General features: G+C 38.5%; 2 protein-coding genes and 2 long non-coding RNA genes across 18 annotated transcripts; 2 read left to right on the top strand and 2 right to left on the bottom strand.

The window, feature by feature from the left end:
• Window positions 1-1,025: 1,025 nt before the first annotated feature.
• ABCB4 (ATP binding cassette subfamily B member 4) lies at window positions 1,026-87,437 on the top strand. Its single transcript, XM_070618126.1, is given in 28 exon segments — window positions 1,026-1,198; window positions 5,499-5,650; window positions 5,775-5,838; window positions 9,101-9,182; window positions 11,206-11,285; window positions 13,350-13,521; window positions 15,570-15,687; window positions 15,923-15,933; window positions 16,770-16,862; window positions 17,082-17,207; window positions 19,800-20,000; window positions 20,359-20,529; window positions 48,523-48,598; window positions 48,601-48,683; window positions 56,017-56,193; window positions 58,590-58,742; window positions 60,432-60,544; window positions 62,643-62,712; window positions 64,718-64,801; window positions 65,856-66,028; window positions 66,030-66,057; window positions 76,354-76,472; window positions 78,051-78,191; window positions 80,521-80,677; window positions 81,633-81,830; window positions 83,325-83,552; window positions 86,512-86,658; window positions 87,230-87,437. Coding segments are annotated over 28 exon segments (3,594 nt in total). The 3' UTR covers window positions 87,434-87,437.
• A 2,118-nt stretch (window positions 87,438-89,555) lies between these two features.
• Window positions 89,556-175,608, bottom strand: CROT (carnitine O-octanoyltransferase). 15 transcript variants are annotated; one of them, XM_070617344.1, is made up of 18 exons: window positions 175,280-175,605; window positions 143,527-143,604; window positions 140,792-140,927; window positions 137,193-137,317; window positions 135,539-135,720; window positions 135,248-135,372; window positions 129,038-129,146; window positions 112,046-112,139; window positions 111,579-111,704; window positions 110,086-110,187; window positions 105,444-105,527; window positions 105,257-105,364; window positions 104,901-105,031; window positions 96,448-96,571; window positions 95,499-95,577; window positions 95,315-95,408; window positions 95,069-95,188; window positions 89,556-90,474 (listed from the first exon to the last, which is right to left on the bottom strand). In XM_070617344.1, the coding sequence occupies exons 3-18, from the start codon at window positions 140,904-140,906 to the stop codon at window positions 90,354-90,356; spliced, it is 1,839 nt and encodes a 612-aa protein (XP_070473445.1). In that variant the 5' UTR covers window positions 140,907-140,927; window positions 143,527-143,604; window positions 175,280-175,605; the 3' UTR covers window positions 89,556-90,353. The 15 variants fall into 15 exon arrangements, with proteins under 15 accessions (XP_070473445.1, XP_070473446.1, XP_070473442.1 ...); XM_070617345.1 differs by lacking the exon at window positions 175,280-175,605 and adding an exon at window positions 163,208-163,230; XM_070617341.1 differs by lacking the exon at window positions 175,280-175,605 and adding an exon at window positions 144,235-144,314.
• LOC139083010 (uncharacterized) lies at window positions 96,984-132,492 on the top strand. The gene is made up of 3 exons (XR_011539464.1): window positions 96,984-97,297; window positions 130,636-130,723; window positions 131,123-132,492. It is a non-coding gene; the product is annotated as an uncharacterized lncRNA (long non-coding RNA).
• A 22,367-nt stretch (window positions 175,609-197,975) lies between the features above and the next one.
• On the bottom strand, window positions 197,976-212,750 carry LOC139083009 (uncharacterized). Its single transcript, XR_011539463.1, has 4 exons — window positions 212,617-212,750; window positions 201,787-201,920; window positions 199,914-199,957; window positions 197,976-199,822 (listed from the first exon to the last, which is right to left on the bottom strand). It is a non-coding gene; the product is annotated as an uncharacterized lncRNA (long non-coding RNA).
• Between the last annotated feature and the right edge of the window lie 7,830 nt (window positions 212,751-220,580).

Raw genomic sequence — 220,580 nt, 5'->3', positions numbered from 1 at the left:
TGCGTCCTGCTCCAGTCTTTCCTGATCTTTTAACTATAATACTAGTTATCGTTTATTAGGTGTCTCCTCCATGATGGGCACTTTACGCGCATTGTACCTAATCCTAACGATACCCTGTTTTGTGGATTCAGAGACTGAATCAAGAATTAAACTGCCCAAGGCTAGACAGCTAGTAAACGCAGATGTAAGATTCAAACCACGGTCTGCCTGACATCTCCTCTTATACTATGCTCGGCTTTAAAGTTCTCTTGGAACTCCAGAAAGCCATGGGATGACTTCTGTGTTAATAAGATACAGCAGGAGCAAGGACCAGCAGGTAATCCTGCTACCTGATTAGGAAGAAGGAAAGCCATATTTGTTGAGCATGCACTGTGTTGTAGGCACAGTATTAGGTTCTTTTACCTTTTTACTTCATTTATTCCTCACAATAACTTGGTAAGGAAGATGTTTTTGTCCTCATTTTACATATGAGGAAACTGAGGCCTAAAGAAGTGAGCAAAGAGCCCAAGGTCAAATGACTAATAAGATAGGAAGCTCTGAGTTTGAATCCCGCTAGCTTCATGATAACTTATTGCTCCCTGTTTTAGATCTTTCCTTTTCGGAGGAGAGTGGAGAAATTAAGAAAGGCATATAGGGGACTCACATAGGTGCTAGGTGTAGAGACAATTAGTATAGGGAGAACTCTAAGATCAGGGGAGGGCACTGAGACTGGACTCTGGTCCTGCTGGTGCAGTCTCAGACAGGACTTAACCTCACTGAGTGTCAGTTTCTTCTGGTAAAAAATGCAGGTTTTGAATTAGGCGATCTCCAAAGTCCCTTCCACCCTGAAGTTCTGTGTCTTTAAGTATTGAGAGAGCACCGAGAACGCTCCTCTTCTCCAAGGAACATAATGGGATTATTCCGGCCGGCTCTGGTTAGCTCTCGTGGTCCCTTGAGATAGTTCGGTTCAGTGGCCCCCAGACTAGACCTGGGGATGCAGAAGAGGGAGATGAATCTACTGTGCGCTCTCGTCCCTCGGCTGCCATATGATTGTTGAGCGGCCAGAAGCTGTCCCCCGCACAGGTTTAAAAACTGAGCGCCGAGGGAGTGACAGTCACTTGGGGGGTGGAGAGAGGGGTCTGGATGGCCCTCCAGGCGAGGCTCTCCGAGCACCCGGCGGCACCAGGCTGGTCGCGGACTTATCGGCCGCGGGGCGGGGGTAGCGGGATGTCCACCCGGCGCCCCCGACCCCACATCTGACTTTTCATGCTTGTAAAGCATCAGACATCTGCCGTTGATGGTTGCGCTTTTTGAACAAGGGTAGTGAAGCGCGCGCGCGCGCACACACACACACGTTATTCCTCTTCCTTCTTCTCTTATCCTCTCCCCCACCTCCCAGGGCGAGGCTGGTGCTCTGTTTTTCCCCTCTGAGCGGCGAGGTGGGGAGGAGAACCTTAAGCAGCCTTATTCTTCCGCAACCTGCACTTCCAAATCAGTTTTTGTTCATATGCAAGGAGAGAACCTCGACTCTTCCTTTGCTGGTGTCTCTTTCTCCCTGGCCTGGCTTTTTGGTTCCCAGGGGCCCTTGTTAAGCGCACTTCACAAGCCTTAAGAGGGACAGAAGCGACCGGTCAATGGAGGACAGACATAAATAATATACATGCTAAATAAGTGAACTACAGAAAATATTAGAGGGTAATGAATGTGATGGGGAAACATTAATCAGGCCAAGGAAATCAGATACGCAGGGAGGAAGTCGTTTGCAGTTTTAAATAGGGTGGTCTATGTCAGGATTTTAGTTTTTACTCTGAGAAAAATGGGAGCCATTGTAGGTTTTTGAGCAGAGGAGTAGCATGATATGACTTGAGTTTTTAAATGTTTACTCTGGTTGCTGTGTTGAGGATAGACTAAAGTGGATGTAAGTGGAAGTGGAGAGACTAGGCCGGAGTTCTCCTGTGCTATTGGCACAGCAATGAAAAAGGTGAGCAGTGGTTGAATTCTAGATATATTTTGAATGTACAGCCAGCAGGACTTCCTGGCACCACACCCCAAAATCCTTCAGAAGAGTGACCTTTACTATTTTTAGATCTATATATATATAATTTTTTTTTTTTTTTTTTTTTTTTAGCAAAAGGAGAATATGATTATTTGGCAGACGTGGTTAACATACCCGTCTTCTCTGTGTGTGAGCTTGGCAAGGCTGGTGACCTTGCCTTGTTTATCCAGAAATCCGTGTAGTACCTTGGACAGTTACCTTTGCTCTTAGTGACTGCCTTGCAGTTTGTTAAACTGAATGATTTTGATAATGTGTGGACATCACTCTTTTGTAGTTGAATATATTATAATAGTTGAATATGATAACTACTCAAATTTATATTCAATTGACTGTGAAACATTTTGTAACAAGTTTAAATTCAAACGATTATATTTTTTACAGCAACCAAGACAGGAAAAAAATGAAGAGAGTGTATTTGATTGGTAACATGGGTAAGTTGTGAAATATTAAATGTAAATACTTCTTGTCTTCATTCAAATTTGGTGTCTTTAATCAATAGTTATAGAGCCAGTACTTAAAGATTGTCTATAGGCAGCAATAGATTTTCCGTGCTGCCCCTGTGTTGTCTTAGGTTGGCTCATTGTAGTCAATGGCCCACATTGTCAAGATAGATGATAAAAGAGGTAAGGATAGGCTGGCTATGAAACAGAGCAAAGCTAAGTGGTTTACAGGGAAATTGAAAATAAGACATCTTCATCACACTATACAAATGAACCAATTTAAGGAAAATGCATCTCTGCATTTGTTTCACAAAAACCACCCCCAAATTTACCTTAAAATAAACTTGCATATAAAGAAAGTGCTTGTTAACTACAGAAATTTTTAAATAATTAAGAAATCTGTGTTCACATTTGGCTTCTGAGAAAATTGATTAAATGTGGAGTAAGTTCCACAGATGAGTGAAATCATACGATATTTATCTTGCTCCATCTGACTTATTTTGCTTAGCATGTGAAAGGGGAAAGGGGCACATTTTTACCATAACAGATGGCAACTAGACTTTTGGTGGTGAACATGATGTAGTCTATAGGGAAGCTGAAATATAATAATGTACACCTGGAATTTATACAATATAAACCAATGTGACCTCAATAAAAAATATATCTGTGTGGAGTTTAGGGATTCAGATTATGTTTAACACAATTCTCAGTGGTTTTCTGCTGGCACAAGGCAAGCCAGAGTATTTTTGGAAGAAGTCTAATCTAGTTTTCATTTGTAATATGTCTCAGAGAGGTGGCTCAAGAAAATGTTTGCCCACTTTTGGTAAACATGATGTGTTTCAAACTATGACAGCCATTATTCAATAGCAAAGAAGTTCGTATTAAGTGGCATGTCAACTGAAATCTCCAACTTGGTAAGTAAATCAATGAAGACACCAAAACATCCTTAGTCTCGAACATTGCTGCACATTTCTCACCACCGCAAAGCCCCTATTCTCCACTCCTTTATTCTTGTGATGTTTTTGTTTAAAAGCCTCAGTGAGAATTTTTAAAAATTTAGTGCTTTAGAAAATAAATTGTTTGTAAAGCTAAATCTGGTTTTAATGCGTAAGTTTTAAATCTGCCTCCTTCAGAAAATAAAATAGCCCAAATCTTAAAGTAGAAACATAGAAAATTTCATTTGAATTTTAAAAGCTAAAATTTAAATTAAATTTAATCTTTTTCTTTTTTTTTTCAGCCTCTGAATAGTTACTTTTCTCCCTGAAAAATGTTCAGGGCAAAACCGTGCTCTAACAGGAGTTAGAAATGCATTGTTGTGATGAAAATCATTGAAAAGAAATCTAGGTTTACGTAGGATGTTGCTGTGAAATTCATACAATTTTAGATTTAAGCTGAGAGACAAAATAAATTTTTATTTAAATAATATGAAATGCATTTAAAACGTTCCTCAATTTCATGTAAATGTTCAGTAAAGAGAATGTCACATGACGACCTGATCCCATGCTTGTAACCGTGGCCGATAGACTCAAGTGCTCTATCTCCATTTCCCAGGAGCTGCCAAATGAACCTTGGGGATGCTGGTCCCCTTTGTAGCAATTTTAGGGACCCTTCTCCATTTGCTCTTGACTTTACCTGCTCCCCTTGTTCTGTTCCAAGTTCCATCTGGCTTCTGACCCTTTATCTCTTCAGGCACTCTCGCTTGCCCTATGTGTTTGATGATGGAATTTGGCCTCCCCTCCCACCACGTGAGTCTAACCTCAGGCTGTCCCACCACATTGACCCTAAATGACTCACCTTCAGCTGTCATGGACCCCACTCTGCCAAGCCTGACTCATCCCGTTCTCCTGATGACTGTTCCTTGTCCCCAAAACGGGGTGTGCTGGGGGAAATGGGCACAGGGAAAAGGTTAAAAAGAAGGTGGAGATGCAAGGGACAGAGGGGAAAGTATAGAAATGGAAAAATAAGAGAAAGAATATATAGTCTGGAGGGCAGAGGAGGAAAGAAGAACAAAAAGAAAGAGCCATAGAACAATCAGTCAAAAATGGGGAGAAAAAGTGAGAAATTGGAGAGGACCAAAAGAACAGTGAGAGACAAAGTCTTGGAGTATTATGACACTGATTGGCTGGATAGTTGTTGGGTGTTGTGTACTTCACTATGACAACTGGTATCACCCCTCTAAGTAATAATGCTAAGTACATTGTACATTGACAGTACTAAGTCCAAGATCCTTGGTGGGTCCCACCGAGCCTTTTGTACTTCTCTCTAATGTCGTCTTCCACACTGTGTTCTGTGCACTTTAGGACTCAACTTTGTGGGGTTACCCGAGCACTCCATGCAGTTTCTAGTCACCTTGCTGTTCTAAGCCTAAACATCCGCACTTCCTCTGCACTCCCCAGTTCTTCTTCAGTGAACTCTCTCTCATCCTTCAAGATTCTGCAATGAGCATCACCTCCATGAGCAAGACGTCCCCAAAGTACACATATAGACACTCCGTAATGTTTGTTACACTTCACTAATGAGCTGCCTTTTAAAAACTAACTTAAACCTCTTACAGGAATCTTATCCTCAAAACTCAGAGGATGTGTTTCCCCTATTTGTAATTCTCCCTCTGAAATATTCTGAATGTCATTTTGAAGGATGTAACAGGTGTGTTCCTGAGTGTGTGTACTTAATGTCTACTCCTAGCTGTTTTAATTCACTACCACAGGAGCTCCGGAAGATCAAACAATATTTCTTAATGGAACCAAACTTTTATCTCTTCTGATTATATTGTAATCATTCAACCAAATAAGATACTGATTAAATAGAATCATATTGATTTCTTCACTGAATAGAAAATAAATAGAATCATGAAATTAATCTGTCAATGATTTGGATTGAAGTTCTCCTTCTTCTCTAATACATTTATTTGCCACGATTAGAAAATTACTGAGCTTAAATAAAAATCCAAAGAACATATGATTGTAGAAAATGAGAAATTCTATTCTAAAGGGTATTATTTTATTTCTTTTTTGTTTTTTTAGTTTCGATACTCTTGATTGGCAGGATAAATTACTTATGTCCCTGGGCACGATCATGGCTATAGCTCACAGGGCAGGTCTCCCCCTCATGATGATAGTGTTTGGAGAAATAACTGGCAGATTTGTCAATACCACAGGAAACTTCTCCTTTCCAGGTAAGCATTTCCCTACTTTTTTTTCTTAATGCGTAATACTCCTTTAACTGGATGAAAGATTGAAAATTGATTTCACTATTTGTCATCTACTTGTTTAATTTTTTGGACATTTGGGTGACTCCAGATATCACAGAAGGAGTTATAAAATTCTCAGAAAAGTCCTCAAATATTCATTTAAATGTCAACAAGTAGGTGTATCCTGTTTGACTTTTAATATTGGGGAAGAAAATATGCAGGAAGCTTTGCATCTGAATAACGTAGGGAAGTCAGTCCCCTTGAGGGCAGTGGGACTATAACAGAGTATATCTATGCAGTGTCCATCCCATTATTGATTCCTCATGAATTTCAAAACACATCAATTAGCATGGCAGTACTTCTTTGCTGTGCTCAGCTTGTAGATCTGTTTCTGGTTTTCTTTTTTTCTCTCTCTCCTTCCTTCTTGTTAAAATTATACCCACATAGAATATACAATTTCTGTCTCTAATTTTTGGATCAACCAGGTTGAATGGAACTTGGTAGAACACTTCACTAAAGAGTGAATGGATTCAATATCAGAATGATGTGCTTTAAAGTTCACCTGAAAGACTAATTACTGAAGAGCCAAAGGAGTCCCATAAGTTAATGTCATCTATAAGAGGGCCTGTGACAGCAGCATTGGAGTGAGCTTCCAATGGACATAATTATTTTCGTATTAGCCAAATTCAACGTAGAAAGGAAAATTTTCATGCTGTCTATCAACGCTGCAGTCTCAGTTTCTCCCAAGAGACCTAGTGGGCACTAGGCTGGAGAAAACTGAGTAAAGCTTCATTGGCACACAGATGGTGGAATATAAGAAAAAAACTGATAAAGGAAATGGAACCAAACTTTTGCAGCTTTCATCACAAAGATACCTGAGAGAAAGTGGATTCTCATTTAGATAACATCAGTAAGAGCTTTGAGTGTTCACTGATTGAGAACTACATGTTTGGTTAGCATTTAGGGCTTAAGTGTAATTACCTAAGAGAGTATGACTGCTTGATTTATACAATAGGATCTGTTTACATAAATATTAATGCCTTTTAGAAATCCAATAAAAGTGTCCTTTGAATAATTAAAGCAAGATCCAACAAAAACACAGTTTATTTATTCTCAAGTACTATTGTCTCTGAGAAGAAGCTGTTTATCATAAAAATAACAATAATAGTAATCTTTCATTGTATTTATTTCTGCTAAGTCCTATTTCACTTAACCCTCACAAGGACAATCTTACACAGTAGATAATATTATCCTCTGTGACAGATGAGGAAACTGAGGCTTGGAGAGCATGAGTAACTTGCCCAAAGTTAACATGGCTGGTGAGTATTTAGGACAGAATTCAAACTCAGGTCTTTCTGCCACCCAAACCACACTCATGACCATGTACCTTATACTGCCAATGTAAATAATTGTGCTTTCTCTTAAAAACAAAAATATGGTCATGCTTTAAATAGATTACTTGTGTTTGACCAGTGACCAAAACTTTAACACAAACACCATAAAGGTAAAATTGGAGTAAGATAGGATGATTTAAAAAAGTCTTCAGTGTAATGAAAGGTAGGAGTTGTCTACATATTTTCCTTTTACTTCTTAGAGGATTTATAGACCTGTTACACATTAATTTCTTATATATATAAAGCGGGATGATGCCCATGTTCGGACACCTCAATCAGAAATTGGTTTCAACGGAGGGTTTTAAAAATCATGTTAATGGATGAATAGATAAACAAAATGTGGCGTATACATACAATGGAATATTATTCCAGCCTTGAAAAGGAAGGAAATCTTGATAGTGCTGCAATATGGATGAACCTTGAGGACGTTATGCTTAATGAAATAAACTAGTCACAAAAAGACAAATACTGTATGATTCCACTTATGTTAGGTATCTAGAGTAGTCAAAATCATAGAAATAGAAAGCAGAATAGTGGTTTCCAGGGCCTAGGCGTGAAGAGGAAATAGGAGTTGTTGTTTAATGGGCATAGAGTTTCAGCAGAGTTTCAGTTTTGCAAGATGAAAAACTTCTGGAGATTGGTTGTGCAACAGTGTAAACATTACTTAACACTACTGAACTGTACACTTAAAAATGGTTAAGATGATAAATTTTATATGTGTATTTATCACAATTAAAAATTTTTTAAAAATAAGATTAAAACAGTGCAATGCATTTATCACAGATGAGTTTGCATTTGGACCAATTTTATTAGACCTGTTTTTGTTTTTACTAACACCATAATAATTCCACAGCTTTCCTACTTGGAGCAGTTTGCTTGTTTTTTACTTGTTTCTAATTATGCAACCAAATAGCTTTGAAGCCAGACATGACAGACAGGTGCCCTGTGCTGTGCTCAGGGCCAAATTCAAGGTCTCTTGGGGGAATGGCATGAGCAAGTCACTTACATACCTGTGATTGCTGGAGTGATAAAATCACCAGAGTTGCCAACTTAGTTTCAGAAGCCTCCAAGTTACATGCCCTGTGGTCCTCTGTAGCCATGCATGTTTGTCATTAGGCCTGTTTGCTATCTTGGAGAATTTGCAATGGGAAGTCCATCACATGTTACAAATTTCCAATGTCCACTCTTTGGTAGTTTGTAAAAATAATATTCTCATACTTCTTTGGAGAAAATCAGATCTTTAAAGGATATTCACTCTAAATCCAGGGAGCTCATTGATATGTTTAGGGTTGTAGAGTTTAGCAAAAATCACGGGCATTAAAAGAAGATAGAGTATTTTGCTGAGCTCACTAGTGCATCTCATACAGATGATGTTTATTTAGAGTCTATTCCTTAGAATTGTTGGATTCTTGGACAATTAGACATAATGGGAACCAAATGAAGAGGGAATGTTAGAAGAAAAAGAGGTTTAAATTACAAGAGGGTCTCACAATGATTTATTCTGAACAAGGCCCATCCTTGTCAACAGAGTAAAGCTACTCCATGACAAGGTCGTTCCCTCGCAACGACTCAGTTGTGCAGAAACTATTCTGCATCCAAAACTTTAACGACAGAGAATTGGAAACAGATTTTCTGCAGAATATTGGGAACTTGATATATTTTGTGCCAAGTCTATGTGACTGTAATAATCTAGGAAATTCTGTGGAGAAATCTATGTACCCTGCATGTCCTTGCAGTGCCTCATAGTTAAGAGGAAAAGGCATTTTTGAGCCCCTAGTTACCTTAATTAACTGTCTATACTGCTGTAGGGGAGGAAGACATTTCCTCTTCCCCAATGGGGGTTCGTCTGGCCGGAGAACCAATTAAATTCACATGAGACAGAATAGCAAGAGAAAATTAAACAAAGCTTTATGAGGAACCATGGCCCGGGGCCTTTCTTCCCGAAGGAAGACAGGGCACCGAAGAAGTGGGGTGCACAGAGTGGTTATATACCCCCAAACAGGTTGTTTCACATATGATTGAAATGTTCCTTTTACAATAGTCACGAGGCTGCTCTGTCAGCACAGCACTCGATGGAAATGACAGATAGGTCTGCTGTCCCAGTGAACGCCGCGGGGTGGCAGGTGTGTTGCCTCAGGCTAGGGGGTCACAGATGAGCAAATCGGTTCCCAGCCTAAAGAAAGATGCTTAATCTTTAAGGAGATGCCAATGTTGGGAGGGGGAGGGAAGTCAGTTACAGGAGGTTACCAGAGAAGCACAATAAAATGCAGATTTTAAGTCCTTGCCTTTGGTATTGATTAAGAGTTTCTAGAGAGAAGGTCATCTCCTTTCTTCTTCCTGGTACAGAGAGGAAGGCACCTTTTACAGATAGAGATTTACCTTACAAAAGTGTCCTAACAAAGGGCAAGTTCCATTCCTCAGAGCCTCCTTGCCTGTCCCAGTTTATCAAAAGCAATCAGCCTCAAATAATCCTGATGCCAAAGAGACATATCTTGGGGTGGCCAATTCCAGGTCCCTACACTGCCAAAGCTGCCTGGACAAACACCAACTCTTTGTTTTATGCTGAATATTTCTGTGTGATAAAAGGAGTGCTAGGCAGAATCAAGGAAGGCAGACACTGATTTACTTTGAGACTAAAAAGTGACAGTCAGAACTCCCTATGTAATGTCTCCCTGTATAATCCTTAAAGTATACAGTTATTATTTAGGCCCTTCACTCACCAGCTGTATGAACTTGGACAAGTTACTTAACCTCTATAATCCTTACTATTCTTATCTTTGAAAGGGGATCGTAGACTTACTGGTAGAATTAAATGAGAAGATTTATGTAAAGTATCTGGAACGTAGTAAATGATCAATAAATATTGGGGAAAACTAGCTGTAAGAACTTGGAAATGAAACAACCACTCTGAAATTATATTTCCCCATCTATAAAATGGGTGAATTATATGGGAGCTCTCTACAATGAATAAGCAGCTTCAAGAATTCCCCATTTCCTTATTATGGGATGCATTCAGGCAAGTTAGAGTGGGAGTTCTCCGTCCTGGCACTTTAGAATCAAGTGGAACTACTTCCTAAAAATATGATTCTCTAGACTCAGCCAGAGGTTCTGATTTAACTGGTCTTGAGTGGAGCCTGGACACCTGTATTTTTCAAGCTCCCCATGTGATTCTAACAGTAGATAGCATTGAGAATCACTGAATCAGACAACTACTTGGAGATTGTTTATGAAACTGAAGCATAATAGGTAGCATCTGAGAAGACCAGGCCTAGCCCCTTTTCAGATCTAGAATCCTATGAGATTTCCAGATCTAGAGTCCCATGACGCTTCTGGGAACACATCAACGTGCATTTCTCTCACCTTTGTCCTTAGGCAACAGAAACTCTTGGTTTCCTGGGGCTCTGGAGCTCCTAGAGTTACTAAATCAGAGTTAGATTGCTGTTCTTGGCCTGGGACCCTGAGAAAGGAGCAGGTCAAATTGGGAAAGCCCATAGATTCTTATTTCCAGGCAGCAGAGTCAATCTGAATTACAATATCTTCATTGAGAGGATTAAAAAGTTTGAGATACTGTTGGAGGAGAGTAAAACTCATTTAAAATTTTACCTGATTTCTAAGTTCGGGGTGGGGGGGGGGGAATAGTCCTGTACACATTTATCTGGAGATTTCCCAAGGTTTTGAACAATGATTTCCACAAATACCACAGCTTTAAGATAGCTTGTCTGCCTCTAATTCCAAATACAGTTCCCATTTGGTATATCAAAGATGCCATATTTAAGGACTGAGGAAGAAAATGAGCACCCAGAACTGAACTGATAAGAGCAGAAGTAAAATAGGTAAACGGGAAATACCTACCCTGGGGTGTTTTCGCAACAATGCAGTGGTGATGCGTTATCCTATTGTTTCGTGAATGCAGTAGATATGGGCTGTTCCCTTTTTATGTTTTCACTTTGTGTTTTTAAAAAATGAAAATAAGTTGTCATCACATGAGTCAATCCTTATAGTATTGTTTTAGGAGCTGTGTAGTATAGTGTTAGCACTCTCAGCCTACCTGCTAGTTGTATGACTTTGAGCAAGTTACTTTGTTACATTGTGCCTCACCTTCCTCATCTGTAAAATGGGGATTTGTGAAATAGTCCTGCCTCATAGTTTTTTCATGCTGTTCTACGACAAGAAATAGGCTGGTTTGACATCAACAACACCACTGACCTCAATATATGGCTAACAGAGTAAGTATATTGTTAATGTCACACTTTCATAAGGAAATTAACCACTAACTATGTGAAAATTTATATGGGAAGTTTTTAAATGAAAAAAGTTACTAGATTAAGCATTTGATATGCATTGGGAATAGATCATCTGATAGCCATTTCCAGCATTTACAGCCTATGCCACGGTGTATTTTTCTTATCTGCTGGTTTTTTCTCCTCAGATATAGTAGGTTATGTCCTTATTTAAGGAGACACAATTTTAAAACATAACATTCCTCCAAACTCTTGCATGAATATAAAAAATTTAGGGCCAGCCCCTGTGGCCTAGTAATTAAGTTCAGCATTCTCTGTTTACACACTCTCCGTGCTTAGCATGGAAAAGTATACTTAATTTAAATTGATGTAAAAAACATTGTAATTCAGCAGAACCATTCTAGAATGGCATTTGTTCTTTTGTATCAAATCCTAGGAGCCAGTAATATTAATTTTAATTACCATTAAAAAATATGTTAATAGAATGAGCAACATTCAGGAAGAGATTAAATTCTAAAACAATAATAGTAATAACAATAAGAACAATCAGGTTTTGTCAACTATGTGCCAGAACTGTACTAACTACTTTCTCTAATTATCTGTCAACCTCATAATTATCTTGCAAGGTAGGCATTATTAATTGCATTTTACGGTTTATAAAACTAAAATCTAGAAGAATTGAGTAAGAACCCACATCCCATAAGTAGTGACTGCTTTATAACCTTGTACCCTGGCTTGACAGTGAAGGTCAGACTGATCAAAAAGAAAACAAAATAAAAAACCAAAAACAAGTGTGGGGACCTGGAATTGGCCACCCCAAGATATGTCTCTTTGGCATCAGGACTATTTGAGGTTGATTGCTTTTGATAAACTGGGACAGGCAAGGAGGCTCTGAGGAATGGAACTTGCCCTTTGTTAGGACACATTTACATTTGTAAGGTAAATCTCTATCTGTAAAAGTTGCCTCCCTCTCTGTACCAGGAAGAAGAAAGGAGATGACCTTCTCTCTAAAAACTCTTAATCAATACCAAAGGCAAGGACTTAAAAGCTGCATTTTATTGTGCCTGTCTGGTAACCTCCTGTAGCTGACTTCCCTCCCCCTCCCAACTTTGGCATTTCTTTAAGGATTAAACATCTTTCCTTAGGCTAGGAACTGATTGCTGTGCTCACCTGTGACCGCCCAGCTCCAGACAATCAACTAGCCTCCTGCTACACCCACCAAGATAGCCGACCACTACCTGCTGTGTCCATCAAGCACTGTGCCGACAGGGCAATCTTGTGACTATTGTGGGAGGGACATTTCAATCACATGTGAAACACCCTGTTTGGGGGTATATAACCACTCTGTGCACCCCACTTCTTTGGTGCCCTGTCTTCCTTCGGGAAGAAAGGCCCCGGGCCATGGTTCCTCATAAATCTTTGTTTAATTTTCTCTTGCTATTCTGTCTCATGTGAATTTAATTCATTCTCCGGCTAGACGAACCCCCATTTGGGGAGAGGAAATGTCCTCCTCCCCTACACAAGCAAAGGCCCAAGTCTAAGTACAAGAACATGTAAAATTCCTGTTCCTCTCCCAATGGGGCAATAGAAGAAGGATTTTCTTTTCTTTAGAGAAGGGAAATTGAGCGGTGTTAAGAGTCTAACTATTTGAAGAGTCCTGAATAATATTTATCTTTTGGTGCCATTCTTGATTGTCTTGGTTTCTCTCCTTCCACCTCAGCCTTGGCTTATGATGCTAGCCATGAAGGTGATAGTGAAGCCCTTCTATATCCCAGGGTTGAGAGTTCAATTCTGGAACAGCTACGAGAATATTTGTTGGACTGGGAGGGACCAAGGGAGATGGGTCCAGGCCAGTAAAGAGAAGTCTCAGATCAGTTCTAGTCCTGGCTGATCCTGAATTGGTTCAGTTCCCAGGAAGCTGGGTCTCACCAGGGCTTTCTTACTTTGATGGCTTTGTTCCTTAATCCTCCAACTATACAGGAGGTGAATATGGCTCAGTTTATGGATTGTTTACTTATTTTCACGTTTTCCCCCTACTTTGTCTGGTAGGTATCAAAAACATCTAGAAAATACCAAAAAGACTGGAATTACAAAAGCTATTTCAGCAAACATTTCCATGGGCATTGCCTTCCTATTGCTATATGCATCATATGCACTGGCCTTCTGGTATGCATCCACTCTCGTTATATCAAAAGAATATACTATTGGAAATGCAATGACAGTAAGTTGTTTTTCTAATATTTATGAAGAATCTGAAAATTTTCTTTATCCATGTACCTTTTCTTTTCTTTCATAGTCCTCCTTTTCAAGAGATGAGCCATGATTACAGGCTTTTTTCTTTTGGTGAATCTTTGCTCTGTCCTGTGGGCAGAGCTGGCCTTCTAGAGTACACAAAACGTAATTATGAGTGGGGGCAAGAAAACAGCATGTAGTTAGACTAATTGAGAAACATATACAACATATAAAAGGAAATAAAAATTGAATGAATTTGTGAGTGAACAAATATGGATTGGAGCCATCCTCATTCTGCCCTGTAGTTTCATTATATAAGAGAGTAAACATTATTATAGATAGGTCATAGTATGAGAGAATATTAAATTTACATAGTATAAAACATCAGCCATCTGAAATACAAGATGAAAAGCTGTAGCTTGTTTTTCTTTTTCAAAATGAAAATAGCTTCATTTTATGATAAAAATAATATATACTAGTTATACAAATGATTAGAACACAGAATTTTAGAAATTGGAAATTTCTTAGAATTACTTATAATCTAATAATCCATATATCCTTAATGATAACTTTTGGTGAATATCTTCCAGACCATTTTCTATATATACACGTTTTTTTCTTTTAAAACTGGGATCATATTATGCATATTTTTTGTAACCTTTTTTATAAACTAGCAATAGTTTGTGACCATCTTTCCATGTCAGTGACAATCAGAACAACATGTAACCATTCAAATAGCAATGTTTTAAAACCTGCACTTCCCTATCTTTCTAAACAGAAACAATTTGGCCCTTTGATGATGGCATGAGGCCATTATGAAATTTAATTATTTCAAAATGTTTTCTGGAGTGGTCTCTTCAGACTCCACTGAGGCGCTGAGGGCTGTTTGGCCGGATGAGCTTTCATAATTGCTGACTCTATTTTTTTCTCGTTTTGGTCTCCTTTCTGGTTGTCAGCTTGGAAGCTCTCCACCTTTCTTTGCTTCCTCATTTGCTAAATTTTGTGAAGAAGGGAGATTGAATCCTGACTTTCCCATTCACCTTTTGTGATGAGTGTGTCCTTGCTGGCCTAGGCTCCTCATTTGTAGTATGTGGACAGTGACACCTCCCCGGTTGGGCAGGAGGGTGCTGTCCACGAGGCAGGGAGCCCAGCAACAGCCTCAGCACCCAGCGAGAGCCCTAGTGCATTCACTTTATAATCTATCATCTATATTGCAGATAGCAGATGGATATTTGAGGGATATTTGAGTCCTGGGTGTGTGAAGTCTTATTGTTACTGTCTTCTGAGAAAACCCAAACTATATATAGAATTTCACCATGCCCAGAGAGAAAGGAGTAATTTCTCTTCATTTATGTTTTTCTCATTTAAATTATGCTAATAATCTGGATTCCTGAAGCTATATTCTTGGCTGTTCTATATCAACTTATTTTCCTTGTGAAAAAAAATGTGAAGGCAATTGTGTTGTTTTGTGTGCTATAATACAGAATAATTGTGTAAAGGAATTATTAATCAGTGTACACAGGTGTGATTTAGTGTTTTATAATGTGTGAACTGTTACTTTGTATATTAAAAATCTTTTCAAAATATGTATGTAAAGTGGTACTTTTTTGGGAAAATTCCATGGGGCCAAAATCTACCATGTTTCGCCTTGAATATTCTGTGTAATGCCGTGCATAGTTAGAGAAAATCATATAGGACTGAATAATAATACTGATGGAAGATGTTTACCTCTGGTGGCATTAGCTTCAGAGTCAAGGAAATAGGTTTGAAAAATCTTTCTGACTGTGTAAATTCAGGAGAAGAGCAACAGATAATTTGGCAATCTAGACAAAAATATTTTTGAGATTGAAGAAACCCATTTGTGCAATAAAATGCTATATTAACCTTGTAAATTTTGCTCTTTTGCTAAAAAAATTTTGAAAGTGGTAAACCTAAACTCAATCTTTTGTATCGTGTGTATTTCAGACAAATCATATTTGAGACAGTAATGGATGCCAGAATGGGGCTTTTAACTTTTTCTCATGTTCTTTTGCTAAGGTCTTTTCTTCAATCCTGATTAGAGCTTTCAGCATTGGACAGGCTGCTCCATGTATTGATGCTTTTGCCAATGCAAGAGGAGCAGCATATGTGATCTTTCATATTATTGGTAATGGAAGTCATTTATTATTTTAATGCTGAAAAATTCTTTGAGGCTTGGAGAATTAAATCTGGCTTTATTTTAAATATCATGTGAAAATTGATTGTGGGAAATTAACAACCTCTTCTTAGTAATGAATGAAATAAAACGCCTCATTAATATTTCTAAAAGTTTACCTTTAAGTAATATAATAACACCGATCTCATTTTGGAAAAGTACATCTGTACTAGTGTCTTATTATTAGAATTCAGAGCAAAGATATCTGTCTATCTAATTTTTCTCCTTTTCTTTTGCACTTTGTAGCCAGACTGAGAATATTATGACTTCTATACAGGATGAGTGGGTGGAGAAATTATTGGTAGGACCAGAATTGACAGGGTTGCCTCCCTAAAAAAAAAAGATCATCGCAATGTTTGATATGATTTTGAATCAAATATATTGAATAAGTTGTACTAACTGCAGCAAAAGAAAGAAAATAATTTTGACATATTAAAAAGTATATCACTGCATTTACCCAGATAAACTGCAAAGTAGGTAACTGAAATTTGATCATTTAATCCAAGCAATTGCTCCTGTTTCATTGATCTAAGTCATGAGAAAGTTTCTCGGCTTCCGAATACTTTGAAAGTTTACATTGATCCTAAATAACTTGGCCCTAACCAATTGTTCAGTCAGTCTTCTCAAACCAATCCATTACATTTATTGTTGGGGAACAAACTAATTTTCACTAAATGCTGAAATGCCTGGCTATATCAATTATAGTATGTTTTTGTTATTGCAGTTGTATAAACATGCGTATCTGACTATTTAGAAACTTTATGAAGCTACACCAAAAACTTAAAGTGAAATATTGTATGAAATTAAATGAATATATCCCTTATGTACTTTTCAGGAAAAGCCTATTTTCTGAGAAAGACTATTTCTTAAACACACACACATACACGATCTTCACCTTGCATTCTGTCTCCTGTGAAGAAGATTGTGCCATTCCAGGTCTTATTTTTGGAATTGCTGAATCATATTCCTTTAAAATGCAATTGTTTGTCTTATGGAATAGTCATTGAATTTTTTTTTTAAATTTAGAATCCTAAAATTGACAGTTTTCAGAGAGAGGGCACAAACCAGACAACATCAAAGGGAATTTGGAGTTCAGTGATGTTCCCTTTTCTTATCCAGCTCGAGCTAATGTCAAGGTACTATAAGCAATAGTTGTAGAAAATCTTAACTCAGATTGATTGTTTAATCATCTTAAAGAATCTATAGTCTCTATTATTTTGATATTTCTATGCTTTTTCCTTTTGGGATTATATTCCCTCATTGGATACTTTTTTCAAATTCAAAATTGAATCAAATTATTCTCCTTTTAGGGCTTTGTAGTGAGATATATTCTTTTTCTTTCTTTTCCCTTACAGATCTTGAAGGGCCTCAGTCTGAAGGTTCAGAGTAAGCAGACAGTGGCCCTGGTTGGGAACAGCGGCTGTGGGAAAAGCACAATGGTCCAGCTGATACAGCGGCTCTATGACCCTGAGGAGGGTATAGTAAGTGGGAAGAACCAAGTTTTCCAAAGTGGGAAGCTGGGTACCAATTAGCCCTTTGAAATTGTTTTTTTAGTAACAAATTTGCATGTGAGTCTAATTTTGGTAAAAGGTCTACAGAACTACACTGCATCTGGATAATGCATTCAAACCTTTGGGCTGGTTTGGCAGAAGTATTCAAAATGATAAAAGCCAAAGAAGCTAGACACCACTCTCTTCTGTTCTGATTAAGCTTTTCTTACCCACTAAATCACTGGAAAACAGTCATCCAACCACTGAGAGGATTTTTTCCAATGAGTTACTGGGTTTGGTCAAAAACGATCCATATAGCAATTGTTGATAATCTGGTAATCATGATCACAAGAAGTCTTAGGATAATAATTAAATTCATCAAAGACAGTTGAGTTTTCTTAAATGTTGTAACATCTGAAAGGAAAAGTGGGATAATCCCTTAAGAAACTTCTGGGGGTGCGGGGACTAACAACCTAGGGTATATTTTTTTGCCTTCTAAAAATTTTGTTATAAATTCAAACTTACAGAAAAGTTGCAAGCAGGGAATTCACATATACCCTTCACTCAGATTTGCTAATTGTTTATATTTGACCAACTGCTTTATTGTCCTCTCTCTTTCTCTACACGTGCGTGTATATAACACACACCCACACACACACATACGTGCATATTTTTTTCTGAATCTTTAAGAGTAAGTTAAGGACATCATGCCCCCTTGATCCCTACATCCTGCACAATATATTTTCTGAGAAGAAGAACATTCTCTTACATAACCATAAAACAATTATCAAAATCAGTAGATTTAACATTAATACAATATCAGCCTGCAGTATATACTCAAATTTTATCAATTGTACCAACTTTAGAACATTGAGTTTATCTGAAATTAAAATGTATTGTAATTCAACAATTATGAAAGCAGATTACAAGTTACAAAGAAAGACAAAAAACATAAAAAGGCAGAGAGATAGAAGAGAGATTGTAGGGATGAATCCAAAAGTTTCTAGGATACATGAATTATTTGTTTATTTAATTTAATAAAATTAATGAACAGTCTTGGAAAAATCTAATATTACTAAGAAGGAACATAAGCCCATCCTCATTTACTAAAGCAAACTCTAGGTTTGTTCAAGTGTAAATATCTTTTTTCATTTTTAAAAAAGAACCTAGTGGGGCCAGCCAAGTGGTGTAGTAGTTCAGTGTGCATGCTCCTCTTTGGCAGCCTGGGGTTCTCAGGTTTGGATCCTGGGCGTGTGGACCTACACACGGCTCATCAAACCATGCTGTGGCAGGGTCCCACATACAAAATGGAGGAAGACTGGCACAGATGTTAGCCCAGCAACAATCTTCTTCAAGCAAAAAGAAGAAGATTGGCAACAGATGTTAGCTTAGGGCCAGTTTTGCTCACCGCCCCCACCCCCAAAAAAAACCAGTAAAATACTAACCATTGAGAATAAGCATTTCCAAATATCTTACTTTTAAAATTATTGGAGTAATACATATTTTTTTAGAAAATATACATGCAGCAGAAAAACATCTTCAGAAATTCTATAACTCAGAGATCTTCACTGTTCACATCATGATTTAACAATTTTCTTACTACTGAAATAGTAGGAGAAATGCCCAGTTGATTAATTCAGATTTTCTTAAAAATTTCTCCAATAAAAATCAGTAAAACTGTAATAAAAGAAGGTAATAAATTGGAACAAATGATTTATGATATATATGGGAAAACATTTAATATTTGAAAAATTAATATGAGTCTATAATAAGATATGAACATGCAAATGTTTCAAGAATAAACATAGATTTGTAAAAAGTTTCAAGAAATGTTCAGCCTTACTTATAAATATATACAAATTAAAAATATAAGCTACCACATCACACCTATTAATTAGAAGAAAAATATTAAAATGATAAAACCTGGAGCTAGTAAATTACAATGAGGCAGATATATTTATATATTCCTGCTGATATTGTAAATTATTAAAATCTTTTTATAGCATTGTTTATTCAACCTTTATTCAGCAAATAATAAATGCCCAACATACACCAGTCATTGTACAGGCAAGCAGTTGTTATTGGGGAGGAAAAAATAAATCACAGTCTTCAGCCTGGTAATTCTCTACTTTGACAATTGTAAAAGTAGAGATTGTCCTTCACTGGTCCTTGAAGGAAGCCAAATGTCCAGCAGGTGGGAAATGCTAAAGTAAATTATGGTATATTACATATAGTGAAATATCATAGCGCCACCAAAATGATATTTAGACTAGGTAAGTGGACATTTTTATTCAAATTTAATAATGGTAAGCAATAATAATAGTACACCCAAAATGTATAACCCAATATTGCTTATGGAGAATAGTCCATCCATGAAAAAACTGTATATATACGATAATAAATATCAAGAGAACATACACTTTTTATTTTTATTCTTGCAAATTGCTGTTTATTTCCGATTCTCACTTCTAACCACTGAAATAAGTTAAATATTAGCTAACACTTTTTTCGTAACAAATTAAAGTCTTGATGCTTTAGATATCAGATGACAAGATATTTAATATAAATATTTCTTTCTTTCAGATTAACATTGATGGGCAGGGTAGTAGGACCTTTAATGTAAGGTATCTGCGGGAAGTAATTGGAGTTGTGAGTCAGGAGCCAGTACTATTTTCTACTACAATTGCCGAAAGTATTCGTTATCGCTGAGATATAACCATTGACGAGAGAAAGAAAGCTCTCAAAGAAGGCAGCGCCTATGAGTTTATCATAAAATCACCACAGGTAAACACTCTGTTAATGTAGTTGCCCTCAAAATTAGAATTTCACCGCATACACCTGAGGTCTTTCCTCAAAGGTTAAGCTAATAATGTTTGAGATGCAAGGTTGTCCAACTTTGCTAGGTAAGTACCTTGAATTATTCAGTTGGAGGTTTAAGGAGTATAGTCTGGTACATGAATCATATAAAATTTTATACAAAATATGTGTTAGTAGTTTTTTAGAACTCCGTATTGATTTATTTCATTAAAATTTATGACTCATTACTATATCAAAGTGAAGCTCTATGTTGTCTTGAATTTCTAGATCCATAGCTTTTTCTGTTTAAAATACTTCAAGAACTCCTCCATCTTTTCTGTTGTAGAAATTTGACACCCTGTTTCGAGAGAGAGGGGCCCAGCTGAATGGGGGACAGAAACAGAGAATCGCCGTCGCTCGAGCCCTGGTTCATAACCCCAAGATCCTTCTGCTGGATGAGGCCACGACAGCCTTAGACACTGAAAGTGAAGCTGAGGTACAGGCAGCTCTGGGTAAGGTCAGTAGACCCTAAACACCTGAAGGACCAGCAAATTGAAACTTTATTGGAAATTTTTGCCAATGCTTTACAAATCTAGATTGAAAAGCATGAACATAAGAGCAAATGAAGCTCTCTCTCAGGGCTTTATTGATTTCTTTTTTGTGTCAGGTTGCATTGCAGAGAGGGGTGGCTAGCCCAACTCACTGGCTTGCTTTGACGGAGGTGCACTGAGTTAAATCCAGGCCTCTGCGATGAGCCACTTGGCTTTGGTTTTTTCTCACAGGTAGGTTTTAGCTTTGGTCAAAAGTAGTTGCGTTAAAATGTGCAAAGAAAAATCTAGTTACCTAGACACTGGTCCAGCTGAAAAACAGTTCAAAATACTTGCCTTATTTTGTAGGCAGTAACATCATCTTTATCTATTCATGAAGGCGGATGGATGCTTTTCTGGAAATGAAGTTCAGCTTGTATGTTTGTCTAAGCATATAAATAAGCCACACATTTTAAGAATGCAGACCTCATGTGCCCAGCTCAGATATCTCTAAACCTGTCACTATCATCTTTACCAGCTGAAGCTTCACAGGAGGAACATTATCTTGGGATTCTTTTGGGGTCAGTGCTGATGTCATCAATAATAAGAACACGATATAAAAACCGGAGTCAGATGACACCATATACATGGGTTTCAAACACGTAAATGTCATAGATATATTTGATTTGAGAAAGTTTGGTAATAAAATTTGCAAGGTCCTTAACAGAGTCTATCCAAATTACCTCTTGCAATTTTAGAGACAAGCTGTATGAATCTTATTTTCTGAGGAAAATTTATACCTGAATCCTAAGTAAAGGCAACTGCTTTATGTGCTATAAACTGTGATTAATCAATGCTTCCTGGTCTATCAGATTAATATTTGGCTTATCTTATATAATTTAATTTAATAATGACTAATGAGATGGTGATAATTATCCCTCACAAATTCTTGCACTGAATTATATTGCTTTCATGTATGTTAAGTCATAATATTAAGGAACCAAAATATAATATTTATGAGACTGGTATTTGGTTGGTTAATTAGAAGTGAGTTAAAGCAGGAAATCATAAAAAAAAATACATACAACAATTAATTTTAACTTAAAACTTATAAATGGACATGCATGTGTTGACATAGACTTTTTAGGCAAAGTCAGGTAAGATAAGAGAGATATTTATGAGAAAAGAAAGTCCCATTCAGCCCTAGGGCCCAGGTCCCAATCCTGTCCAGGATACAAATAATCAGTATATTAGCCCTGCTGAGCTAAAAGAGCAGAATTTATTGGATGTGTTGTGTTTCACGATGTGGATCTTGTCAGAGAAATTGTAGCCTTGCACGTTTCAATTCATATTTGGACAAGTTACTTCACTCAGTTTCAGCAATTTGTGTTTTATAGGAGTGTGGCCCACTCCTCAGTTGATGACCTTTTACATGTCAACTTTAAAAATAGCTAACTAGTCATTCATAATTTTTAAAAATCCCCCCAAAAAGCCACTAGCAGCTTGGGGTGGTGATTAAGAGCACAGGCTCTGGTGCTAGACAGGCTGAGGTTGGAGTCCTGGCTCTGTCTTTTTCTAGCTGTATGACCTTGGGCAAATTAACTAACTTCTCTAAGCCTGAGATACTGCAGAAGTAATCGTCATGGGGAGAGAAAGGGGGAGAAATAATGTCGTAGGATTACTGAAAAGATTAAACAAAGTATTGCATGTAAAGTTATTAGCAAATGCCTGGCACACAGAAAACAGTTGGTATTGTTAGCTGCTGCTATTGTTATAGTGATTACCATTATCATGATTATTATTAATTTTATTAATTGCTCAATCAGTTACCTATTGCTACATAACAAACCATCCCAAATTAAGACTTTAAGACTAATTATCTACAATAATTCCATAGATTGGCTGGGTGGATCTTCTGCTATTTTCACTTGAACACATGGCTGCATTTACCTGGAGGGTTGACTTAGTTAAAATGGTCCAAGATGGCCTCACTCACATGCTAGCTGTTGGGTGGGCATCTCATGTAGCTTGTTATACTCATACAATATGCTAAACCTGGCTTCCTTATACGGAAATCTCAAGCCAGTATACCCAGAGAGCAAGGGCAGAAGCTATAAGACATCTAGAAGTTTAGACTCCAGAACTCACATAATGTCACTTTTACCACATTCTGTTGGTCACAGAAAGTCACAGATCTGGCTCAGATTGAGGGAGTGAGGAAATAGATTCCACTTCTTGATAGGTGAGCTGTAAAGAATCTGGGATCATAATCTTCCAAAGCACACTCCTTGCCAAAATTATTTACATTTCTCCCATGTGCAAAATAAATTCACTTCTTACCAAGACCCTCAAAATTTTCATACAGTTACACATCAGTCTCAAAGTCCAGTATCTGAAGATCTGTATGTGGTCCAGACATGGATGAGGTTCTTCATGCTAAGCTCATCTTGATCCAGAGACTTATGAACTAAGGAGACAAGTTATCTTCTACACATACACCCAACATATAATGGTGATGCAGGGACAGGATAATCATAATAGACATTCCTGTTCAAAAAGGAGAAGAACGGGAAGCACATAGCAGTTACTGGTCCACAGCAATTCTGAAATGCGGTCAGGTTCATGTTGCTAATCACCCCACTGCTCCAGGGGAAGGGAATGTTTCTTGATTAAGGCCCAATTCCACCCCCTAGTAATGGGTTCCTTAGTCCATTGTTCTCCTTGGTTCTGGGCTCCACCCCCTGGGCTCTTGGATCCTCCTCTAAGAAGTCTTTCATTTTCCATAAAAAAAATGGTGTATGTCTGCAGTTGAGTAGCTTTCTCGGTGTGCTTTCTACTCATAGAAATTTAGGACCCATTTTGAATTTTCTCAGCCTCTTTTAGTCCAAACTGATAGACTTTCTTAAAGACTTTGTGAGTTTGCTTAGAATCTGACTGGTTCACTCAAACACCAAAAGCTACAACTATGATATTTTTCAAGACAAGCTTCTCTCTACTTTGGGCTGCATGTGAAGCTGCCATGAGAATACTCTTACTTATGAGTCTTAGAAGCCCTTTTATGTAGCCAAGACTGTCTACTAGAATCTGCCTTAAATCTTTCAGAGATTTTAACAAAAAACTTACACCTATACCCTGATTTGATCCTCATTTTGCTGGATAACTAACAATTCATTTTCCAACCCAGCAAGTACTGGGTCTTCTATGTTGCCTCTAAATTCTCCTTGCAAACCAAATAGCTCCTTCTTTAGCTCATCATTCTCCTCCCAAACCTTATCATATACAGCCAGCGGAATCCAGTTGGCACTTTCAACATTCTGTTTAGAGATCTCTGGAATCTCCTTAGCCAAGTGTGTAAGTTCGTTAGCTACAATATCTTTATTCCAAGTTACTGCAGGAAACATTTTTTCCAATTATTCCAAGGTTAAAAAACACAGGTCACCATCTTTCTAGGCTCCAATAGCAATTTCCTTACTTCTCTTTCAGTCTCCACTAAGGATATCATCACCTCCCTTCCAGCCACTGCCTACCACTCAGATCTCAGTCCCCAAGCCAATGTTGCATGTTTTAGATTTTTGCTACACTAGCATCCCAATCTAATCACCAATTTCTTTATCAGTTGCTTTAAGCCAAAACAATGGGTTGGCTGGTGTGGATCCTCTGTTGGTTTTGCCTAGTCTCACTCAGGCAGCTACTTTCATCTCAGGGTCAGCTGGCTTGGAACGTTCAAGATGGCCTCACTCCTGTGCTTGGCAGTTGGTGATCTCTATTGCCTGAGGCAGCTCCATTCTACTCCAGGAGGCTTCTCATTCTCCAGTAGACTAGACAAGCTTCCTTTCACTGTGGTTTCAAGGTAGTATTCAAAGACGCAAACACACAAGCTGTAAGGCCTCTTGAAGCCTAGGCTTTGGAAATTGCAAAAGCTTTAATTCCTTCATTCTTTTGGTCAAAACAAGTCAAAAGGCCTGCCGAGATCTGAGGAAGTGGAGAAATAGACTCCCCCTCTGGATAGGAGTAGCTGCAAAGTGTCTGTGGCCATGTTTAATCTGCCATAGTTGCTATGAATAGTTTATAATCTACCTAATTGACTCTATACTTTACAAGATAACTAAACTGATGTATTTTGCAGACAATAAACCATATCTTTAAAAGGGAAATCCTTTATTATTGCACTCTCCACAATGATACTAGTCAGCCAATTGGACAGTCATTCTAAGTTACAAACCAGCTTTCTTTTAACAATGAAAAGTTGAATTTTGTAATTTATTATCTTTCCCCTGAGGAGCATAAGGATATACCACTATTATACTATCTACTGTTATTTCTCCCTGATTCCTTATCCAGGAAGAAAAATATTTTCCTTTTGTGGATCCTTTATACATTTATCAGTACCTCTTTTGTGGCACCAACTTATCATAGTTAGCTATTTATTTATATGCCTTCTTTCTCCTAGAAAGAATAAACCCCTTAAGAGGCAGAATTAATAAATGGTTCATGCCTGTGTCTCTATAACACTTAATCCAGTGCCTTGCATATAGTAGAACGTAAATAAATATTTACTGAATTGATTACCATGGTCCAGCCCATTGAGATACTACATGTCTTCATTAAAAAAACATTGTAATGCCATATCAGCTTTTCACTCAATAAATAACAACTATTTATCAAAAATAAATAATAGGTTTTTCAAAATGAGATCTTGAAGAAGAATACAAAAACAGATTTGCTATTTTATCTTTTTGTAAGCAATAAACTACTTTCCCTTTCCGCCCCAACCTACTATGTTTGTTATTGAGTTTCTAATAGTTTACATCAATGTGAGATTTTAGTTGTACATTATTTCTTGACTGTCACCACACAAGTGCTCCCCTTCATCCCTTGTGCCCACCCCCTTCCTCTGGTAATCACTGAACTGTTTTCTTTGTCCCTGTATTTGTTTATATTCCACATATGAGTGAAATCATCTGGTGTTTGTCCTTCTCAGACTGGCTTATTTTGCTTAGCATAATTCCCTCCAGGTCCTCCATGTTATTACAAATAGGATGATGTTGTCTTTTTTTATGGCTGAGTAATATTCCACTCTCTCTATATACCACATCTTCTTTATCCAATCATCAGTCAATGGGCACTTGGATTGCTTCCTTGACTTGGCTATTGTGAATAGTGCTGCAATGAACATAGGGGAGCATATGTTATTTTGGATTGTTGATTTCAAATTGTTTGAGTAGATACCCAGTAGTGGGATAGCTGGGTCATATGGTAGTTCTATTTGTAGTCTTTTGAGGAATCTCCATAGTGTTTTCCATAGTGGCTGCACCAGTTTGCATTCCCACCAGCAGTGTATGAGGGTTCCCTTCTTTCCACACCCTCTCCAACATGTGTTATTTTTAGTCTTAGTGATTATAGCCACTTTAACAGGCATAAGGTGGTATCTTAGTGTAGTTTTGATTTGCATTTCCCTGATAATTAGTGATGTTGAATATCTTTTCACGTGTTTATTGGCCATCTGTACATCTTCTTTGAAAAAATGTCTGTTCATCTCCTCTGCCCATTTTTTGATCAGGTTGTTTGCTTTTTTCTTGTTCAGTTGTGTGAGTTCCTTATATATTATGGAGATTAACCTCTTGTCAGATATATGATTTGCAAATATTTTCTCCCAGTTGGTGGGTTGTCTCTTTGTTTTGATTCTAGTTTCTTTTGCCTTGCAGGAGCTCTTTAGTCTGATGAATTCCCACTTGTTAATTTTTTCTTTTGTTTCTCTGTCTGAGAAGACATGGTATTTGAAAAGACCCTTTTTAGTTCGATGTCAAAGAGTGTACCACTGATATTATCTTCCAAGATTTTTATAGTTTCAGGACTTATCTTCAAGTCTTTGATCCATTTTGAGTTTATTTTTGTGTATGGTGTGAGATAGCGATCTACCTTCATTCTTTTGCATGTGGCTGTCCAGTTTTCCCATCACCATTTATTGAAGAGACTATCTTTTCTCCATTGTATATTCGTGGCGCCTTTGTCGAACATTAGCTGGCCATAGATGTGTGGTTTTATTTCTGGGCTTTCAGTTCTGTTCCATTGATCTGTGTGCCTATTTTGTATTAGTACCATGCTGTTTTGATCACTATGGCTTTGTAGTACATTTTGAAGTCAGGGATTGTGATACCTCCAGCTTTGTTCTTTTTTCTCAGGATTGCCTTAGCAATTCGGGGTCTTTGATTGCCCCATCTGAATTTTAGGATTCTTTGTTCTATTTCCATGAACAATGTCATTGGGATTGTAATTAGGATTGCATTGAATCTGTAGATTGCTTTGGGTAGTATGGACATTTTAACTATGTTTATTCTTCCAATCCATGAACAAGGAATCTCTTTCCATCTCTTTATGTCATTATCAATTTGCTTCAGTAATGTCCTATAGTTTTCATTGTATAAGTCCTTCACCTCCTTGGTGAAATTTATTCCTAGGTACTTTATTCTTTTTGTTGCTATTGCAAATGGAATTGTATTCTTGAGTTCTCTTTAAGTTCATTATTAGAGTATAGAAAAGCAACTGATTTTTGTAAGTTGATTCTGTACCCTGCAATTTTACTGTAGTTGTTAATTATTTCTATTAGTTTTCCGATGGATTCTTTTTTAGTTTTCTACATATAAGATCATGTCGGAGTTCTCGTCAAGATGGCGCTGTGAGCAGACGTTGAACTCGCCTCCTCCCACGAACACAACCAGGTTACAACAATTTTTGGAAGAATCACCCTGGATTGAAAACCGAAAACTGGATAAAAAGAACCCCCACAACAAGGGACAGTCCTGATGAAAGCAGAAGAGACAGTAACTCCAGCAGGAGAGCAAAAAAGCCACCTTTGGGAGCAGTGGAGCTTCTCAGCTGGCCAGGCGGGAGCCAACCTAAGGTACGCAGCCCTCCCTGGAGGAGTGAGGTCCGGAGCAGGGCCAATAGTCCTATAACCATCCTTCCGACTCAGCCCAACTGAGGGGGGGGGGGTCTTACTGTCTGGCTTTGCTGGCTATTAACTGCAGGGAGGACACCCCAGAAAATCTATCAGCCGAAAGCCGAAAAGATCCAGGTCTTAAAGGGCCCATGCACAAACTCACTCATTGCAGCAACCTAAAATCACAAGAGAGAAGGCTGAATGTCTTTTGGTGAAACAAGACTCACCTGGTGGGCTCTGGGGGCATCTTGGTGAGCGGAGGATCCTCTCCGGAGACTGGGACATTGGTGGGGACCATTGTTCTGAATGGGTCCAGGCGTGCTGATACGGACACAGGTGGGGGCCATTGAGGTGCGTCCCTTGGGCTGTTAGCCCAGGGGTCTGCCACACCCACTAGAGGATAGATTTAATCCAGTTCAGCCAGGGTGGGCAACCTGCCCTAGGGACTGGCCCCACCTAACAGCAAGCCCTCAGGCTACTTTTCAGCCTGCATTGACTGAGTGCCTTGGTCCTCTACAGGCAGGCAAAGGTGTCTGCCTCTGTGGGGCAGGGCTTGTGTGAGGACCAGATGAACTTTGGGGGGCATTGGGGCAGAGGTGGGGGTCTCTGCAGTGTGGTGGTGGGGTACGCTCCAGGGGGTTGAGAAGTGTGCACGGACCAGGACTGTGCTGACAGTGTATGTGGTCCAGAGGGGGGTGAGGCTTATCAGTGGTAGAAGACTTGTGTTTGACAAATAGCCATAAAAAGGTCAGCCCCATCTTCCAAAGCCTGAAACAACTGAGTGCCTCCATGCCAAGGGCTAGCCCTACTCAGCTGCACTCCTAAGAGAACTGACATCAGCCTTGTTGGCCTCAGGCCTATCACAACTGTATGCCCCTGAGCCTAGCAACCAGCTACACTGGCTACCAACCCAATTAAGAGGACAATGGCAATAAGAGTGTGCTAATAGACTTTGTAGCCAACAGTGCTGAGGACCCTCCAAACCGGATTTACAAACAGCTAGCCAGGGAAGGAAAGATCAGACTCCCTGGGTACCTGAAGTGGGAGCAACCCTGCCACAGCAGAAGAACACAAGTAGCCCACAAAGGGGTCACTCCTGGTTCTTATGGTCTGGTCATGAGAGGGAAGCACACTGCTGGTCCTCATAAGGCATCTCATACATAAGGCCACTTCTCCAAGATCAGGAGACACAGCCGACTCACCTAGTACAAAGAAAACAGCACAGAGAAAGAGGCATAATGAGGAGGCAAAGGAATACTTTCCAAGGAAGGGAACACTACAAAACACCAGAAAAAGAACTAAGTGAAACAGAATCTAGCAAGCTCCTTGACAAAGAATTCAAACAAAATATAATGAGGATGCTCACAGATATGCAGAGAAGAATGGATGAACAAAGTGAAAACATCAGCAAAGAATTGGAAGATATAAAAAAGAACCAATCAGAAATGAAGAATACAATACTCGAAATGAGAAATTCACTAGAGGGACTCAATAGCAGAGTAGAGGAAGCAGAAAAACTGATCAGCGAGCTAGACGAAAGATTAGAGGAAATCACCCAAGCAGAACAGAAAAGAGAAAAAAGAATTAGACAGAATGAGAACAGTGTAAGGGAACTCTGGGACAATATCAAGTGTGCTAACATTTGGATTATAGGGGTCCCAGAAGGAGAAGAGAGAGACAAAGGGGCAGAAAATTTATTTGTCGAAATAATAGAGGAAAATTTTCCTAACCTGAGGAAGGAAACATACATCAAAGTTCAGGAAGCACAGAGAGCTCCAAACAAGAGAAGCCCAAGAGAGGCCCACACCAAGACAGATTATAATCAAAATGTCTAAAATTAAAGACAAAGAGAGAATCTTAAAAGCAGCAAGACAAAGGCCACAAGTGACATATAAAGGGAAGCCCATCAGACTATCAGGAGACTTCTCAGTCAAGATCCTACAGGCGAGAAGAGAATGGCACAACATATTTGAAGTGCTAAAAGGAAAAAACCTACAACCAAGAATACTCTATCCATCAAGGCTGTCATTCAGAATGGAAGGAGAGATAAAGAGCTTCCCAGACAAGCAAAAATTAAAGGAGTTTATCACCAAGAAACCAGTTCTACAAGAAATGCTGAAGGGACTTATTTAAGTGGGAAAGCAATGACCACAAATAGAGATAAAAGAAAAAAATTATCAAAAAAAACCCAAAACAACAACAACAAGAAAAAACAGGCAATAAAATCACTTGTAAGGTACAAGTATAGTAAAGGCAGCAGATCAACTACCTGTGAAGGTAATATGAAGGTTAAAAGACAAATGTACTAAAATTACCTATTTCAATGATAAGAGGGTAATGGATATACACACACTAAACAAAAGACTATATATGATGTGAAAATCCTATAATGTGGGAGGAGGGGAGTGAAAAAGTAGAGCTTTTAGAAAGAGGTCAATAGACTGTTATACGCATAGTATACTAAATAGGATCCTCATGGTAACCACAAACCAGAAACTTATAACAAGCAGGAAAAAAAGTAAGACAAAAGAAATCAAACATATTACTAAAGATAGCCATCAAACCACAAATGAAGAGAGCAAGAGAAAAAGAAAGGAACTGAGAAGAACTACTAAAACACCCCAGAAAAAGAAAATGTGACAAAATGGCAAGAATATATATTTATCAATAGCTACTTTAAATGTCAATGGAATAAATGCTCCAATCAAATGCCAAGGGTGGCCAACTGGATAAAAAAACAAGATCCATGTATATGCTGCGTACAAGAGACACACTTCAGACCTACAGACATTCACAAACTGAAAGTGAAAGGATGGAAAAAGATATTCCACGCAAATGGCAAAGAAAAGAAAGTGGGGGTAGCAATACTTATACCAGAGAAAATAGACTTTAAAACAAAAACTATAATAAGAGACAAAGACGGGCACTACATAATGATAAAGGGAACAATCCAACAAGAAAATATAACACTTGTAAATATCTACGCACCAAACATAGGAGCACCTAAATATATAAAGCAATTATTAACAGACATAAAAGGAGAATTAGACGGTAACACAATAATAGTAGGGGACTTTAACACTCCACTTACACCAATGGATAGATCATCCAAACAGAAGATCAATAAAGAAACACTTGCCTTAAAGGACACATTAGACCAGATGGACTTAGTAGATATATACAGAACATTCCATCCAAAAACCACAGAAAACACATTCTTTTCAAATGCCCATGGAACATTCTCCAGGATTGATCACATATTAGGCCACAAAACAAGTCTCAATAAATTTAAGAAGATCGAAATTATACCATGCATCTTTTCTGACCGTAAAGGTATGAAACAGGAAATCAACTACAGAAAGAAAACCAGAAAAGCCATAAAAATGTGAAGATTGAACAAAATGCTACTGAACAATGATTGGGTCAATGAAGAAATCAAAGAAGAAATAAAAAAAATTCCTGGAGACAAATGAAAATGAAAACACGACATGCCAAAATCTGTGGGATACAGCAAAAGCAGTTCTACGAGGGAAGTTTATAGTAATTCAGGCCTACCTCAACAAAGAAGAAAAATCCCAAATAGACAATCTAAAAGTGGACCTAAAGGTACTGGAAAAAGAACAACAAACAAAGCCCAAAATCAGCAGAAGGAAGGAAATAATAAAAATCAGAGCAGAAATAAATGAAGTAGAGACTAAAAAATAATAGAAAAAATTAATGAAACCAAGAGTTGGTTCTTCGAAAAGGTAAACAAAATTGACAAGCCCTTAGCTAGACTCACCAAGAAAAAAAGAGAGAAGGCTCAAATAAATAAAATCAGAAATGAAAGAGGAGAGATTACAATGGACACCTCAGAAATACAAAAGATAATAAGAGAATACTATGAAAAGCTATACGCCAACAAATTGGATAATCTAGAACAAACGGATAAATTCTTAGAAACATACAACCTTCCAAAACTGGACCAAGAAGATGTAGAAAATTTGAATAGACCGGTCACCAGTAAGGAGATCGAAACAGCAGTCAAAAACCTCCTAAAAAATAAAAGTCCAGGACCAGATGGCTTCCCTGGTGAATTCTACCAAACATTCAAAGAAGATCTAATACCTATCCTTCTCAAACTCTTCCAAAAAATTGAAGAGGAGGGGAGGCTTCCTAACTCCTTCTACGAAGCAAACATTATCCTGATACCACAACCGGACAAGGACAACACAAAAAAATAAAATTACAGGCCAATATCACTGATGAACATCGATGCAAAAATCCTCAACAAAATACTAGCAAATCGAATACAACAATACATTAAAAAGATCATACACCATGATCAAGTGGGTTTCATTCCGAGGATGCAGGGATGGTTCAACATCCGCAAATCTATCAACGTGATACACCACATTAACAAAATGAAGAATAAAAATCACATGATCATCTCAATAGATGCAGGGAAAGCATTTAACAAGATACAACATCCATTTATGATAAAAACTCTAAGTAAAATGGGTATAGAAGGAAAATACCTCAACATAATAAAGGCCATATATGACAAAGCCACAGCAAATATCATTCTCAATGGAGAAAAACTGAAAGTTATCCCTCTAAGAACAGGAACCAGACAAGGATGCCCACTGTCACCACTCTTATTTAACATAGTATTGGAAGTCCTAGCCAGAGCAATCAGGCAAGAAAAAGAAATAAAAGGGATCCACATTGGAAAAGAAGTGAAACTATCACTCTTTGCAGACAACATGATTTTATATCTATAAAACCCTAAAGAGTCCACTAAAAACTTTTAGAAATAATAAAGGATTACAGTCAAGCTGCGGGATACAAAATCAATGTACAAAAATCGGTTGCATTTCTATACACTAACAACGAAGTAACAGAAAGAGAAATTAAGAATACAACCCCATTTACAATTGCAACAAAAAGAATAAAATACCTAGGAATAAACTTAACAAAAGAGGTGAAAGACCTGTACACTGAAAACTATAAGACATTGTTGAAAGAAATCGAAGAAGACACAAAGAAATGGAAAGATATTCCGTGCTCTTGGATTGGAAGAATTAACATTGTTAAAATGTCCATACTTCCAAAAGCAATCTATAGATTCAATGCAATCCCTATCAAAGTTCCAACAACATTTTTTACAGAAAAAGAACAAAGAATCCTAAGATTTATATGGAACAACAAAAGACCCCGAATAGCCAAAGGATTCCTGAGAAAAAAGAACAAAGCTGGAGGTATCACACTCCCCGATTTCAAATTATACTACAAAGCCATAGTAACCAAAACAGCATGGTACTGGCACAAAAACAGACACACAGATCAATGGAACAAAATTGAGAGCCCAGAAGTAAACCCACACGTTTACTAATATTCGACAAGGGAGCCAAGAGCATACGATGGAGAAAGGAGAGTCTCTTCAATAAATGGTGTTGGGAAAACTGGGCAGCCACATGCAAAAGAATGAAAGTAGACCATTCCCTTACACCATCCACAAAAATCAACTCAAGATGGATTAAAGACTTGAATGTAAGACCCGAAACCATGAGACTTCTAGAAGAAAACATAGGCAGTACACTCTATGACATTGGTCTGAGCTGCATATTTTCAAGTCCCATGTCTGACCGGGCAAGGGAAACAAAAGAAAAAATGAACAAATAGGACTACATCAAACTAAAAAGCTTCTGCACAGCAAAGGAAACCATCAACAAAATGAAAAGACAACCTAACAATTGGGAGAAGATATTTGCAAACCGCATATCAGATAAGGGGTTAATATCCAAAATATACAAAGAACTAATACAGCTCAACAACAAAAAAACCCAACAATCCAATTAGAAAATGGGCAAAAGATCTGAACAGAGATTTCTCCAAAGAAGAAATACAGATGGCCAACAGGCATATGAAAAGATGCTCAACATCATTAGCTATCAGGGAAATGCAAATCAAAACTACCATGAGGTATCACCTCACTCCGGTCAGAATGGCTATAATTAACAAGACAGGAAACAACAAATGTTGGAGAGGGTGTGGAGAGAAGGGAACCCTTGTTCACTGCTGGTGGCAGTGCAAACTGGTGCAGCCACTGTGGAAAGCAGTTTGGAGTATCCTCAGAAAATTAGGAATAGATCTACCATGTGATCCAGCTATTCCACTGCTGGGTATTTATCCAAAGAACTTGAAAACACAAAGGCATAGAGATACTTCCACCCCTATGTTCATTGCGGCATTATACATAATAGCCAAGACTTGGAAGCAACCTAGGTGCCCATCAAGGAACGAATGGATATAGAAGATGTGGTATTTATACATGATGGACTACTACTCAGCCATAAGAAATGATGAAATCTGGCCATTTGTGACAACATGGATGGACCTTGAGGGTATTATGCTGAGTGAAATAAATCAGAGGGAGAAAGCCAAATACCATATGATCTCACTCATAAGTAGAAGAAAAAAACGACAAAAAAAAATCAGATAGCATTGGAGATTGGACTGGTGGTTACCATTGGGGAAGGTGGGAGGGGGAGGGCAAAAGGGGTGATTAGGGTCACATGTGAGGGGATGCACTATAATTAGTGTTCAGGTGGTGAACATGATGTAACGTATACAGAATTTGAAATATGATGTATATCCGAAAAAAAAAAAGATCATGTCATCTGCAAACAGCGAGAGTTTCACTTCTTCACTCCCTATTTGGATTCCTTTTATTCCTTTCTCTGGCCTAATTGCTCAGGCCAAAACCTCCAGTACTATATTGAATAAGAGTGGTGATAGTGGGCATCCTTCTCTTGTTCCCGTTCTCAGGGGGATGGCCCTCAGTTTTTGCCCATTGAGTATGATTTTGGCTGTGCATTTGTCATATATGGCCTTTATTATGTTGAGGTAATTTCCTTCTATCCCCATTTTGTTAAGAGTTTTTATCATAAATGGCTGCTGGATCTTGTCAAATGCTTTCTCTGCATCTACTGAGATGATCATGTGATTTTTATTCCTCTATTTGTTGATGTGGTGTATCACATTGATTGATTTGTGGATGTTAAACCATCCCTGTGTCCTTGGTATGAATCCCACTTGATCATGATGCATGATCCTTTTGATGTATTGCTGAGTCCAGGTTGCCAAAACTTTGTTGAGGATTTTTGCATCTGTGTTCCTCAGCGATATTGGCCTGTAGTTCTCCTTTTTTGTGCTGTCCTTGTCAGGCTTTGGTATAAGAGTGGTGTTGGCCTCATAGAATGTGTTAGGAAGTCGTCCATCTTCCCTAATTTTTTGAAATAGCTTGAGAAGGATAGGTATTAAATCCTCTCTGAAATTTTGGTAAAATTCCCCAGGGAAGCCATCTGGTCCTGGGGTTTTCTTCTTTGGGATGCTTTTGATTACTGTTTCAATCTCTTTACTTGTGATTGGTCTATTCAGATTGTCTCTTTCTTCTTTACTCAGCTTTGGGAAATTGTAAAAATCTAAGAATTTATCCGTTTCCTCTAGGTTATCCATTTTGTTGGCATATAGTTTTTTGTAGTATTCTCTTATAATCCATTGTATTTCTGTGGAGTCTGTTGTTATTTCTCCTCTTTCATTTCTGATTTTGGTTGTCTGAGCTTTCTCTCTTTTTTTCTTTGTAAGTCTAGCTAGGGGCTTGTCAATTTTATTTATCTTCCCAAAGAACCAACTCTTTGTTTCATTGATCTTTTCTACTGTCTTTTTTGTTTCAATAGCATTTATTTCTGCTCTGATTTTTATTATTTCTCCCCTTCCAGTTACCTTGGGCTTTGTTTGTTCTTCTTTTTCTAATTCAGGTGTAATTTGAGATTGCTTATTTGGGATTTTTCCTGTTTGTTGAGGTGTGACTGTATTGTGATGAATTTCCCTCTTAATACAGCTTTTACTGCATCCCATATGAGTTGGTATGGTATATTATCATTTTCATTTGTCTCCAGATATTTTCTGATTTCTCCTTTAATTTCTTCAGTGATCCATTGCTTGTTCAATAGCATATTGTTTAGTCTCCACATCTTTGTCCCTTTCTCGGCTTTTTTCTTGTAATTAATTTGTACCTTTATAGCATTATCATTGGAAAAGATGCTTGTTATTATTTCAATTTTTTTAATTTATAGAGCCTTGCCTTATTTCCCAACATATGCTCTATCCTTGAGAATGTTCTGTGCACACTTGAGAGGAATGTGTATTTTGCTGTTTTTGGATGAAATGTTCTATACATGTTTATTAAGTCCAACTTGTTTAGCTTTTCATTTAATTCCAATGTTTCCTTGTTGATTTTCTGCTTGGATGATCTATCCATTGATGTGAGTGGGGTGCTGAGGTCCCCTACTATCATTGTGTCATTATTAATATCTTCTTTTAGATTTGTTAATAGTTGCTTTATGAACTTTGGTTGTGTTGGGTGCATAGATATTTATAAGCATTATTTCTTCTTGATGGAGTGTCCCTTTGATCATTATATACTGCCCCTCTTTGTCTCTCTTTACCTTTCTTATCTTGAAGTCTACTTTGTCTGATATCAGTATTGCAACACCTGCTCTCTTTTGTTTGCCATTTGCTTGGAGTATTGTCTTCCACCCCTTCACTCTGAGCCTGTGTTTGTCATCGGAGCTGAGATGTGTTTCCTGGAGGCAGCAAATTGTTGGGTCTTGTTCTTTAACCCATCTTGCCACTCTGTGTCTTTTTATTGGAGAATTTAATCCATTTACATTTACAGTGATTATTGATGTATGAGGGCTTAATGCTGTCATTTTATCATTCGTTTTCCAATTTTCCTGCATTTCCTTTGTTTCTTGTCTTGTGTGTTTTGGTCTACCCATTGAATTATGAAGTTTTTTATGATGTGTTTCTTTCTTTTTTCCTTATTTATTTTTTGTGTCTGTGTTCTACTTTTTTGTTTAGTGGTTACCCTGAAGTTTGTATTCAGAATTTCATGTATAATATAGTCCGTTTTCTTTCTTTTTTTTTTTTTTTGATTCTAAAGTTTATTAGGAAAGACAAAACACCCAGAATATCTAACACAATACTGAAGGAAAACAAAGTCAGTATAATGAAACTATCTGTCTTTTTTTTTTTTTTTTTTAATGTTATGATAGATTACAAGCTTGTGAGATTTCAGTTGTACATTTTTGTTAGTCATGTTGTGGGTACACCACTTCCCCCTCCGTACCCTCCCCCCACCCCCCCCTTTTCCCTGGTAACCGCCGATCAGATCTCCTTCTCAATATACTAATTTCCACCTATGAGTGGAGTCATATAGAGTTCATCTTTCTCTGACTGACTTATTTCGCTTAACATAATGCCCTCGAGGTCCATCCACGTTGTTGTAAATGGGCCAATTTCGTCTTTTTTTATGGCTGAGTAGTATTCCATTGTGTATATATACCACATCTTCTTTATCCAGTCATCAGTTTCTGGGCATGTAGGCTGGTTCCACGTCTTGGCTATTGTAAATAATGCTGCGATGAACATAGGGGTGCAACGGACTCTTGAGATATCTGTTATCAGGTTCTTAGGATAGATACCCAGTAATGGGATGGCTGGGTCATAGGGTATTTCTATTTTTAACTTTTTGAGAAATCTCCGTACTGTTTTCCATAGTGGCTGTACCAGTTTGCATTCCCACCAACAGTGTGTGAGGGTTCCTCTTTCTCCACAACCTCTCCAACATTTGTCGTTCTTGGTTTTGGATGTTTTTGCCAATCTAACGGGGGTAAGGTGATATCTTAGTGTAGTTTTGATTTGCATTTCCCTGATGATTAGCGATGATGAACATCTTTTCATGTGTCTATTGGCCATATTCATATCTTCTTTTGAGAAATGTCTGTTCATGTCCTCTGCCCATTTTTTGATCGGGTTGTTTGTTTTTTTGTTGTTAAGCAGTGTGAGTTCTTTGTATATTATGGAGATTAACCCTTTGTCAGATAAGTGGCTTGTAAATATTTTTTCCCAATTAGTGAGCTGTTTTTTTGTTTCAATTCTGTTTTCCCTTGCCTTGAAGAAGCTCTTTAGTCTGATGAAGTCCCATTTGTTTATTCTTTCTATTGTTTCCCTCAACTGAGGAGTTACAGTGTCCGAAAAGATTCTTTTGAAACTGATGTCAAAGAGTGTACTGCCTATATTCTCTTCCAAAAGACTTATTGTCTCAGGCCTAATCTTTAGGTCTTTGATCCATTTTGAGTTTATTTTGGTGTGTGGTGAAAAAGACTGGTCAATTTTCAATCTTTTGCATGTGGCTGTCCAGTTTTCCCAGCACCATTTGTTGAAGAGACTTTCTTTTCTCCATTGTAGGCCCTCTGCTCCTTTGTCGAAGATTAGCTGTCCATAGATGTGTGGTTTTATCTCTGGGCTTTCAATTCTGTTCCATTGATCTGTGGACCTGTTTTTGTACCAGTACCATGCTGTTTTGATCACTGTAGCTTTGTAGTATGCTTTGAAATCGGGGATTGTGATTCCGCCGGCTTTGTTTTTCTTGCTCAGGATTGCTTTAGCAATTCGCGGTCTTTTGTTCCCCCATATGAATTTTAGGATTGTTTGTTCAATTTCTGTGAAGAATGTTCTTGGGATTCTGATTGGGATAGCATTGAATCTGTATATTGATTTAGGTAGTATGGACATTTTAACTATGTTTATTCTTCCAATCCATGTACAAGGAATGTTTTTCCATCTCTTTATGTCATCGCCTATTTCTTTCAAGAAAGTCTTGTAGTTTTCATTGTATAGATCCTTCACTTCCTTGGTTAAGTTTATCCCAAGGTATTTTATTCTTTTCGTTGCGATTGTGAATGGGATAGAGTTCTTGAGTTCTTTTTCTGTTAGTTTATTGTTAGTGTATAGAAATGCTACTGATTTATGCACGTTAATTTTATACCCTGCTACTTTGCTGTAGTTGTTGATTATTTCTAATAGTTTTTCTGTGGATTCTTTGGGGTTTTCTATGTATAAGATCATGTCGTCTGCAAACAACGAGAGTTTTACTTCTTCGTTACCTATTTGGATTCCTTTTATTTCTTTTTCCTGCCGAATTGCTCTGGCCAGCACCTCCAGTACTATGTTGAATAGGAGTGGTGAAAGTGGGCACCCTTGTCTTGTTCCTGTCCTCAGAGGGATGGCTTTCAGCTTTTGTCCATTGAGTATGATGTTGGCTGTGGGTCTATCATATATGGCCTTTATTATGTTGAGGTACTTTCCTTCTATACCCATTTTACTGAGGGTTTTTATCATAAATGGGTGTTGGATCTTGTCGAATGCTTTCTCTGCATCTATTGAGATGATCATGTGGTTTTTGTTTTTCATTTTGTTGATGTAGTGTATCACGTTGATTGACTTGCGGATGTTGAACCATCCCTGTGTCCCTGGTATAAATCCCACTTGATCATGGTGTATAATCTTTTTGATGTATTGCTGTAATCGGTTTGCCAAAATTTTGTTGAGGATTTTTGCATCTATGTTCATCAGTGATATCGGCCTGTAGTTCTCCTTCTTTGTGTTGTCCTTGTCAGGTTTGGGGATCAGAGTGATGTTGGCTTCATAGAATGTGTTAGGGAGTTCTCCATCTTTCTCAATTTTCTGGAACAGTTTGAGGAGAATAGGTATTAAGTCTTCTTTGAATGTTTGGTAGAATTCTCCAGAGAAGCCGTCTGGTCCTGGACTCTTGTTTTTGGGGAGGTTTTTGATTACCGTTTCTATTTCCTTACTTGTGATTGGTCTATTCAGATTCTCCATTTCTTCCTGATTCAGTTTGGGGAGATTGTAGGAGTCTAGGAATTTGTCCATTTCTTCCAGGTTGTTCAATTTGTTGGCATATAGTTTTTCATAGTATTCTCTTATGATCTCTTGTATTTCATTGGTATCTGTTGTGATTTCTCCTCTGTCATTCCTGATTTTATTAATTTGCGATTTCTCTCTTCTTTTCTTGGTGAGTCTGGCTAGGGGTTTGTCAATTTTGTTAATTCTTTCGAAGAACCAACTCTTTGTTTCATTGATCCTTTCTATTGTCTTTTTTGTTTCAATATCGTTTATTTCTGCTCTTATTTTTATTTCCCTCCTTCTACTGACTCTGGGCTTTGTTTGTTCTTCTTTTTCTAGTTCTGTTAGGTGTCGTTTGAGGTTGCTTACGTGAGCTTTTTCTTGTTTAGTGAGGTGAGCCTGTATTGCGATGAATTTCCCTCTTAGGACTGCTTTTGCTGCATCCCAAATGATTTGGTATGTCGTGTTCTCATTTTCATTTGTCTCCAGATAATATTTGATTTCTTCTTTAATTTCTTCAATGATCCATTGTTTGTTGAGAAGCGTGTTGTTTAGTCTCCACATTTTTGCACCTTTCTCTGCTTTTTTCTTGTAGTTGATTTCTAGTTTAATAGCGTTATGATCAGAAAAGATGCTTGATATTATTTCAACTCTCTTGTATTTATTGATGTTTGCTTTGTTTCCCAAAATATGGTCAATCCTTGAGAATGTTCCATGTGCACTTGAGAAGAATGTGTAACCTGCTGTTTTTGGATGAAGTGTTCTATATATATCTATTAAGTCCATCTGGTCTAATTTTTCATTTAATTCTATTATTTCCTTGTTGATTTTCTGTCTGGATGTTCTGTCCATTGGTGTTAATGGTGTGTTGAGGTCCCCTACTATTATTGTATTGTTGTTGATGTCTTCTTTTAGTTCTCTTAAGAGTTGCTTTACAAATTTTGGTGCTCCTGTGTTGGGTGCATATGTATTTATAAGTGTTATGTCTTCTTGGTGGAGAGTCCCTTTTATCATTATATACTGTCCCTCTTTGTCTTTCTTTATCTGTTTTGCTTTGAAGTCTACCTTGTCTGATATTAGTATAGCAACACCTGCTTTCTTTTGTTCATTATTAGCTTGGAGTAGTGTTCTCCATCCCTTCACTCTGAGTCTGTGTTTGTCTTTGGGGCTGAGGTGTGTTTCCTGGAGGCAGCATATTGTTGGATCTTGTTCTTTGATCCATCCTGCCACTCTGTGTCTTTTGATTGGGGAGTTCAATCCATTTACATTTAGAGTGATTATTGAGACGTGGGGGCCTACCACTACCATTTTGTGTCTTGTTTTCCGGTTTTCTTCAGTTTCCTTTGTTTCTCGTCCCATGGTTTAATCTGTTCTGATGTAGAGCTGCTACTCTCTGTTGTTGTCCTTCTACTTATCTCCTCTGCTCTTGGTTTTGTAGCCCCTTTCCTTTTTTGGATTTTTCAGGAATGAGGGTTTTCCTGAGGATTTCCTGAAGAGGAGGTTTTGTGGCAATGAACTCCCTTAATTTTTGTTTATCTGGGAAAGTTTTTATTTCTCCATCGTATTTGAAGGATATTTTCGCTGGGTAGAGAATTCTCGGCTGTAGATTTTTGTCCTTCAGATTTTTGAATATATCATTCCACTCTCTTCTAGCCTGTAAAGTTTCTGCTGAGAAATCTGCTGATAGCCTGATGGGGGTTCCTTTGTAGGTTAGTTTCTTTTGCCTGGCTGTCCTTAATATTTTCTCCTTGTCGTTGACTTTTGCTAGCTTCACTACTATATGCCGTGGAGTTGGTCTTCTTGCATTGATAAAGTTTGGAGATCTATTGGCTTCTGTCACCTGAAGATCCATCTCTCACACCAGATTTGGGAAGTTCTCAGCCATTATTTCTTTGAATAGGTTTTCTGCCCCTTTCTCCTTCTCTTCTCCCTCTGGTATACCTATAATCCTTACGTTGCATCTCCTAATTGTGTCTGATAATTCTCGGAGAGTTTCTTCATTTCTTTTAAGTCTTGCTTCTCTCTCCTCCTCTGCCTGCAACAATTCTATATTGCCATCTTCCAAATTGCTAATTCTTTCCTCCATATTATCGGCCCTACTGTTCAGAGCATCTAGATTTTTCTTAATCTCCTCTATTGTGTTCTTCATTTCCAATATTTCTGTTTGGTTCTTCTTTATCGTATCAAACTCTTTTGTGACATAGCTCCTGAACTCGTTGAGTTGTCGGTCAGAATTCTCTCTTAACTCATTGAGAATCCTAATGATGGCTGTTTTGAAGTCATCATTTAGGTTATATATCTCATTTTCTTTGGGATTGTTTTCTGTGTATTTGTTACTTTCTTTCTGTTCTGGAGATTTAATGTATTTTTTCATATTGCTTGATGATGTTGATTTGTGCCTCCGCATGGAGATAGAGTTTAGTTGCTCCTTTCACTTGTTTCAGCTGCTGCCGTGGGGGGAGCAGCTGTTTATACTTCACCAACCAGGAACCCTGTCCGTAGTTGCTAACTGGGCCTGGGCCCCTCTTCGTAGCCACAGTGGCCCTTTGGATTCCCTCCTCTGCCGTGGGGGCCGTCACAGGGGGGCTTCAGGCTGCAGGTGCCTACTGTTGTTGCCCACCTAGATGCGCTCTCTCCTTGGGGTCTGCAACGGTGTTATGGGCTTTTCCAGCAGCCAGGGGTGGGATCACTTATATTTGTCACTCTGTTGCTGTCGGCACCCACCAAATCTCACTTGTCCTCTATGGGTCGCAGGAGAGCTATTGGCATCTTCTACAGTCTGTGGTTAGTACACCTAGCTATGCTGCTTTTGCCCTGGGGTCTTCCAGCCTTGTGGCTGGCGGCTGGGTGCCTTCTACTGGTGCTGTGCAGAGGCTTTCCCTAAGGCTGCTGTGAGCCTGTAGGGTTTCCCCCTAGGCTACTAAGCTGGGTCTCTGGAACTCTCTCCAGCCCCAGTCCTCTCCGAGATCTCCGGCAATCCCTAGCCTCACGGGGTGGGCAACGGCAGCTGGGGGTCGCCCCGCCCTCTGGGATTCTCTCCGGGCCTCTCCCGGAGCCGTGAGTGCTCAGCGTGGCCCCTCTGCTAACGGCAGACAGAGAGTTTTGTCTGCTGCCCGGGCGGAGCTCCGGCGCTTCCCCTCCGGGTCGCCGAACCGGCCTTTGAAAGTTCCCCCGCCCTGGTCCTCTCCCAGATCTCCGGCAATCCCTAGCCCCACGGGGCGGGCAATGGCAGCTGGGGGTCGCCCCGCCCTCTGGGCTTTTGTCTGGGCCTCTGCCGGGAGCCCTGAATGCTGGGCGTGGCCCCTCTGCTAATGGCAGACAGAGAGTTTTGTCTGCTGCCTGGCGGAGCTCCGGCACTTCCCCTCCGGGTCGCCGAACCGGCCTTTGAATGTTCCCCCAGCCCTGGTCCTCTCCGAGATCTCCGGCAATCCCTAGCCCCACGGGGCGGGCAACGGCAGCTGGGGGTCGCCCCGCCCTCTGGGCTTCTCTCCGGGCCTCTGCCGGGAGCCCTGAATGCTGGGCGTGGCCCCTCTGCTAATGGCAGACAGAGAGTTTTGTCTGCTGCCTGGCGGAGCTCCGGCACTTCCCCTCCGGGTCGCGGATCTGGCCTTTGAAAGTTCCCCCGCCCCGGTCCTCTCCGAGATCTCTGGCAATCCCTAGCCCCACGGGGCGGGCAACGGCAGCTGGGGGTCGCCCCGCCCTCTGGGCTTCTCTCCGGGCCTCTCCCGGGAGCCCTGAATGCTCAGCGTGGCCCCTCTGCTAACGGCAGACAGAGAGTTTTGTCTGCTGCCCGGGCGGAGCTCCGGCGCTTCCCCTCCGGGTCGCCGAAACGGCCTTTGAAAGTTCCCCCGCCCTGGTCCTCTCCGAGATCTCCGGCAATCCCTAGCCCCACGGGGCGGGCAACGGCAGCTGGGAGACCTCCGTGCCCTCTGTGTCTCTCTCTGGGACCCTCCGGGCGCCCCGAGCACCAGGCTGGGTCTCCCCGCCAATGGCGGGGAGAGACTCTCCCCGCGGGCTCAGGTGTGCAACTCCAAAGTTTCCCTCTGCGTTTAGGAGTAATTGCGGGGGGTTTAGGTAGGGTTCTGGTCACCTGTTTCCACCGTCGCTCCTCTGTTGTGTTCTCGCTCCTGCCCTAGATGTGTGTGGATCCTCTGGGGGCGTCCGTTGGAAGAAAGCCGCTTGCGGGTACTAGGCTGCCCGTCGGGGTCGGAGAGTTTTCACCTATTTCCACATCCTCCCGGAGGAAAGTCCGTCCGCCTTCCGATGTATAGTCGCGTGGGTGTCTCAGACGTCCTGAGATGCTGTCTGGATATCCTTTGTCAAGCGATAAGTGTCCAAATAATTGTAGACTCGAAGGGTGAGAGACAAAGAGGACTACTCACGGCGCCATCCTGGCTCCACCTCCTCAATGTAGTCCGTTTTCTGATGATCTCTTTTTTCCTTAGTCTATACCAATTCAGTCCCTTTCTTCCTCCCCTCCTAAGTTGTTGTTCTCATATTTTATTCCAACTTGTGTTGTGAGTTTGTGGTTAAAGTGACAAGATTGTCTTTGTTTTTGGTGTTTTCCTTCCTTTTAGCCTAATGTTATAGTTGGATATTTGCTATCCTATTCTGATTCTGTCTACCGATTTATCTCCTTACTCTGTGTTTTGTGATCCCTTTCTCCCTTTTTTCTTTTCTCAGGTATGAGGGCCTTCTTGAGGATTTCTTGTGGGGCGGGGGGGGGGGGGGTGGGTGTCTTGTGGCTACAAAGTCCCTTAGCTTTTGTTTGTCTGGTAAAGATTTAATTTTTCCCTCATATCAGATGGATATTTTTGCTGGATAGGGAATTTTTGGCTGAAGATTCTTGTCTTTAAAGTTTTGAATATGTTGTAATACTCCTAGCTTGTAAAGTTTCTGCTGAGAAATCTGCTGAAAGCCTGATAGGGGTTCCTTTGTAGGTTATTTTCTTCTGCCTTGCTTCCCTGAGTATTCTTTCTTTGTCATTCATTTTTCCAGTTTTACTAGTATATGCCTTGCAGTAGGTCTTTTTACATTGACTAATCTAGGTGATTTGGAAGCTTCCTCCACACACATTTCCCTCTCTTTCCCTAGATTTGGGAAGTTCTCTGCTATATTTTTTTGAGCACACTTTCTACTCCATTCTCCTTCTCTTCACCTTCTTGAATACTTATAATTCTTGTGTTGCATTTCCTCATTGAGTCAGATATTTCTCGGAGACTTTCTTCATTTCTTTTTAGTCTTAGTTTTCTCTCCTCCTCTGTCTGGAGCATTTCAACATATCTGTCTTCGATTATGCTGATAGACTCCTTATGATGTCCACTTGAGCATTCAGGGAATCCATATTTTGTTTTATCTCTTCCATTGTGTCTTTCATCTCTAATATTTCTGATTGGTTCTTCTTTATAGTTTCAATCTCTTTTGTGAAGTAGCTCCTGAATTCATTGAATTGTTTCTCTACATTCTCTTGTACCTCATTGAGTTTTTTGATGATAGCTATTTTGAATTCATTGTCATTTAGCTTACATATTCCTGTGTCCTCAGGACTGAGTTCTGGGTGCTTGTCATTTTCTCTCTGGTCTGGAGATTTGATGTAGTGTCTGATGTTGGAAGGTTAGCTCTTTCTCATTCTGATATCATTCAGTTGCAGTTACAGCCTATTGCCACTGGGTGGGGGTTGAGAGCTGTGTATTCTGAGCCCTCAGCCTTCAGCCAAGATCCCAGGGGCTGGAGCCCGCTGAGCACATTGAGGGGAGGGGCACTTTCTCCTGTGTGCCCTCTGGGATTTCTTGATCAGCTCTCACTATCTGGTCTCCTGGGGTCTTGGCTTGTTGAGGTTACCCTGCATGAAAGCTCTTGCCCCGTTAAAGGGCTTCCCTCTAGGCTGCAAGAGCCCATGGGAGTCCTGGGTGAGCCCCGGAAGGAGGGACCCCTCCCCCACTCCTTCCCTCAAGGGTTCTCCTGCAACAGCAATTGCAGTCTTTAGAGGAGAGAGCGAAGTTCTCTCTTACCCCATTCCAGCTCCTCTGAGGGGGGATCCAGCCTCTCTGCCTTCCATCATGTGGCTGCGTGTCTCTCCAAGGTTTTTGTGTTGTTAGGATGTCTCCTGTTGGAGTATGGATGCCCCTTTTTGTTGTATGTTGGAGGGGAGAGAGTCCCAGGCAAGTCCACTCCGCTATGATGCTGACGTCACTGTATTTTGATTTTTCAATGAAAGTTACTAACCACAGTGCTTCATACCTATGTGCACTCTCCTACTCATAGTGTTACCGTCCTGGAGGGGCAAGAATAGAATCAAAAGAGAGCTTCCATGGTGAGTTTATGAAATGATTCCAAAAGGTTCCATTTTATACTTTTTTTCCCACACATTCCAGAAAGGTTAAAGGTACTTCCTTTGTTTGGGCCTGCCTTTCATCCCCACTCATCCTAAATTAGCAGAAGTTCCAAATTTCTTTTTTTTAATTTAAATTTTTGTTTTTATAGCAGTAACATTGGATCAGTAACATTATATAACTTACATATGTGCATCATAATATATTTCAAATTCTGTGTAGATTACCTCATGTTCACCACCCAAAGACTAATTGCTTAATTACAATGTGCTTAATCCCCTTTCCCCCTCTTCCCTCCCCCCTTCCCCTCTGGTAACCACCAGTCCAATCTCTGTTGCTATGTGTTTGTCATTGTTTTATCTTCTACTTATGAGTGACATCATATGGTATTTGACTTTCTCCCTTTGACTTATTTCACTTAGCATAATTCCCTCAAGGTCCATCTATGTTGTCAAAAATGGCCAGATTTCATAATTTCTTATGGCTGAGTAGTATTCTGTTGTGTATATATACCACATCTTCTTTATCCATTCTTGCCTTGATGGGCACCTAGGTTGCTTCCAAGTCTTGGCTATTGTGAGTAATGCTGCAATGAACATAGGGGTGCATGTATCTTTATGCATTTTTGTTTTCAAATTCTTTGGATAAATACCCAGCAGTGGAATAGCTGGATCATATGGTAGATATATTCTTAATTTTCTGAGGAAACTCCATACTGTTTTCTATAGTGGCTGTACCAGTTTACACTCCCACCAGCAGTATATGAGCAAATTTCTTAATAACTGGTGTCCTTGAATCTAGGATATTTATTTGCCAAGGTCTTGTCATTACTGGGGTGTCTGAGAGCTCTGAAAAATAAGTCTCTTTGCATCAATTCTCTACTCTAGCCAAAATTTCTTGGTTAAGGGTGATAGCTGCTAACTTTTAAATTCACAAATACATATTTTGTTTCTCCTTCACACCAGCCATTCACTCACAAGTCTGAGCCCCATTCCTCTGTTTCTTTATGTTGACATAGCATCAACCTATTATTATCATAATGATAACACAGTCACTGTTAGCAGTTTACTCATCACTATTAGTATCATGAATGTAATTAGATTGATCAAAGTATTTCCTATATGCCTTATCATACATGGACCAAGCCATGCTACTTCCACATTGGTAAATATTTATGAATGCTTCTTTGAGGTTTACATACTAAAAATCAAAGAACAGTCTTAAATGTTGTCCAGTAGAGATATGCTCTAGTCTCTCTCTTTTTTGTGGTACAACTCTTTTATATTTATTTGAACACAATTAATTCATCTGGTTATTTTAGTGTAAGGACTGAAGTAGAAAGACTACATTATTTTTTTTCCTGAATGACTACACAGTTGGCTCAATACCATTTATTGTATAGTTCCCCTTTTCCCTACTGATAGAGAATGCCATATTTATCATATACTAATTCTTAAATGTTTTATATCTATTTCTAGATTCTTTAATTTGTTCTATTGATCAAATGTCTATTCATGTGATAGCATCCCCTGGATTTTACTATGTTAGTTGCTTTTTATGTTCTAATATCTGGCAATATTCCTCTCTCATTAACTTCTTTTTCAGAATTTTCATGGCTTCTCTTTTTTAAAAAATTGAGCAATAGTTCATATACCATAAAGTTCATCCTTTTCAAATGTACAATTCATTGGTTTCTAGTATAGTTACAAGATTTTGTGACCTTGACCACTGTCTAATTGCAGAATATTTTCATCATACCAAAAAGAAACCTCATACCCATTTAATAGTCACTCCCCATTCCATACTCATACATAGCCCTTGGTAACCATTAATCTACTTTCTGTCTTTATGGATTTGCCTATTCTGGACGTTTCATATAAATGGAATCATACATTGTGTGGTCTTTTGTGACTGGCTTCTTTCACTTAGCATAATATTTTTAAGGTTCATCCATGTTGGAACATGTAGCAGGATGTCATTCCTTTTTATGACCTAATAATATTCCATTGTATGGATATACCACATTGTGTTTATCTTTTAATCAAATGATGAACATTTGGATTGTTCCCACTTTTTGGCTATTATGAATTTAGCCTCTCATTTTTAATTTATACTTTTAACTACTTAGGTGAATTAAGCTATAGTCTAATAACTGTCCTAATGATGTGGTTTTATTGCTTCCAAGTAGGAGTGTTCTTATCAAGCTAGTAGAGCTAGTGAGCATCAAAAAGAGTAATCACTATTAATGACATAACATGGGTAATTTGATGAGTATTTTCCAGGGTTTAAGTGGCCATTCATAAACCCACCAAACCAACTTGTGAGTTCACTGAACCACTTAGAGGGATGATTTGTAGATTTTAGCATGAAAAACGTCACCTGGGGTGCTTGTTAAAAATCAGAGTTACTGGCCCCACTCCAGAGACTGTGATTCAGATGGTCTTTGAACCATCCAGATCTCCGAGGTACATTTTCACCTAAGTTTCCTGCATGTAGTCCATCATAATTACAGTTAGAATCAGGCACTTCCAAAGAAACTCTACAGAACTGCTCTGGAGAAGGCTGGATGTGGCAAAAACTCCCCTAACAGGTTTCTGCTAACCTCTCTAGCATATTACATAACTCAGAACTAGGGCCACTTAGGCAAGTATGAAATCACTTGAGAAGGGCCAAACCTTTTCTTGTTTTTTGGAGTAAACACTGACACTACTGTAGGCTTCCAGAGTTATCCATCCTCATACTGAAGGGATTGGCCTCCTTCCTGGTCCCGAAGCTAAGTCTCACTTAAACCTTTCATAGATGAGTGATGCCTTTGTGCCCTAATCACATGGAGAGTGTAAGCTACTCTCTCATCCACCATGCGCACGTCCATCTATGTGCTTAATTGTGCATGTTAATTGACAGTGCGATGACCTTGTAACCATGCTGCCCCACACATTTGTCCTTTTCTCCATTAGGCCAGAGAAGGCCAGACTACCATTGTGATAGCACACTGATTGTCTACAGTCTGAAATGCAGATGTCATTGTTGGACTTGAGATGGAGTCATTGTGGAGCAAGGAAGCCACAGTGAACTGATGAGGAAGGAAGGGGTGTACTCCAAGTTTGTCAAAATGCAGGTCGCTGCTTCCCAGGAAGTTTTCCTGCTGTTTGCTCCTCAATATAGTGTTCTGTACTTTGTTACAATATCACACAGCTAATGCCATACTGAGAAATAAGTATTCAGGAAGATGCCTAAAAGTATACATCTGGGACTTTAATTCACAACGAGTGAAAGAATCTCTCAAGGCAAGGGAGGAGCAAAATAAAGGAAAATGCCAAAAACATCTTGAGCTCATTCCTTAGGACAGAGATTCTCTTTTTTTTGTGTGTGTGTGGAAAGATTTGCCCTGAGCTAGCATCTGTTACCAATCTTGCCCTTTTTTTCCCTCTTCTCCCTGAAGCCCCAGTGCATGGTTGTGTATCCTTCTAGTTCTTCTATGTGAGCTGCTGCCACAGCATGGCAACTGACAGATGAGTGGTGTGGTTCCATGACCAGGAATGAACCTGGGCTGCCAGAGTGGTGAAAGCACAGAACTTTAACCTCTAGGCCTTTACGGCTGGATCAGGACAGAGATTCTTAATTGTCTGGGGAATGTGTTCAAACTAACAGGTCCTTTCCACCCTAAGATTAGGGCGATCAGAGTGGTGGTAGGAGTAAGAGGGCAATGCCAGGATCTCTAGTCATTGGGGGAGGTCGTAGGTGATTTAAAAATGCTTCCCAGATGATCCTAATAAAATCAATAGGAGGATTCCTGGCTCTAGGAAGCAAACAATTTGGTTTTCTTTTGAAAAAAAAATCATTCATTCTAGTTCCTAAAACAGATGATATTGATAATTATTGGTTTGTCTTATTGTTGAACAAGACACTTTATTTTGCAAATAAAATTTGCAAAATAAAGAAATCTAAAATTTTTTCTATAAGCATGATTCTTATAATATTTGTAAAAGTGTATGCATTTGCTTTGATATAACTGTAACTAATATGTATGTACATATTTTTGTTCTTTTTTCTTAACATTCCAGATATACATCATCTAGATACTATCATTTTAATGGCTACACAGCAGTCCGTTATATTAACGTATAATAGATTGCTTAGTCATTTCTCTAAAGTTGGAAACTTGGTTTGTTTCTAGTATTTCTCTTTGGGAGCATGTGTGGGTCCAAAAAAGTTAAGTAAAAAATTTGCTTTGTTCAAAAACCTCCCCCAAAATAAAAGTCCAGGACCAGATAGCTTCTCTGGAGAATGCTACTAAACATTCAAAGAAGATTTAATACCTATCCTTCTCAAACTATTCCAGAAAATTGTGGAAGATGGGGCACTTCCTAACACATTCTATGAAGCCAACACCACCCTGATCCCAAAACCAGGCAAGGACAACACAAAGAAGGAAAACTACAGGCCAATATCACCAATGAACAAAGATGCAAAAATCCTCAACAAAATTCTGGCAAACCGAATACAGCAATACATTAAAAAGATCATACACCATGATCAAGTGGGATTTATACCAGGGACACAGGGATGGTTCAACATTCACAAGCCAATCAACGTGATACACTACATTAACAAAATGAGAAACAAAACCACACAATCATCTCAATAGATGCAGAGAAATCTTTCGACAAGACCCAACATCCATTTATGCTAAAAACTCTCAGTAAAATAGGTATAGAAGGAAAGTACCTCAACATAATAACGGCCATATATGACAAACCCACGGCCAACATCATACTCAATGGGCAAAAACTGAAAGCCATCCTTCTGAGAACAGGAATAAGACAAGGTGTCCACTCTCACCACTCTTATTCAACATAGTACTGGAGGTTTTGGCCAGAGCAATTAGGCAGGAAAAAGAAATAAAAGGAATCCAAATAGGCAATGAAGAAGTGAAATTCTCACTGTTTGCAGATGACATAATCTTATACATAGAAAACCCCAAAGAATCCATAGGAAAGCTATTAGAAATAATCAACAGCTACAGCAAAGTCACAGGGTATAAAATCAACTTACACAAATCAGTAGCATTTCTATACACTAACAATGAACTAACAGAAAAAGAACTCAAGAACACAATCCCATTCACAATCCCAACAAAAAGAATAAAATACCTTGGGATAAACTTAACCAAGGAAGTGAAAGACCTATACAATGAAAACTAGAAGACTTTCCTGAAAGAAATTGATGACGACATAAAGAGATGGAAAAACATTCCATGAACATGGATTGGAAGAATAAACATAGTTAAAATGTCCATACTACCTAAAGCAAACTACAGATTCAATGCTATCCCAATCAGAATCCCAATGACATTCTTTACAGAATTAGAACAAAGAATCCTAAAACTCATATGGGGCAACAAAAGACCCCAAATTGCTGAAGTAATCCTGATAAAAAAGAACAAAGCTGGAGGCATCACAATCCCTGACTTCAAAACATACTACAAAGCTACAGTAATCAAAACAGCATGGTACTGGTACAAAAACAGGTGCACAGATCAATGGAACAGAATTGAAAGCCCAGGAATAAAACCACACATCTCTGGACAGCTAATCTTCAACAAAGGAGCTGAGGGCATACAATGGAGAAAAGAAAGTCTCTTCAACAAATGGTGCTGGGAAAACTGGACAGCCACATGTAAAATAATGAAAATTGACAATTCTTTTCCACTATTCACAAAAATAAACTCAAAATGGATCAAAGACCTAAAAATAAAACCTGAAACCATAAGGCTTCTAGAAGGAAATATAGGCAGTACACTCTTTGACATCAGTATCAAAAAGATCCTTTTAGACACCATGTCTTCTCAGACAAAGGAAACAATAGAAAGAAGAAACAGATGGGACTTTGTCAGACTAAAGAGCTTCTTCAAGGCAAGGGAAAACAGGATTGAAACAAAAAAAAACAACCCACCAACTGGGAAAAAATATTTGCAAGTCATATATCTGACAAAGGGTTAATCTCTATACTATATAAAGAACTCACACAACTCAACAACAAAAAATCAAACAACCCAATCAAAAAATGGGCAGGGGACATGAACAGACATTTCTCCAAAGAAGATATACGGATGGCCAATGGACACATGAAAAGATGCTCATCATCAGTAATCATCAGGGAAATGCAAATCAAAACTACACTAAGATATCACCTTATAACCATTAGAATGGAAAAAATAACCAAAACAAAAAGTGACAAATGTTGGAGAGGTTGTGGAGAAAAAGAAACCCTCATACACTGCTGGTGGGAATGAAACTGGTGCAGCCACTATGGAAAACAGTATGGAGTTTTCTCAAAAAATTAAAAATAGAAATACTGTATGACCCAGCCATCCCACTACTGGGTATCTATCCAAAGAACTTGAAATCAGCAATTCCAAAAGTCCCATGCACCCCAATGTTTATTGCAGCATTATTTACAATAGCCAAGATGTGGAAGCAACCTAAGTGCCCATCAACTGATGAGTGGATAAAGAAGATATGTTATATATATACAATGGAATATTACTCAGCCATGAAAAAGGATAAAATCATCCCATTCACAAAAACATGGATGGACCTTGAGGGTATTATGTTAAGTGAAATAAGCCAGATATAGAAAGACAATCTTTGTATGACTCCACTCATAGGTGGAAGTTAAACATGTAGACAAAGAGAACAGATTAATGGTTACCAGGGGAAAGGGGGATGGGGAGTGGGCACAAAGGATGAAGGGGTACACCTACAACATAACTGACAAATAATAATGTATAACTGGAATTTCACAAGGTTGTAAACTATCATAATCTTAATAAAAAGTAAAAAAAAAATTGTTTTGTTTTCTAACATGTAACTTAACTCCTCTGAGCTTCAGTTTCCATATGTGAAATACTAAACCTACCATTTGAGGTTGTTATAAAGTTAAGAAATAAACACCAGAATATACTAAAAACCCCTTTAAAAGGGTGAATTTTATGGTAAGTGAATTATGTCTCAATAATGTTGTTATTTAATTTTTAAAAAGAAGCACCTGACACAAAATAAATGCATGAGAAATAATAGTTATTGAAATTTACAAAGTCCCCAAAATGAAAATATAAAATGAAAAGATAGAAAGTTTTATAACTCTTGCTTCAATTTGCCAGGGAATGTTTGTTCTCCAGCAGGAGGGGATTAGTCATAGTGTCTTTGTTAATGGCTTCCATATGGCTTAGCCATCATAGGTCCCTATCATTTCACTGGTTAAAAAGTATATATAATGTTACTTTAATTCACTTTTAGTTTGCATTTCATTGATGGTCACTAAGGCTCTGCGGTTTTGCCAGTGATGAGATGCTGGGTCCTCGGATGAGGTAACCACTTTCTCCCCTGGTTGGCCTATTCCTGTGCCCCTGAAAGAATGACCTTCTGCTCTCATCAAGACTTTAGGCTGGGAGATTGCCAAAGGGATACGGTCAGCTCTGACCTTTCTATATCCTATTCCCTAGGCTTTCTCTCCTAGGAAAAGTTGTACAATTAAAGACTGAACAGTGGCCTGGTGTGATAGAAAAGGCCTGTCACCAACTAAGCAATGGGTTTGGGCAAGTCATTGGCTTTTCGCGTCCTCACTTTTAAATGAGCATGGCCTGCGCTAAGATGACCAATGATGTTTCTACCAGCTCTGACATCCTATATTCTTAGGCCTTTTCAATTTCTTTGCCTTGATACTCACACATTTCCCACTTCTGATTTTGGTTTTGCCTTACCTTTTACTTGTTAGTACTGTTGGAGAGATGGAGGAACGAGCCCCAGTGAGCCAGAGAGTTCACTAAATGCTCAAGCTAATGCCGCTTCGTTTTCCTCAATCTCCAAAGACCAACGTAATGTTAATACAACTTTTCTTGGTTTTGTTTCTAAGCAGAATGATCACTGCTTTTCTATTAGGTAGACTATTAGCTCTTAGTTGTTTCTTTTAAATGTATCTTAATTTTTTTCTGATTATAAATGTAATGCATTCTTATTTTTAAAAATCAAAGCATTTTAAAAAATCCAAACATGGCTATCTCAGAAATTTGAAAGTCTCCCATAATGCAAACCCCTGCTGATAACCACTGACAGCCATTTAGCATTTATGTTTCATCTTTGATAGCCTAAAAGAGCTAAATAATATATCCAGATTTCTTTAATTATTCATGAGATTGAGCATCTTTTCACACGTTCATTGGCCATTTGTATTTTTTCTCTGTGAAAGAATCTGTTCCTGTATTAGGCCTTTTTTCTGTTGGGTTGTTTATAATATTCTTATTGATTTATAAGGAGTCCTTGCATAAAAAGGAAATATGCTCTTGTGTGTATTAGAAATATTTTTCCTGCTTTGTTCTTTCAATTTCACTTTGTTGTTTGTTTGGCTGCCATAAAAAAGCTCTAAAATTGTATGTAATTAGATAATCATTTTTTTCTTCTGTGTCTTCAGGATTTGGGGTTGTTCTTTCTTTTTTTATTGCAGTAACATTGGATTATAACATTATATAACTTTCAGATGCACATTGTAATATATTTAGAATTCTGTGTAGATTGCATCATGTTCACCACCCAAAGACTAATTACAATCCATGGGGTTGTTCTTAGAAAGGATATTCACCCTTGTTTCCTTTCAAGATTTATTGTTTTACTTTTTTTTTCTCTTTTGAGGAAGATTAGGCCTAAGCTAACATCTGCCACCAGTCCTCCTTTTTTTGCTGAGGAAGATTGGCCCTGAGCTAACATCTGTGCCCATCTTCCTCTATTTTATATGTGGGATGCCTGCCGCAGCATGGCTTGATAAGCAGTGTGTAGGTGCACAGCCGGGATCCGAACCCGTGAAGCCCAGGCCGCTGAAGAGGAGTGCGTGAACTTAATGACTGCACCAACAGGCTGGCCCCTATTGTTTTACTTTTTCCAATTAAATATTTGAGCCAGTGGAAGTATATTCAGGTATAAGAAATGAGGGATTTTGGCTTTAAATATACTTTTTACCACCTGTGAAAAGTGGTTATCTTGGCTTTGGAGCTCAGTGACCTCAGTATCCACTAAATGAGGGCTTTAAGTAAGGCACAGAAAAAAATATTATGAGAGAGAAAGAGGTAATGGTCATTTGGTCATAGGAGAAGGCTAAAATCAGAATGGGCTTAATGGAAAAACTATCCATCGAGATGGACCCCTTGATAGCATGGATGAAATTAGAAAAGGAGGAAAAGATAAGGGGAGGCATTCATAAGAGGTGGTCCAGTTTAACTTGCCATGAGCCAGATTTTTGCGGAGCCAGGCTCAAGCATGTGTTGGGGAGCTGTGGAAGATTTTTGAGCTGGGGCGTGATTTGAGCAGAGCTGCCCTTCAGGAAAATGAATCTGGTAGCAGTGTGGGAGTGGATGGAAGTCTTTAGGTTGGGTTTGGTTGAGAGATGGTATAAATAGTTCCAGTTATAAGTAACTAAGGAAGTCTACCAATCAGAACATATCTTCGTATTGTTGTTCAAGGCAATATATAAGCATATGTGCAAAATTCTGTTAGTTGTTGAAAGCACACTGGAAAGCTAGCACCAGGTAATATGCAGAGATCAAGACAGACAGGCTACTGTAGGTGCAGTTGGGCCCTAGCCATGGGATTGAGTTGGGGACAGGGCCTGAAGGAGAGGAGTAAGAACAAGACAGTACTACAAGGACTGAGGTCCTGGACAAACCATTTAGCTGTGTCCTTAGAGATGGAGGAAGCAAACATGGAACCAGACTCAAAGTTAGATTCCAACAAGGTTGTCTTGATGTTCTCTGACCCGGCATTGAGCTAGAGGTCTTTAAATTACCCCTCCATCCCGGCCCCCCTTAAGGAGAGAATTGATCCCAAAGCTGGCAATGAAGCAGAGCCTGCAGGTTGTGTCACCTGGGGTGAGGTGTGAGTCTGAGCAGGAGTGTAAGGAAGAGAGAGAATCAGTCATAAGGAAAACAGATTAATTGCCTCCTGTGGGGAGTGACTAGCTTTTCCTTGTTTGTATCTTTAAAAATGAGTCCCTGGTAGTGTTTGTATTTATTCTTCTTCCCTTTCATGGTGGTCATGATTTGTTCTGTGGATTCTTGAGTATTGAGGAAATTCCTACATACTTACTGGATGATGAAAAATTTGCCTTTTAATTTTTAAAAATACTTTTATAATCCAATTTTCATATTGTTCAAATCGAATGTCACCTTTCTGTCTTTTTTAACCTTTTTTACTTCTGTGTGTTGATACACTTCTTTACAGTTTTGCAGCTAACCTTGATTGAGAAGCTATTATGGAATCTAAAAAGTCTTGACACACGTAACATGCAAAGTGGCTTTATGGTTATAACCTTGGAGGTTATCTCCATCTGGACATACATATACATATGCATGCACACACACACACACGTGTGCACAATTTAACGTTTTGCTCTTTTTTCAGACATTAGGAGACGAGCTCCATTCAGAAGAATTTGCCCTTGAATTAAACGATGAAAAGGCTGCCGTGGGTATGGCCCCAAATGTCTGGAAATCTCGCATATTTAAGAATTCTACTCATAAAAGCCTTATGAATTCTTGAAAGTATCAAAATGGCATTAATGTGGAAACCTATGAACTTGTTGGTTGTTTTTTAATTGAATTAAATCTTTTATTGTGTGTTTTGCTGTTGAAATTCTTAGCCTTGCAAGTATATTGCAGGCAGAGGTTATTCCTACTAAGAGCTGTACTCTTTTTGAAAAAAGGAAATTTCAAAGTTTAAATGTATTTGACAATGAATTGAAATCAATTGCAATTAAAAATGGGTTTCCAATGGAAAAAATAGATGATGCTTAATATTAACATTAGATATCACATTTATCTTTGAGATCCAGAGATAAATAAGACTTGTCTAAAGGAAGAGGCCCTGATAATTGCACGTTCTATTAGGTAGGATACATTTGATTGCCTATACTAGGAAACACAGAATAACATCAATTTAAGCAAATTAAGAGTTTTTATTTCTCTTTCACATGACAAAAATCTTAGAGGTGAGAAACACAGGGCTGGAATAGTGGCTCTACAGTTACCACAGATTCAGGCTCCTTTCATCTTTATCCTCACTATCCTGGCACGGGGCTTCCATCCGCAGTGATCTAGAATGACTCTTGAAGCTCCAGCTGTTGCATCCATGTTCCAAGAAGCAGCAAGAAATGAGAGATTTTCCAGAAGTCCCACACAATACTGTTACTTATATGTCATTGGCCATAACTTAATCACTTGGCCCTACCTAACTACAAGGGAGGAGAGAAAATTGAATCTTTTTACTGTGTGCATTGCCACTCTGAATTAGATTGGAATTCTCTTACTAAGAAAAAGGGGAGACTGGCAAGAAATAGCAAAATTGTACATTCTTTAACATTTCTCACCTGAAGAGTTGGGATATTATTAATTCAAGTTAATAGAAACTTATATGGAGAAGGAATTCATTCTAAGAAAAGATATTTTCTTATTTCAAGAAATTGTTTGAGAATACATTTTGATGTTATTTATTGATAAAGCCTGAGTTTAATTTTACTCTCATGTTGGCCTGAAGCAGCTAATCATACTGAGAGTTCATTGTGTCTGTTTTTCTCTGCCCATAATATTATTTACTGCAGAAATTACAAGGGCTCCCTTAGAGGTCTTAATCTTGGTATATTTATGGAAAGAATAGCAATTATACAGTTGTGGAGCTGCATTATCGTAAGTAAGATAAACAGTTTCCCCCTTTTTGGCTTTGGAAGCATCCACTTTTCACTTCCTCATTTATCTTGAGAGTTATGCTGCTAAATCTTTAGAGTCTGGTATTTTAGAGGAGCACTTCTCTTGGAGAAATAGACAGAAAAGAGGGAGAGGCATAAAATGCCACAGTCCACAAGATTGTCATAAGTACCGTCATAGAAGGATAAACAATATGCCCAAGGAGAGGAAGAACTTTAGTCTGATTAGAGGGTCCTGAGAAGACCTATGGCGTGTGTTGAAGAGCAGCCTAAGGAAAAGGCTCCTTTATCAGGCTGGAGACCCGGACTTAAAGATAATGTTAAATAGGAGAAAAAAAACAACTAAAATACAGAGAAAATGGTTGGGTTGAAAGTCAAGGCTGAGTAGAACCTACTGCTTTGTTCTCTGTTTCGTAGTGACAGAAACATGACCTAGTAAATGACCATAAGGCTATGGGATTCCATAGGCACCTTTTGTATCTAGTTTAATATTAAACTACCTCTATAGTCAGAATATTCTCCTTTATATGACCTAATTTCTTCATGCTTGACCAGATATTGAGTTCAACATTTGCTGAGAATCTGATGTGTGCCAGGCGTTGGGCTAGTTTCTAGGGATATAAAGACATAGTCTTCACCTTAAAAAAAAAAAAAAAGCTCACGTATTAGAAAAGGAGACTGTAAACAAATAGGAAAAAAATCATGGAACAAGCTAAGCTATGAAATAAAAGAAGTCTGTGCAGGAACAGCGGTAAAAGAAAAGGGGGATAATTAATTTGTTTTTGTGAGTTGGGAACATGTCACAGAAAAGGCATCACTGGGCAAGGTTCTGGGGGTGACAAGACCAGGCCCATGTTCTCAGGTTAATAATGGTATCCTACATTTGTAAGGATCTTTACCTATCTATTCATGGGCATTGTCTCTTTTGACTCCAACATCATCCCTGATTTGAGTTGGGACTTGAATTTTAAGGCATTTTGTGCCAAAATCCTGCTTCTGCTCACTCTGCTCAGGCTGGAATAGGGATGGGCTGGTCACACCATGAAGACTGTTTCTTGGGTGAACAACTCACGCTCACTTTATGCTGTGTAATCAATGGACATTGTTAACATTTTATAATATACTGTCCTACTCTAGTGGTTTGCTGTAGACTGGTCAGTCTCTGCACCTAGTGTGCAAATGCCTTGAGGACACTTTCATGTGTCCTCTTCCATGTCTACAAACTCTGCTAACTGTTGTGTTATCACCAGTGTGTCCTGATATGTATGTGTTCTAGGATGAAACTATGCCACCAGCGTCTTTTCTGAAGATCCTGAAACGGAATAAAACGGAATGGCCCTACTTTGTGGTGGGAACAGTATGTGCCATTGCCAATGGGGCACTTCAGCCAGCATTTTCTATCATATTTTCAGAGATGATAGCACTAAGTGTGAAAACGTCACTTAACAGCTTGAATTAAATCAGTTCATCATTAAATCAGTTCTCATTCCAACCTCGGCACTGGGTCCATATTGGAGTAAAGCAGCCTCAAATTAAATTAAGCCAAAGTTTTTAATTCCCTTTTGAGGAAAGCTGTGAGACAAAAGAAAAAGTAGAACCGCTCCAAGTTACAATATTAATGAAACTATAAACTGTAAAATCACTGAAGAACACATTGTAATTAGCTCCCTTGATTTGGGTGAAACTGGTGTCAGGTGATGATCCCCATCCCACGTGGAGAGGAGAGGCGCATCTCACAGGAAGGCTGGGAGCGGGTGGGGGAGGGGAGAGTTCAAGTCATAGTGTTTAAGAGGCCAAGCTCTGGGCACAGAGCAACCTCACCGCTTAATAGCTGTGCAAACTCGGGCAAGATGCTCTCCCTTGCCGTACCTGAGTTTCTTCATCTATAAAATAAACCTACCTCACAGGACGGCTGAGAATTAAAGAGATTATATAGGTAACTATATGGAAAGCATTTAAGAGTGTCTGCCTCATAGTAAATTTTCAAAAAGTTAAAACCACCACATCATTGTTTGGTAATCCTTCCAAGGCTTGGGGACTCTGAGACTAAGAAGGAAAACTCCTATTATCGAACTATTAAATTCTTTGGGGAATATTTATAGGAAGTTATCAGAGATATCTAAGGCTCAGTAAAACTCAGCATTTATATTGTATAATCTAGTCAACCTCTGACATTGTTGGAGAGACTTTTTTGTTGAAGATAAATTATTCTCCATCATGTTAAGAGTGTATTATGCTTGTGACATTGGAATTGGTCTACAATTAAGACCACAAGCCAAACAATAAATAAATTAGAAAGAACTATCTAGATGTTTTTCAATTACGAAATAAAGCAATCTCTGGCTCTCTTGCAATTCAAGAGCTGTGTGGACTGTACTTATATTTTTGGGCATCTCCTTTGTGCCAAATGCTGCTCAAGGCACTGGAGATACAGCAGGAAACAAAATAACCCACGTGCTGCCCTCAAATAGTGTACTATCTGTTGGCACAGACATACATACAACACACAGATGAAAAGGAAATATGTAATGTGTCCGGGGATAGCAAGTGTTTTAGAAGCAGGATCGGGCCATAGAGAGGCTGGAGACCGGGTGTTGTGTCACTTAACTTGGTTAGGGGAGGCTTCTCTGGGCAGAGGCCCTGTGGGGTGAGGGGTGGAGGGCAGGGGCTGGGTCAGGGAGGAATTCAGGCAGAGGGAACAGTGAGTGGAGAGGAAGAAGAACAAACACTAAAATGTGCAACCATGCACTGTGCATACGCAGTGTTTCACCCCATGTCCATAACCACAGTCCTCAGACTCATAGAGACAGAAAGAGCGGTGGTTCCCAGAGGGCTGAGGGAGGGCTGAGGGGGAGTTACTTTTTAACGGGTACAGAGTTTCAGTTGGGATGATGAAAAGGTTCTGAAGGTTGCACAACACTGTGAATGTACCTAATGCCACTGAATTGTACACTTAAAAATGGTTAAAATGGTAAACTTTATGTTATGTATTTTACCACAGTAAAAAGCCACATATTCAAAGCCTAGTTTTAAAAATGTGATGCTAAAGCCATTATTTATGGGAGGAATAAACGAGGACCGTGTAATCCAAGTGGGTATTTTAAATGTTCTTTTGTAGATTTTTGGACCAGGGGATGATGAAATAAAGCAGGAGAAGTGCAACATGTTCTCATTACTTTTTTTAGGTCTGGGAATGATTTCTTTTTTTACTTGCTTCCTTCAGGTAGGTACCTATGATTAGATCTTCTCATTGAGTCTATATTCAATTAGAGAATATAGATTATCTATTAATTAGATTTTTATTACCTACTAGTATAGATTAATTATCAACTAATCAAAGCCTAATAGAGCTTCCAAATCTCAGACTGAAATGAATTGCAAACACAACTGGCACAGGGCTCTGTTAGAGGGCAGCCTCCGTAGCAGAAGGAATTCTGACTTCCCGGTGTGCTAAATTATATTAGGTTACAGGTTTGCCCTCAGCAAACATTCATGACCAAGGAAAAAGGAGACTGGAATTCAAAGGAGAACCAGTTAAACTCAACTATTTATAAACTGGGAAAAATCAGCACAATGGCATTCTCTTTTTTTGTTATTACTCTTTACATAATATCAAGTAAATTCTCTGATCTTTTCCTCCTTAATTGATGAACTATTTGCAAGAACATGCATTATGTTGTATATAAATATTGTGGACCTGGCCAAAATGAACAGGTAAACCTTGCTCTGATTGTACTTATCTACCTAGACTTTTGCCCAATTTCTTTTGTCTCTTTAACTCAGTGAGCACCACACGGGGCTTTCCAACTCAATTCCTGAAGTCAGTAAATAATGTTTGCTAGTCATGCCTAGCATGCTTGTCTTTTATCATTGCTAAACCAATGGTAAAAGTAAGCCAAGCTTTTCCTTTAGAAATTATTGCCTTTCTAGCAGCAACTTGATCCTATCCAGCCCCAAGCACTGGTGTGTTAGGGAATGGAGCTAGTTATGTAAGTGGGTTTTGGAGGCTGCACGAACAGAGGGCTGATGGATAGAACTGTGGTGCCCACATCGGCCTTGAGCAATCTGCCGGCAAAGGAAGGAGGAGACCAGGCAGTCTGGTCCTGGACACCTGGGGCAGACTCACCCCAGGCAGCATGAGCACCCATCCTCCTGGCTTAGTATAGACTTCTGATGTGTCCTCTCCGGTATCCACTCCACCACACACCTACGACACTCAGTGTGACTGGAGGTTCCCACCCATCCCAGATGCCCGGAAGCAAGCCCAGCTGTGGACATCTGGGTTACTCTCTAGTTTGAACATGGTAGAATTAGAAAGAGGGAAATTGTTTGGCAAGGATGCTTGGGGAGGAAGAGTAGCCTAATTGTTCCCCAATGTGAGAGCAGGGGGAGCTGTGACAGGGAACCAGCAAACTCACTGGGGGCTTGATACTCCAGACAGCCTCCCCCCCTCCACACTACATGAACCAAAATGCATTCCTGTGTAGACTTTTACTTCCATTTTCGACCGTTTTGTTTAAAGTATTCAGAACACACTGGAAGTTGTAATTAAATACAATATTATTCTCACTGAGATGTTGTCATTGAAAGTTTTGAAAAGGAAACCTATTTAGAATGGTTCAGAAGCCAGAACTGGACACTTTTAAGGTTTTTGGTCTTATGAGTCTGCTGCAAACTAATGATTTAGCAGTACATGAATTTTAGGTTGGGACTTTGAGTTAGTATTTGGTCATATACTTTTGTTATTTGAATAGTTGATTAACATATAAGGAATGTAAAAATCACTGTGAATACACCCACTTGTGTCAGAATACTAGTGATGATCAAAAGGAATAATGGGTTTTTTTTTCTCAACTAAGGTTTCACATTTGTGTAGCCGCCCCTGACACAGGAAGGGTTAATAATCACTGGAAAAAGCTTCCCAACAAACTATGACCCGGAGGTGAGAAGGCCGGTTAGCCAATGACGGGTAAGACCCCCTGGGGGGGCAACCTAAGCCAGGCTGCGGCTGCTCGGGGGCACAGATGGAGAAACAATATCGATATCAGGAGCAGGAGGGACCGTTGCCTAAGAGACCTTGCCTGCTCCGAGATAAAAATATAAGAGCACAGCAATAACATGATAATATCAAAACAGAGGCCAAGGGAGGGCTCCTTGAGAAATCACTAAGAATTCTTGGCATTCGCTAATTACTTCATCCAGAACACCTGTGTATGTTTAACAGCTGTAAGCTATGTATATATTGAAACGCTGATTATAATAAACTCAGAGTAGCCATCAGCCCTCTCCGCATCTATCCTGATGTGTACATTGGATTGCGACACCGACAATTTGGGAAAGCTGGTGAGATCCTCACCACAAACTTTCGGTCAATGGCTTTTAAAGCAATGCTAAGACAGGTAGGAGCGGGGCCAGCCCCGTGGCCAAGTGGTTAAGTTCGTGCACTCCGCTTCGGCAGCCCAGGGTTTCCCCAGTTTGGATCCTGGACGCAGAAAATGGCACCGCTCATCAGACCATGCTGAGGTGGTGTCCCACATAGCACACCAGAGGCACTCACAACTAGAATGTACAACTATGTCCTGGGGGGCTTTGGGGAGAAGAAGAAGAAAAAAAGAAGATTGGCAATAGATGTTAGCTCAGGTTCCAATCTTTAAAAAAAAAACACAAGTAGGAGCGTGCCCTGGAGAATGCCTTCTGTTTCATCAGCCTCTTCCTGTCGCCTGCTCTCCACAGCATTCCTGAATTGCAATTCATGTCCCGCCTCCCTCCAAGGTGTTCACGCAAGGACTGGTTAGGGCCCTGCACATTGTCCTGGTCCTTTAGTATCCAAAGACCTCTCAGGGTTTTCATGGGAGTAGGCTTAATTTAGGTAGATTTTTTGGCTTGCTTTGCAGCCATCTCTATCCATGTGGACACTACCATTTCTGGGACCTGTGTCTCTTCTCTGGATTCTCTGTAGGCCCCTGGGAGTCATTTGAGACTCCAGGATTTCCTTTAAACAAAGGAAAAGTGGTTGGTAGTATTCATGTACCACAATTGACCATACTAATTATAGGTTTTCCCAGGTGTTGGTAATTGAGTTTTGTTTCTATCTTATTTGAGCTCCGTTTTCACATTAATTCACTCAGTTATTACTACTGTATACCAGACAGTGTGCTGGTAGCTGAGACTATAAATGCATTATCTGCACTTTTGGGAAGTTCACAGTCTAGTGTAGGACACGTGGGAAAATGTGCAAACATGAATTCTCTATTTTTATAGAGAAGGCTTCAGAGGGGGCCACAATATTATCCATCCAATTGACAGGAATTGATTACATTCCTGTTCACAAAAGGGCACAGAGCAGATATCATATTTTGAGCAAGTTTGAGTTTGCAAAGCTTTTCTCAATATCTTTTTTTCTCCCCCCCAACCCCTCACTCCCCCCCCCCCCCGCCGGTACATAGTTGTATATCTTAGTTGCAGATCCTTCTAGTTGTGGGATGTGGGACGCTGCCTCAACGTGGCCTGACGAGCGGTGCCATGTCCGCGCCCAGGATCCGAACCCTGGGCCGCAGCGGAGCGCGCGAACTGAACCACTCGGCCACGGAGCTGGCCCCCTTTCTCAATATCTTTTAAACTGTTGCTATATAAGGAAAATTATTTTATATTAAACTAAAAGATGCTATGGATGAGTAACAATTAAGATCATATCTAAGGTACACTCTTTTTCTTTTTCTCCCTAAAGCCCCTGTACATAGTCATATATCCAAGTTCTTGTTTGTGGGATGCCGCCACAACATGGCCTGATGAGCAGTGTGTAGGTCTGTGTGTCCAGAATCTGAACAGACAAAACCCGGGCCGCCTGAGCGGATCACATGAATTTAACTACTACACCACTGGGCCAGCCCCTAAGATACACACTTTTAATCCTTGTTTTAAAAAAACAGAAACATGGTGAGAAACCAGGGCTGATTTTCTCATGCCTAGCATTTACAAGAAAGAGCCCTGTCCAGCACAGCTCCCCCGACCCTTTATGAGAGAGACACCACCACCATATCAGGGAGGAAGTGTCCATGGTACAAGTTGTGAGGCTTGGGTGCTGGAGCGCCCGCGTGCCCCTGCAACCTCACGGGAAGCAGCAGGGAGCAGAGCAGCAATCTGGAGAAGATCCCTACTCCTGCCCCCCATCAGTGGTGCTCTCCTTGTCACAGCAGAGCAGCCTGGGGGCTTCAGTCCTCATGGACTCAGGGGGCGGGGGGCTCAGGGCAGGGACCAGGGCTCTGCACTGCATGTGAGGTCTCCAGTACCTCAGTTTAGTGTAGATATTTCCTCAGCATTGAAGGTTTGGGAAGTTTCATCAGATTCTCTTTGCTTGTTTTGTTTTAATTTTGAACTAGTTTACAGCTGTATTTTGTGCCGTAGGACATGAGCTGGTTTGGAGATCATAAAAACAGTACTGGTGCACTTTCCACAAGACTTGCAACTAATGCCTCCCGAGTCCAAGGAGTGTGTAGACTGCATTCTTCTATTGTTTTTCTTTAACACGGTTTTGAATAAACATATGGTATGACTGCATCCGTTAAGCTGCCCTCAGCTGGAAATAACAGAAAACTCAACTCAAACTGGCCTAAACAATAAAGAGGAAGGGTAGACTTCAGGGTTGATTGATCCACTGGTTCAAAAATGTGATGAAGGACCCAGGTTCTCTGTCTGTGTGGCTCTGCATGGCTTTCAGTCCTCAGTGTTGGCTTCAACTTAAGGCTTGTTCCTCATGGCCACAAGATGGCTGCCAGTAGCAACTAAAGCCACAGGCTTCCTTGTTTCCCATCCAGTGGAAGAGAGCACACATCTGTACCTCCTACCTCCAAACAAACACCCTTCCCTTAAGTCTAATTCAGGCTAATCTGGGTCATGTGCCCCACCCTGAATCAAGAACCAGCTCCTGGGAATGTTGTGCTTGCCCTGACTTGGGTCCCTTTCCCCCCGGAGCTGAGATCTGTTGCTCTGAGTCTCACTGCTTCCACACAATGCAGGAGAGTGGCCAGAGTCAACTGCAGTGTCTGCTACAACAGCCCTTGATTTCTGAGCGATATAAACAGTGATTGACCTTTTATGTGCTTTATGGCAGATGGTCTCTTAGGATATGTACACTTTGCAACAGATGGTCTTGGAGTATGTAAATTTCCCTCTTACACGTTTGAAGCAGATGGTCTTTAAAATGACCAGAGTACACTGGGGTTAGTTTCCTCTTTAAACATTGCCTTCATGAAAAAGTCCATGTGCCCCACAGCCTATCCCCAAAGCAGAGCAGCCGATTACGTGGTTCTGTAATACTGAATTCATGTGGGCGGGAGAGAAATGAGAGTTGAAAGGCATAATCAAAGAAAAACCTGCCAAGCCTCATGAGTCGAGTATGGGTGTCTTGGGTTTATTGTAATCACAGGGAAAAAATGTTAGCACAGGCACAAACTCTCTCATCACTGTGACCAGGAAGCCAAAGGCTGGAGCTCATGGATTTGCAACTTAAGACACAGTTGGCTGTCTTCTTTTGCTCTTCCAGGCCACTAGGACCAAGTTGGCTTTAATTGCACAGAATACAGCTAACCTTGGAACTGGTATTATCATATCATTTATCTATGGTTGGCAGTTAACCCTTCTGTTGTTATCGATTGTTCCAATTATTGCTGTATCAGGAACTTTTGAAATGAAAACATTGGCTGGAAATGCCAAAAGAGAAAAAAGAACTGGAAACTGCTGGAAAAGTGGGTCAAATAAGGCTTCAATTCGTGTATTATTTTTAGACGTGTTTTATTTGAATTATTTATTACGGCATACAGGTTTTAATAATTGTGCTCACAACTAATAATTGTCAACACTGTGCATGAAAGTTTACTGTAATAATAATATCTATAACTTGAAAATGGGCTAATTAATGTAAAGCTTTTAGCCTGTAGAAAGCACCTAACCTGTAGTTATTACAGGGAATCTCTGAATTTCCAAAGTTCATTTTCCCTTTTATTTCATAACCCCATGCAATTGTTAAGATAAATGTCACCCCTGTTTTACAGATGAGGAGTCCTAGGGCGGAGAACATAAATGAATTGTTGAGGTAGGAATTTGCAGGTACTTAAGAGACGTTCTTTTCTTCTTGGCTGTGATTTCTACAATTAAGGTGGGCAGCCACCAGACGGCAGTAATTCTTCGATCTGTGATTCTAACTAGAAGGGCAATTGGGCAAATATGTACTTGGGCCTTACTATGTGCCAATTATTGTGCTAAGTATTTATATGCACCAACTCATTATATCCTCACAATAATCCTATGAGGCAGGTACTGTGTTACCCCAATTTTACAAATGAGGAACCTAAGAAACAAGTTAAAGCCATGGCTAGGATTATGTGTTTAAATGTGTCTAAATCTACATATAAACATTTTACTTACTAAACATTTGTTCTTATATGCACATGCGTTTAAACGTTTAAATGTAGATTACAGCCAGGAATTTTTTACTTTTGTTTACGTAAATATTATCCTTTATTGAAACATTTGGAAGTTAAGCAGATAATGAATATAAATTTTGATATAGTTTCTACAGCACCACACTTTATAAAGCCCTTTCACAAACATTCCTGGAACTGGCCTTCTCTAGGGTTATGTGACGCGGGGCAGACTGTATCTCCACCCCACAGGGAAGAAAGCATTTGGAAGCTGACTTGCTCCAGATGTGTGACACGTAAGTGGTAAAATTAGAATTCCAACCAAGCATGTTTCCACTAAACAAATTACGTGGGATGAAATCCTTTCCCCTTCTCTTAACCTGCACCAGCTGCAGTTCAGCGCAGTGTTTGTGTCATCCCTGGGTTTCTGTTAGAATGCCTCCTTCTCGTGCTCACCCTGCTTCCTCTCCTGGAGTCAGATCTGAAGGACAGTTCATGGTTCTGGGACTTGAGAAGCCCTGGGTTTCCAAAGTTCTTGAAGATCCTCTTGGCTGCTGGCTGTGGGTACTTGAGAGCACCATTTCCTTAACTTCTGTTTGTCACAATTAACTGTTGAGAAAACATCGTGTAGTCTTTGTTTCCTTTCTTCTCTGACCCTGCTGCTTTCCACATTTCAGAAGGGAAAATTGTCAGTAGATAGAATGAAGATAATATTTTCTTAGACTAGTTACATGAAAGAAAACGTCTTGAATCTAGTTAGGATGATAGAATCTTAACTCTAGTAAAAATGGCTAACACTGGAAGTTGTCAGAATTTTGTCGGGAGTAGGGCAGTAAGAATCGAGCAGTATGGCAAACACAACACAACACCTTGGATTATTAGTCTTGGCCTTGCTACTCACAGTGTGTGATCCTAGAGAAGAGCCCCAACTTCTCTGATCCTCATTTTCCACTTATATAAAATGAGAAATTGTACCAAATAATGTCCCATGTTCCTTCCAGCTAACACTCTCCCATTCTAGGGATCAGAGAATAAATAACTCAGACTGACCAGTCTGAAGTTATTTTTTTTATTGAGTTAATGATAGGTTACAATCTTGTGAAATTTCAATTGTACATTAATGTTTGTCAGTCATGTTGTAGGTACACCACTTCACCCTTTGTGCCCACCCCCCACCCCACCTTTCCCCTGGTATCCACTAAACTGTTCTTAGTCCATAATTTTAAATTCCTCATATGAGTGGAGTCATACACAGATTATCTTTCTCTCACTGGCTTATTTCACTTAACATAATTCTCTCAAGGTCCATCCATGTTATTGCAAATGGAATGATTTTGTTCTGTTTTGCAGCTGAGTAGTATTCCATTGTATATATGTACCACATCTTCTTTATCCATTCATCTGTTGCTGGACGCTTAGGTTGCTTCCACGTCTTGGCTATTGTAAACAGTGCTGCAATAAACATTGGGGTGCATAGGACTTTTGGGATTGCTGACTTCAAGCTCTTTGGATAAATACCCAGTAGTGGAATGGCTGGATCGTATGGTAGTTCTATTTTTAATTTATTGAGGAATCTCCATACTGTTTTCCATAGTGGCTGCACCAGTTTGCATTCCCACCAGCAGTGTATGAGGGTTCCTTTTTCTCCACAACCTCTCCAGCATTTGTTGCTATTAGTTTTAGATATTTTTGTCATTCTAACGGGTGTAAGGTGATATCTTAGTGTAGTTTTGATTTGCATTTCCCTGATGATCAGCGATGATGAGCATCTTTTCATGTGCCTATTGGCCATCAGTATATCTTCTTTGGAGAAATGTCTCCAGCCCATTTTTTGATTAGGTTGTTTGATGTTTTGTGGTTGAGTTGCGAGAGTTCTTTATATATTATGGATATTAAGCCTTTGTCAGATATATGACTTGCAAATATTTTTTCCCAGTTAGTGGGTTGTTTTTTTGTTTCAATCCTGTTTTCATTTGCCTTGAAGAAGCTCTTTAATCTGATGAAGTCCCATTTGTTTATTCTTTCTATTGTTTTCCTTCTCTGAGAAGGCATGGTGTCCGAAAAGATCCTTTTAATACTGATGTCAAAGAGTGTACTGCCTATGTTTTCTTCCAGAAGCCTTATGGTTTCAGGTCTCACCTTTAGGTCTTTAATCCATTTTGAGTTTATTTTGGTGAATGGTGAAAAATAATGGTCAATTTTCATTGTTTTACATGTGGCTTTCCAGTTTTACCAGCACCATTTGTTGAAGAGACTTTCTTTTCTCCATTGTATGCCCTCAGATCCTTTGTCAAAGATAAGCTGTCCATAGATGTGTGGTTTTATTTCTGGGCTCTCAATTCTGTTCCATTGATCTGTGCACCTGTTTTTGTACCAGTACCATGCTGTTTTGATTACTGTAGCTTTGTAGTATGTTTTGAAGTCAGGGATTGTGATGCCTCCCATTTTGTTCTTTTTTCTCAGGATTGCTTTAGAAATTCAGGGTCTTTTGTTGCCCCCATATGAATTTTAGGATTCTTTGTTCTAATTCTGTAAAGAATGTCATTGGGATTCTGATTGGGATGGCGTTGAATCTGTAGATTGCTTTAGGTAGTATGGACATTTTAACTATGTTTATTCTTCCAATCCATGTACATGGAATGTCTTTCCATCTCCTTATGTCGTCATCCAATTCTCTCAGAAAGGCCTTGTAATTTTCATTATATAGGTCCTTCGCTTCCTTAGTTAAATTTACCCCAAGGTATTTTATTCTTTTTGTTGCGATTGTGAATGGTATTGTATTCTTGAGTTCTTTTTCTGTTGGTTCATTACTGGAGTATAGAAATGCTACTGATTTATGCAAATTGATTTTATACCCTGCCACTTTGCTGTAGTTGTTGATTACTTCTAACAGTTTTCCAATGGATTCTTTGGGGTTTTCTATATATAAGATCATGTCGTCTGCAAACAGCGAGAGTTTCACTTCTTCCCTCCCTATTTGGATTCCTTTTATTCCTTTTTCTTGCCTGATTGCTCTGGCCAGGACCTCCAGTACTATGTTAAATAAGAGTGGTGATAGAGGGCATCCTTGTCTCCTTCCTGTTTTCAGGGGGATGGGGCTCAGTTTTTGCCCATTGAGTATGATGTTGGCTATGGGTTTGTCGTATAAGGCCTTTATTATGTTGAGGTAGTTTCCTTCTATGCCCATTTTGTTCAGAGTTTTTATCATAAATGGCTGTTGGATCTTGTCAAATGCCTTCTCTGCATCTATTGAGATGATCGTGTGGTTTTTATTCCTCAGTTTGTTGATGTGGTGTATCACGTTGATTGATTTGCGGATGTTGAACCACCCCTGTGTCCCTGGTATGAATCCTACCTGATCCTGATGTATGATTCTTTTGATGAATTGCTGAATTCTGGTTGCCAAAATTTTGTTTAGAATTTTTGCATCTACGTTCATCAGTGATATTGGCCTGTAGTTCTCTTTTTTTGTGGTGTCCTTGTCAGGTTTTGGGATCAGCGTGATGTTGGCCTCATAGAAGGTGTTAGGAAGTGTTCCATCTTGCCTAATTTTTTGGAATAGCTTGAAAAGGATAGGTATTAAACCCTCTCTGAAAGTTTGGTAGAATTCCCCAGGAAAGCCATCTGGTCCTGGGGTTTTATTCTTTGGGATGTTTTTGATTGCTGTTTCAATCTCTTTCCTTGTGATTGGTCTGTTCAAATTGCCTGCCTCTTCTTGAGTGAGCTTTGGGAGATTGTAGGAGTCCAAGAATTTATCCATTTCCTCTAGGTTATCCATTCTGTTGGCATATAGTTTTTTGTAGTATTCTCTTATAATCTGTTGTATTTCTGCAGAGTCTGTTGTTATTTCTCCTCACTCATTTCTGATTTTGTTTATTTGAGCTTTCTCCCTTTTTTTCTTTGTAAGTCTGGCTAGTGGTTTGTCAATTTTATTTGTCTTCTCAACAAACCAGCTCTTTGTCTCATTGATCCTTTCTACTGCATTTTTGTTTCAATAGTATTTATTTCTGCTCTGATTTTTAGTATTTCTCTCCTTCTGCTGACTTGGGCTTCATTTGTTCTTTTTTCTCTAGTTCAGTTAGGTGTGCTTTAAGGTTGTTTATTTGGGATTTTTCTTGTTTGTTAAGATGTGCCTGTATTGCGATGAATTTTCCTCTTAATACAGCTTTTACTGTATCCCATATGAGTTGGTATGGCATGCTATCATTTTCATTTGTTTCCAGGTATTTTTTTTATTTCTTCTTTAATTTCTTCAATGATCCATTGCTTGTTCAGTAGTGTGTTGTTTAGTCTCCACATCTTTGTGCCTTTCTCAGCTTTTTTCTTGTAATTAATTTCTAGCCTTATAGCACTATGATCTGAGAAGATGCTTGTTATTATTTCAATTTTTTTAAATTTGTAGAGGCTTGCCTTGTTTCCCAACATATGGTCTATCCTAGAGAATGTTCCATGTGCACTTGAGAAGAATGTGTATTCAGCTCTTTCAGGGTGGAGTGATCTATATATGTCTATTAAGTCCAATTGTTTTAGTTTTTCGTTTAGCTCCACTCTTTCCTTGTTGATTTTCTGTCTGGATGATCTGTCCATTGATGTGAGTGGGGTGTTGAGGTCCCCTACTATTACTGTGTTGTTTTTAACATCTTCCTTTAGGTCTGTTAATAGTTGCTTTATGAATCTTCGCGCTCCTGTGTTGGGTGCATAGATATTTATAAGCGTTATTTCTTCTTGATGAAGTGTCCCTTTGATCATTATATATTGTCCCTCTGTGTCTCTCTTGACCTGTCTTATTTTGAAATCCACTTGGTCTGATATGAGAATTGCAACACCTGCCTTTTTTTCCTTGCTATTTGCTTGAAGTATTGTCTCCACCCCTTCACCCTGAGTCTGTGTTTGTCCTTGGGGCTGAGGTGTGTTTCCTGGAGGCAACAAATTGTTGGATCTTGTTCTTTAATCCATTTTGCCACTCTGTGTCTTTTTATTGGAGAGTTCAATCCATTCACATTGAGAGTGATTATTGATGCATGTGGACTTAATGCTGTTAATCTGTCGCTCATTATCTTGTTTTCCTACGTTTCTTTTCCTGTGTGCTTTAGCCTACCCATTGACTACTGCAATTTCTTATGCTGGGTTTCTTAGATTTTTCCTTATTTATGATTTGTGACTCTGTTCTGTACTTTATTTTAGTGTCTACCTTGAAGTTTGGATTTAGAATCTCGTGTATAATATAGTCTATTCTCTGGTGGTCTCTTACCTACTTGACCAATACTGATTTAGACCCTTTGCTCTTCCCCTCCTAAATAATTATTTTCATTTTTTATTCCAACTCATCTTATTAATTTTTAGTTAGAGTGCTAAGATCGTCCTTGTTTTGGTAGTTTCCTTACCTTTACCCTAATGCTATAATTGAATATTTGCTATCCTGTTCTGGTTCTATCCATTGGTCTCCCTAGTCTGGATTGTGTCCCCTTTCTCCCTTTTTTCTTTTTTCAAGTATGAGAGCCTTCTTGAGGATTTCTTGTAATGGAGGGCTTTTAGTTACAAATTCCCTTAACTTTTGTTTGTCTGCAAAAGATTTAATTTCTCCCTCATATCTGAAGGAAATTCTTGCTGGATAGAGTATTCTTGGCTGAAGGTTTTTATCCTTTAAAGCTTTGAATCTATCATTCCATTCTCTCCTAGCTTGTAGGGTTTCTGTAGAGAAATTTGCTGACAGTCTGATAGGGGCTCCTTTATAGGTTATTTTCTTTTTTTTCTTACTTCCCTGAGTATTCTCTCCTTATCATTCCTATTTGCCAACTTTACTACCATGTGCCTTGCAGTAGGTCTTTTTACATTGACAAATCTAGGAGATCTAAAACCCTCCTCTACGCACATTTCTCCGTCGATCCCTAGATTTGGGAAGTTCTCTTCAATAATTTCGTTAAGCACACTTTCTGCTCCATTTTCCTTTTCCATATTCTCGGGAATTCCTATGATCCTTATGTTCTTACTCCTCATTGAATCCATTATCTCTTGGAGATTTTCCTCATTTTTTTAAATTCTTAGTTCTCTTTCTTCCTCTGTCTGGCGCCATTCAGCCTGTCTGTCCTCGATTATGCTAATTTTCTCCTCTATGTTGTCTACACGGGCATTCAGGGAATCTGTATTCTGTTTTATCTGGTCCATTGTGTTTTTCATCTCAAGTAATTCTGTTTGATTCTTCTTTATGATTTCAATCTCTTTTGTGAAGTAACTCCAGAACTCTGCTTGTTTCTCTATTTTTCTCTCTACCTCATTGAGTTTTTTTATTATAGCTGCTCTGAATTCATTACCACTTAGTTTACCTAATTCCAAGTCCTCAGGACTTAATTCTGTGTTTTTATTGTTTTCCTTCTGGTCTGGGGCTTTTATAAATTGCTGGATGGTAGAGGAGCAGTTTTTTCTCATGGTGGTAGAATTCAGTTGCAGTTACAGCCTGTCGCCACTAGATGGGGGTCGAGAGTGGCGTGTTAGCTCTCTGCCTTGGGGCAAGATGGCTGCGCCCAATGGCTTTGCTGGGGGGGAGGGGCTGTTACACGCGCCGGTCTGGGTTCAGATCAGTTCTGTTCTCTGGTCTCCCAAGGCCCTTGATTTATAGGGTCCCCGCGGATGGAAGCTTTCCCCCCATCAGTGGGTCTCCACTGAATCAGCGGCAGGAGTCCTGGATGATCCCCCGGTCGCGCGGCCCCTCCCCCGCTCCTTCCCGACCCGAGCCGCAGCGATCGCAGACTCTAGGGGAGGGAGCGATGTTCTCTCCTACCATTCCAGTGCCTCCAAGGGTGTAAGCAAGGTTATGATCTCCGCCTTCTTGGTATTGTAGGTCTCTAACGAGCTGGCATTATGTTTATTCTCTGAAATTCAGTTCTTCCAATCTTTTGTTGCATTTTGGAGGGGAGAGAATCCTGGGTCAGCTCCCCCTGCCATTTTGCTCCGCCCCCTCTGAAGTTATTTTTAATAGCTACTGTAACCTAATAAAGTTTATTTATTTAAAAAAGGTTTTTTTGAGGAAGATTAGCCCTGAGCTAACATCTGCTGTCAATCCTCCTCTTTTTTTTTTTTTTCACTGAAGAAGACTGGCCCTGAGCTAACATCCGTGCCCATCTTCCTCCACACTATATGTGGGACACCTACCACAGCATGGCTTGCCAAGCAGAGCCATGTCCACACCCAGGATCCAAGCTGGCGAAACCCAGGCCACCAAAACGGAACGTGTGAACTTAACTGCTGTGCCACTGGGCTGGCCCCCTAAAGTTTTTTTAAAAATATGAGAGATTCAAAATTTTAAGTAATGTTGATGAAGGGAGATGGAGGTACTATGGACAATCAGACCTGCTGCTTCTGGGCAAATGTGACTCACCATGTCTGCGATAGGCAGTGCATGCTCCAACCATGTATGTAAACACCTATGTAATCTGTCTATGTAAACATCTTATGTAACCCGCATAATGTAAACATTGTCTTCTGGCTCTATGACACTTTTGTCTAGTAGTCGTATAAAAGTGGCCACAGGGGGAGCTGCTGCGTGCCCCCCACATCTGTTGGCCAGAGTGAGTAAAGAGTACGTCTGCCTTGCCATCAGCTGCTTGTGCCGGTTTACAGTTTCCTGAGCCCCATGGTCCTGTCCTTGGCTTTTTCTTTCCTACATACAGTTAATTATGAGCAATTTGATCATATTCAGTTTTGTTTACTCAGTCAACTCTTGATTAACACAGAATAAGGGTTAAAAAGAAGGTCCTGGAAACCACCCCCCCATCACTGTTTTTCAAAAAGAAAAGCTCTCATTGACCTGGGTGCAGATTAATAATGTTTGAATTACCTCAGGATTTGGGATACATTTCCATTTTCTGAAATAGGCTTGGTAATGAGGGTGTTGATTCCTTGGCCTGGAAGCAAGCAGGTGAAAGTAGGCTGCATGGTAACACTCTTGACTCAAGCCCCGCCTAACTACTGAGATTGAAGGCCTGCTGAACAAGGGTTAACTCTCAAAACAGTTAATCCATGACTAGAAAATCAAGACCTGAGTGTAAAGACATTAACAACTAATTCCTCCTTGTGTAAATTACAAAGCAGGGGAAGCAGAATAGCATAGTGGGTTGAGAACATGGACTTGGCATCAGATAGCCTGATATAGAATCCTTGCTCACCTACTTTCCACGCTACAGCTTCAGGCAGATCATGTAACTTCTCCGTGCCTCAGTTCGCTTGTCTGTGAAAATAAGAATAATATTTCCCTCACAGGGTTATTGTGAGGCTGAGATCATGTCAGTTAAATGAGTTAATACCTGTTACATGGTAAAAGCTTAACAAGTATTTCTCTATTCTGGTTTTTATTACTTTTAGATTTTTCATAGATAGTAAAGATATAAGGTTATTCAAACTAAAGTATCAAATGTCTTGCTTTCATCTGTTTGCAGAAGCTGAGAACTGAGGTAAAAGTCTCAAAGCTGATGAAATAAAAACCTAAGATAAAATCTTATGTTCCTTATGTCAATGGTTTAGATTACTCAACTGCAGAACTATGATTTAGATCAAATAGGTGAGTCATAGACAATTAACATTAGTCAGGAGTGGTTTGGCTATAAGAATGAGAAAACTCCGTTGGCTGGTTTGAATAAAAAGGGGTTTGGGGTAAGGACACAAGGAGGTGCGGGGCATACAGATGGTTTGTGTTAACTGGAAGTTGCCAGCAGCTCCCTCCTAGAGTCACAAGCTCTGTTGTCGCTGAATGTCTCTCCCCATTTGTTCTGTTCCTCCACTGCTGTATATTGAGACCAGCTTCCTACACATCCCCAGTGTGGCTCCCCAATGGTGACCTTTGCCTCTGAATGAATCTCTAGGACCTCGCAGTTCAAGCAGTTGTCTCCAAGTCCAGGAAACCAAATCTGATTGGCCTAGATGACTCAGGCGTCTGCCCCTGGTTTAACTGGGGATTTTTAAGGTAGGGTCATGTTGTTTACAATTGAGATCTTCTTTCCAGTTGAGGGTGAACAGTTTCTCTAGGTAGGAATATGCTTATGGAGGAAATGGTTAGCACCTCCAATGGGCCCTTAGAAATCGCTTAGCGTGATTCTCTCTTTTAGGATCTACCCTGTGAAGAAAGCAAGAACACAAACAAGTGTGACTAAAGCCTGTCAAGGAACTGCCTGGTGGCAGGGCTGGGAATAGAATCAGGCTTCTGGGGCCTCATTAGCTCCAGCTTTCTATTATTCCTTAATTCTCTTAAAGTTCAAAATAGCGTAAGGTCATAGGTAATGGCAAGTATATATTTATATGTCAAACATCAAATGGACAGAAAAATGTAGCTGCATGAAGTATATATAACTAAGGGGATGGAATAAATTGAGAATTTCAATGTTCTTGCCCTAAGCTGGTCAGTCCTCCCTAGGCATACGAAGACTCGCCCACCATTCTTGGCACAACCAGAGGTGCTTTTAAGATTGCTAGTTTTGTTGTAGAGCTGGTCTTGAAGAACACATTGTACCTTTGCTTTCAAAGCTGAAGGAATTTAAAACCCATCCACATAACCTTCAGGATTCTTTTGACAGAGCCCTAAGGTTTATGTTATTCATTATTTCAGAAGTGAAAGCCCCACTTCTAATCAAGATCTGTTCCACATTACACGTGGCAACAGAGGCAATGGAAAATATTTGGACCGTTGTGTCCTTGACCCAGGAAAGAAGATTTGAATCAATGTATGTTGAAAAAGTGTATGGAGCTTACAGGTAAGAAGCGTATGTTGTCACTAAGAACCTAGTGCTTCCCTGAGGCTGAATTATTGTCCCCAAAAGATAAAAACTCTGATGCTCCAAACAATGATAGGACTGTAAGGATGACATTTATAATTATCTCACTGAAAATAAGTAGCTTTTTGATGTGACTGGGCCACAAGCTTGGATTTTTGCATCTCTTGTAAAAGCTGAGAGGTGCAGAGGACTGCACAAGTGTTTGCCCACCAGTGTGGGCAACACAAACGACCCATCTGGGGGATTCAGGAGAAACATTCTGTTAGGGAATTGCTCAAACCTTTGTTTTCTTTGGAATGTGTAGACTGAACCTGAACATGAGACTTGTTATTTGGTTAAAGTATTCCTTTGTTCTCTGGGTGAGGATCAGATCCAACTTACTCTGCAAACAGACACATAGCCTGTTTCACTGGTTTTCACTTGAGTAATTCAAGAAACTCCTAGCGGCGCTATTTGCCACTTGTTTCCAACCATGGCCTGTGTTTATAAATGAATGTATTTTAACACTAACAAAATTGAACACAACTTAGATTAAAAGTTTGTAGTCTAGAACAATAGTTTGAATACTTACAAATTTGGAAAGAGACAGTTGAAATCTCAATGTATTCCATCTCCTTAGTTATATATATACTTCATGCGGCTTCATTTTTCTGTCAGTTGGATGTTTGACATATAAATGTATATGTGCCATTACCTATGACCTTATGGTTTATTTTGAACTTTAAGAGAATTAGGAAGAATAGAAATCTGTAGCTAGTTTTTTATTTGATTATAAAGGTTCGACAGCAATGTAAATTGTTTAGTCCTAATAAGTATTATAACACCGTGCTAGTGGCATATAAGTTAAACTATCCAAATCAGAAGTACTTTGAATTTTCCTTCATGGCAAATGTCGTCCTTCTAATCTGAGAGTAAATAAATTATTGGAGGATTTAAAATAAAATATAATAAAGTAGCTATGCGAACAAAGTATAGCATGAGATCTAATTAGAAATGATGCTGAGCAAATTGTATTGGGACTGGTGGGATCTAGTTCGGGGAAAAACTTCTGATGTGTGTCTGTGTAAACCTCAGTGACCGGACTTTTCTGAATCAAACAAGAATTTTGACATAAGAGACTATAACTAATAAAAGAACATAAGATAATATTAAAGAAATCAGATTCAGACAATTCGAACTTTAGTCCTAACTTTGACAGCCTCGATATTTTTGGCACGACAATCAAGTTTACATCACAGGAGTTGAATATTTGAGTCATCAGATAAATACTGTGTAATAACAGCGACTATCATTTGAGCAACCTCTAAGAGCTGGTACTATGCTAGATATTCATATTGTTTATTTAGTTCTCAAAACAGTCCTGCATCATACTGGCTGTCCCCAGCGTACAAATCAGAAAACTGATGCAGAGGGAGGTTAAGTTACTTACTCAAACTAATATAACTGGAGGCAGAATTTAAACCCAGGTTGACTAGACTTAGAAGCTGTGCTCTTTCCACAACACAGTGTTAAGAGAGGCTGAGGAGATGGTTATGAATATACTGATATGCTTTTCAGGAATTCTGTGTGGAAGGCACGCATCTATGGAACTACTTTTAGTATTTCATGAGCATTTATGTATTTTTCCTATGCTGGTTGTTTTTTATTTGGTGCCTATCTCATTATGAATGGACATATGCGTTTCAGAGATGTTATTCTGTAAGTAACTTCAAAGATATTAAGATTATTCTATAATATGGTTTCAATAGGTCTATGCAAAAGTTTGGAGTAGAAAAAACTGATTTGTTCTAAGATGAGGTCAAAGAGTTGAATCCACCACAGAAATCTTATCTTTTCAATATTTCAAGTACAAATTTAATCATCCACATGGACTAAAATTAACCAAGCTCATGAAAATGATCATAAACCAGAATTTTAGTAATACGTAGAATTCTAGCTAGTAGGACAGCAAATTTTGTCACTTGTAGAATGTAGGCAGAAATAAATCATAATTAGAAAGTTGCTGGTGGCCATGGGCTCAAAACAGAGGGTTAAATAGCTTATTATTTATCTGCAAACATAGATGGCCATGGGATGGGACAAGGGGATGGGAAAGCTTGAATGAAGTCTAGCAAAGGCTCTCTCCCCTAACCATTAGGCCTAGGATGACCCTGCCAACACGTGCCTCTTAGCCTCTCCTTTTTTCCATGATTTCCAAGGCTAACCAATGGACTTTCTAATTGATGCAATCCTTTTATCAAAATATGTTAAATATATTCAATTAGGATGCAGTCTAGTCTTGCCAAAAGGAAGCCATTCTTTTTAAGATGGCTTGGCATATTTCTGCTCTGATGGGATGATTTTAAAGCAATAGTGAACAAGCTTTTTTTGAATAGGGTCAAGAAAAGGAAAGAGAAGGTGTTTAAGAACTCTTCTTTTGTTTTCGTCCAATATTAAAATGACCATGAAAATAGTAAATGCAGTTTTTGTATCAGTCAGGATCCCAGCAGGAAACAAATGCCACTGTAAATGGGGTTTGCTAAAGGATCAATTTATAAAGGAGTGAGCAGTACCCAGGGGAGCTGTTAACATCTCAGCAGTTCCCAGCTAGGAACTAGGAAGACTCTGAGCCTAAGGGGAAAGCGGAGGGAAAGATTTTCAGAACGCCCTGTAGGGGTTTTCTGTGGCCTTTGATGGAGTGACACCAATAACACACTAATCCAACAAGAAAAAAGCCAATGAAACAAATACCTTGGCTTCACTCTCCTCCAGCCCTCCCATCCTCTGCTAGCGCCTTTGATTGCCAAACCCCATCAGCAGCCAGAGGAAAGGAAAACCTTTCCAGGCAGTCCATGAAGGTCAGCCTCTCAGGCATGGAGTACGATGGCACAAGATAGAGGCAGGTAGAGAGTAGAAAGTGGTTTTGGAGGGACAAATGGAAATATCCAGTTCTGGGAATTACAACTTAGAGTACTTCTGTTGTCTAGAAAAATATCACTGAGAAAACTCGCCCTGCTTTTTTTATTGTTTTGTTTTTACTATTGAAATGTTAAATTCTGGATAACTGGAAGATAGCTTTTTAATCTTTCGTGTTAAAGCTAGATTGCAGGCTGTACAGGAAAGCTAGGCAGCTACATGTGGGTTATTCGTCACTATTTTAAAATTTAAATTTTGGTAACTAACCTTATCAAGTATTTAAGGCAGAACTCTACTATACCCACCATTCCCGCCCCCATGTACTTAAAGCACATTTTAATATCTTAGATCTAGAAGTTTGGGAGATGAAAATTTTAAGTTCTCCATTATTATTAGGGATTTTCCTACCTTCCCCTTTCTCTGGGGCGCTCTGGTACTAGAAGTAAATAGCTTTGTGGAGATGTTGATCTCAGAATCTTTAACCCTTCCTAAAACTTGTAATCCATATCCATTCTTTAAAGAACATATAATTGGAAAATAGACCTTTAGCTTAGGACAATTGTTTTTTTAGGGTAGCGTCAATAGTTATTTTAATTGTAAGAGAAAAGCTATTTGTGGTAAAGGCTTATTTTCCCTAATAAAAATTCTTTAAGTATGGTGATTATTATTATGTTGGTGCAGGAGTGTAGAAGAAACCACAAACCAGAAGTCAGAGCCATGGATTCAGTAGGAAACCTCATTCCTTGTCTGGTACTGATCACACCCCTTAAGCGCTCGGTGCTTCAGTTCCCTCAACTCTGAAAAGGGCATAACTAGTTTCTAAAATTATTCAGATTCAGTTATAAGTCATTTCCTGAAAGAGAAGAACTTTAGAAAGTTACATTAACTCTAGGAAATTAGGGGCTCCTAAGGGAAGCCGGAAACAGGAGAGAAAAAGTCATCCCTCAGGTGGTGGATCCTGCCTCTCCTCTATATCTCCTTAGTTCCTAGAATTTCATGGAAATATGGGTGGGTGGTGGGAGGAGGATGACTAAGGGGGTAAAAAGGTCGATATTGGTAAGCAGTATGCCTTTACACTTTCAAACATCCTGGAGCTACTTATATAAGCTAATTTTTTTATTCCTCCGTGCAGGGTGTTTTCAGCAGTTGTGTTGGGCACAGTGGCTCTAGGACATGCTAGTTCCTTTGCTCCAGACTATGCTAAAGCCAAGCTGTCTTCAGCTTACTTATTCATGCTGTTTGAAAGACAACCTTTGATTGACAGCTATAGTGAAGAAGGCCTGAGCCCTGTGAGTTCTCTGCTGCTTGATGAGTGCTTGGTTAATTTGTTCCTAAAGGTTTGCTGTCTGCCAGACTGTAACTACAGGCTAAATTTATAGTGATTACACCAACATTTATTTAGCTTATTTTGTGATATTTACAGGGCTAATATTTGGCCAACTTTCCCGGTATTTTAAAATTTCATAGGGGCTTTTAAGGATTCTGAAGTTTAGCACATAAAAAGTAAAGAAAAAAAAATAGTCCAGATGTACTGGATCAGAATAATTTCTATGAAAATTGTTAGTTATTTCTCTATAAAGGTATATGCATATAGTTCTGTATGTAAATGCAATTAGTAATTTGACTCTAATCACATTTTGTAAAGACTGAGTTACAATTGGTAAGAAGCCCGCCTTAATCGCAGTAGGAGTGATAATCCTCCATGACCTCCATAGTTAACTCAGACTTAGATCTGAGTGTTCTTTGCATGACACAAGCTGCTGCACATTTTAATACACGAGAGGCAGTGTGGGTAAAGAGATGGAGACCTGCGCAATCTTTCTTGGATTTTACTAGGTATTTTGTGTTCTGAGAAAATTGCTGTGCACAGTGAGTGAGATAAAGAGGTTACTGTGCATTGAGATCATAGATAGAAACTGCTGTTAAATTCCCAGCCTTGGAGACTTTGGCCACTGGCTTGGCTCCAGCCTCAGAATCATCATTGGGAAAGCTAAATAGTTGTCTTAAATGAACTAGAAATCAAGTTTAGATAATTCTCTGTAATATGACTTTATCTATCTCCCATCTTCATGTTATATAAACAAGAATTTGCTATCAATATTAACTGGTGCCAGTACTGTACTGAATATGAATTTTATGGTTCTCCACTAGAGTCTTTGGTAAACTCTCCTTGAAATAACACTTTTCATTCCAATAATTATCAGACCAATCCTAATAGCAACATTAAAAGAAGTTTTTCTTTAGGATAAATTTGAAGGAAAGGTGACCTTTAATGAAGTCATGTTCCACTATCCCGCCTGGTCCAATGCGCCAGCGCTTCAGGGGCTGAGCATTGAGGTGAAGAAGGGCCAGACGCTCGCCCTCATGGGCAGCAGCGGCTGTGGGAAGAGCACAGTGGTCCAGCTCCTTGAGTGGTTCTACGACCCCATGGCTGGAACAGTGGTGAGCACACTTTCTTAAATTAGTAATCTGATTTGAGGCTGTATTTTAAGTGGCTAAACTAATATTTCCGTAATGGAAAAAATTGGACAAGTAAAGACCTATAATCCTGTTTGATACAATGACCACATGCTATAAACCCCAAACGGGCAGCCATAGTCAGACAAATATATGAGGACAATAGGGTAGAAGATCTGGAATTTAGTATTCAGAAAATACTGAATATGAAGTTGACCTCTACCCAGCCATGAGCCTTTTGAGCCAGACTAATCCTCTTAAGTAAACACTCACTTCCTGATTTGTAAAGGTAAGCTGCAAACTTCTGCCAGAACTCTGAGTAGACTCCCAGGAGAGGCTAGTGCCTGCTTATTCCTGCCCCACCTCTGCTTTGCCTTATCTCTCTAATCCTGGACTCTAGACTGTCTGACTTTGACTTTGACCTTGCCTACAGCCCTTTTCATATTTGACTTTTGTCATTGACTTTCTGATATCTAGCCCCTTGCTCTCCTCCATGAGGGGAGCCTTAGCTCTTACTGATAATGCCAGCATCTCCCATTAGCTTGGGATGGCACCCGCTGACCTAGCCCTTGGGAGCCCACTCCCATATGGACAGTCAGCACAGCATTACACCTTGTTTATTTGTTTCTTTTTGGGAAATCTTATGCTTCCACTATTACAATTACTCTGCAGGTATGAATACAGGCAAACCAGCTTAACAACCATCTGTAGGTATGCTGTGCTAACACCATGGTGGGAATTTATTTATTTATTGAGACGTCAAGACTACTTGGACTTGTCTCTGTTCCTTCGCCTGTGACCTTTACCTTGCAGGAAGCTGCATTCTTAGTTACTTAATCCTCTAGAAGCATCATGCCTCCTGCTTATAGCAAATAAAAAATAATCAAAACCGCCAACAACAAAACCATTCTCCCAAACACACTGCCCTTTGAGCTTGTTCATTTTCCATTGAACTCGTGTCCTTAGTGCTGTGAAAAAGAGAAATGGGAGAAGTGGAAGGCTGGTCATTCTCAGGGGAAAGAGAGGTAGAGGTAGGACAGGAGGTAACCAACTTGCAGATCTGGGGCATGCTACTGCTCTGCTGTTTTTTCTGGTATTCCTGGAGGAGGGGGGAATAAAGTCAAGTCGAATGATTGGAATCGTTCAGGGGACAGCAGATATGAGTAGGACACCTAATGGCAGACCTCTTTACAGCAGAGGATGATGGTACACTTGCCTGGTGGGGAGCAGATAAGAACAAAGAGAGGATTGTGGAAAGACAGGGCCAAACATGCTACCATTTTGCCAGTTAGACCAAAATAGGGATGGCCTAATCACCTCTGAAATCATTTTGTTGGCTCTCTTGGCTTCCAACTCTCTAAGTTCTGTGAGGCTCAGTATTTCACAAACTGCTGATGCCTACATGCAACAATCCTCCGAGTGGTTAATCTGGTAACTTACTGTTTAGTTATTTTTTTTCTTTTTAAGCCCTTCTTATAGTTTGTGGACTTTGATTTTCAGCTCCTAGATGGTCAAGAAGCAAAGAAATTCAATGTCCAGTGGCTCAGAGCCCGGCTTGGAATTGTGTCCCAGGAGCCCATCCTGTTTGACTACAGCATTGCTGAGAATATTGCTTAGGGAGGCAACAGCTGGGTTGTATCACAGGACGAAATTGTGAGTGCAGCCAAAGCAGCCAACGTATGTCCTTTCATTGAGACCTTACCCCACGTAAGTTAAGTGGTAACTTCCTAAGATGAAATCAGAATCAACTACAGTTTTCCTTCTCAGAGCAGTTCCCAAAGTTATACTCCAACAAAGTCTTGTAGCAGAATTTGTCTATTTACTATCACTGTGACCTTGGGCAAGACACTGAACTTCATTACCGAGTTTCCTTATTGGTAAATGGGAATATTAGTTGTCATGTCTACCTCATACAAATGTAGTAAGAAGCAAATGATGTGATATTAAGTCAAAGCACTGTATCTCAGGTGGCAAACTGGTGACTGTGGGCTGCATTCAGACTGCAGTCATATTTGGTTTATCCCTTATGGTACTTTCTTTAAGTATTTTGAGACACTTATAGGTTCAAATGCAGTTGTAAGGAATGCAGAGATCTTATATACCCGTTTACCTAGGTTCCTTCAATGACATCTTGCAAAACCATAATATAATATCACAACCATGATATTGACCTTGATACAGTGCACTGATCTTATTCAGACTTCCCCACTCTTGTATGCATTTATATGTGTGTATTTAGTTCTACGCAATTTTATTGCATGTGTAGACTCACGTAGCCACTACCAAAGATACAGATCATTTCCGTCACCACAAAAATCCCTTATGTTGCTCCTTTATAACCACACACCCCTCCTTCCCGCCCCCATGCCCCCCAACCTCTGACAACCACAGACTGTTCTCCATTTCTGTAATTTTCTACTTTAAGAATGTTATATAAACATACATACACTATACAACCTTTTGAGATTAGCTTTTTCACTCAGCATAATTCCCTGAAGTTGCGTGTATCTAGAGTTCATTCCTTTTTATTGCTGAGTAGTATTCCACGGTATGGCTGTACCGCAGTTTAACCATTCATTGGATGAAGCCTATCTAGGTTGTTTCTAGTTTTTGGCTATTAAGAATAAAGCTGGTATAAATATTTTTCAGTACAGGTTTTAGTGTGAATCTAATTTTGTTTCTCTGGCATAAACACCCAGGAGTGCAATTGCTGAGCCATATGGTAACTGCATGTCTAATTTTACAAGAAACTGCAAAACTGTTTTCCAGAGTGGTTGTGCCATTTTACATTCCCACTAGCAAGCATGAGAGATAGTTTTTCTGAATCTTTGTCAGAATTTGCTGTTGTCACTATTTTTTCCATTCTGATAGGTGTGTAGTGGTATCTCATTGTGGTTTAATTTGCATTTCCTAATGGCAAATGAGGTTGAATATCTTTTTATTTATTTATTTGCCATCTATAGCTCCTCTTTGATGAAATGTCTCTTCATTTTGCCCCTTTTCTAATTGGATTTTATTTTTTTAACTGTTGAGTATTGACAGACTTTTATATATTCTAGCTATTAGTCCTTTGTCAAATATGTAGTTTGCAAATATTTCCTCCCAGTCAGCAGTATTGACAGACTTTTACATATTCTAGTTATTAGTCCTTTGTCAGATATGTAGCTTGCAAACATTTCCTTTTCCATTCTTTTAACAAGGTCTTTCACAGAGCTAAAGAATTTTGATGAGGTCCAATTCATCAATTTTCCTTCTACAGATTGTGCTTTTGGTGTCAAGTCTAAGAACTCTTTATCTAGCCCTAGATCCTGAAGATTTTTTACATTTTACTTTTAAGTCCATGCTCCATTTTTAGATAATTTTGGCATAAGGTTTTCTTTAATGTTTCATTTTATTCCTTTGGAGAGAACATGTACTCTCCAGTTTCCATGGTCCCCAACACTCCCTATTACCTCATTATAGCTGCTCTGACTGTAGCCAAGTGCAGCGAAGTCAATATGGATTTGAAAAATATCCAAGGTAGAGTTCAATGAAAACAGTTTTCTCCAGTGACTGGTAAACATGAGTAGTCCCGAAAAGATGACTTGAGATCCCTAAAACTGACGGCAGGGATCATTCATCTTGTGGCACTCATCTAACTTCTGAGGTGCTACTGGATTAAAGTGAGTAGAGCCTCATTATCTTTACGGTTATATTCTGCTATAATTAGAAATCACACTCACTCACAAATAAAACTTAAAACCCTCATGTTAGCCTTACCACCCCTTAACACATAAGTCATTGACTGCAAACAAATATTGGATTTGACTGTGAGTAAAAAAAACTGTAAAGCTTCAGCTTTTAACTTACATTGGACTTGAGGATATTAATTCACATGATGTACGTTGAATTCAGTTCACTGCAAACTGAACCAAATTAATTTATACCTTTATTCATTCTATCCTTTTCCGGCTTAGAGTGTTCTCTCAATGTCCAGTTTCCCAACTTCTCTACAAAGGTATCCTTCCTTCATTTATTTCCCCTACTTCTCCTCTCCCCTCTTATCACCACAATTTCTATTTCCCTCTTCTGATCTTTCACAGCATGTTATGTTTACTACTCATTTGGTACTTACTTGACCTTTATTGAGTGCTGTATATTTTTCTCTTTAGATTATAAATTCCTTCAGGGTAGGAAAGAAGCTGAATTTATTTTTATACTTCTCACACTTCTTGGCATAACAGGTACTCAGTAAATATTTAAGTGAATGAATGAGTTTAAAAGAGAATAAACTAGGCTCCATGTAGGTCATATGAATATTTCAAATTAAAAATTTTTTAAAACCTTGAAAACATTAACATTTAACCTTTTTAGGACTCCAATGACAGCAGATCAACTGATAGTATGATAATGGTAGGAATTTGAGAATTTGTTGTAAAATACCATTCAGAAGTAAAGGCACTAGTTTTCCAGTTGGATTTTGAAAATGAACATTCTGTTAAATGCAAATAACATTATAACATTAAATGGACAACTACCTAGTTGTTATGGAAGCTTTGTTGATTCTAAATGTTTTTTTCCTTATAAGCAGAACTGTCAAATGTTTAGAAATAAAAGTTTATCAACATACCATCAATAATCTTTCTGGGTTAGAATTTTATTAACTTTATTAGTGGCTACCTCGCAGAAATATGAAACAAGAGTGGGAGATAAAGGGACTCAGCTCTGAGGAGGTCAAAAACAGAGGATTGCTATTGCCCGAGCCCTCATCAGACAACCTCAGATCCTCCTGTTGAATGAAGCTACATCAGCTCTGGATACTGAAAGTGAAAAGGTGTGGCCTCCGAACTCATGTCCCATTTAATCTGTAAAACAGCAGTCTTTTGTGCTGGCAACCATGAAAAAAATGATGTCAACACAGGAAAAAAAGGTAAACAGAAATTTAGACAGTGGTTATTTTGAGGTAGAATATTTTATTTTGTTCCTTTCACTATTTTCTGAATTTTCTAAAATGACCACATATTACCTTTATAAACACAAAAAAAGTAAAGCATTCAAAAGAAAAAAAGCTGTATAAGTCACATTTTCAGCACAATAATGGAAAAGCTGGAAAATGATAACAGGGAAATAGTTAAGTAAAATATCATATTGTGACTAGTTAGAAAACAAATAATTGTAAGGATTATTTATAGTGTGAGAATCCATTTTTATTACGATTAAAAAAGATAACTATAGGTAATAGCGATTATGTAAATACATGCATAAAGCCAAAGCTTCAAAGAGATGAGAAAAGAAATAAAAGGTAAATTTTTTTGCTTAGATAGTAAAATTTTTAAATTTCCTTTAATGTTAAAACTCATTTATACAATTTTTAAGATAAGGCTTCTGTTCTGATTTATCATTAGATAGTCCAAGAAGCCCTAAACAAAGCCAGAGAGGACCGCACCTGCATCGTGGTCACTCACCGTCTGTCCACCATCCAGAACGCACACTTAGTAGTGTTTCAGAATGGCAGAGTCAAGGAGCATGGCACACACCAACAGCTGCTAGCACAAAAAGGCATCTATTTTTCTATGGTCAGTGTCCAGCTGGGGTCACAGAACTTTTGAACTCTTGTTGTAGTATATTCCAAAAATAAATTCAAATCATTCTACAGCTTTTTCTGCCTTATAAAAGAAGTTTATAAGTCATCATAAATATAGGTATATATTATTCTAGATCAATTTAGAACATCCAATATGTTCTAAATCCAATATGTTTCATATGACAGCATTTGAAATTTAGGAGTTACAAGTGACACCTGTCTTGATGAAGAATGAAAATAACCTAGCTCTTCCTGAGTTATCAGAAACATACAGAAGAGAAGAAGAAAGTTCAGGTATTTAAGCAGTAGAATTAATAGAAGTCACAGACATAAGGAAAGTTCTTATGGTCCTGAATAGTTGTGTAGATAACAGGATGGTTTGGGAACAATTTTCCCAAGAACAAAGGAAAAATAAATTGTTCAAAAGTCTGCTCTTTCCCTTAGTAAGTTTCCAAATTTATTCTATTGGAGAAGTGAAGTATTTTAAAATGAATATATTCCCAGCTTTAACATCAAAGTCCAAGAGTAAATGCAATTGTCCTTAGATAAGCTATGAAGGCACACATCTGTTCCATAAGGCAAGAAAGCAGCACACCATCAAGTATTACTTTTAAAAAATGTTTAAAATTTCTTAGTAAAAGTTGCACATATTATCTTAGTGCAACTTGAAATACTGGAAATATCAATAATAAAATGCTGAGTTTCTATAACAACTGTATTTTTACTGGTAATTCTAATTTTCCCAGGTATTAATCCACTTCTCCTACAAGAGGGAAGTATGTTTAGACAGAGAACAAAAAAGTATTCCAGGCAACCTTTGGAAGTTAACCACACTGAAATGTTTTTTCTATAATTTTCCATTTGTTTTCTCCATAATCTACTGCAGCAATATAAATTGTCATTGCTGTGACAGGTTGTTTAGGTAGTAAACTATCCATAACAACTTCTTCTATCTGTAATAAACCAGACATTACTAGAGAATTTTTCAAATGTGACCGTGTGTATCAGTGGACTGAATTCCAGATTAACCAAAAGAAGAGTAGGGCAAGGGGTACATTACCACGGTGACTCAAAGTGAACAGAATTCAACCTACTCTTGTTTAATTATTCCAAAAGCTGCCTGATAAGGACCATGGGACTTCTGCCTCTGGAAATTCTGACTCAGTTCCTCTGGGTTGAGGGCCAGGAATATCTTTGTAAAAAGCATTCCGGGTGATTTTTAACTTCAGGTAGGTTAGGGAAACGTGTTGAAGCATGAATGAGAAGAGATTTCTCTGCAGAAGGTGATCAGCTTTTAAAATATCCAAGTCTTTAGACATTATTTAAGAACAACCAACCAAATAATTCTAAAGGCCCTGCTTATCTAGTCTACAAAATAGTACAAGTGAGGAAAAAGGTCCATAGTTCAGATTTCATCTTCCTATTAGGATATATCAAATGCCATACTCCGAATGTTTTCACAAAGAAATAATGATAAATAAATCAGTCTTATCAAATTCAGAACATGATCATGTAAAGAAAAAAGGGACGTATACAACCAGTACACTAAATGTACTATAATCTTTATGTGGTAGATTGCTACAAAAATGGCCCCAATAAGTCATGCCCTCTTGTACCCACTCATTTACATTTACAAAATGACTCTACTGTTCCTCTTATCAAAAGATGAGACTTTCCCCCTTCTCCTTGAATCTGGACTGTTCTCATAACTTGTTTTAACCAATAAAAGGCAAAAGAAGTGACATCATGTGACTTCAGAGGCTAGGCCTCAAGAGACCTTGCAACTGCCACCTTTCCCTCTTGGAACATTCCTACTGCCAAGTATGAAAGTCCAAGCTAGAAAACTGAATGATCAAAGACCACATGGAGAGAGAGTCCCAGCCACCAAGTCCTCAGACAGTGGGTGAGGCCATCTTAGACTTTCCAGCCTCAGTCTGGTGACTGCAGCTGCATAAAATAACTCAGGCAAGACCAGCAGAAGAACCATCCGGCTGGGCACAATCAACTGACACAATCACAGGAAGTTATAAATTGTCGTAAGATGGTAAGTTTTGGGTGGTTTACTACACAACAATACATAACTCAGATCAGCAAGTATAAGATCAAACTGGAAGGAATCACTTATTCAAACACAAAACAAGAAGCTATATGATTGAGAGTTTTATTTTCCAGAGAAAGAAACTACAAAATTGAACAAAAAGGAGAAAAAAACTGTAAAATCCTGAGAATCTGATTCAACATTTAATCCTTTTAAAGTCATAACTCAACTAATTTTAAATGTAAGTGCTCTAATTTTATATTCACAAAACTAATTATAACAACATACTGTAATGAATTTTATTAGGTTGTGTGTGTGTGTCAGAGGATGTAAACCTCCTTCCTACAATCTAATTCTTCTGTCTGGCCAACAGAAACCATTTTTTAAAGATCATCATTAAATTGTAGTGGTCTTTCCCATCAAACATAGTAGGCTTGTATCCCTGTGGTGAATGTGGAAGGCACTGATTTCAGGGAAATTAGTGTCCAGTCATGTATTTCATACCCTTTGGCAACTAGAAAATGTTAAAGTGCTTGGAAGATAAGACTCTACAATGATGTTCAGAGAGAGGATTTATAACCTGTTCAGATACCAACAAAAATATTTAAAAGTTAGAGCAAGACTTGCATTATTAAAATTTGTAGATTTGCATTGTTGAGGCTTATCTTAAATATTGCATAGTTCTATATTCACTATATCATAATTTGCATTGCTGCAGCATCAGAGGAAGCTTAAAAATATTTCTACTTTCTACGTCAGAATAAATTTAGAGAGCGTGACTCTACTAATTTCTTCATTTAACAAGTTTCCTTTAAGTCAACATTTCTTCGTATCTCACAGTACCAACCCACTCCCAGCACCCAGTTTAATAATATATTTTGGTAAGTGCTTAATAAATGATTAATCTCTAAAGATGAGCGGTGTTCATCAGCTGAATCATATCATGGAAAGCATGAAAAATCTGCTCAATTAGCTTTTCTGCATCAGTCTCTGGACATGATTTCCAAGCTGTGCAGGCCACAACAAACCTGTGAAGCACAAATAATAAATGATTAAATACTACGCAAAAATCCTAACACAAAAAAGCTCCAAACGATAATGGTGAATACAGCTATGACCTTTATTCCATCGGGTTATTCATATATGAAATATGAATTCTTGCTGACATTAGGTAAATGTAACCTGACACAACTGAAGATAAAGCCATATTTATACATAATACTAAGAACACCTCATTTACTATATGTCTAGTGACTAAGGATAAAAGGGAACAAAAAATTAGCCAGAGCTCAAGAGTGCTCTGGAGTAAGGTCTTTATTACGTTAAAAAAACAAACCCACCTCTTCCTAAAAATGATGTTCCTGATGTGCCCTAAGTGGAGTGAGTTGGAATATGGATTCATGCAACTGTGTGCAATGAAACTGGAACTATTTTTAAAGAAGAATATAACATTTGAAGAGAGTAATAAATAAATAAATAAATAAAAGGGAAAGAAGGATAAGAGAAAAGTTGTTTCTAGAAAAGCCAGAGAGAAATTCTGTTGGGACCAAGTCATGTCTCCATCATCTCCTTCTAGAATCTCTTGATGAAGAAATCCCCTATCTAACAAGCGATAAAAGTGGCCCCGGGAAGCAGAGCAAAATAGGAAAGAAGAGAGAAAAGGGGAGAAGCCTGGCTTCTGGTGGGCTCAGAGCAGAAAGTGGGACACTCTTGGAATCAGCCTTCCCCTCTCCAGACACTCACATTTTCTATGGCAAAACATGCATTAAACTCAAAATCAGAATGTTGTGCAATGTAAAGCTTGTGGACAACCATGCAATTTTCACATCACTAAAAAAGACAGTAAATTAAAACTTCAACGTGTACTTTAAGCAGAATGAAATGAAAACATGCTCTGGATCAGTATATAACGATGACACTAATGTTTGAGTGGATTATATTTACTAAAAGATATACAGGAACCTACAGGAAGTCTTGGCTTGTTTTCTCCTAGCGATTCATTATCACTAGTCATTTTCCACCTACACTGTTCATATAATTCTCAAATATTCAGTGAGATATATTTACTCTAAATGTATTTCTTTGCAAAAATGAACGATTCTTATTCAAGTATTAAAAATTTTTAAAATTCACTTACCTTTCTAAATTATAAAAAGAAATAACCTCTCCTACATGTACAATTCATAAAAGAATCTACACAGATGCCAATAAACAAAGAAAAAAATGTTTTCCTTTATAAGGAATTCAAATATGTTATTTTTGCCTATAAAATTAGTAAAGAATATTTTATAATGCCTAGAGTTGGAAATGATGTGATAAAATGAGGAAGGATATATTATAATATTGCACATTATTTGTAATGATGAAAAACTGGAAATAGTAGGAAAGTAGTTAGATAAGTTATGGAAACCTCTAAGACTAGACATTCTTCAACTATTAAAATATCTCAAAGCATATTTGATGGCATCGGGAATTACTTGAAATAATATTAAGTCAGACAGAAATTCACAAAAAGTCAGACAATTTTCTAGTTTAACAATGAATGAAAAAATCCCTTCCAGATAATTTCCATGTATTTTATTTGAAAACTGTTTTGGGTGTATTCACAGTAATGACGCATAAATGGACACCTCTAGCCCTGAGCTCTTTTCTGAGCTCAATACTCATATATTCAACTGCCTACTGACATATCCTCTTGTATATAAATATAAACATCATAAATTCTTGTATTAGCAGAAATCTCCAAGTCAATATGTACAAAACAAAATTCTTGATTCTACCCTTACATGCCCTCAAACCTACTTCTCCCCTAATTTTCACTGCCACCATCAAAATTAGCAATCCATCAATCAGTAAGTCCTAGTGGTTTCTACCTCCAAAATATATCTCAAATCCCTCCACTTTTCTTCACCTTAATTATCAACTGCTTTGTTAAACTTATCATCCTTGCTTCCTGACTGACTTCCCTCTCATTCTTACCCATATTACTGTCCACCTAATTTATATTCCATATAACAGCCAATAGCTCTCTTTACATGTTAATAAAACATGTAACTTTCATGCTTAAACCTAGTAAAATGCTTCCCATTATTCTTAGGAGAAAATCCAAATTCTTTACCATGTTACAAGGCCCTACATCAACTGAACACCCCAAACAACTCTGTGATTCCAAGGCGTATTATTTTTAAAGCTCTCCAGGTGATTATAATGTGCACTCGGGGTTGAGAACATCAAGATTTAGCTCCTGTCTACCCCTCTTCAACCCCTTCTTCTACCACCCTCCCACTCAATTGCTAATTTATAGCCATACTTCCTCTTTCCATTCTTTGTAAATGCCAGGCTCTTTCCTATACCATGACCTGTATACTAATATTCAACAACAAAGTTGTTGTAAAAACATTCACTGAGTGCAACATATTTACAAGGCATTGTTAACAGAGCTGGGGATACCAGAAACAAATCAAAGACCCTGTTCTTGTGGGCTTATATTCTAGGAAGGGAAGACAGATAACATACAAATAAACGTATATACATATTGGGTAGTTAGAAGTGTTATAAAGAAAGTGTAGCAGGTGTGTGCCGAAAAGGGGGAGAAGTGCTATTTTAGATGGTCAAAGAAGGCCTCTCAGATAAGAGCAGATTTTTAACAAATATCTGTATGAAGTTAAGGGAGTGATCCTTGCATATATTTCAAGGAAGAAGGTACTAGGCAGAGGAATCATAACTGTGAATGCCATGAGGAGGGAGCTTGCTTAGTATGTTCAAGGTACAAGAAGGCCAGTGTGACTGGACTAGAGTGAAACAGTAGGAGAGCTGTAGAAGACAAGGTCAGAGACGTAACTGAGAGCTAGGTCATGTAGGGTCTCACAGGAGGACCCTGGATTTTACTGTGAGGGAAATGAGAAGCCCTTGGAGGATTTTGAGTACAAGAATGATATGACTTGAGTTACATTTTTAAAAGTACTATCAGGGGCTGCCGTGTAGAGGATGGTCTGTAGGGGAGGAAAGGTGGAAGCAAGATGACTACATAGGAACCCGTTGCAATAACCTAAGTGGGAGAAGACGACAGCTTAGCTTGGGTGGTAGCATTGGGGATAGTAAGCAGTGATCAGATTCTGGAAAGCTGTTTTCTTGGCATTCATATGATTAATTCCTTCTCATCCTTAACATCTCAGCTTAGTTGTCACTCCTCGGAGACCTTCCCTGACCACACTATATAAAGCAGTGCTCCATCTTCCTGCCAACTGTCTCTATTACCACATCAACTTGCTTATTTCCTCCATAGCATTCATCACGATTTGACGTTATCTTGCTTATTTGCTGGCTTTTGTCTCTCTTTCCAAAGTAGAAAAGAAAATCTATAAGATGGGGGATCTTGTCTGTCTTGTGTCCTTAGCACCTATAACAATACCTGGCACACTACACGTTCTCACTAAATATTTTCTGAATGAATGAATGGAAGCTCTGTCCCAGGATCATTAAAGACATATTTTTCTAAAGTCAGAGAGCCGAGGTATATCTGGCTTGAACTCTTATCACTGCATGCAACAGAGGATCCACTACTTGTCAGGGAATATGTTAGAATGCTTACTTATTCTCTGTGTCTGGTGACCTCTGACATTTTATTATGAAAAAGGATAAGATCTATGTTTAACTTTTGTCATTCAACCTTTAATTTGCACATTAATGTACACAAACTGAATACTATGGGAATACATAACATAAGGACTCAGATGCCAAGAAATACAAGCACCACTGATATAACAGACCATGCACAAATCACACCTGACATGGGGGCAGATGATAAAGTTTAAAAAAAATAAAATGGCTGTAAACTCTTTAAAGAAGAAAAAGCATAAAAACAATATCTTAGAAACTGAAATATGCCGTATATATTATCATTCGAATTTTTCCCATTCCATGTGAAGTGCCTCCAATCCTGCTCTCTTCTTGTTCACATAGTGCTAAATGTGGCGACACCATTTTGTTATAAAGCCTCCCATGCTTTGAAAGACCCCAATAAAGAGACTTCCAGACTATGTGAATGAGGACCTTCCAAGCCTTTCTATCAATTCCACATCACCTTGTTCTCCACCTCTCTTTTTCCTACCAGGTTTTAACATTTTCTTTCTCATTCTTTCCACAAACATAAGTCAAACCTCATACAACTGAAATGAAATGCATCTGAATTGGTAAAACATTCTTTTTTTGAATATAAATTAATTTATTTAGTCTCTTATCTTACTCTTATTAGTACTGTCTATGACTGTGTGAACCACCACATATTTACAAGGCAGTGAAATTTTATCTGAACCTACCATAAAATACTTCGGATGGAACAAATATGTTAATATGTGCACTGATTTTTGAGGATGATGACATGATCACTGAGTCAACCTTAAACAGTGTTCTGCACAAAATGGCTAAAGGACTAAGATGACAAGTGTCTCGAAAGCAGGACAGAGAAACATAAATATACATCAAATGCCTAAGTGGTAAAAATAATTACCTATGCAGCAAGTGACATCACAACACAGAATCATAGTGTAGGAAAGACAATCAAACAACAAATGCTAGCTTTCTTACTCTATAGCACAGTAAGAAGAATAGGAGCAGCCTCACCTGTTGTCTCTGATGTGGTAGAAAAATCCATAGCCATTGTGCACCATGGGAGCCACCACTCCCTGGATTCTGAAGTAACCAATCAGGCTTGTTGAGAGGACAAAGTTTCCACCTCCTCCACTGTGTGGCATAAAGAAAGAATATTTTACTAGGCTTGCAGAAGCTTCTATTGCTTCTGAAGAACTTTTAACATTCAGTAAAAAAACAAACTGCTTGATGAAGTTATAAAACACTCCACTATATCACCTTTTGGAGAAAAGTGGGTCCGTAAAGAGTTCTGGAATTGGGAGACCTTCCTCTTTTGCTATGAGTGAAAGACCTAAAAGATGACGGTCAAATCCTGCAATGAAACCCCACATCTCAAGTCAGAAAAAATTTTTCAACGTAAGAGGTTTTTTAAAAAAAGTTAGAATAATTCTAATATAAGTACCTTTTCCAGTTGAACAATCTTTCATCATTTTATTATGCTTTGCAAAAGCCTGTAACATCTTTTGCTGCCGCTCAAGGAGCTATGTTAAAAATCAAGAGACACTTCAATAACAAACTGCACAGAAAGCAAACAAAAGACCCCTGAGCTCAGTGTAATTAGGAGTTGGGTGATTTGGGAGAGAAAAAGAAGATTTCTAAGACCTTGAGACACACGCTTCTGTGTCTTTCCCTTACTTCTAGTATTGTGTTTTCCTTCCTATATGTCCTGCATCTTGATTATTTCTTTCTCAGAATAGGAAAATAGGAAGTTCCAGCACTGAAGCGACATTAACAAGTATAAAGACAGCAGCAACTAGAATTTCAAAACTAAAGCATAGTTGTACAAAAATGATAATGAAGCCATTCCTTGAAATTAAAACAAATTAACAGATACATATGATAGACAGAACTATGTCTATCAAAACTAAAGGAGCCCATGCAATACCAAAATAGCAGGGGGAAGGAACTACCCTGTTGTCTAAATGCTTCAAAAAAAAAGTATAAAACAAAACTTATAAAACTAGTCTGGTTCTAATATATGAAAACAAAAATATGTGATTTCAAAAACATTCAAACACATCAAGAACAGCTTCCTGTTAAAGGTGCTTTGGGAGTCTGCATTTTACTGGTGTTCTTCTAAAAGCAGATCAATACTAGTGAAATACTCAAGGTACTGAGGATATTTTGCCTAGGAAATGACACAAATGGGCTTCTTCCCAGGTCTTCCTTGTTTCTTATTCTTTCCAGATATATATCTCACTGGCAACTGAACAAATCTTTGGAAAACTTCAGGAAAAAATGTCTGAAAGTATTTTACTCATCCAGGGGAATTGAGGTAAAGAAGTTACTGATTCAAGGGCCAAGGTTCCTGTAGAACAAATTCTGTGAATCTTTCCATTTCAAATACTCACACTGGCATAAGGATTCTGCATGGACTGGCACCACCTGACTGCTTCTACTGTACAAGATCGCACAGTCTCTGTACGGCCATGATAAAAATATCTTGTCATAGCTGTTTCATAGCAGCAACCAGGGCTACAAGAAAAAATGAAAGTAAGAGAATGTATTACAAGAAAGAAAATGCTCTAATGTTATTACAAAGAAGAGTTTCCCTAATAAAACTGCTTAGTGGCTTTGGTCAGACACTAAGTTCTACAATATAGAAAACAGTTGAGACTTTCAAGAACAAAGAGGCTATTTTCAATATCAAAGAGCAAAAAGTACTCTGGTACAGAGGGTCTCATATAATATGGAACGTTTCAAAGGCTTGGCTGCTGTCAGGTTATATGCAGAGGAGTCTGTGGTAGGTGGCCTCTAAGATGCCCTCCAGTAATCCCTGCCTCCTGCCATTTATGCCTTGGTATAACCCCTCACTTTGAGCGTGGGATGGACTTAATGACTTCAATCTAATGAAAAGAATATGACGAAAGTGATGGGATGTCACTTCTGAAATTAGGTTACAAAGAGAGCCCTCTCTTGCTCTCTCACTTCCTTACTCTAAGGAAAGCCAGCTGCTATGCTGGTTGCTACCCTATAAAGAGGCCTAGGTGGCAAGAAACTGAAGGAGGCCTCTGGACAACAGCTTGGGAGGAACTAAATCCTACTAATAACCATGTGAGTGAGCTGGAAGGGAATCCTCCCTCAGGAGTGCCTTCAGATAAGAACAGAGCCCTGGCTGACAGCCCGACTACAACCTCACAAGAGACCTGAAGTCTGAGGCAGCCAGCTAAGCCACACTTGGATTCCTGACCAACAGAAAATGTGAGATAATAAATGTTTGTTGTTTTAAGCAACTAATTTTGGGAGTAATTTGTTATACAGCAATAGATAATACAGAGTCTTTGGCCTTTAGCTCCTTCATATAGAACATGAATGACTGTAGAATTAAGTAAAAGTATTATTTAAGAAGTTCCCCAGAGCGATGACTGTTTTCCTGGGTTGGAGAATGATATAATGATTTTAGATATAAAGCTCTCTTACTTTCCTGGTGGTTGGAATTTAGAGTTAAAGAGATCAAATGGAATGAGTAAAAGGGCTGAATGTGGCCAAGAGGGCTCAAACAGAGTTACTGAGCCTCTTCTGTTCAGTGTTTCTGTGAGGCTGTCTCCCCGAGCTAAAGTTGTATCCTTTCAAAGTATGAAGGAGAAAGTGTAAATAAAAACTTTCAACACCACTAAAATAACATTCTTTTAAAAATAGATTAAATATAAAAGCAGCAAGAATGAATAACAAAATATCACTACTCTGTAACCTTTAATGAAATAACTGATCTTGGTAATGATCATCAATGGCTCTTAAAACCATTAGGTGAAAAACTCGGGGAGGAAACTCTGTAATGGATCTAGGCTGACAACTGAAGCCATTCTCAATCTGAAAAGGATGAAATAGAAACCAAGTACCATTAACTATCTAATTTATTGTTGTAAAAAATAAAAATAACTGATTACTCTTCTCAAGTCTCTAGAGCTAACTACCAGTTTATAGGAAATATGGGAGAAGCAGCAACATGTTTAACAGTTTTGTTTTGTTTTTTTTTTACTTAAAAGGAAAATGCATAAAATATAAATTTACGTTAGTGGGCACACTATGTATAAAGATGTAATCTGTGACAATAACAAAATAAAGAGGGCAGTACAGAGATGTACAGAAGCAAAGTATATACTATTGAAACTAAGCTGATATTATTCAAACTAAGTTGTTTTAAAGTTAAGATGTTAATTGTAATCTCCAAGGTAACCAAGAAGAAAATACCCAAAAAAACAAAAGAGAAAAAGACAGAAGGGAATCAAAATGGTACACTACAAAAAAACTAAATACAAAAAAGGCAGTAATGGAGAAATTGAGAAACAAAAAACATGTAAGACCTACAGAAAACATAGCTAAATGGCAGAAGTAAATCTCTCCTTATCAGTAATTATTTTAAATGTAAAATAGACTAAACTCTCCAATCAAAGGCAGAGATTGGCAGGATGGATAAAAAAACATTGTCTATGCGGTCTACAAGAGATTCACTTTAGATACAAAGACATTAAGAGGTTAAAAGTAAAAGGATGAAAAAAGATATTCCATGAAAACAGTAGCCAAAAGAGAGTTAGAGTGGCTATGTTATTATAAGATAAAACAGATTTTAAGTCAAAAAGGTTAAAAAAGACAAAGAGGACATTATATATTGATAAAAATGTTTAATTCATCAAGAAGAGATAACAATTATGAAAATATATGCACCAAACAACAGAGCCCTAAAATATATGAAGCAAACATTGACAGAATTGAAGAGAGAACCAAACAACTCTACAATAGTTGGAGACTTCTATACCCAACTTTCAAAAATGGATAGAATATGCAGACAGAAGATCAATAGGGAAACAGAGGACTCGAACAACACTATAAATAACTAGACCTAATAGATATATAGACAATATGCCACTCAATAACAGCAGAATTCAAATTCTTCTCAAGTGCACATGGAACATTCTCCAGGATAAACCATATATTAGGCCACAAAACAAGTCACAATAAATTTAAAAAGACTGAAATCATAAAATGTATTTTCTTCAATGACAATGGAATGAAGCTAGAAATCAATAACAGAAGAAAAACTGGAAAATTCACAAATATGTAGAAATTAAACAACATCCTCTAAAATAACTAATTGGTCAGGAAGCAATCACAAGGGAAATTAGAAAATACCTTGAGATGAATGAAAATGAAAACACAACATACCAAAACTTATGGGACAAAGCAAAAGCAGTGTTCAGAGGGATATTTATAGCTCTAAACTCTTACATTAAAAAAAGATCTCAAATCAATAAACTAACTACACACCTTAAGGAATTAGAAAAAAGAACAGCAAACTAGACCCAAAGCTAGCAAAATGAAGAAAATAATTAAGACTAGAATGGAGATAAACAAAATACAGAAATGAAAAATAGAGAAAGTTAACTAAAGCAAAAGGTTGGTTCTTTGAAAAGATCAACAAAACTGACAAACCTTTAGCTACACTAAGATAAAAAGGGAATAAACTCCAATTACTTAAATTAGCTATAAAAGAGAGGGCATTATTTTGACTTTACAGAAATAAAAAGGATTACCAGCATATCTTGGAGATATTGCAGGTTTGGTTCCAGAGCACTGCAATAAAGTCAATATCACAGTAAAGGGAGTCACACTAATTTTTTGGTTTCTCAGGGAAATAAAAGTTATATTTATAATATACTGTAGTCTATTAAGTGTGCAATAGCATGATGTTTGAAAAAACAATGTACAACCTTAATTTAAAAATACTTTATTAGTAAAAAATTGCTATCATCTGAGACTTCAGCAAGTCATAATCTTTTTTGCTGGTGAAGGGTCTTGTAAAAAAAGCAGTATCTGCAAAGCAGAAGAAAGCAAAGCACAATAAAACAAGGTATGCCTGTGAAAGAGAATACTATGAACAACTGTATACCAATAAATTGGGTAACCTAAATAAAATGGACATATTCTGAGAAACACATAAATTAACAAATATGACTCAAGAAAAAATAAAAATGTGACTGGACCTATAACAAGTAAGAAGATGAATCAGTAATCAAAAACCTCCAAACAAAGAAAAGTTCTGGACGAGATGGCTTCACTGATGAATTCTAACACTTAAAGAATTAACACCAATCATTCTCAAACTCTTCTAAAAAACTGAAGAGGAGGGAATACTTCCTAATTCATAATATATGAGACCAGCATTACCCAGTTACCAAAAACAAAGACATTACAAGAAAAGACACTATAGACCAATATCCCTTATGAATGCAGATACAAAAATCCTCTACAAATTACTAGCAAATCAAATTCAGCAGCATACTAAAAGGATGATACACCATGGCCAAGTGGGATTTATCCCAGGAATGCGAGGGTGGGTCAACATGAAAAATCTGTATAATACATCACATTAATAGAATGAAGGAAAAGACCTACACGATGATCTCAACTGATACAGAAAAAGCTTCTGACAAAATCCAACACTCTTCCGTAATAAAAACACATGGGGCTGGCCTGGTGGTGTAGCGGTTAAGTTCACACATTCTGCTTTGGTGGCCTGGGGTTTGTGGGTTCAGATCCTGGGTGCGGACCTATACACCACTCATCAAGCCATGCTGTGGCAGGCGTCCCACATATAAAATAGAGGAAGATGGGCACAGATGTTAGCTCAGGGCCAATCTTCCTCAGCAAAAAGAGTAGGACTGGCAGCAGATGTTAGCTTAGGGCTAATCTTCCTCCAAAAAAAAAATCATAATAAAAACACTCAATAAACTATGAATAGAAGGGAACTTTCTTGTGGCCTGGGGTTCGCAGGTTCGGATCCCGGATGCGGATGTGGCACCACTTGGCAAAAGCCATGCTGTGGTAGGCATGCCACATATAAAAAGTAGAGGAAGGTGGGCATGGATGTTAGCTCAGGGCCAGTCTTCCTCAGCAAAAAGAGGAGGATTGGCAGTAGTTAGCTCAGGGCTAATCTTCCTCAAAAAAAATAAAAATAAAAAAATAAAGAAGGGAACTTTCTCAACATGATAATGGGCATTTATGAAAAACCAACAGCTAACATCATACTCAATGGTGAAGGACTGAAAACTTTCCACCTAAGATGACTAAGAAGACAAGGATGCCTGCTTTTGCCACTTCTATTCAACATAGTACTGACTGTTCTAGCCAGAGGAAAAAAAATAAAAGGCATCCAAATTGGAAAGCAAAAAGCAAAACTATCTCTACTCACAGATACTTGATCTTATACTTAGAAAACCCTAAAGAGTTCAAAAAAACTGTTAAGAGCTAATAAACAAATTTGGCAAAGTTTCAAGATACCAAATCAACACACAAAAATCAGTTGCATCTCTATACACTAGCAATGAATGATCCGGAAAAAAAATTAAGAAAAAAATTCCATTCACAATAGCATCAAAAAGAATAAAGTACTCAGGATTAAGTTTAACGAAGGAAGTGAAAAGACTTGTACACTGAAAACTACAAATCATTGCTGAAAGAAATTTAAAAAGACACAAATAGATGGAAAGGGACCCCATGTTTGTGGACCAAAAGACTTAATATTGTTCAGATGACAATACTACCCAAACTGATCTACTGATTCAATGCAATCTCTATCAAAATCCCAACATTTTTGCAAAAATGGAACAACTCATCCTAAAACACACAAGGAATTTCAAGTGACCCAGAATAGCCAAAAAATCTTGAAAAAAAGAACAAAGGTGAAGAACTCACACTTCCAGATTTCAAAACTTACTACAAAGGTACAATAATCAAAACAGTATTGTATGGGTACAAGAAGAATGGCACAAGAGATATATAGACCAATGGTACAGAATTAGAAGCCCAAAAATAAGCATCACAGCTATGGTCAACTGATTTTGCACAAGAGGGTCAAGACCATTCAATAGGGAAAGAACAGTTTCTTCAACAAATAATGCTAGGAAAACTGGATATCCACATGCAAAAGAATGAATTTGGACCCGTACCATATGCCATATACAAAAATTAATGCAGAAGGGATCAGAGATCCAAAGTAAGATCTAAAACTATAAAATTCTTAGAAAAAAACATAGGGAAAAAGCTTTTGACGTTGGATTTGGCAATGATTTCTTAGACATGATGCCAAAAGCAGGCAACAAATGAAAAAAAAATAGATAAATTGGACATCAAAATTAAAATCTTTGTGAAAAGATACCATGAAGAGAGTGAAAAGACAACTCACAGAATGGGAGAAAATATTTGCAAATCACATATTTGATAAGAGTTTCATATCCAAAACATATAAGGAACTCTTACAATTCAACAACAAAATGACAAACAAACCAACTACCAAATGCACAAAGGACCCTGAATAGACATTTTGCCAATGAAGATATAGAAACGGCCAATAAACACATGAAAAGATAATCAACCTTATTAGTCATTAGAGAAATGAAAATAAAACCGCAAGAGATACCACTTCACAACTACTAGGATGGCTATAATTTTTTAAAAACAGAAAAAACTTGAGGGTATTATGCTAAGTGAAATAAGTCAGAGGGAGAAAGTCAAATACCATATGATCTCACTCATAAGTAGAAGACAAAAACAACGACAAAGAAATACACAGCAACAGAGACTGGATTGGTGGTTACCATAGGAGAAGAGGGGTGAGGAGAGGGCAAAAGGGGTGATTAGGCTCACATGTGTGGTGATGAACTATAATTAGTTTTTGGGTGGGGAACATGATGTAATCTATACAGAATTTAAAATATATTACAATGTACATCTGAAAGCTATATAATGTTATAATCCAATGTTACTGCAATAAAAATTTTTAAAAAATTAAATAAATAAAATAAAATAAATAAACCCAGAAAAAATAAATAAATAACTGTTAGCAAAGATGTGGCACAATTAGAACCTGCTGGTAGGAATGTAAAATGGTGTTGCCAACTGTGGAAAATAGTTTGGCAGTTCCTCAAAAAGTTAAACTTAGAATTACCACACAACCCAGCAATTCCACTCCTAGATATACACTTAGAATAACTGAAAACAGGGACTCAAACAGACATGTGTATATGAATGTTCACAGCAGCATTATTCACAATAGCCAAAAAGTAGAAACAAGCTAAGTGTCTATCAACAGATGAATGGGTAAACAAAATGTGATAAATCCATATAATGGAATATTATTCAGCCATCAGAAGGAATGAAGTTACAATTCTACAACATGGATAAACCTTGAAAACATTATCTTAAGTGAAAGAAACCAGACACAAAAGGACAGATACTGTATAATTCCACTTACAGGAAATATCTAGAACAGGCAAATTCATAGAGACAGAAAGAGATTAGAGGTTACCAGGGGCTGGGACAGAAGGAGGAATGGGAAGTTATTGCTTAATGGGTACAGAGTTTCTGTTTGGGGTGATGAAAATATTTTGGAAATGGATAGTGGTGATGGTTTCACAACATTGTGAATTTAATTAATGCCAGTGGATTAAAAACTTAAAAATGGTTAAGGGCCAGGGGCTGGCCCCATGGCCGAGTGGTTAAGCTCGTGCGCTCTGCTGCAGGCGGCCCAGTATTTCGTTGGTTCGAATCCTGGGTGCGGACATGACACTGCTCATCAAACCACGCTGAAGCAGCGTCCCACATGCCACAACTAGAAGGACCCACAACAAAGAATATACAACTATGTACCGGGGGGCTTTGGGGAGAAAAAGGAAAAAAAATAAAATCTTTAAAAAAAAAAAAAATGGTTAAGGGCCAGCCCTGGTGCCCTAGTGGTTAAGTTCAGTGCACCGTGCTTTGGTGCCCAGGCACGGACCTACACCACTTGTCTGTCAGTGGCCATGCTGTGAGGGTGGCTCACATACACAAAGAGGAAGATTGGCAACAGATGTTAGCTCAGGGTGACTCTTCCTCAGCCAAAAAAAAAAAAGGATTAAAACTGTAAGTTTTATTGTATATACACTTTACCAGGATAAAAAAAGATAATTGACTGCTTAAGGCAAAAATAGTAACAGTGCATTGTGAGGTATATAAATATGTAAAAGTGTAACGTATGACAACAGCACAAAGAATGTGAGAAGCAAAATAGAAGCATTCTGCTTTAAGCTTCTTACACTATATTTGTAGTGGAAAATATCATTTGAAGGTAGACTGCGATAAGTTAAAGATGCATTTTGCAAACCCCACTGCAACTACTAAAACAAACAAAAAATCAGAACAGCTGACAATGGAGATAAAATGAAACAATAAAAAAAATACCCCATGAATTCAAAAGAGGATAAAAAAGAAAGAACGAAAGAAACAGATGGGATAAAGAGAAAACAAGTAAGATGCAGACTTAAACGCAACTTTATTAATAGTTATATTAAATGTAAATAATCTAAACATCCTATTTAAAGACAGATATTCTCAGAGTGGATTAAAAAAAGCAAGATCAAGGAGCTTCCACTTCTGCTGAGGATGTAGAAAGTCATAACATACCATCTCTCCTGTCCTAAAAATGAGTGAAGACTTGATAATTTATAAAATCACATCTTTTCATGAACCCTTCTGAATACTGAGGCTGCAAGAAAACCAAGTGATCTGAATTCCAAAGAATGGCAAAACTCCTCTTAGAAGAGAGCAGACACTTCAAAAATATTAAGGTAATGAAAAACAAAGACTGTGAAAGTGGTGAAAGTGTCACAGATTGAAACTCTAATACACTGTTGATGGAATTTCAAATTAGGACACAGTGTAAATTGGGAAAAAAGTTGGAAAAAACACTGGGGAGTTAGGATGGAACAGCCATGATAAAGACATACCCCTGACTTCAAGATTCTGAAAATGGAAAACAAATGGTCCTTACCATCCGTGAAGTCTATAATAGGCCAGCTGAAGTGCAAGCTGAACAAACGTATCAGGGTGAAGCCTCATCTTCTTGGTTAACTTTTTGCCAAAAGATGTAAAGGCATACACGAAAATCTGCAGATCAGAGGCCTAACAAAAAAAATTAAATGGGAACAGTAAAAAGTCACCTAAGGAAGATACCCCAAAGACAACCAAGTCATCATTTGCATTAAAGTAATCATCAGACATAAATAATTAAAAGTATAAAAGCTATAATTTAAAAATGTTTTATGCTGTCATGCTTGGATGATAGCCAAATTTTTATATATAATAGTCAAAAGCAGTTACTATCTAAGAGAAAAGTGAAAAATCTACCTGCTTGAGATATTGGGCTTTAGCTTGGTTGATATCATCTAATACTTTCTCATCCACAGTGAAAATAAGCTCCTCTGGAAGTGGTATATCCCGTACATTTTCTGAACCCTGAAAATAGGGAAGACTTAAAAACATTATATCTATAAAAATATGAGGGGAAAAAGGAGGAATATTTGTTCTAACATACCTTCCATCTTCCTTCATTCTCCAAAATTTTCTCATCAATATAATGGCTGATGTTTACGATAATCATTGCATCATAAGGAGCATGCTAAAACAAAAATACACAAGATTTTGAATACTTGACATCAATACTTTATGTCAAGTTAAAACTTTACCAGTATTTTGTTTTCACTTTCCCCCATTCTTAACACATAATAAAGTACAGAATTCTCAAATGCTTCACCTCCTAATAAAAAAGATATGGATATTCCACAGTATAGTATATATCTGCTGTATTTTATTTTCTGAGAAAGAACAAATATTTAAAGTTGGAAGCACCTAATTAGGGCTCTTGAGGTAATAGGGAGGGGTATAAAGTAAACATGAACAATCTAGAGAACATAAATTTCTACTTGGACTGGAAGTCAAAGCAGCTATATATATATGTATGCAATACTAAGATGCTCTGGAATTGTAAGAGCACTGTGGAAAAGCATATGGGGATGGCAGACTATCTGAAGGCTACACTGAGGATGAGGATGAACTTCTGTAGGAAAAGACATAGGCCACTATTTGGGTATTAAAAAATATAACGATTTTGGGACTGGCCTCATGGCCGACTGGTTAAGTTTGTGCGCTCCGTTTCAGTGGCCCAGCATTTTGCTGGTTCAGATCCTGGGTGTGGACAATGGCACCACTCACTAGGCCATGCTGAGGCAGCGTCCCACATGGCACAACCAGAGGCACTCACAAATAGAATATACAACTAGGTACTAGGGGGCTTTGGGGAGAAGAAGCAAAAAACCCCCAAAGATTGGCAACACATGTTAGCTCAGGTGCCAATCTTCAAAAAGAAAAAAACAAATAATAATTTTGTGTATATATCTACAAGAATATTCAGATGTGGCGGAAATAATCTTCAATGTTTAAGGAATGTGGCAAATATGGGCTGAGTTACCAGGGTGCTACAGGTTTGACAGCTATATTTAGAAAAAGGAATTGCAGCTAGTGAATTTTCCCATCATTTATTTTAGAGGACAAACTTTTTGCCTTATTTTCTCCATGTTCCTTTGATGACAATTACATCAGATGCTTTTTTTTCCTCTATGTTAATGCTACCACTTTACATTAAACACAGTTACTATTCATGACAGAATGTGACAACGCTAACCTTGGAGAGAAAAAAGGGAGGCTTAACATATGGACCCACCCGACTTGGGTCCAGTTTCAGAGGGAGTAATTAGTTGCCTTAAACATCACCCTAACATCACACAGCACTGCTACCCCATATCATGGTCCAATGGAGCCTGAGAAGCACAGTATACTGGTACCCAGTAGGTAGCAGCCACAACATCAGGAAAATGCTCACAAAGGAGGTCAATACAAGACACCTCAGCAGCTCATCCCACATGTCAGCAACAGCATGCATAACAAGACCCACAGGTCATTGACAAACTCCTTTTCTAACTGCATCTCACAACTGTGTAGCACTTCAGAGCTTTACAAAGAATTTCACAGATATCACATATATTGTTTCATGTGAGACAATAGTATTAATCTCTTTTTTACTGGAACCGGCAAGAAAGAGCAAGACTGAAGGACGTAAGTCTCTGACTTACAATTCTACCCATCCAGCTCCCAGTGGAAAGCTAATAAACAATTTAAATAAAAAGTTAGGAAATATAAAAAATTCAAATACTTTCCTGACACTTTATTTGTTCACATAAGGTTTACCTCTCTCTTTTTTTGCTGAGGAAGATTTGACCTGAGCTAACATCTGTTGCCAATCTTCCTCTTTTTGTATGTGAGCCACTGCCACAGCATGGCCACTGACAGATGAGTGGTATAGGTCCATGCCCAGGAACTGAACCCAGGCTGCCAAATTGGAGTGTGCTGAACTTAACCACTAGGCAACCAGAGCTGGCCATCTTTTTTTTTTTTTCATTCATATGGAGACATTATGTGTAACATACTGTTTAAAAATGTGGACTTCGGTTCTGAGTCCAAACCCCACCACTTGCTAGCTGTGCAACTATGAGAAAGCCACTTAATTCTTTAAGTAAACTGACTCATTTGTTAGTGGGGATAATAATACCTATTTTCATACAGTTGCTGTTAAAAACAATAGTAATAATGCTTATAAAGTGCCCTCTACAGAACCCGGTCCACACAATAATTAGTAACTGTTGTTATTATTGACAACTAGTGTTTATTATATGCTTCCTATGTGCTCTTCACAAAGCCCTCTAATGAAGCCTTCATAGAGAAGACAAAAAAGGTGACCTTAGGATTTTAAATCCTAAAAGGGAAAAGCAATTAATTAGTATAATCACAAAAGCACATATTCAAGTACCAATGGAAGAGAGCAGAAACACAGCTTTGGATTAAGAACACTTCTACTTTAGTTTATACACTTTACTAATGATGTTTTACAGAAGTTAAATTACATTTTCTGTAATCATCCTAGGTTACAAGGAAAACCTAATGGAACTTTAAAAGCAGATTATCAAGTGGAGATAATCAGATTGATGTTATAAATATATAGATGTTAATATATACACATAAAACATGTCCATGCACTTACTATAGGAAAGCATCTTGGTTGTGCTGAGATGTATGCTCACTATGGGACCAATATTCTTTATTCAGAGATAGAAAAGATCATTAAAGTTATTTTTATCCTGAATTTGAGCAAACAGCACGATGTTGGTGCTATTAGTAAAAATCAAAAAGTGCTAAGTGGTTTTCTGGGGGTTGGGAGTGACGGAGAAAAGAAAGATGATGAGTTCTTGATAATGAGAGCAACTTACCCTTATGTAACAATATAACATCCAATTTGAACAATTTAGCATATAGTGAAACAGAACTCTCAAAAGAGAATAATAGGTAAAAACTAGAAAAGCATAACTGCAAGCCACCAAAAATGGTCAACCAAACTATTAACCCAAGGAAGAGAGCAGGCATAGGGGAAAAAGTATGACTAAAATTAAGGTCAGCTTTAGAATTAGTAGAGGAAAGGACTTTTAGGAGGATGGAAGCAGAGCCACATTCGTATGGAAGCAGAGCCACATTCATATGGAGCAGAGAGTAATCAACTTCAGCCCACAGGTCAAAGAGAAATGGAGGGAAGAAGCCAGGAGGAAGTTAGCCAGTTAACAAAGGATAGTTTCCAGGGAATACAAAGATATAAGCCAGACAGAGGAGGTCACGAAGAATCAAACAAGGCCGAAGAGAAGAAAACTGAGGCAATTAACCAGAAATATTTTGTCAACCACAGACTCCAAGGAAGAGGAAAGACAACAAATCTTCAAAATGACTCATGGCAATCTTTCACTCTGATGAGCTCCTATAATAGACATCTAGTTTTAGTATCCGCTCATCAACCACTCCACCTTCTTCTGTGATAATAGCAACTTTATTTTTCTTTAGGCAACCACCACTCCTCTCTGTGGTGGTTTGAATGAGGGTGTTTCTACTGTCGAGGTTCCAAGGCCAGACGAATCACAGCACCTGATTCCCTAGAATGGGCCCCTGATTCACACAGGCCGCGCACAACCAATGAACACTATTCCCAGGACTTTTGCTAGGGAAAAAAGCTGGCTATTTCCACGAGGAGCACTAATCTGTGAAGAGAACTGTGAAGACATGATATTGTGGATACAAGAATCGCATGGGGTAGTCTCCCTAAAAATAAAAGCCAAACATAGTAAAGTAATGCCAAAAAACAGAGAGAAATTTCTAATGAAAGCATTTGGACACTGGAAATCAGTCTTTCTGAAATTTAGCTGTACTCCTACGCCAACAAATATCTTCTTAAGCTAATGCTAGTTTGATTCAGGTTTCTATCACCTAAAACTAAATAAATACTGATAAATACAACTGTTGAACCCAGATCAGTGTAACAGGTCTTATCAGTATTTTACAGTCATTAAATGCTTTTGGAGGAAGGCCACCAAAAACAAATAAAAAATCTAAATCCTCATACTATTTTATACCAAATTATATACTTTATGAAAAATGTCACAACGAGATTACAAGTGTGTGTTGCAACTCTAACTGAGGCTGATTTTCTAATTTTCTTGAACCTCCTGAATGTCCCTCAGAAACTGGCAAGATAGAGCTAATAAAGATGACTATGGGAGAACAGAAGAGAAACAAGAAAAGTTTTGGGTTTTTTTTAATGAAGAAGGTAAAAAGTGGTATTAAGTACCAGACATTTTAATATCCATAGTGTAAACAAATAATGTTCCAAAGATCATATGCCATTTTAGGGGAAATAGGTATACAAAATTATTACGTAAATCTAGAAATAAATCCAGATATATTTCTCTGTGCATAGAACATATGCATAATGCTATACAATAACTTTTAAAATAGGTTGTAATTCTCAACAAACAAGTAACAGTGGATTTTAAAGAGCTTATACTGCGTAAAAATACATACAAATTTTATACACACCTAACTGTTAGCCTTACTACAGATGAAAATAACTTGCCCTATACTCTACTTTCACTGAGAATTCATAACTAAACCTTTTACTATAATGCCATAAAACTAAAGAAATGTTTACTTATACTACCACAGCACAATGTAAGTACTGTACTTTATTGCCATTAAATTAACCTAAAACATTAAAAGGAAAAAAATAACTTCAGTAGTTTACTTACATCACAATTACAGCCAAATACTCCATTAGCAAAGGAAATCAAGTTATAGGATTTGTCACCCCAGCGCACTGTTGGGTCTCCAGTAAGAAGCATTGTAGTTACCTAAAATAAATGGAATATTTCCAAATTAAAAGGATTTTAATATTGGTTTGTAAGTATTTATATCTTATACATACATTATCTCATTTTTCCTCATCAGGTAATCCAAATTTAATAAAATAATAACAATTATACTCAAGAGATAATAATATTCTGGCCCTGACTTTAGATACTTCTCAAAATCTCAAGAAATCCTAGCAGAAAAAAAAATGCTGTACAATATTCATGGATGTTTAGAGGACATACAATGGAAAAGAGAAGGCTTTTGCAACTCGAATAGTGTAAAAGGCCTAGCTAAGTTTAGTCATTAAAGTCTAGTTATGAGGAAAATATTTCAAGAATTCATTTGTTTCCCAAATGGTAGCTTTTGACCCATTAGTGGGTCATGAAATCAATTTAGTGCATCACAGTGAACATTCTTTACAAAAAGAAAGAATTAAATAGAATATAAATATCAGAGTATATGACAGATAGTAAAAGTAATTGCTGTTTTATGAAACGACATATGCATGTGTACACATACATACGTGTGTGTAGCGGGCTCCAATCTAACTGTATAACTATAGATTGCAGTAAAAAAAATTTGAACAACCCTGCATTAAAACATATTCCTCAAGAAGTTTGGTAATTCTTCTACTAAAAAAAAACACAGTTAAAGAAGAGGAAAAGTTGGTTTCTAGCTACAAGGTTTTTCAATCCTGTATTATATTATTCCTGTCATTTAATTTTGATGAATGCATTGTGAAATAATTTAAGTGCTTTCAAAAGACTATGAGATGCATTGTGAAATAATTTAAGTGCTTTCAAAAGACTATGAGACTTCTACAAATATGACTAATACCTTTTATTACTTCACAGGAAATGATAATATTACCCCAGGGTAAAAAAAAAACAAAGCAAGGCCACATTTACCCTTAAATTCACTAAAGTCAGCGTGTTCAATAAAACCAAATGATAAATTACTTACAAAAGTGAAATAATTCTTAAAACAGACTTTACCAACAAAGGTGTCAAAGTACACTGGTGTGGGTCATAGGCAGAGTCTCATATCACCTTTGGCATGAAAAGCTCATTTAGCCTAGTGCCCTGTGCAAATTTTCTATATATGCAATCAATGAAAAGATTGGGAAACGCTGACATGTGGTTAGCAAACAATACTCATATTTTCTTTAAACAATGTTGAAGAAATATCTAAACAGAACTAAACAATGGGGCAAGAATTTACAAAGCATTATTTATTTATATATAAGATTCAATTTGGTACATGTATATATCATAGCTAAGAAAAAGTTTGGAGAGCCTGCAAGTAACAAAAAAATCTTCTCTCATTCAATACACAACAGTCCTCCAGAAAAATCTGTGGGAAGAAATAACAGAACAAGATAGTTAAGTACCTGAGAATAATCTTCTGGTGTTACATGTGGACTGCCATCCTCTATGGAATACACCAGTAAACTGCTCTGAATTTTTTCTAACATAGTCAAGTTCTCTGGATCAAGACTAACCAAATATTCTCGTGCCTAAAGGTCAAGGAAACAATGATTAAATGTTACAAATTAAATACACTATATCCAGAAAACCTCAAAATAGTTTCTTAGGGAAAAGGTTCACTAAGAAAAGTGTAAATTATAGTTAATAATACTGTACTGTATATTTGAAAGTTGCTAAGAGAGTAGATCTTAAAAATTCTCATCACAAAAAAAACTTTTGTCACTATGTGTAGTGATGGATGTTAACTAGATGTATTGTGGTACCATTTCACAATACGTACAAATATTGAATCATTATATTGTACACTTGAAATATGTTACAGGTCAATTATACCTCAAGAGGGAAAAAAAAGACAAGTATAAATTACAACCTTAGCCCATCGAGTTCGCTCCTCGCTAGTTAATGCTGCTATCCCAGGTCCGTCAGGTTCACTATGGCACTTCTGATGGATGTATGTCAACTGCCTTATTGAAGATTAAAGAAAGAGGATTCAAAAAGAGCACAGGCAGGATCACTAGCTACTTTGGCCTTCAATAAGTCATAATGTTTATCATTATTTAAATGTTTTGATATATTATCCAAAGGAAGAGATTATGACCTCAACAGCAATGTATTTATTTCTTACACCACATCTTTTTTTAAAAAAGTGATTATGTAGCCTATTAACACCAAAAGTATATTTAACAATAACTAAAGTAAATAAATTTGGTGTTTGGCTGATAGAATTTATACTTTCAAAATGTAAATTCACTTTTGGGGTCTAAGTAAATACTTCTTACATTGGAGAACTTGAAAAATATTCTGGTAAATAATCTCAAACATCATGCACATCTTATCTAACTAGAAACTATGTGCATGTATATTTAACAGAGGACTTACTCTATACACAATGAGTATCTGTGTTTAAGCCCAAAAATACAAGTACCACGTAGTCAGTTTTAAATGTTTTCACATGTGCATTGTTACTTATAACCATTATATTTTAAAGACTCTATTAGATAAGGATAAATTATTTCCCACCATAGCATTCTATATGCCCAGATCCATGATGAGTTTCATGTATCTTTAAATATATGGCAGGTTATTTACAGGGTTGTTTCTAAACAAATAAATTTTCATGACTAAAAAACCCACAGAGATTTAGTTTCAGCCCTATTTCTTCATGGCACACGCTAAGAAACTACCTCAATTTAAAAGCTTCCAAGGGTTTCTTGGAAAGTGAGCTAATGTACCTTAATAAGTCATCAAAAGGCACCACTAGTAGCCAACTCTTATTTGTGGCGTTCATCCAAAACTTGAAAAAATACAATTATTGATTTGCATATTGCTCTGTTCCTTTATTATTTCTGTAATACTGATGAAGAAATCAATTCCTTGCTGCAAAATTCCTCCCTCTTTATTTGAACAAGAATGGTGTCCTGTGGCGCAGATTAGGGCTTCTTCACCAAACATTCTGCATCCACGATGGCAGCAACTTGCCTTGCCTCTTCCTGCTTACTTGTCTTCGCTAACTTTGATTTTGCTTCAATTACAAATAAAGCTTCTACAGTTTGTGGTTACGTGGTGGGTATAGTGACTACCATAAATTCTGAATGCTAAAGTAATAAAATCCACCTCACTGTTTTTCTTCATATGGTACTGGTTGCTGCCCTTCCCTTACTACCTCAAAGCACCAGTTTTGATTATTGACTTTTTCCTGCTCCCTGATACAGGCCATTTTCATGTTCAGTGAGAAATGACCACCTCATAAAAGGTGGTCATTATCAAAGAGAAATTACCAGGGAAAATGTATTAAACCTGAAATGACATTTTAAATTTCATAACTAAAGGTCAGATAATAACTGCCCAAATCTTCACCATTAAGAAGTCCACACTACCCAAAGTGGTCTACAGATTCAGCAATCTCTATCAAAATCCAATAGGATTTTTCATAGAAAAATGGGAAGAAAAATCCTAAAATTCACATTGACAAATAAAAATGGCAAGCAATAGGATATACTGGAGTATATGAGGAAGCCATTTGGTATAAACCTAATTCGGCCTGACCGTGTCTTTCCAAAACGGCCTGACCGAGGCCGTTGAGCATGCATTGTATATCTGCTTTAGAGATTCCCTATGGCAAGAACAAAGGCCCTTGAGATAAAGGTGCAACTTCTCTCCCCCTCCCAACGTTGTCGGCATCTCCTTAAAGATTAAGTATCTTTCCTTAGGCTAGACACTGATTGCTGCGCTCACCTGTGACCGCCCAGCTTGAGACAATAGACTTGCCTCCTGCTACGCCCACCGAGATAGCAGACCCACTACCTGCTGTGTCCATCAAGCGCAGTGCTGACAGGGCGATCTTGTGACTACTGTGGGAGGGACACTTCAATCATATGTGAAACACCCTCTTTGAGGGTATATAACCACCCTGTGTACCCCGACTTCTTTGGAGTCCTCTGTTCCTTTGTGGAAAGACTCTCCCGGGTTATAATCCTAAAACTTAAGCTCAGAATAAACTCACCCAAATTTTCATTTATAGATTGGTTATGGTTTATTTTTGTCAACAACATGGAACCACAAGAATAGCTAAAGCAATTGGGAGCAAGAAGAACAAAGCTGGAGGCATCACACTTCATGATTTCAAAATATATTACAAAGCTACAGTAATCAAAATAGTACAGTACTGGCATAAAAACAGATATAAAAAGACCAATGTAACAGAAGAGAAAGCCCAGAAATAAATCCATCCACATATAGTCAACTGAGGTAGCCACAGGTGCCAAGACAACACAATGGGAAAAGGACAGTCTCTTACATAAATGGTGTTGGGAAAACTGGATTGCCACATATGAAAGAATGAAACTGGAGCCCTACCTTACACCATACACAAAAATCAACTCAAAATGGATTAAAGGTTTAAATGTAAGGCCTGAAACAATAAAACTCCTAGAAAACAACATGGAGAAAAAGCTTCTTAACACTGGCCTTGGCAAGCATTTCTTGGGTATGACACAAAAAGAACAAGGAACAAAAGTAAAAATAGACAAGCTTCAAACTAAAAGCTTCTGCACAGTAAAGGAACCAGCAAAATGAAAAGGCAACCTACAGAATGTAAGAAAATATTTGCAAACCATATATCTGATAAGAGGTTAATATCCAAAATATATAAGGAACTCTTACAACTCAATAGTAAAAAAATAAATAAGCTGATTTAAAAATGTGCAAAGGAACTGAATAGACATTTCTCCAACGAACATATCCAAATAGCCAACAGGTACATGAAAAGGTGCTTAACATCACTAATCATCGAGGAAATGTAAATCAAAACCACAATGAGATATCACTTACCTCTGTTAGGATGGTTACTATAAAAATACAAGAGATAAGTGGTGGTGAGGATGTGGAGAAAAGGGAACCCTTGTGCACTGTTGGTGGGAATGCCAATTGGTACAGTCGCTATGGAAAACAGTATGGAGGATCCTCAAGAAATTAGAAATAGAACTACTGTCACCAACTAGTCACCCCGACGAACTCAAGGGTGGATTTAGATATTTTAACTGTTTTTCCAAATTGTTCTCTTTCCTTTTGTTATGTTAAGGAGATGCCATCACCAGCCACCCTGAACCACAGCAAGCCTCACCACAAGAGCTCCGCCTATGACCTTTGCCTTATTTTTAATGCTAAGATCTCTCCAGGAGGGGCTTAGGCCTTATTCCCATAACCTGCAGTGTAGCTGGAAGCGCGTTTCCCAGCTGAGCTTGTGCAAGAGAATATCCACCTCTCCCTTTTGAATATTCATTCCCCATCCAAATAAATGTCCTTGCTTCTCTTTGTTCAGGGAGCCCATGACTCTGGAAATGATTCCTCATGGTCTCCTATCTGCTGCAAATATACTTTACTTTGTGAGACAACTAATTCTGATATAGAGTCTGATTTAACTTGCCAGGAGGGAACCCACTTCGGTTTTGCTAATACCACCATATGATCTAGCAATCCCAGTTCTGGGTATACATCCAAAGGAACTGAAATCAGGATCTTGAAGAAACACTTGCACTCCCATGCTCATTGCAGCATTATTCACGATATTCAACAGGCAGAAGTAACTTAAATATCCATCTATGGATGAATGGATAAACAATCTCATATACACATAGAATGGAATATTATTCAGCCTTAAAAAGAGAAGGAAATTCTGCCATTTGCAATAGTATGGATGAACCTGGAGGACATTCCGCTAAGTGAAATAAGCCAGACGCAAAGGATAAATACTATATGATATCACTTTTATGAGGAATCTAAAATAGCCAAACTTGCAGAGCTAGAGTAGAATAGTGGTTGCCGGGGATTTGGGTAAGGAAGAAATAAGGAGGTATTAGTCAAAGGGTACAAAGTTTCAGTTATCCAAGATACGTAAGTCCTAGAGATGTACTGTATAGCACTGTGCCTGTAGTTAACAATATTGTATTGTATACTTAAAAATTTGCTAAGAGAGTAGATCTTATGTTAAATGTTCTTATCACATAAAATTATTAATAACAAACAAAGAGTGGGAAACTTTTGGGGATGATGGATATGTTCATAGTATAGATTGTGGTGATGATTTCATGGGTGTATACTTACCTCCAAACTCAGCAAGTTGTACATAATAAATACGTACAGCTTTTCGTATGTTAATCATACCTCAATAAAGTGGCTTAAAAAATAAATTATCTGTTCAAATAAAAAAAAAAGTACAGATTTGGTAACTAGGATAATCTCTCTTTTCCTTTAATTCGGCTATGTATGCACCTGTTTTTCAGCTACAAGTGCAAGTTTTGATACTTAAAAGCTCAAAGGTTTGTATTAACATTTCATTTCAGAAGCATACATCTTTAAAAATATTCTACTCTTGATATTTCCTCAAAATCTGATTTCTGCCTTTATTATTTTCCACTTACTCTTTAATTTACTGCAATCAGGTTTTGTTCTCCAGTGATTATCCTGAAACTGCATTTCTGAAAGTTACCAATAGCATCTTATAAAACAAACCTAGTAGCTTTATCTCAGACTTATTTTCCTCATCATACAGTATTTAACAGCCAGGAGTAAATCTTAAAATTATCTCTGTCTTGGCTTTTGTAGCACTGTCCCATTGTGGTCTCCCTACCTCACTGACCTCTTGGTCTTTTTCATTTACCATTTATTCTCCTTCCACTGCCAAAGGGGTGTTTCCCCAAATTTCTGTGCTAATCGATTATGAGGTAGACTCTGGTAAACTTAAAACAAAAAGAAGTTTATTTGGGGTTTGTTAGGGCTGCAGCCCGGGAAGCACAGATTCAAGTAGCACTTGAATTGTGTTCTAGCTGTTGGAGGGAGAAGAAAAGTTTTATAGTCATGGCTAACAAATGCAAAAAAAAAAGGGAAGGAATATCTTGTTTTTTTCCCCCTGAGGAAGATTGTCCCTGAGCTAACATCTGTGCCCATCTTCCTCTATTTTATATGTAGGATGCCCATCACAGCATGGCTTGATAAGTGGTGCATAGGTCCGCACCCAGGATCCGAACTAGTGAACTCTAGGCCGCCGAAGTGGAGCATGTGAATTTAACTGCTACGTCACCAGGCTGGCCAGGGAAGGAATGTCTTTTAACAAATTGCAGGCACAATGTAATCATTGGGAAGATGTAATTACATTGGGAAACAATGTAATCATTGTTTCAATCCGTTGAAACAAGCTATCAAGCTTAGGAATGTAGGAGATGACTGTCAGGAACAGGGTCTCTGTCCCAATAATCGTATCTTCCTGACAGGAACAGGGTCTCTGTCCTGGTAATCTTATCTTCCTTGAGAAGACTTGCAGATGCATTTCAGGCATATAATGAATTCAAGAGTTCATCCTGAAGAAGGAATTTGTTCTTCTCCTCCTCATGTCTGCCCATTTTAGTGCCTTAACATGAGAGATTCCACCTTTTTCCAATTCTACATCTGTCACTAGCCTTCCCCAATCTCTTCTATAAGTTTCTCCCCTAGTAATTTCACCCACCTCTTTAATAGCTGCAACTATCACCTTTATGCAAGAGGAAACTCTTCATTCATTCAACTTCAACCTTATTTTCTCTCGAAATTTCTGGTACCAAATTTTCAATGCTTGCTGGGTTTCTCCACTTCAATTTCTGTCAACATTTTAAATTAGATGTACCTTTAGAAATTCTCTCCCTGCCCTCTTCCCACAAAAACAAACAAACAAACAAACAAACAAACAAAAAAAGCCCTGATCTTAGAAGAAAACAAAGGTATAAATCTTCACAACCTTGGATTAGGCAATGGTTTCTTAGTTATGACATCAAAAGCACAAGCAACGAAAGGAAAAAATAGATAAACTGGATTCTGTCAAAATCAAAACAACTTTTGTGCTTCACAGGTGGCTATGAAGAAAGTGAAAAGACAACTCCAGAATGGGAGAAAAATATTTGCAAATTATACATCTGAAAAGGGACTTGTATCTACAATATATAAAGAAGTCTTAGGGGCCAGCCCTGTGGCATAGTAGTTAAGTTCAAAGTGCTCTGCTTTGGCGGCCCTGGTTTGTGGGTTCGGATTCTGAGCGCCAATCTACACCGTGGTGGTGACCCACATATAAAGTGGAGAAAGACTGGTACAGATCTTACTCAGGAATAATCTTCCTCAGCATAAAACAAAACAAGTCTTAGAACTCAATAATACAAAGACAAATAACCCAATTAAAAATTGGCAAAGGATCTAAATAGACATTCCTCCAAGGAAAACACACAAATGATCAATAAGCACATGAAAAGACATTTAATATATATCACTGTCATTATAGAAATGTGAACATCAACCACAATGAGATCACACTAGGATGGCTATTATCAAAAAGGCAGACAATAGAGAATGTTGGTGAGGATGTGAAGAAATTGGAACCCTTACATACTAATGATGTGAATGTAAAATGGTGCAGTCATTTTGGAAATAGCCTGGCAGCTCCTCAAATGGTTAAACATAGAGTTATGACCCAGCAATTCCACACAGCAGAACTAGAAGGACCTACAATTAGAATATACAACTATGTGCTGGGGGACTTTGGGGAGAAGAAGAACAAAAGAGATTGGCAACAGATGTCAGATCAGGGCTAATCTTAAGAAAAAATTAAAAATAAATAAAAAGCAGGAGAATTCACATAAAAATATGGATTTCTGGTTTCTCTTTAAAAAATTATATCAGTTTCTTTGTTCGGATTTTTAGCTCTGTTAATTCAACCTCCACGGTGGTTTTCTTGTCTCCATACATCCTCTGCAGTCATCAGTCTTATGGCCTTAAAATTCAGATTTGATTTCACCTTTGCTTAAAATTTTTAAGTGGTTCCTTGTGGTCTAAAGTCCCAGCGCCTTAGCTGTGGCCTAGATTTGACCTTTGCCTGTCTCTTCAGCCTTGTGTCCTTCTAGTTCTGCTATGTGGGATGCCGCCTGAGCATGGCTTGATAAGCAGTGCTAGGTCTGCACCCAGGATGCGAACAAGCAAAATCCTGGGCGGCCGAGGCAGAGTGCGCAAGCTTAACAAGTCAGCTACAGGGCCGCCCCCTGATTTTCAAATAGTGATTCAAATTCTCTGCTATCTAACCAAAACAGTTCACAGGCTGAATTTAGCCCACAGATGATATGTATGCCATTTCTGGAAAAGTGGCTTTGAGTAAGCTAATTAATAAACCTAATCTAATAATTATGTCAAATTTGGACCAAACAAATTAAAAAATATAAGCAGAATATACATAAATATTCAAACCACAAAAGCAAAATGCCTAAAAGAAAAGATGGATAAATTGGCCTATATTAAAATTAACAATGTCTGTACAATTACCAAAAACCATTTTTTTAAGTTAACTGGAAGAAAATCTTTGTAACACATATAATAGATAAAAGATTAATGTCCAGATATATAAATAACTGCTACAAATCAATAACAATAAAAAATAGCCAATAGAAAAATAGGCAAAAGCAACACATAGCACAAAAATTACAAATGGCCTATAAACATATATAAAAATATTCAGCCTCACTAGTAATGATACCCTAATTCAAGCAACATCAAAAACCGTTTTTCACCTGTCAGTTCACTATATGTTTTAAGTTTAATTACCTTGTTAGTAACGATGTGGAGAAGTGGGTATTCTTATAAAATACTGGCAAGGAACATAATGCTGCTTTGGATGACAATTTGACTTGGTTAAAAACATTAAGTGTATATACTTTATGATCCAGAAATTTCACTTTTAATATCAAACCACAGATATTTTCTCCCAAATACACAAAGATACATGCTTGAAAATGTTCATTATTTGTTATAGCAGCAAATGGAAACTAGCTCAATGCTCAATGTGTACCAATGGAGAAATGGTCAAACCATAGTATAATTATGCATCACTTAAGAAGATAGTTCTGACAAGTTAGGCAATTTCATTGTTGTGCAAACATCATAAAGTGTACTTACACAAACCTACATGGTATAGCCTACTACACACCTCGGCTATGTGGGACTAATCTTATGGGACCACTATTATATATGTGGTCCTTCATTGACCTTAATGTCATTATGTGGTACATGACTATATGTCCATTTGATGGACTTCTACGCAACAGTTAAAAAGAATAACGTAGATGTATCTGTTCCACTGTGAAAATACCACTATCTTATTATTTACTGAAAGAAGCAAACTGCAGAAAAATACCTAAAATAACACTGTTTTTTAAATGAATACAACTACTCCTTCCATGCTACATACAAAAATCAATTCTAGGCAGATTGTTTTTTATTTTTTATTAATTTTTGTTAAGGCTAGTCAAGTGAAGCAGTGGGAGTGGAAAAGGAACAAAGAAATCTGTAACTGGCTGTGATTAATTAATTGTAAACACTACTGCACTAGGCCCAGCAGGCAGATTGTTAATGTAAATGTGGGCGGCAAAACAATAAAAGTGTATAAAACAGTATAAGAAAATATCTTCTTGACACTGAGGGAGAATTTTTTTAAAACATGATATGAAAAGTAAAATCCATATGGCAAAAGATTAATAAATCGGACAACATTCAAATTAAGAATTTGATGTCTTCAAAAAGACATCTTTAGTGGAAGGAAAGAGCAGTTAGAGACATCTTCTACTCTATGGATTTCAACACATAAAACCAACAAATAGGGGATCTTGTCAAGATGGTGGCTTAAGCAGACTCTGAACTGACCTCCTCCCATGAACACAACCAGGTTACAACTATTCTTGGAAAATTACCCCTGAGAGAGAACTGAAAGACAGTGCTGACTGAGGTGGAAGAGACAGAAATTCCTTCTGGAGAGAAAAAAGCTGCTTTTGCGAGCTGTGGAGCTTTACAGCCAGTTGGCCAGGAGCAACCCTAAGGTATGCAGCCTTCCCTGGAGGAGTGGGAACCTGAGCATGGGTTTGTTACTACTATAAGCATCCTTCAGACTCAGCACAACTGAGACAAGGATCATAACATCTACCTTTGCTGGTTATTAACTGCAACAGGGAATACCTCTAGAAAAGCTATGGGACATAAGCCGAAAAACCTAGCTCTTAAAGGGCCCATGCACAAATACATCCATCTCGGAAAGCAACCTAAAATCACCAGAAAGGTGCACAGTCCTTTAGTGAAAAGAGACTCACCTGGGAGGCTCTGAGTGCATCTCAGGTAGAGGTGAGACCTAATGGGGATCTGAGACATTGGCGGAAGCCATTGTTATGACCTAGTACAGGCATGCTGACATAGACTGTGGCAGATGCCATTGGAGTTCAACCCCTGGCTGATCACCCCAGAGGTGTGCCACACCCACTAGAGTGCAAATATAATTCAGCTCAGCCAGGGCAGGCAGCTCACCTTAAGGACTGGACCCACCCAAGAGCAAGCCCTCAGGCTACTTGTTAGCCTATACAGACTGGGCGCATCAACTTGCAGGCAAGCAAGTAGTGTGTCCTATTCTGTGAGGCAGGGCCTAGCAGATGGGGAATGTGTGCGGCATTGGTGGAGAGTGTGGGGGCACCCACAGTGTGGCTACTGGGTACACTCCAGGGGTTCGGGATGTGTGTGCAGGCCAGGACAGTGTCAATGGTGGGTGTGAAACTGTGGGGGGTGGGGTTTATCAGTGGCAGAAGACCTGTGCTTCTCAAAAAGCCTCATATGGGATAGGACATGCCTTCCAAAGCCTGAAACAATTGACTGCTCCTGTGCCTGGGGCCAGCTCTACTCAGCTGCAATGCTGATAGACCTGACAACAGCTTTGCAGGCCTGAGGCCTACAGCAATTTTAATTCCCTGAGCCTAGCAACCAGCCACACTGGGGGCCTATTCACTTAACAGAAAAACTGCAACAGGAGTGTGCTATTAGACCTTGTAGCCAACTGTACTGGGACTCCCCAAACCAGATTTACAAACAGCCAGCCGAGGGGAGGAAACACAGACTCCCTGGGTACCTGCAGCAAGAGCAACCCTGACACAGCAGAAGGACACAAGCAGCCCACACAGGGGTCACTCATGGAACATTTGGACTGGTGAGGAGAGGGAAGCACACAGCTGCACCTCAAAAGGCATCACTTACATAAGGCCACTTCTCCAAGATCAGGGGACACAGCTGACCCACCTAACAAATAGATATAAGCACAGAGAAAGAGGTAAAATGAGGAAGCAAAGGAAAACGTTCAACCAAGGGAACAGGACAAAATCCTAGAACTAAGTGAAACAGAAATAAACAATTTACCTGACAAAGACTTAAAACAAAAAGTCATAAGGATGTTTAACGATCTTGGGAGAAGACTGGATGAACACAGTGAGAACGTCAACAAAGCATTGGAAAATATAAAAAAGAACCAATCAGAAATGAAAAATACAATACTGGAAATGAAAAATTCACTAGAGGGACTCGAAAGCAGAGTAGATGACACAGAAGAATGGAGCAGCAAGCTGGACGAAAGCCTAGAGGAAATCACCCAAACTGAACAGATAAAAGAATTAAAAAGAATGAGAACAGTCTAATGGAACTCTGGGACACTATCAAGTGCACTAACATTCATATTATGGGTGTCCCAGAAGGAGAAGAGAGTGACAAAGGGGAAGAGAATCTATTTGCAGAAATAATAAATGAAAACTTTCCTAACATAAGGAAGGCAACAGACATCCAAGTACAGGAACCACAGAGAGCACCAAACAAGATAAACCCAAACAGGCCCACACCAAGACGCATTATAATTAAAATGTCCAAGATTGAAGATAGAGAGAATGCTAAAAGTTGCATGAGAAAGGCAACAACTGATATACAAAGGAAACCCCATAAGGCAATCAGCTGACTTCTCAGCAGAAACCCTACAGGCTAGAAGAGAGTAGCATGATATATTTAAAGTGCTGAAAGGAAAAAACCTATAGCCAAGAATACACTACCTGGAAAGTTATCATTCAGAATGGAAGGAGAGAGAAAGAGTTTCCCAGACAAGCAAAAATTAAAGGAATTTATCACCAAGAAACCAGTTCTATAAGAAACACTAAAGGGACTTATTAAAATGGGAAAGAGAAGATCACAAATAGGAATAAGGAAATTATCGAAAAAAAAAAGGTACTAAAACCACTGGTAAAGGCTAAAATATAGTAAAGATAGCAGATCACCCACCTATGAAGATAACATGAAGGTTAAAAGACAAAAGTACTAAAATTAGCTATTTCAGTAACAAGAGGATAATGGAAACACACACACGAAAAAAGAGGTTAGAGATAATATCAAAAACATAAAATGTGGGAGAAGGGGAGTAACAGAATAGAGCTTTTAGAAACAGCTTGAGCTAAAGAGACCATCCACTCAATATCGATTGTTATATACATAGATTATTATATATGAACCTCATGGTAATCACACCAGAAACCTATAATAAATACACAAATAGCTAAGAGAAAAGAACCCAAACATAATACTAAAGAAAACCATCAAACAACAAGGGAAGAGAGCAAGAGAAGAAGAAAGGAATAGAGAAGAACTACTAAAACACCCAGGAAAAAAAATGTAACAAAATGGCAATAAGTACATTTTTTATCAATAGCTACTTTAAATGTCAATGGACTAAATGCTCTAATCAAAAGGCATAGTGTGGCCAACTGGATAAAAAAAAAAAAAGACCCATGTATGTGTTGCATACAAGAGACACACTTCAGACCTAAAAACACTCAAACTGAAAGCAAAGGGATGGAAAAAGATACTCCATGCAAATGGCAAAAAAAAAAAAAAAAAAAAAAAAAAAGCAGGTGTAGCAATACTTATATCCAACGAAACAGACTTTAAAACAAAAACTAGGGCCAGCCCCGTGGCCAAATGTTAAGTTCCCACGCCCTGCTATGGCTGCCTGGGGTTTCGCTGGTTTGGACCCTGGGCGTGGACATGGCACTGCTCATCAGGCCAGGTTGGGACAGTGTCCCACATGCCACAGCTGGAGGGACCCACAACTGAAATATACAACTACATACTGGGGGGACTTGGGGAGAAAAAGCAGAAAAAAAAAAAAAGGAAGATTGGCAACAGTTGTTAGCTCAGGTGCCAATCTTTAAAAAAAAAATAAAATAAAGCAAAAACTATAACAAGAGACAAAGGGCACTACATAATGATAAAGGGAACAAGCCAACAAGAGGATATAACACTTATAAATATCTATACACCCAACATAGGAGCACTGAAATAGATAAAGCAACTATTAACAGACATAAAAGGAGCAATAGACAGTAACACAATAATAGTAGGGGATTTTAACACTCCACTTGCACCAAAGGACAGGTCATCCAAACAGAAGATCAACAAGGGAACATTGGCTTTAAACGACACATGAGACCAGATGAACTTAGTGGATATATATAGAACATTCCATCTAAAAGCCATAGAATACACATTCTTTTCAAATGCTCATGGAATATTCTCCAGGATTGGTCACATATTAGGCCACAAAGCAAGTCTCAATAAATTTAAGAAGACTGAAATAATACCAACTATCTTTCTGACCAAAAAATGCTACCGAACGATGATTAGGTCAATGGAGAAATCAAAGAAGAAATAAAAAAATACCTGGAGACAAATGAAAATGAAAACACAACATGCCAAAATCTATGGGATACAGCAAAGGCAGTTCTAGGAGGGAAAGTTTAGAACAATTCAGGCTTACCTCAACAAACCAGAAAAATCTCAAATAAACAATCTAACAGTGCACCTAAAGGAATTGTAAAAAGAAGAACAAACAAAGCCCCAAATCAGCAGAAGGTAGGAAATAATAAAAATCAGAGCAGAAATAAGTGGAATAGAGACTAAAAGAATAATAGAAAAAAAATCAATGAAACCAAGAGCTGGTTCTTTGAAAAGATAAACAAAATTGACAAACCTTTAGCTAGACTCACCAAGAAAAAAAGAGAGCAGGCTCAAATAAATAAAATCAGAAATGAAAGATGAGAAATTACAACGGACACTTCAGAAATACGAAAGATTTTAGGGGAATACTATGAAAAGGTGTACGCCAACCAATTAGATGAGCTAGAAGAAATGGATAAATTCCACCTTCCAAAACTGAATCAAGAAGAAACAGAGAATCTGAACAGACCAATCACTAGCAATGAGATTGAAACAGTGATCGAAAACCTCCCAAAAAATAAAAGTTCAGCACCAGATGTCTTCCCTGGTGAATTTTACGAAACATTCAAAGAGGAATTAATACCTAGCCTTCTCAAACTCTTCCAAAAAACTGAAGAGGAGGGGAAGTTTGATCATCTCAATAGATGCAGAGAAAGCATTTGACAAGATACAGCATCCATTTATGACAAAAACGCTAAATAAAATAGGTATACAAGGCAAATACCTCCACATAATAAAGGCCATATATGAGAAACCCACAGCTAATATCGTTCTCAATGGAGAAAAACTGAAGTCCTAGCCAGAGCAATAAGGCAAGAAAATGAAATAAAAGGGATCTAAATTGGAAAAGAAGAAGTGAAACTGTCACTATTTGCAGATGACCTGATTTTATATAGAGAAAACCCTAAAGAATCCAATAAAAAAACTTTTAGAAATAATAAATGAATACAGTCAATTGCAGGATACAAAATAAACATACAAAAATCAGTTGTGTTTCTATACATGAACAACAAAGTAGCAGAAAGAGAAATTAAGAATACAATCCCATTTACAATTGCAACAAAAAGAATAAAATACTTAGGAACAAACTTATCCAAAGAGGTGAAAGATCTGTACACTCAAAACCATGTAACATTGTTGAATAAAGCTGAAGAAGAAACAAAGAAATGGAAAGATATTTTGTGCTCTTGGATTGTGAGAATTAATACAGTTAAAACGTCCATACTTCCTGAAGCAATCTATAGATTCAATGCAATCCCTATCAAAGTTCCAACAATATTTTTCACAGAAATATAACAAAGAATCCTAAAGTTTACATGTAACAACAAAAGACCCCAAACAGCCAAAGGATTCCTGAGAAAAAAGAACAAAGCTGGAGGTATCACGCTCCCTGATTTACTACAAATATGCTACAAAGCTATAGTAAGCAAAACAGCATGGTACTGGCACACAAACAGACATACAGATCAATGGAAGAGAATCGAGAGCCCAGAAATAAACCCACACATTTATGGACAACTAATTTTCAACAAGGGAACCAAGAACATACAATGGAGAAAGGAAAGTCTCTTCAATAAACGGTGTTGGGAAAACTGGACAGCCACATGCAAAAGAAAGTAGACCATTATATTACACTATACACAAAAATCAACTCAAAATAGAATAAAGACTTGAATCTAAGATCTGAAACCATTAAATTTCCAGAAGCAAACATAGGCAGTACACTCTTCAACATCGGTCTTAGCAGCATTTTGTCAAATACCATGTCTGACCAGGCAAGGGAAACAATGGAAAAAATAAACAAATGGGACTACATCAAAGTAAAAACCTTCTGCACAGCAAAGGAAACCATAAACAAAACAAAGACAACCTAACAACTGAGAGAAGATATTTGCAAACCATATATCAGACAAGGGGTTAATGTCCAAAATATACAAAGAACTCATACACCTCAACAACAACAAAAACTAACAACCTAATTAAAAAATGGACAAAAGATCTGAACAGACATTCCTCCATAGAAGATATACCAACAGACCAACAGGTACATGAAAGGACATTCAACATCGTTAACTATCAGGAAAAAGCAAATCAAAACTACAATGAGATATCATCTCACTCCTGTCAGAATAGCTATAATTAACAAGACAGGAAAAAATAAGTGTTGCAGAGGATATGGAGAGAAGGGAACCCTCGTACACTGCTGGTGGGAGTGCAAACTGGTGCAGCCACTATGGAAAATAGTATGGAGTTTCCTCAAAAAATTAAGAATAGATCTACTATATGATCTACCATATGATTCCACTGCTAGGTATTTATCCAAAGAAGTTGAAAACACAAATGCATAAAGATACCTGCACCCCATGTTCATCACAGCATTATTCCCAATAGCAAAGACTTGGAAGCAAACTAGGTGCCCATCAAGGGATGAATGGGGAAACAAGATGTGGTATATATACACAATGGAATACTACTCAACCATAAGAAATGATGAAATTTGGCCATTTGTGACAACATGAATGGACCCTGAGGGTATTATGCTAGCTACATGAAGTAAGTCAGAGGGAGAAAGTTAAATATCATATGACCTCACTCTCAAGTAGAAGACAAAAACAATGACAAACAAACACATAGCAATACAGATTGGATTGGTGGTTACCAGAGGAGAAGGGGAGGGGGAGGAGGACAAAAGGGGTCTTTAGGTACATGTGTATGGTGACGGACTGTAATTAGTCTTTGGCTGGTAAACATGACATAATCTACATAGAATTTGAAATATTATTACAATGTACAACTGAAATTTATATAATGTTATAAATCAATGTTACCGCAATAAAAATAAAATAAAAATAAGCCAATAAATATCTCTATCTAGAATGTATAAAGAATTCCTACAAAACTCATACACTAGTGGAAGTGCTTATTAGTACAACTATTTTGGATGTACATATACCCTATGACTCAGCAAGTCCTCTCCTGGGTGTAATCAGACAGAAATGCATGCACAAGGGCATCAAAAGATTTGTACAGCAATTTTTACAGCAGCATTTTCTGTACTAATAAAAACTGTAAGCAACCTAAACAATTACCCTTGGGAAGGAGGGAAAGCACAGTAACTGGGAAATGGTACAAGGAGGTTTCTGGAGTACTAGAAACATTCTACATCTTGACCTGGGTGGTGGTTACATGAGTATTCACCTGTATATTTCTGTGTGCACTTTTGTGTATGTTTGTAATACTTAACAAAAATAATTTAAAATATATATAGATGTATTCAACTTGACTTCTATATGACAATCTAGGAAATTTGAACAATTGATTGCACATTAATGATATTAAAGAATTCTTGTTAATTTCTTAGAAGTCATTAGGTGTGATAATGGTACTGTACATGTATGTTTTTAAGAGTCCTTACATTTTAGAGATACATACTAAAATATTTATAGTGAAAGGCTATTATGTCTGAGATTTTCTTTAAAATAATCCATGGGTGAGAAAAGGAAAGGGTACAAGGAGGTACAGTTGAAAGAAGACTATGAATTTATAATTGTTGAAGCTAGGTGACAACTGTTGAAGCTGGGGAAGAGGACATGAAGAGCTTCATTATACAGTTCCCTCTACATGTTGAAATTTTCCAGAATACACTTTAAGAATATAAACACACAAAATAATACTACATATATACTGCCATTTCTATGTATGTAATACACACTATGTATAAAATATACATACATATTCTATTTTAAAAATCTGTATGTACATATAAATTCTCTCTAACAGATCTGGAAGGATAGAGTACACCAAACTAGTAACAGTGATTAATTCTGGGGTGGGGAATGGGATTGGTAATACTTGTAATGTTTTCCTTTTCTCCAAGTAGAATATACTCATATGTATCTAGTAAAACAAAATTAATTTAAATCAAAAAAGTAGATTTTTAAAAAATCAGCAGATATAAAATTCTTATTTTTAAGCTTACTCTCACCTTATAAAAAAGCAATTCTGAACATTAAGCATAGGCTTAAGACCTAACAAGACTCAAGAAAGTAGTTTGAAAACCTGAGAATCTCTGGTGGGGTGATCAAATTAATTTAAATCAAAAAAGTAGATTTTTAAAAAATCAGCAGATATAAAATTCTTATTTTTAAGCTTACTCTCACCTTATAAAAAAGCAATTCTGAACATTAAGCATAGGCTTAAGACCTAACAAGACTCAAGAAAGTAGTTTGAAAACCTGAGAATCTCTGGTGGGGTGATCAAACATCCTTCCTGTATTGCATCAAAGACAAAAACTCGGCCACGACAGAGGACTGCAATGTGACTTGGAGTATGCCCTTCACTCTCTGGAAAAAGAAACAGAAACCATAAGACTCAAACCCCTCAAGTTAAACAAGAGTAAAGCTGCATATTTACATCCAATAGGGAAAAATAACCATTCCTCCAGTATTTTATCATATATTCATCAACTGTATCACATGAACACAAGCACTTTAATAAGATGATGGAATTTCAGTTATTATGATATAAATAGAAGCTCTTGAAACCTGTCCATGTTTCTAGAAACATCTAGAAATCCATGGGAGTTTCAAATATTTGTACACCTTGAGACTCACATAAATCCCAAACTACTGCAGGGATTTCTTGCTTTATTTATGGGTAGGAATGGGAAGGGGAAAAGGGTAGCAGAGGAATCCTGGAGGAGAGCTATTTGAATAAACTAACAAGTTTCTCTTTGGGAATATTTTAATGTTGATTGTTCAGATAATTTAATTGCAGTAATACCTGGCTATGATTTCTCAATAAAATCGTTTTTAGTAGAGTAAGGGCACTGTATGCCTGAGTAGCAAGGAGAAAGAATTTTGCCCAATCTGTAGTTTTACTTAAGGCTCTGATAACAACTGGTAAACCACTGATAATTGATTCTATGATTCCTCTAGCACATCTTAACTCCCCCAAAACTATTTGCTTGCTGTAAACCTTTGACTATTCTGATTTAGCCCCATTTTTCAAGTACTAATCCCTTTGACAAGGTTCTTCCTATATGATCCCTGCTTCTTTTAAGAAAGGAAAAAGGAAAAAGAAGAAGAAAGTTAGAGAAGACATACTGCTACTGGAAGGAAATTTACTGGTTGATATTATGTACAAGGAACTGTGCTAAATGCTTGATACACATTATCCCATGAAATCTATTCATCAACTATGAAGAAGGATCATGTCCTGATAGCACTACTATTTTTTCTCTTGTATCCTATTTCCTCAAGTCCTAAGAGGTCAGGTATATATTTTCCTTGTCTCTCATGGTTACATTCAAACCATTTCTTCTCTCTTCCCCTTCAAAAATCCCCATACCCTTTTACATCTACCACCGCAACCTTTTATTGCTGTTGTCTACTAACCAAATCCTATCCAAAATTTAGGGCTGGCAAAGACAAAGGAAAATAAACTTGATGCCAAGTTAATCAATAAATGGTGGGGAGGGGGGTGACTTGACAGGAGTGTGCTACCTCAGGATGAGCCCAAGGGGGGATATTTGAGCAGAGACCTAAATGAAGTGAAGGAGGGAACCATGGAAATATCTGCAGGAAGAGAGTTCCAGGCAGAGGAAACAGCAAGTACAAAGGCATTAGGACAAAAATGAGCTAGTTTGTTTAAAGGAAGACAAGTTCAGTACAGCTGCAGCAGAGAGAGAAAAGGGTAGAATGGTAGATAAGGTTGGAGCCAGATCATATTGGCCTCATAAAGGACTTTCAATTTTAAGTATGATGGGAAGGAAGTCAATGCAGGTTTTAAAGGAGAAGAGTAATAACGTAACCTAATTAATATTTTACAAAGGTCACTCCAGCTGCTATATGAAGAAGAGATTATAAGAGGCAAGAGAATATACAGCAAGGTCAATTGGGAGGTGACCGAAGTGGTCCAGGTGAGAATGACCTAAGTGAAAGGTGATGGTGGCTTTGACTGGGGTGTGACACTTGAAGGAGACAAGAGGTCAATTTTGTTTCTTTTAAGATGTGAGATATTACAGATTGCAACAGTCCAGTAAAAAGGGAAAACTGATAATGCAGCACAGAGAAAGAGGATAATCCAGAAGCAAGGTCCTTGATTAGGCAAGAGGAAGTGGGGCCCAGTGCACCATATAGAAGGGTTGTCCTTAGGAGGCAGAACAGTTCATCCATTTTAAACAAGGGAAGGCAAAGTATATGACTGTGCATTAATGTATTACAAGGAGGTTGCAAGATGGGTAAATATTTGAATGAGTATGTTTTCTATGACGGCTGTAACAAACTACCACTAATAACACAAAATTATTATCTTACAGGTCTGGGGACCAGAAGTCTGAAATGTGTCTTACTGGGCTAAAATGAAGGTATCAGCAAGTCTGTGTTCTTTCTGGAGGAAGAGAGAGAATCCGTTTCTAGAAGAATCTGTTTCCTTCACTTTTCCAGCTTCTAGAGGGTGCCCACATCCGTGGGCTCATCCATCTTCAAAGCCATCAAGGGAGGATCACGACTTTATCATGCTGCCATCTCTTTGTTCTCTTTTCTGCCTCTTTATTCCACTTACAAGAACTCTTGTGATTACTCTGGGCCCACTTGAATAATCCAGGATAATCTCTCCATCTCAAGGTCAATTGATTGGTAACCTTAACTTCATCTGCGACCTTAATATCCCTTTACCATGTAACCTACACATTCAACAAGTTCCAAGGATTAGGAAGCGGACATCTTTGGGGAGCCATTATTCTGCCTAATCAGATAGGCTGGTAAATTTGGTGATGGAAAGATTGCTTCATATTTGTTGAGAATAAGAAAAGAATTTACTAGCTGAGAATAAGGAAGGACAAGGCATGAAACAGTCTTCTCTAGAAGTGAGAGAATGACCTGACAAAAGAATACGGCAAGGTAGCGCTGTGGGTCCACTTGAGGTTTAACTGAGAAAAGTAAGTGAAGTTTTGTGGTTTTCTCTGGCCAAGTAAATTGCTAGGATAGATATCTTTGATATGTAGAAATAAGACAGAAGATTGAAATTTAATGGTTGGGGTTGGGATAGGGAGGGAGTGGGTGGGCAAAGATTTGAATGTGTATTCAATGGAGCGGTTACAGTGAAAAACCACAGACAGAAGTGAAGACTGGGGGTGGTGGAGGGAGAAATGGAACTGCGAAGAACTGTAGTAGGGTAAATGAATTGTAAGTCACAATGTGGTCAAAGAAAAATGTGGCTGAGGTGGACTACTAAAGGAAGTGAGTTGGGAAGAAAAAGTGGAGATGCCAGTGAGATGCCTACAATTGAGATGTTAGAGGTAATGAAGTTTTTGATAATAACAAGGTGTAGGGTATGACCATGGGAGTGGGTGGCTGCCTGAGAAGGAGTAGAGATAGAGATTCCTGCGGGAAGAAAGTTAAGGAAAGGAGAGGCCATGATCATCTATAATTGGAAGCTAAAGTCATCGAGAATGTGACTGAGGTAGTAATGGAAAGCAAGACAATGAGACTGGTGCTAAAGCAATCATTGAATGAAGAGGAATGATCATAAGGAAATTCACCGCAACACTGACATGCTGTGGTCATACAAGCTGATAGCATCTTGTGTGTGTGTGTTGAGGGGGGAATGCCCAGGGCATGAATAAATTGTAAGGAAGAAAGGAAAATGGAAAGGGTGATGGGAAATAAAGAGGACACCAACATCTCCTACACGCCTTCTAGTACCAAAGTATAAGAGAAAAAAAAATCCCCACTTGAGATGGTTATAAGGAAAGTAGTAGGCTCAAAGAATAACCAGGTTTCAGTGACAGTACCTTTCAGAAGGAAACAGGAACTTTTGGAGAAAAAGTTGAGGATATAATGGATTTTGCTGACCATGAGGTCCAGAAAGTAGAGCAGAAGTGTTTGGGGAATGAGGGGGGGTGGGTCACAGTAGTAGGGAACCTGAATCAAATTAGGCTATGCACAAATCCATGAATGCAGATGACAAGAGATGACAGGGGGAAGTCTGAACTTCTTGGGCAAAATGAGGTAAACAGGATGAAAGGCATGACTGACTCAGTCTTAATGGTCTCTTAGGGGATAAGTAAACAAACAAAACAAAACTCATTCTAACAAGTGCCTCCTTATTGACACTATCCTCTTAGTCACAGCAGCCTGCATGCTGCCCTCTCCCTCAACACACATTTCCTCCATAACCAGGATAGATTCCATGGCCCAACATTATAATTTTTCCCTGGCAAAAACCCTTAAATCCTTCACTCTCTTTTCCTCTGCACCTGCCCCTGATTGATGCTGAAGAAAAAAAACACCAACACACCATCTAATCTAACTTTAAATTCATAAATATACATCTCAAAAGGGTACTCAACACTGTTCAGCTGCCCTACACTTTCACAGCATATTTGCTTTTCCCACTTTCCAAAATAGCTTCAAACCTTCTCCTTTCTCCTCAGATCTTCCACCCCAGCTGATAACCTCAGTTCTTATTTCACCAAGGAAAACACAAGTAATACATAGGACCTCCTCATCTTCCAACAACAAAACTAACCAATCTATCTCCATCCAGATTCACACTTTCACTCCCTCTCATCCTTGCTCCTGTCAGAGACCAATCCCTCTACCCTTTCTGCTCTTGATCCTCTCAGCTCTTACCTTCTCAATGTTTTTAGCTCCTTATCCTTTCTCCTACAAGATTACTTTTCTTTCTCACCTATGTCATTCCTATGATATAATTATCACCCATCTTTTACAAAAACAAAAACAAAAATAATATCTCCCACTGTAAATCAAAACTTTTTTTTTTAAAGATTTTATTTTTTCCTTTTTCTCCCCAAAGCCCCCCGGTACATAGTTGTGTATTCTTCGTTGTGGGTTCCTCTAGTTGTGGCATGTGGGACGCTGCCTCAGCGTGGTCTGACGAGCAGTGCCATGTCCGCGCCCAGGATTCGAACCGATGAAACACTGGGCCGCCTGCAGCGGAGCGCGCGAACTTAACCACTCGGCCACGGGGCCAGCCCCCAAATCAAAACTTTTTTTGCAAGCATTAATTTCCAAATGTTGTCACCTCTTCCTCAGTTTGCTTTTATCTCCTCCAGGTGAGCTCCCTTGCACAACTTCCACTAAGACAGCTCTTGTCAAGTACAGCCTCTCTTCCCATCACGTTGACAAATCCAGTGGTCACTTTTAATTTTTATCTCATTTGACCTCTCAGGAGCATTAGAAAAAACACTTCCACCTCCTGGCTTCTGGGAGAGCACTGTCTTTGTTTTCTTCCTACCTTGGTCTCTTTTGCTGGCTCCTCCTCCTCTGACCACCAAATACTGCATTTGATTGTGATAAGAATGGTTCCCCTGATCATCTTCACCTATATTTGTTCTGAAAGCTTAGCTACTCTTATGGCTTTAAAAACGATTTCTATGCCTGCTAATGATGACTCCTAAATCTATATCTGCAGTCCTGAATTCTCCCCAGAACTCCAAACTTTGTATCCAGCTGCCTATTTACATTTCCACTTAGATATTTAAAAGGTATCTTAAACTCAACATAGTCTAAGGGACCTCTTGATTTTCCTCCCTAAATATCTCCCCTCAATTTTTTCCATCTCATAAAGCAACACATCTATCCACCCCGTTAGTTACTCAAGCCAAATATCTTGAAGTCATTTCTGATTCTACCTTTTCTCTTTTATCTCACAACCAATCTATGAATAATTCTTCTAACTACAAATCCAAAATACATAACAAAAACAACAATCTGAACTAAACAAAAACAAATAAAAAGCCAAAAAATTGTGCTGGATCATCTTATCATTCAGATCCTCAGAGAGGCCTTCCCTGACTACCTAATCTAAAACAGTCACTAAAACTAAAACTAGCAGTTACCACAACAGAATTTTCCATTTCAGGATATGTTAGGACACCAAGCAGAAATTAAACACCAGGCTACTAAACTGACAGTAAAAACAAAAACTTTGATGAGTCAATCTGAACTCTAGTGCCTTGAAGAAGAATGATACGAGGTTCTCATCTCATATAAGGGGGAAAAAGGCACACCCACAAAGAGAAATGGGGCATGAGGAGCACACACAAGAAAACACTCAAAAAGAGAATTCAGATAAGAAGGAACGAGGGTAGAAAGGGAAGGATCCAGATCATATGCTCCGGATTTCCTAATACTCTGATTCATAATTCTACTCTTGAACTAAAATTTAAACTCTCAAATGAAGCAAAGTGAGCATCAGGTTTGCAGAGAATCAAAGATATAGTTTAGAAAATCCATTCCCATAAATTACTTCCAACTAATCAGAATGACTGAAAGATAGGTTCACAAAAAGCCTTTGATTAGTCAAAATCCAGTAAGAATATTCTTCAAAAGAGTATGCTCCACAGTGTCATAACTACAGCAAAACTACCCAAATCCTAATGCCTTTACCAAAAAACGTACCCAAGTTTTCTACTTACCAGTCCTAAAATAACTCATAACTGAATCTCTAGTAATTCCTGGCACCTTGCAGGTAGAAAATAGCATTCGGAATTGACTCATATCTAGAGGAGTATTTCCAACTTTATGAACAGGCACTTTTTCTCTATTGAAACAAAAACAAGTATTTTTTATCAAGAAGTCATTATAAATCTTATAAACTAAACAGTCACAACTCTAGCATTCATCCCCAAACTAAATCAAGCTTCTCAACATTTTGCTACCTGAGACCTTGAGTAAATCTGTTACTAAATTCACATAACTATCCTTACTTTCTTAATAGCTGCCAGTAGTTTAAGTTATGCCAAAGATTTATACTTCCTCTTTCCAACTGGGTGCCTTCCTTTGGAGGCCAATAGTGTTCAATATAGGGCGCAGGACCCGCAAAGTTGACATTCAGTTGTGACGGCATACGAACATCCAGATATGCAACATTCAGCCACCACTCTTCCAGCTAAAAGAAATTAAAAACATCAGCCTAATGATATTGATAATACTTGAATGTGTAAGTGCTGGCAAAAAAAATAAATAAATAAAAAAGAGCTAAATTTGTTCTTTTTGCTTTACTCTTCAATACTTAACGTATGTTCTTGTTTTAAATCATCATAGATATTGAAAAATGCTATTGTGATCATTTCTTTCCTTTAGAATTGAAGGATCTTAAGTACTATTCAGTTTAACTACATTATCAAAAACATGAAACAAGAAAGCACTAAAAAGACACCTTCAGACAGATCAAATTGTCACAAATACTCAACAAAGTACTTAAGTGTGTTTTCTCAGAGCACCTGGTGTATAACATGCATTCAACAAATCCTCACTTAAATATAACAGTTATTAAGGCATTTACAATTTTCCTTTCCCAAGCAAAAACGGAAATATCAAATCAGAAATATAAAAACTTTTTGGTGGACTAAAAACTAATTTAGATTTCTCAAAGACACTACTTTCTATGTGTACCTCTTTCACAATACACAATTGAATTTCATACATAAGTAAACAGATCTCATAAAATTGCTTGGCATTCTTTTTGAAGAAATTGATGTTATAAACTATAATCAGTCATTCAGAAAAAGATATAAGTGAAAAAGATACAGACAGAACAACTTCTTTACCTTTACTCTGATTTAATTAAAAGCACTCAAGTTTCAAGACTGAAAATAAAGAAATCTGGAAGTAGAAAATTTTATTATTCCATCATAGGTATCAATGGCTAATGAAAAAATCAGCTTGCTTTTTATTTCTAAAACTAAAAGATAGTTACAATCATTATTTCTATACTAAGGCAATGTTTTCTAATTATGAAAACTCATTCTCTGGTTCATACTATAGAAATAAGAGTAGTTTAAGCTCAAGAGGTCAAAGAAGATTCCTTGTGGAAAATTACTGAGATCCTCAATAATTATTATACCAACATCTCAGTCTATATAACTGAAACATAGAATACTCATAATCATTCTCCATTCCAATTCTGCAATGGCCCTTTTTCTCCCCTGCACTATTTAGATATTTGTACACCACCTAAGTGAGATGTCTACTTTAGTGTTTTGGGTTTTTTAGCCTATGATTACCTGGACAAGATGTTTCTCTGAAGCATGGTCTACAGATCACCTGCATCAGAACCATAGGGAATAGTTGCTAAAATAAGGATTTCTGGGCCCCCATTCCAGAGATACCGAATTAGAATCACTGGTCCCAGGAAATCTGCATTTTAACAAATTCCCCATATGATAAGAGAGGAGCACACTCACAACACTCAAAACTCCCCAGAGTTAAATAATTCATTCATTCTTTTGGATAATGATAATGACAACAATGACTTCAAGAATTTTTAAAGTAATAATTTTAAAACAAAATCTACATACATTTTTATTTTTAATTCATTAAGCATCAATTTCCTAATTATAAGCACAATAACATAAATACCCAATTTCTTTTTCCTTTTGCCCTTTCAAGTAATTTCTGGTGTAATTCTCCTCCAATCCCATTTTTAAATTTTCGGACAATTTCTTCAGTTTTCTTATATTCTTCCTCATTTGCAAAGGGCTTTACTATAAAGAAAAAATATGCATTAAAGTATTTAGACATCAAGTACCACAAACTCACCTCAATTTTTATTACTTATACAAACCTTAAGACTCAGATATGTAAAACAACTATGTATGTATTCATTATCACAGAAGCCCAATAAGTTACAATAATTTAGTACATGATAATGGCTGAAAAGCAACAATGCAAAATACTATAAAAAATAAAACAGTGGATATTATGTAATCTGATAATCATGGTCTGAAAAATTATTTTAAAATAGTCCAAGATGATAGTTAAAATGACAAAGACAGAGCTATCGTCTAGCTATTAGTCAATAGGAAAGTAAATCCTGTTTAGCCACGAATAATAGAAATTAAGCTCCTTTCCACTAATGTTCAAGCAAAGCCTTGAACATTATGTATATATGCAATATGTATGTAAATTTAAGTGTAAAGCCTGCCCAGAGCTGTTTAGGGTGTCTTGTGGCCAATAATGGTTTCCTTCAAAAAAGAAAAAAAAGGATACAGGGTTCTTAGTCCATGAAAAACTGTTCTGAAAATTAAGCTGTAGATGAAAGTAGAATAGAAATCAAGGGACATTAATATTAATATCTTCCTTTTGTTTTATTTTGTCTCTTCAAAGTCTTATCTTTTTTTTTTTAAAGATTTTATTTTTTTCCTTTTTCTCTCCAAAGCCCCCCAGTACATGGTTGTATATTCTTAGTTGTGGGTCCTTCTAGTTGTGGCATGTGGGACACTGTCTCAGCGTGGTTTGATGAGCAACGACATGTCCACGCCCAGGATTCGAACTGACAAAACACTGGGCCACCTGCAGCAGAGCGCGCGAACTTAAGCCACTCAGCCACTGGGCCAGCCCCTTCAAAGTCTTATCTTAAACTCAATTCAAAAGCTGTATTCAGAGAAAGTATAAATGAAGTGAATAATCAAAAAAAGTGAATAATCAGTGAATTTTTAAAAAAAGAAATTAGAACTTCCAGATGAGAGTAGATAAGAAAAAAGAGAGAAAAAGAAGATATAAAAAAAATCAGAGGGTTTCCAGTTAAAGTGATCTAAATACATACATTTATTTCCACTCCTGGAAACTCACTAAAATGACAGTGAAGTAATAAAAAAGGCATAGATTCATAAGGACAAAGAAAATGAAAGAAGAGAGGACAGCATACAAGTTAAACTAACATTTTACAAATTAGAAAACACATGGGAAACCGGTAACTGACTTTGTAGAACGGAGAAACTTAATATCTAAACCCTGGAGATGGAAGGGAGGAGGAGACAGGGTGGGGTTAGGTGCAAACCAAGAAGCAGCCCCATCCCTGCAGCAGAATCCCAGAAAGCTTCAACAGTTCAACACAGGTGGGCTCCCAAAGGCAAGGGGCAAAGAAGGCTCAAAACAGGAGGACTGTTGGAAAGTCTTTAAAAGCAGCAGACAACCACGCCATCCACGCTAGACCCTGCAGATCTCTTTCTCCACTCTAGAAAGCCAGGCAACTTCCTCCCAATGCCAGTAGAAATCCAGAGGTTTACTCTCAGGAGTTGAACCAGACAAACTGAATACATAGGTTCTACCCCATATTGAAAAACAGGGATTATAATGAAAGTATACACCCAGAACAATGAGTCCTCCAGCCCCCTTCCCCTACCCAGCCCCCAAAACACTAGCAGTCAGGCTTATGCCTTCTGAACAAAAGATGAGAGGATTCTTCTTTGGGGAAACCAGTCAGTCCAAGAGAAAGGAGTATTTGGCTATGCCCTAATGGAACTGCTATACCTCTGCCCTATTACCCGACAAGGCTTAATATAAGGTCCCCTAGCCTCGAAGCCCTACCCATGCACACAGAGGTCCCAATCAGGTTTAAAGGTCTGACTCTTAAATATGAATGACTAAGGATTACCAGATATTGAGGAAAGCCTCTCACATGAGTCAGAGAGCAGAATGGAACAAAAAAAGGATTGGTGATATCAAACAGTACATAGACCAAAAAGGGAAAGGCACAAATAATGAAAGGGAAACAGTTTTTTTAACTAAAAGCTTAGCCCAGAAGGACCCAGATCTAAGTAATAGGAATTCCAGAGAGCAAAGGGAGGAGAAAACTATCAAAGAAACATACTTTAAAAATTTCTTAGAACTGAAGAACATGACTTTTAAACTAAAAGAACCCACTGAGTGTTCAGAGAGATAAATGTAAATACCTACACACGTGTAAAAACCTACATCACTGGGAAATTCAGAATGGTAGGGACAAAGAAAAACGTTCTCAAAGGCATCCTGAGAGTAAAAAACAACAGGTCACATATAAAGGATCAAACATCAGAGGGGCATCAGATTTCTCAAGAAGAACAGTTTCTTCAAAACTCTTAAGAAAAATCATTTCCAACCCAGAATTCTATACTCCAGCAAACAATCAAGTATGAATGTAAAATACATTCATTTTTAGGTCTTAGATTCCTTTCCTCCTAGACACGCTTTCTCAAGTAGCTACTGAAGATACATTGCACCAAAATGAGGGAAGATAAAGAGGAAGATGGAATCCAGGAAGTAGAGAATCCAACACAGGAGAGAGAGGCGAAGAGAACTGCCAGGATGGTGGCCGAAGGAAAGCCCCAGGATAACAGCTGTCCAGCCAGCTCAAGAAAAGTGAATGCTGACTGAACCAGAAGAGTAGAGGGCCCCAGCAGAGATGTCTCCAAGAAGAAATGAAACTAAGAGAATATCTTATGTGTTTAAATTCAGGGATTTTCAGTGTATTGAAGTGTTTGGAATTCAATTCATTATGGATACAAAGTACTAAGCAAATGAAAAATGAGGAAAAACAAAATGTAGCAAAAAGATAATCAAAGTACACTGAATGGTTCTCTTGTGAATAATCGCAAAACCATAAACCCTAAATGGTCAGGCGATTTAATTCAAATAAATACTGATTTAAATCAGGTGAAACCTGATTTAATACTAATTTAATCCCAAATGGTGATTTTGTACCACTATATTGAGAGAATGAGAGAGAAAATGTGGATATGTTGGATCACATATACATTGGGTGTAGGGGGAAGGAAGGTTATGAGATACAGAAAGTTAAACCCACATCTTTTTAGGAACGAATTTAAAATATTTACAACTAAAAATTCAAGAAATAGTAATATAAGAATGTTGGTTTAAATCCAGAGATAAACAACACAAGAAACAGAAACAATATTTGAAAATGCTTGCCTGAGGGAGTGGGATTTGCAGGATTCCCAGTTTAAGGGGGGATGAGGCAGAGGACTACTACTTTTTATTGTAAGCCTAATAGTACTATCTGGCTTTACAAACTATGGAAAAATTAACATGAGAGAGGAGAAGTTTTGGACATTTTAAGAATACATTAATTATCATGAGCCTAGAGGAAAAAGCAATTAGATCCTCATCAACTTCTAACAATTTCACAGTTTTCTAAGTTGCTAACAAAATTAATATACACTAGAAGATTACAAACATACCTGATTCAAGATATCTTTTTAATGATTCTTCAAGTGAAGGAACAGGCAGTGATGGAAGAGAATCTTGGTACTGAAATGTTCGTTCTTCAGCTGATTTAGCCAACTGATTTTCCATGATGCAATCACAATCGGAAAACTAAAGAAAAAAGCCCTCACAACTTCAATCTCATAAATATTCTTATATATGCTAGTTCCAATTCACCAAATTAATATCTAGGGACCACAGGCTACCCAGGACTTGATGCTAGTTCTTAAGGCATTCATAAACTTGTCAGAGAGAGAAAAACAAATTTTTTTTTTAAAGTATAGACTCACAGTGCTAGAGGCTAAGGAGTGATCAATGGGAACGGCATAATTATCATTAATTGAGCATCCACTATTTGCCAAGTACTGCAGTGTTAAAGAAAATGTGTTATCTCCTTAATCTTCATATTATCTCTGAATGATGGCATTCACGGCCACTCTACATATGAAGAAACCAAAACTCAAGAGAGATTTAGTAACTTGCCCAAAGTCAAAGCAACAACTCAAGCCCAGATCTGTTTGACCGCGATCTTCCAAGTATATAAAGGCTACACGATAGCGGATGAGGAGACCTGCAGGAGGTCTAAATGGGGAAGTACAATTCAGATGCAGAAAAGGATGGGCTGAGAGAAAGAATTTTGAAGAGCAAAGTATAAAGAAGTGTGGAAAAGTCATCCAACTGTCGAGTTACAGAATATTATAGTATACACAAATCACATGACAAGCTGCTGTGACCTAACTGTGCAGATGGTATATGCAGATATGCAGAATGGTTTCACACATCCCAAAGCAATCTTCAACACTTTCCACAACTGTATTAATTTTCATCAGAGAAATCAAACTAACTCAAAACTAAATCAAAATGAATGATGTATGTAAGTGCTAAATGAAAAATGAGATTTCTCAAAGAAATTAAATTATATAAATATATATAAATTAAATTATATATTAAAATAGCAATTGAGAAATCAAGAACATTAATATTGAATAAGAATTTCCTGTCCTTTAAATACTACTTTTTAAAACTAACAGCAAAGCCAAACAAAATATTCCACTCATAGAACGTTACAGAATAAACCATCAAAAACAAGGGTGTGGCAGAGACTGTTTTCAGCCAATATCATTTTTCCCATTCTTTCTTAACAGAATCCTGAGTTTTAGTATACAGCCACAAAACTGTATCTTTCCTACTCTCCCTTGGAGCTCAAGTCCAGGTTTGTGATGTATGTCACAAAGGTCATGCCCCTATTAAGGACTACATGTGCTCTCCCTGTGCGTTCTCTCTTTCTCACTGCCTAGCAGGTAGTGCCAACTGGAACGGCATCTTGGACCTATTATTGGAAGCCATGCACTGAGGCTGTCAGAATCTACTAGCTCTGGACTCCTTCCTCTACATGTATGAAAAAACTTTTATCTTATTCATGCCATTGTATTCTGGCCTTTCTTTGCTAGGGTAGAAGAGCTTAGCCTATACCACTAATATAAAGAGAGAATCCAAAAATGAGGTACAACAAAGATCTCATAGTTTCTCCCTATCTAATGACTTTGGCTGCACTTCTCTTTGACCATCCATAAACATGGTTTTAGACCTAATGGAAATGTAGATCTAGGACCAAATACCACGTGCCTCTGGACAACCAACTTTAACTGAATTTCCTTATCTGTAGAGAGGATAATCATATAATCAGATAGAGTTGTTAGGATTTTTTTAAAAACCGCCTGCAAAAGCACATTATAAAAATAATCTAGTAGAGACAACCATATTATCCTAGATAGAATTTCTATGAACGGCCCCCAGGATTCCACTCCCTCTAATCCACAGAACCTATGAATATGAGATTATCACTTCCATGAGTGTGACTGTGTTATTTTATACAGTCAACTGACCTTAAAGTCGGGAGATTATCCAGGTGGGCCTAATCTGATCACTTGAGCCCTTAAGAGCAGAAAGCTTTCTCTAGCTGGTGGCAGACAATGAGTCAGGGAGATTAAAAGCATGAAAAGTGTTGGAGGTGTTGTCTGGCTTTGAAGATGCAGATGGTCAGTCTTATGGAACTGAGAGAGGCTTCAGCTGACAGTACAGAAATGGGAATCTTGGTCCTACAACTGCATGGAAATGAATTCTGCCAACAACCTCAATGAGCCTGCAGGTGGATTCCCCCCCCCAGAGCCTCCGGAAAAGAGCCCAGACATACAGAAACCTTTATTTCAGCTTTGTGAGATCCTAAACAGAGTACCCAGCTAAAACCCGCATGGACTTCAGATCTACAGAAGCTGTGAGATAATAAATTTATCTTTTTAACTGTTAAAAAAAAAGTTTGTTAAGTTTGTAATAAATTGCTATGGTAGCAATAGGAAACTAATACACATATATATAAAAGATAAATTATTCTCTGTGTACCTCCCTGCCACTTAATAGACTCTAGGAAACTGAGACCAAGATTACTAATTCCATTCTCACTACAATCTCACCTCACCAGGAAGTACATGTTAAAAATATGAATTATCAGATTCTTTCATGAAGGATTATTTGCCATGAATTTTCAACCACAAAGATTAAATTAAATAATATAATTACAAAAGAACCTATATATGCATTTAGAAAATGAGGACACTGGATTCAATTACAGTGGGCTTCCTGGTGGCATTAAGATGTAAACTCAAAGCGGAAAGTCAATCAGAAACAAGTAAAAAAATAGATTGTCACATACCAGTACACCAAGATGAACTGTTTAGGACTGCCGGTAGCCTGCTGCAACAATTCTGTTTTGAGATCACAAGCCTGGCGACTGTGGGAAGGAAGAAAGAAGCTTAACAATTGCAGGGGGGGGATAATTAACAAAAACTTGGAAAGAGGGTGGAAGGCAGACAAGCCAGGGGTTGGGAGGTCCCAAGACTCAACTTTTGGTAATCACAGCCAACACATGCGAAAGTCCATCTGCTAGAGAGCTGGATAAAAATTACTACAGGATTAACTAGGTTTCGGACAATCGTACTCCGTTCCATTAGACAGGTCCACAGGATACAAAGTACATCCCGATGCCCAGGTATCCGGTGCCGGCGCCCTGTCGCAGGGGACAAGCGTTCAACGCTTGGTTCCAGGAGGAGCAGACGGCGACGAGAGCGGAGACTCCTCCCACCAACCCAAGGGCAGCTCTGCACACTCAAGAGGCCACCAAGAGAGAGACAACTCCAACCAAACATCACGACGGACCAGCCAGCGGACCAGCCTAGCGGCCCAACCTCAAGGGTACCTCTCCGACCCCGGCAGGTGAGATCACTGATGACAGGAGACCCTCGCTGAGTCCTGACACCTCCGTCGTTCTACACTATTTAACTCCGTTCTACAGGACGTAACTTTCCCCCACCCGCTGAGGATTAAGGGAGGGAGGGGGCGCAGCGTCGCCCGCCTGCTTTACCTCGCAGCCGAGCCAGTCGGCTCCCTAGCGGCAGCCAAGGAGAGCGGCAATTGGATGGAAAGCCGCGAGGGTCCCTCCCCGAGAACATTGGGGAACAGGGATTGGATGGAAAGCCGCGAGGGTCCCGCCCCGAGAACATTGGGGAACAGGGATTGGATGGAAAGCCGCGAGGGTCCCGCCCCGTACTTGAAGCGGGGGGCGGGCCGGGCCTGCGCTCTAGTGGGACCCGCTCGCTGTTCCCGTGGGTGTCCTCTGCGCGGGGTTGGATTCTAGGCTGTGGGCCTGGGACGGGCTCGCGGGATGGCACATGGACTGTGTGAACACTGTCGGGCAGCAGTTAACTGCTTGCCGCAGGTGGAGCACAGCGCCCTGGCCCGAGATACGGCGGGGCTTCTGGGTCGGCGGTGCTCCGCCCACGCAGGTACCGAACCCTCGGAGACCGACGCAGGAACGGGTTGCTCAGACCCATTTTCACCCAACTTGTACAAGACTGGGCACCCTGTTTCCTTTTCTATTCTAGCCCCAGCTCTGACTTATCAGCCACTCCTCCCCCTTCTCTGTGCGACGCTTTTTGCAGCCTCCAAACAAGAATTTATACCAACGCGTTTCCTGTGTCCTGGCAAGAGAACAGTTGACCACACAGATTCCTAGTTGACCTGTCTTTGCCTTCATACACTGAAGCTCAAGTTTGCCCGCTTAGGTGTGCTTCAAGCACTGCGCCATCCAGGGCCTCCCTATCTTCCTCCAGGTCTTCATGCTGCCTGAGATCCTTGAAGCCTCCAGGGATGCTCACACTGAAAGCTTGGGGTTGATCTGATGTCTTTCATTATCGCACCAAGAAATGGCCTTTTTAACCAGAGCTAGACAAGTTCTAGAGGAAAATCATAATGTGGTTAACTTAGTTTCCAAGGCTAATCTATTTTCCGTTTACCTCCTGAAATATAGTTTCATTTTTTTCATTTTAAATACTCTTTCAGTTTTGTGAAAGAAAAGACCAATAGTTTACAGTGAGTCTGAACTAGATACCAAACATTAAGAACTACATTTCAAATTACTATGTTATTACAGATGCCAATCTTTTGTCTTTCCTAACTCCCTTAATAGTAAATCTGACCTGAACAGAACTGAGGCCATGTATAACTGAATATTGACTTAGCGTGAATATTCCTAAGTTTTCTACAGAAATCTTAATGTGTTTGATTACAGTGCAGCTCTAGCGCTTGCTGGAGGTGTTGCATAATATATGGCAGACAGACCTTTCTAATAAAAGTTCTGAATTCTGAAACATTTCAGGCCAAAGAAATTTCAGATAAGAGGTTGTAAAGTTGTAGTAATTTCCGAAGACACCATAAGGAACTTTTATCTCATAGTATGTAAGTGCTGTGTTCTGGATAATGTTAAAATTGGCTTACAAGATAGTATTCTTGGAGTAATAAAAAGCTACTCAAAAACTTTCATTGTACATTTTTCTCATGTCTAGTGAATTTTGCCACCTGTGAAAAAGTTTCTGCATGTTGAATGCCTGTTGGTGGCATAGAACTTCGGGTCACCTAGCTTCACCGTCCTTCTCCTGGTCTTGGTATTTATTTAAAGGGAAACAAGATATTTCTGAAAAGATTCTTGGAGAGAGAAAAAATTGTGAGACTGTATGAAAATAAGTGGAACAGAGACCTGAGTGTGGAGGGGGAAGAAAGGTAATCTTTTAAAATATACTGATAAGCAGATGTACCAATAATCTCCCAAAGCATATATTTATAGGTGACTTTTTCTTCAAAATGCATAATATATATTTTAAAGTCAGATTCCAAATTGTGTTCTGTTCAGGTTAGATTTGAACTAGTTTGCATTTTTTAGAGTGAGATGGAAGATAGTAGCTAGTGAGGAAGATGTTTCAGGCACATGAAGTGTATTGATAACAAGAAGTTGTTCCAAAATTAAAAATTGACTGTGAGTCAACTATTTTTCTGGAGAAAACCTGTAAGTACTACAAGTGGGGATAATAAGTTTTTTTAAGTTGCCTTAAAAGATCTTTCATTTTTAATCCTATGTAGCTCTTTCTCAGTATACCCCAAATAGAAAAACTCATAAACAAGTCTGAGGAAGTTCCATCATAAAAAGTATAAAAATACTAGAAGTTTACATTTCTATCTGCAAAGCTAGCTTGCTGCTAAGACTTATGACTCTAAAAAGTAATGATATGTAGTATAAATAGCTCTAATCTATGGAACAGATCTTTAACCTATTTTCATCTGGATGTGTAACATAAGCATATTGAAGAAATAATTATGTAATCTTTTTTTTTTTTTACTGGGAAAGTTTGCCCTCAGCTAACATCTATTGCCAATCTTCCTCTTCCTTTTTTTTTTCTCCTCCCCAAAGCCCAAGTACATAGCTGTATATTTCAGTTGTAGGTCCTTGTAGTTCTATGTGAGCTGCTGCCACAGCATGGCTACTGACAGATGAGTCTTGTGGTTCCACGCCTGGGAAACTGAACCCCTGCCACCAAAGTGGAGTGTGCTGAACTTGAACTGCTAGGCCATCAGGGCTGGCTCAACCTTTTCTTATTTTTTTGTTGGACCGGGGCAGTAGAGGAGTGGTCATTTTGGGAAGTAGCCAACAGCAGGTTAAAGTATGCTGCGTGCAAAGTGGTCAACCTGAGATTAAAAACTAACTCCACTACCAACAGCAGATGTATGTACAAAGGACCTCTTTTTAGCATTTGGTTTGGGGTTGCCTTTGATGATATTCACTGTGTATAAAAATTTACCACCAAAATGCTAGGAAAGAGTTAAGGTAACTATGATGTTTTTATATCTCAGAAAAATTCTTTATTACTAAACAGAATATAACATTTTAAAAAAATTTAGCTTCATCAAGCTATAATTTATACACCATAAAGTTTGCCCATTTAAATGACATTTACTATATTCGCAGGATTATACAATCACCATAATCTAATTTTAGAACATTTTTGTCACCCCAAAAAGAATGTAATCATTGGCAAACACTCCTCAGCCACACCCCACCCCCAATTCCCCAGCCCTATGCAGCTGTTAATCTACTTTCTGTCTCTATAGATTTACCTATTTTGGACATACATATGAACAGGATCACACAATATGTAGTCTTTTGTGACTAGCTTCTTTCACTTCAAGATTCATCCACGTTTATTAGATATCAGTACTTCATTCCTTTTTATGACTGAATAATATCACATACTGTGGATATACCACATTTTGTCTACCCATTCATCAGCTGATGGACATTTGGAAATTTTCCATCTTTTATCTATTATGAACAATGCTGCCATAAACATTTATGCACAAGTTTTTGTGAGAATATATATTTTCAGTTGTTTTGGGTGTATACCTAGGAGTGGAATTGTTGGGTCATATGGTAACTCTATGTTTAACATTTTTAAAAACTGCCAAACTGCTTCCCAAAGTAGCTGCACCATTTTACATTCCCATCAGCAATGTATAAGGGTTCCAATTTGTTCACAAAAAAATGTAACAATAGTACATGTTATTGTCCATCTTTTTGATTATAGCCCTCCTGGTAGATGTGATGAGATGTGTTAGCTCATTGTGGTCTTAATTTGCATTTCGTTGAAGACTGATGATGTTGAGCATCTTTTCCCTTGCTTGTTGGCATCTTTGTGCATCTTCTTTGGAGAGGTATCTGTTCAGATTTTTTACCCATTTTTTCATTGGGTTGTCTTTTTGTTGTTGAGTTGTAAGTGTTCTTTATATATTCTGGATACAAATCTCTTATCAGATATATGATTTGCAAATATGTTTCTCCCCTTCGTGGGTTGTCTTTTTACTTTCTTGATAATGTCCTTTGAAGCACAAATGTTTTAATTTTAATGATTTCCTACTCATTAATCTTGTCTTTTGTCACTTGTGATTTTGATGTTGTAGCTAAGAAATCATTGCCTAAGTTAACATCGTAAAGACTTGCTCATGTGTTTTCTTCTAAGAGTTTTGTAGCTTTTGCTCTTATACTTATGCCTATGATCCACTTTAAATGATTTTTTGTGTAGTATGAAGTAGGGGTCCAAATTCATTCCTTTACATGTGGAAATCCAGTTGTCCTAGCACCATTTGTTGAGAAGCCTATTTTTTCCCCATTGAACTGGCTTGGGCCCTTTGTCAAAAGTTAGTGGACCATAAATGATAGGGTTTATATCTGCACTGTCAATTCTCTTTGAATCATCTACAGGATATGCTGTTCTTTGCCAGTGCCACACTGTCTTGATTACTGCAGCTTTTTAGTTTTGAAACCTGGACGTCTGAGTCTTTCAAGATGATTTTTGGTTATTTTGGATCTCTCGTATGTCCAAGGACATAAGACTTTGCATATAGCTAGAGACAACAGAGTACAGTGTTTCATTTAGTACATAAATATTGACTTTTCATGTACATTATGCTTCTGAGAACCCGATCTAATCTAGTGAACTGAACTGGAAGTATCAGTGTTCTTGGTTCTTCACAGTATCACACAGCTACCTCTTCATTTACACAGTTATTATGAGGAAGAAAGTATTCACAAATGTAATGTTCAATATGAATATTTATTAATAACACTAGGTTTATAGTCTATATATTGCATAATATTCATGTTTATAAGTGTCTGGGGACTTTTCCAATTTATGGTATCCAAGAAAATAAGAGAAATGATGTATATGTATCCTCAAAAGGAAACCAGTTTTATTCAGTTTCATTTTGAATAACTACTCTATAGTTTATCAAAAAAGTACTGTAGTCATCCCCCTACTGAAACATCAGTGGGGGCTAGTCAACAGGCCGTATGTTCACAGGCAAATTATATTAGCTAGACTCTATCTTGGAAAATCATTGGAGAAAATGGTCATCCTTGAAATTGTGGGTGATCTACCTGATTGTTTCATCATGCTTGCTGACATTTAAACTTGAGCGATTTTAATTTTAGGAATGTTTTTCGATTTTTAGTTGTATTTTTGTAATTAACAATATGAAATGTACCATTAACAATATAAAAATTTTCAGTCTATCAGTCAGCTTAAGTGCTTAGAGAAAAATGTTAGATTTTGAGGGTGATTTGTCATTTGTTACCTTTGTAATACAGTGAATATCTTGTCTTTTTAAAATTTGAATTCCACATTAGTTTATGCCTCATATTCTGATACATACCTTATAATGTACTTTTCCTGTTAAAAAATACATTTCTGTTGAAGCATATTGGTGTTGCATTATTTAAAATACTTCTGAGTACTTAACCATCATTCTGACTTTTTTTTCATATCCTTAAGTTATCAGAAAGGATACGATAAACGAAACAGAGGGAACTCCATCATGGGTTTACACAAAAGGGAAGGTGTCATGTTATTCTGTGTTATTTTAGCATGGTGCCTTTAACAATTTGCAGCTCCTCTAAGCTCCAGTTTTTTCAATTTTATTTTGTTTGTTTTTTACCTATCATGCTTGTGCCTAAAATTAAATTCTAACTTATAATTAATAAGTACTTTTTGAAGGTCGCATAATAAAGATTCTTATATTAGCCTTGACATGAGACAAAGTCACCCCTTATGTAACACGTTCTTGTGATTATGGAACTTAAAAAAATGGGAAGAATAAATAATTAGAATTTACCTTTAGTACCAAGATAAATGATATTTATAAAGATCTGAAATATTACATGAAGTACGGTTTGTAATGTCAAAGAGATGTGAAATCACGTTCTACATAGTCTTAGAGTCAAGCATCGATTATCATAGTTTTATTCTTGACGGTCCTTATGTTACAAAGCAGAGACACAGAAAGGATGGTTTAATGTTTGTACTGCTACCCTTAATATCAAGAAGCTGAAGGAAGATTTTCATTTCTGCTCCAAAGACCATACTTGTCTTTTTTCCCCTTGTAATAGCATCCTTTTTCTACCATGTCGAGTTCATCTAAACATATTAACATATAAGGGACTTGGGACATACACTGTATACAAATAAGATCTCAATTGTAGTGAAGTTAAGCACAAATCCCTTTCTTTATTCTCCTTCCAATCCCTGCTTGCTTTTCTAACACAAATTCATAAAGGTTACTATGCTTCTTTGAAGAGGTAGTTTCATCTTTTAGTAGAACCATCTGTTCCTTGTTGAAACTTCTAACAACCACTGATTTTCTCACATCCCCTGCCTAGCTTTACTTTAGTTCTGGAAACAGTATCTTTGTTTATTTATTTTGAGGAAGATTAGCCCTGAGCTAACATCTGCTGCCAATCCTCCTCTTTTTGCTGAGGAAGACTGGCCCTGAGCTAACATCCATGCCCGTCTTCCTCTACTTTGTACATGGGACACCTACCACAGCATGGCTTGCCGAGCGGTGCCATGTCCGCACCCAGGATCCGAACTGGTGAATCCTGGGCTGCTGAAGTGGAACTTGAGCACTTAACCTCTGTGCCCCTGGGCTGGCCCCTGGAAACAGTATCTTTAAAATGTCATGTCTCATTTAGCATATTTGTGGTTTCCTTTAAGCTTTCTCTTTCTGTGAATTTACAGGACCTCTAAAACCATCTGTGTTGTTTGGTTTTCATTTCTTTGTTTACCTCTGGGCACAGCAACTCACGTGAGCCTGAAGCTCATAGGACACACGTCAGGGGTAGCCAGGCTCCTCTAATATAGTTCAAAGCACTATATTGATGTTGGTCTTGAAACTTTCATTTCTTAACCCACTAAATGCCAATAACAAAAGGAATATAAACAGGAATTCTAAGACAAAGTGTGTAGAAGTGATAATACAGAATATAAACTTATCCTGACAACTAAAATCTAGCCATAAATTGGCTTACCTGGTACTACTAGATACCTATCTCGTCACATTCTAAAGCAATAATTCTCAAAAGGGAGGTGATTTAGCCAACCATGGGACATTTGGGAATGTCTGGGAACATTTTTGATTATCACAGCTGTAAGCGGAAATTTGGAATAGATGGGCCACAAAGGAAACCTGTCTATTGGTAAGGAGGGAGGAAGATGGGCTTTCATTCTGAAAATGATAACAGTAAAGTGTTTGAAAACTGTGTAAAGGACAGTGAGGAGGCCAGCTGAGATGAGAGGTTCATACTGGCTGTATATATATACAGAGAGAGAGAGAGTTGGATAGATGGTGCTAATTGATGAAGAGCCTTGAATGCTACAGAGAAAAAAAATACCCAAATTTTAAAGCTGGAAATATAACTTGTTTTAAAAATAAAAGACAGAGACCTCAAGGTGTTCATTTCCCCCCACTGCCAGTAAGGTCTACAATGCAGATTACCTTAGTTTAGGCTCTTTATTCTCTACCACATTGCCTTTCAAGATTTCTCTTTGCAATAGAAAGCCATTGTAGGTTTATAAGCTAGAAAGTGTTTTAGAAAGTGTAGCAGAGTGAGTGATAACCTGTGAAGAGATAAAACTAGAGAAGAGTCTTTAATTTTCAAGAAGAAATTCATTACTGAAGGAAAAAAAGAGCTTGCTGCTGAGGAAGCACTCCCAAGTCCCCACTGTATTATTGTTATAGCTCCCGCATTGCAAAAGGCAAGATAAGAATACAAAAGTCCCTGTTTATCAGGATGGTTATCTTTCTATAGGAAGTGTTATAAAAGTTCCACTTAAGTTATGTCTGTGTCCTTTGAACTGTCTCATCTAACTTGGAAGACAGCTACTTTCCAATCCTCAATTGCTTCATATTAAAGATACTTTAATATCTTTTTAAAAACTTAGAGAGACTGTCCCCCACGGTGTAGTGGTTAAGTTCTGCGCCCTCCACTTCGGCAGCCCAGATTCATGGGTGTGTATCCCAGACACAGCCCTACGCCACTCATCAGCCATGCTGTGCTGGCGACCCACATGCAAAAAATAGAGGAAGATTGGCCACAGATGTTAGCTCAGGGCGAATCTTCCTCAAGCAAAAAGGAAAAAAGCTTAGAGATACTCTATCATATTAGTGTTTACACAGTAGTGGATCAACTTTCATTCAACATTGTGTTCTTGCTTTGTTGAGGTAAATATATTTCATATAAAGTACTGAATACCTGAGGTGTTTTGGTGTCTCTTCTGTATTCTAAGACTTATCTGGGTGCACAAAGCCATTTAGACTTTAAGATTGTCATTTTTCCAGATAGAATTTTGCAGATGAGAATATAATGTTCTCAAATAAACAATGAACCTTTGTAAATAGATTTCAGAATAGCCTTAGAGAGCCTCAAAATTCCATAGTAGGACCATCGTGATTCAGGTAATGTGGGATGAGGCAAAGTAGTATAGTCAGAGCACTCATGGGAAGGTCTCGAAACCTACTTCTGCTGCTAACAGACATGTTCTTGAGCTAATCTCAAACCCTAGGTAGGCCTCAGCATTCCCATGGAAATAAAATGGTTCCTCTCCCTACCTACTCTATAGTTCTGAGAAACGCCCAATGAGCTTTACAAGGTGTCCCAAAGCAGGGGTCATTGTGACCATGTCTCTTGCTGGGCAGAAATCCTGTGGGAAAGTGGTGTCGTCAAGGAGTGTGTATGGTTACAATCCACCACAGGAAACTTAGAGAATTCTTTAGAGAACAAAGTGGGTTCCACCATCTCTTGCATCTGCTCTCCATTCTTTCTTATACACCAACTCCTGTAGGAAACTTTTCTTAATGCTCCCATTCTTGTCTCTTCTCACCTGTTCTTGTCCTCTTCTCACCTCTCACCAGGCTGACCTCACAATCTGTTTTCTCAGAGATCTTTTCCACTGTTTATCCCACTGTGAACCAGTCTTAGCTAGAATTTCACCCTGAGTTCTTTTGCTTAACTGTTGTTTAACTGGGATGGTTACTGTGATGGGCAGTTTGATACACTTGTTAACTCTGGCTGCCTAATATTGAAGCTTTCTTGTTAGCATTCCAAGTACTTTGGACTCTGCTTTGGAGTTCATAAGGTTCACTTTATTTTCGTTTTGTTTCATAGGAGCTGATATGTGATTAGCTAAAGAGGTAAAAGGCTATACAAATAAGTATTTATTGAGCATGCTCCTTGCCCAGCATTTGGTTAAATACAGATACAAATCAACAAGTCAATTCTGTATTTTCCAGTTTTCTGTTTCCGTGGATATGACAGATCAAAGGAGGTGGGAATGCTAAGGCATTCTTTGTCATATTTTATGGTGAAGCATGTATATCGTGGAAAATAATATTAGGCTGCTAAGTGTGTGACTTCTACAAAAAGTGCATTTGACCTTTTGCTTATATAAATATAAGTGCTGTGTTTTGTATCTTTACTTACATATTCACTTCTTCTGGACCTAATGCTATGTTTACTTTTAAATATAAATTCAACGTAGGGCACGTATCATTTTATTAGACATACTTTGCATGTCTCTAATCCAATGCCAAGCCAAAATGGGTGCTTGAGTTTTTATGTGTGAGAAAAAAAATTCCTGGGTAAGAGCTGTTATCCCTGGGTTGTAAGAATATGGATTGTTTTTTATTTCTTTACACTCCTCTGCATTTTCCAAATGGCCTAATATAAATAATTATATATATGTATATGTATATAATGTATGTTGTATATACATATTTTTATGGGACCTCATGATATCATACAGTCCTGTGTCCGGCCTTCAGAGAGATTATATGCCATTATCCTTATATGAGGTCAATGGTCAGAAGCCCAGAAATATTAAGTGACTTGTCTAGAATGATACAAGTAGGAAGTGATGAAGGAGGGACCAGAACCAAGGTTTTTCTAGCTACTAGTTTTGTATTTTTCTTGTTAAAATGAACATGACAGGTGGAAGTGTGGAACCACCCTTTCCTCCAGCAGTGTAGGTATATATTACCTACTTTATGTTAAATCTCGAATATTCCAGAACTTAAAGTGTGCAATTCAGGGTTTATGTGTGTGTGTCTATTGTCCTTACTCAATTTGAAAAATTTTCCTTTTTTTGTATATCTGAGTGCCTTACACAGTAAAATGCATATATTAGACTCTCAATAATAATACCTTAAAGAAAATATGCCAAAACATTAACAGTAATTGCTTCTGGGTTGTGGGTTAATGGTTTCCTTGTCATTTACATTTTCCTATGTTTTTATTTTCTATAATGACTACTTCAAAGTTTACCATTAATGAAGACTTATTTCTTTATAAAAAAGAGATTGATATCCCTGAGTTCACATTTTATTCCTCAAATATGGAGGAAGGTTTCTTTTATTCAACAAGCACAAATATATATTCATGGTAAATATTTAACATTGTAATGCATTGCTTTAAAAAAGTTTTCTGCCACAGACTCCTTTAATAATCTGTTGGAAGTTATGAAACCTCCCCTCAAAGAAATACAAATACACATATAGAAACAAAATATTGTAAAAAATTTCTGGAGATTCACAGATCCCCTACGGCTCACTCATGTAAACCCTCTCAGTCTTGCTCAAAGCGTGGGCTACAGTTTTCATCAGAATACCTGGAATGCTCCTATGAAATGCAGATTCCCAAACGTGGTCCCAGACTTTCTGAATTGGAGGGAGCAGTAGGGCCCAGGCATCTGCCTGTTTAACAAGACAGTCCTTCCCCAACCTCCAAGCACATGAAAAGCACAGCAAATGTAAGAGTCTCATGACCTAGGTGTCTATAGATTTCATATTCAGAATCCTAAGTAAGAATAGCAAAAATTAAAATGATAGAGAATATCTAGTGCCAGGTCTTGAAATTAGGAAGCTGAGCAGAAGGAATGTAGTTCTGCCAATACCTTGATTTTAGCCCCAGTTTTGAGCTTTTGAGATTTAAAAACCCTCTGTTGTTTTAAGCCACTAAATTTGTGGTAATTTATTACAGGAGCAATAGTAAGTTAACTTAAAATAGATAGACCAATTACTTGCCCAAGATCATATCACTAGTAAGTGATGGGTCACAAATCAAACCTAGATCCTCTCTGACTCCCAAATTCATGCTTAAACCATTATAGTAGCAGTGTGTCTTAAGTATAAATAAGGGAAGAGTAATCTATATTGAGTTATTTTAGTTAGAGATTTATTCTAAAAGTTTAAAATAATTTGTTTTTAAATTGGCACCTGAGCTAACGCTGTTGCCAATCTTTTTTTTCCTGCTTTTTCTCCCCAAATCCCCATGGCACATAGTTGTATATTTTAGTTGTTAGTCCTTCTACTTGTGGCATGTGGGATGCCACCTCAGCATGGCCTAACAAGCGGTGCCGTGTCCACGCCTAGGATCCAAACCAGTGAAACCCTGGGCTGCCAAAGCACAGCACGCGAACTTAACCACTCGGCCACAGGGCCGGCCTCTGAAATATTTCAGAAAAGGATATGTCACAGTATTTTGAGTTGGTCTTGGTATCAAGTCAGTCTTCCATACATCATAATTCCCTGTGTCAGTGGTGTATGAGACCTATTGCAATTGTTCTTTGATTGAGATAACGTACGTCCCAGCTGGCCAGGCCCTGGATTGTTACAAATCCCAGCAGTTGGGTGTCCTGCCCAGAAGGGAGTGAGAAGGACACATGGTTGCAATGGGCGTGTGGGCTTTTTTTGTTTTTTTTGAGTTTGTAATAGTTCACATCATTGTGAAATTTCAGTTGCACGTTATTTCTTGTCTGTCACCACCTAAGTGCTCCCCTTCACCCACTATGCCCACGCCCCACCCCCGTTCCCCTGATAACCACTGAACTGTTCTCTTTGTCCATGTGTTTGGTTATATTCCACATATGAATGAAATTATCTGGTGTTTGTCTTTCTCAGTCTGGCTTATTTCACTTAGCATAATTCCCTCCAGGTCCATCCATGTTGTTGCAAATGGGATGATTTTGTCTTTTTTATGGCTGAGTAGTATTCCATTGTATATATATACCACATCTTCTTTATCCAATCATCAGTTGATGGGCACTTGGATTGCTTCCATGTCTTGGCTATTGTGAATAGTGTTGCAATGAACATAGGGATGCATACGTTACTTTGGATTATTGATTTCAAGTTGTTTGAGTAGATACCCAGTAGTGGGATAGCTGGGTCATATGGTAGTCCTATTTTTAGTTTTTTGAGAAATCTCCATACTGTTTTCCATAGTGGCTGCACCAGTTTGCATTCCCACCAGCCGTGTATGAGGGTTCCCTTCTTTCCACACCCTCTCCAACATTTGTTATTTTTAGTCTTAATGATCATAGCCATTTTAACAGGCGTAAAGTGGTATCTTAGTGAAGTTTTGATTTGCATTTCCCTGATGATTAGCAAAAGTTTTTCATTTTGTTCAAGTTCAATTTATTAGATTTTCCTTTCTTGAATCATATTTTGGTATCCAGTCTAAGAACTCTTCATCAAGTCCTAGATCCTGAAGATTTTCTCCTAAAAGTTTTATGCTTTTATATTTTACGTTTAAATTTATTATCCATTTTGAGTTAATTTTTGGATAAGGTGTGAGGTTTAATCAAGGTTCTTTTCTTTTCAGCCTATGGATATCCAATTGCTTCTGTACATATATATATATATTCTGAATATGAAAGCTTTATCAGATATATAATTTGCAAATATTTTCTCCCATTCTGTAGTTGTCTTTTCACTCTTTTTGATATTGTCCTTTGATGCACAAAAGTTTCTGATTTTGATGAAGTCAAGTTTATCTATTTTTATTATTTTTTTTATTTTTTTTTATTAATGTTATGATAGATTACAACCTTGTGAGATTTCAGTTGTACATTATTTTTAGTCATGTTCTGGGTACACCACTTCCCCCTTTGTGCCCGCCCCCCACCCTCCCTTTTCCCTGGTAACCACCGATCAGATCTCCTTGTCAATATATTAACTTCCACCTATGAGTGGAGTCATTTAGAGTTCGTCTTTCTCTGACTGGCTTATTTCGCTTAACATAATACCCTCAAGGTCCATCCACATTGCTGCGAATGGGCCAATTTTGTCTTTTTTTATGGCTGAGTAGTATTCCATTGTGTATATATACCATATCTTCTTTATCCAATCATCAGTTTCTGGGCATGTAGGTTGGTTCCATGTCTTGGCTATTGTAAATAATGCTGCGATGAACATAGGGGTACAAGGGACTCTTGGGATTTCTGATTTCAGGTTCTTAGGATAGATACCTAGTAATGGGATGGCTGGGTCATAGGGTATTTCTATTTTTAACTTTTTGAGAAATCTCCATACTGTTTTCCATAGTGGCTGTACCGGTTTGCATTCCCACCAACAGTGTATGAGGGTTCCTTTTTCTCCACAACCTCTCCAACATTTCTTGCTCTTGGTTTTGGATGTTTTTGCCAATCTAACGGGTGTAAGGTGATATCTTAGTGTAGTTTTGATTTGCATTTCCCTGATGATTAGCAATGATGAACATCTTTTCATGTGTGTATTGGCCATATTCATATCTTCTTTTGAGAAATGTCTGTTCATGTCCTCTGCCCAGTTTTTGATCGGGTTGTTTTTTTTGTTGTTGTTAAGCAGTGTGAGTTATTTGTATATTATGGAGATTAACCCTTTGTCGGATAAGTGGCTTGTAAATATTTTTTCCGAATTAGTGAGCTGTTTTTTTGTTTCGATTCTGTTTTCCCTTGCCTTAAAGAAGCTCTTTAGTCTGATGAAGTCCCATTTGTTTATTCTTTCTATTGTTTCCCTCAACTGAGGAGTTATAGTGTCCGAAAAGATTCTTTTGAAACTGATGTCAAAGAGTGTACTCATTCTCTTCCAGAAGACTTATTGTTTCAGGCCTAATCTTTAGGTCTTTGATCCATTTTGAGTTTATTTTGGTGTGTGGTGAAAAAGAATGGTCAATTTTCAACCTTTTCCATGTGGCTGTCCAGTTTTCCCAGCACCATTTGTTGAAGAGACTTTCTTTTCTCCATTGTAGGCCCTCTGCTCCTTTGTCGAAGATTAGTTGTCCGTAGATGTGTGGTTTTATCTCTGGGCTTTCAATTCTGTTCCATTGATCTGTGGACCTATTTTTGTACCAGTACCATGCTGTTTTGATCACTGTAGCTTTGTAGTATGTTTTGAAATCAGGGATTGTGATTCCGCCGGCTTTGTTTTTCTTGCTCAGGATTGCTTTAGCAGTTCGCGGTCTTTTGTTGCCCCATATGAATTTTAGGATTCTTTGTTCAGTTTCTGTGAAGAATGTTCTTGGGATTCTGATTGGGATAGCATTGAATCTGTAGATTGCTTTAGGTAGTATGGACATTTTAACTATGTTTATTCTTCCAATCCATGTGCATGGAATGTCTTTCCATCGCTTTATGTCGTCGTCAATTTCTTTCAAGAAAGTCTTGTAGTTTTCATTGTATATATCCTTCACTTCCTTGGTTAAGTTTATCCCAAGGTATTTTATTCTTTTCGTTGCGATTGTGAATGGGATTGAGTTCTTGAGTTCTTTTTCTGTTAGTTCATTGATAGTGTATAGAAATGCTACTGATTTATGTATGTTGATTTTATACCCTGCTACTTTGCTGTAGTTGTTGATTATTTCTAATAGTTTTTCTATGGATTCTTTGGGGTTTTCTATATATAAGATCATATCGTTTGCAAACAGCGAGAGTTTTACTTCTTCATTGCCTATTTGGATTCCTTTTATTTCTTTTTCCTGCCTAATTGCTCTGGCCAGCACCTCCAGTACTATGTTGAATAGGAGTGGTGAAAGTGGGCACCCTTGTCTTGTTCCTGTCCTCAGAGGGATGGCTTTCAGTTTTTGTCCATTGAGTATGATGTTGGCTGTGGGTCTGTCATATATGGCCTTTATTATGTTGAGGTACTTTCCTTCTATACCCATTTTATTGAGGGTTTTTGTCATAAATGGGTTTTGGATCTTGTCGAATGCTTTCTCTGCATCTATTGAGATGATCGTGTGGTTTTTGTTTTTCATTTTGTTGATGTAGTGTATCACGTTGATTGACTTGCGGATGTTGAACCATCCCTGTGTCCCTGGTATAAATCCCACTTGATCATGGTGTATAATCTTTTTAATGTATTGCTGTATTTGGTTTGCCAGAATTTTGTTGACGATTTTTGCATCTATGTTCATCAGTGATATCGGCCTGTAGTTCTCCTTCTTTGTGTTGTCCTTGTCAGGTTTGGGGATCAGAGTGATGTTGGCTTCATAGAATGTGTTGGGGGTACTCCATCTTCCTCAATTTTCTGGAATAGTTTGAGAAGAATAGGTATTAAGTCTTCTTTGAATGTTTGGTAGAATTCTCCAGAGAAGCCTGGTCCTGGACTCTTATTTTTGGAGAGGTTTTGGATTACCATTTCTATTTCCTTACTTGTGATTGGCCTATTCAGATTCTCCATTTCTTCCTGATTCAGTTTGGGGAGGTTGCAGGAGTCTAGGAAGTTGTCCATTTCTTCCAGGTTGTTCAATTTGTTGGCATATAGTTTTTCACAGTATTCTCTTATGATCCCTTGTATTTCATTGGTATCTGTTGTGATTTCTCCTCTCTCATTCCTAATTTTATTTATTTGCAATTTCTCTCTTCTTTTCTTGGTGAGTCTGGCTAAAGGTTTCTTGATTTTGTTAATTTTTTCGAAGAACCAATTCTTTGTTTCATTGATCCTTTCTATTGTCTTTTTTGTTTCAATATCGTTTATTTCTGCTCTTATTTTTATTATTTCCCTCCTTCTACTGACTCTGGGCTTTGTTTGTTCTTCTTTTTCTAGTTCTGTTAGGTGTCGTTTGAGGTTGCTTATGTGAGCTTTTTCTTGTTTTAGTGAGGTGAGCCTGTATTGCGATGAATTTCCCTCTTAGGACTGCTTTTGCTGAATCCCAGATGATTTGGTATGTCGTGTTCTCATTTTCATTTGTCTCTTGATAATATTTGATTTCTTCTTTAATTTCTTCAATGATCCATTGTTTGTTCGGAAGCGTGTTGTTTAGTCTCCACATTTTTGCACCTTTCTCTGCTTTTTTCTTGTAGTTGATTTCTAGTTTCATAGCATTATGATCAGAAAAGATGCTTGATATTATTTCAACTCTCTTGTATTTATTGATGTTTGCTTTGTTTCCCAAAATATGGTCAATCCTTGAGAATGTTCCATGTGCACTTGAGAAGAATGTGTAACCTGCTGTTTTTGGATGAAGTGTTCTATATATATCTATTAAGTCCATCTGGTCTAATTTTTCATTTAATTCTATTATTTCCTTGTTGATTTTCTGTCTGGATGTTCTGTCCATTGGTGTTAATGGTGTGTTGAGGTCCCCTACTATTATTGTATTGTTGTTGATGTCTTCTTTTAGTTCTATTAAGAGTTGCTTTACAAATTTTGGTGCTCCTGTGTTGGGTGCATATGTATTTATAAGTGTTATGTCTTCTTGGTGGAGAGTCCCTTTTATCATTATATACTGTCCCTCTTTGTCTTTCTTTATCTGTTTTGCTTTGAAGTCTACCTTGTCTGATATTAGTATAGCAACACCTGCTTTCTTTTGTTCATTATTAGCTTGGAGTAGTGTTCTCCATCCCTTCACTCTGAGTCTGTGTTTGTCTTTGGGGCTGAGGTGTGTTTCCTGGAGACAGCATATTGTTGGGTCTTGTTCTTTGATCCATCCTGCCACTCTGTGTCTTTTGATTGGGGAGTTCAATCCATTTACATTTAGAGCGATTATTGAGATGTGGGGGCCTACCACTACCATTTTGTGTCTTGTTTTCCGGTTTTCTTCAATTTCCTTTGTTTCTCGTCCCATGGTTTAATCTGTTCTGATGAAGAGCTGCTACTCTCTGTTGTTGTCCTTCTACTTATCTCCTCTGCTCTTGGTTTTGTAGCCCCTTTCCTTTTTTGGATTTTTCAGGAATGAGGGTTTTCCTGAGGATTTCCTGAAGAGGAGGTTTTGTGGCAATGAACTCCCTTAATTTTTGTTTATCTGGGAAAGTTTTTATTTCTCCACCGTATTTGAAGGATATTTTCGCTGGGTAGAGAATTCTCAGCTGTAGGTTTTTGTCCTTCAGATTTTTGAATATATCATTCCACTCTCTTCTAGCCTGTAAAGTTTCTGCAGAGAAATCTGCTGATAGCCTGATGGGGGTTCCTTTGTAGGTTAGTTTCTTTTGCCTGGCTGTCCTTAGTATTTTCTCCTTGTCGTTGACTTTTGCTAGCTTCACTACTATATGGCGTGGAGTTGGTCTTCTTGCATTGATAAAGTTTGGAGATCTATTGGCTTCTGTCACCTGAAGATCCATCTCTCTCACCAGATTTGGGAAGTTCTCAGCCATTATTTCTTTGAATAGGCTTTCTGCACCTTTCTCCTTCTCTTCTCCCTCTGGTATACCTATAATCCTTACGTTGCATCTCCTAATTGTGTCTGATAATTCTCAGAGAGTTTCTTCATTTCTTTTTAGTCTTACTTCTCTCTCCTCCTCTGCCTACAGCATTTCTATATTCCCATCTTCCAAGTTGCTAATTCTTTCCTCCATATTATCGGCCCTACTCTTCAGTGCATCTAGATTTTTCTTAATCTCCTCTATTGTGTTCTTCATTTCCAGTATTTCTGTTTGGTTCTTCTTTATCGTATCAAACTCTTTTGTGACATAGCTCCTGAACTCGTTGAGTTGTCTATCTGAATTCTCTCTTAACTCATTGAGTATTTTAATGATGGCTGTTTTGAAGTCATCGTCATTTAGGTTATATATCTCATTTTCTTTGGGATTGTTTTCTGTGTATTTGTTATTTTCCTTCTGTTCTGGAGATTTAATGTATTTTTTCATGTTGCTTGATGTTGTAGATTTGTGCCTCCACATAGAGATAGAGTTTAGTTGCTCCTTCCCCTTGTTTCTGCTGGTGTGGTGGGGGAGCCGCTGTTTATACTGCACCAACCAGGAACCCTATCCGCAGTTGCTAACTGGGCCTGGGCCCCTCCTCGTAGTCACAGTGGTCCTTTGGATTCCCTCTTCTGCCGTGGGGGCCATCACGGAGGGGCTTCAGGCTGCTGGTGCCTACTGTTGCAGCCCACCTAGACATGCTCCCTCCTTGGGGTCTGCAACAGTGTTATGGGCTTTTCCAGCGGCCAGGGGTAGGATCACTTATATTTGCCGCTCCGTCACTGTCGGCACCCACAAAATCTCACTTGTCCACTATGGGTCGCAGCAGAGCTATTGGCATCTTCTACAGTCTGTGGTTAGCTCACCTAGCTATGCTACTTTTGTCCTGGGGTCTTCCAGCCTTGTGGCTCCCGGATGGGTGCTCTCTACTAGTGCTGTGCAGAGGCTTTCCCTGAGGCTGCTGTGAGCCTGTAGGGTTTCCCCCTAGGTCGCTGGAACTCCACCCAGCCCCAGTCCTGTTCCCCAGGAACTCGGGGAGCCCTTTGCCCTGTCTGGGGGATACCTGGAGATCCTGATTTCAGTGGTAGCTGGTCAGCTGCTGCCCTGCCTGATATTCTCCTCTCCAGGACCCTCCTGGTGTTGTGGATGCTGGGCGTGGCCCCTCCGCTAATGGCAGACAGAGAGTTTTGTCTGCTGCCTGGGCGGAACTCTGGAGCTTCCCCTCCGGGGCGCGGAGCCGGCCTCTGGAGCTTCACCCAGCCCCAGTCCTCTCCGACATCTCCGGCAATCCCTAGCCCCATGGGGTGGGCAACGGCAGCTGGGGGTCACCTCGCCCTCTGGGATTCTCTCTGGGACTTTCCCAGAGTTGTGAATGCTGGGCGTGGCCCCTCCGCTAATGGCAGACAGAGAGTTTTGTCTGCTGCCAGGGCGGAACTCTGGAGCTTCCGCTCCGGGGCACGGAGCCGGCCTCTGGAGCTTCACCCTGCCCCAGTCCTCTCTGAGATCTCCGGCAATCCCTTTCCCCACCGTGCAGGCAGTGGCAGCTGGGGGGCCGCTGTACCCTCTGTGATTCTCTCTGGGACCCTCCGGGTGCCGTGAACACTAGGCAGGATCTCCCCGTCAATGGCGGGGCGAGACTCTCCCTGAGGGCTCAGGTGTGTAACTCTAGAGTTTCCCTCTGCATTTAGGAGTAATTGCGGGGGGTTTAGGTAGGGTTCTGGTCACCTGTTTCCACCGTCGCTCCTCTGGTGTGTGCTCGCTCCTGCCCTAGATGTGTGTAGATCTTCTGGGGGCATCCGTTGGAAGAAAGCCACTTGCAGGTACTAGGCTGTTCGGTCGGGTTCGGAGAGTTTTCACCTATCTCCACATCCTCCTGGAGGGAAGTCCGTCCACCTTCCGATGTATAGTCGCGTGGGTCTCTCAGACGTCCTGAGATGCTATCTGGATATCCTTTGTTAAGCGATGAGTGTCCAAATAATTGTAGACTCTAAGGGGGAGAGACAAAGAGGACTACTCATGGCGCCATCTTGGATCCTCCCTCTCTATTTTTATTTTTGTTACTTGTGCTTTTGGTGTCATATCTAACAATCCATTGTCAAAACCTAGTCAGAAAAATTATGCTTATGTTTTCTTCTAACTTTTTTTATGGTTTTAGCTCTTGTATTTATGTTGTTCCATTTTTTTATTGGAGTAAAATATATGTAACATAAAATTTATCATTTTAACCATTTTTAAGTGTACAGTTCTGAGGCATTAAGTGCATTCACATTGTTATGCAGCCATCACCACCATCCGTTTACAGATCATTTTCATCTTCCTAAACTGAAACTCAATATTCTTTAAACACTAACTCCGCATTCTGCCTCCTCTAGCCCCTGGCAACCACTGGTCTACTTTCTGTCTCTATGAATTTGACTACTCGAGGTACTTTAAATAAGTAGAATCTTATAATATTTGTCTTTTTGTACCTGGCTTATTTCACTCAGCATAATGTCCTCAAGGTTCATTCATGTTGTAGCATGTGTCAGAATTTCTTTCCTTTTTAAGGCTGAATAATATTCCAGTGCATGTATGTACCATATTTTCTTTATCCATGCATTCATTCATGGACACTTGGGGTTCCACCTTTCAGCTGTTGTGAGTAATGCTACCATGAACATTTTATACAGATATCTTTCTTTGCTGCCTATGCTTTTGGTCATATCCAAGAAATCATCGTCAAATCCAATGTCATGAAAATTTCCCCTATTTCTAGAGAAGACCTCCCCTAGAAGTTTTCCTTCTAGATATTTTATAGTTTTAGCTCTTACACTTTAGGTTTTTGATCCATTTTGAGTTCCTTTTTTGTATATGGTGTAGGGAAACTTCCAACTTCATTCTTTTGTATATGGATGTCAAGTTTCCTAGCACAATTTGTTGGAAAGACTATCTTTCCACATTGAGTCATCTTGACACCCAATATTTGACGTATATATGAAGCTTTATTTTTGGGTTATCTATTCTATTATATTGGTCTACATGTCTGCCTTCATGCCAGTATCACAGTTTTCATTACTGTATTTTTGTAGTAAGTTTTAAAATCTGGAACTGTCAGTCCTCCAAATTTATGCTTTTTCATGACTGTTTTGGTTATTCAGGGTTCCTTGATATCCCATGCGAATTTAAGGATGGGTTTTTCTATTTCTGCAAAAACATTGCTGAGATTTTGATAGGGATTGCATTTAGTCTGTAGATCACTTTGGGGAGCATCAACATCTTAACAATGTTGAAGCCTTCCAATCCATGAACATGGGTGCCTTTCCATTTGTTTATGTCCTCTTTAATTTCTTTCACCAATATTTTATAGTTTCTGGGTACAAGTCTTTTTGGCTCCTTGGCAAAGTTTATTCCAAAGTGTTTTATTATTTTTGATGCTACTGTAAATGGAATTGATTTCTTAATTTCCTTTTTGGATTGCTCATTGTTAGTTTATAGAAATGCAACTGATTTTTGTGTATTCCCTTTCTATCCTGAAACTCTTCTGAATTCATTTATTAGTTGTAACAGTTTTTCTGTAGAATCTTTAGGGTTTTCTACATATAAGGTTGTGTTATCTATAAACAGAGATAATTTTACTTCTTCCTTTCCAATTTGGATGTCTTTCATTTCTTTTTCTTGCCTAATTGCTCTGGCTAGAATTTCCAACACTATGTTGAATAAAAGTGGTGAAATTGGACATCCTTGTCTTCCTGATTTTATGGAATGGTCCTTTTAAAATTTATCTTTCCTCATCAATAATCTCATCCTGTTCATCTATTTTCCTGATTTTTGTTAGGTCTTTGTCCATGTTTTACTTTAGCTCTTTGAGCATATTTAACAATTTTTATAAAGCCTTCGTCTAGTAAGTCCAATGTCTGGACTTCCTCAGAGATGGTTTCTGTTGTTTTATTTTATTCCTTTGTATGGGCCATACTTTAAATTTTGTTTTGTATGCCTTATGTGTTTTTTGTTGTTGAAAAGAGGATATTTGAATATTATAATGTGGTAACCTTGGAAATCAGATTCTCCCCTTTCCACAGGGTTTGCTGCTTTTTTAAAAAATTGCAGTCTGTAGTAGTCCTTTTGTGCAGTGACTTTTCCCAACCGCCCCTCCCCACCACAGCATAGAGACTATATTCATTGTTCTGTGGGTTACTGATATCTCTGTTCCATAGCTTTTGTCCAGCTAATGTTTTGACAGAGATTTCCTTGATTGCCAGAGTTAATACAACAATGAAAACCAACCTACTCTTTGCAGGGGGGCTGTGTGCTGGGACACTTCTTCAGCACTTAGCGAGACTGGTACTGAACTCTAGGGGTCACCCTGAGTTGAAAGATGACAGTCTTCTCAGGTCTTTACTGAGCATGCTTGCCCTGGGCATGTGTGTGACTTTCTAAATTCCCCTGTATACATAAGTACTTTTGATTGCTCTAGTTTCCCACGGAAATTTTCTCCTGACTTTTCCTCCAAGTCTTTAGGTAATCTGTTGTGTGTCTGAGTCATAATCTTTTGCAACAGGCAGCTGCAGGTTGTTTGTCTGCCATCCAGTGTTTTTGAGCAGCACCTGCTGTTTTTCTATCCAGGGTAAGTTCCCAATTACGTGAAACAGACAAGCATCTTGCCTCAATCCTTCAGATATCCCCAAGACAGGGTAGAACATAACTATACAATAATTGTTGAAAAGGTCTGCCCTGGTTCTGAGGAACCACAATCCCAATCTAGGAACACAGACTGCTTTCTTAAAGACTATCACTGAGCTGGGGCGGGGGTGAGACAAGAGCAGGTATTTTTAACTACAAAGCTTCCCTATTGTTTTTAAGTTGCCTGTTTCTATATTCAGCATTTGTTTAGTTGCTGTAAACTTTTGACTATTTTGCAGAGTTCTGACAAGGTTGGTTCTGATCATTTCTGCTTAATTTGTGGTGGTTCTGTTGGCAGTTGGGAGTTTGGAGCTGCCTCTTCTGCCATTTTGATGTCACTCCCTGAAGCGATCTGTTTCTCTCTCCCTAGCAATGCTTCTTGCCTTAAGATCTATTTATCTAACATTAATATAGTTAAACTAAGTAATATTAATTAGTATCAACATGGTATAACTTTTTTCATCTGTTTCCTTTTCTATCTTTCTGCATCTATATGTTTAATATGATTCTTATTAGTGGTGTACAATTGAACTTTTTTGATCCAGTCTGACAATTTTTGTCTTAACTGAAACATTAAATCCTTTTACATATAATGTAAATACTTATATGTTTGATTTTAAATCTATAATCTTTTTTGGGCTTTCTAGTTGTCGCTCATTTTCTATGTTTATTTTTTTTCCTTTTGTTGCCTTTTTTTGTTTTATATTTTATTCCATTTTGCCCCTTACTTATTTGAAAGTAATATATTCTATTTATGTAATTTTAATTGTCCCTCTAGAAATTAAAACAATATCTCCTGTATTTTCCATTATTCTCTCTCCAAGTCACATTTTGGATAATTTCTTCTGCTCTATCTTCCAGTTCACTTATTCTCTTAGTGTCTTGTACACTGTTCATATCTATTGAATTTTTAATTGAGATTATTTTAGTTACTTTTAGAATTTTATTTGTTGCTTTTTAAATTATCCTAGGTAACTTTTTATACCTTCCTATTTCCTACAGATATGTTTATACTCCTTTTTCATTTTTTAAAAACAGTATAAACATTGTTTTCCTAATAGTTCCTGTATCTGAAGTCTTTCTCTTGTTGTGCTCATTTTCTTCCATGGTGGATCACAAGTCTTGATTTCCAATGGCATAATCATAATCAGTATCTTTGTCCTGAAATGTCAGTGTGACAAAACAATGCCTCAAGCCTGTTGGTGTCACCTAAAGATAGAGACAGGGAAGAAAAACAGAGAAAAGAGAAAGAAAGGAATGCAATTGAGAAAGAGAGAATAATATGGAAGAAAGAGATGGAAAAGTTGAAAGTGAGTGAATGGGAATGATAGCACCTCTTCCCTTAAATGCCACTGAAGGAAAAATGCATTGAGTATCCCCACTTAGAAACTTGTACAATTAAAGCACTTTATGAAAGAAGACCTGGGAAAAGATGCTCCAGAATGTTAACAATGATTGGTACTGAGTGGCAAAAATACGTGTGATTTTTTTCCTTTCTACATTTCTGCATTTTCCAAGTTTTCAGTAATAAATGCTTTATAAGTTAAACCTATTAAGCAAGTGATACTTGTTTAAAAAATGTATTGAGTAACATGAAAAAAGGGATAGGTCAAGAAACAGCATTAAGGCCTTACTGACCCAGGTATTGAGAGAGTAAATAAATATATGGGTAAATATTTTCTTTAGAAAATAAGGTGTGAATAAATTTATAGGGGTATTTTAAATAAAAACAGGTGTTTCAATAAAGAAAATAACTAGGGACCATTTCCAAATGGCAATCTTACCCTCCTAAGTTTCTTACCAAAATCTCATTGGCAGATATACAGACTTTGATTGAACAGACATGAACATTGTTATTTGAGTTGCTTTTAAAGTAGTAATGCAATGTTAATGGAAGGCTGAAAGGCTGCAGTGTGTCTTGGTGTTAGCATTTGTTGACCTATCCTTTTTTATCTCCAGTGTCTGGTATAAGATATGCTGGAAGAGAAAGGCAATCTAAGAGCCATTTGCAGAAGACCCGCGTTGTTGATGATATTGCCAGTTCTCTGCTGCCAATCCTCAGGAAAAATCTTTTTGCTTATTTTGGTCACAAGTTAAAAAGTAAAATAAAAGCACAGGTATTTTTAGTGACATCTTTTTGAGTTCTTGATCCAAGTCCATCTAAAGCAGTTGATTTTTATGTCTAGTTAATGTGGTTTTTTTTTACTTGGTTAAATTTCATCATTAATAAATTAAATATTGTATCTATATTCTCAAGAAAAGAACATGAGAATCTGTTAAGTAGTAACTATAAATACTATAAATCCCATGTGGTGATACTAATTGACATTTTCTTCTAAGGACTGAAAAAGTCTTGTTTCGCAGGACAATAAATGCCGCACTACTAAGCTAGTGCACCTAGCACTTTTGTAATTCCTCAGTGGATGCTTATAAAACAAACATTTAAAAGTCAGTTGAGAACAAGCAATTTGTGGTATGTTCATGCAATGGAATACTACTCAACAATAAAAAGGAATGACCTATTGATATATGCAACATGTATGAATGTTAAAAATAATTATGCTCAGTGAAAGAAGCTAGATCAAAAAAAGAGAGTAATATTATATGATTCCATTTATATAGAAATCTGGAAAATACAAGCTAACCTATAAAGACAGAAAGAAGATCAGTGTTTGCTTAGGAGGACAGAAGGAGTGAGCAGGGAGGTTTGAGAGAGAGGGACAACAAAGGGACATAGGAACAGAAAATGTCGGGGGAGATGAACATGCTTGTTGTGGTTGTGGTTGTGGTGATGGCATCACAGGTTTATGTATATGCCCAAACTTATCAGATGTACACTTTAAATAAGGTACTTGATTATGTGTCAGTCATACCCCAATAAAACTGTTCAGAACAAAACGGAACAAAACAAGCCAGGGTGAGGGGCTGGCCCCGTGGCTGAGTGGTTAAGTTCGTGCGCTCCACTGCAGGCGGCCCAGTGTTTCGTTGGTTCGAATCCTGGGCACAGACATGGCACTGCTCATCAAACCACGCTGAGGCAGCGTCCCACATGCCACAACTAGAAGGACCCACAACGAAGAATATACAACTATGTACCAGGGGGCTTTGTGGAGAAAAAGGAAAAAAATAAAATCTTTAAAAAAAAAAAAAAAAACAAGCCAGGCTGAGTCTTTGTCCTCTCTCCGAGTCTCTATGCAATAGTGTTACAATAGTGTTGAAAGCCCAGGATGTACTGGATAATCATGATCAGCCACAGCTTTTGTAATTATGTATTTATAATACAATTATTCTATTTTGATCCCTTATGCATAAACTAGTTTCATAGGACCTAATAATAATTTAGATTCCCTTTGAGTCTTGGCTCTTGTTGAATTGATTAGCAGGCATTTTAGGGAAATGTTCTTTTGGCGTTTTTCCTTCTTACAAATCCAGTATGAGAGCATCTGTTGCTTTTGTGACTAAACCCTACTTTAAAGGAAAGCATAGACTTCAATCAATTAATTTTTTTCTGTCAAGTTTCAACTTTGTCTCATGTAAGACATATTTATTTTGGGGGTCGGAAGGGGAATTCAAAAGAAATTTACACAGCAAAAATTGTTATGCAGTTTGTTTGTGATTGGTCTAGAACATTTTTTGATCAAAAGTTCCTAATCCTATAGTTAGATGTTAGTCAGGGCTCCTTCAAAGGAAAATCATCAACTTAGAACTCTAGCTTAAGCTAAAAGAAGATTTATTGGTTTATGTAACTAAAAGATTCAGGGACTGGATGCTGGGACAACAATTGAGGTGACCAAATATTTGCCCTACTCTGCTCATCTTTTACTTCTGCTTTCCTCTGATTGGCTTCGTTCTCTACAGGGTCCCCCTGTGACTGGGAAACATGGCTTCTGGCAGCCGTAGGCTTCTGGGCTATGGCTCTTACCTCTTAGAGTCTCACAAGGAAAGAGACTATCTGGTTCTTGTTATCAATACTCAACATGGGATTCAGATTGGATCTGTTTGGATCACATGCTTTTCCCTCCGCCAATCACTCACCCAGCCCTATGGTATCCTAGGGCAGGGAAGTAGGACCCTTGATTGACAGCCCCAACAGAACCATGTGAATGAGAAAGCCAGGAGTGTAGCTTCCAAAAGGAAAGAATGAAGGGTAGACAAAAAGTAACAGATGTTCACTATAGCTAGTAACATCTTCTACTCTCCCTGTCAGTTGGAGGTGAAGCAGCAGAAGCATAGTTTTGTTGTTTTCTGCTTTCATGACCAAGTTGGTCACCATTTAATGAGCTCTCTCTGCATATATCTACTCATTTCATATCTGATGATTGACTCAAAACCAGAAGTTTTCGCTTTAATTCCAAGTCAGTTGTGAACTAATCATCTTTTAGTAAATTAATAGGTATTCGCCCAAAGTGAGAGAGATTGCATTAAGGGAAAGAACCCTTGAAGACCGGGCAGTGCCTCATCCTCTGAACTATCTCGTTTAAGCCTTCAGCTCTACTAGCTATTTTGAGGCTACCCAGTTCTCCTAGGTCTAACTTAATTGCTGTTTTTCCTTTTAGACACATCTTCCCTGCCAAAATCTGGAGGTAGCATCTGGATCTAGAATTCTATGACTGGGATGCCATTTCAGGATTCCAAATTCAAAATTTCAGTCTGAGGGATTAAAGTAATTCTGAAGCAAGAATTCCTGCTGTGCTATCCTCCCTTGCTCCTTATTTGTAAATAAGTAGATTGCCTCTGAAATCTACCTTTGAAGAATAACCCTTCTATCACTTCGAGTGACTTACAGATAATGTTAAAAATAAAAACAGTTATATGACATAACCTCACTTTGCTTTGTTAAGTCTGGGTACTGTCTTTGTCTTCTAAGATAAAATATAACTGATGAACAATTTCTCTGATTCACTAAAAATTTACCTCAAGGAAATTTGACAACACGGATTTATCCCAACAATTTTTTCCCCATGCTAACGGGAGATTTGCAAGTTATTGGTACATTTACATTACTATTTTAAAACTAACTTTATTTGTCCTATGGAAAAATACAGACAGCTTCTGAAGTAGATATGCAGTGGGCTAGGTTCCTCTCTAGGCTCACCACTAACTGGCCCTGTGACTTTGGGGAAGTTGCCTTACCTCTCTAAAGTCGGATACTCCCCATCTTGGCCCCCTCATAGTGCAAAGAAGCTTGATCACTCATACAGTGCTGGTGGGAATGTAAAATGGCATAGCCATTCTGTAAGACACTGGCAGTTTCTTTAAAAACTAAACATGTGGCTTCCATACAACCCAGCAATTGTACTCCTGGAATTTATTCCAGAGAAATAAAATACTTACGTCCACACAAAAACCTGTACACAAATTTTTTTGGCAATCTTTATTCATAATAGCCAAAACTGGAAACAACCTAGATGTCCTTCAATGGATGATGGTGAAACAAACTTTGGTATATCCATATCATTAAGCAATAAAAAGGAATGAACTCGAGACCTATGCAGCAACCTGGGTGGTGCTGATTGTGAAAAAGCCAATCATCTCCAAAAGGTTGCAAACTGTATGTTTCCATTTATATAACATTCTAGAAATGACAAAAACAGAGAACAGGTTAGTGACTGCCAGGGGTTAAGGAGGGGGTAGGAGTGAGAGGGAACTGGGTGAGGCTATAAATGAATAATCTGAAGGATCCTTGAGGTGATGGAAAAGTTCAGTATCTTTATTGTATCAACGTCACTATCCTGGTTGTAATATTGTATGATAGTTTTTTGCAAGATGTTACCATTAGGGAAAACTGGGTGAGTGTACACAGGATCACTCTGTATTATTTCTTACAAGTGGTTGTGAATCTACAATAGCTCAAAATGAGAAGTTTAATTTAAAAAACTTTTAATTGAGGAGGAAGTCTTTGAGTCCAAATTCATAATTTCAGTCCGAGGGATTAAAGTAATCCTAGAAAAATTATGTAATGTGATAAATGTATTATTCTTTATTCCTTAAACTGAATTGTTATTTCGAATCTCTACCAGTGAGCAAGATTCATTCAATATATTTTTAGATTAGTGAGTCATTATGTGACTTCTCTTGCCTAGTATCTTGTGCTCAGTATATCCCATATAACAGGGCTCTGCAGCAAATACCAAAATTTTTGATGCAATTGGTCTTTCACCTTTCAAAACCTTTTAAACAAATGTTTCTTTTTCAGTCCAGAGAAGTCCAGCCCCAGGTAGGTTGAGCAATTGTGCCCAGGTCTGGAAGAGTTTAGGAGGTTCTGTTCTTGCTGGACAGTAACCACCTCGGCTAGGCCTGGGCAGGGTTCTTAGGAAAGCCCTGAGGCCTTTGAGCAGTGCTGACTCTTGATTAGCCTCAGAGCTATCTTAATTTTCTTTGATCATATCATTATAAAAGTATGTCATCATGAAAAATTTCTCTTTAGAAAGTATATTGGATTCCATATCTTTTATCAGTTTATTTTTTTGTAGAAATAAGGGAACTTATCAATACTTCCTTTGACATATCTGTGAAATTTATGAATTTCTTATTTTTTTAGAACTCTAAATAGTAAATTCACTTCAATCCCATATCATAGTTTATTTTACCTTGTCAAAATGAACCTGGTGGATATAAGGCCCTATTTTGTATTGTTTAAATTTAACCTTTCTGCCACTCTACCAAAAGAAAGAGTGGCTTTCATGCACACATTTTGATCATATAATTCTATAAATTTTATTCAGAAATCTTAGAAGTTTGCACAGTTAAGAATTGTGTCAGTACAGTGCACATACCACTGTCATCCACAAGCAGTGTTTGTAGACTCCAGAATAAGAAGCATATGATGAGGTGTCTCATGCAATGTAGTTCTTCCATAAGTTCTATTTAGGAAATAAGGCATTTTGAGGCAGACTATAAGGCATGCGGAGGAAGATTCTAGAGAGGGTCCTTCACCAGGTTCAGATTCTAGAAGACACCCAGAATGAACTCTAGAATAAATCTAGAAAAATAGATCCAACCTATCCAAACAAGTCTTTAAAAACATCTTACTAGATTACTATAAAATACTAAATGATAAAGCCAGGTATATATCTTTTTTGTGATTCTCCTTACATAAAGGAGGGGAAGGAAAAGAAATCATGAGATGGAAATACGCCAAAATGTTAGAGGTGGTTGATTTCGGATGCTAGACTTAGGAAGGTTTTGTTTGTTTCTTTGTTTGCTTTACTTCTTTAAAATGTTCAGACTTTCTATTAGGGGTAAGTGGTTCTTTTATATGCGGAAAAATGTAGTAAAAAAAAAAACTGAGAAAAAATTTTCATGGTGTCCATGACTGTCTTAATCCCCTCTCTCCTCATGAAAACCAAGAAATTGGTTGAGGTAGAGTTAATTTCCAGTAGGATTAAATTATTTTAATTTCCAAACAATACCACCCCACCTTTTTAAACCACCAAAGTCTCAATAAAATGCCAAAGTCACCAAAGAACCAATAATCTACAGCACAAACTCAGCATATTATGTCCCTGGCTCCCAGAGGGTTTGCAGTTCTGTCAAGACAGAAGATGGAGAGTTTGCAGAGACAAAAAGCAACTTGATACCAGGTGAAACCTGAGCCTAGTTTGTCCCATTCAAGTCTAGCTCTCAACACCCTGCCTCCCTCATCTCTTGACCAGAGTCACAGCCCATAACACTTCCTACCCTGTTACTTAATTTCTTACATAGGATTATCATTACCCACTTCAGTTCGACACATTTCCTGGCTTCCTCCCACTAATTCTCTCCTTAAAGCTTCCTATTATGTTCTCAAACCACAAATTAATTTCCAAGAAATCTCTAGAAATTTAGCGCTTTCCTAAAATGCTCCCATCTCCTCACTGTAACAGAAGAACTGAAGTTTCTCCCTTCATGAAGATTTCCGTCCTGAGTATCAAGTGGAGTCTACTCTTTCTCCCACTAACTTCTACACCCTTATCCTTAGACTGGGAAACAGGGTTAGTATAATCTTGGCTCTGCCTTGCCCTTTTCAATTCATTGTTCTACTACCTTCCTTCAACAATGCTCTCCTTCACTGAGTTTCATAATTCCTCACCTTGACTTTATGGATGTTCAGTTCCATTTCAGGAATTCACACACTAGGTCACAATCCAGTATTTACCCCCTGAAATGCTCCTCTAAATTTTTTAAGTCAACAACGTAAATTTTATGTTATGTGTTTTTCTTTTTTTTCAAGATTGGCACCTTAGCTAACAACTGTTGCCAATCTTTTTTTTTTTTTTTAATTCTTCACCCCAAAGCCCCCCAGTACATAGTTGTAGTTTCTAGTTGTGAGTGCCTCTGGTTGTGGCATGTGGGACGCCACCTCAGCATGGCCTGATGAGAGGTGCCATGTCTGCGCCCAGGATCTGAACTGGCGAAACCCTTGGCCGCCGAAGCAGAGCACGCAAACCCAACCACTTGGCCACGGGGCCAGTCCCCTATGTTATGTGTATTTTATAATAGTTAAAAAAAAACCTCTGTCATAAACTCCTTTTCTGTCACAACCTCCTATGCCTGTACTGCTACCACCTCTCTTCCACTAAACTTTTATATTGACTTTAGAAGACTTATAGTCTGTAGACTTCTTCTTCTCTCAGTTTATCACTAACTCCCAAAGAAAATGGAGACCATCAAATCATGAATTCCCTCAGCTTCTTTTCTCGGTACCTCTAGACACCCATGTGTCTACTAAGTCTACATTCTTCCTTTCTATTGAGGAAAAAAGTATCCTTACCTGTTTTCACCTGTGTTATTAGTGCTCTTATCACCTGTCTTCTAAGGGAGCTTGGTCATTGCTTATCTTCTCATTCTCCTTTATCTTTAGTCTCCATCCTTCTCTACTGGATTCTTTGCCTCCTTTATACAAATTGCTCTTTTTCTGCACATACTAAAACACAAACCAAAAACTTTCCACAGACCATGGTCCCCCTCAAGTGATTTCTCTTTTCACCTGTAAATTTCTTGAAAGGGTAGACCTTCATTTCTCTCCTATTTGCCTCTCGTATATTCCACTGTTTCTAAAACATTTCATGCAAATGTCAATAGTGACCTCCATTATAACTGCCAAGGTCAGTGGACTTCAAGGACCACTTTCCCCTTCCAATCCTCATTTTCCTTTACCTTTGCAGTATGTGACACTGTTCACCATCTTCCCTCCAATCTTTCTGCCTCAGCTTCCATGATGCCACTTTCTTCTGTGTTCTTCCTCTCTCTGAACATTCTCACGTAAACTGCGTTTCAGTAGACTCTTGACTCCTCTCTCCATCTTCACATTCAGCTTCTCACAAAATCCTGTCATTCAACATCTGTAATGTCTCTTGAATCTGTCCATTTCTCTCCATTCACTGCCATGGACGTGGTTCAAGCCTTCACCTGTTCAGCACCCCTTCCTCCTCCCTACTCCCCAACACGACCTCTGTACAATCCCTCACAACATTGCCAGAGCTATCGTTCTAAAACCTAAATCTGATCAAATCACTCCCCTGGAAAAAAAGATTAGTGATTCTCCACTGATCCCAAGATAATGTTCAGGCTTTATTGCAGTCCTTAGCTGCTTTATGGTCCTTAGCTCATCTGCCACAACTGTACGTTATGCTCTGTGCTGCCTTCTAAGCCTGATAAACACGCTCTATGCTGCTTTCAAACCTGATAGATTCCTGCTTGTGCTTTAACGCCAGAGCAGATACTACCTCCTTCAAAGTACCTTTTCTAGTCTGTCTCCTTTCCCTCTTCCTCTCTCTTTCTCTTTCGCTGTCCTTGAGGACCTGAAATAAGTATGTACAGAGCTCTGTGGGAATACAGAGAGAGTCACTTCAGTATCTTCTTTGTGCTAAACATTCTCACATATTTAATTGTCATTAGTAGGGTTGCCAGATAAATTACAGGATACCCAGTTAAAATTGAATTTCGGATAAAGAACAATTTTTTCTTTTAGTGTAAGTATGTCCCAGGCAATATTTGGGACATATTATACTGCAAAATTATCAAATTTAATTGGGTATCCTACAAAATAAATTCATACTAAAAATAATTTATTGTTTATCTGAAATTCAGATTGAACTGGGTGTCCTGTATTTTTATTTGCTAATCTGGCAATTCTAGTCATGAACCACATTGAAGGGTAGGCAAACGATGCCAGTTTCACGGTTGACGAAATGGAATGAAGCTCAGAAAGACGATGTCCCCAAAGTCAACTAACTGAAAAAATGGCAAGAGACGTGATTTGAACCCAGATTTGATTCAGGGGGTAGATTTGAACTACCTTTGCAGTCTCAGTAACCATGGGCAATGACAAGAAAGTGGGAGGGAAGTGACACATCACAAAAATTGCAGAACTGAGACTGGGACTAGCTGCCTTCAAACCTTCAAACACAGCTGGGCTGCCCCAGGCAAGCACACATCTCGTCTGCATGGAAGAACCAATTCTATATCCAACTTTGTCTGGGTTTATTTTGGTTTTTGGAATTTGCTGAGACCTGCATGACACAGCACTTGTCTTGCAGACATGTCCCTCATTGAGGCCCTATATCCAGCCCACTCTCCACCAGGCCTCAATGCCTGGAGGGCCACTTCACCCAAGTTCCTGACAAGGTGGGAAGAGGGAGGTAAATTACAGACCCCAAGACTGGACTGGGTGGCTGCTGACTGCTGAGACATACCTAGCAGGGCTTAACAGTATGAATACTAATATGAAGAGTAGCTCCCATTCATTAATGCTTGATAGTATTAATACCAACAGTGGCTACCCTGTGCCTTACATTGCTGGATCTTTTACATACATCATTTTGTATAATCTTCTCACTTGTATAAATCCCTCAGACTCCTAGACAGAAGATACTACTACCCTCATTGTACAGGTTCTGGAGGTGAATAACTTGCGAAAGACATCCATCAGAGACAAAATTCCTGTTTCATTTGGTCTGCCTCCAAACCCCATGATACATAGCTTTGTTTGCTGTCCCTGACTGCCAAGAAACTAAACCTGGAGGTGGTGGCTGATGCTCCTTGCAGCGATTCCACCTTCAGCGGAGAGCACAGGACGGTCAGAGATTTAAGTGAACGCCTCCCTGCCCCACCCGCCTTGCTGCCTCTTTTTCCTTTCTTTCTTTCCTAATTAATCAGTTGTGCCATGACCTGAAAGTTACATCTGTCCACCAGTGTCCAAAGTGCCCCACCCCCTGGCATGGGCTCTGTGTCTCTAGTGGAGCCCAGGATGAAGGAATAGGGTCTTATTATTTTGATTTTCACTCAGTGAGCAAAGCAGGTACAATTTACTTCAGGGCAAGTGCTGCAGTCGTTGTAACTCTTTGGCAATTAACGTATGAGTTGAAACTGGTGTTCTGTCATGCCAAGGACTCCAGAAAGAGCCTGCCCAACTCCATGCCAAATCAGGACATTAATTGTAAACATTGTATTAAGAGTGCAAAAGGAATGTAATTAAATTCACTCTCTTATCTAAGAAATTGAAACTTTGAATCATAAGAGAGCCATGGAAAGAGTAGCATTCAAAGATAGTTACCGATGTCAACATAAAACTTCCTCGGATTTATAACAGTGTATTTTGAGGAAAGGTTTAGGAATAACTTTTTCAGTTTATGTATATTTGCTGCTGTTGTTGTTTTTAATTTAAAGAGTGTCAGGGAAGCCAATTTAGAAAATCTTGTCTAGACCGTTGCTACTCAACGTCTGGTGCAGAAACCGTAGCACTAGTGTCACCTGGGAGCTTGTTAACTCTTGTTAGATTCTGAATCAGAATCTGCATTTTCACCAGATCCTCAGGTGATTTCTATGCAATAGTCTAGACTGATAAATGATCACAGCAGCTGGAGGAGGTGTGGTGTTTGTTTCCTGGGGAGGATGGGGGTGTGGGGCGGGGTGGCAGTGGTCTGTAGAGCCTAAAGTGATCCTCAGGTGGGAGGGTTCATCCTGGAAGAAGTGGTTGGGCAGGTCAGGCCAGCAGGTGGACTTCATGTATATATCATATATATATCTGTCATTTCATTGATATTATGGTTGGGAGAGCACTATCAATTTGCCTTCTTAAACCCAAGCTGCAGTAAAACAACAAAACCCTCCCTGAAATATTCAACACCAAATCTAATGCAGTTTCAGAAACCAGATCCCTGTCCACGTTATAGAATTGATATTTAAAAGAGCTTGTAAATGAGCTTCTGAATGAAAAAAGTAGTGTAGAATTGTGGAAAATGTGGGATCTCTTACTTAAATTCACTGTCTTCTCCTGTGAACTAGGATGATGATACTTACTGAGTAATGTACATGGTATGTTTTCCAAAATGTTAGAGGAGTTATTAGAATTAGTATTCATTTCGCACCAACATAAACACAGCAGTAGCCTTGCTGACTCTCTACATACTAAACCAGTGAGAATCCAGATTCCTGGCAATCTACATCTATCTATTGCAAGCAGCAGAGCTTGACTCAGAACCTCAAGTTCTGAGTTGTGCTTCAAAGCTTATTTATTGTCTGTACATGATGAGGAGAGTTAAAAGTGAATAACCATAGAAGAACAAGGAGACCCCATATATAAAAGAGACAGTTGTCACCAGTCTTGCCAGCAATGATGACAAGGAAGGTTGGAAATTCCCATGATCCTTACCACTCACCAGACCCAGGATCAACTCAAGCCGACAATGACACCAGAGTGTCTTCACGTTGTCCTGCCTGATAAAGAGAATATTTCAAAGAAATTTAGAACAGGGTCCAGCCCAGGCCCATTTCTCTTCAAAACAACCTTACATAGCTCAAGAGCTGACTCCTCATTTCCTAACCGCACCACCCTCCCAAATTGCTCTGTTACTTTTTGCCTCATAACAAACTACCCACATTTGGTGGCTTAATATAACAAGTTATTATTTTTCATGATTCTGTGATTTGACTGAGCTCTTCTGGGCAGCCCCATTCTTCAGGCCAGCCTTTTAGTCACAGAGCTGAGAACTGATCTCCACTTGTCTTTTTTGAGAACTTTATTTCTCAGGAATTCTGAATTGTAGAGGCAACATATTAAGTCTGTGGTTCGTAACTGACTTTGCTGCAGAGCCGTGAGTGACTAGAGCAAATTTCATGTAGGGGAAAAACTTAAAATTAGATGCTAATTATAGCTGTTCCCACATTACAGATTTTGTGTGTGTATGTGTGAGGAAAATTGGCCCTGAGTTAACATCTGTTGCCGATCTTCTTCTTCTTTTTGCTTGAGGAAGATTGTCACTGAGCTAACATCTGTTGCCAATCTTCCTATTTTTGCATGAGGAAGATTGTCACTGAGCTAACATCTGTGCCAGTCTTCCTCTATTTTATGTGGGATGCCACCACAGCTTGTCGTGATGAGCAGTGCTAGGTCAGTGCCCGGGATTTGAACCTGTGAACCCCAGGACGCTGAAGTGGAGTGTGCAAACTTAACCATTATGCCACTGGGCTGCTCCCCCATATTACAGTTTTTAAAAACATAGTTAAGCCCTTCCCTGCACACAACCCATTTCCCTGTCTTGGTGTCCACTCACGTCTTCAGAAAGAGAGAGAGTTTCTTCAGCATCTCACAGTGCAAACGGCATCCCATCCTTCAGGAAAACCCTGTAACAGAGCTAAAGGTCAATTCCCCATCTTTTCCCAATGGCATCTTGAAGGCAACAATTTGCCATAGAAAAATTCCCCAAATCTTGATGTAGGGTGACGAGAGGAGCTCTATCAGATTGGCCTCATGTGGGCTTTGACCTTCCAAGTCTTCTGGTTTCCTTTGAGAATTCTCTATAGGTGTGAAATGAGGATGCACCTCTTCATTCTCCCTGGAGCTCCTAATGGATCTCTTCCCTAACTCCTGGATGCACCTTTAGAGAATAAACAGTCAGAAACAGTGGAGTCTAGATTCGTTTGAAGGACAAGAACCATTTCTCTAAGTGCCACCTCATGAGAAGATTTCCCTTCTGTCAATGGAGAGAGTGTGTTACTCTTCAGAGCAACTCTATCAGTTCCTCTTTATTCATTTCTCTGCTTCCAGGTCTTGCCCAGGAACCTATTAATATTGTCACATTTAAAAAAAAATAAGACTCATTATAGTGCCTTTCCAATAATAGACAGTATAATACTGGTGGCTACTCTTTAGCTATACAAAGTCCAAACAGAAGCACTGATTGTCAGTTTGTCTTTACTTTGGACCCAATCAAGTTCTTGGACACTAGTCTCTATAACAAGAGGATAGGCCATTTGGAAAATTATTTTCCTTCTGTCGAGAGCACACCCAGAGGGGTGGGGTTGAGAGGTGTCTTCTCTGCATGTATAACCTCTATATAGTTTATGAAGGTCATTCACTGTGACCATTTTTTCCCCAGGGGAAGAAAATAATCTGAGGAAAAATGTGCCATGCACCTAGATAGCAGTCAAACATGCCTTTAGAGCCTGTGTCCTGCCCACCTCTGTGCACTATTGCATTTAGCGTATCAGACCACTTGGCAAAGGCAGTCAGACCAGAACGGGAGGCTCCAGTCTCCAAAACAGTCCCTTTAACACTGGGAGTAGGCTTCACTTTCTTAGCATTTTGACAGAATTATTCATTGAGACTAGATTTCCTATAATGGCTTTATCCTGAAAAAAGCAAAACATACCTTGTCTCCCACTTTTGGGAAAGCTGCTAGCATATTTATTGAGAATCTTAAAATCTGGACTATAAAAGAAATCAATTTAAAAAGTACTTTAAGAAATTAAAGTAATCTAAAAATACAATAAATCTCCCCTGGGTAATGAATAGCGTGGTGAAAATATGCTCTTGGGCACAGCCTGGTAACTAATGACTTGCTTGTAGATTTAAAAAAAATGGATTCGGTGAAGAGCAGTTCTGAGCCTCCAGTCATTGCTGGCTGTGCTGGATCGACACCTCCTGGCGTACACAGAGTACTGCATGCCACTGGCCCACTTTGAGGAAGCCGTTACTGGTTAGCCTTTGATCAAGGGCTCATTCAAATCTATTGACCAAGTTCAACATCATCAACAGGGTCAAAGTTCGGTGAGAGTATTTGTTAGAGAGTTAATAATTTCCACTGCTCTCTTTTCAAGTTGTTACTGGCACTGGCCTTTTAGAGAGAAGCAAAGCAGCCTGAAGTACACACATCATCTAGCATTATGAGAAGTATTGGCCAGACCCTCTCCACCCCCTACAGCATGTCCCACCCAAGGGAAAACTTTGTAGGACCAAAAATTCAATGGAATATTCATAACAATGGTCAGTCCAGAGCCCTTTCTGGGTGACACAGGCAGCACATCAGTTGTTAAAGGGTATTGCAGCTCATATTATTCTGGTGGGCCCCAAGGCAGTGGGGAGCAATGTCCCAAACACAATAATGAGGTTCCTAACTTCACAGGAGGAGAACAGTGTATGGCTATTTGAATGTGTTAGTTTACTAGGGCTGCTGTTCGCAGTAACACAAACTGGATGGTTTAAAGAACAGAAGTGTGTTGTCTCCAGTTCTGAAGACTAGAAGTCTGAGCTCAAGAGTTTGGCAAGGTTGATTCCACCTGAGGGCTGTGCAGGAGAATCTGTTCCATGCCTCTCCCATAGCTTCTGGGTGTTTTCAGGAAATCTTTGGTGTTTCTTGGCCTGTAGACATATCATTTCAACTTTTGCCTTCTTGTTCAGATGGCATTCTTCTTGTGTGCATGTATGTCTCTCTACATGGCATTTTTTCATAAGGATTCTAGTCATATGAGATTGGAGATCTACCTTTCTCCAGTATGACCTGACCTTAATTCATTTCATTTGCAATGACCCGTTTTCCCAATAAGGTCACATTTGGAGGTACTGGAGGGTAAGCACTTCAATATATAAACGGGGAGGAGAGATACAACTCAACGTGTAACAGTTTGCCTCTTCGCGCCCAAAATTCATGTCCTTCTCACATGCAAAATACAATCACTCCATCCCACCATCCTCCGAAGTCTTAACTCATTCCAGCATCAACTCAAAGTCCAAAGTCTCATCTAAATCAGGTATGGGTGAGACTCAGGGCATGATTCATCCTAGGAAAAATTCCTTTCCATCTGTGACCCTATGAAACCAGACAAGTTGTCTGCTTGCAAAATGTGATGATGGAACAGGCACAGGATAGACATTGCCATTCAAAAAGGGAAAATTTGAGAAGTTACATTTACCAATATCTATGCCCATGTTTCAATCTATATTTGGGAAATATTGGCCATGTCCTCTATCTCACCTGGCATTCTATAGCAAGCTCCCTCAATCGTAGAAATTTTGTTTTGCTTTCCTCTTATCCATATACAAATGCTCATCACTCTCCAATTCCTAGATTCCTCTGGAAAGATGTGGCATCTTGAAATTCAGTGGAATTGCCACCACATCCCTCTCCTGCCACACACACACACACACCTACTTGTAAATACATACACACAAAGCAACACAACCAGAGCTGCTGCTTTTGAACAAAGTATTGTTTTAAAAACTGTAAGAAGGGCCATGTGTTGATGATTACAAAAGCTAGGTGATGGATACATGGGGCTTCATTATATTTTCGCAACTTTTGAGTATATTTGGAAATTTCAATAATAATAATACTTTTTAACTATTACAGAAAAGAGGGAGAAATTGGAAAGAAAAAGGAGTCACTGGTCCCAAGCAAGTTGGAAATCTAGCATGGCAAATTCCAATAGATTTTGAGGCTTGAGGACAATCCTCTTTGGATGGAGCTCTGTCCTCCGGGCCCACTGAGGTGGCAGCAGCCCTCTGGAACCAAGGAAGTGGCCCCACCCTCTGGACCTACAGAGGAGCTGACCCCCACAGGGACATTCTTCCCTTTTCTTGAAGAAGAATAACACATATTCACAGCCAAAGAGCTCTATTGTCCTGTTTCCTGCCTGTAGAATCCCAGAGGTCCAAAAGCCTTCCCTCCTTTCTTCAATTCTCTATCCCCTTCTATCCGAGCTTGCAGTGTTTCTACAGACAGGTGATTGAATGATCCACAAGTCACACGTCTAATCTCTTTAGCACACCCTTGGTGTTCTCTCCAGAGCATGCTGTCTCATATTTTGCAATATGGATAGGCTGAGAATTTTCCAAATCTTCAAGTTCTGGTTCCTTTTTGTTTATAAAGTCCTTTTTCAGTTTATTTCTTTCCTTTTGCATTTTACTATAAGCAGCAAGGAGAAACTAGGCCGTAAATTCAACATTTTGTTTGGAAAGTTCCTCAGCTAAATATCCAAGTTCACTGCTTAGAGTTCTGCCTTCCACCCAACAGAACACAGTTCAGCTAAATTCTCTGCCACTTTATAAAGTGGATCACCTTTCCTCCAGTTTCCAATAACGTGTTTCTCATTTCTGTCTGAGATTTCAGCAGAAATGCTTTTAATGTTCACGTTTCTACCAACACTTTCCTCAGAGCAGTCTTGGCTTTTTCTATCAAGCACCTCAAAACTCTTTAAGTCTCTACCCATTACGCAGTTCCAAAGCCACTTGCGCTATTTTAGCTATCTGTTACAGCAGCACCCCATTTCTCATTACCAAAACTTGTGTTAGTTTGCTAGGGCTGCTGTTACATAGTACTACAAACTAGATGATTTAAGCAACAAAAATGTACTGTCTTACAGTTCTGGAGGCTGGAAGTCTGAGATCAAGGTGCCTGCAGGGTTGGTTCATTCTGAGGGTTGTGAAGTAGACTCTGTTCCATGAACATGCCTTCATGTTTGGGTGGTGTTCTCCCTGTGTGCATGTCTGTCTTTTCACATGGCGTTCTTTTATAAGGACATCAGTCATACTGGATTAGGGGCCCATCATGCTCCAGTGTGACCTCCTATTAACTAATAACATCTGCAATGACTCTATTTCCAAATAAGGTCACATTCAGAGATACTGGGGGTTAAGACTTAAACATATAAATTTTGGGGGGGACACAATTGAATCCATAACATGGAGGAAATACTTTCTCTCTTAATCTCTTCTCCAAAAAGTAACAGCTGTCCATGGGAGAAGTGCATGTGTGTATTCTACTACGTTTCATGCTTAAAGCACAGGAGTGCTAACGGGTCATACTGGTGAGAATATTGAGAAACAAATCAGGACACAAACCCACTGCAGACCTACAGCAACCCCCTGCAGTATGACCTGGGCACACCATCACTGAGAGCCCAGCCAAGTCCCTGGGACTGCCCCAGACTGAATGACTCAGACTGGGGCAAATACATGGTGGGGATGAGAATGGGTCCACGATTTGTGACTGCTCCCTGTGGATAGGGGCTGGATGCCTGAGGGAGATGGTTGAAATGGATCTGGAGAGCCCATAGACCAGGATCTTTGGGATGAGAGGGAACACATAGGAGGAGACACCCCTCTGTGAAGGGCCCTTCATCCTTTGATGCTATTCCTGTAGGACTCTCACAAAATCCTAGTTAGCAAGCACTTTGGCCTTTTCCCCATGGGATAAACCCTGTGAAAGTTTCCCAAACCTTTACAGAAGAGTCTTGATGAGATGGAAGGAATCAGAGGGTCAGGGAAGGAGAGGCCTCAGTCACTGAGTCACCCATTTTGTTCCTGGCTCTGATGGACTATTTATGAGTGGTGAGGCATGCAGCGAGCCGTGACCCAGTGGGGAGCTGGTAGCAGTGGGGAAATCCATCTGATCCAGAAGCATGCTCAATCCAAGAGAGACTGTAACACTGACCCTTCTGCTTGTGCATATACATTAGCGGAAGCTGGGAGAAGGGGTGGACATCTCAGTTACAAGGTGAGTCAGGCTTGTAATAAATTCCCACTATTTCCTGGAGTCTTTATTTTGTAGAAGAGCAGGGGATGCCTCTCTAAATAAGAGCTGTTTTTTCCCTTCTATTAAAAGGAAATAAGGCTTCTCCTGAATATTTCTTGGGATCTCCAAATTTTAAACTTAGAAAATAGTTTCGGGGTAAAAAAAAATTCACTGACCTTTGGCAAAAAGTTTTCAGTTCGTCTTTGAAAAAGAATTCGTCAAATTAGTACCATACTCATTAAAGAACAACAGCCCAAAAAAAGAAAAAAATCGGAGTAAAAACCATTTCTAGCACTTGGGTGTTTTTGTTTGTTTGTTTGTTTGTTTTGAGGAAGATTAGCCCTGAGCTAACTGCTGCCCATCCTCCTCTTTTTGTTGAGGAAGACTGGCCCTGAGCTAAGATCCATGCCCATCTTCCTCTACTTTATATGTAGGACGCCTTCCACAGCATGGCTTTTGCCAAGTGGTGCCATGTCTGTACCCGGGATCCGAACCGGTGAACCACGGGCTGCCAAAGTGGAACGTGCGCACTTAACTGCTGCACCACCAGACCAGCCCCTGTCTTATTTTCAAAGAGACATTCAATCCACATTGTTGGTTCCAAGCAGAGGACTTAGGACAAGACAAATACATCTTGGCAGTTCTGGGTAAATGACAGAGGGTAATGAGGATGTATTTTAGACTAACATCTAGAAAATGTTGCCAATAAAAGACTTATGGCTTCAATAGTTCTCCTAATATATCAAACTATAGATGTAGGTATACTAAAAAAGAAATTCATTGTCTGAAATTCAAATTGAACAGGGCATCCTGTATTTCATCTGGCAACCTTAAATAGGTGGGAATATCTTTGATAGCTGTGGTTTGGGCTACCCGGTATATCCAGTGATGTGCTGGTAAATGTTTAATATCCAGCTCTCTGGGTAAAACACACAAAACACCTGAAAACCTTGATTCTAAGTCTTTGCTGATTTGTTTTTTGGGGGGTGTTTTTTGGCAAGGAAGGTGGTCCCTGAGCTAACATCTGTGGCAATCCTCTATTTTGTATGTGGGATGCTGCCAAAGCATGGCTTGATGAGTGGTGTGTAGGTTCAAACCTGGGATCTGAACCTGTGAACCCCCAGCCACAGAAGTGGAATGCACGAACTTAACCATGACACAACCAGGCCAGCCCCAAGTGTTTGCTAATTTGCATGGTGTAAATACTCTTAGTGTGGCTGATTTTAAGCTTCCAGGGTGAGGTCATTAAGTGCAAAGTTGGGAAGAGATGTGCCACCCCACATCATCATACAGTATGTGCACCATACAGATACAATACGTTAAATGACCTCAAGAGTAGATAACAAAATGACTGAGATCATTCAGAAGTGATGAGTTTTGAGTATTTAGTATCTTTGTTTTGAATAGATTTTGTTTAATTATAAGCTTTTGTACTTTAAGTTTTAATAATGTCTGGGTTTAACAACTTGGCTTGTAGAATTCCTGAAAATTTAACATTTTGTTCTTGCAAGCTGGTAGGAACTGACTCTAGCTTACCACTAAGAGTGTAAATGTATTTCAGGAAGAAAATAGTTTGCTAAACTCAAAACACTACTTCAGAAGGCATAAGGGAATTTAGAGTGGATTAAAAGAGCAGTATCCTATGTACATTGTAGTATTTTATGTCCTCTGTTTGAACTGTCATAAATTCGAGATGGAAAATATCCATAGTAGTACTACAGAATCCCTAAAATAAGAAGAAATTGATTTCAGCACACTATAAGGTCTTAATGATTTAAAAGGAAAATGGTTCTATTCTAAAGTGGTTTTGCAGAAATAATTCACAGTTGAAGAAGTCCATTATATTTTGATAAACTTTAACAAACTTTCTGCCATATCTGTCAGTAACAATACCTTTTATTATCAAGTGTTGAACATTCTAAGCATATTTGTATTCCCATTGATTTTCCAGAACTACTAAAATCTTTTGCCACACAAAAGTGATGAAAGTTTGTAGTTTATTATTTTGCAATTTAGTTGAGTATTTTGAAACAATTTAGGTGAATTATAAAGCTAAAAATGCAGTACTTGGCACTACCACTAAACCGTGAAGATATAAAACCCCAGGGGTTCCTGGTATAGCAAAGATTGTTCTCGTGACATTTGGAAAATAATTTAGTGCCAGTTAGAAAATGAAAAATTTTGAGGTGCCCAATATTTAGTACCAAGATTTGCAATTCTGAGAAACATGCCAATTTCCTAACCAGTCTTAAAACTTTTTCGTTTGTAATGGCCTTTCTAGTACATCCAGTACATCTTTTCTTACTATATTTTTGAAATACATGACATTAGCGGGGGAAAACACTCCTCAGCTCACATAATTGTTTGACCTGACATTGGTGTCAACAAACGAAATATACAAAGTTAAAACATATCTAGGTCTTTGTCAGTTGAATTTTCTGAAGTTCTGGGGTATCGTCTGTGTGCTGAAAGGCCTATTGTATTTGCTTGTGTTTAAACTAATATTCAATTCATTAACATCACAAATTTAGTTTTTTTTAAGATGTTAAGTTCAACTTAGAGATCTTGGTTTTCCATTTGTAAAAATAATTTTACCTATCTTAAGAAAAATCAAGTGTTCTTTAATTAATATTCCCCTACTAGTTTTAACTCCCCTGAAGAAATAACCTATTCATAAACTTATTTGATTAAATTACCTTAAACTGGTGGTTCTTAAACTTCTGGAGAGTTTATCAGAACACAAATTGCTGACCCCACCGTATAGTTTCTCACCTAAAAGGTCTAGGGTGTGGCCCAAGAACATGCATATCTAACATGTTTCCCGTTGGGCTGATGCTGCTTGTCTGGGGACCACACTTTGAGAACCACTGCCTTAATCCTTTGAAGCAACAAGTACAGATGTAAAGTATCTGACTTTCTAGAACACTTGAAACATCTAATGAGGAGGCCAAACAGGACACATGAGCAAGGTCTTTCTTAGTTTTTAACTCTCGTAAATAAAATTCTCTTAAACCTTCAAATTCATTTTACGAGCTTAATCAAATTCGTCTATACATGCTAAATCAAAAGAGAAAGTGCAATATCAATTACACATTTTGTGTAAACATCGCATGGCTAAAACATCAGATTCTCTAACAAGTCAGGTTTACAAACACCTTAACAAGACGTGCTGGTTTATCTCAGTGAGTACAAAATTTATAATCAGAGTAACCATCTCTGATGGCCTGAGGTCACTAGATTCAAGGTTTTGGACCATAAAATAATTGCTTGTGTGAAAGGAAGACTCAAAAACAAGAACATAAGAAAAGAAAAAGTTTTATTTGCAAACTTTTGCCAAGGAGTCAGATTTTAAAAGAATTGTTCACCAAATAAAAAAATACAACAATATTTTAAGAAAAAAGTTACTAAAATTGATCTGTTCATGCCTGAAAAGCAGCATTTCCCTCCCATGAGATTATTGTGTCTCAAGAGTCATCACTATCTGTAGATGTCAGCCAGGCAAATTTCAGGATCTAATCTGGTTTTGTTAGAAAGTCAGTTTCAACTAGGGCTGGAGAGAGTATCTTTTTAAAAATTACACTTTAAGTAGCATTTTATATTAGATTACATTTTAGATTTTCTTTTTCTAACTGTGGTATATGATGCAGCATTGAGACAAGAGCTCAATTGGTCTTCCTCACTTGTTGATCAGTAATTAGATACCAGGTTGAATTTACCTGAGCTACAGCTGGACATGCCAAACTGTTTCTTATAGTTGCATATGGCCAACAAGGTAAATGGGGGACTTCCAACCCACATTCCAGCTGGCACTTAGTTATGTAACTGCACAACGTCACGGATCCCCTGCGCATCTTCCAGTTTCAATCATATTAAGATTTTATCCTGCTCTTTCTCTTCTTTTATGTCTTGATTTTATTTCATAGATTCCATACCCCCATCTTTTTCAGATTTCTGCTAATTTCTTTCACCAAGGATTCAACTAATGTCTTTACTGCCTGATTGGTTCTAAATTATTTTCCTTTGATCTGGATCCAGATGATTTGTTGGCAATCTTTAATATGCAGAATCAATAATCAAAACCCCATAGCTTTACTGAAAAACTAAACTATAAAGAAAATGGTTCAACATAGCTGCAGCAAAATAATAATCTTATTTTAACTTTTAGAAAAAAATTACTTCTTTGTAACACAATTTAAGAAACCTTCTTGGGGCTGGCCCTGTGGCTGAGTGGTTAAGTTCGCATACTCCACTTTGGTGACCCAGAGTTTCACCAGTTTGGATCCTGTGCACGTACAGGGCTCCACTCATCAGGCCATGCTGAGGTGGCGTCCCACATGCCACAACTAGAAGGGCCCACAACTAAAATATGCAACTATGTACTGGCGGGATTTGGGGAGAAAATCAGGAAAAAAAAGAAGATTGGCAACAGTTGTTAGCTCAGGTGCCAATCTAAAAAAAAAAAAAAAGAAGTATTCTTAATAAATCCAAGTGAAAACACAAGAGTAAAAGTTGAAAGTGTGTCAGATGTCTTAGTCGGCACTTTGATGTTCACTTGGCATTTTTCTTAGAAGGTTTTTATATTTTAGGAGATTCATTATTTTGAAAAGATCACAAGGATTACAACAGCATTTCCAGATACAGTAGAAAAGCTTGCTATGGGGACAGTGCCAAGATGGCAATGCAGGGGGACTCTGAACTCACCTCGTCCCATGGACACAACAAATTTACAACTACTCTTGGAACAATTACCCCTGAGAGAGAATTTAAAACTGGATAAAAAGTACCCCCACAAGAAGGCACAGTGCTGACTGAGGTGGAAGAGGCAGAAACTCCCTTCTAGAGAGAAGAAGGCCACCTTTGAGCCACAGTGCTCCACAGCTGGCCAGGAACAACCTTAAGGTATGAAGCCTTCCCTGGAGGAGTTGGGGATCTGAATAGGGGAACGTTACAACAATAAACAGCTTTTGGATTCAGCATAACTGAGACAAGTATCATAGTAGCTGGCTTTGCTGGCAAAGCCAGCAAATTCACCCATTTCAGAGAGTAATCTAAAATCATCAGAAAGAAAGGTGCACAGTACTTTGGTGAAGAGACTCAATTGGTAGGTTGTGAGTGCATCTCAGTGAGAGGTGAGACCTCCCTAGGGACTGAGACATTGGTGGCAGCCCTTACTGTGACCTAGTACAGCCATGCTGACACAGATGCTGGCAGATGCCATTGGAGCTATTCCCCTGGCCTGTTAGCTGAGGTGTCTGCTTCACCCACTAGAACACCTATTTAATCCAGCTCAGCCAGGGCAGGAAGCCCACCCTAGGGACTGGACTCACCCAACAGCAAGGCCTCGGGCAACTTGTGGGCCAACATAGGTGGGAAGCCTAGAACCTCAGCAGCCAGGTGAGTGGGTCCACATCTGTGGGGCAGAGCATGCATGAGGGGTGGGCCTGCATTGGTGGAGGATGTGGGGCCACTTCAGGGGGGTGATTGGGTCCACTTCAGGGGGTCAGGGTGGATGTACAGGGCAGGACTGTGTTGATAGGGCATGTGGCCCTATGAGCAGTAGGACTATCAGCTGTAGAAGCCTTGTGCTTCTCAAACAGCGACATAAGGGATCAGCCTCACCTTCCAAAGCCTGAAACAATTGTGTGCCCATATGCCTTGGGCCAGCCCCACTTAGCTGCAATACTAAGAAAGCTAACAATAGCTTTGCAGGCCAGAGGCCTACAGCAATTGGAAGCCCCTGAGCCTAGCAACCAACTACAATGGGGGCATACTCACTTAACAGAAAAGTTGCAACAGGAATGTCCTATCAGACCTTGCAGCCAACTGTGCTGGGGCTCCCCATGCCTGATAAAGTCACTGAAGGGACCATAGCAGCTACATGCAGCTGAGCATTACAACTAGCTGGCCAGGGGGACAGCTTAGCCTCCCCAGGCACCTTCAGCAAGGGCAATGCTGCCATAACAGAAGGATACACAAGCCCACACAGGGGACACTTCTAGAACATTTGGAACTGGTGATGAGAGAGAAGCACAATGCTGGGCCTCATAAAGTATCTCTTACCTAACACCACCTCTCCAAGATTGGGAGCTGTAGCTGACCTACTTAATACATAGATATAAGCACAGAGAAAGGGGAAAAATGAGGAGATAAAGGAATATATTACAAATAAGGGTTCAGGACAAAATGCCAGAAAAAGAACTAAATGAAACAGAGATTAACAATCTACCTGACAAAGACTACAAACTAAGAGTCATAAGGATGGTCACTGATCTTGGGAGAAGAATGGATGAACTCAGAATTTCAACAAAGAATTGGAAAATATAAAAAAGAACTAATCAGAAGTGGAGAATACAATACTGGAAATAAAAAATTCACTAGAGGGATTCAAAAGCAGAGTAGATGATACAGAAGAATGATACAGCAAGCTAGACAAAAGAATAGAGGAAATCACCCAAGCTAAACAGATAATAAGGAATTTAAAAGAAGAAGGACACTCTAAGGGACATCTGGGGCAACATCAAGTGCACCAGCATCCATGTTATAGTTGTCCCAGAAGGAGAAGAGAGAGACAAAGGTGTGGAGAATCTATATGAAGAAATAACAGCTGAAAACATTCCTAACCTGAGGAAGGAAACAGGCATCCATGTACCAGAAGCACATAGAGCACCAAACAAATAAACCCAAAAAGGCCCACACGAAGACATATTATAATTAAAATGTCAAGAATTAAAGATAAGGAGAGAATCCTAAAAGCCACAAGAGAAAGGCAACAAGTTATATCCAAAGGAAACCCCATAAGGTTATCAGGTGACTTCTCAGCAGGAATTTTACAGTCTAGAAAGGAGTGGCATGATATATTTAAAGTACTGAAAGGAAAAAACCTGCAGCCAAGAATACTGTACCCAGCAAGTGTATCATTCAGAATGGAAGGAGAGATAAAGAGTCTCCCAGACAAACAAAAATTAAAGGAGTTTATCACCAAGAAACTACCCTTACAAGAAATGCTAAAGGGACTTAGTTAAGTGGAAAAGAGAAGACTACAAACAGGAACAAGAAAATTATCCCAAAAAAAGGCAATAGGGGCCAGCTTGGTGGCATAGTGGTTGAGTGCATGTGCTCTGCTTTGGAGGCCTGGGGTTTGCCAGTTCAGATCCCAGGCACAGACCCACATACTGCTGATCAAGTCATGCTGTGGTGGTGTCCCATATAGAAAATAGAGGAAGATTGGCACAGATGTTAGCTCAGGGAGAATCTTCCTCACCAAAAAAAAAAAAAAAAAAAGGCAATAAAATAACTGGTAAAGGCAAATATACAGCAAAGGTAGCAGATCACCCACCTACGAAGATAATATGAAGGTCAAATGACAGAAGTACTAAAATCATCTATTTCCATGATAAGAGGGCAACAGATACACACACACACACAAAGAGGTTAGCTATGATATCAAAAACATAAAATGTAGGGGCAGGGGAATAAAAGAGTAGAGCTTTTAGCAAGAGGTCAAACTTAAGAGGCCATCAACTTAATATAGATTGCTATATATGTAGGTCATTATATATGAACCTCATGGTAATCACAAACCAGAAATCTATAATAAATACACAAAAAATTAAGAGAAAGGAACCCGAATGTAATACTAAATAAGGCCACCAAACCACAAGGGAAGAGAGCAAGAGATGAAGAAAGGAACAGAGAAGAACTACTAAAACACCCAGAAAAAAGGTAACAAAATGGAAATAAATACATTCTTATCAATAGCTACTTTAAATGTCAATGGATTAAATGCTCCACTCAAAGACATAGGGTGGCCAATTGGATAAAAAAAACAAGAGGCATATATATGCTGCATATAAGAGACACACTTTGGACCTAAAGACATTCAAAAACTGAAAGTGAAGGGATGAAAAAAAATACTTCATACAAATGCAATGAAAAGTAGGCTGGGGTAGCAATACTTATATCAGACAAAATAGACTTTAAAACAAAACTATAAGAAGAGGCAAAGAAGGACGCTACATAATGATAAAGAGAACAATTCAACAAGAGGATATAACAGTGTAAATATCTATGCACCCAACATAGGAGCACTGAAATATATAAAGCAATTATTAAGACATAAAAGGAGAAATAGACAGTAACACAATAATAGTAGGGGACTTTAATACTCTGCTTACCCCAATGGATAGATCATCCAAACAGAAGCTCAATAAGGAAAGATTGGCCTTAAATGACACATTAGACCAGATGGCTTTTATGTATAGAGAACATTCCACCCAAAAACCACAGAATACACATTCTTTTCCAATGCACATGGAACATTCTCCAGAACTGATCACATATTAGGCCACAAAAGAAGTCTCAATAAATTTAAGAAGATTGAAATAATACCAAGCATCTTTTCTAACCACAACAGTATAAAACTGGAAATCAACTACAGGAAGAAAAATCAAAAAAGCCACAAATATGTGGAGATTAAACAAAATTCTACTGAACAACAATTGAGTCAATGAAGAAATCAAAGGAGAAATCAAAAATACCTGGAGACAACTGAAAATGAAAATACAACACACCAAGATTTATGGGATACAGCAAAAGTGGTTCTAAGAGGGAAGTTTATAGCAATACAGTCCTACCTCAACAAATAAGAAAAATCCCAAATACACATTCTAACAGTGCACCTAAAGCAACTTGTAAAAGACAAACAAAACCAAAAATCAGTAGGAGGAAGGAAATAATACAAATCAGAGCAGGAATAAAAGAAACAGAGACTGAAAAAAGCAATAGGAAAAATCAACAAAACTAAGATGGGTTCTTTGAAAAGATAAACAAAATTGACAAACCTTTAGCTAGAATCACAAGAAAAAAAAAGAGAAGGCTCAAGTAAGTAAAATCAGAAATGAAAGAGGAGAAATTACAACAGACACTTCAGAAATGCAAAAGATTATAAAAGAATACTACAAAAAGCTATTTGTCAACAAATTGGATAATCTAGAAGAAATGGATAAATTCTTAGAATCATACAACCTTCCAAAACTGAATCAAGAAGAAATAGAGAATTTGAATACACCAATCAGCAGTAAGGAGATTGAAACAGTAATCAAAAACCTCCCAAAGAATAAAGGTCCAGGACCAGGCAGCTTCCCTGGAAAATTCTACCAAACATTCTAAGAAGGATTAATACCTATCCTTCTCAAACTCTGCCAAAAAATTGAAGAGGAGGTGACACTTCCTAACTCATTCTACAAAACAAACATTACCCTGATACCAAAATCAGACAAGGACAACACACACACACACAAATTACAAGCCAATATCACTGTTGAACATCAATGAAAAAATCCTCAACAAAATACTAGCTAATCAAATACAACAATACATTAAAAAGATCATACACCATGATCAAGTGGGATTTATTCTAGGGATGCAGGGATGGTTCAACATCCACAAATCAATCAATGTGATACATCCCATTAACAAAGTGAAGAATAAAAATCACATGATCATCTCAATAGATGCAGAGAAAGCATTTGACAATATACAGCATCCATTTATGACAAAAACTCTCAATCAAATGGATAGTCAAGAAAAATATCTCAACATAATAAGGGCCATATATCATTCTCAATGGAGAAGAACTGAAAGCTATCCCTCTAAGAACAGGAACCAGACAAGGATGCCCAATTTCATCACTCTTATTTAACATAGTATTGAAAGTCCTAGCCAGAGCGATCAGGCAAGAAAAAGAAATAAAATGGATCCAAATTGGAAAGGAAGAAGTGACACTGTCACTATTTGCAGATGATTTGATTTTATATATAAAAAATGCCAAAGAGGGGCCTGCCCAGTGGCACAGTGGTTAAGTTCATGCATTCTGCTTCAGCAGGCCAGGGTTCAGATTTGGATCCCAGGTTCAGATCCCAGGTGCTGACCTGAGCACTGCTTGTCAAGCCGTGCTGTAGCAGGTGTCCCACATATAAAGTAGAGGAAGATGGGCATGGATGTTAGCTCAGGGCCAGTTTTCCTTAGCAAAAAGAGGAGGATTGGTGGCAGATGTTAGCTCAGGGCTAATCTTCCTCAAAAAAAAAAAACCTAAAGAATTCACCAAAAATCTTTTAGAAATAATAAATGAATATGGTAAAGTTGCAGGATACAAAAATCAGTTGTGTTTCTATACATTAACAGTGAAGTAGCAGAAAAAGAAATTAAGAATACAATCCCATTTACAATTGCAGCAAAAAGAATAAGATACCTAGGAATAAACTTAAGAGTTGAAAGATCTATACACTGAAAACTACAAAATATTGTTGAAATAAATTGAAGAAGGCACAAAGAAATAGAAATATATTCCATGCTCTTGGATTGGAAGAATTAACATAGTTAAAATGTCCACACTTCCTTAGCAATCTACAGATCCGACGCAATCCCAGTCAAAGTTCCAATGACATTTTTCACAGAAATAGAACAAAGAATCCTAAAGTTTATATGGAACAACAAAACACCCCAAATAGCCAAAGGAATCCTGAGAAAGAAGAACAAAGCTGGAGGCATCACACTCCCTGATTTCAAAATGTATTACAAAGCCATATAATCAAAACAGCATGGCCCTGGCACAAAAACAGACACATAGATCAATGCAACAGAACTGAGAGCCCAGAAATAAACCCACACATCTATGGACAGCTAATTTTCAACAAGAGAGCCAAGAACATACAATGGAGGGAGGAAAGTCTCTTCAATAAATGATGTTGGGAAAACTGGACAGCCACATGCAAAAGAATGAAAGTAGACCATTATCTTACGCCATACACAAAAGTTAACTCAAAATGGATTAAAGACTTGAATGTAAGACCTGAAGTCATGAAACTTCTAGAAGAAAACATAGGCAGTATGTTCTTCAACATCCGTCTTAGCAGCATATTTTCAAGTACTATGTCTGACCAGGCAAGCGAAACAATAGAAAAAATAAACAGATGGGCCTACATCAAACTAAAAAGCTTCTGCATGGCAAAGGAAACCGTCAACAAAATGAAAAGATAACCTAACAATTGCGAGAAATATTCACAAACCGTATATCTGATAATGGGTTAATACCCCAAATATACAAAGAACTCATACATCTCAACAACAAAAAAATTAATAACCCAATTAAAAAATGGGTAAAAGATCTGAATAGAAATTTCTCCAAAGAAGATAAACAGATAGCCAACAGGCATGTGAAAGGACATTCAACATCATTAAATATCAGGGAAATGCAAATCAAAACTACAATGAAATATCACCTCATTCCCATCAGAATGGCCATAATTAACAATACAGGAAACAGCAAGTGTTGGAGAGGATGTGGAGAGAATGGAACTCTCATACACTGCTGATGGGAGTGCAAACTGGTGCAGCCACTACGGAAAACAGTATGAAGATTCCTCAAAAAATTAAGAATATAACTACCGTATGATCCAGCTATTCCACTGCTGGGTATTTATCCAAAGAACATGAAAACATGAATGTGTAAAGATATATGCACCTCTATGTTCATTGCAGCATTATTCACAATAGCCAAGACTTGGAAGCAACCAAGGTGCCCATAAAGGGATGGATGAATTATGAAGATGTGGTATATATGCACAATGTAATACTACTCAGCCATAGAAAACGGTTAAATCTGGCCATTTGTGACAACATGGATGGACCTTGAGGGTATTATTCTAAGCGAAATAAGTCAGAGGGAGAAAGCCCAATACCGTATGATCTTACTCATAAATAGAAGATAAAAACAACAACAAACAAACGCATAGAGACAGAGATTGGATTGGTAGTTACCAGAGGGGAAGGGGGAGGGAGGAGGGCGAAAGAGGTGACTAGACACATGTGTGTGGTGATGAATGGCAATTAGATTTTGGGTGGTGAACATTACGTAATCTACACAGAAATCAAAATATAATGATGTACACCCAAAATTTATATAATATTATAAACCAATGTTACTGCAATGAAAAAAATTTTAAAAAGAGAGAAAAGCTTGCTATTTAGGTATATAAATATTTTGCCCAACAGTGAAGAAGGTAACTGTGATGCTGTTTTGATGGTAAAAATAAAAAAGAACTCTTGCTCAGCTATCAATAAGCAAAGAAAAAGGAAAAGTGAAAAAATAACATTAGTTGAAATACAAATTTATTTCTTATCAAAAAGAGCAGGAGCTGGTAGATAAACCTGCTAGGCAGACTGAAGTTATATTTCTTCTAAGGCAATGGTTGAATACATTAAAAAAGAAATATGAAACATTTGCAACAACACTGCATTCTACCATGCTTAAAGTGCTAATGATATCCACTCCTGTGTAAGGAAACAAGGCACTATTCTTAGATGATTTACAACATAATTAGCTATCACGTAAGACTTTTTTAGGGAACTTAGAAGGAAATGCAAAGTAATTTTTTTGTTGATTAAAATTAAAGAAATCAGATTGTTCGTGTCATTCAAGAGAAAATTCCTACCTCAGTTCACCAACAAAGAATGAACCAAAGCTTTGAGGTTGAAGTTCTCATGAATGCAAACACAGTATTCTGCAAGGGCATTAACCATAGTTGCATGAACTATGATTTTCAAGATATAATGTGTCCTAATTTCCTACACTGGAGCTGGTTCCCAGAAATGAGAGTGATGATCTAAGCAGCTACATCCCTAGAATTGCGGAGTTGAAGAATGGTTTTCAGGAAAGATTCTCTGGTTTAAAACTTGAGGAAAATGAACTAACATTGTTCAATTAATATTAATAGTGTGAGCTTGAAGATCTAAAAACTCAAGTGGTTGAATTGCAGTGCAATACAATACCGAAAACCTACTAGGAAGCTGTTGGAGAACAACATTTATTATAAATATCTCTGAAATAACCTTAAATAAAAAAATCATGGATTCTTTTCATGTTCAGAAGTACCAATGTTTGTGAATTACTATTTTTCCTTTTAAATAAAGCTGACTTTTGCTTCCAGTTAAAGAATCCAAGGCAAAAAATCTATAATAAGCACAAGACCTGAGACTGTGGACTTAAACAAAACAGCTAGTTATTTTACCATCAAAATGGGTTTATTTTGGAATAGGAGAGGAATTGCAATTCAGGACAAGCAAGCTATAGCAAAAGCCATACGCAAGTCCAGCAAACAAACGAGAAGAACGTTACTTTATGGAGAAAAAGGAGGAAGTTGGGAGGGGTTGTTTTGAATGAAAATCCATTGTTGGAAAGTGAGAGTTCAGGGTGGTGATGATTTCTCATTGGCTGAGTTGCTGGGCAAGGAGGAAATCTTCCTTCTGCTGAGGGTAGTTAAACTGATGATTCTTCCTGTTGGGGTCTGTAATTGATGTGGAGTAGTAGTGTGCGAGGGCTCTCCCTTCTGGACTTCTGACTTCATTTTAAATGAGTTTTCCTTTATTGTCTTTCACATTTTCCCTTTTTCATCAAGATCTTTCTTCAAAAGCATTGTTGATCAACAGTCAGGAGTATGGATGTTTTTGGGTGGGGAGTGAAGTTTTCTCTCACCCTGTTCCACCTCTTCTGAGGGGGGCTCCAGCCTCTCTGCCCTCTGTTGTATGGCTGCACGTCTCTCTCTGACATTAAATCTGTCTTGTGTTTGGATGTCCTTTGTTGGAGTTTGTTTTTTCATTGTATGTCAGAGGGGGAAGATTACTGGGAAAGTTCACTCCACCATGATGCTTATGTCACTCCATGATTACTCCCATTTTTATCAAAGATAATCATAGTAAATATCTGAGTCTGTATATATCTCTTTCGAATATGACATCCTGGTCAAATGCTTGATAATATAGCTAATCCTTCCAATTGTGTCCTGCTCTAAGAAGAACAGATTCTCATTGAATTTATGGAAATACATATATTGTCATGAAAGGAATACTTAAGAGTTTCTGAATTCTGGAAAGATCAGGTAGGGAGACAAAGACAAATGTTTTAACCTTTGTTGCAAATATACATTTTCTCATAGAGGAGAAAAGAAGGTCCTTTAAATGCAGCTCAGTGTGATGATCTTAAAGTTATCAAACACCTGCATTCTAGAGTATTTTTCAATGAATTTCTCTGCAGATAAAACATATTTGTAAAAGCACCAGAGTAAAATAATAACTCTGTAAATGACAAAAAATTAAAAATAGCAATGGTTAAAGATCTGGTGAAAGTTCATTATAACATAATCAACAAGTAAATTTGGTCACTTCTGTGACATACATTCTAAAACTATGACTAATAACATTATACCAGGAAATATCAGAATTTTAGGAATTTTCATACAATCTCTAGAACATTTATTTTAACAACATTCACCTATATAATATAACGTAAGAAGGTTTATCATCATTTATTTGATGATGCTTTCCATGTAATTTGACATATCAAATAAGTCCAATTAGTTCAACATTTCCCTTTTTATAGGAAGAGAGAACAAATCCTTTGAGAAGTCCCAGGCACCGTCTGGAAATTCCCAAAGTTATTTTCAGGTCAAAAAGACTTTATTTAGAATTTGATTTTTGGGAAGTTTGTCAAAAATGTCAAAAGGCTTTGGACATAAGACCAAATAGGATCACAGAAAATTATGAAACAATATTTAATTATCCATTTAACCAGTAACAAAAGGATTTCAAAGACAAATATAGAAGGTTACATAGCTGCAAAACCTTAGCACTTTTTAATAGAAAAGACTCAGCCTTTAAAATAAAGCACAGGAGGGGCTGGCCCCGTGGCTGAGCGGTTAAGTTCGCGCGCTCCGCTGCAGGCAGCCCAGTGTTTCGTTGGTTCGAATCCTGGGCATGGACATGGCACTGCTCATCAGACCACACTGAGGCAGCGTCCCACATGCCACAACTAGAAGGACCCACAATGAAGAATATACAACTGTGTACAGGGGGGCTTTGGGGAGAAAAAGGAAAAAATAAAATCTTTAAAATAAAGCACAGGAAATAATTTTGATATAACAGAAAACTAGGGGAAAACCTCTTACAGCCTCTCATCAGGAGGGGACCAACAGCAGAAGCGGACCTTGTCCTGTTAACAGATGAAAGAAAGCTAAGTTCCAGCTTTACATAAATACACTATTAATATTAAAGCTTATTTTAAAACCCTTATAGCAATTTTGTTTATTCTTATCCAGATGGATCACATATAAAGTTTCTTTCCAAAGATTTCTGTTTCACAAACCTTCTACAACTTTCTTCTCACATTCAGATTTCATCCTATCCTTTCTTTTCTTATTCTGGCCACCATTTTACTTTAGGACAAAATTAATTTCTTTTTCTTCAACAAAAAGGTATCCCCATACCTCATATGTTTTTCTAACTAACACACATCCTACTTTCTTTCATACAGAGATATTTCCTTATCATTACTAGTAGCTTTAATCACATATGTTAATTAGAATTCTTAACCCTTAGGATCCTTGATTCCTAGTGAAAACTAAGTAAGCAATTTTGGAATAGAAAATTTATAAATACATTTCATAATTTCTAGAATCATATGCCCTTTAAAATAGTGCAATCTTTCAATGTGGCACAAGATATAGTTACTAACAGACTCAATTTTTTCTTTGGTTTCTCTACAATAGGAAGCCAAAAGTACACAGATGTAAGTTTAGTAATTAATGTTTTAGTATTGTACCTTGTTTGGAGAATGATCCAGATATTCAATGAAATTCCGTCATTTAATTTAACTTAGCAGAAACTCTAAAGCTTTAAGTTACCCAAAAAGATTTGGAGATGCTATTTTTTTAAGCATACATACAATAAAACATAATTATTGCACCTAAAACTCTTATCCCATTTTCATCTATCTAAATAATTTGTTCCCAGCAATTATGTTTAGATTATTCATGAAACTTCATGAGACATTAGACAAAGTCAGCCATCATCTCAAGAGAATCTTTTTTTTTGGCTGATAAATTTTGCACCAGAAATAACATGCACTTATTTGACTAGTAAACCCAGGTAGAATAAAAATATAATATTTAATGCTGATAACTCTAGAGACATGCCTGTTTCAATTAAACCAACAAACTTAAACTAGCTTTAATTATGATATTTTTCCAGATCACGTGAACCTGAAAAGCATTTGGGTTAGTTTCTATTATATCCTGAGAAATTTTTTTTAGGAATACTTAATTTATATAAACATTTGATTTTCCTTAAGCTAATTAAATAAAACTCTTTTATAAACTAATTTTGTCAATACCATCCACAGGTAGAAAAATAGCACAAAACTATAACATACATACATGGACATACATAACATACAGATAAACACAGAGATCTTATAGCCTTATTTTAAAATTTTGGCCATATCCCATGTGAAAAACTCCTAAGAATTTTCTAGCAGATGGACTAAGTTACCTGCTCAGGTGGCCAAACGTTTTTTTAAATTTTACCAAATGTTTTTTATTTGCATGCTGTAAGGATTCTTTTAGAGCTGTTTTTGAAGTCATTTTGCCTTGTAGAAACTTCTGCCTCTAGATTACTTTTGGTTAAGTTGGTTCATTTAGTTAGAAATGTACATGAGGATGCACCACAGTTTTTAAACATAAAACCAGCTAGGGCCCTTGAAGCGGGGGTAGGGGGAGCGGCCCTCAAAGCATTTAGATGCCTGGGATCTCCTTTTTCAGAGGTTTTTCTCTAGAGCAAAAGAAAAATTCCTAAAGCCTGATTCAAAGGAATCATGGCAAATGCTAGCCCACTTACAATTGGCCTAATTATACCAACAAGTACTCACGGAAAGGACAAAGCCCTTATAGAGAAGGGACAAAGTCTGTATAAAACAGATACCAAATCAAGCCAGAGAACTCAAAATGCAAAGAGAGGGGAGATCAAATCTAGAAGAAAACTTACACCCAAACTCCAGGGTCGGCAAGAAAGCAGAAAGCTCAATGGCTCTGTGGGTACTAGTACCTATTTGCTCACCAGCCTCAGAGTTGTTGGGGGTTTTCTCTGGATCCCACTTCTGATGACCATGTAATGTTGACCTAAACAAATAAAACAGCCAGTTATTTTACCAGCAAAATGGGTTTATTTGGGAATAGCAGAGTAATTGCAATCCAGGACAAGCAAGCTATAGCAAAAGCCATAGGCATGTCCAGCAAATGAATGAGAACCACACTGCTTTATAGAGAAAAAGGAGGAAGTTGGGAGGGGTTGTTTTGAATGATAATCCATTGGAGGAAAGTGAGAGTTCAGGGTGGTGATGGTTTCTCATTGGCTGAGTTGCTGGGCAAGGAGGAAATCTTCCTTCCTCCTGCTGGGGAAGTAACTGACAACTTCCTGTTGGGATCTGTAATTGACCTCTTCCTGTTTGGGGTCTGTAATTGATGTGGAGTAGTAGTGTGTGAAGCTCCCCCTTCTGGCCTCCTGACCCCATTTTAAATAAAGTTTTTTGAATTCTGTTTCACAAGACTGACAGCTAGAAACAGAAGGAGAGGTACCAAATTTCCGGTTCTAAATTAAAGAAGTAGTGAATTATCAGGTAATGTAATAATTGAGATACTTTTATTTTTCAGAATCATGTTTAAAATATCTTCAACATAATACACATGTAATAATATCTTCCACATATGTGAGTATGTAAGCATATTTCCTGTGTGTTTACTGCTCCTGCTGCTCTTTCTAATCTCTGCTTTTTCCTTCTTCTCACTGCCCAAATCAATAGACCCAGCCCACTTGCTTTAGAAGCACACTTGTAAAGCAAAATTTTCCATATCCAGAAACTAGACAAGACTCAGACTGGGGAAGAGGATGGAGCTGTGAAAAGAGAGACTAGGACAAGGGACGAGGGGAAATAGAGGAGAACCTGAGTCCTGGCAAGGAAGGGAAGAGAGAGAGTCCATCACAAGTGCCAGGGAACCGTGTGGAAGGGACTCTATGCCCAGATTGAATAGAATGAAGACCATCAGCAGCCAGCTCACAAACCAACCACCTTCCAACAGTACTTACAATGGACTGAATGTTTGTGTCCCCCCAAATTCATATGTTGAAATCTTAACCCCTAATATGGTGGTATTAGGAGGTGGGGCCTTTGCGAAGGAATTAGGTCATGAGGGTGGAGCCCTCAAGAATGGGATTAGTGCCCTTATAAAAGGGATGCCAGGGAGTGCTCCTGCCGTCTTTTTGCCATGTGGGGATACAAGGAGAAGCTGGCAGTCTGCAACCCAGAAGAGGGCCCTCACCAGAACCTAACCATGATGGCACCCTAATCTTGGGCTTTCAGCCTCTAGAACTGTGGGAAATAATTTTCTGTTATTTATAAGCCACTCAGTCTATGGTATTTTTTTACAGCTACCCAAAGAGACTAACACAGTACCTGAGGGCAAAGAAAGCTGCCAGAACAAGAGTAGGGGTGAGGGTGGGAGTGAGGGTAGTTTCCTGAAGAAGGAGTCTCACCCTGAACAAAGATGGCACAGACTAATTTGAAATTCCTATAGGAGCCCAGCAGAAATAGACACATTACTCCTACTTTAACATGTGACTGTGATATGGGGCATGCTTCCACCACAGTTTAGTAAAAATAAAGAAAACGTGACTATAATTCTGTTGGTTGATGATTTTTCTTACATCTCAGCCCCTCTTCTCATTTATGTTGCCTGTCTGGCCTCTGCTCTGGGCCTCAGTACTTCAACCAAGAGCAGTCAGGAGGAACATCATGCACATTGCTGAGGGGTACAACCTCTAGTCTATAGTAAGAGTCTTGGCTGTAGTGCATCCACATACTCGGGATTATTTTTGCTGATTTGAACTTAACTATTTTTAGCCATGCATTGCCGCTTAAATTATACCATGTGTTTAAAGGAAATTGCTTCTTATAGATATATGCTCTTTAGAAGCTGGGCACACTTTAAATGATCTTGAATCCGATCTTTAAATTAGTTTTTGCAATTCTATCATTTTGTTTGACCTTTTATATTAAAAAAATAAAATTACTTTTCAATGGCAAAAAATTAAAGAAAAAATAGTATGAGGAATGGTATTATTAGAGATATGATAGTAATGCCAAAAAGACTAAAATCAAATAATTAATAGTAGTTGTCTCTGGAGACGAGAGTCAAGGGAGGGAGAAGTGAGGCAGAAGACGACTACATTTTTATTGTGAGCCCTTCCCTACTATTTTTAAAAACTTTGATAAAATGGTGATTCGATGGACCTATCATAACATATCTTCAATTGTTGATTTTATTTAATAAGGAAATAAATAATTTTCTACTCTCTTAAATTTTCAGAAAAAAAGAAAGAAAACATCTTTCCAAATTTGGGATTCAGTGTTAAAAGTTAATCTATAAATATTATACATACTGTATTTAACTTTAACAAATAATAATATAGTATATAGATAATAATAGAGATTATCATATATTTCATTAAATTATATATTTAACCCTAATTGATAATATAAATATAATATCTATTTAATAAGTATATTTTCTAAGAGAATTTTTATTCTTAAAAGTTTATTTTAAATATCTGACTTTAAAGACTGCTTGTTTAGTATTAACTAAGTTTGAGTGGAGGAAACATTTTCCATTGTTAAGAGTGTGGTGGAGAGTAATAGACTGGTAGGAATGCTTCTTTGGAATTTGTTTAAATAGAAAAACATTCTCAGGTGGACAAAGGGGTCTGAGAGGTTCTTACTCAAGAAACTCTTTTAATACAAAATTGTAAACTCACTTGATCAGAATTTAGTGCAAATTTTTTTTCTCATGTTAATACTTACTAGCATTCATGGGATATTTACCATGTGCCTGACATTGTGCTATACACATGACACGCACTGAATAATTACATGCGATTACGTACATTTTATGTGAACCCTCACCTCAATGCTCTTATTTTATCTCCATTTCACAGATGATGAAAAGGAAGATGAGAGACACCAAGAAACTTGATTAAGGATCCAGAAGTGGTGTCAGTGGTGAAACCAGAATGTAACATTTGGTCCTATCTGGCTCCAGTGCCCATGTGCTGTCTCCTTGCCTGTGGTCACTAGGATTTGATCTGTGGAGGACAAGCCAGGTGGATCTTAAGTTTGCCTTAGTTCCCCATGTAATTTGGCTTTCCCCACTGCCCCACACCAATCACCCTTTTAAATTACTTGAGCAAAAATCTAGTCTTATTCCTCTTTATTTTGTAAGTGCTTAGCACAGAACAATAACAATTACAATGATAAGCTAAGCTTATTAAGTTCCTATTAGATGCCAGGTGTGATACAAGACACAGACATTATCATTTAATAGGGCTTTGATAAACGTGTTGAACTGACTGTGGGCTGGCAGTCACCCTTCCCATGGTTTTAGCTGTGTGCCTCTCTCCTGGTGCTCAGTGTCTGGCAATCGCTGTCCTGTGATTTTGCCAACTGAAATGAAACTTTATTTTTTTGAGGAAGACTGGCCCTGAGCTAACACCTGTGCCCATCTTCCTCTACTTTATATGTGGGACGCTGCCACAGCATGGTGTGCCAAGTGGTGCCATGTCCTCACCTGGGATCTGAACTGGCAAACCCCAGGCCGCTGAAGCGGAACGTGCGCACTTAACCGCTGTGTCACCGGGCCGGCCCCATGAAATAAACCTTTCTTCTTCCTCCAGTAGGTCGTCTAATAGGTGGAACACAAATATTTCCCAGACTATGTTTCTGCCCCTATTTGTGGCTTTTACTATGAGGACTGTACGTTGCAGCATGTATTATGTGCAAATACCTTTCTGCCTAATTGTTTTCTGAGTACTGCAATCCCTGGATCAATATAGAAAGAAAGGATCTGATCGATCTAATACTTTCACGCAAGAAATATTCACTGGAAAGTATGAGTTAAGCATTATAACAGGCTCTCAGGGACACAAGGTGAATAAGACAGGCATATTGCAAAGGAGGGTTTTATTTTTTATTTTTATTTATTTTTTTGTGAGGAAGATTGGCCCTGAGCTAACATCTGTTGCCAATTTACTCTTTTTGCTTGAGGAAGATGGTCCCTGAGCTCATATCCATGCCAGTCCTCTACTTTGCATATGGGACACCGCCACAGCATGGTTTGATGAGCAGTGTGTAGGTTCACGCCTGGGATCCAAACCTGCGAACCCCAGGCCACCAAAGTGGAGAGCATGAACTTAACCACTACACCAATGGGCCAGCCCCTGCAAGGGGTGATTTTAAACAAAAGAAAATTGATGGGGGTGGCAGTAGGGAAAGTGGGGAAAGCACAATGGCTGCCTCAAAAATCAGTGCCCACCAATGGCCAATAGACTTTGAATTTCTGAAATGGTGAACAAGACAGTGGAGAAAAATGAAAGACATTCTCTCTGTTAAAGCAGGCTGGTTTGTTCAGTTTCCACAGCACATAACAGGTTCTCCCCCAGTTGCGCTTACAGTCTGTTTCTAGTAGACTTAGTTAGTAAACGTTTCTCCTGTGTTCTGATAATAGCCTTAGCTGTTGGGGAGGGTGTGAGTCATCAGCTTCCTTTTCTTCATTGGCATAACATTACAGATTGACGGAGCCAGGATGGAATCTTGGTTACCCATATGGAACAAAGTAAGATTAGATCCCTATTTCACGTCAAACGTAAACATATTTCAGATGGATTAAAGACATGAATGTGAAAAGAAAAACTTTAAAACATCTAGAATGAAATATAGGAGAGTATCTGTATGACCCTGCATGGAAAAATGCTTTTTTAAACAAGACATAAAGAACAAACCATAAAGGAAAATATTAATAAATTGACTGTGCATCAGAGGATACCTTTCAAAAAGTGAAAAGACAAACCATGGATTGGGAGAAAATATTCACGGTACCTATTACCAACAAAGAATTGGTATCCAGAATGTATCAGGGAACACCTCGAAATCAATAAGAAAAAGGGGAAACAAGCCAATCGCAAAGTGAGCAAAGGATTTGAATAGGGAAGCCACTGAAGAGAAATCCCAAAGTCCAATAAACATTTGAAACGATGCTCAGTCTCATTAGTAACAAGGAAAATGCAAAGTAGATAATGAGATACAATTTCAGACCTGTAATATTGGCAAAAATTAAAACATCTTGTTACCAGCTACCAACATAGGTTCCTTTCTTTCTTTCCAACTCTTCAATGCATTTTCAAAGGTTTTTTCCCCCTTAATTTAATCCAGCATTAAAAAAAAAGTAGTGGAGTTTTTCCCAGGGATATCTCATCTATGTTACTGCTGCGAATTGAACTTATGTGTTCTTTTCAAAAGATTATTTGAAATCATATCGGGGATTTGCTTTAAAATAATTCCATCAACAAAGAAGAGACAAGATTGGTTAAATATTGAAGCTGAGTGATAGGTACAAAGGAGTTCATCGTGCTATTCTTTCTACTTTGTGTTTGTTTGAAAAAATCCTTAATAAAATTTTTTTAAGGAGACACAGTGAGAAAAGGAGAATCCAGATGTTTGATGACAAAATGGCTCCCTCTCCCACTCCCCTCAAGGGCTGTCTAACCTAGACCACTTTTCAGCCTCCGGCCACGGGGTTGAACCCCTTCCACTCTCAGTACATATAAAAATATAGATATATGAAAATAAAAATTACAGTTTACCCATACCTATTATTTATTGTCTTTACTCTGTCCCAGATGAATATCCTCACAATGGACGCAGTCAGAAGGTATCACTAATTTCTCCATTTACAGATGAGGAAACAGAAGCTTAGCTAGATTGAAAGTAACTTGTTGATCATCACATATTCCACCAGTGGTGGAGCCATTAATTAAAATTCAATGACTAAAAATGATTCTGTCTGTCCACAAAACTCCTGCTCCTCACCACTACAGTCGATTGCCTCCCCCACACCATACTTTACTGAGAAGAAAGAAAAAAACAAAGGCATGAACTCCTTCCCCTCCATTTGGAACTTTTCAAAGTCTCTTCTCCCCCCTCACTTAGAGGAAGAAGTGTTTCTTCTCTGTTCCCCTTCCCTGTTCTGTGATTCCACTGCCATTCGCTGACCCTCCTCCGCCTCCTCCACCTTCCAGACCTGCATCATCCACTTCCTGCTGGGAATTTTCTACTGGGCATTTGCTGCAAGCAGCCCTTGTGGCCAGAACTTCATCATGCCCACTGCCAGTGCCAGAAGAGAGGCATGAGGCCTCGAACACTGGAGGAGCCTCCTAACTGCTTCCTTTCTTCCAGCCTTATCTGTACCTCACACAGGTTAGCTGCCCTAAAACACTGCTTTGTGTTGATCCTGTTCAAAAACCTTCAAGTCATCCTGAACTTACAGCTAGAATGACACACACGTGCCACAGAAGAGCTCCTCTGTGCCCTGCTGCCACCCTTCACTCTGATCTGAGCGCACAGCGCTAATAGACCACAGCACTCTTCTTGCTCAACTCAGTACTCCTGGAAATCCCATCCAGTCAGAGGTGTGCACAGGAGACCTTCTACTTTATAGTGACCTAGAGCCCTGAGGATAAACTCCTGTGCTGTGTGGTCAAGGCCCTCCCCAATAATGGTTGCCTTCTTTCAGTGACATCTCAATTGATACTTACAGGAACCCTCTCTTCTAGCCAAACCACTTGTTTCACCGTCCCAAGGACGTGCCTGGCACTTTCCCACCTTGGCTTCTGCTCTTTGCTCATGCTGTTTTCCCAGATTTGTTTTCCATACCCTCTTCTCTATGTACCATACTTCCCTCCCCACCAGGTCCAGCTCAGATGCTAATTTCTACACAAATCCCTCTCGATTGCCTCCACGGGACATGCCATCTCTCCCCTTTAAACCACTCTCTATTGTCTGGCCCATCTCTCACTGCCTGACAATGGCCACTTACAAGTCTCTGTCTCTCTCTCTAGTACCATCCCTTTATCTCTTATACCCCATAGCTTAGAGGAGGATGTTAGAAACACAATCTCGTGTTCTTAATTTCCCAGGTTTTAGAAACAAAAGTGCAGAGAGGGTAAGGGATTTATTCGAGGTGACACAGTAAGTTAGAGCAGGCCTGGGTATAAAACATCAATTTCTGGATGCCCCCTCAGCATCATTCTCCCCACACTATGCTACTTCCTTCACCACCTAAGGCTGACTTCCTTGCCGGAAGAGAAGGTATTTTATACTTCATATACATACCCGTCCTTCCCTCCCACACACATGTGTAGTGTACAGAGTTGCTTTATAAGTATTTGTTGATAATGAAAAGACAGTCCCACTTGGAACTACAGTATTTGTGTAGTCTCAAATATGAAAACAATTCTCTTTTCTTTGAGAAGGGGAACATTTCTTTTTCTCTCTTTCTTCCTTTTCTTCTTTTTTTATTGCGGTAACATTGGATTATAACATTATATAACTTTCAGGTGTACATCATAATATATTTCAAATTCTGTGTAGGAACATTTCAACATATAACCAGAGAAAAGCAGTAATAAAAAAGAAATGCATTTAAATACTCTGATAAAATCATCTCGTTCTCAGAAACACAAAGAAAGGATACCACCTCCCTTTGCCCAAGGCCATTTTGAGACGGAGTAGATCAATCTGATGTCTTTCTTTTCTTACTGCCAGATAATTCTGCTCAAAAGTTCATTGCAGAGATTAGATGTGGTGACTGTGATACTTAATTTAACTAAGATGTATTTGGACCAATTGCATGCAGGACTTGTTCTCAGCCAGAGGGGGAGATTCAAAAGTGAGAGCCTCATGAATTAACTAGGAGATAGTCACACATAAAATTGACTCGAGGGGCCGGCTCCGTGGCCAAGTGGTTAATTTCGCACGCTCTGCTGCGGCGGCCCAGGGTTCAGATCCTGGGCGCGGACATGGCACCGCTCATCAGGCCACGTTGAGGTGGTGTCCCACATCCCACAACTAGAAGGACCTGCAACTAAGATATACAACTGTGTACAGGGGGGAGTTGGGGAGATAAAGCAGAAAAAAAAATTAAAAAAAAAAAAGAAAAGAAAAAGTGACTCGAGGGGCCAGCTCAGTGGCACAGCGGTTAAGTGTACACACATTCCGCTTTGGCGCCCCGGGGTTCACTGGTTCAGATCCCAGGTACAGACATGGCATCCCTTGGCAAGCCATGCTGTGGTAGGCATCCCACATATAAAGTAGAGGAAGATGGGCACAGATGTTAGCTCAGGGCCAGTCTTCCTCAGCAAAAAGAGGAGGATTGGGAGCAGATGTTAGCTCAGGGCTAATCTTCCTCAAAAAAAAAAAAAGTGACTCAACCTCAAGACACAATCTCAAGGTGCTCTGCTGGAGGGTCTTACAGAAATAGCCAGGAAGCACTTGAAAACTTCTTCTACCTCACTGGTAATCAAAGACAAGCAAATTTACATAATAATAAATATCATTATTCCCTGATCAAATCAGCAAGGTTTTTTGTTTTAAATCATAACAACTAGCATTGACTATGTTACTGCCCAAGGTGGGGATCCTCTGCTCAATGCAAGACATACCAACAGTCAAGAGGCAAGGTGGTAGGAGAGAAAGCATTTTTATTACAGCTTGCTAGCAAGGGGGAAGATGGTGGACTAATGTCCTAAGGAACCATCTTACAGAGCAAAGACTGCAGGCCAGTTATGTCGGGGCTGCTGTGTGGGTCAGGGAGGCATCTGATCTCTGGGTGGGGGCAGACTTTGGGTCTTAGTTCCTGATAATCTTTTGTTTTACTGGATCTTCATCAGAGACCAAAGCAACACCCTATACCCAGATCTTTCAGTTGTCATAGATGATGGCTATCAGCATAGACTCTCTGCCCTGGAGTCATCACATTCCTAAGGAGCTCAAAGGAACAAAGTTATCACAACTAGCAGGGGCCATGAAATCTACAGAGCATGCATATCTCCTGGAGGGTGCATATCCGGATGGGTTAGTTAATCAGGTCATTCCAAGTTACAGTATGGTTTATTTTCTACAATATGGCTTCCCTTATGTCAACCTTGTGTTGAGCTGGTATCAGGCAGAGTTTGGGGAAATGGGCTCTCAAACAGCGGTGGTGGAAGATCCTTTCAGGTGGATGATTTAGCAAAATTCTTAAAAACCTTAAAAATGCACATATCATTTCACCTAGCAATTCGATTTCCCCAATTAGACCTAATAAAGTCTGTTTTCCAAAGATTTTGCTACAAAGATATTCATTGTATCAATATTTTTACTTGTAATAGTGAAAAACTGGACACAATCTAAATAATGATAACTAACAATTGTGTATTTGCTGTGTCCTAGATGCTTGTCTGATCACTTTGCATAGGCTAATTCATTCAGACCTTACACACAACTCAATGGGGACGTACTAATAGTATTATCATTCCCATTTTACAGATGAAGGACTGAGGCACAGAGAGGTTAAGAAACCTGGTCATACACCTAGTAAAGGGAAGAGTCAGGATGCAGCCCCAGCAGTCTAGCTCAAAGCCCATACTCTTAACCATTCCACTCCACTAGCTCTCCAATGTAAACAGACAATAATAGGAAAATGGTTAAAATCAGTAATGCTCAACATGTGTGTGTGTGTTCGTGTGTGTGTGTGTGTGAGAGAGAGAGAGAGAAAGAGAAAAGAAGAGAGAAAGAGGGGGAGGAAGAAGGGAGGGAGGGAATGACTGTGTGTCAGAGGCAGGAGAGTTGTGTCATGAGAGTGTATCCAAATTACTTAGGGCCTCTCTTACTGGTGGGAATGTGTTGTATTCCTTGGGAGTAAAGAGGAGGGGAGAAAAGGGACAGAACCCCTGGGTTGCATGAATTATAGCACAAACACTATGCAATCATTAAAAATTACAATATATAATTATATTGAGTTGTGTTCTAGAGCAGTGCCTTTCAAACTCTTTTGACAGGACTTCTATTAAGAAATAAACATTTTGCATCACAACCATGCCCATCTGTAACAGGTTGAGGGTAATCTGGCTCCCACCAGCACAACTGTGCTAACTGTTTTTGGTGGGTATCTATTCTTATGTCATGCCAGTTTTTAAATTTTTTGAATATCATATACATTGTTTTATACACACACACACACACACCCCTGACTTAAAAGTTTCATGAAGCAATACTCAATCTTTGTGTGACACTCATGTTTTCTCTTCTCTTTAATTCTTTTCGGTTCTGCTCCATTCTGTTTCATTCCACTCTATTCCATGCTTAAAATTCTGGTTGTCAGCCTCTATTGATTTCATCATCCTAAATTAATGTACCCATAATTTGAAAACAATTCCAGAAGAAAATCATGGCGCTTGTAATACCCAAAATTTCCACAAGAGGACACCACAATTCTAGCCGGACACATTTTATACCAAAGGCTCTACCCCCGGGAGAGGGAGACGGGGAGGACAGGGATGTGGTCACTGGGCCAGGAATGGGCACCTGGCCCAAGGACAGCCAATCTCTTGAGCATTAACCAACTAAAGACCCGACACAAAAAGCCCCGCCCCTAGGAGATTATCAGGATCCATCAGTCTCAGGAATCTGAAACGGAAACTGCAGAGAGATTTAAGTGGTTGACAGAATAAGGGTAAAGGTGAAAATCCGTCAGATAAGGAGAGGCTAGAAGGGTAATAATGCGTCACGAATAAGCCAAAGGTTTCAATACGTTCAAGTTATGGAGAAGAAGACAATGAAAAAAACAGAAGCTATAAGGAGCTAAAAAAAACCCAACTCCCGGCAGGGAAGCCTGTCGACGGGGAGAGGGCGATACACGCTGCAGAGCGGTCACAGCAATGGCGGAACCTCACCGGGAGACCTCGAGCTCCGCCGCCAGCCTCCCCGGAGCGTCCCGCTCGCTCCGTGAGCTCGTTCTTGGCTTCCCTTCCGAGGAGTGTCATGGGTTCCTGTGTTCCTTAGTGCTGGGCGTCCTTACAGGAAACTCTTCCTCCTTCTGCTGACCTCGCAGCAGAAGCGTCTCTGCTGTTTCTTCCTACGAGAGAGTCTAATTGAAAAAAGCAAAAGAGAAAAATGGTCCCGGTATGTTAAGGATATCACTTAATAGCATTTCTTTAAAATGTAATTTTGTTTTAAAATGTATAATATAAAATCCGAAAGGATATACATCAAGATATTAACAGTGGTTATAGCTGAGAGAGGATCTTGTGAGCATACTTTTTTCTTTTGCACAAATATCCTTTTTTCCTAAAATAAACATGTAGTAATTGTTTGATGTTTTAAGTGCAGTGCTCATTAAAAGGAAAGAAAATTTTAAAAACCAATATATTTTTATAGATAACAGTACAAGATTGCTCAGTGTCTCCAGAAGGATCATGTGATTTGGGCTGGGCCCCCGAAGCCTTGCAAGGTATAGGTGTCCTGGGCACTTTCCTCGAAGGGGCCACCCTGAGTGGGTCCAAGAGGCTGGTGCCTATGGGGAATACTGGAAGACAGTGGGGGGCTGACTGGTGCTGAAGCAGAGGACCCCAAGATCGTGAAGGACACAAAACTTTGAATATATTTGGTGGAGATTGTTTTTTTTTTAGACTTCTAAAAATTATGCAATATTTGATAGATATTTAAAAAGATGTAATTTATATGTAAGTTATAGAGCATAATAATAAAACAACAGAAATATATCCATTACTCAACTTAAAACACAGGACATGACTAATACCTTTGAGACCCTCATATACCCCTCTGTGAACCCATCAAGCTCCTGCCCTTCCAAAAGTAACCATTTTTCTGAATTTCGTTTTTAACATTTCCCGTATGGTTTTATTGTAAATGTATACATCTTTAATAATAATAATAGCTAACATTCTTTGAGTGCTTCCTCTATGTAAGTCACTATTCTAAATTCCTTACATATTTTAACTCTAATCCTCACAACAACAGTAAAGGTGAATATTGTTATCATCTGCATTCAGCAGATGAGAAAACTGAGGCACAGAGAGGTTAAGTGACTTGCTCAAAGTCACACAGCTAGTTAATTGTAAACCCTGGTTTCAAACCAAGGCAGTCTGCTCTAGCTTTTGTACCCTTACCTACCTATTCTACCTACTCTTAACAATATATTGCCATTCTACTTATGTTTAATCACATACAAATAGAATTCTACTGTCTTAGTTTTGTTTGCCCGGAAGCACAGTCTGAGATAAGGATTCTCATGCAAGTAGTTTATTTGGGAGGTGAGCCTCTGTATTAGTCAGGGTTCTCCAGAGAACTAGAACTAATAGTATATATAGAGAGAGATGTATATAAGAGGAAATCTATATTTATTATGGGAATTGGCTCACATGGTTATGGAGGCTTAGAAGTCCTGCCTTCTGCTGTCTGCAAGCTGGAGACCCAGGAGAGCTGCTGGTGTGGTTCAGTCTGAGTCTGAAGGCCTGAGAACCAGGGCCCAGTGTGTACGTCCTGGTCCGACTCTGAGAACTGGAGAACCAGGAACACAAATGTCAAGAGACGGAAGAAGATGGGGTCTCAGCTCAAGCAGCGCGAGCTAACGTGCCCTTCCTCTGCCCTTTCGTCCATTCGGGTCCTCGGCAGATTGGACGATACCCACCTGCAGTGGTGAGGGCACTCTTCTTTGCTCCGTCGACTCATTCAAATCTCTTCCGAGACACCCTCCCAGACACACCCACAAGTGTTGTACCAGCTGCCTGGGCATCCCTTAGCTCAGTAAAGTTGACACAAAAAATTAACCATGACAGCCACAAAAACCCAGTAAAAGAGTGGGGAACTGAGACAGGGAAGGAAAAACAGCCGACGAAGAAGTTACCCCTGTGGGCGACTATATATGTTAATGACACTGAGGAACCAGAATAGAGTATACACTTTAGAATTAACCCACCCAAGCGGGAAGGGGGCTGGAGTATTTATACACCAACTCCTGTCCATCATTGGTTGGAGGCTGCTCCCAGAGGGCGTTAATTCCATGGCACTTTTGGCCTGTCGTGTTTGTAGGCAGAGCAGGCTTCGCAAACAGAGAAACTTCTCTGGCAAAGGGTTGAAATTACTGAGAGTTGGGGGCTGGAATCTCCTGTGCTGAAATGGTGAGGCCTAACAGGATATGAGCAGGGCACTTCCAGTGTCTGTGATGCACTCCACGAGCATTCTGCAACTTGCTTGTTTTGGTTGCTGTTCATTACCAAGGCTGTGAGAGTCTGCCACGTTGGCATGTTGATACGTAGAACTGTGGTTCATTCATGTTCACTGCTATATTCCATTGTGTGAATATATTCCATTTATTTGTCCATTCTTTCGTTAATGGACATTTGGGCTGATTCCACTTTTTTGTTATCACAAATAACGTTATCTTGAACCTTCTTGCACAAGTCTCTTGCTGTGTTTGTGCAAGAGTTACTCCTATACACTTAGGTTTAGAATTTTGGGGGTAGGAAATATTTGCATCTTAACTTTTACTGTCTAATAAGTACAGTAGTTTTCCAGTAGAGGTACCAGCCACAGAGTGTATTGCCTAATGTTTCATATCTTTGCCCAAAATGGTATTTTCAAACTTTTAATTTTTGCCAGTCTGGTGGGTATAAATAGTGAAAGTTCTTCATCTTTTGGGGATATATAGACTATATATATATATATATATCTATATATTTATATATAAAAATATGTATTATATTATATATTTTAAATTTACAAGTCAGGTAGATTCAAGTTCACTACTGGTTTCTGTCATTATAATTTAAATTGACTGAGAAGAAAGGTTGGATAATAACACTCGGAGTTGTGACTATAAATGAATGAAATTGTTTTGCCTGCGTAACTTGAATGATGGTTAATTTTATGTGTCAACTTGACTGTATCCTGGGGTGTCCAGATATTTGGCTAAACGTTATTTCTGGGTGTGTCTGTGAGGGTGTTTCCAGATGCAATTAGTATTTGGATCAGTGGACCCAGTACAGCCGTTGGCCATCTCCAGTGTGGATGAGCATCATCCAATCTGTTGAGGGCCTGAATAGAACAGGAAAGTGGAGGAAGGAAGAATTCAGCCCTTCCTGTCTGATTACTTGAGCTGGGACATGGTTCTTCTTCTGCCTTCGGCACACCCCCGGCTCAGACCTTTAAATCTGGACTGGAATCTACATTATCAGTTTCCCCGGTTCTCCCTGAGACCTTTAGACTCGGACTGAATGACATGACCAGCTCTCCTGGGTCTCCAGCTTGCAGATGGCAGGTCATGAGACTTCTCAACTTTCATAATTGCATGAGCCCATTCTTTGTAATAAATCCCTTTATATAGATATTTTATTGATTCTGTTTCTCTAGAGAACCTTGACTAATACAACTTGCCACAGGTTCTAAGGTCAATTAAAACAAAAGGAGACTTTCAAAACTGTGAGTGAAGTTAGCAACTTGAGTTAGATGTAGTGTCTAAGGATGACATTGTAGGATGACACTGAAGTTCTGTGTGCCTATTAAAAAGTCAGTGTCCTTATTTTATAGGTAGGTCTCATATATGCAGGTGATAGGTTTCCTTCTCCATACTCTTACTCAATAATTCTCCTAAGACCCTTTTCACTTTGGACCAAGTGGTTTTCCTAGGGGACTTATAACAGGAGAAAGCTTTGTCCACATTAATAAATTCTTATGACATCTTTAGTGAAGGAGGAAGTAGTTCCCAGTAGAAGTTCCCAGTATTAGTTTCATAGGACTGTCGCAAGAAATTACGACAAACTGGGTGGCTGAAAACGACAGAAATTTGTTCTCTTATAATTCTGGAGTCCAGAAATCCAAAATCCAGATGGCTGCAGGGCTGTTTCCTTCCGGAGGCTCTGAGGGAAGATCCATTCCCCGCTTCTCTCCTAGTTTCTGGTAGCTGCCAGCATAACTTCAATCTCTGACTCTGTCTTTGCGTGGGTTTCTTCTCTGTGTGTTTCTATATGGCCTTCTTCTAAGGGCACTGGTCATTGGATTTAGGGTCTACCCTAATCCGGGATGATCTCATCTCATCTCATTCTTACCTTAATTACACCTGCAAAGACCCTTTTTCCAAATAAGGTCACAGCCACAGATTTTGGGTACACATATCTTTTGGGAGTCCACAATTCAACCCACTACAGGAGGCAACAGAAGACATTGTCATCAGGAGAAGGTAATAACTTAGATATTCAGAGGTTCTGCTCATATCTCTCTTCTAGTGGGTGGGGTGGGAAAACACCATGCTGAGTGATATAGATGAGATTTCATCCTTTGTGTATTCTGAGAGTTAATACCGTTTCCCTAAATAGAGGCTTGGTGACAGATGTCTGCCCTCACCATAGGGATTGTCAAGGAACCTAGCCAAGGGGAAGTGGTGTTAATATTTTCACTGGGAAGAATATAAGAATATTTTCCTCCAAGAAGGAAAAATATATGTGCTGTTGGGTGGATAGATTGCAAGAGAATTGCATTATCTTGGTTATTATTTATTTTTTCTTCCCAATCTTAATGTCTTTCTTAAAAAAAAAAAAGCTTCACAAAGTTCTTCTCTAGAAAATAAACTTATACTGTAATGTTCTATTTATTTTACTAAAAAAGTCAGAATAATGAAAAAATGTTAACTTTTTCATTTTTGGTGGTTTTTCTTGTTCTTTTTTTACTATTATGTATTTTTACAATTAAAAAGTTAATTTGATAAATTTGCCGTAATTAGCAAGAGACATAGATATTGTGTTGAGCAATACCATTGACTTCTTCAGATGTTTATTTTTCACCATGAACCTAGATTTCTAAGCAATAAGATAGTCGCATTCCTGTCTAGTCTCCCTTAAAAATTTAACGTGATGTTATTCTAAGTGTGATTTCCCCATTGTTATGTCTATTTAGAGAATAAATTATGTAGTACGGAAGGCGCCTACAGCAAGGCTTGAGTGTGTGCAGTGCTGTGCTTACAGACTAAAAATATCAGTTATCACAGAGAAAGCACCTTTGTGAAAAAGATTTAACCCCCCCCCAAAGGCCAAAAATATCCAATGTCACTACATAAAAAGCTAATATAACTACACTGCATCTGTGAACTACCTTTATATTTGTTTTCCTTCTTTTCTCCCCTTAACTTTAGGCTATTCTCTCTTATGCCAAAAAGTCACGTGATTTTAGTGTCAGAGATCTTAGAAAAACCCATCTATCGGTTCTGTCGTTCTCATTTCACAAGGAAGAAGTGGAAACTCTGAGGGTTAAATACATAACTGAAGGAGACACACAGCCAGAGCCGGGTGCACACTTCTCAAGCTGAATGCCTGAACTGTAAACAAGTTACTCAAAATCATTATCAGGAATATTCTAGATCTGGAATGAAATGGTAACAAAAAGTAACTGTCTGATGTCATGCCTATCATTTTTTCCCATGCTTTCTTAAGAAATGTATTATAGTTCAAGACCTAAAAAATTCTCTACCTTGTCCTTGAATCTTTATTTTCAAATTTCTAACTCATGAAATTAATTATAGCACTCCTCCCTTATGGGGATATGTTTCAAGACTGTAGCAGATGCCTGAAACCTCAGATAGCACCAAACCCTATACATACTATGTTTCTTAAAGTTTAATTTTGACCCAGGCACAGTAAAAGATTAACAACAATAACTAATAATAAAATAGAACGATTATAACAATATACTGTAATACAAGTTATGGTAGATCTTAGCAAGTTCAACATATGATTTTTTTCTTTCCTTAATAAGTTGAGAATTATCAATTTTTTACTTAAAGGAAGCATGTTAAGGCTTTTCTTAAGCATATTCAAATTGCTGACATCGCTGCTTTTGCGATTTGGGGCCAATATTAAGTAAAATAGGAGTTACTTGAACACAAGCACTGCTATACCACACAGTCGATCTGATCACACAGATGGCTACGAAGTGACTAAGGGGTAGTTAGCATCTACAGCATAGATATGCTGGATAAAGGGATGATTCACATCCCTGCTGGAATGGAGCAGGACAGCTCAAGATTTCATCACACTACTCAGAATGGCTAGCAATTTAAAACTTACCAATTGTTTATTCCTGGAGTTTTCCATTTAATATTTTCAGACCATGGTTGACCATGGGTAACTGAAATGGTGGAAAGCAAAAACCACAGATAAGGGGGGGCTACTGTAGTTAAAACACACATGCACACACACACATACACACACACAATTTAAAACCCAGAAGTTATTTGAACTTCAATAAACTGTTCACCTGCTCAAACATCTATTCGCTCCTATTTGAGAGGACTGGCTTAAATCAGCATATTTGTTTAATTTCTCTGTGCAAATTTTGCACTTTCAAAGTGAGAACATCATTTCAGCTGTGGGCAATAGACCACTGCTTCAGATTTTATCTACTTCTATGGCAGAAGTATAATAAGTATAAGTCAATTATTAAAACAACTAAAAATTACTTTTTATCAGTTGTGGCTAATTGCAGAGAACAGCACTCCACAGTAGAAAAATCCATCGCACCACCAAGTCTCATTCAATTCCCACAGCAACCCTGAGGGGAAATTTTTTCCTTATTTTTTAGTGGAAATAAAACTGAACCTCTAAGATTTGCTCGAGGTCACAGTTTTCTACTACACATCAGCTTTATTTAAAAATAGAGAACTCCAAACAAAGTGTGTAGCTTAATTAATAGTATTAAACTAATGCTAATTTCCTAGCTTTGATAAATGTACCATAGTTGTGTAAAATGTTAACGTTGGGGAAAGCTGGGTGAAAGGTTAATTCTGGAAGTCTCTGTACTATCTCTACAACTTTTCTGTAAATATGAAAATATTTCAAAATAAATAAATAAGCCCTTTAATTATTCTCACAGTTTATGAGAATTTTAGATCTGGCAGGGTAAAATATAATCTTTCCTTTCACAGCTGAGGAAACTGGTGCCCTAGCTGACTTTCCTAAATGCAGACCAGAGACTCCCAAATACTAAGCTGGTTCTTTCACAACACGTACCTGATTTGCAGGGGGCATGTAGAAATCTCATCCTTCTGTTCAAAATATTTTATCAGAATCTCTCTTCCACCATACAATGAAAAAGACATTCACACTCCAACAGAGGACATCCAAACACAACACAAAAGATGTGCGAGAGAGCCATGCAGCCATGCAATGGAGGGAGGAGAGGTTGGAGACCCCTTGGGGGAGATGGAATGAGGTAAGAGAAAACTTCACCCTCTACCCAAAAGATCGGGATCCTGGACTGTGGGCGACCTCTGAGAGGGAAGGAATGGAGGAAGGGATGTTCATTTGCAGGAACGTCAAAGATCCCTGAGGGCCCTTGCAGCCTGAGGGAAGTCCCCTACTGAGGTGAAAGCTAACATGAGGGTGACCTCATCAAGCCAACATCCCAGGAGAACAAATAGGAAGGGCAGAGTGAGAAAACCCCAAGATCACGCAGAAGAAAGCTCCCCTCCCTGCCATCCACTCAGCACCAGCTCCAGTGCCTGGGATCTTGGCAGAATACAGAGGGCTCAGAATACGCAGCTCTTGACACCCCATTCAGTGACATTAGGCTGTAACTGTGACCAAATAACACTATGATGTGCAAAAACAGAGCCACACCCTCTAGCAGTATCAAAAGTTATATTAAATCTCAAGACCAGAGAGAAAATGACAAGTACCCAGAAATCAGTCCTGAGGACACAGAAATATGTAATCTAAATCACAGAGAATTCAAAATAGCTATCATCAAAAAACTCAACAAGTTAAAAGAGATTGTAGAGAAACAATTCAATGAGTTCAGGAGCTACTTCACAAAAGAGATTGAAACTATAAAGAAGAATCAATTGGAA

This window comes from Equus przewalskii, chromosome 4 (assembly GCF_037783145.1).
Source record: "Equus przewalskii isolate Varuska chromosome 4, EquPr2, whole genome shotgun sequence".
Lineage (NCBI taxonomy): Eukaryota > Metazoa > Chordata > Mammalia > Perissodactyla > Equidae > Equus > Equus przewalskii.
Note: the sequence above shows the minus strand (reverse complement) of the source record. Positions and strands in the feature narration are given on the sequence as shown.

Excerpts from the sequence above, each read along its gene's own strand:
- CROT (XM_070617336.1), bottom strand. The coding sequence starts at position 144,019 with ATGTTTGGTTGGAGTTGTCTCTCTCTTGGTGGCCTCTTGAGTGTGCAG. Across the intron at positions 105,528-110,085 it reads TATTTGGCTGTAATTGTGAT|CATGCTCCTTATGATGCAAT; the intron begins GTAAGTAAACTA and ends TTTTTGTTTTAG. Across the intron at positions 95,189-95,314 it reads GACCCACTTTTCTCCAAAAG|TGGAGGAGGTGGAAACTTTG; the intron begins GTGATATAGTGG and ends TATGCCACACAG.